Source organism: Indicator indicator, chromosome 18 (assembly GCF_027791375.1).
Source record: "Indicator indicator isolate 239-I01 chromosome 18, UM_Iind_1.1, whole genome shotgun sequence".
Taxonomy (NCBI): Eukaryota; Metazoa; Chordata; class Aves; order Piciformes; family Indicatoridae; genus Indicator; species Indicator indicator.
In genome coordinates, this window is record NC_072027.1 from 10,079,512 (window position 1) to 10,342,666 (window position 263,155).

Sequence of the window (263,155 nt, forward strand, 5' to 3'; positions counted from 1 at the left end):
ATCAAATGGTCATTCTGATCTCTCAAGTTAGAAACCTATAGAACTAAAAGCATGAGCTTTAGACATTTTAATCCAATAAAGCTCACAGTTGGTTCTATAGCCCAATAAATCAGGATCGCTCACCTTCAGAGTGCTCAAAGTTATTGCCTACCATTTTGGAAAGGGGACAGAGTTATTACAATAAAAGCAGAAGAAATTTCCTTGAACCACTGAAAGTTCAGTGGCAATAATTTACTGGAAACAACCAAGACAAGCAGATTTTAAGAGACATTTCCAAAACTGTGATTTCACCACTTCCAATAATGGTCACTTGGGGTTTTAATTTTCTGTGAGATTTTTCTTGTGTTTTCAAACCACACTAAACACACAGATCTTGGCTTAAGTGTTCTACCATATTTATTTTTATGTCCTGCCTCAGTACCAACTCCATTTTCAAGTCAGTCAAGCCAAGATGACCAAAGCCACTTCTCTCTACCATACCCACACTTTTCTCAAGAACAAGAGGTAACACAGTGAATCACTCATCCTGAAACACAGTATAAGCTTTAATGCATAGCAGTAGACTCAAAGGGAACATTTTCCTAGGCTTGAAAGCTTTCAGGACAGGTAGGTTGAAAGTTTCCAATGTCATTTGTCTCAAGTTGCATTTTTTCCCCCTTTTAATAACAAACTAAACAAAGCAACCATTGTTTCTGAAGCACAGAGGTCCTTTAGAGTTGGCAGTATTAGCCTTTGCCTATTCTATTTTCATTTGGCTGGCAGATATTAATTTACAGCCTACCAAAAGAGAGAAAACAAACCCAAAATGCTAACTCTCTCCCAATCCTCCCCTAACTATAGCAAAAAGAGCTCATTTAGAATCATAGAAACTACTGAGATTGAAAAACACCTTTAAGATGAAGTCTGTTAACCAGCACTAGCCCACCACTAAACCATGTCCTTAAGAGCCACATCTACTTGTCTTTCAGATCCTGCCAGGGATGGTGACACCACCACTTCCCTGTCAGCCTGTTCCAATGCTTGACAACCCTCTTGGTGAAGAAATTTTTCCTAATATCCATCTAAATCTTTCCTGGTGCAACATGAAGCTATCTCCTCTTGTCCTATTGCTTGTTACTTGGGAGAAGAGACTACCATCCACTTCACTATAGCCTCCTTTTAGGGTGATTAAGAGAATAAGTCTTCCCCTCAGACTTCTTTTCTCCAGGCTAAACAGTCCCAGTTCCCTCAGCTGCTCTTCATAAGCACTTTAGCATCTCCCAAGAGAAGGCATACCTCATGGGAAGATGCTGTAGTAATTATGTGTTAACTTCTTGACCTGATTCTATTCTTTACAAAACCTTCAACAAAAGAAACAAAACAGCTCGTGGCTTTCAGTTGTCACCTCATTAAAAACAAGCAAAAAAACCCCAACCAACCAACCAAAACCCAACACCACCACCACCACCCAACCCAACCCAACCAACTAAATAAAAAACCCCAACAAAACACCCAAAACCCCTACAAAACTTAAACAAAAATGGGAAACAGTTTCTTTAATTTTGGAGAACATGACAATAAAAGTTTATGGATATGAAAGTCATTGATTAATTTTCCATTCTCTAGAAAAACAGAGGTATCAGAAGGGGACACACTGCACTTGAAGTGCTGATATTGCCAGCCTGCCTGCCAGCATGAAGATTTAGACAAGTCAGTGATTTAAATGCAGGAGCTTAGCCCCAGGGGACCAATGCCAGTAGTAGCAATTCCTTTTCAAATGGGAAAAAAAGAAAATAGTTAGTCAGCATTGGTGTCTATGCCTCAAATATTTTATGCAGAATCCAGAAGCCAAAACTGATGAGTGTTTGTTCAGTTAATGCAAGTAAAAAAGTCTTCCAAACAAAGTGCCATAGTGTGAAAAAACATGAGCCAGTTTTAGAGTACAAACTCTAAGTTTCCTCTTTCTAGAAGCATCACAGATATACAGCATTTCAGAAGTAGCTGTGACCTGAGATCTTTGTCTCACACACAAACTACCAAAATACCACGATTCTCTTTTCTTAGCAGTGCAATTAAACATTTCCAGTTCTGCTCTCACGGTCTTGGAAACTAGTTTAGACCCTGCATGCATGGAGTTTGTCTTTTACTTATTGGCCAGATTTTTGTTTTATACTTAGCACAGTGGGAATAAAGGGCATGGCTGATTCTTCTACAGGTTACCACAATACAAATGTGTTTAAAAGGGAGACAACTATTTACAACTTATCAGTTTGCATAAGATTCTCCAAACCATCTTTAGTGGCTGAACTAAAAAGACTAAACCAAACAAAACCTCAGTTTCAAAACAAATATCCTTCACGTTCATCTTTTGAAACTAAACCAAAGGAGTTAAGGTGAAAGCAAGGAAGACAAGCAAATGAAAACCTCAGTGACAGTCATCAGCATAAAGAGAAGAAATTGTGGCCATGCCTGTATTAGATTTTAACTGTTCCTCCTTTAACTGCAAATGACAGCAATGACTACATAATATGGCTTTTGGGCACAGTATTAAAAAGCAAGGAAGAAAAGGTAAGGTGAGAAGTCTGAATCTAACAAATCATTCAATCCCTTAGCTATATTTTTGGCATTGATAGGACTAGGTCCATCCAGCTGGTTTAATTATCAAGAGCTTGAAATCAAGGTATTGTGATGACAGTGGAACATATACATTCCATGAAGAACCTACAAGACCTCTGCAAAACTTGTAAAGCTCATAGATGGAACAGATAACACTGCTTCTGGTGTGTAAAATCAACTTGTGCAGATTCCTTGGATGATAGCATATACCTATGTCACTCTAGAAAAATCTGTTAGAAGAATGAGTCATGTTTTTATTATTCTCTATTAACATGAGGAAATTATTCATCAGCATTAATGAAGCGAAATTCTTTACACTTGGTTTCCTTCAGAAGAGCCAAATCAAAACCTAAGCCTTTCACTGCATCTCAGCTGGAATTTAGAAGTACCTATCTAAGGACAAAGAAAGGCACTATATATAATTGTATGACTTGGAAACATTACCTGTATTTGCAGTGTTGGATTGTCAAAGAGAAATAAATTAGCTGCTTAAATCTTGATAAACATAGATTTACAGTTCAGGCTATTTATGAACTGAAAATTTGTCCAGGAGCTTATCCACTCAACCTCTGACAGCAAGCAAAGAAAAGCTGCAAGGTGACAGCTGGCTGTGAGCAATAGACAGCCATAATTTGAAAACAATGTGATAAATCGATTCTTCCTCTTCCACCAGTTGAGGCTGACAAAAAAACCCTCAGTGATTATAGTGCACTTGGACTGCTTGCTCCATTCCTTGCTAGTCACTAAAGCTCCCACTGCCCTGTTTAAGTATAAACTGGGCTGCTTATAGGCAATGAAGATCTATCAACCTTTCATCTCCCTCCCTTCCCTAATTTTCTCACCTGAAATATTGTGCAAACACTGTCAAATTCTCAGCATACTAAGATTATGTATTTTGTTTATTCTCAATTTGTTGTATTATTCCTGTAGTCTTTTCTCAGTATATCACTATAACCTGGTTATTTTCCCTTGCTTGCTTTCCTCTTTTTGCCATGATAATCAGACAAATGAAGTTTCTTTATCTATAAAAGCCATAAAATGAAATAAACCATTAGTTATGAATGTAAGAGAAAACTCTAAATAACATTTCTCAATTAACTTTTGCTCTTTTACACATTCATTGTCAGTCTCTGCAGGCTGTGTGAAATATGTTTATCTGGCTGCATTGAATGCTGCCTTGTCTTAGCATGAGAAAGAATATAAACAGAAGGGATAAAATGTCTCCTACACCAAGAACTCCCAACTCTCTTTTACTGCTATTGGTCATCACATTTCAAGAGGCTTACATATCACTCCAAGTGCAAGAACCTAGATTGAAAGTCTGTCTTCATAGCAATGAAGGAAAAAAATCATGTTGTTGTAAGTAGCAAGAGGAGGAGTGGGAAATGAAACATAAAGGTCTTATTAAGCAATGTGTGCAGTTGCTGGGTTTGTTCAGACTGTACTGCTTGCTTTGCCTTCCTCAATCTTTTGGTGAAAGATGCTACAGATTTACAGATTTATTCTCCTCTGGCTCTGATACTCTCCAAGTATGTGGTACAGAGCAGCATATTCTACTTTGCTGCTGACCCAGGACGGGGAAGGCTGTAACACATTTCAGTGGTAATCTCAAAGGAAGCCTACAAACCAGCTAAATGCTAACTGCTTGATATTACCCATGACACATGATCTCCAAGATGTTAGCATGCAGTTCCTGATAAGCTGTGCAGGAAACTGAAGGAAAACTACTGCTTCAACATACTATAAACACCATAGGGGGCCTACAGGCATAAACTGGATCATGAGGAGAGGTGCATAGAGACATCTTTAATATCTCTGGTACAGACACAACCTCACATAGGACAAATATTGGGGAAGCCTGCAAAGTGACAGGGGTTTCAGATCACATTCACCCACCAAGGGTTGCCCCTCACTCAACTATCATAAAGAGTGATTGTTCTTAAGGGTAAAGTGTACAGACAAGAACCTGATGCAAGAGCTAAAGTCAAAGCCATGTACTTAAGACTGTTGACTGTGATACACAATTTCTATCACCTCTCCACATTTTTCAGTCTGCCCAAAATCCTGAGTCCCCCCCTAATGAATGGTGATCAGGCAATTAGCTCTTAAAAGATTTTCTTTTCTACCACTAACTTCTGAACATAGGAAACATTTTGGAAATGGTAGCTCTGGTGGAGTATGCCTGAGTCATTTTGGTGTTTCATATCATGTCCACCTGTAAGAGGTTATTATGATGTGCAGAGCAGACATCAGGGACTGAGCAACATGCAGTTAGTTTAGTCATGTGAAACTAAAGATCAGCAGTGCCTAAAGAATGGTAACTTGTTTGTCACATCAGGACAAAAATCACTGAATACCATATCAAATGATGCAGATGGTGAACCTATTAAAATTTATTGCTTGATATGCAGCCAATTTCTTCTACCCTGGATGTAAATTGACAAGATAATCAAATGCTATAAACAAAATTAGAGTGCATTGTATTACAGCATGATGCATTAAAATTTTAAATCAGATACCATATAAAAGCTACTGCTTTATGATTTCAAAACCCCACACTTTTAGTGGTACAAATTACAGAAAGTATTAACTAGCCACCTTGAAACAAAAATCCCACAAAAATTCAAAATGCATAACACATTGTTTTTACTAGCATGAAACCAGCAGCAGATTTGTTTGTTTTGTTTGAAATTTACACAATGAGAATTCAGACTTTCCCTATCTAATGTGTTGTCAACACATAGATGATATGGTTTGATTTGGCTCAACGCTTGCAAAAGCAATCAATCGTTATGGAATTCCTGCAACTCTCCAGCTGAACACACTGCTTACAGGGTGCTGAGCATGTGCTTTAAAGAACAATCACAGAATCGTAGAATGGTCTGGGTTGGAAGTGACATCTAGTCCAACCCCCTCTGCTGTAAGCAGGAGCATCCTCAACTAGATCAGGATGCCCAGAACCATAATCATTACCCAACTTCTTCCTGCCCCCTCCTCAAAAAACCGTTGTGTATATAAAGAATGGAAGCTCCATTTGAAATATTTGTGACATCTCTGAGGGATATCTCCTGTCAATCTTTCTACGTGTAGAGTTACTACTGAAAGATGAGTAATGTGTCAGTGATAATGTTAAAAAACTTTTAAAAATTGCTATTGTAATAATAAGCACAATTAGGCCTCATTCATGTATTGAACTCTCTTTTCTAGTCAACAGAATTTAGCATACTCTTTAATCTTTTTGAAATTATTCTCCGTAACATTCCAAAAGAACATTTTCACTGCCATGAGATGCAATACAGTTGCACAGAATCTCATGAAATATCCAGCATTTCTATGTCAGATTTTGGTGAGACATGCTCTCACATTCAGAAAGAGCTGATCACACCTCTGTTGTGCCTATGGGGGGTTCTGCAGAAGTCTATGAAGCACACAAACTGGGATTATCAAACATCAGACAGAAGCCTCAAAATGTGGAAGGGAACACATCCTCCTCCACCACCAAAATAATTTCCCTTTTTTTATTATAATCTCTCTCTGACATATCCAATCCATCAGGGAGCTGTTTCTGCTGTTGTTGATTGAAACACTAGAACAATTTTGTGCTTTCTTTGCTGACCATTTCCTACTTCTGTCTCATCTATATAGCACCTGTGTACACCCTAAGCCTAAACCAGGCTCACTAGAGGGGATTGGAAGGGAAGAATTGATGGGGATGGCAGAAGAAAACAGCAGTCAAGAAGATTGTTAGCACAGGAAAAATCTCTTAATACAAGTCAAGACCACAAATCAATGCAAAAGTCATCATTAATTCAAGGCTTTTCCAGCCAAAAGTCACTAAGAAAAGCTGATTTTTTGGCAGTATTTTTTTGTCTTTTCTGTGGTCTCTCCTCTTTTTCTGAACCAAAGAGGGAGGAAAATGGACCATACCAGCCATTACAGCCCAAAAGATTATGCTCCTGGTCTCTTCAGAGAAAAACTTTTCAGTTTCCCAGGAGCTGGATAAATCCAAGACAGAGCAGAAGGGGTATTTATTTTCTAACACTGCTGAAATAATGTCCTTTTGCTGCATAACTCCTCATCCAAGTACTTACTGACAAGGTTCCCCAGTTGCAATAGGTTGCATATAGCCATATTGCCTGGAAGAACACAAAAAATCCAAACCCAGAAGCTGGCACCACTGATTTAGATGACTACATTCTCTCTTCTATGACAGCTATTTAAGATAATCAGCATTACTGAGCTTTACTAATGAAGCATTTCAATCTGTATTCCAAATCCAAACAGGATGCATTTCTCCTCTTTCATCCTTAACAAACACAGAGAGTATAATGCATAATAGGAAGGATTAGGCATTCAGCAATTTACAGTAAAATCCTGTTTGCTTATCAAGGAAAAACAGTCCTGGAGAACTGGCTTGGGTTTTTTAAAGCTGTCATTTAATATTTCAGCAGTAACAGGGAGCTACTGTGTCATATTTTCTAACTGGTACCAAAACATTAATATTCTTCATTGGCTTCTATGTTCAGCAGACAGACAGTATTTGGGCACTGTTTGTTTGGGTTGTTTTTTGTTTCGTTTTGGGTTTTTTGGGGGGTGGGGGTGGTTTTGGTTTTTAATTAAAAAACCCAGAACATTACTGTCCTGTTAGAACATGAACAAAGAGAATGGTAGAGAGATTTCAACTCAGACAGCTTGCTAGTCCTGAAGTTCTTGATTTGATACTCCTCAATCTGAAATTCAGGTTTTTTTCAACTGAGAAATTTGGACAGTCTCTTTCATTTCAATCCTGTTTCTCCTACTCTATTAAGTTGCACCATCCTCACAGAAAACTTGGATAGAGAGAACAAACTTCTAGACCAAATACATGGACTCAAGATCACTATTTCCATCTTGTTCCTCTCTATTCTTCATCTCAATCCATTCTGGATCCTTAAAGGCAATAAAAGGTCTGGTATTTAAATTAAAGAAAGCCAGACTCAGAACTTTTTAGCAAGAAAGAAGGAAAACGTTTAAAAGGTGGCATGTTTTCCTCACTTTACTGGACGGTCAAGAGGGGAAAATTTTATTTTCCTTTCAGCAAATGAAGATAAAGTGTTTGTCCAGATGTATATATGACACAAGCATAAGAAATGATGAAACTAGTCATGAACTCTTGATTCTGATAAAGCTATCAGTTCAGTTAAAGTAAAGGGGGGGGTCAAATTTTCACCTTGCATGTCACATTTATTTATATGCGAAGAGTGCTCGCTCAGGAGTTTGAGCCAGAATTCGATTTCCTGACAGAAGAACACATTCTGGACAAATCTTGAACCACTCCTTAATAGAAGTGGAGTCTATCATTAGCATTACAAAAGTGGTATGTTTAAAGCCACAAATTGTGAAAACCACAGTGTTTGGTGAAACCAAAACAGACCTGAAAGGTAAAACTTAACGCTACATAAAACACAACCAAAGGTTGACCTGCTAGAACATATACACAGTGATCAATCCATCAGTACAAATGTTCTTCCAGACACACTTCTGCACTCAAAGCTTTCATGACAGAACAGAAAAGACAACAAACTTCTCATTAAGTGGCATGAGTCATGAATTGTTCAAGTTTTTTTTTTTTACTCCAAAGAAGAGACTACATAAAATAGAAGTGAAATTCTGCTGCTAAACCAGTATCTGTTTCAATTTTTTTTCTTGGAAGGCAACACACAATAAAAAACCCTCCAACCAAACAAATGATCTCCTCAGCGTTTCTAATCTTTGAGTTACTGGTCAGATATAACATTTTCTCCTCCAAAGTATGCCAAGGAATTAATTTACCTTCTCAGAGCCAAAGCACAAAGGAACAAGACATGCTCACACAAAATGAAGAAAGCAGAAAAGAGTGAGCAGGGAGGAAAGATAAAGGGTGACAGATGTCTCTTTAAAATTAAATGCATAAATGTCTAGGATTTTATGAAAATCAGTAACCAGAGGGAGATTAAATCCCTTCAATACTTGATTGGGCAAAAGTGATGAACTGGAGGAGTTACCTCAGAATCAACTGGCCATTTTTCCTGTGTTTTTGTGAAATGTTCCCAAGTTACCTTTTTATTATTATTACTTTTATTTTTAAATAATTTGTCTGCAAACAGAAAATGTTAGAGTTACACAAGCCAACAGTCATACACAGTATATTAGTATAAAGCTGCTTTCCTTGGAAAATAAAACTAAGATTCTCAAACACCCATAAATGATCACAGATTTCCATCTGTTTCTAATGTAGCATTCAGAGTGAAATAAAAGAATCCACACTGAATGAAAAGACTTCCAGAATATAGCAGTTAAGAGGTGTCTTTCGTTTTCCTACATGGGCTGTATGCACATATGCTTTGAGGTAGGGATCTTTGATATAAAATGAGACACTGATTGTTCAACAAAATAACAAGTGATAGAACAAGAGGAAACGGCCTCAAGTTGCATCAAGAGAAGTTTAGGTTGGATATTAGGAAGAATTTCTTTACTGAAAGGGTTAGCAGGCATTGGAATGGCTTGCCCAAGGATGTAGGTGGGTACCCATCCCTGGAGGTATTTAAGATGACTGTAGACCTGGTGCTTAAGGATATGGTTTAGTTGAGGACTTGTCAGTGTTAGGCTAATGACTGGACCTGATGATCTAAAAGTTCATTTCCAATCTAGATCTGGTGGAATGAGGTCTACAACCTCATGACAAGCTGTTCTCTGTTCAGTGCCTGGTGTTGATTAAAAGAATTCATGTGTATGTGCCAAAAGTTCAGCATTTTTGACCCATGTTTCTGCTGCATTCCACTTTTCAAAGACTATCTGAATTTGACTCCCTGCTGTTGAATTTCAAACAGACAAAAGTACTGGTTACAGTCCATTTACACAGCCTCAGGCTTCATTGCCACCACTGTTTGTGTCAGAGCAAGCACTGAAGGAATCAGTGTTCAGTCTCATTAGGTTACTGTTTGGAATATTACTCCTGAATCAAAAGAATAAGGCTTTGTTTTGGAAGATATTTGTTTTAGGTTCCACCAGAAAACAGCAGCTTGAGAAGAAACTGTTTGCCAGACCAGTGGGAGACTGGGATATGTTGTGATCTAATTGAAACAGTTCCACATACTAGCTAAAAACCTGAAATCCACACCTTATTTAGATTGTTATCTCCAGGCACCCTGCAATATTATTTTTATTTTTTTTTCTTACATCATTTGCATCTCTCTGTTTTATCTACTTTTCGAAATAAAAGTTTTATCTGGGTGACAAGTAATTGACTACCAAAAGTCCTCTTCCAGGAAGGCTGAAAACTCCTCTTCCAGGCAGTTTTTTACTTCAAACAAAGTTTCCCATTCTGTACGTTAACTAATTAAAAGCTAATCATCATGGTCTATGTAGTGGTGAGAAACAAGAAACTCAGTATCTGCTGTAAGGCAAAAATCGAAAGAACAAAAAAATATTTACTGAGTGTTGAAGGTCATGGCTGTGTAATAAAGGATTTGTGGCTATGTGAAATTGGAAAAGAAATGGTATATTCTGAAGCTATTTCATCCTGTTAGCTCAAGTCAGAAAGAATAAAAGCAAATGTTGTTTCAAAGATTAGTTTAGAATTCTGATGTGCAATGAATGAACATGACTGGCATTTCCACGCCTTTCATTGCCCTCATACATTTTAGGTGGAAATTATTCTCTTTCTATACAGAATCTCTCCACACAAAGCTAAGTGAAAAGCTTTGTCTTCTTGTTTGGTTTTTGGGTTTTGGGTATTTGGTAATTGCAGGACAATTATATATATATAAACTTAATTTTTTCTTTTTTTAACACAAATATTCAAATTTGCTATTTCAGGAATTTTCTCCAATACAATCATCTGTTTCATTTCAGACAGGTGACCAACACTCAGTTTCCTGTATTTATTCATAAGCAATATAAGAAAAATAAGTATCCTGATTGTTTGCTTTACTACCTCACTGCCCTCCTCTCCTTCTTTAAAGCTATCTAGTGATATGAAAAGATGGAAGGCAAGCTTGCAATTTCAGCAACTTTCGTCATTCTTAGAACAGATGTAAACTCAGATTCCTTCATGAGTCAAATCATTGGTTTACTTTCTTTGAACGTGAGAATTTCAGCAAAGGTATAATCATGAAGATACTAATGATGAAAAATAGGTATAGTAAAAGTAAGAGATAGAATGAATATGATTCTGTTGGGAAAAATCATTCCACCTTACTCACAACAGCAGGATCTGCTGGAATGCATTACATACAAAACCATGTGGAAAACCTTGGGCTTGTTCAGCATTTCAGTGTCTGAGCTCTCATAGAGAAACAAGGGAATAAAAACTTGGCTTGTGCCTGCAAATACTGTATAACAAGAGACAATTTCTTTCTCCAGATCTTGCATAAACTAAATACCAGGGAAGACAAAAAGATTTCATTTTTTTCTTCCTCTAGAAAGAGGAGTTTACTTTAATACTTGGTTATATAGTCCATGTTTAGAATCTCAGATTATGATTATTATTCCCTGTGATATAATTTCTGTGGTCTTCACAGATCTTTAAGTCAATTATTTTTTTTCTGCTCTCACCAAGAACAACCATTTTGATCAGTCAAAAGCAAAAGCTTCAAAGAGCTAATATTTCCTTACCCAAAACACCAAAATCCAAACAAACCCCATCAAAAATATCTGTACATTGTTGCATATCTCCTTGGTATTTCTGCCTACAATGGAAGGCATCCAGTTCTAGAAACCTTACATTGTAAATCCTGCCATCCATCTTTAATTTTTTTTTCATTTTGTTGTGAATCTAATTGTTTTAGATGAAAAGTAGAAGCTCAGTGCTTCAGCTAGGGATCTAGTGCTGTCAAACAGAGCTGAATAATTAGCTTTCCATCTTCTCCATCATATGTCTCTTATACCTGCACTTCAGCAAAGATACAACTTTCTGCACGCAACATTATTTTTGTCAAGTGAGTAACAAAATTTCTGAAAACAGTGATTAATCTAAAACACACCACAGAAGTATCTTTAATTCAGCTAATATTTCCATGGAACAAGGCAATAGTTGAAAATGTAAGGTGTCATATGAAAGGCTTTAATTATGTACAATGAACAGACATGAAAGGCTGGGCGATTCTCAACCTTGCTGCTTAGTATAGACCCTAATGAAATTGACTGAAGGCACATGAGCTCTAGCCACCAGCTGTGGGGCAGCACATTGTAATTGAAGGGCACCATGGGTGTTTTGCTAAAAAGAATGTGCAATGAAAGGCCTTTTTTCAGTCAGAACTGAATCAGCTTGTGAGAAAAGTTTTCTGACTACCTGAAAGTTCCACTTCATCAAACTCCTTTGTTAATTCATGCTTCAACTTTTTAATCTCCTGTGTAAATACAATCTTGAAACACACACACACAAACCCAATTTTAGGACACATTAGTATGAAAAATACACCTTCATTAAATTCTTAACTGTGAACATAATAATTAAGGCAGAGACACAGCATCCCTTTTGCAATATAATATGGGAAATGTAGAAGAGAACGTTGGTTTTCCACAGGCTAAGGCTATAGATTCATTTGAAGTTCCCTGGTTTAGGTTGTCTCCTAGGGTAGCAAGACTTGAACTAAGGAATAATGGATTTTTCTACATGTTGGATTAACTGGAGAGACAAAGTGAAAGGGTGAAAATAAGTGTCTGGATTAGAGCCAAGTAGCTAAAAGTATAGCTTCACAGTGTAAGCCAACAAAAGAGAAGGAAAAATAGGGTTGAACTTAATTTAATACAAGAGTTTTGAAATGTTTTGAAACTACTAGTTTTATTTTAAGTTACTTATAATAAAAAGGCAACAAGCAAACTACTAACAATGATTCTAGCTATAAAAGAATAGCTATCCTTCAGCAATAATTCATGTATGTCATTTTAAAATTTATAAGCTTGATGAAAAAGCTCTGCTATGCAAGAAATGCAACTTGACATGCTTAAACATATTGTGACTGTTTATTTCTGCATCAAAGCATTTATAAAGCAAATCTCACTGTCATATAGGCTTTCTTTACTTAGGGTTAAATTCAGTGAACTTTTGTTCCTAAGACTAAAAATGTGACATTAATGAAAGGTTATCTGACAACCACACATCAGTTTTGCCTGTGACAGAAGAGCAAGACAAAACATGCAGTCATCTAGTGAGTTATTTAGAGCTACTCAGTTTCTCAGAAACCTTTTCCACAGCTCAGCTCAAGAATCATAAAACATGGAATCTAGATTTAGGGCTAGTATAAGTGCAGCTACTGTGGGACAAAGTCCAAGAGAGTTATATATATGAGACAGAGAAAGTAGGGCATGTATCAGAACTGAGCTGTTAGCAGCTAACAGAGTGCCATTTTCTCTAAGATGGTTTGTGTTATTTGCATTTCAACACTTTCACTAGAGGAAGGCAATTGTTAAATCAGCTCCATTGATTATCTGAATTTCAAGTCTTGTTGTAACTATCCATGATCTTTTTTTTTTTTTCATTAGCATGAAGGTGTGTTGAAGACACCTAAAGGCAATATCTTTATACTATATAAAAAAAAACAAACAAACAAACACACTTGCTGACTTCTCAAGGCAGATCATCTTTAGCTCTTCATGCTGACCATATCTGACTGAATTTTGCCTCTCCATATCACCACTTTGGAGAGAGATCATCCATTTATTATTGCAAGTATAACAGTTCCAAGCAGATTAAGTTATACTGGACCTGGTGAGTATTACTTCCCAGATTTTCTAACATTCTTAACATGTCAAGAAATTATTTCGCCTGTAGTTACATATAGAGAAAGTTTTAGGAAAACAAACCAACCCAATAAATCAAAACCATGAAACCTCTTTTAAATGCATCATTTTGCTTGATGTAGTTGCAAATAGCTATACTGATAGCAGAGGAACAAAGCACATGTAGAGAAACCTGAATTATGGTCAAGCCATCTTTCTCATATCTGACCTCAGGTGAACACTTCTTCCACAGCATAACTGATTAGATGCTCTCACAAGACCTTGCTGTCCTACAGTCATGGCTGAGGCCAGGGAAGCAGTCAGTGATAACTGCAGCTTTTATTAGCATTAACTATATTTAATAGGCAACAGGATACATCTGCAAGACAATGGATGCCAGTCTATGAAAAATAACAATAATGGCTTGTTATTTGGGATTCATACCCTGCACCTTTGTGTTAGATACCTGCATGGCATTAGACTACGCACACTGGAGAGTATGCATCCATGAGAGACCCTAGCTGAAGAGCTATGTTTCTAGATGTTAAATCAAGTTATTGGCCCTTTAGTCAAGGTGATAAGTCTTTATCACAGCTAAAATATGATCCAATTAATGATTAGTGAGAACAGAGTTATTCCTCACCTTACAAGGAAACTATGAGTCATTTGGCCAGGTGAGCTGAGTGCCTTTGCCTGAATGAGTGCACTGCCAACAGTTCTGAGACAGGTGTTATGATTATTTTTGGAAACTGACCATGCCAAAGAAAAATAAGCATGCCAAGTTTGGGGTGGGGATTGGCACAACAAATGAAACAAGAAGTGTTATTTTGCATTAAATATCTTACTTTCTAATCTCCTATCTTCTACCAGACACCTGTGAACACCATCAGAAAACATCAAGAAACCCAACCCTTTGTAGAAAGCCTCACACTCTTATCTCCCAGTCTATCTGATCTATGGCCTGCTGTATGTACCCTGTGGGTGCTATGCTCTGTTTCTATCTCAGAGCAGACAGAAGTATAACAGCTTCTGAGAATGCTACCACAGATAGTAAGTACAAGAAATAGGATAGGAAATAAGAGAAGGTAGTATTGATGCATTCTGAGGTATTTTATGATGAAAGCAAGTTAAAAATCTCCATTATCATAAAACTTCTGAATGTCAGCCTACAGAATCTAGATCTCCTTTACACTGTCTGTGAAAGAGTATACATCCAAAATAGCTGCCCCCCAAATAAAGTTGGTCACAGAGGCTTCATCTGTTCTAGTTGATGGAAGGGCATATATCTCAATCAATCTAATTGAGATATGAATAACATAATAATAACATATGAACTAACTTAACAATAGTACTTTGTGACCACTCATACTGATCCACACAAAAGAGCATGCAATGAGATTGCAGGAGCTCAAACAAAATACATGTAGAAGACAAAAAAGTTAATGAAGAACTCTGAAACTCCATAACTGTTATAAGTGGTTAAGACATACAGGACAGGAACATTTAAGTGAAAAATTTGCTTTCACAATGCATTTCACAGGGTGAGGAGCACTCTTTCCTCTCATGAGTAGATTAATATTGTCCTAACCCCTAAAAACCTATCCCTTAGGACAAGAATTACCAGGGCTTATTCATAGAGCTTTAAACTAGATTTGAAGGGGGATTGGGTTGCAGCTGGGTTTGCACCAGTGGGGCAGAGTCCTTCTTAGATGCTGGCCCTCAAAGAAGAGGGCTTAACACCTGTGATCCCTCAGATAGATAAAAAAATCTATTGCTTTTTAATTTGGTGCATACATATTCTGTTTTCTTCACTAATATAACTAGAATTCTGATGGCTTCAAAGAATTTACAATTTGTAACAATCAGTCTGGCTAAAGGTACAAAAGGATGGCTGATTATGGAGGAAAATAAGCATAAAAAAAAGGAGTATTAAAATATTTTTGTTAACAGAATCAATTCACAGCCATGTAGTGGCATTGCTAATGGGCTAAAACATGTCAGCTCATATCTATGAACTTTAGCTGAACTTTTAGGTAATACAAGATCTAAGGTTTGTCCTCTACCTGTTTGTCAGATAAATCACTTGGAACTGCCCAATAGGGTGCACTGTACTAATTAAACATCCAGTCTGGAGACAGCACACCTAGAACTGTAAATCTCTACCTGTACAGTGCTAAACCCTCATCAAGATAAGAAGTGGAGCATGATTTTCTAAAATTAACTGTTTAAATACAATCTTTATTAGCTTCTGAGAAGTGATGAGAACTTGGACAGGAAGGGTAGGAAACAGTAGCAGAGGCATCTTGAAATCATAATAAGTCTTATCTGATTATTTCTTATTGCCTGACTGAAGAGCATGGAGAAAAACCCAGTCTAGAAATCATGCAGCCCTTTGCTTTATAGACAGGTTTAATCAGACACAATCCTAATTATACCTTTTAGAACGTTATTAATGCTGAAAAATCCACACTTAGATCTTCCAAATAATATGCCAAGCAGAACATTTAGAGCTTTGTAAAAATTGTTTCTGTCACCCAGACTAATTTATTTGGACAGGAAAGCCCTTTCAGTGCTACTCTTCAACAACAAAGAGGCCAAAATATCACCAAAGCCCTTGATGTAAGGTCTGTGCCACAACACCAGATGATATCACTCTACAGTTATCACTCAGTTGTGATATTTCTGTCAGGGATCATTAGCCAGGTGCTAAGGAGACAAATGGTAGCATTTGCCACTTGACAGCTTGAATTGTTTTTATACTGAAAGCTTATTTTATCAACAAAGTACAAATAGTTCTACCTTCTTGATTCACATTCATATGTTTATGACAATTTTGTAAAGACATTAAAGTAAAAGGTTTCAGTAGAGAACAAAATTACTTTCTTATGAACAATTAGTGTCAATTTATCTGTTATACCAGCAATTTTCAGATGTCATTTACTCTCCTTGAACCCCATATTTTCTATTTCATTATGCTGCTCTTCTGAAACCAATGCATTAGTATTTTACAGCCGAACATTTTAAGGCAGTAGCCACTGACAGTTTTCAGTGGCACGTTTTTACTTCAGAGCATTGTACAATAAATGGAGGTCAATGCCCTCTGCTAAAGGTCTTTTCCTTTTGCACCCACAGCAAAGGAATGCAGTTAAACAAGTTGGAAAAAGAGAGAAATAGATTGGTTTTATGATGTGTCTGTGCTTCACTGGAGAGATAGGTAAGAATTAGTTCTTGCAACAACTCAAGACTATTCATCACTAGTATTGTGCAGAACAACTCCAGTGCCTCTGGCAAGTGCTTGGTTTCTCAAGGAGGCTTTATGACAGTAAAAAAACAAAAAAAATCATCAAGCAATAATTATTTAACTACTTTCTAACTGGTAAAAAAAAATGAGATGCAAGAAAACACATGCATATAATGTATAAAACAACCACCTACTATGAGAGTGACAAATGTTTGGAGCATAGATAAATGCATAGATAAATATCTCCACAGTTCAAGTGGTGCAGCAGCATATTTTGCCTGCATGTTTTTCCTCAAGCACCATGAACTAATAGATTTGTGATCTATTAAAACACATCAGTAAGCTTTTCAAGTGAAGTAGATCAGATTAAGAAAGACAAGAAAAAGGTCAGGACAAAAACTTATTCCAAAACATTCATATCCACACCTTTAAACTGTTATGCTTTAAAAATCAGTCTCTTTTGTTCTACATTGCTATTACAATGTTTTAGACAGGGATTACCTGAAGACGATGTAATTCTTATAAAGGTTGGTATGATGGTGTTTGAATGGTACATAACTGGAACTTCCACCACAATAAACCAAAGAAATATCACATTGGCATGCAATGTTGTGCTCCAGGTCTCCTTGCATTTGCAGTGAGTGGTAAAGCACTCATCTCAAAAGAACTAGCTTTTCTCTAATGCCTGACAGGAGCCATGGGTTATTTAAATGCCAAGCCTCACAATGGGTGTTGAATTGACAACCTAATTTTCAGATCTTTGCAGATCAACTGGTAGGTTTCTCTAACCTTCCCTGAATTTTAATGACTCTCCATTTCATCAGGCAAACATATCATAAAGCTTGCCCTAAGTGTGTCTTAGTTCAGGTTTTCATATCTGGATGAATACCCACTCATAAAAATGTTATTTTCTCCTAAATGATATTTAAAAAAAAATAAAATGTGCATATATAGATAGATATATATTTATATAGATAGATATAATCTATATATTTATATAAATAGATATAGATATATCTATACATATAGAGAGATATATATCTATATGAATATATAGATAGATATAAACCCACACAAATCCATTTTTAAGAATACTATGATGAATAAAGGTTAGGAAAGGTTTGGTGTAATAGAACAGAAATGTTCTGGTTGTCATGGTGAATAAAACTGTATAGTAAGCCAAATAGGTTTCATCTTCCTTAAACTGTTATTCAGATATCCATTCTGGAGAATAAATCATATAAAGAGCAACTGAAAGAGCTGGGCCTGTTTAGTGTGAAAAAGAAAAGGCTGAGGGGAGACCTCATGGCTCTCTACAACTCCCTGAAAGGACATTGTAGAGAGGTTGGTGCTGGTCTCCTCACAGGTAATTAGTGATAAAACAAGTGGGAAGAGCCTCAAGCTGTGACTGGGTAGGTTTAGACTGGACATTAGGAAAAGATATTTCATGGAGAGAGTGGTCAGGCATTGGAATGGGCTGCCCAGGGAGGTGGTTGAGTCACCAACCCTGGATGAGTTTAAAGGTCATTTGTATGTGGTGCTTGGAGATATGGTTTAGGGGTGAACCTTGTAGAGTAGGGTTATTGGTTGGACTTGGTGATCCTGAGAGTCTTTTCCAACCTGAATATTTCTGTGATAGTATTTTCTCATTTGGAAAAAAAAACCAAAACCAAAGATAAGTAACAAGTAGACCATGAAAAAAAAAGGTAAATTCTCTGTTAGGTTGTACCCTGTACCCAGCAGGACTGGAATCACACCACTATATTCATTAGTGTGAAACTTACTATAAACTTCCAGTATCATACAATAAAATTCACTAATATACAGGGACATCTCTGTTTTAATTTCATTTTCCATTCTAATCAGACACTACTTAAGTGATACCTTTCAACCTACATAAACATATTAATAAATTCTATATTCTTTTCCATTCTTAAAACAGTTTTTTCAGAACAATGATTTGTAATTAAAAAAACAGAAACTGAAAAGGAATTTTTGTAGTGTTAAGAATAAATCAATTAACTCATCAGGTCTTAATGATATACTGAAGCAACAGAGGAGTTAGTTCTTTAAGTAATAATGTTATTAATAATTACAATTCTTATATAACAATGTATTTGTTTTTATTATTAGTTTAAATTTGGCAGATATTGAACAGCCCTGTAGATTAAGACTGAAGCTGAAGTAACCAGGGACTTCCAGAATGAGGCTATTGAAGTTCTAAGCACACCTGAGCTAAGCCACCATCAGCCTCTTACAGGGTGATGGCTACAACAGTCTGTAAGGTCTCCTCAGTAGCATTCAATTAGAGACACACTGTTGTCTGGGTTAAATTTATCAACAACTTTAACTCTGAGAAAACTATCTTATTTTGACACTACTTGTCCAAAGACAATCTTGTTCAATAGGATCCCTCAGTGGTCCAGAAGAATTCAGCAGCACATTCTTACTCAGTGCAGTTACTAACAGAAACTTCTACATTTTCTTTTAATTAATTATCCAGGGAAAGGGAAGTCGTGTATTGGAGGCAAACCACTGCAGCAGAAGTTAATACTTTGTAGCCATCATTCTACATAAATCAAAATCAGCAACAATACAAAAGCTTAGAAAAGCCTTTCTGGCTCTTAAAGAACTCAGAAAAAGCCATGCATTAGCAATGTGTATGTGAGCCTGGTTAGATATTTTTCTGAGTTGTCCTCACATGAGTTAGCAAACTGGCAAAATTTAGAGTGTCTTACAATGATATAACAAAGTATCAAAAGGAATAATGCAGAATATTTACTCCAAATAAGAAAGGCCAGAGACAGTGGCTCTAAATTATATGTTTGGTGTTTACTTGGCCTTTATCTCTGGGAATCAAAACTTGGGAAAAAACCAAACAAAGAAGGAAGGAATTGTTCAGCCCACTATTATTTTAGTCGTGACTTTAATTCAAAGACATACTAACATCTTAAATTAAGGTACTATTGAAACAGAAACAGATAAAAGCATGCAATGAAGTGTCTTCTATTCAGCATTCAGAATAAGGTTTATTTGCCTTTTTTGGACAGATGGAAAAATTTTATTGCTCTTTGGCCTTGTGAAGCTGTTTCAGGTCCAGTGAGGGAAAAGGAATTTTGTTCCCCAGTCCACACAGATGTTGTCAATTATACAAGGCAGTTTCATTTAACTTAAAAAAAAAAAAAAACAGCTTGCCAGGAATCATATGTTATTCTGTGGGGGTTGCCCTTAAGTAGAATAAAAATAGGATGAATCCATTTTTAATTTAAAATAATGAACAAATAAATCTCGATTGGAAACAATGCTGCAGTAAAAATTTTGTTACAAATTTCTAGAGCTATCTGCAGCACTACATTGCAGTTGTGACAGTGTCTGCCTCAGCTGTTAAGCTCTGACTGCCTGTTTCCCAAACTAGTGTTGCATGTACCATTTGCAAACACAGTACATCTTCATCAATGTCAAGTTCAAAACCAGTCTCCTGAATATGTTTTGTACTTTATATATTAGTGGCCTTTAAATCTTTGTTTAAAGGCTTCTGTCTGTTCTTTTTATTTTGGAATTTAATTTAGTCGTGGAAGGTTAATTGGCCTATAGATTTATAATTAGGACAGTGAGACAGCTCTTCCCATCCTGTGGTATGGCCACTTTTATACTAGTCTCAATAGAAGAGAATGCAATTCATAATTTTATGCAAATATTCTCTCAGCTTTAAATGAAACGAAGATGGAAATCTTTTCAGCTCTTGTCTGTGCAAGAGCCTTACATCAAAAGTTTCCGTTAGAAGCACTAGAAAGCTTATAAAGGAAGAAGAGGGTCTCATATCTCACTTACAGGGAACTATTTACCTTATTGGGGACTTCATCTCTGAAAGGAGTGGGAGGCTGCAAGTTCTCTAACCAAACTGCTGTGCACCAGGAAAGGTCATTTTGACATATCCCAAATTTTTCACAAGAACACCTCAACTTCACCAGCTTTTGATAAAGCACCACGCTAGCTCTGCTTCAACTTAAATACATGTATTCAACTGACCACAAAGAGTGTCAATGAGCATATTTATCAGGAAATCATTTTGCAATTTAAGCAGGAAGGAAATTAGTCTATTGTCAGAATTGTGGGAATTGAAATCCAAGACCTGCTCAGATCCAAACCTCCACCTACAATAGCTAAAAGATAAAAATCCTCAATTATGGTTTTTTATTATAGTTTGACTTATTTAAGGTCACATGAAGAGGGAAAGGAGGAGTCCGTATGGCTCAGTAAAGAATCACATAATATACAGACAATTCAGTGCTTTTTTTTTTCTTCCTATTCTGTAATACTTACAGAAAGGATTAGTAACAAAAGTATTAAAGATTAGTAAAGAACTGTTCAAAGTTATGGATATGATGCTTAAGGGGGACAATACTAATGGCATCTACTCAGAGTCACTGCAATTCACAGAATAAACACGTTCATTACAGTAGAAAGTTAAATGGAAATAAAATTATCCTTATTAGTCATTCATAAACAATGAATGATGTTGAATGTGCTCCTGTTTTGTTGAAGAAAAAGAGAGAATCAAAGTGTGTGACATCATGGCTTCATTACATGAACCTGCGTAGCACTAACTGAAAAGCAGACTGCAAGAAGGATGGGTTGTGTGTGTTTGGCTTGTGCAGAAGCAGTAAGCAGGCATCACTTACAGAAAGTTTGCAGTCTTGGGCTTGTGGGAGTGGTCAACAAGGTGAATCTGGGCCATTCTTTTTCTTTTCATTTGTCTCTTCAACCTAATTTATTCTAGTCTCATACACTGCAGACTTACATGACTAGAATTCTGTCCTCGATTCTTTTGTAACTTAACAAGCATTGCATTACTTTGGAATCATTTAGAAATTTCCCCAATAACATTTTTTGATGTAAGTTACAGTCCAATGAATCTGTTTTTTCTTAGGTTTCTGGAATATTTCAAAATGAGATTTGGAATTCAGCTGTCATTTTACGGGGTTGAATCTGACCCATTAAAGTACCACTGGCTTTAATTCCACTAATACGTCTTTGTTTATTCTTGTAGCTACTGCATGCTCTAAACTATTTATCATATATGACTCTGCACCTGGCAAGAAATCCTACCTCTTCTTTCAAGGCACTTGTAAATAGTATTCTTATGGAAATACTCAGTTTTAGAGGCTCTGGCAGTAGGGTTGCTACAAGATCAGGTTTAATATCCATGTCATTAACACTTATTACACAGTCTTTAGGCCTTTCTTCTTCATGGACCATTCAAAAGCCACCAGCTGTTATGTGTCCTCAGACTCCTAATAGCTGTATTTCTCCCTTATGATTTTCATTTACCTTAGCACCCCCTTATTGGCATTAACTATCCATCTGTCTTTGATATTCTGTTTGTTCTCATCTGATAGACATCAGATATAAAAACTGTCAGTGTCTTCTTAATTCCTAACTACTTTAGAAGCGTGTTTCAAGCCTCTTCTTCCCAAATAACATTACTGATTTTCTCTCAGCTTCTCTGTGAAATGGACTCAACTAGCAGCTTCAGGTTCTCAGAAAGTTTGTTGGTGCTGTCATAAAACCATGTGACTGCAGTGGAGAGCTTGTTTCTCTTTTTTCAGGCAGGGATGTTTAAGATAGTGGAATCCAGTTGTAAGTGTGAAGGGATCTGGTTTATCAGTCCACTGTGCCTGTGAACTGTGCCAGGACCAGCTGGTTTGGATGGTCCTGTACTCACCTTGCCCAGAGCTATTAATCCCCACAGCTGACTTGGCTGTGCCCAGATATGTCATGTCATCCCTGTGGCCCAGCATAGAATAATTATATTTGTGTTCTTTAGTTGCCTAAATTTGTGAGGGTCCCCCATTGTAGCCTATAAAAGCATTTGTGCAGGGTAACTCTCTATGTGAGTATTAAACAGGCTGTCTTCGAGGCAGGAGGGTATGAAAAAATCTCTGGACCAGCTGCAAAAGCGTCTGAGGAAACCCTGGGCAGTGGCTGCCAAAGCTGCTTGCGGGCAGCATGTTCAGCATCCCTGGAAGAACCCTTGAGCCTGTGTGATGAACTGTGCCCAAGATTCTCACAGAGAAATTTAGCTGACTCACTTCAGAAGGGAACCCAGGGGGGGAATTAGACTGTGTAATGGTAAGTGAACAGATCCTAGAAGTCAAACAAAGAGCCAGACTGACAGTGTATGTGTTCCCTAAAGAGTTACACTCCAATATCACACTGTTAATGGTACTAACTGGAACACATATTGAAATCTGGTAGAGGAGCCAAAAACCTAAACAATAAAGTACAATAAAGAAATTCCATACAAGCTTTACAGTGAGCTAGGATAGAATATATTTCATATAATGCCTGAAATGTTTAGGGGACTTTTGCCAATCCATCAATTTTCAGTTCTAGGAAAATTATTCACTTAATATACAAGAAAGGTAAAGCTACATAAAGTATCCACATTCCCCTACAAAACTTTTCAACTATAGGACTGAAGCATGTTTCATATTCATATTGTGTTAAGGTGACTTTTCTATCACTGAAGCTTATAGTGCAACAAAAAAGTGAAATAATTGCTTTATGTACTCAGTAGCCTGAAATGTAAAGCAAATCTGGCTTATTATTCATGAAGTTCTGTCATATGTAGGAAGAAACTAGATGCAAGAATAAAATGCCTGCACCTCTAGTTTAATGCAGTGGAATTACTTTTCTAGGTAAGGATAATATTTGCTAGAACCCAAGGAGCAAACCTGATATTTCAGGCTCCCAACTGTATCAAAAACAAAGTTGGAAGATAGGAAATATTTTTACATCTATTTGGATTTTCAGTGAATCCCTTACCATATCAGTTGTATAGCCCCAAAGAGGGTATTTTCAGAGTTTTAAGAGAACTGTACTTGATGTATACAGGACTACCTTACTGCATATACACCGAATCTGCAAGCCAGTAAGTTATAGTGTGAGAACAGAATCAGAGAATTACAGAATGCATCAGGTTAGAAGGGACCCTTGAAGGTCATCTTGTCCAACCTCCCCACAGTGAGCAGGAAGATCTTTAACTAGATCAAGTTGCTCAGGGCCCCATCAAGTTTGATCTTGAATGTCTCCAGGGGTGGGGCCTCAACCATCTCTTTGTGCCACCTGTTTCAATATTTCACCCCCCTCGTTGTAAAGAGCTTGCTCCTAAAGAACCATGAGAACACTCATGGTTCAGTACTCTAATATACATTGGATACATAATTCCAGAGACTCTTCATCACATCATTAAATTTTAAGCATTATCATGATTAGAAAAAACTCAGCTAAGTCTAACTGACAGTTGTTGCTGACAAATGACTACTTCAAGGAAATGCTTAATTTATCTTCTACTGAAAGAACAACATCTCCCCTTCATGAGCTATAGCAGATCAAACAATGTGTTACAATCTGCACATATGGTGGAATGAAGTAGCTTTATAAAGATGGTGATTGCATTTAGCACTTACTGATGTTCATTCCCTGTGGATTTGGAAATATATATTATTTATATTAATTGACAGCAATGTGGGTTAGACATCAGATATCATTTGAATAGGCACAGTACAAAAGCATCTGGGTTAAAGTTTTTAATAAATGCCATTATGTTTGCTATAAATACTCTACAAGAAGTAACAAGCCTCGATTAACTTCAAATCTTTTTAGCTTACTATCACTCCTATTTACTGCACACCACACTAAGAGATGGTAAATCCTCACAGCAGCAACACTTGTATTTGCAAATTAATAGCCTACTTCTTAAGTCATATAAACAACCCTTTTATTGTTTTTTTCACCTCCAGAATTCATTGGATTTGACACATGGATTAGTTTTAAGTAGATTTTATAACTCTGTTGATAGTTTACAAAATTACAGTCAACCATTTCTTAACCAATTCAAACATAGTATGCAGGTGAAAAAAGCTCATGCACATCATCAGTAAAATACACCCTAAATATAGCTCAACAATACAAACAATTCATAAGCTATTAAATCTCCAAGGGAGGCGATTCTTATGTTCTGTGCTTCTAGTCACATTCCCCAACCAGCCTGTGACTAAGCTAAATCTGCCCTGTGCCTTTTCTAAGAGATGACAAATGGAGCGGTCCTTTGCTAATCAATTTGTGGAACTGCCAACATCAATAGTGCTCCTGCTTTCATCTCTGGGTAAACAACAGCTAAAGTTGTCCACATTTTTATGAACTGCTGTAAAATGGTCCTAAAACACAATACTGATATGTGAGCTGTGATCTTCAGAAATGGTTGCGCTCAGAAATTAGAGGAGTGAAATACCCTAAGCAGCCTTGACCTACCACAGTCTGAATGGGGAAGCTTGAAGCTGTGTCTTGAATATCAGACTTAGGATCTTTGGTTTGGTCTTACAAGGAAACGGGCCCTGAGACAGAAAGCTCCCTCCTCCCTCCAGACAACAGTCATGAGCACAGATTCAGGCTTTCATATACAAGCACAAATACACTGAGATCATTTCACCTGCCATCAGGATAGACATCTGCCAGTGAAAGTCTTTGATTCAAACATTTTAGGAGCTTGATGACCTCAGCCTACAGTCTGGTATCACAGTAGCAGGACACAATGCTTGGAACACAGCTGTAACCTTTTAGTAACGCATCACAACAAAATGAGTTTTCACTTTTAGCATAGCCTGTTAGTGTGGGCTACTCGAGCAGAGCAGCTGGTTTTTAACTCTCTAAAATCGTGGGCAGAATTAGGTTCAGAGCCTACAAATGGCTGACATCTGGTTATATGACCAAACTATTGATCATCTTTTGTACTACAAAAAAACATAAACAGTGACTAAATTGTGATTCCAATTCTTTTTAATTGGCGTCAAGCCCATGAACCACTAAGAAAAGCATTTGCAAGATCTTTATTTTTCTCTGGGAAAAGCTTTGGGGTCTCTCCTTCACCTTCAAGTTTCCTCTATATAATTTTGGGTAATAATTTCCTTTACAAAATATGAATTTAAATTGTAAGAAAAGAAAGTAAATAGTGTTTTAGCGCAATGAATTTTCCCACATTCATTTCCTCTACTGGATTCACTTCAGCATTTCTTATTATTGTATCTGCAAAACAGAAGCTTATTCAGACGTGTTTCCTTTTTTGTCCTAGAATTGTTAACATAGCTAGGAGGACAAGTACAGGGCAGTGTAATACATTGTAAAAGATTTTGTAAACACCAGGTATCAAGAATAACTACCATTAAACTATGCATTCAATTTGAGCACAAATTTAGAGCAACACAACATAAAAATGTGCTTATTTTTGCTAACTGAGAGCATTTGTTTTGCAATATGTTGATGTTCCTTGCCTCAGTTCCAGCCAAAGTAACTAACTTCAGTCACTAGGTATGTTTGTGGCTTAGTTCCAGTTGACTGCTTGAATAACTGAATTGGAAAGAATTGTCCAAAAATTAGAGTGTGTATGCAAATCACAGACTTTCCATCTGATTTGAGACTGAACATGTAAGCTGAGATTCTGCCCCTCAGAATTCTGTGAAAACCCCTTCACTGATTACTGCCTGACCCTGGCTTGTCTTAAAGGCATATAATTAATCTGAGCTAAGTAATATTTGGCTTTAACCTCCCTATATGTAATTTTAGAAGCTGTGTATCACTGAATCTTACAGGTGGTGAAGAGTGATATTAAAAATGAAAACACAACTTGAATATCTGGATTGAGGAATATAAAGCAATCCGAGACTGATATTCAAGATCATGGACTACACAAGCAATGTGAAGAAACTGAAAACATTATGCAAATTGTTCATCTCCAAATCATGTTGTGATTTCCAGATGCAAGATACAAAGTCAGGATGTTTTAGTACCTCCCTTTCATTAACCTCTGTGTCACAAGACCTTGTTTTATCATGCTGCATCACAGTAAGAGAAGAGAATACAAGGTATAATGAAGGCAGGAAGACTTAAACCACAGCAGATGAGGCAATGTTGCTGTGTCCAGAACATCACAGACAACTCTAAACCCAGGATCCAGGCTTAAAGATGGTGGTCTGCACCAGAGATAGCCTGCTATCCTAAGCTGCAGCAACCTTGCATTTCAGGAGCCATAGCTCTTCAAGAGCAGAGGACCTGTTCTTTTCTATAATCTATAAAGGAAAAGCCTTTCCCCATATTCATAAATAGGCCTTCACTTCCAGCAGTAGGGATCAGGAAATGTAGCTGGATGTTTGATCAAAATCTTAATTAGAACATAAAGCCGAACTGATTTGCATTTCTCATCTTCTCTGTGCTTCCTTCTTCGCAAATGATAATTGCTGAAGAGGCATTTCATAAGCTGATTCTGCCTGTGACATTCAGACATACTGGCATTTGAAAGAGGACTAAAGATACACTACAAGCAGCACAGCATCTCCCCGGAACAGTACAATCTGGTCATTTCATTATTTACCCTTCACTAGGAGCAGTGGGATAAAAATAACCCTGATCTGAAGGGAAAAAAACATTATTGAATGTTTATGAAGATCTGATTGTCTCCTCTTGAAGTCTTTCTTCCTGCCAAGAACTTAATATATCCCAGAAATTCTATTAATCATAGTTTTTGTTAAGTCTAGGTACCATATGACAAAGGCTTTGTGACAGTACAGGGAGGATAAATACACAATCCAACAGTATGAGGGTGTTTGCAGGTACCTGAGGGTTATGACATCATAGCAGAAAGGCAGATAAATAATCTCAATAGGAATATGGTGACTGGGTGAACCAGCTTCACAGATGCTTGAGCTCAGGATGTTTTAGGAAAAAAAAGTATCATTGAAAAACTGTAATTACTTTATAGAGCTCCTTAAGATCTTATTTTCCAACAGATGGACATAGAATATGATAAATTAACACTTCAATATCCTGAAAATCCCATGGCCTTCATTTTAAAACACTGATTCCACAAAGTGTACACAGTGATCCTGTGGTAAAAACGAGTGTAGCTCTATAAAATGCCTACTCAACATGAAAAAGAAAAAAACCCTAAAACAAAAACCAAGGCAGTTTTACATAACAAGGCTATCCCCACTTGATTTCAATTCAGAAATAAAAAAGGAGGCTCAGGGGTGACCTCACTGCTGTCTACAACTACCTGAAGGGAGGTTGTAGCCAGGAGGGGGTTGGTCTCTTCTCCCAGGCAACCAGCACCAGAACAAGAGGACACAGTCTCAAGCTGTGCCAGGGGAGGTTTAGGCTGGAGGTGAGGAGGAAGTTCTTCACAGAGAGAGTGGTTGGCCATTGGAATGTGCTGCTCAGGGAGGTGGTGGAGTCACCATCCCTAGAGGTGTTCAAGAGAGGATTGGACGTGGCACTTGGTGCCATGGTTTAGATAGTCATGAGGTTTAGGGTGACAGGTTGGACTCGATGATCTTTGAGGTCTCTTCCAACCTTCTTGATTCTTGAAGGGTAGATAAGAGTCCATCTGCATTTCTGCATTACCTTTTTTTTTTCTAAAACAGTAAGAAAGTGAATTTAATAATATCTGAAGACAAAAATGTTTGGACCATTTAAGGCAGTGGGATTCCATTAAAACAAAAAGACAAACTAAAAACAACCAACAAAACACCCCTACCACTGCATAGGGGAAAGATCTGCAGTAGTTTTTAAATTCTATTTAAGCGCATTCTTCTCAGCTATGCTAGATTTCAGAACCTAGTGTTGTCATTTTAAAAAGGAATAAAGTGTATTCTTAGTCCTCACTATGAATCATCAGTTTGCATTTAAAAAAAAAAAAAAAAAAAAGGCCCAGCAGAGTAATTTAAAGAGAAAGGGGGGCATGGGGGGAGGATGTTTGAGACATCCAAAGCATCTTTGATCTTTGGTGTGAATTGATCCTGCAATTTTTGAATCACATCAGAATATTAAAATATCTTTTTCATTCACTTCAATAGACTTGGATCAAACTTAAATCCTTGCCAGATAATTAATGCTCTACAATGCAGCTAGCAACTTTTGGCCAAGACTATGATTTTGACCTTTATTCTTTTTTTTTCTTCCTCAGCTGAAATGAAAGCAGATCACAGTTTTGTTAACTTACAAATACAAACAGAAAGATGTATTTATGGTAGGTTGCTTTCTTTAAAAGTAATCTTGGTTTTCAAGCCAGATTTCTGTGGGTTGGTACTCAGAACATTTTGAATAAAGTTAGATCCTCCCACCTTGAAAAGATTCCAAGACAGGCAGGCAAAATGGATTGCCTATCATTTTTAGCATCTTGTTTCTTGATACTGAAAAAAAATATGCACACTTGTATCTGAAAATAAGGTGAAATTTAGACTTAAAAAGTGACTTTTTTTTCTTTACAATGTAAATTATTAGGAAGAGATACTGAAATTAGAAAACTCTTTTCTTAATTGTATATTACTGTTTCATAATTAAGTTGCATTTAGTAAGTTTTAACATAGGCTGAAGAAGAGGGGAGAGAATAGTAAGCTAGAAGTTTTCTTTCATTATTTTGAAAATTCTGGTGAAATTTTAAAGACTAATCAATAGTCTTAGAGAATGTAAGAAATAAATTCCAAATAACTATAGAAAGACTGTAGTTGAGAAAGATCTGCAGACACATTCAGAGCTTATGTTAAAGGGAAGAGGCAAATATGAACAATGGAAGACTACAGAGAAGTGCTGAAAGATGGGTGCAAGACAAAAATGCTTAAAATGGACAAAGTTCCTTAATATCTAGGAAAGTGTATAATGAAAAAAAAAAAGATAATATTAATAGTTTTCAGTCTGTTACTAGGACCGTGAAAGACAACTAAAGAAAGGTAATTTCTCCTAACATCCCTCTGTTAAAATATGTAAGAGTTGAAGAATACAAAATTAGATTATAAACCAGAAATGTAACTACAAAGCAACAGTGAAACACAGAAAAGGCAAATCTTGTAAAATGTTTTGGTTTTGATAAAAACATTTGTTATGTAAGTAGATGCAGCCTACTGAAGTGTGACTGAATGGTCTAAATCCTATGCTATTAGTTAAAAAAATGCTAATGTTTGTTTCTTTATCCATATGCCCATAGACATCAGGGCACACAGTTGGTGAATGGCATCCTGCAGAGTGTACCTGCACCCCAGTATTGATATGGGCAGCTGGACTGTATCTGCTATTTCTGTATACTAATCTAACAGCCTTGGCTTGAAAGCTGCAATCTACATTTAAAAATAGGCAGACAAACAAAAAGCCCCAAACAAACAAATAAAAGGAAGTGAACCATATGTGTAGAAACCTATAAGAGGTAAAATTATTTGCCTGATGTACAACTTCTGAATTCACTCAAAGTTCTTTGAATTGCGTTTTAGATTGGTACATGGTGGTTCTCACCTAATTTGTGATTAAACATTGATGTGTTAAATGCTTTAATTAATGATTCCTAAGCATCATGGGATGCTCTACTTAAGGCAGGGAACAAATCAAAGGAACCGCTGCAAACGCAGGTCAGTTTTGGGTGGTACGCAAGAGTACCAAAGTAAAATAGAACACAGCATCTCTTTATCCACCAGAATGGACCAAATAAGAAAAGTAACATTAAATATTGTTTGGGTTATGGCATTACCAGAGTTTATTACTTCAGTGCAGGTTTTCATACAGGTGTGGTCTTGAACCTGTTTTTGAAGATGATAATAAAAATACTTGCCTAATTTTTTAAAACAGCAGCTCCAGGGAACTGAAAAAACCAAACACTTCCACTTGAGACAAAATAGCAATGCATTCAAACACTACCAGTCACTGAATTGAAGACATCTACAGCTGCTCATGCCAATTTTAGCTAAATACTTGCCCAAATATATCAGGGTTATGCTTATATCCCTTCAAGGAGATAATGTTCTGTAAATAATATGTCATTGGTAGCTGTTGTTTCTGTTGTTGTGAGAACTAAAAAAAAATGCCTAGCAGGCAGAGATCAGCCTTTCAGCTATTGTCTGTCAGAGTTTTCATATCTCATGGTTTTTTGCTTCTTTTCTTGGGTTTGCCCCAGCAAAACATCTCAGTTGAGGTTCTACATGCATTTTGTATTTTAAAATGAGTTATTTTTCTTCATATAAGTGAACGCAGCAATATTTGAACCACAGAATTAATTTGTTTTTTTTTCCCCATTTTTTTCTTTTATCTTTCAGGTTTGTGACAATAAATTTTAACAGTAAAAACTGGAGTTTAAAGATCAGAAAAAGAAGCAGCCTAAGACATGGCAAATACCAAAGAACCCTAATTTACCTATTAAATAACAAGAAATAGGGTGATTAAAGATGCACCATTTGGAAGACATTTTAAAGGGCAGCAAATTAAATACATGAAGTATTAGGAAAGCAAGAAAGACATTTCAGATGGCAGTATATCTAGGGCTGAGAAATGATGATGTCTGTACGGCTTGCTGAGTAGCAGATGAAACAACACATGGAGAAACAGAAGCTATACTTAACGATGAAAATTTCTACGGGTGAAACAACTAAGGTGAAACTTAGAAACCAAATGCATGTTATGCATAACATTAACTACAACACAAATTCACGCTTTATAAAATCCCACCCCAAATGCACTGCTTGCTATTGAGCACTCAAAAGCCTATGATACATCAATTTCCTCCTCCCCTACCTCCCTCTGGCTTTTGGGAGGTTATATAAATACAGGCTATTTCTTACCTTTCAGTCCTAGCCCTTTCCATCCCCTTTAACACACACACACACACACACACTCACGTACAGAAATCTCTTGAAGCTTCTTATAAGGGAATTAAATACAACCAAACATTTGGGAAGAACAAAACAAAACACCTCTTGCGCTTTGTTTCTCTTTAGCTATTAAAACTTGGGCAAAGAAGCTCAAGTAACCTGAAAACAGTTCAGAGTCATTTCAGTTCTCTGCCAGCACCATGAATCACAGATTATGTTGATGACTCAACTCTGCTGGATGTATTAGAGCATAAGCACAGACACTTCATGTACAGAAAGAACACAGACAATAATGAAGTCTCCAGATACTGGGATATCTCTACAGACGTTATTGAGAGATACCCGTTTTGAATTTCTGTGGTTAATAAAGACCTGACATTCTTAGTAGAAATCAGGAATTCTGTCATAATCACCTTTATGTTCTGAATTGTAGCTGGACAAGAAAATTATGCTGAAGGGCTGGATGATTTGCAGACATCTCCATTGTTATTTTTTTTAAACAGTGTTGGACCCAATATGAATTCCTGAAGGACTCCCTTGTGACAGGATTCACAAGGAGAGCAAAAGAAATTGATATATGCCCTCAAAAGATTTTAAATGATATCTTACTGAAGTTACAATAAGTGATCTTGCCTCTTCATATAACTATGATAGTAAACAGCATCATGGGAGATACAGATCTTACAAGATGGTGATATCCTCTAACATGATTTCTTCCCTTTTGAGTAGCTTTTTCCTCTTCACGAACACTGCCACTTTTAAAAACCTTTTAATTCCAATTAAGGGCTTCTATCAAATATTGTTTAGAAACCAGCAATTGTAACATTTTAAAAATGGGAAAATCAGTGTAGAAAGTTGAGTAATAAAGAACAATTAAAGCTTCATTCTAGAGGTTAAGTAGACACATTTGAGCATTCATGACTCAGGTTTAAAATTACATATTAGCATAAATTTGCTGACAATTATTGCTTTTCATCCATTGTGATATCCTTCACTCTATACTTAATTTTCTTGACACTGGAAAGCAGATGGAATATTGGCAATATGTCCGTCAGAAAAATCAACAGAGCAGCTTTAACAACAGCCAAACACAAGGTTAATAACCTTACAAAAAAGCAGCCAGATTTCAATATGCATGTGATCCTGAGTCACACCATGAGGACAGTTCCAGACAAACACAACACACACAGAGACACAAAAAGAAAACGTACTGGCTATAAGACTGGCAGAGAACTTGCAATTGCTATGGGCAAAACAACCATATTGAAACTACAGCTGCCTCTCTAGCACGAGTTGAAAGAACATTTTCAAAAGACCATGCTGGGAAAGGCTCCTCTGAAACAACAGAGCTCTGTAGAAGCTCGTTAGTTCAGCTAAACTCTTTTCTGGTGGATTACATAAAAGATATCTTAACCACAATATCCCTAAGATACACAATAGGAAATGTGGCAAAGTCAACTTCAGTGGAAGCGTGCCTCAAAAAACCGTCTTGAAAAGAAGTATCACAGAAACTGCACTAAAGATTTGTGATTGGAACCTAATGGGCAATGTTTCCTTGTTATCTCCTATGATTCCTTCTTTCCTGACTTCACACAATTTTTCATCTCTAAAGTGCTGGGTTTGACCTTAGTAATGTCTATTTAAAACTTCTGGTTTCCAGAATTTTCTGATAGAACTGCTGCAGACACCTGCAGCACACTCAGATATACTCTGTACATACTAGTGCCACATACATTCCACAGCTCTGTCAAAAATAACTTTGAGGGTTACTAATTTCAGCAGGAATAATTTATGGTTTTCCTTCTTTTAAGAAAAATTTAATACTGTTGTGTGAGACTGCACATTCCATGGAGTGAATAAATGATAGCTTTATACAACACAGGACAAGAGGAAAGAAAAGTTGGTTAGGTTACAAAACCAATTAGCTACTGCGACCTGATAACTGAGACAGAGATGCTTGTGAGTGTGTTACATTTTCTCCTGGAGGCAGCTTGACTGTGTTGCACTTCATGACTTACAGTCATAAAGCAATATTTTCTAAAGCTCTTTTTTTTTTTTTTTTTTTTCTTAGCAGCCTGAATAACTACACTTTACAATACAGTTCAGATTTCCAGAAGAGTCTAATCAGGGCAGTACAGGTACCATGAAAAGCTGTCCGGCTATCCCTTGGAGCTCCACACTACCACGTTTGAAGGAGTTCTGGTACCTGATATCTGCCTCAGTTACTTTATATATTTAAGTGCAATGCAGACATGGTATTCAGTTTTCAGTATAACTTATGGTTGGCTGAATTAGAGAGATATGAGATTACTAGGCACGTAAGGCAGTTCTCCATAATTTTGGTGATTTCAAGGTTATCTCCATTCAATGTTAAAAAAGAATAGACAAGAATAATTATCAAAGCAGAAGGATGCACTGAATAGGGTTCTGTAAGTCTATCTTCTTAGTCCATAATTTCACATGGCAGACAAAATGATTAGGCTTATTGCATTTTCAGGCTAGTAAAGATTGCCAGTACTTAGGATGATATGCTCAGAACTCATATTGGTCTTGATGATTAGGAGATTTGGTCTGGGAAAAAAACATGCTAATCTAAAGAGCAAGATAAATTTGCTATAACTAGCAAGGTTAAGATACCTAGAAATCAATACAGGAAAGAGTTCTGCAAAAGATGTTCTAGGGGGCTATTGTGGAGCCTTAGTTCAGCATATGCCATGACAATGGGTAAAATCAGGCACTGTAACACGGTATAGAAACAGTCATGTATGTGATATGAAGTTGATTTTCTGCTCTTATACTGTAATTGAAAACACCCCAGCTGATGCTTTAGATCTGATTTTATGCACTAAGTGTCAACTGGAATACCCAGAAGAGAACAGGGAAAATGACAGTAGATCTAGAAACAGGTCCTCTATGTCCAAAGATTCTTGCACAGGGAGTTGAATAGATACTAAGAAAATATTGTAAGAGTTTTCACTATACAAAAAAAACGTGCTGGGGAGTGCAAAGGAGCAATCTCTTCTTGTTATTTAATACAAATGGAACAAGAAATAGTAGTGATAACTTCCAGGAAGAAAGATTCAGGTAAGACATTAGGAAAAACATTTTCAGCAGTAAGGACAGTCTAAAGACCTCTCAGTGGGACTACCTGCAAGGCTGAACCTCCATCTCCTAATGGAGGCTACAATAGCAGCTTATACAAGCATCTGTAAACAGCACAGCACTGGTGGTGATGCCTGAACACAGGGAAGCAGAGGAGGTAAGATGACAATTCTGTGTTAGTCTTTTGTACAGAAACAGAATTGTGACTGAAGATGCATATGTGTCTCAACCTTGTGCTTTTTACTAGTGGAAACGTGTGGGAGAAAGGAAGAAAAACCCTAGAGTATAATTAGTTCATGAGCCCTACTAGTATATCACATTCACAGTATATATACACATACATATGTAAATGGACATCATAGTTAGTCCTAGGAACTGATCTCAGGACTTACATGGTAAAGCCTCAAGACATACATAGACATCAGGGTCACTTTTAAGTTACTTGTTTTAACTTAAATTTCTGAAACCTGGCTAGAATGATTCATGAACGTCTTGTGATTCTGAATATTTCCATAGCATTGCCATGGCAACCTGATGTGACAGATGCAGGGGATTGAAAAGTCACAGAGATCTGACTAAAGATGGTGATTTTTTTAAAAGAAGAAAAAAAACCAGTGAAAATAAAATATAAAATGCATACCTGCAATTCCTAGGTTTAGAGTGGTGGATGAGAGACTTATCCCAAACCCTGGGTGGAAGAAGGGAAGGAGCTAAACAGCCACAAGGGACAACTACAAGTGTTATTTGGAAAATGGCAACCTGAATTCCTACAGGTGTATGACCAGGTAGTCTGGTGCACCAAAGTCCATAAAAATGGTCTAAACAAAGAGACAAAACGTTCACCTGTAATACTGCAGGCATGCAAAACAGCTTGGGTACAGTGCAAATGTTCTCTCTACAACTATGGTTTGCTTCATCATTCCCAACATGCCTAATGAAGAGCGGCACAGATATCTATTGAGTATTCATCTAGTCTGCCCATATTAATTTGATTCCCATTGGTGGTGTAGACTCAGAATTAATGTAAATATAAGCTGTCTACCTTGCTCCCATCCATACTAAGCATGACAATTTTAATGAGCAATTGATTCATAAAACTCTGCCTGTCCTGGGATAATCCAATATTGCAGAATACATTGTAACAACACATAAGCAAAGGTTTAAGCATTAATTGCTATTATTGGCAATTTTTGGTGTGGGACATATGTAATGTTTATTGAACATACTGTGATTGCTAGCAATTGATATAAGTTTGCCTAAATAGTGTTAAAACCAATAAAATATAAAACAAATCCACAGAAAATCCACAAACCAAAACAAAACTCACTACTGTAAGAGTAACAGTGTTTGCTGTTTTAGAAGCATGACATTATTTACACTCTTGTAAATTTAAAATAACCAGAGCTTTGTCAAGGAAATGGCCATACAACTATGCCAATTAAGAGAAACATAAACATTTAAGCAGAGAGATTTTAAAACTCACATATGTATGCAAAAAGCCACTAGAAATTATACTCTCTAGTACAAAATCTTTAGCAATGAAAGCACTTGGAATTTTTGCATAACCTGACAGCTTTTGTGGAAGAAAAAAAAGAAAACCACCCAACCCCCCCCCCCCCCCCAACCCCACCAGGTACTGTACTTTTGGAACTGTCAGATTTTATCCCCTGAAAGCCTTGAACAGTTCACAGACAAAATGAACCTTACCCTTATATGTGCTTCCTTAAGCTACAATCCATGAACGACATGATATTACAAACTGTGGCAAAGGGTTAAGAGGGACAAAGAAAGGGTTTTAGTATTTCACAATAAGTCCTGATCTATATGTGATGAAAAACATATGACCCAAGTTGAAAAAAAAGCAATACTATGAAACAGCCTTTAAATTAGACATTAAAATCCTCCCATCCTCTTCAACAGGCTGGTCACTGATAGCAAAACCATCATTTTCCTCAGCTATAAATTCAGATATTTGTCCCATATTTCCTTAAAGCAATATCAAGTATGGATATAAGGTTGAATTGAATGAATACTTTAATGGTAGTCAGAAGGTTAATTCAATCCAAGTAGGGAGATAGGACCTTCCATTGCCTAAACAGTATGAAACACACTTTATCCTTTTTCCTGTGAGGAAGAGTGGTAGTCAAAGTAGAGTAAGGAGAGTAATAATCTAGTTTAGACCTCACAGCTCTCAGAGTTCTGCATCATCAATTGGAAGTAGGAAAATGGATTTTCCTTTCCGATTATCAGTCATTTCAAAATAAGTAGTGCAGTGCCAAATTGTATTGAAATGGTAGGATTATGTGATGCTGACAAATTCTTATCTTCTAGAGACTTATCTGGGCAACTATGGAATTCCCTCAGGAGACACACACACAGACTCCCCACCCCCTCCTTTTTCCAGATGGCTCCATGCATTCTCTGATATGCTTTAGGGCTGCAGTGAAGTAAATGCCAAAATGTTACACGTGATATTGCTCAAGGAATTCCTCCTCTGTTCATCAGTGATGGTTAATTGACCAAGAAATTTCAGCTGTATATCAGGAAATGCTCACATTGAAAATATTTTGCTAGAACAGTTTTATATTATGCAATACTAATTCTTGGATGGCTTTTTTATTTTTACTTCAAAGGTTAGATAATTTTTGGTGTGAAACAATCTTAATTGCTTTAAAAATACAAACTAAATTTATAAAAATTCTTCAATAACATCATGAAAAGAGCTCAGAATATACAGACTGATTTCTAAGAGTTGTTTTTGGTAGCAGCCCATTTTTAACAGATGCAATATTATCAAGTTATTACATAAACCCATGGGAGTATTTTGCTTTGGCAGAAGAAGGATGTGATGAATCCCACTGAGATTCCAGAAGCTTTTGGCATCTCTCAGAGGAAGCAAGAAGTGCCTTAAAGATCTACCTACTCCTGTTGTACTTTTGGAGGGTATGATATCATTTCACAGTTTCCTTTGCCTTCAGAGCACAGACACATACATACTACTTTTTCTTGCTTCAGGATACACAGAAGAAATAAACTTTACTCTTGCTGAGCTTCTGCCTACCAAACCCAATCTGATTAAATGGAATTACCATCTAGGAGGCCTGCAAAGAGCTGTAAAGATAGGGAGGAGCAAACAACTCCCCAAATGCTTGTACAAATCTCTCCTACTTCTGAAGTGCAGCTAAGAGAAGCATCAATGAATCCAGGACACTTCTAACATAACATAGTCTTGGAATTATGATGAAGATTTCAGTTCTGATTTAATTTAACAACAGTTTATCTGGTTAATCACAACATCATGTGTAGAACACTCTTTTCTAATATATCACACCAGGCATCTTAGTCTCCTACATGCCTCTAAAAGAGGAAAGGAAAGTGCCTCTAGTCGCAAGTGTAGAAAGCCAAAAGCAGACAAATGTACACAACCAGGAGGAGACATTTTTACAGTGACCCACCTGTAGTCTTGAAACTTTTCCATATGTTACTATAGTACTATAACCATATTAATGAATTACTGCCTTCACAACCTTATCACTCCATCTCTTTAAGGGTCATTAGTGCTGATGCTGTCTCATTGTAATGTAGCTACACAGCTCTGGGACAAGCCTTTCACCCTGTCTTCTGGCTGCTTAATGTGAGTCTTACACACTTGTTAGTATTACATAGATCAAAGCAAAATAGCTTTAACAGGTAGATCAAAGCAAAATAGCAGAACAGATTCTGGACAAATACCCCAGTGCTTTCGCTACAGGTTCAGGAAATTTCCAGGCAGATGGAAGCAAATATACTTACATTATGGCAATTCAATTTTCCTAATGGGGCCATTGCAACATAGGGCAGACCAGCTGGCTGCAATATCCTGTCATCTATGATTAGGGAACTGCAAACACATTCCTCCTGGTCTGCAGACTCTCCTTCATTGTCATGCAGACTTCTAGTACTCGTATGGAATCAGACAGTGGATGGCATATTGTCTCCCACATAACTACTGTGATTTCATATTTTTTCAAATGAGAGATTCTTTATTCCTCTCTACTCCTGACTAAATAAATCCAACACTCTATGCTGAATTTCGTTTTTTTTAAAAAATATAGTTATATGAAAAGTTTTAGAGAATATTGACAAAGCTGCTTTCATAGAACAGAATAAAACAACATTGTTCTTCCTTGTGCTTCAGTGGGGGAATATAGCTACCATTAGCTGTGTGTCAACAGTTAGAAACTTAAACAATGGGGTGCCTGGTGCATTCTTGTATATGTAGGTGGCTGATAAGTTTGCTGCTTCTTCCTCTTTCAAGTTCTAGCTCATTGAAAATTTGAAGGAACCAGTACTACATCAAAGTAACCTGTCATTCCCTCCAAGGGTGTCAGAACAGCTCTGTGCATTTTATGACCTTGGGACTTGCCTTTAGCCCTGAATGAGTAGAAAAAATATGAATTAAACATAGTCTTTTCCCAAATTGCACCATATTCACTGCACCTGATGAAGAGGGTAGCAGACCTATCAGCTGGATATTTAACCAAAATACTCTTATTATGTCTGCATTATTAGAGATATACTCAGCAGTATTTTTCAGTTTCATTTCTTATTTATACTAGATTTATGACATATATAACCCATACGTAACCTATATCCTTTATAGTATATTAATATTTATGGCAAAACTCTAAGGAGGTAAAATGTGTTCTCAACATTACTCCTACCCATCAGTACCTCCCAATTCCCTTAATCTCATTTTTTACCGCTATTATAATGATAAAACTATGTAACTCTTCATCCAGAAGCATCTGGCTGGATACATATTTTGAAACAAATCACCACCTAGGTTCAGTCTAGGAGTTCTAGGGTGCTACTAGAAGGTGAAGGGTGCACTGTTGTTCTCATGTAGGAGTGTACTGAATTTTCACTGTAGGAGAAATTTCCAATTCCAGAAATCCCAAGAAGCTTGGACCGATTACAGTTTGTTTGTTGTGCTTGACACCACAGGATAAATGAAAAGCCTTCTTGGAAGGATACTCATTGCCCCTGGCATAGCATTCATTTAACAATGCTCACAATTATCTTTACAGCAAAGATACTGGCTTATTATGAGCTATCACTGAGCCTGTGGTGCCATGTCTCAGAAGAAATTGCCAAAACTGATACAGACTGCAATGAAAGCAAGCTGTGTAAATTAGCTGTGTAGGGAGTTGCATAAAAGTCACAATGCATGTCAGGAATTATGCTGAGGACACTCAGTCTGTTCTGTATAGCACATATCAGTATGCAGACACACAGTAAAAGAGGAATATAGGGTTTTCACACAGATGTGTCCATGGCAACTGACACGTTATTTTCAGTTGTCTCTAAAGATGGTTCCAGCATGAAGGGCACCATTAAATCTCACAGATAAAAATCATGCTCAGAGAGAACATTCTGTTTTAACAAGGGCATGGGATTTCTTTTTTTCACAAACCAAAAGAAAATGAGGGAGTGTTTTCATATACACAAGATATAAAAACATGACTTGAAGACTATTGTAAAATTATATTAAATTACAATTATAACACTCTGTACCCGTTCTTTGATTTGTGAACTATAAGTGAAGGTTAAATGTAAACCATAAACATCAAGAATCAAAGTATTCAACAGGTCCCTGCAGGAGCACTTGGCTGGAGTAGACAAACACAAATACAGCACAGAGTACAGATGTGATGACTCAGTGCTTAACTGGTGTTTCCTGCATGACACTGCTCTAAAGTTACAATACCCTTAAAACAGATCTCCCCAGAAATTATAAGACATGCTCCAAGGGTGCTGAGGAAGTAGCACTCTTTGAAAAACTTGTGATCATTAGACCATTTGTTGTCATGGAATGACCTCTTCTTATCATGGAACCACCTCTCTCCTTTTCCACTTTAAAATCGCCTCCATTGAAAAAGAAGTAACATATTTTCCTTTGAAGGTAGACATTATATTTAATTTTTACTCCACAAATCTTTCATGATTTAATTTTACCAGAATATTTTTTTCTACCAGTTCTTACTTTTTTTTCCCCCTAAGATTTGTGGCATCTGAAGCAGATTTACCAATCAATCCATCTCTCCATTCCCTAAATGCTCTCTGCATATTTGAAATATTCTTCTCTTGAGTAGCCAAAACCTGATAGGCTAAAAAACATTTCCTACAATAAATTCAAAAGTTTGTAAAGATAACTCTGGAAAGCTATTCATTTTTAATTAACAACAAAAACTCCAAACCATCAAGCCTCATTGACACTGAGGAGCTTGAGCTCTTCAGAACAGCTGAATTCTGACAAGCTCCCTTAATTTCTCAAAGCTTGCCCTTCTGAGGTAATTAAAAAATGAAATTACTAACCGATTTGGCTTATGTTTTTATTAAATTTAAACAGAATTAAGTCAGGGTCACTCAAACCAAAACCATTTCCTATGATCAGGTCTTCTCAGTAAGTTCTCTTACCATTCAGGATCCAGAACTATACAGTCTATTCTGGGTTCAATGGTTAGTCATCTGGCATGGCAGGAAATTCATGGGCCTCCCCAATATTTACAGTGTTTTGTCTCTAAGCTATAGAGAGCAGAGTGAACTGTCCTTCAGTGAAATAGCTGTGTTCAGAAACATCATTTGTTTCTGCCAATAACCAAAATCTAGTTCTGAGATTTCATAAAACCAGTATTTCAACAACAAAAAAAAAAAAAAATCATAAACTTGAGCCTGAGGTTTCAGTCTTGCAGACTCTGTCTACACCTAATGAGTGAAGTGGTCATGAATGTTCTTGGACACAAAATACAGAAAGAAAGCATACCTGTAGGATTTCTTTTCTTTGTTGTTGCTCTAGCTCATTTATAGTTAAATTGGTAAAATGCACTCTGACATTGTGGCCTGGTGTGTAGAAGTTGTGATTTCTGAGTCATATACTAGAGGCAAAAATACTCAGCAGTGATTGGCAAAGGATTCAGCCAAACATTCATCTTATCACCAAAGCAAGAACATGGAATCTCCTGTTCACAGCATGGTATCTTTCACTGGGTTTAATTGAACACTCATACTAAAGCAATTTTTTTTTCTCCATTTGAAATTCAGTTGAAATAAATCACAACTCAATAAGAATGAGAAACAGAGAGAACAAAGATAATCATCTCTCTGGATGCATCACGATACATACATCTAAGGACAAAAAAACCCATGTAAACGGATGTATCAGTGTTTCTGGGGCTTTGCAAGAAGCTAAGGAGCTTGTTTCATGAGACTGTCCCTCACTACTAGCAGTAGTTTCCATGGGTCTGGCAGGGTATCTCGTTGTTACTAATGTGCTTTTGCACTAATTACTCAAAGTATACTACATAACATAGCAGTTTGGCAAATTATGAACTTTTGACATGTAAATCAATAATTATACAAATGTACATCAAGGATTAACGAATTCAAGTCAAAAGTGAGGGTTAGTGCAGCTACACATCAGAAAAAATTCTGTTACAAAAAGAATTCATGAGTACTCACTGGCAGACAGAACCACGAGGTAACTCGCTTGGCTTCTGAAAGGAAACTACATCCCTGCAGTGACAGGTGCAGTACATCAACTCCATCAAGATGATAGGAGGAGCCTCAAGAAGAGGATTTGAAGGTCTCAGGCTGAGTTTGTGTCTTTAATGGGCAGTTGTTCTTTTTAACTGGTAAGTCTAAACCCTAGGAAGGTTTTAAAAAAATGAAGTATCAGTTCAGATTACAAGTGCTTAGTTAAGTATTCTCTTGTTACACAGAACAAATACCTTGTGTACACCACACAAGTTACAACAGTGGTAAAACTTCCTTTGTACTCATTTATGTATCATATTGGTTTTACACAGGTTCAACATGAGGTATGAACGTTTTTCTAAGCCTGTTTAACGAAATCAGAAAGGGCTTTGAGATTTACTCAAACATTGACATTGTCTTACACTTTGTCTATTGACCTTTTATATGTTAAGTTTGTCATTTCACACTCTGAGACACTTGCAGTTTCCCTTATGTGAAAAAAGGGTCTGTAGAGATGGGGGGGGGAAAGAAAACCCAAACACCAGAAGAATACCTGGGTTAAAACATGATAAATAACACTGATAAGACTTAGTATTTTCATGCTTGGAGAAAAAAAAAAACAAAACAAAAACAACCAAAAAGCACCCCAACCCCCAACCTGAAAAACCCCAAACCTAAAACTAAGGGACACAAAATTCCCCAAACATATTACAGCACCTAACAGCAGTCTTGAAAGCACGTGCCAAATTCATACAGAGCAAAACCAAGGAGTTTTAACAGCACTCTGCAATATTCAGTTCCCACTACTGAGCACAAATCTGTGTCCTGTGTTTTGAAAGTGTTTGTGTTTGAATGGGCACAAGTGATTTTTTTTAGTTTCTCTGAAATTGTCTTAATGAGGTGTCTGAACACTCCCAGGATAAAGTATTTAAAAATTCCCATGTAATTGTAAAGAAGACATCAGATCTTAATGTATAACTTAAGCTTATATGGTATTCACACCAAAAAAATAATAAATTAATTATCTAACTCTCCATTTCATAGGAAGGAATAAAGCCTTCTGACAGCCAGTATGCAGCTCTAAACAAAATTATTCTTTCCAAAGGTGGAAAGGAGGTAGCTGATATCTGTAGAGGAAGTCACTGAGGCTAAGAATTAAATATATTATTAAGAAAGGAAGAATGCACAGGGGTGACACTGTAAATGGAAATCTGTTTTTGAAAGGTGACACATACGTGGGTGTAGGTATTGTAGGTGAGTTTAGAAAACTTGTGTGGTATTTCTAAATGCTTTGAATAGTTCTAAGCTTGCTAAAAAAGTCTATCTTCCATACAGAAAATGACAGATGTAGCCACCCTATGTCCAGTCACTGTCTTGCCTACTGTTCAACAAACAAAAGAAAACTGGCCAATAGACCTAATGTGGAAAATCTTTACCAGAAAAACAAAACATGTTTTCTGAATCTCCCACTAATTCTGAAACATGAGATCAGGTTAGCCTAATGTTGTTTTCATTTGCAAACTCATGAAATACCAGAAGTGGTTGAATTTAATACAGAATATGTTGTTTTATTAATCTTAAGTTTTGAAATTGCTCTTAGAAGTACACTTCTCTGTTGTAAATGGGGAGGCAGGAATCAGATATGATGCAAATAGTGCCTTTTATTGGATCTTCAAAACTCCTTCAGTACTTTTGAAAATTGCATTGTAAATCCTGGATTTAGTAAATGCCCAGCTTCAGTCACATGGACAGTCTGATCTATCTTGATGAGAATACAAAATTGCTAAGTGTACTAAGCTGAAAAGGGATCCAAAATCATATTGGAAACTTTGATGTTCCCTTAAAGAAGCTTCTTAAGATAACACTTGTCTGTATGGTAGAATTGCTAATGCAAGGCTTTCATATGTTTAATTTAATGAATTTTAAAACTATGCTTTATTTTCATCCAGTTCTCATTATTTTCATCATAAGAAATTTTCATGTATATGCATTTATGTGTAAGACAGTATGCCAGAAATCAGGCCTTTAGGATAGATGATAAGATGAAATGCATATTCGTACTGCACTTGTCCAAGGTGAGGTCAAATATGATGGTCTGAATGTAGGAGCAAGTCCAACAAGGAAGGGTGCAATGGGAAACAAACTAGGAATTGCTTAAGAAAAAAATACATAAAATAACTAAAGGTAATACACAGACATACAAGAGTCAGTAAAAGCACTAAAGAACACCTGTGGCAATATGAACAGTTATCTGTTCCTATAGTGTGAAAATAGCTGCTTAAGACAAAACTTTTTAGTATCTATTAATTGAATAAGATTTACAATCTTATTGTAAACCTCACCCCTGCAAGTCAATACAAAATAGCTTTTATGTAGCTGATCTCCTTTGCCTTATTTAGGAGTTAAGCTGCATTTTTAAATGCTTACTGGTTTTTATTGGCTTGTCAATATTATTTAGCTTTGCATACCCAAGCAGGTAAATCTATTTGCATCTTATTGCATCTTACTGTATTGTATTGTATTGCATCTTATTGTAAGAACACAAGTAAGTAAAGCTCAAGTTTTTTCTTAATTAAACTCCAAACATCAAATTACCGTTACTAAGACACCCTGCAGGGACAGAGATTAGAGATACAGAGCCAAACCTTAAAATCTGGTTTTCTGCCTGCAAAGCAATATTTACAAAACTATCAGAACAGTTTGTGTATTTGTTAAAGAGGCAATAATATGTTGACAAATAATGTAAGAGTAACTACTTAATGCAGTTCCGTGTCCTTTTCCTTCAAATAAAAATTGCCTGCCAGGAAGCAGCAGAAACCACCAAAAATGATTTTGTCTGCATTACTGTGAGATCTGACCTTGAGTTCCTCCTTCGCTGTAGGTCATCAACACAGTCTGCTGCTCAGCTTAATGCTGGTGATCCACACATAGCTTGAACTAACCATGTCAAGTCTATCCAGCTTCAAGGTACATCTAGAACTAACTGCTGCCAGCACTAGGCACATAGTTCTATCTTGTTGATAGACTGGTTTGGTCTGTCTGTGACTGGAAACACATTCAGAACAGAAACAAGTGGGTTTCATATTTATTTCTGCACTACCTTTGCCTGGGGATGGGAATCTTCCCTTTAAAGCTGCATCCATAACAATTAAGTAGAATTTTGAAAAAAGGTACTAATGACTGGGCATATTTGGATGTCTATTAAAAAATGTGGATATTATTGGCTTGTTCTTTCTTTCGCTTGTTACAGTGTTTTGCTTAATTACAGCTGGCATTAGCAGCAGTTTTTCATATCATTGTCATCCTACAACTGGGAAACACAACTTTCAGTTTCCCCAAGATTATTATGTCCTCAAAAGCTTGAAAGAAAAACACATAATCAAAGTGAAAACATAAGTTAGAAAGCAATCCATGATGAGCAGTCATTAAAAAACACTGTTCCTCACAGAAGCTGACAGTTAATGACAGTTCTACATTTAGAAATGAGTCTTGAAAACTATTTTCCCTGTAGTCCTCCAGGGAGATTTTTCTTCCTGAGGGAAAATAAATTCAAAGCCCATTTACAAGATAGCACATAATTTTGTGGCTCTCAAAGAATATGAAATAAACAACACTCATTCTCTCTACTTTTTTTTTCATCTTTCCCACTTCATTAAAAAATTTATTTCAAGTTAAAACCATTAACAGCTAAGCTTCTTCCACCGATGAGAAATTATGTAACAACTCAGGGAAATCCATATGGCGAAAGTTTCAGAGTTGAGCCATAGTTAAATTTGTTGTTTAGTCTTGAGAAGAGAAGACTGAGAGGGGATCTGATCAATGTCTATAAATATCTGAGGGGTGGGTGTCAGGAGGAAGGGGCCAGGCTCTTTTCGGTGGTACACAGTGATAGGACAAGGAACAATGGGTTCAAACTAGAACATAGAAGATTTCACCTCAACATGAAGAGAAACTTCTTTACACTGACGGTGACAGAGCACTGGAACAGGATTCCCAGGGGGGTTGTGGAGTCTCCTTCTCTAGAGACTTTCAAAACCCACCTGGATGCATTCCTGTGCAGACTATCCCAGGTGATCCTGCTTTGGCAGGGGGGTTGGACTTGATGATCTCTTGAGGTCCCTTCCAACCTCTGATATACTGTGATACTGTGATACTGTGAATCACCAAAAATATCTTTAAATAAAATCAGTGAGAGAAAGCCTACTGAGCATTCCAAAGGGCTATTCATGCTTAGTATGTTTCATGCTGGAAAGTAACTCTGTTTTAAGCTAAACAATGCCTAGCAGAAAGCCAGGTGAATTACACCACCATGATGATGAAGGAACCCATCATATCCTGGATCTCTGCTTCACCTTCTCACTAACAGTCTCAGTTAGAATGTCCTAAAGCACACACATGCAAATGGTGACCATGGCTTCCATTTGCATAGACACATCTACCTGAATAGTTCTAGTGAAAAGGTGCAGCATGATGTTGGAATTTACTCACAGTGCAATGTCACACGTTCACCTATCTCACTCTCATGCACCACAGATCTCAGTCTTCAACAAGGTGCAGACCTCAGCTGAATCAATAAATTTAAAAACTGCAAAAAGTAAAATGCTGTAGGGTTGGGTTTTTTTGTTTCTTATGAAATGCTCAGCAGAATGTTTCAAGTATCAGTCCATGCACAGTTAAAATGTCTAGCTAAAATAAATCAAAGTGTATTTTCTTTCTAAATAAAATTGGACAAATTCCTGGGTCACTTAAGAAAACAACATAAAAGAAAAGTAAAAGAGTGGGACTGTTACAGATAATTGATAGAATCATATTCTCTTGTCATTTTATGTGAACAGTTCTCAGCCTCTGCAAGTTATTATAACTCTCTCTTGACCTGACATGGGAGTTTATTTCACTCTCTGATGACAGGATAATTTGTATTACAATATACAATAATTTTGCACATCACTTTGGCCTCCCCACCTCTCACTTCATGTTATTGTGCCCCTTCCTCTCAACTCCTCTCTTTTGAATGAAACACCCAGATCTTAAAATTTCTCTCAGAAATTCACACAAGAACATATTCCTTGGCAACGTGACTCACTCCAGTGTCTTAGCCTCATTAGTAAGCAAGGCAGATGCCCAGATACCAATGCTGTCTGTAGCACATACATTTTTATATAACATCTCATTATTTATGTATAAATGTATAATGCCTTGTCTTGGGAATACAGCATCAATTTTGGGTTGAACATTAGTAAGATTCACTCATACTTATGAGTGTCTTGTTTATTTTAGTTCATTTCATGATTTTCTTTAAATTTTGTCATGAATTATGCTTACTTGGAAGAAAGGAAACCCCCTTTGGGACATTTTCCCCTGAATGCATTGCATATTCCAAAATGTCAATGGCAGAATCTCTTACGGTGTAGCAGTTGACAGTCTGCAAACTTTAATCAAGCCAGAAAGTTTTAATTATACTGCTAGAGGCATCCCATTAACATTTATTTTCTTTAATAAGGACTGTGAGAAATTAAATAACCAAAAAGGTAGATCCTGCACTTCCTTGGAAAGAAAGAGGAGGGCACTGCTCTGTTATTTAAACACAGCCAAATCAAGCCAAATCTCAGCATTATCACCACAAAACAGTTATATAATTTGTTTTCTTTTACAGCAAGAAAGAGAAAATCATATGTTTAATACTGTTATTTATGCTTTTGGATACTGTAACTATTCTAACAATAGCAGGACCTTTAAATAAAATTCTCCTCCCTACCTATTTCTTTTTTTTCTGTCTTCTTGGCATTCACTACTGGGAGTGGGTAGCCCCATGCAGTTGGGAACTGTGCACCTGAACAAATACAGCTGTAAGAACAGCATGTGTCTCGCCCTATTTAAGCTCACCTTGAACAATGTCAAGGCAGGGGATTTTAGTTTGGGAAATGGAGCATCAAATAAAAGGTCTTCTCAGATGCCTGCTTTGGGAGAGAAGGGAACCATTATAAAATAACTGTTAGCCTTTGAAAGAGATTAAAGAAAAAAAGCAGAAGGACTCTGCTGTCATCTATTGAGACAGATTTTCTCCTCATCTTAGAAGGGCAACATGATTTCTCATGGAATTGTATTTTAGATTTAAATGTTATCCTATTATTTTCATTTAAGCCACTACTTCAGATACCTTTGAATAATATTTTTTGATATTTCATGAAATACGTGGAATTAATGATCTACTTTTGACAGCCTATTCTTTTGGGCCTGAGTTCATAATTTTCCTTGTGGGTTTTGTTTTGTTTGTGGTTTTTTTTGAGGATGAGCTCATTAGCCACAGGGTTCCTGACTTCATTCCAAATCAGGTAGTTCCTTCTCTGCAAATTCTCTTTAATCTTGACTTGGATACATTTCTCTCCTCAGTCTGACATTTTAAGTAGAATTACTGTTACAAGCTTTTCTTCATTCCTTCTACACCATAGGTGGCAGCACCGTTAAGAGTGAGAAAAATAAACTACATGTGGTCAGCAATGGCTGGGAAGTTATAGGAGGGAGATATGATATATAGGATTGTTAATGTATGTCAGAGATAATTTGGCTGAAATTGCACTTAAATACCAGATCAGCTGTATTCACAGACCTTTTGTTTGACTGCACAAATACACACAGCACATTTTAAATGGTACAATCATCCCAAACCAGATAAGAACAGCTTGAAAATGGTACAATCACCCCAAAACAACTTGGAAAAGTGAACATAAATGTCTAATATATAAATTCATGGGATTTGAACTTCTGGATCCAAAGACACAATCATGAAACCATGCCCTTGGATTACATTGACTCTAGGTAGCATACAAACCCAAGGGGGAGTTCAATGTAAAAATTCTCCAGATTAAAAAAGAAATCTCAGCTTCTCTAAATTACAAGAAATTATTAAGTGATGAAAGAGTTAAGGGTCATGTACCTCACTGCAAATGGCATTCCCCTGCCTACTTACACCTGTAGGTTCTAAAGCATAATGTAAACTTATTTTCTCTCTAAAAAAGTAAATTAAAGAAAAATTCCCAGAAATGTTTCAAAATTACCAGAAAAATGCACAGCTGCAAAGACAGAGGCACTTCCAGGCTTCCTATGGAGGCTGAGGCATTTTCCACACAAGAAATCAAAGATTACTTGTTTCAGGGTTAGGGGCAGAAGAAAGGTGCAGTAATACTCCCTGGTCTATGAATTACAACAGACAATTGGGAAGATGGGTTCCTAGGTCAACCTCCAGAATATCAGCACAAATGTAATATAAAACGGTATGGAAGAAAAGTGAAAGAAAAGGGGTATTTGCTTAATTCTTGTCCATCCCTATCTCTTTCTGCTCAAATGGAATAAATTCTCCAGTTTAGGCCAACTCCAGCAACAAGTACAGCACATAAGTGTGGAGTAACTGCTTATGTAACAACATATTTACAGCTGTTCCTATCTGGAACACAGGTGTCCCCTTTTCATATTTTTCTGGCCAGACAGCATAATAATTTTTTGGAGATCATCCACAGCCATTTCATAAAGAGAATTGTACATCTTCACTGCCACTAATTACAGTAATCATCTTCCCCCATAACAAGCCAAGGGCTTGTGCCAGAGCAACTAATTTTGCTATTACTCCCATCTCCAAACTGTTACTACGTTGTCCAACCTTCTCTCAATTAAAAATTATCTTAATGTTTAGTTGGACGTAAAGCAGAGCAAGTAATAACATTTTCTTCAAGATGTAGATTGGATTCTAGATGTAGATTGTTAAGTAACACTGGATTCAACTGTCAAAAAGAAGTACATTTTGAGGTGTTTCTAAGGAGACAATAGTAGATTTGCTGCAATAGCATTTCCCAAAACAAATAATCATCCTTTTGGTTTAAAAAGTCCCTCAAAACCACTGTTTATGTCAGTGCCACCATTTAAAGTGTACCTTAATATTATCTGAGTTTTGATGAAGGAATAAAGACAACCAAACAAGTCAGATCTGCTGCTAGCATAATTTGTAAGTTGTCCAAAAATTGCATTAACCTATTTGAAATTAATGCCAGCAGGTGAGTATGAGAGACAAATAAATGAAACAATAGGAGTAACGTGGGGATAGACACACCTGTTAAAAATAACATTTTGATATCTGTAACATTCAAAAACTTTTGACAGAGATTTTATGACTGATTTGAAATTCAGCTATGGCATACAGGAGAATGTCAAAAGTGGGGTACTATTCAGAGAAATTTAAATAATAATGATAATATAAAATTTTACAAAATTATTTTCTCTGGTAACTTCCTCATGCAATTCCCTCTGTTTCGAAGAATAAAGATATTTAGTCTCTTCCTGTAGGCACCATAGTCAAAGCAATATTGGCTTCATTTTCTTCCATACTCTACAAATTATAAATATTTAGTAATTTTAAAATTATGCAAAGGAGGCCTCTTAAAGTAGTATTGAATTTATTGCCTCTGCATAGAATGTGACAAAAGACTGAATTCTCTGTAGACTGCTTGAGATCTATTTCTCTTCTACATGGGCTACGAATTCAATTTTTTGTGCCCAGAAATTCTTATTTTTTCTTTGATTCTTAAATTCTTACATTTTCCATATCACCATGCTGGAGTGTTTTGTTCTCAGTACAAGTTGAAAGAGCACAATGATAGTGCACAAGAGTGCAAGGACTCCATAGCTTTCTTGTACTCTTCACTGTAAGTACCAAATGTCAAAATGTTGAACTTACTAGCTTGCAATGAAACTTCCAGTTGTCGTTCTCTGTTTCTTCATAGCTTTAGAGACCTTAGGTGTTCTTGAGAGATTAGGATAACCTTGAGAACAAAAGAAAAAGCAGAAGTAATTTATTGCAAGTAGTACAACTGCAGAGGGTATTATATTGATAAGGGAATAGCCCTGGAACATGACAAATGCAAATAAGGCAGGCAGTAATGTACTGCATGTTTAAGAACTACTTATATAATAGGTAAGTACTGAGGAAATAATTTCCTATCTAGACCAGCAGCTTTTGATACATTTTGCCAACACCAAAATCATCTCATCTTAGAGATGAACCACTGCTTATCAATTCTCCCTGCCTCAATGCATACATACATAGGCATTTGTAAAAAATACCAGGAAGAACAAGAAGAATCAGTTAGAATAAACTATTTTACATATTATAGAGAGTATATGCTTATGGGATGAATTTTAAGTAAGATAAGCCAGCTCTGAACATGTTTCAGTACAAATTACTGCAACCATAGTTTAAATGAGACAAAATATTTAGAAGGTAATTCTTATAGTCATTAGAAAGGCAATTACGAGAACAACATAAAGCAGAAATGAGTAGCTTCAAAAACATTCAGAAAACAATTATCCATAAATTTCCTGAAGTTATAGAATTATAAGGTGAAAAGATGAATGTTTAGTAGCTTAGGGTTTTGCTTGGGGAATATTTCTTTTCCTCTCTCATGCTCCACTGAAGTACTTCAGATCCTTCAAGACTGTAGCATGACATTTCTAGATGTTCATGCAGCTAATGGACAATGAAGTTTTGCAACAATCCACTCACTACTCACTAACTTAGAAGCAGTGAAGCTCTGGAAGCCTTTTATGCTGCTGGTTGAGGAGTAAAATATTCACTGAAACCAAAGAACTTCTCCTAGGAGGACAGACTGGAAGTTGGGACTATTCAGTCTGGAGAAGAGAAGGCTCCTTAAAGTCCTTATTGTGGCCTTCCAGTATCTGAAGGGGGTCTACAAGAAAGCTGGGGAGGGACTTTTTAGGATGTCAGGTAGTGATAGGACTAGGGGGAATGGAAAAAAAATAAAAATAGATATATCCAGACTGGATGTTAGGAAGAAGTTTTTCGCCATGAGGGTGGTGAGACACTGGAGCAGGTGGAAGCCTCATCCCTGGAGGTTTACAAGGCCAGGCGGGATATGGATCTGGGCAACCTGATCTAGTGGGAGGTGTCCTTGCCCATGGCAAGGGGGTTGGAACTAGATGATCCTTGAGGTCCCTTCCAACCCTGACAATTCTATGATTCTATAACTTTATCATCACATTTCACTTATGCGCTCACTCTCAACAGTTTTCCCCGGTTTGATATTTTTTTGGCTGTGCTGTAGCACCTCTTGTTTTCCTAGATTGTTTGCAGTGAGAGTGTGTATGTGTGTGTTATATTTGAGGCTTGAGATATTGGGAGGAAAGGACAAAGAGTCCTAGAAATGCTGAAAAGGGAAAAAAAAATTAATTTAGCTGTTTAATTCCTCTTTGTACTGAGGTGAAAGGGCTGCCAATCCTTTAAATGTTTGGGGGGGCAGGTGTGCAACAACTTAAAAAATTATCTTCATTCTATTCAAACCTATTTCCATATTTCAATCTCTGTGTAAGAAAGCTTATGTTGAACAAATTGTGGCTATTGGTATTTGTATTCCCAGCACAGTCAGAGCACCCACACTATCTAGCTCATTACTGAAAATTGCTTTAGAATGCCTTCAGTATGAAAGGTGTTATTATAATATCAAGTCTTACTCTAGTCTGCATTTCAAATTCTCGATTAAAACAGTATTTTGGACTAACAGGTTCTCTATTAACATCTCACCTATATACTTTACCCTGAATAATTCTAAATGATTTATTACATCTATGGAGGGTTAAGGCTGCTTGGAATAAGTCTGCTATTACTGATTCAAATGAGATGTTTACTTCAACACTGGATTCAGTATTACAAAACATTACATTAAATCAACTGCTGCCAGTGATAGAACCTAAACATCTGTGGTTAATAGGAGCTGTATGGCTGAGGCCAGCACCACACACTGATATCATAAGGATACACTCTTTGAACAGGTAAGTGAACAGTAGATTGAAAATTATTTTCCTCATTCAGAGCAGAATGAAATATAAATTTAGTTAAACTAAACTCATCAAAAGTTGCATGCACAGACTGTCCTTGCAGTAAGTATTATATATAGTTACAGTTGCAAGAGTGTAGATAGGACCAGGATCTCTTGTTCTTACTTCTGGGAATCTAATCTCAACATTGTCTCCATAACGGCAAGCACAAAGATCCACCTGAAAGAACTTAAAGTTCTGGACACAGAAAACCAAGACCTGTTTGTGCATTAGTTTACTTGGTTTAGCATCACTTACTGTGGACCATACACAGCTAAGTAGGATACAGTGAATGAAATAGTGCCAGAGACAGATGTGTCCCTTGTCCAAAAAAACAAACAAACAAAAACCCAAACAAACTCCCCCTCCCCCCCCTCCCCCCCAGTGTTTACTAAAAACACTAGTAAAATATAAAGGCGTTTTTGTTATGGGAGCAGAGGTTTAATTCAACTACTTGAGGTCAAATCTGGAAGCTCTGAATACCTCCATATACCACCACTACAGCTGATGTTATGCTCCGGGAAGTCTCTTCAGTGAGCGCTGCCCCGGGAGCGTCCCGAGGAGCAGAGGGGACTCAGCTCCTTCCCGAGCACGGCCAGGCTCGGAGAGCTCTGCACACCGCAGGGCTGACCAGGGCTAGCCAGGCGCTATCCCGGTGGCAACAGCAGCGCCCTCTGCTGCGCCCCTAAGGGGCGCTCCTTGCCGCGGCCTCCCTCGGAGTCCGGTGTGGCCCAGCATCACACTTGCGTCTTCAAGTGGGAATCGATTCATGACCGCGTCCCCGTGTAAAGTGCCTCCCGCTTATAAAAAGTGACTCAAATATCTTAGGCTGCAGCAGACCTTCCATCATCACAACGCAAAGCTTTTCATTTCCAGGTAGCCAGTACCTCTTGCTGACGGGGATGCCCGTCACAGAATTGCATCCCTCTGCACAGGTGTAGCTGTAAGAAAATACTCAGTCGTACTTAAAAGCGAATCTTCTCCACAAACAGAAAGGGCCACATGCTGGAATACAGAAGTATAAAAGTACTAAATCTGCTTCAGAAGGGTTTAATGCTCAAGACAGCAGTGAGTAGGCTGAGACAAAGACAGCTTCAGAAGTGATCTAAGAAATTAGGTCAGACTTAGTTACCATCAGGGTACGCCAATCCCTTAAGCGACTTAAATATGCATGTAAACTGCTTTATCAAAATACTTTCCTGACATCCTTACACACAGGAAAGTTTCTGTCTACTATTAATACAGTTGACTACCAAATAAAATCAAAGGCTGGTTTAAAGAAATCAAATGTGAGAATTTTTAAAGGAGATTTCTTCTTTAATAACAGGTCATAGGTCCCCAAGAATTACCAAACCTGCAGGCAAATGTGCAGGGACAGGAAACTGCAGCACTGGAGATAGTCAGTACTGGGAAGACTGTGGAGTTGCATGTGCACAAGTAAATGTCAGATACATCTGGAGCAGAAATAAAGAAAGAAAAAATTAAACATGTTTTTGTCCCTGTAGCATAACTTAGCTCAATAATCTTAGAAAATAGTACAGTTAGTAGGAATAGAACAGAGACGTTTTCATCTGCATCTGAAAAAAAAATTACACTGAAGTCGGAAAATCTGTAGTAATTTATGTCACTTCATAATAATCCAAAATCTGCCCTTACCTATCTTGAGTAATACTTACATTTTCAGAAGTCTTTTTGAATTAATTACTCATTTAAAATATTTCACAGCCTCTGGAGATGGACTCAGATTTTTTTTCCCTGCATATCTATGTCAAGCAGATCTGTTTCCTTCAGGGTTAACTGAAGAGTGGGAGAAAGAGTTTACAGAAGAGTGGGAGAAAGAAACAGAGAGACAAATTTTAAATTTAATAATATAAATGTTATCCATAAAAGTAATAGCTTTCAGTCAAATACAAACAATAAATTCAATTAGGATACAGTCAAAAATGGAATTATCATTTTTAAAAAGTGTGGATTAACTATTCTGTCACTTGTATTTCCTCTGTGACAAATAGAAAATCATTATTTCCCCTAGTGATAGCCAAGTATCTGTAGGCTATGAATTTTCTTTGATAAAAGTATAGAGTTAAGTATTTTTAACACAGAAAAAAAGTAAAAAAAAAATCAAAACAAAACAAGAAAACAAAAAACAACCAATTTTTTTTACAAGCTCAGCCTCAGATTTGATGACCTTGCTCTAAACACCTCACAGCCTTTGAAATGGAGAACACAGCTTAAAAGGAACAACAAATAAGTTGAGTTCTCTTGAGGTTCGAGGTTTAAAAATGCATATATTTTAATACATGATGAAACTTTGAACTTTCTTTTTTTTTTGCATTATATTGCCACTTATTCACTGTAATGTTATATTTTCTAGCAGAGATCTTCATTAAGGTACATTTATCTATGGATTTAAAGCAGAATAAAAATTAATGTAGTTCGAACCAATAACATCTACCTCATTGCTCATTTTCAAATGCTAAGAAATTTTTCTCTTCTCCATAATTCCCTAAGTATAACATAGCAGCAAAAATTGCCTTTATTCATTATTTATTCCCTGAGCTGGCACCATATCCCTGAGTTCTGAGTTCTGACCACCCCCTGTACCCCACCATGCACTGTTTGCACTGAGTCTTGGTTCCATTTTGGTCAGAATTAAAATCCAGAGATTATAGCTGGTTATTGAAGGAAGCAAGGCCAGCTGCTCCTTCTGCATCCTGCATATAAAATATAGCCAAAAACAGGAACAAAGGAATCGGGGTTGGTGCTGTGAGAAAGTGGGGGAGAAACTAGCAGTGAATTGTGAAGTTACAGAGGGAAGTTCTGTGACCTGAAGCCAGCAGGAAAGGAGGGAAGATACACAGTGCACAAGCTGCCAAGGAGAAAATCATCAAATACTAAGAAAAGACAAGTTCATGGGCTGACCAGACCACAACCTGAACAATGAGTCCACAAAGGAGTCAAGAACCCTGAGAACAAGAGCCCATTAAGTAGGTAGATAAAATGAAGCAAGGAGACAGCAAATATATTCAAATAGCATGAAACAAATAGGACAAGACAAACTAGAAGTGTGTAAGCTTGGCAAGAGTGAGCAGAAAAGTGTTTGGCTGCAAGAGGAAATTCTTCTTTGAAGTCCACATGGAAGACTCCTGACACATGGTTCTGACTGCTAGTATGCAAAAAGCCATCATCAGTGCTGCTCCTTCATTCCATTCAGTGCTAATGAATAGATCATAGCCCCTACTTCTGTCAGCAACTCAAGTTCATAAGTCAGACATCTGCTGGGTAAATTTAATGTGTTCCCTAAATGCTGATCTTATAAGACAAGCTTAATACATTTTTCTAGTTTTAGTGCCAGTTCTCTATGTAGAAGTACATATATGATTTTAAGAAATGGCTTGTTTCTGTCTTCATCAACATAAATTACCAGAAATAAAGTGAAAGCATCATGCTTGAATGCAAGCTTTTTTGGACCTGCTGTCTCATGCTGCAACTTAATGGAAGACCTACATAAAACTGTAGAAACAGAAGGATTGCCTTTAATTTCTTAATGAAACATCAATTTGATGTTTTATTAAGATGTAATCAGTCCTTTAAAAATAGATCATATTGATTTTTTTTTTCATTTATTAAGTAATCTCTAATCTCTTACAACTTCAAAACCATTTGAAGTGTATCACAGACTGTTTCATCCTAATGTGATGAGGGCATTAGGACCAAAACTGTTATCAAGTATCAGTATCAATGTGGTTTGAATGAACTGAGAAAAGTGAACACCTAAAGATCTAGCTTGAGTGAGTAGCTGGGCAGAAATTGTAGACTACTGAGATTCCAGAATTTTCCCACTATATGTCACAACAAATTAAAGCACTCTGAACATTTTTCGTTACAAAGGAAAGAGGGAAGAGGAGGGGGAAAGACCAATCCTACATTTATACAAATTTACTTTTCTTAATGGAAAACATATATAATCAGAAAATTCCTACTAAATTCTAGGTGAAAATCTTTCTTCATTCTTTTGTTTCACTTGCAAGCTTTGTCACTATAATTTAAGTGATTTGTTTCACAAGATAAAGCTCTTCTAGAAACTAGCATTTTATTTGCATTTCTATTAATTATTCTGATTGCATGTTATCTTGAAAACACAGTGCTTAAATTACAGCATTTAGGACTTTTTCCTACTGTTTATTTTGAAGGCATAAGACTTTCTCTGTACAGATATCTGTGGAACTTCTAGTAAGTAGTTCAAATGTTTGATTATTAAGTGAAACTCATTGATTCTCAGTTCAAGTTAGAATTCAGCACTGGCTTATTTCTGCAGTTCAAGCATTCAGAATCATTTTGATCTGTTCTGACACATTATAAGGCTCGTCAAGAAAAAAGAGGTTTCTGCAACTCTTTCTACAGACTACAATTTCTGTGTATGTAACTACATCAAAGTTTGCTTTCTGTTGACTAAAAATTCAAACTTCACTGTTCTCAGGATAAAACACAAGCAATCCAGCTGTCAAGGTGTGATATTACATCAGACTTACCTTACCACTCAAAGAAATAAAACCCTGGAGAAGTGAATACAATCTCTTAACACTCTTAACATACACCTCTTAACATTTTAAGTCACTAACCTTGCAGGAATCGTTTGGATCAAAAGCATTGACTGGACCTTTAATGACAGTAACTCAGTAATATTCACTCCACCCTCCTGCTGTAAAGGATGTCCACTCCCTGCAAAGTGATAAGGGCAGAGCATGTGTCCACACTCAGCCTTTGCTTTTAAACCAATATTTACCTGCAACTTTAATTGAAGGTCCAGATTTTGACTAGAAATGGTTGAAATATTGTTGAATTCTACTGATTTTGTTAAGGCACCACTGACATAATGAGCACCAGCAAAGAATGTAGGAACTTTTTTTTTTGAGTGATTTTATGTGCTCATGGAAGAGGAATACTTTAAAAGAAGGTTTGTTTTGTTGGTTTTTTTTTTTTTAAATCCTCATTCTATGAGCAGAGGTCAAAGTATACAAAATGCCTGTCTTGCATTTTGTATTTCACAAAGTAATATTTTCATCAAAATCTGAGCAGATAACAAAAGTCTAATAGCCAGTGTTGCACGTCTCAAGAAGGAGAACTATGGTACCAGACCAAACAAGTGGTTGCCCTGGTCAGAAGACAGCAAGACATCATCAGTAAGAGAACTCAAGAATGCGATAGAAAAGGAAGAAAATTGAATAAGGTTGTTAGCTCTTTGTGTTGGAACAGCTGCAGAAATGTAAAGAGGACACAATCACATAATCCCTTTGTTCAGATAAAGATACTGTCTCTCCTGGGGTATTTCTTGATATTTTCTTCATTTTACTAAGTACTTTACAGCTTGGATCTTGCATGTAAGGAGAGATTTACTTGAATTGTCTGAATCTGATGACTTTCCTTCTAACAAACTCTTCTAAACATAAAACTTTGTTTTACTCCACATTTTCTTCTTTCTCCAGTTGAAACGTGGTAGGTATTGAAGGACTCAGGAAGTTGTCATTTTTCTGGCCTTCTGAGGGCATAAGCTCTCATTGCAGAAGTGAACAAGACTTCCCACCCCGGATTGTGTGTAAACGGATTTCTTTCCTTGACCCCCTGTTGCTCATAACATGATATTTACACAAGTGTATTTGTTTTGCAGAAAAAGGCTTGGAGAAGCTTGTGTACAAACAGTGCCTACTATTTGTTCCCTACGTGTTAAACACTGCATAATTCTGCTTAGTAGTTATTTCTTGAACATATTATTTACCAAGTAAATAATATGGCAGTATAAGTGCCTCTAATGCTGCTAAAAAGACTTTTCCTCTGGATTCTTATTTTGTTACATTTCAAAGAACAACTGGGAGAGTCTGTGCAGCAATACTGTGACAATGGTGTCTCATACAGGTGTTTGCTTTGTTGGCTGATAATAATAGCAAAAAGAGCTAAAAATCTCTTTCCTAAGTAAAAACGAGTCAGCTGAATTAATTAATTTTTAACTAAAACTTCCCTCCAACCTCAATTCCACAAAGGCAGCTTTGTAAAACTAGTATTTATACCATTTTCTATATAAAATTCAGCATAATGAAAAATTGAGGCACATTGTAGGAGAGAAGGAGACATCCCAAGGAGGTTGTGGAATCTCCTTCACTGGAGACATTCAGAACCCACCTGGATGTATTCCTGTGTGACCTGCCCTAGGTGATGCTGCTCTGGCAGGGGGGTTGGACTCAATGATCTTTCCAGGTCCCTTCCAAACCCTAACTCTGTGATTCTGTGACTCTCACTTCAACTATGGCAAAGTAAATTGAAACTTCTTGGCATCATCACTTATTATTTCCTAAGGAAAATAAAGCAACCTTTTTTTCCCTTTACCTCTAAACAGTTATGAAGAAAATGACTTATAATAATTGAAGTATTAGTAAGGCAAGGTTTCTTACCTATAACAGCAGAGATAATGTTATTCAGGTAACTTTCTACATTTATTCCTTTGAAATGTAAGCAAAACTTGACATTTTCAAACTATTATCTGGTATTTCTTTATGAAGACTGCTATATTTTCTTTCTTGACTTTGTTATTTAGCCATTCAAATATTTGCAATTTACTCTCTAGCAAAAAATTTTGCTTGGTCAATTTTCAGGAATTGTTGCCTTTTTGGTAAATACTGTTATTTGCTAAATTTTATATGTGTCAGAGTTTTCTCTCTGCTGTTCTAATAAAGATTAGAGGGAAACTGAGCTCCTGTGATTAAATTTGCTTGTAAGAGGATAATATATTGTAAACCAGCAGTAATAACAGTCTGTTACTATTAAAAGACAAGAATTAAATGACCACTTTATGACAAAACATTTAATAAACCACGAAAAATAATCTCATTAGGAAATGTAAACTTGAACAAAAAAATACTAGTACAGATGCATGTGCAAAAGGTTTCATGTGATTTTGAAGTCAATATATAAAAGCATCTAGAAACACGGTCTTCCATGCCAAGTCACAGATAAATTTCATGAGATATTGCTAATCACAGAATCATATGGGTTAGAAGAGGCCTCCAAAAGGTCATCTAGGCCAATCTCCCCTGCAGTGAGCAGGGACATCCTCCATTAACTCCATTAAATCACATTGCCCAGAGCCCTGGCAAGCCTGACCTTGAATATTTCCAAGGATGAAGCCTCAACTACTTCCCTGGACAACCCATGCTGTCATGTATTAACACAATTTATATTAATTGCTATTATCAAATATAAATTTAGTGTCAATAATCAGATAAGTCTTATGTTAATATTTGAACTCTATCCCTGTGCCTTTAAACACTATTAAAAAAAAACCCCAAAACCTCCAAATTATACTCAAATCAGTTTAGCCTAACTCACAAATAATAAGAAGGGCAGGTAAGACATCAGTGGCTGTAAATTGGTGTAATCTGTCTACAGGATGTGAGACCACACATTTGAATCACACATTTGAAGACATGGCCTTTGTTTATTTTTCTTTAGGAACTGTGTATGAGAAACCTGTTTATGATAAATAGCACATAGCTTTGGGGTTTTCTCTTGGCAAAAACTATCTAGAATTTCAGAACAAAGTCAGAGAAAGCTATTGGTAAGAAAGCAAAAAGTAGTAAGGCAATAACAAAGATAAATGGCCAGAATAACTGACAAAGTTCTCTCTTCTTACAGCTAAGACATCCTAAGAGAGTAAAACTTTTGAATCTGTGATAATCATCTAGTAATGAGAGAGAGCAGGAGAGGAGTGAGTTACACAGCACCGAGAGAAGTCATCCTGACTCTCCTCTGTGAGAGAATGCTCTCTACTAGTACCCTCACCATCTGTCATCTTCCATTCTGTAGAGTGAAAAATGCTATGTTTGATTGTAAAGGTTTTGAATCTTTATCATGTGGTATAGTTACAGGCTCCTAAAATGAAAGACTAATAATTGCTGAATGGTCATGTTGTGTTTAATGTAGCCTGGATAAGTTCCATTCTGTATTTAAAAGCAGAGCTACTCAACTTAAGAAAATGAATTATGTTTCTATATTATCTACCAGGACTTATTAATTATTTACCAGGATAATATCTCTTCTTGCAACAATATTAAAATAATGTAATAAAATAGCTCAGTGTGAAATAAATCTCTCAAGTCAATGCACAGTCATAAACAGAATAACTATTAACCAATGCAAATGTACTAAGCCTAAATTTCCCTCTCTGTAAATACTTTTTTCCTCTTTAGATTTAAAGAATGTGTCAAGATTTAAAGAATGTATCATTTTTCTTTATAATACATTCTAGCTTCCTCATGTTCACTTCAGTCATTTCTTCCTTTATTGTCAGGTCTTAGTGCTCTACAGATCCTCTTGAGTCTCCAGGTGAACATTATGATAACTGCCAAAAGCTCTTTCTGACGTTTTAGAAGCAGCAATAGCATCAGCAGCAAATCAAAGATAATTCAGGAAATTGTTCTCAATGGTCTGTTCTCCCTTGAAGATTTTGGACAAAAGGTGAATAGTGGTTGGGGCAGTGTCTTCCTGTATAATATATCACTTTAACTTGCTATCTTAATTTCTCTTGTCAAGTTTAAAAGTTGTTAGGCTACTCAAATAGATTCAGCTGAATTCCGTTTCATTTAATTTAGCTTTATCTTATGTCTTCTCCTACAAAGAATCTCAAAGTGCTTTAGAGTTGAAGACAAGAAACAGAGATAGCAGTGTAATAAATTTGATACAGTTACCCTCATACAAATAAGAAAGATGATTTTTTGAAGATTGACCAGAGTCTGAAGAATAGGGGTAGTAAGAGAGCACAGCAGGAAACAAAAGACAGAGATCTGAGAAAATCTTTCCAAAGCTATATGTGTGAATTTATGAGCCCATAACTGTACATTCTCCACTCAGAAACACACAACTCCCAGCTATACTGACAGCTTGTAATTAACACTTCATATCGGTACTGAAAATCACATAACACAAAATACTGGGTATGAAAATGGCATTGATATGACCACACATGCCGCCCTTGTTTTTTTTCCCTTTTAATGGGTTTCAGAAAACAATGCAGGAGGAGCAAAGCTGAGTAGCAATAGTTCCTTCAAAATTCTGTCCTTTGCAGAACTAATTTCCACAATTCAGTATCCTATTGACATGCAAATGCTGCAACAAAATTGTGAAATACTGTTCAAAGGATTTTTGTCAAGAACAAAAGTCAGTAAAGAAAAAAGAAAAAAGAAGAACAATTTAACAGATATGAAAGTGAAATTTTTACCTTTTTTAGGTAAATGCTAATGATAACATAAGAAAATAAGAACATTTGCTGAAGAAAAAAATCTCTGGAAGAAACACACCTTGGAAATTGATAGGATCATGAATAGGAAAAAAAACAACAGGACTCTGAAATTGTATGTACAGAGTCAAACATTAGTCAGAAGTCTGAGAAATATAAAAAAATCAGGGAAGAGCAATTTGGAATGTCTTTAATGGGTATTGGAATAAGTAAAGATGCCTTTGCAAGGGGTATGGATGTGCACTGCTACATGACAGTCTAACCCTCCATTCATTATCCTTCTGCAATTCATATGTGAAATATGAATATATGCTTTAAACCTTCAAGTATTTTGTAGTATTAGGAGCCATTGATACTTCCTTTCTTATAGTTCAGTATCCAGGAAGAGGCCAAAGCTGAGTAAACATCTCAGGATCTGGCCATATATTTTTAAAAAAGTAACTCTTCAGAAGGACAAATCTGAAGCTCTGTGGCTCTCTAAGACTTCATTGATATTTGACTTCAATTACTAACTTCAATTTTACCACTGGACTTACTTGTAATTGTTTGTAAATCCTGGATTTAGTTTTGGAGATTAGTTGAAATCCTGATCCGATTTCTTCTTTGTTTCAGCTTAAAAATAAGAAAAAAACTACAGGATCCATCAAGAAGAGGTAACACAGATCAGGGTGAATGAGCATGTTACTATTGTAAGGACACTGTTCCTTTTCTCCATCCTTTACCAAATGTAGCTGAAACGATGTCTGAATTTATTGGTTACTTAGAGTGAATCACTACTGAAATGTGAATTTCTGTTAAACAGAAATAAATCTTAGCCAATGAAAATCAATGATCTCTCAGTGCTGAATAACTCAAAACCATATTATGTGCTTTTTCTGAGAGGGAAGGGTGTTAGCCATACAAGATGAAAGAAATGGAAGTCTGAAGAAAGTGGTTTATTATTTGAAGACTTATTGCTAACAGTTAATCCTGGGAATTGCATTTATTGCTCATTCTATTCTCATGCTTTATTTAATGAAATGCATTCTAATTAAATATATTCCCAATGCTTCTATCACTTCCTATTTTAAAAGTAAATACAGTAATCACAAGTGCTTGCTCTGGAAGACTCTGTATTTTCATTGTGAGGGACATGAAGTAACAAGTAGGAAATCGAGAGAGTTCAGAATTAGTGTAGAGGATGAAACATCTGTAGAGGCAGATGTTCTGGAAAAAATATATTAAATGGAAACTAAAGATAAATTGAAACTGAAGATAAACGGAAACTAAAGATAAAGATTGATGTGCCCATCAATCTTTAGATGCATTATGAACTAAACAGAAGATGACTTTGTAGAAAACTGCCAGTAAAAATACTGATATAAAATTTCAATGCCAAATGACTAAGTCTAAAGTGAAGCTTATCATTTAAACTTCAGGAATAATCTTTCTGAGAAATTATGCACTAAAGCAGTTGCTAACGCCAGAAGGTGTCTGTATTATTTCTTGGATCCTCAAGATAAAAGCTCCATTCATAAATTATTGTTTGAACAATTCTTGAATGAATGTACTTTGAAGTGGATTAATTTGTCACAAGGAAAACATGTGGAATTAACAAGGTAATACCATTTAAAGAACATGATTTAGCACTACTTGAAAGCAGAGGCATCCCTCATACACAGATGGGGATTTTTACATTATAGATTCTATTTTGGATGTAATAGAATCAAGAGAAGATCAGGAAGTGAAAGAAGGAAAACAGCTGTGATTCTAACTGCTCCTTGCATTTGGAAACACTATTTTAAAATTAAGCTGCAACTTTCTCTAAAAGAACAATTGAGCCAAAACACATGGTGGAACAAAGACTTTGCTATGGAAGTCAAAATCCTCTTGAAGAGCCAAGTGGTTCTAACTGTTAAAAAAATAAAAGGGGCCAAGAAATACAGCTTGAAGTGAGATTTAAGTGAATATCCTGGTTTTAACTCAGGCAGCAGCTGAGCTCTAACGTTCCACTCACAGCTTCCCAGATTAGGGATCTGTGAATGTGGTGACAAGCCTTTACCTTTAGCCTGTGGGTAAAAAAGGTCTTTTATAATTCTCTTCTAATCTTACAAGGAAGTTGTCTCAGTGTACCTCAAGAGGATTCAACCACATCAGAAAGATCTGAAATCACAGCTGTAAGTGCTCAGATTTCTCAGGTGATTATTTTTTTTTCCCTTTTGAGATAATTAATTGAAGTCTCTGGTAACTGACTCTACTAAAACCTTATTCTAGTAGAAACAACAATTTCATAATTTCTACCAAAATCAATCAAACTAACAAAAAAATAATTCAACATAGAAAATTTGTTACTGCATTAAAAAACTCCAAACTTCTTAGCATTTCTTTCCAGCTTCAGTGACAAATTATATTTTTAAGCCCTGAAATCTCTGAATATGTTAATAAGATTTTTTTTCTTTCACAGGCAATGAAAGAATATAAATGTCATAGTATACATATGAATTAATATGGCTTTAGCATTCCACCATAGCTTCAACAAGCAAGGGTTTTAATGTGTAAAGATGTTATCAGCAGTCTCCCTTCAGTGCCTCATTATTTAAAAGCAAAATTGACTTAATGGTTTGGATGAAAGATGGTGTCTCCAACTAGGGAGGAGGGAATCGTTGAACAATGCACTGATGGAATTTAGGCTTTTCTGAACTAATGACATTCAGCAAACAATGTTACAGTTTAAATCTGATATGAAATACAAGAAGCAGATGGATGTAGTAATTCAGGTCAACATGCATAAAGAAGTTGTATGGCATTTTGGCAAATGTGCAGTTTGGTACCATTTCAACTATTCTGGCTGCCTGTACAGGCTGAGCAGAACATAACACTAGGGCCCATCTCCAGTAACGACCCATATCCATGGCCACAACAATCCTCTTCAGTAGTCAACTGCACCTCTAACTATCAGGGAAAAAAAGAGAAACACATCTAAGACATTTGCTGAAAACCAAAATTAGGCTTATTACATTGCTGCTGAAAAACATAGTGTGGAATTTTAATAAACAAGAAAATGGTTACTGTTATCAATGTGCTGAAAATCCACTAAATTATTTCCTGCTGTCATCTCCCCCAACGACAATCTTCTGGCTAATGCCTGTCCCAGCAAAACATTTCTGCAAATGCCATAAAGCCAGAATTACATTGCCACTTAGTGGAAGAGGGAACTGGGCAGGGAACATCTGAATTTCCAATTTAAGGAGTTACCAGTTCAGCTGGCTAAAACATTTGCAGGATGTTTACACACCACTAAGAGCTGTATTACAAACCTTGAGCAAGACAACCTTCTGCCTTGACGTTGTTTTCACTGAACAAAATGTTGATGAGCACACAGAAGTGTTTGAAGCTAGCTGCTCTCTTCTGGAGCTCTCTTTCATAATCACAAGTGACCCCACAAGGAGATGCTGAAATTTATCCACTTGAGAACTACTTCCATGTACAGGTTTTAACACTGCAACAGGGCTATTGGCTGCCTCTTCCTCACTTTGCGTGTACATATAGCTTCAGAATGACTAGACGATTATCTCCTGAGCAAAATAGAATTTCTTGGTTTTCCTATAGCACTAGTATGAAACCTCAGGATGTTTTTCCACAGCCATGAAGTCCAGTGCTTCCGTAATTGCTGCCCAGGGAGGTGGTTTGGGCCCCATCCCTGGACATGCTAAAGGTGAGTCCCGACAGGGCTCTGGGCAACCTGATCTAGTTAAGCATGCTCCTGTTTACTGCAGAGAGGGTTGGACTAGATGACTTTTGGAGGTCCTTCCCAGCCCAGCCCATTCTGTGTGATTCTGTGATAATTCTGTTCTGCTCTGGCTGTGCATTGCTGGTTTTTTTCCTGGATGCTAGTCAACACGATTTATGGATTGTGAGGTAGTGAAATTCAGAAGCAAAACTGGGGTGAGATATTTCTCAGCAGTTTTAACTCTCATCCAATATAAAGCACAGCCAACACAAAGGAGAGAACTGCTTGCCCAGATGCAAGGATACGTGGCAGAACTTCAGTAACCTCCAGACTTGCACAGCCTTGCTCTTCATGGGGTGAGAACCATGTGTATGCCATCGGCTAGAGAAAGAGACACAAGATAGTGTAGGTAGCTCCTTATGACTAGTGGCCATAGAGGGAATCAAGCAATTTGGGATAAAGGTTTAGGGTGTATTTACACATGTAGATTTCACAGATCTCAGCAATTCTGTGACATACCAGGAACACACATAATACTTATAATAACATCTAGGAAGACTACCAGACATGGCATCAGAAGTCTTCCCCTCTCAGACTAAGTTCAAGAATGACAGAATGGTGCAGGAAAACGTTGAGGATGTGATGGAATGGATGCATGGTCTATCAAATGGTTTTGACCCTGTATTTAATTAGAGAGTTCTGCATCAGCTGATTACAGCACAGAGTCACAGGTGCCAGTTTTAGGCTGTCACTGTTTTCGGGTATGATGTTTGGATTGTTACAACAGAGCTTAGGGAACTCTCCATCTGGGCAGAGCACAATCTATCTCAATATCCTCCTAAACACTGGTGGCAGGTAGGGGAGAAACAAAACCCAACATAAAATATTGAACAACATATGGCAGCAGCTTGCAATAGTGAGAGTCTTAAGGAGAGTCTGTCCTGCATTTTCTTGAAATAGTTATACCCCTACCCTGAATTCCACTTTCTGAAGGCAGGTTTTACTAGACTACAATAAATCAGAATATAATAAATCTTGAAAGCCTGATGCCTTGTGGTCAGCTGGGTGCAACTGACTTTGGGAGGGTCAGTTTACTCTGTTCCCTGTATCTGCATAGAGTAGCTCCTTTCCTCTACTATTTAGGGGCTGAGTTTTAACATATTTTCTTTATTTTTTAATAAAAGACTCTTCTGAAATGAAATAGATTAAATTATGAACTAATAATATAATGTTCTATTAAATAACAAAAGCAGAAAAAAAGAGAAAGCACAAATTAAAGCAAATCTGTCAGTCTTTCACTGCAGGATGTCACTTAAATCTGTGACATTTTACCCCATATTTGATCCTACATGTACTTTTTTACTTATTGTTCTCAGGAGACAGGAGTTTCCCCAGTCTAAGCAGAAGAGTAACTAAATCAATATTCTTCTGACATGCCAAATGCAAAAGGTGTTAATCTACAAGGGGAAGAGAAGAATTTGAAAAAAGAAAAGGGGTTAAAACAAATTCTGTCCTCTGCTTGGGTTTTGTCCTCTAGCCAAGCATCCGTTTTTTAATACCTAGTTAAAGGCATCCCACTGCTGCTTATGCCTGGACCACCTGTTCCCACAATACACTCAAATCAGCAGGGTTTGGCACTGCATTAGATAGTTCATAAAAATATTAGTTCAACATCAGGCATTTAGGGTGAGCAGTCTAAAGCTCATGACCTGAGAGCTATTTATTTTCCTTGACTGGGAAGGAATGAAGGGAAAGTATTGAATAAATTTGATTGTAGGTCAGGTTAGTAGAAGTGAATGAGAAGGGACTTGGTAGAAATGCTTGAAGCGTATTTGTAGCATGAATGAAGGCAGGAATCAAGGGACAGTGAGGAGGAAGGAATGTAAATCATAATTTGTGGAGTTAAAGGAGTGTGAAGGATGCAGAATAAAGAGAAGTAAGAGGCAACCTGTCTATTGATAGATAAGTATAGGAAGAGCAGGTAATAATTCATCTCATACAAAGAGGTAAATGAATGGTTTATAATAGAAGAGTCAAAGGGGGAGAAGGTAAAGAAAACATTAAATAGGTGGGTTAGTTAGATAATTCTTGAGTAGCAGTATCAAAAGATCTCTAAATTATAAATCAATCATCACGAATGGCCTCTGACAAAACTTTGTTTTTCATTGGTATGCATTTTCACATCTGGAAAAAAATATCCTGGAAGACAGTTACAAGTCCTTTATATTTAGCACAAAAGAAACTTTCCAACTTCAAAGCTGGAGCTTTCTGGTCTGTTTTCTTAAACATGCTCTCCTTGCTCAGGACATAAGATGCTATCAAAGAGCTTACATCTCAGGAAGTGAGATAGTGTTGCCATTCCAGGAGGTGAGGAAAAGGGAGAGCTCCTCCTCTTTCTGGAAGGAAGAACTTTTCATTCACTCCAGTTACAGGAGCAGCCTCAGACCTCTATCACTTGACTTCTCTTTTTATGGAGAAAAAAAAGAGAAAGACTTTCTCTTTTTATGGAGAAAATACTTTTTTTCCAGGTCTTGGCACTACAGTGTTCTTTCACATTCAGCCCACAGGGATGTTATCCCACACATAGCATCATGCTATGAATTATTCACAATCTTTTTAAATAAACAATACTCTATGACACACACTTCATCCACTAAATCCAAAAAGATAATTTTTGTATGCTTTCTCAACCTGAAACTGAATGTACAACCTGAGCAGGTCTGTGCCCATTGCATATTTCCTGGTAAAGTGAATGGCTTGCTTGAACAGAGGTAGCTTTCTCTGAGAAGAACACGATACATAGCTAAGAGGTGTATTAGTTCAGGAACCTGAAGATGAGATGAGAGATGGGTTAAAAAGGCTGTTCTTTGTATGAAGTGGGAAGGTAGAAACAAAGAGAGGCAGGACTGGTACAGATCCAGAGCCAACAAAGCCCAACTGTCCCCTTGCTCATTAACTCCAGTGTCTCTGCTTGGAGACATATAGTTATGAGCAAAAGGTAGGTCCATTACAGCAGAGTATGCACAGAGCTGGCTCAGAGCCATAATGCTCAACAGTTTGATAATATAGTTAATGGTTTGTAGCTACACACTTTGTAGCTGTTTCATTATCCATGGTGACCTGCAATTCAGAAGATAAGTCAGAGTTAACAAAATAATCTTTCAAGACAGTTAAAAAAAACTCTTTCTATCCTAGTCAAAGCCAAAATCTAAGTTTTCAGAGAAGTAAAGGAACTAACACAACATGAACCTGAAGAAGTATTACTGTGATGTACCTCCTACTTCAAATACACATCTTCCTTTGTGATACTGCTCCTCTAAACACCATCCCATTTTCTTTCTTAGATTTCACCATGCATTTAAAGTGGACATAAAGAGGCATCATTGAATTTGAGACAAATTGTTAAATGAAATTTAGATCTTCTTAGTCTCTAAAACTCAGCTGAGGAATGAGTCCTCTGCTTCTTCATCATGTAGGATTAACTCTTCCTGTTGGTGCCTATGCAGTGTCTTGACTCTTAACAAACATCAGCACATAGAGGCAGATAGGATTTATTAATATTTTCTGTTAAGAAAAGGAAAGTCTTCAGAGATCTATGTTTATTGTGTCATTGTAATTTCTTGATGAAGATAGAAGAACTATACTAGTATCTTATTTGAGGCCCTGCTCACATGGCCATTTTGTTTGCCCCACCATACACAAGGTAGAACTTCTACACCATGCTTCCCTTGGTTCACATCCCTCCACTAATACTGAACACACGCATATTTCCTACCCTTTTGACATCATCAAGCTGGCAACTGTCTCATCCAATTTGCTGGAGCAAACCAAGGTGCTGGCGTGGCTTTCTTGAATGGTAAATATCACTTGAGTGTGCAACAGCTGAGAATGTTGCCTCTAGCATCTGCCCACATGCTGCAGGACTATCTGGCACATCTACAATCTGTTTGCTAGCAGGAAAAGAAAAAAGCCAGACCCACAACACACACAAAAACAAGCATTCAGTTCTAACTGAAGTTAACTCTTTCTTTAACAAAGACATACATATCACCATATCTGCTTCAAAAAGTCAGGAAATTATGAGCAAATCACTTATGCTACCCACACTTTGCCTCCTCCAAAGCTGCAAACATGATACAGCTATGGAAGAAGAAATTCTGACAAATTTCATGTGGTTACTGTTGCTTGGGTAACCACTTCCTTGGTAACTACAATGCATTCTCAGCACGTCTCAATATCAATTTCTCTCTGGCTTTGAGACATGCAAACCTGCACTATGGTGTGAAGAGAGAAAAAGAAAAACAAAAACCTGATACCAACAAAAGCAACCTGAAGGGAAAAGGACAGAGTGAGCAAAAGATTCGTTGTTGCTGTAGTTTCAAATATGTCCAAATGAAAAATAACATAATTGAAAATATACCTGGAAGTTGTTTTTAACATTGTTTAGAGGAGAAAGTGTTGAGTATGTCAATAAATGTGCCTCGAATCCTAAGAATGAGGTTGGAGATAGGTATTTTTGTGGCTCCAGAGTACTGGCACTGAGCCTGGTACAGAAAGTTGGCTGTCACTGGTGTTTTCTCTGTTCCAGCTTGTCAGGGCATTTGTTGCTGAACCTACAGTATGCTTTAGAATTCAGCTTTAGAAAGCATATGTTAAAAATAACTCATTAGTATGAAAAAGAAAAAAAAAATAAAAATTCTAAAGGAAATCATTATAAGAAGAAGAGATTATAAACTATAGATGCCTTTCATAAACTGCTCCAGAAGTGTGGCTCTGGCAAATTGTGACACTAGGAGATGCTGCTGCTAAATCAGTGACAGTCTCACCATTGCTAAAAGTGTATTGATCTTTCTTTACAGAAACATTTTGCATGGAATGCAGAACTGGTTTTATCCATCATTTTATACCAAAACCCTTGCCTTCTGCTTATGTGAACCTCCAATTTTTCTCTGACAACAGGGCCATGCAGGCAGCTCAGCATAGGTGTTGCTCATGGACAGCGTAAAGGAAACCAAATTTTTACATAAAACAAATGGAAAGAGTGCTCTGGTGACAGCATTGGCCTTTTCTTTTTTCTTTTCTTTTTTCCTTTTTTTTTCTTTTTTTTCCCTTTTTTTCTTTCCTTTTTTCCTTTTCTTTTTTTTCCCTTTTTTTCTTTTCTTTTTTTTCCTTTTTTTATTTTCTTTTTTCCCCCTTTTATTTCTCCAGCTTTACTTTTTCTCATCCTTCTACCAGAATCATTAATGTGTTGTTTCTGCAGCCCAAATTAACTGACAGTGAGGAGAGAAAAAGAAGCATTGAGAATTAGTGCTACATTGTCTATGCACTACACTTAGAAGGCAAAGCAGACTCAACAGCCTGTGCAGTCTATAAATGCGTCTGCAAAGGAGGATTCTTTTTGTGCTGATGAAACTGAGTAAGATAGCAAAGAGAAGCCAGCAGGACCTCCCTCCTGCTCCCATTTGTATTACCTAGCTTAGGACTTAAGAGTGCTTCTAAACAAGCATGGAAAAATAAATAAGGATACTATAGAAATAATTTAAATCATCCCAGTTCTCACTACAATGAACTAGTATCTTTATGTGTGTCTGTATAAACATAGGAGTGTGTAGCTGCACATACATGCACACAGAGTCCTGCCTTTTCAAGGACAAATAATTAACTGGCTATTTTGTTCCCATAGGAGCAGCATCATCCAAAAACATTAACAGTGTCGTTCTAGCACCTTTAGTTTGAGCATGCCTTCCACCCACAGTCCAACTGGTGGAGGATATATGTAAATCACATCTCTTCCAGGAATACAGTAACTTACTAAGTCAATGGAAACATTGGTGCTAAACTACAATAATATACTCATCCCTCTCCTGGTGCTGTTTCCTGGGTTAAATACAGGAACAAATCAAGAAACCTGAAAAAGGACTAGACTTTAGAATTTGCTCTCTGGGAATGCAGCGATTTGTATGATATCTGCAGTATTATATGTGGCTGAGTGCCAAGGCAGGAGGATTACTGCTATTCTGATTCCTAGAAAAAAAATAATGAAGGGGTGCAATAGATCTCTACAACAGTAATGCAAAGGATAGTATTTTTTTTTTTCTGTTATGGCTGCCTGGGTCAGCACTAATCTCTCACAAAATATAGTCTCTTAATTTAGAAAAATAAATGAAAATATTCAGAGTAGTTCAGCTGAATATTGTGCTACTATTCCCAGGTAGTGGAAATACTTCTTCAGCATATGTTTATGGTACTTAGAGAATGAAAAATGACAGTAGGAAATGCCAAGTCTTCCACATAGCTGAGATAGCACTTAAAGTGTTTTGGCAGTACTCCTTTCTCTCCCCATGAAGTTTAATTACTCTATCCAAAAGCACCAAGTAGTCATTAGGATCAACATTATTCCAATACTGATGCCATGAAACCACTAGCCTTGTATAATTATTACCAAATTTTTCTTTGAGGAAAAGCAGGAAGTTACAGATACATAAAAAGTAAAATAAAATAAAAAAAAATAAAAGGAAAGAAAACAAAACAAAATAAAATAAAACAAAACAAAACAAAACAAAATAAAATAAAATAAAATAAAATAAACAATAGAGAACCCAATCCACAAAGGGAGTAGTGATAACTGAGGTTTTCTGATTTTTTTTTTTTTACTTTCATTTTTAAAATAAGTTTGCAAGGGTTAAATTGAATATTCCAGAAAGGCACATATAATAGTCTTCATTCCTCCCCTGTCTGCACTACTCTAGTTTGCATTTAAGTACTGCAGTCAGACTTCTTCCTTTGGCTGGATGAATGAAAAATGCTGGAGTATATCAAGTTTATTTGTCAAATCACTGTGATTTCATTTATAATTTTGCATCTTGTAGAATAATCATGCACTTTTGAGTAACACAGTAATGTATGAATTTATCAATTCATACATGGCAGAGGCTTTCCCAAGCAGTAAAAACTTCTATATCCAGGATTAATTGAACATTTCATTACCAAAGTTATGATCAATAAAATTTAAGGCAAATATTAAACATGTGAGAAAATAAGCAGCCAGTGTCAGAGGGTGTTAGACTTACCCCTCGCATGCAGCCTTTTTCAGCCAGCATCATGTAAATCTGATAAAATCCAAGGAGGCTTTAGTGTGTCACATTATTAATTTCTAACATCATAAAAATTTGTGCCAGGGTTCTAGATTTTGCTGAGCCATGGGGTCATTGTGTGAGAGCTACTACTGCAACCTACTTTGTGGATTATGAAATGAAATTACAAGAGATCCATCCATATAATAAACATGCCTTGTACTGACTGGTATTGAAGTGATTGCATATGTCAACTTGCAGTGATCTGATAATCTGTGTTTACAGGAGGATTTCATCATACCTTCTGTATGTAGTTCTTAATGTCTTTCATTCTGGTATTTAAATGAAAATGAAAAATTTATATTCTCCACACTGCAAAAATTCATGGAAGATTAATTGAATCAAGATTGTATCTCAGCAGTCTCTGTACATTGACATTTAACATTCCCTGTCATCAAATATCAACTAAACAAGGAACTGTCAATTTCCTTTGGACTACATGCTGATTTTCTCACAACACACTGAGTAACATCTTACTTCAATAGGATCCCATCTAGTCAGGGTGGAATACCTTACTAGAAATGCTTTAGACAAAACTTTGGAAAAACAGAAGCTTGATTTTAGGAAAAAACCAACACTCTGATACTATTTCATAGGATCAGATTTTTTTTTCTCTCTCATTCTGACTTTAAATAGACAAATATTGCTACTTCTTGCATATTGCTGGCTTGGTTCAAGCAAATCCATCTAGCTTTTTAAAAGTCAGTGTTTGTACATTTAATTTCTCAGAGGATTCAGTTATGTTGACAGTCCTTGGACTTGAATTGAGATGATTATTCTTGCCTTCCCAACATTCATTTGCAGGCACATCAGATTTTCTGTGACTTCTTTTTTTTTTTTTTTTTTCATTTATAATATGTTAGCATATAGCTGAGGGAGGAGATCTTTTAACATGGAATGAATAATAAACTACCATTTATCTTTTAAGATGCTGCAAATTAAGGTAGGAATTTATGTTAACTCAGTGGGCGAAAGACACTGCATTTCTTTGAGATGAGGTACAATGCAATCAAAGCCATTTCTAATATGGGTTTCATTATGGAATTTTGTGTTCCTGTTGAAATGTTCAGTGCCTGTCTGTGAAGCATTTCAAAGCACTCACAGAAAGCTATATTGTTCTTCAATATTAGAACACACTGATACATTTTCAAAAGAAATGTTCTTAATATATGAAGACCCTCTGAAGCATTTCTACACAGAGATAAATAATTAAGAAGAGTTATTCAGAGCAAAATGATGTTGGACCAGTGAGGACTTCTAGACAGAACAAGGATTTATGCAGAACAGGGACAAATATCCATCTTTCTTGTACCTTTGGTTGAAGTCCAAATGCTGGGATATTGGTATTCTGTGCCACTTCCCATACTTCTTTAAATATTCATCAAACTAATGAAGGGTGATTTGGAACATTGCCCACGACGCTAACGAATCGGGAAGAACAGCATCTCAAACCTCAGGCTCCCAGCAGCTATTCCATTGTTGAGCTCTCTGATGTTTTCACAAACTTAATTTGCACGGTCTTAATTTGTTTCAGTGCAGAATAAAGAACCAAACCCTTGCAATTTTGACAAAGCTTCCATTTTTCAGGCAGCTTTCCCTACCATTTCTAAAGACTTTTCCTACGGCCCAGAGGAGTCACAGTTTCATAGACAAAACCCAAGCACAGTCCCAGGTTTCCCCCAAACTAGGATTAACAAGCAAGAAATTTGTCTGAACACACATTAAACCTTTGCCTGGAGCTGCAGGGACTAAAAGTAAAACAAAAGGACAGGAATTATTTGCAGAGGAGTGCACTGGACCATTTAGGCCAAACTGGGACCCTGCACTTCCAAACATCTTTCTAAATCCCAGTCAAGCAGCCACAGGTGGCACTTCTAAGACATTAAAACAGGTGAGAAGGAAAGTCTTGAGAACACCACTAGGCAGTGGGAACAACTATTACACAGCAGGAAAGCAGGGATATTCCAAGGAAATGTCCACAGAGTTTTAATCATACTTACATGAAATGGATTTAAGCTGGATATTAGGATGAAATTCTTTACAGTAGGGGTGGTGAGACACTGGAACAGGTTGCCTAGGGAGGCTGTGAAAGCCCCCTCTGTGGAGGTGTTCAAGGCCAGGTTTCATGGCACCTTGAGCAACCTGGTCAAGTGGAAGGTGTCCCTGCCCATGGCAGGGGGCTTGGAACTAAGTGATCTTTGAGGTCCCTTCCAACCCAAACCATTCTATGATTCTATGATCTTCAGACAGATCATAACCTTATCTCTTTTGAGACCTGACTCACATGACCACACCACATTGTCTCAGGTCTCTCCAGCAAAATGATTTTTTTCTTGTATTTTCTCTGTCACCCCTTGATTTCCTTCAATCTTTTTTCCTATTTAAGGGATATATTTTATCTCCCTCATTGTGAAGTTTAAGGTGGGGAAAGCGTAGTTGCTATTATTCTGCCACCCTTCCCTTGTAGTTTTCACCCAATTCTCTGTCCATCAGCATATAAACCATGATAACTAGTAAATAAAAGTAAACAGTTTTTCTGCAACTGTACTGTGGTGGCTAGAAAAGATAAGTTTTCAAACATGACAATAGGTTACTTGTATTAAAAAGGCTACTTTGAATTTCAAAATCTAGGAAAAAACAGAGAATGTAGAGTGCTTAGCATGTGGACATGGAACTTCTGGACATGGTCTAATGGCCATGGTGGTCTTACATTGGCTGCTGGACTCAGTGATTTTAGAGGTCTTTTCCAACCAAAACAATTCTATGATTCTATAAATTCTATGACCTGAATCACACTTTTGTAGGTAATTAGGCTCTGGTCTGATGCAGTGAAACTAAATTCTGAACTCAAACAGAACTACTCCTGTTGCTTCTGTTTCACTCAAAGTCATCTCAGTCACACTGAGTTTTTCTATACTATTATCAATTAAATGAAAAAGATAAATTAGTCAGAATGAACAATTTGCCTTTGGAGCAAGAGTTTATGAACAGATTACTACTCTTTTAAAGACAACCTTTTGTCCAGTGTAGGTTATTTAAACAAAGCCATCATATGCCAAGAGAGAATTTCGCCTGTAGCTGCTGGCTACAGTCTTGCTAATGCTAACAATATACAGTTAGCCTCATTGCTGCAAGGGCACACTACAGACCTGCAATCAACTGGTTTTCCCCAAGGTCTTCCAGGCATTCTTCTATGAATCTGATGCTTTCTCAAGATAGAAAACTGCTACTCACAGCAAAAGAATCCTGTTAAACCCAGTTTCATATTCATATCACACTTAATGATATTTATTAAGGCTGAAAAGACCCCTTTTTAGCATTCTTCTGGATGATTTTAAGTACCTCCTATGTATTCATAAGATCTAGCTGAGAATTGTTTGTGTTTCTGAGTCTGCCAAAGATCTTCATTAAACCGTTGAACTATTTTTCTACCCAGGAGTAACCCAAACAAGGAGATAAAATGGCACTATGTTTCTAGTTGTCTTCACAGATCAGTAATTACAGTCTACATTAACCTTTTTCTATTCAAAAACTAACCTATGAAAGAACTCATTTTTCGTTAAAATCATCTCAAGAAAACCTTATGCTTATTATTTATGAACCTTCAGGTCATACATGAACTTTCTTGGTGTCCAGCTGACCAAGCCAAGCTTACCTCCCTGACTTCACACAGCCTGCAAGGAATAGTCCAAATTTGAAATCCTCAAAACTTTTTGCTCCAGAATCCTGACATTTTCTCTAACTTAATTTGAATTGGTGATATTTACATTGCACATTTCTTTGAGTCTCATTTGGATATATCTTTTCTGTGCAAAACTCTAAAGCTGCAAACACCTGCACATAAGCAAGATATTTTAATGCAAATACAGGATGATATGTTCAGTGAATTGCTAAAGTAAGGGAATTATTTGTTACAGATTATGACTTAGTATGTATTTAAGTGCCCTTTTAAGTCTTCAGCTGACTGACCTTTATTTAAAGTTTACATTCTGAAAATGTGTTTTAAGTTCAACTGGAATGCAACTCCTTCTGTGCATCACTGGTACCAGATACATCTAATTAATGTCTACTTAAAAAGCAAGGAGACTGGACACAAAATGTTACAAAAAGATCAGGATAACCATTCAGAGTTTGAAATTTTAAATAAAGGCACTGAGACATTCACCTCTGAACTCTTGAATGGTAAAAGAGGAGTACTCAGAGACAGCGAGGAGTCCTCATGGGTTTCTTAAGCAACTTCCCAGCCCTCTTCTGTTCTGCAGAGAGAGAGGATTATTTTCTTAAAAACTCCAAAGGAAGAAGAAAAAGTAAGAGCTGGGACAGATTGATACTTTATATTGCCAAGACCATTACTGTAACATAACTGCAGCCTAGCATTCAATGAAACATGAAGTGTGGTGCAGAAATGTGGAGGAAGTGGACATACTTCCATCACCAATCTCTGCTTGTCCAAGAGGGATTCAAAAGAGTCCATTATCACCGTGTGGCACTTCAGTTCCAGTTTTCAGGATCAGTGGAACTTGTGCTGTTTTCTCAGAACAAAAATTAGAATAGAAAAGAATAACAGGGGAGGGAGAGGGAGAGGGAGAGGGGGAGGGAGAGGGAGAGGGGGAGGGAGAGGGAGAGGGAGAGGGGGAGGGGGAGGGAGAGGGGGAGGGAGAGGGAGAGGGAGAGGGGAAGGGAGAGGGAGAGGGAGAGGGAGAGGGAGAGGGAGAGGGAGAGGGAGAGGGAGAGGGAAAGGGAGAGGGAAAGGGAGAGGGAGAGGTCCCTTTCATTTGGAAGGGACCTACTCATCTGGTCCAATTGCCTGGACTGTGTGGAATCACAACCAAGGAGATGTTTCTTGCCTGAAAGGAGCATAACTGCTGGTGAACATTTTGAATTATCTTAAAATGATTCAGGGAAAAAAAAAATCAAACCAGATTTTTCTCAATTTTTGCTTGTCTCTCTTTGCTACATTCAGTTACAAATGTCTGCACAGTGGAATGTGTTATCAGCTATTCAACTATGTTCAGACAGCTGTATCAATTAGTTGAATAATAGTTTTGTCATGTAGTTTTCATATTATACACTAAAGCTTTATGGCAGAATTCCTGTGGATGTATTTCTTGGAGATAGTGATTTATAGTATGTAGCAAACTGAAGGCATTTAAAGTCTAAGTCTGCTCTCTTTCTCCCCTCTAAGACAGTGAAACATGAACACGGAACCAAAGAGCTCTGTTTTGTTTTTTAAATTTTGTTGAAAAACAGACGGGAATTTGGCAGATTCTTATTTTTTAAAACAAACAAACAAAGACCAGCAGCATTTAAACCTGTCTCATAGGGTACATTTTGAAAGCATACAAGTAAACTGCCATTATCTATATGTGAGAGTAACTTGTGCTTCAGTCTTTTCTCTCTACTTGCTGCACAAATTGCTTAGGAGCAGAAGAAGCCATAAGCTCCAGGAGCCAATCTGCCACTGTTGTCTGTTTATGTAGTCTGATAGAATTTACATGGGCTGGCAGACAAAATTGCCCTTTGCATGCTTTGTCTCTAGGGGAATTTGGAAGTATGTCCAAGTTTTATAAAATAATGATAATCACACTATACACCAAGCACAGATTTTTCCAAGGGCCTTTTCTGAACAAGTTAAAATTGTGGACAAACAGAAAATAACAGTATTAAAAAAGAAAAGCAACCCATTTATGCATCAAAGTTTAAGTGGGTCACTCTGCAATGTAAAGTACATTTTTAGTGGATATAAATTTAGCAGCTCTCTGCAGCATTATGCATGACAGCAGTCTTGTGATATTTCAAGTACAGAACAGGTCCCTGGAGACACCATGTAATTTATAATGGACTAACCATAATAAACCGTAGCAGTCAGAAATGGAGCTAGTTACAATGAAATAAAGCATGGTAGTCTGTTTGTCTTATAGGAACAATATCTGTTGAAGATACATCTAAGATCAGATTGCAACAATGGGCAGGTTGGTTGATTAGTAAAAAAAATATTGCTAAAATGGAAACTCCTCTTTAACTTTCAGAGAGTAAGAAATTAAAAGAAAGAAAACAAACACAAAGGATTCAGTACACTTTTTCAGTTGACTAATAATTAGCAACCCTTTCTTGCAAGTGCACAGCAAATAACTTTTGTTGTTGTTGTTGGGGTTTTTTTTGTGCTGGCAGTGCTTTATCGTAATTAGTGCAGGAACAAAATCCAGTCATACCTACCGGGCTGTAGGCACTGCCTTCCTCAGCTTTGCTGCAAATTAATTAGACACCAGCTGGCTACAAAGACACTCTTTACTTTTAGCATTTCTGTTATTTCATTGTTTCTCACAGCTCTTGCAGGTAGACTGTGGATGTCTGCTTGCTCTGTTCATAGCTACTAAAGATTAATAGCAAACAACATGTGCAGAGATATGAGAAAGGATAAGCAGGTGAAAGGTGCTCATTTCTAAAACACAGGCTTATTTAGCACGTCCACTCAATGCAGGGATCTACAAACTCTAAAATTAATGAATATTTAGGTTAACCCATTGGTGTTTAGGGACCAGAAACTTCATTTCTAGAGCCTCATTTCTTATAGGCTTTTGATGACCTGAGAAACTATAAAAGAGGTGATTATAGAATCAAAGAATTATGGGATTGTTTTGGTTGGAAAAGACCTCTAACATCACTGAGTCCAGATGTTGGTCTAACACCACTGAGTCCAGCTGTTGGTCTAACACCACCAAGCACCATGTCTACACCTTTTTTGAACACCTCTGAGGATGACGACTCCACCACCTCCCTGGGCAGCCTATTCCAATACCTGACCATCCTTTCAGTAAAGAAATTTTTCCTAATATCCAATCTAAAACTCTGCTGGTGCAGATTGAGGACATTTCCTCTCATTCTATCACCTGATACTACAGAGAAGAGACCATCACCTACCTCACTACAACTTCCTTTCAGGTGGTTGTAGAGAGTAAAAAAGGACTCCCCTCAGCCTCCTCCTCAGCTCCATTAGCTTGGATCTGTGACGAGAAAGTTTGATTTAACATTCACATTCTGCCACATGGTCCTTCAAGAAAACATGTAAAAAGTGCTCCAGTTACAGCACATTTTCCAGTTATCAATCAACAATATAACTTGGACACTGGTATTACAATACTGCCAATGTTTGGGAGGTAAAGAACCACAGTAAATCTTGTAGGATCATTCTGCTGCAAATTTTTGGCAGGTATCAGTGACCTAGACTGTGCCATGTCCTCAGTGTTTGAGTACAAGGAGTTCACTGCCTTCGAACTGCAACAGAACACTCAACCGTTTGAGGACAGCAGTGGGACACTTCTGTCTCCAAGAGGAGAGATGCCACATGGGATGCAAATCTGAGGCAAATCCCTATCTACCAGCAGACTTATTGTCTTATTTGACAAATGTATTTAGAAATCCTAAAGCATCCTTTGAAATTCACAACAATTACATCTTCAAATTTAGATAAACCATTGCAGCTTCAAATTTAGATATTTTGTTAATGAAATTAAATCAAAACTCCTCTATTATTTTATGGATTATGAATTACTGACATGCTTGCCATCAAAGAAAAGTACTGGCACACAGTTTGCATTCTCTTTCAGAGGTGGACCTCAAACACAAACAGAAAGTGGCATTCTGTATCTGTGGCATTCTGCTCTTGTCTCTGCTATAGAAGAATGGTGTGGAGGCATTACAACATAACTTATTTTTCCAATGTCTGTTCTAATTTCATTAGAATTAAATAATTCACTTTAATTCTGGCACAAATGAGCAAAGCCAACTCTGTTCTCAGTAATGTACAGATTTTGCAGAGTTTCCAGCTCAGCAATATGCATGAATGCTTCCAAAATCTAAAAAAATGTTTGCATTTACAGCACAAGAGATCCGTCTTGTTATCTCAATTAATAAAAGAAAAAGATCTTCCCTCCTCTCCTCCACTGTTTTAATTACTCAAGCATTTTTTCAGAGCGTGCACAGTAAATGGAAATATTCTTTTTTCAATCAGGTGCTTAACACCTTGTGAAGTCCTTTGGGCATTCTCACCAGAGTAAAGGCAGCAGGATTTGGTAGCTATGTTCAAGCATTGTCAGATGTAAAAAACACACCTAGGGAAGAAGTCTAGACTTATGCTGGGCACTCTTTCCTTTCATTAACACCAGGAGCTATTACCTCATATGGCTGTAAGCAATATGAAATAGGAAAACCAGGTGATGGATGGCTGAGCTGAAGTTAAAAGACAGAGAAACATACTAGGTAAGAAAAGCAGCTTGTATTTACTTTAAAATCTCATAGCAAGAGTGAGAAAATATCTTTTGCTTTTCATCTGCCTCTCTTTTCCATTTTTTTTTTTGTTTCTTCCTTTTGTAAGAGTTTGTTTGAATATCATATAAAGGTCTTTTTTTTTTTTCCCCCTCATCCTTAATTAGTTTGAATGTCAAACCTGTTCAGTAATCCCACTGCTTTGGGTAGTAATGAAGGCAAATAAATAATGCTTAACCTTTCTCAGAGAGACCTGGAGACCCTTCCAAAACCAATTAAATCTTGTATGATTCAATGGAATTAGCCAAGATCTTCATTCTAAGTTTCCAGCCTTGTGTGAGAAAGAAAACATGAAGAAGGAGAAATTTGTCCTTCCTACAGTCTTAAACCCTTCTAGTTTTAAAGTATATCATTATTGCTGCTTGGGAGGGTATTAGCTCATTTTCTCCATGTATGGGTTCTTTTTATTTAGTTAGTTTTTCTATCACCTTTTCCTACTAAGTGAATTTTTTCTTTCTGTTCAGCACATATTTCTCCTGACATCTTTTGAAATGTGACTAACAGCAACAACAATAAAAAAGCATCAATCTTTTATAACATAAAATACAGAAGAGTGGCCAAAACAATCCAATTTTCTGCAAATCTTGCAGATAAATCTTCTTGTCCTGGTGTGTAGGTTTCAGTCTGCTTATTATCCACATTCCTTCTCCTGTCAATGTCCTCTCACCTGAAGGAACAATTTCTTTGCTTGACATGGAAGGGGAAATATCATCCTCACTAATGGAACTGCACTGATCCTTCCATGACCAAATTAGTTTTTGTGCTGTGGGTTTATCACTGCACATCTTTCCCTTTTTGCTGCTGTCAAAGAGCATATGACAGGACTCCATTTGCTGTAACCTGCATGACATTGTACTCCTGAGCCTGCCTGTGATCTCTCTTTGCAGTACCTTCATAAACATCAAAGCCATCAAATTTCAACCAAAAAAATTGAAGATTAAAGACTGACACGATCAATCGAACTCTACAGAAACAATCTCTGGAACCATTTAACAGAAGGGGATCACAAAGGCCACAGACCAGTTTCACATAGGCTTAGAAAGCATCAGACATTATCAACCAAGCTTAGAAATGTGTGTGTGACTCTATATATCCATAGGTAGACACATCTCTACTCAAGTATAGTTCAAAAAACAGATAGCACTGAAAATCTGCACCATTTACATGATTTGTTTTTTAAAGCATTTGTAAGGAAATCTAAGTAAGCCAATCCAAGACCCAGAATTTCAAAAAGATTTTGTTTCCTTGCTTATATTCTTTCTAAAAAAGAGAAAGTTTTTAAGAAGTGGCCTCAGCTGGAAGCATGCCCTTAGCAATTAGAGTGCCAAAATGAATGCAGGATGTCAGCTCTGACAATCTGTCAGAGAGAAAAAAATACTTTTGTTCCAAGAAAGTTTTGTCCTGATATTAACAAAATACACACACACAAACCCCAAAAATACCCTGAGTATGTCCATTTACATAAACAATCTACATCACCTGAATGCCCAACCCCCATCTCTGTACATTTCTTTTTAATTTATTGCTCTCCTAGACTGATGTGAGCATCATAATAAATCAGGCACTCCAAATATCCTTCAAGAATAACAAATTAGTAATGTCAAGCTGGTCATTAATTTTGATAACCAAAGAATTTGCATTAGTAAACATAGTAGTTATGTGGTTGCTAATGTGACTTTAATATGCAAGTTACAGTGTGCTAGAAGCCAGTTGCCATGATTTGATTATTCCACAACTGTTCAATATTTGACAGATGCATAATTTCATTTCTTTAAAATACTGATTTTCTTTTTATAACTTGAGAATCACACACACACTCATTCTTTGAATGTCAGGGGTTGGAAGGGACCTCCAGAGGTCACTGAGATCAGACAGTGACGTTAGACAATTTCTGACCTGTTTTGTTAATTTGAGATTATCAAGGTATGTTCAACAGTATGATTTATCAATAAGGAAGCAATATTAATGTTTGTAATTTGCAGTCAAGTAAACTGAATGGAGAAGCAATGTTACACAAGTCATTAAATGTTAAAGCTCTAAAGAGAATAAAGGGAATAAATTATTTAAATGCTTTGCAGCATTAGTCTTATTTTTGTGTTTGGATTTGAAACAATACCTGTTAGGATGTGATGACATTAAACACATTTAAGCATACAGACAGGTGAAAAGAGACAATTTGCTCTGTTTTGATTTGGAAATGATACTCACCAGTATGTATAAACAATTGTAGACCCTAAAATCACATGCCAGTCTTGAAGTTGAAATATTTTGTTTTCTAGCTTAATACTCTCTGAAAATATGGGCCAACAGTCCATTAAATACTTGTGAAAAAGCAGCTATGCTGGTGTTCTTCTGAATCAACTGTTCAGAAGCTTGAGAGGCAGATGTGGTGTATGTTAAACAGTGGAGAGATGAAGTCATACTTGAGCTTTCCTTCACAGTCTGGAGTACTTTTATTTCTTCATGTTCTGTGTCTCCTGATACAGAGCAGGCATCCTGCAACCAGCATCTCCTCACCTCAGTACCAGCCGCAGAGGATCATGGCTCTTACCATCCTCAGTCTCTGCAGAACTGATGCTATTTACCCACAGAAAAGTGACACAGAGCTGATCAGTTACTAAAGGAGTGCTGCTGTGGGGCTGGGAACAGAGAGTAGCCAGGTGGGTAACTTCAAAAGGAATTATCCATTTCCAGACAAAAATGAGGATTTGGCAGTTTTAGCCTTTGGCAACCTTTTACCTGATGTCCATTTTTTCTCTTTACGGTGTTCCATCTGCTCCCCGCAGTTGGATCAACCAAGGAATCAGGTTGTGGCAGAAACTGCAAGCACGTAAAGCTAAGGCTACCAATAAATGACAGGTTGGACTTTGATGATCCTTGAGGTCTTTTCCAACCTTATTGATTCTGTGAAATACCCTGCCATCTCCTCCATGCAGTGATATTCGGGGTCTGTAATTCCCATTTATGAGAGCTGGGCTGACATCAAACAATGAAAAATAATAGACATAAACAGTTCCCTCAGCAGAGAAAAAAAAAAAGTCTAATACTGATGTCTAGTTAATGTTCAAGATCTACTAGAACAGACAGAAGAAGCGAGAACAGAACTGTATTAGTGGATGTTTTACATCTTGGAAGAACAAGAAGAGACTCAGCTCCTAGTCCCTGCTACTGCCAATGAAGTTTTGTAGAAAACAGTCAGCAGATGTTGCTCATGGCCATGCTTGAATGCACTCTCTTCCTTGTCTTTTAATCTGGAACAGTGGCATTTTTTATGGAACAAAATTGCTCCAGCAGGAAAATCTGCTAAATCCACAGTCCTGTAAGGGTCAATGAGTTGGCCATACAGGATCTCTCCTGTTAGATGTTAAGTAAGAAGAGCCAGGAATGGAACTTGACTCTTCCATATCTTAGGTCCACATAGATAGACTTTAGACTGTTTAAACCTTTTTCTGTAAAAGGAAACACCATTCCACCAGTAGCAGCTGCTACCACATTTCTATAAGGAGACCACCAGCAATTTGTCATCAGTAAGAGATTCACAGTTGATTCTGAGGAGCTAATGAACTGAGATTTTCAGTTGTCCCTCTTCTCTCAGCATTTTCATACTAACTAGCACTAAGAATCCAACTGTACATTGATATATTCCCCAGACACTCACCTCCCTGTGACTGCTGCACAGCCAAATCAGCACCATGGTGTGGCTACCCCTTCACATATTAAGCCTACACTTCAAATGCCTCAATGCCCAAGGGTGTCCCTTTCTGACCCAAATTCATAGATATTTACTTCAGATGAGAACTGTAATCGTCTGCAGCACTGAAAAAAGAGCCTGCCCAACATAACACAACTACATATACATCTTTTAGATTTTCTTTATTTATATTTTTTAGTTCAAGAATTACACACTAGCCAACATTATTATATATTTACATGCTGAAACTGGCTGCAATAATTTTAAATTCAAGAAAATATCTCTTATGTGCTACTCATTTACAATCATCATTTTACTACCTCATATATCCCAGAGGTTAGCAGTCCTTTTGAGAAAGACATGAAGATCTGATGCAATGATATCCACTAGTATTTTGCATTTTCTAGCCATTGGAAAATGTGCATTATGTGCATATAAGAAAGGCTACAAGGTCATTAGTAAGGCTGATGATTACTACATTATGAAGTAAATAGTACTAAGTAAAAAAAAATATATATATAAATCAGAACTGTGCAAAGACAGTACTAACAGAACCATTTAAACACCCATGCAAATAAAAAGGTGATAGAAGTCAAATCATAGTCAGCTTGTTAGAATTAATCATGTTTCAAATGTTCTTTTTGTCTTCAACTAAAAGTAACAGGACAGACCATGAACAATACAGTCTGGTGAGTATCTGTCAAATGACAGCAACAGTGAAAACATACAAAATGTTATCAAATTGGAATAGATGACCTCATGTCTGAAAAACATTAAAAAAATACAACCCTTAGTATGAAAGTAGAGGTGAGATTTTTAATCATTTAGGTTTCTTTTTTTTTTGTCAAAGCACTTACAAAGAAAATAATTTAATACCTATGAAATGTTAGTGTTGCATATTCTTGTAGAGATGATCTATTTCAATTTCATATTTACGGATATTTAAATTATGAGTATTTTTACAAAGTAGAACAGGGCAGTATTTTAGATCAACATTCCATCTGCTTATTAAAAATTTAGACAAAGTTCCTAGTGCATTTTATTAAGCTTTACCTTTGGTGTTAAGCAGTGACTTAGTAGATTTCCCTTTTAAACAATTTCTGGAGTGAAGATTCTTTGGCTTTGGGGGACTATGCTATCTAACGACAGTCTAACATCCTTTTTTTTTTTGTTTTTAAAAGAAAAATATAAGTCTACTATTAAGATACCATAGGAGATACAGATTTCAGAAACAGACAGACGCAGTATGCAGGCTTTCTGTAATGAAATCACCAATGGCTGAATTCTCACTTACACCAGATTCCTTCACCCCTCCATTCACTGGAGCAACATAAAGGTGCCTTATTGTAAGTGAAAACCAGCCGTATTTGTTTTTGCTAATCTGAGTACCGAGTGCCAAGCTACTATCTTCTGTTGGCTGAACTAACCGTACAAAAGAATCGATTGTGCTAGCAGTAATGTTGCCGTGATGGCTATTTTACTCTACAGTACTTTCTGTACTTTTTTATACCTGGAATCCAAATCTGTTTATGCAAAAGGGTGTTTAAATTACTCTGCTAGAGCACTGCAGTTATTGTACTTAGTAAAAAAAAGTCACTAAACAATTACTGTATCTACCGACTGCTCATTTACAGCTTATTTAATTATTTACATGATTTTTAGGACACATTAACCTAAACCATAAGTAGAATTAGCTTTTTGCCTTACCATAAAGTACAAATTAGAAGTTAAAAATGTTTAAGAAATCTGATAATATTTACACACGTTCAGCTTAAGTTATGGTTGCTCACATTGTATGTTCTATGTACACATAGCAAAATGTTATGATCACTACTGATATAGTATTGTACCCTGGCCATCCCACCCTAGATTATTTTCTAGAAAGAGTTAATATTTTTGACTTTTTTTTTTTTTCTTCTTGGTTCCCTAAGGATTTTGTTGGTTTTGAAAACTTACTAGTGGACAAAGCTGTTATAAAAAGAGAGAAGAAGTAGGCAAGCAATGTGAGGACTAGTCTAATTTCAGATGCTAGGAGGTACAGTACTATCATCATGTCAAACGGTGCAATGCTTCATACGAATTATAAGCATTGATCTGCTGATATAGAAATGCCCAGATACCCTGTATAGTAAGTTGTTTGTTTGTTTGTTTGTTTGTTCTTTTAAATACATTAATCTTTTGTTCTCAAAAATATATTCATACACTGGTTGATGGTAGAAACAAAACTATTATTAGCTTATTCCTTTAATATGCCAACATATGAATGCATGTGTATATATATACACACACATATGTCCATATAGACATTTAGGTACATGTCCATATGCACATATTGTTGGATAATGTTCAACATCTGTTCACATATGTTTAGCACTGTGTTATAGCAAAGAATTGGAACACAGTCTAATAATTATAGAAGTGAAAATCAACTGAACTTTAATTTTAATGCATATTTGTCTGAAATAAATAGGACTTTTCCCTCAGCTGTAAGACCACCACTCATTTTCTCTACACGTTGTGCTTTTGTGCCATACACATTTTATGTCCTTTTTTATTAGAATGTAAAAGCTCTCTGAAGATCTCTGTGACATGCTGTTATCTAAGACTCTGTTTCCCTCCCCTGGGAATGAGAAAAGAAATGGTCACAATGTCATTGCTTGAGTCTTTCTTCCAGTCATTAAACTGTGATAGGATAGAAACATAACATTTCTTATGCAAACACAGAAATATGTTGCATGAATTTTCAGTTCGGAAAATGTGAATCATACTTACTAGCAGTCATGTACAGTATATATTTACAGATTGATCTCAAAGATTTCATTAAAACTGTGCCATGTTATAGTCATAATTTGCCCATGAATTTCACAAAGATGAAAAACACCTTAATTGCTGGCTATTATGTCTAATAGAACAATAAAATGTGCAACTAGGATTATATTACAAGGTTTATCGAAATTATTAACTTTGATATTTTGCTCATTGAAACTAACAACAATTACCACAATTAAAAAGATCTAGAATGCTTGTTCTCAGTAAATTCTAAAGTAAAAGCAAATTTAGTTTAGTTTACCTGGAGGGTAGCATACATAGCAAACCCCATATATCATGTATGTTGGCATAATTTCTCACTTTCACTCAAGTATCTCAGAAGAGGAGTAAGGGCTCACCTTGGGCTCGAGTGATACTTTCCCCTTGACAGTGCCTCGCCAGTCTTTCTCACCCCTATCTTTTTATATCACAGTGTTAAGCCTTAGTACAAAATGATAGAATCCTTTTCTTTCACTAATTTTATACATCACATTAATAGTCAGAAGGACATAGTAAAAGCAAAAGTGCTCCTTCCCCCCAGATAATATATCTTTCCTAGTGACACCTGAGCAGAAACCAGACATTTTCTTTCACTCCCTGAATAGCAATATCAGAGAGTATTATGGCTTGTACTGTAACTTCAGATAAATTAATGTGCAGTTCTAGGATTCAATCTCTGTGGTTTTCCTAATAGCTGATGTGGTAAACCAAAGCAGAGAGTCAACACATTCTCTGTAAGGTTTTATATTTGTCATGTATCAACCACAAACAGGCTGTGAACTCCCTGTAGTCACACTACGCTTCTGGAAAAGAAAAAAAAAAAAAAAGGAATTGGCAGAAATTTGTGAAATAAAAGAAAAGCTTGTACAGAAGAACACTGTAAGACTGCTTTTATTTATGATAATTAATACCATTTTAAAAGAACAGACTTTGAAGAGAAATACTGAATTTTGATGTGGCTCCTTGTCTTTGAATTGGGGAAAAAGAAAAATAATTCCAACATGATTCATACCTATCAGGTGAAATTCCAGATGCATCCACAAAGCTCATTGCATCATGCAGGAAATGCAGCTGGAAATTAAGAATGTGAACAAAAAGCAACATTCTGACTTAGAAAGTTAATCATGTGATGAAAGCCTGTCTCTACATATTGCAGAGTCTGAACATACACACAATTCCCTTGAAAACAACAGCTGGTGTGTATGCCTGGCAAATCCCATTTCAGTCTCAAACTATTCTCTCCCATTTGAAGCAGAAATAAGCATGTAATATGCTCAAAACAAAGTCAGAAAATTGGCCTGTTGGTTCCCAGAACTGTCTTCCTCCTAGCACTGTCATTCACTGTCATATAGGGGAAAAAAGAAACATAGAATCTTGTAAGAAAATTCCTCTTTTAAAGCAAGAACAAAAAATAGAGATATAATATTTTATGAAAAATATTCTTAAGAACTGTCTTAAAGTATTGCCAAAGGAACACTGATATGGGGAAACAGTATCTGCCTGAAGAAATTCCTTTACTGTTTGGAAGATACTTGGATTCTAGTTTCTTTTAGAAATTTGTACACAGATGAGAGGTAGCATAGATACAACAGATGTGGTTTTTGCATTATGAAATATTTAGTGCCAAACAATATTGGGGATCTAATTTAGTAAAAGCCATCAGGAATGTATACTTTATATATAGTTCTTGTGAATTTCTTCTTTTCCTTTACAGAAAAAGTTTCCACAATGGACAAAACATAAAGCTCTGCATTGCCTATAAAATTCTGGGGTTTGTCTATTCGATTTTGCCTAAAAGATAAAGCTCTCTGGAATGTCAAAAATCCCCCAAAGCCCACATTTATTTTAAAAAGTTTCCCAAAGCAAAACTCCAATTTGCTAGTTTTTTTGCATGGAATTTCCTTCCTAAAGAAGGAAACATTCAAGAATGTAATTAAACTCTTAAAGTGATGGCTACCAAAATTTTCCCTTTAAAAAAGTGCATTAAGAAAAAAAAAAAAAGTAATAAAAAACCAAAAAAGTGAACAGGCATTGCCTAATCCAGACTGAGAAAATACCCTGTAAGAATTTTTTGTACTGAAATACATATGCTTGGATCTTTACTGCTGAAAGAGGTATGATACCTTTAATCAAACTGGATGTAAGGTGTTAAACATAATAACAGTAGCAAGCATAACTGGAAAGATTGCAAACGTGGAAGAAATCACAGAACTCCACATGAGTATTTCAGACTTGGGTACACACTATAACTGACAACATTCATTTTCACAGTATATAGATATATGTGTATACATATATATATATACACACACTTTTACATATATGTAGCCTTCTCTCTTCTTGGCTCTGTGTTTTATAATTGCTCTCTTGCTTTCTCCACCTTGGAAATGCAGGGCACCATTGGCTTACTTCAGCCACCTAGAGAATGACTATTTGGCCAGCCAACTTTGGCACTTTGAACAGATTTCTTTTCCCCAACACAATCCAGCAGCACCTCTACCTGATCAGAGTTGATGCCCTTTTATACCATTGCTACATTCCTCTATCGATCACAACTAGTGGCGTTGTGACTGTCAGCATACGTTCTCTCATAATCCAAACAGAACTAGTGCTTTTTGCTTCAGCTTCTGTGCAAACACCCAACCCTAATATTATCAGTCAAAGGTTTAGGTCTTCCAATAAAAAAACAGGAAATACCTGAATATGGTTGGGAAACCTCTGACCATCATCATCCTGGAAAGATGATAGGCACTACTTGTTTTCAAGTTTACATGTTTAAAAGGTAAGTGTATGTGTTTCATAAGCATGATAACAACTTTGTACACTCCCTTAAGCGTAGATGCATGTCTCAGGTGTGCAGTTTCTCTGGGAATGGTATGGACTGCTGTTGAAACTACAACTTGTTTCTCAAACGCCGCTCTATAATTTGTATCACTAAACTCAGACGGTCATTAAAAAAAAAAGAGCGTGAGGGACGATGAGACAGAAGTGATTGTCAAAATCTAATTTGCCTTCACACTCAAAATGCACTTGTATTTTGATAAGGGGATATGTCCATACTGCAACTTAACATATTTGTGATTTAGCAGATACAACCAAAACGTTTTAAGAACAGACCATAGAGTGGGCCAGCAACTAAGGTGTTTTAAAATAACTTTTTGTCCTGAATAGAATTTTTCTAAGTCCCACTTTTGGCTGTACAACCGATTTGAAGAGAAATCCAGTTCTTTCTTCCCGCGTGGCTTTGTTTCTTAGTTCACATAGTAAAGCCAATAGACAATATTGAAGAAGGAAAAAACAACAGGGAAGAATATGCGAGACCATCGATCTATGGCATTTACATCAGTCAAGTCAGGAATGGTAATTTTCAGTTGAGATGCACGCCTCCGTAGCCTACTTTTCTTCTGTGCCACATGTCGCTCCAGGGCATTGCGGCCAAAGCTGTGTCTGGGTAAGCCAGCTTTCCGGTACTGGATGCTTGAAGTGTCATACGCCAGCATAGTGCTTCTAGGGTCCCCAAGCCCCATCACAGCCTCGGAGGCAGCCATCTCATTTTTAATTTCAAGTGTGCTCAACAAAATGTTTTCATGTGGATCCATCTGTAAAAAATAAGAAAGCAGATTTAACAGGAGAAAAAAAGAAGCCGAATCAATTGCAAACGGAAGCCATGCTGACAAAGGGCAGATCTAACATGACTAATTCATTGGATGTCAGCCTGTCTAAAAGACTTCAAGCATAGCCATGACTGTATTTATTGCCATTTCTTTGTGAACTCAGGGAGCTATAGGGCCAGATAGTACGATGGAAAGAATTGTATTTCCCTAGATCCCATGTTCTGTGACCAGAAGTAGTATCTGGAAATGCAGCACATGGTCAGCTCCTGAAGGTGGGATTCTGCTACTGGGTAGGATATCTGTGGCAAATATTGAACTTTTGGTGGGTTTTGGAGGGAAAGCAAATTGAAAAGATTCTGCTTTGTTTTCATTTTTATTCTTTCAAATGAAAGCTTCTGCTCTGACAAAGGTCTCTCTGCCTCCATATAATGAGGCCCAGAGCACTCCACAAGAGAATGCAAATTTTCATTTTTATCCCCATATTCCAGCCAGCATTTTTGGTTACTTGGGGAAAGGCACTGACATAGTCTAACACGTGGAAACTCCATTCTGCAGTGCTAAGGAATTTCATAAATACAGTGCATGCCGTGTAGACCTGAATGCAGGAATAGCAGAGATCTGCAATTTCAAGCAAGGAAAAACATATACAGAGTGTAATCGCATCAACTGAACAGTTGTTTCAATGGGTACTTTCAGTTACTTCATTTATTTATTTGAAAGGCAATTCAGTGAAAACAATTTTCATGTAACGTTGCAAAGAAACTCTTTGGACAATCAAGAGGGTTTCAAAAATGAGGAACTAAATTCTACCCTTAAGCAATCTGGAGTAAATCTGAAGTATAGCAGAAAAACTTCAAAATAATCTTCAAAATAATCTATTTAAACAAAACAAATATAAGGTTATTTAGGAAGTTCTAATTATCCTCACCCTTCCCTATAAGCATATATATGGAATAGCATGATTTCAGAGTATAATTAAATAAAAATATTTTATAAGCAATAATAGGTAACGAGGAGCTAATTAAGTACAGTGACTTAGTGATGGTAGTGCAGATATACTTCAGGACAATTAAGAGAATAAACTGTCCCGGAGCTCCTTTAAGAATAATTCAGCCACATTATTCGTTTATCACGCACATAATTATTACTGAAAGTGCACAAACTGTGACTTTTGTGAATTTCTAAACAATAATATGGCATTAGTCTATTCTAATACTCAGAAGCCAGCAGTCAGCTGTAGGTACGTGGCTGCACTACCCAATATAACACTGTATTTGCCATAAGCTGTGAAAGTTATTAAAAAAAAAAAACCCTGTGTAATTATTTTTCATGGCATCCTGAGAGAACAGGGTTGAAAACAGTTGCTTTTCAGTAGTATCCACTCACAGTAACATGAAATGGGAAGTTGGATACTCACAAAAGCACTTTAGACCTATTGAACAACTGCCATTTGAGTGATTACATCTGTTCAAGAGATGCATAAAAACTGGCATTGCTGAGATGCCAGATTTCCTTCTCTTTTTTCTCTTTTTTTTTCCAGTCTATGTGAGTTTGCACCCCTCCAGTTGCATTTTATTTTAGTTTAAGATTAAATGTAATGACTCAATGAAAAGCAGCCAAATTCAACTATTTTTGCTTGCTTTCCATCAAAGCCATATGAAATTTTTGAATTTTCTAGCACGTTAGGGAAATCAAACTTTTCTGAGAAGCACTGAAAAAATGTGAAAGTTGACCTGAAACCCAAGAAAAATTCGTTTAAAAACTCTGCAGTTTGATATGGAACATACTGAGGAAACATTGTGTCCTAGCCAGAAGGCTATGAAATCAGTTCTCATCTGCATTAGACAAAACTAAAGGAGAAACAGAGCATTCAGCTGTTGCACTACAAACAAAACCAAACATATGCAAAAACTTTCAAATAGATGGATGAAACTTCTTGAAATAACTTTCAAACATTTTCTTATAATGAGTGCAGTTATTTAGAAAATTCTTATGTGATTTTTGGGGGTTAGACAACAATGGTGTAATTTTTGTTATATCAGTATCCTGAAAATACAGGCAATTATAGGCATTTGGCATTCATTGATCCCAAGAATGTCTAAAAACATACAGGGGAAATATCTTACATGAGGGGTGCAAAGCCATTTGCAAACTACATTCTCCATAGTTGCACACAGCCTTAAGAAAATAATAGAAATTTTAGTTCCCATGACATCAGAGAAGTTTGACATAACATCCACTAACACAGAGTGGGTTTAGCCTCCATGTTGTGCACTCTAAGATACTATCTTTGGGAAGATTTTAGTGCCAATAAATTTGTTCACATCTTAAATCTTCTTAGGATGATTTTACTATAAACATTTTATCCTTTTGATCTGCAATGATATTAGAAATTTGAGTGCTCTGTACACGCTGGTGTACTTTCAATGCAACACAAATGCAAGAGAAGTTACTGTAGCCTACTAGAGTTAGATACAGACACGTTTTACTGACATCAGTCCTTCAGTTAACATCTTGCTTTGGTTCTTTTATCACTTTTGCCTGCATTTCAGTAAATTTCTTAATGCAGCAAACTGCTGCATTTATCTGTTAATCTTGGTAGTAGTTAGCAAGATTAGTGATGCTGGGCAGAAAAAAACATTTAGCAGTATTCTGAGTTATCTTCTAGGGCAAAGTGCCGTCTTCTGCACAAGTCACACTGATATGAGAGTTGGAGCACAGCACTTTGCAATATTCCAAGAACTTTTCAGAAGTAGTAATGCAAGATACAATAAAAGTTAGCGATGGGCGAACCTTCAAGTGTTAGGACAGCCAGGTAAGCAAAGTAACTTTCAGGTGCTTCTTGAACATTCATTTCAATCTCCTGCACCTGAAACAGTGGATTGGTCTTAACAAGAACTACATTTTCTAAGATATTTTGAATTCCCAATCTGAGGAATTCCCAAAGTTCCAATTTAGAAGTACAAATGTACGTAAAAATCAAAGAGACAAACAACATCAGAACCCCCTCCAACAAAACAGAAATAAATTAACCTTACTTCTCAACCTTTGACAAAAGGCTCCTTGGCAGATTAGAGAGAGCTGGGAGTGTTACTTGTACTAAGCAGGTTCGCCCAACTCTAAATCAAACATGCCTTTGTAACTGAGTAAAGCCTGAGACAGAATGTTAATGAATTAGGTTTCTTGTACACAGCACCGCCCAATCAAAAGGATCCCAAAGCGCTTTACAAGCATTAGAAAGAGGAACCACTTCACTTCCCAGTGAAGCACAATCACCTCTGAGGCGAAATGTGGTGACTGACAGTGCAGAACAATACACTATATTTTAATCAAGGAAATGGAGAATGGCCAATTGAAACTATGGGGTGGGTGAGCGGTGGTGGGGAATGTTAGGTAAGCAGAACAGTTACATAAATTGATATTTGGCCAGATGCTTGGGATTGAGATGATCACGCTATAAAAAAGTGCCATGGGATCTTTAATGACCATAAGTGGTCAGGAGCTGAATTGTAAGTCTCTGAGGATAAAAACATTAGAAAACAATGAAAGATACCTTTGTTGAATACATTTCTGGACAATGATATGTGCCAATTATTCTTCTGTCCTGTAAGTTAATAAAATCAAGACCAGTTTCCTTAGAGATAAGGCAGCTATTATCTTTCATTTAAAATTAAAGCACTCTAGGGTAATAATAGGACATCTAATTAAAAGGTATAGGGACCTCTAAGCCAACAATTAGCATAAGAATATTCTGGCTTCAGAGGTCCCATTACTGCCTTGCTCTGCTCCTCAAGGTAACATAAGGTTGTGATGTAAATGTATTTTTTCCAACTGGTCACTTGACCAAGGAAGATATGATGATATGAAAACAATTGTTAAAATTATTTGGGGGGAAAGTAAGTGTAAAAGTGGATTCAAAAGGAGGTGGAAGAAGGTTAAAAAGATCTCTTAGTGCTGAAGGATTGTTCAACCATAGAACTGGACTCCTTATGGTGAACAGGGGAGTTCAAACTTAATGGGGAAATTCCCAGGGACAAAAAAGGAAGGGAGGATGAAGATGAAGAAAAAGCAGCAGCAAGTACCATGGAAATAAAAGGTGACAGCAAAAGTGGAAAAGAAATGACCAGATCTCAGTAACCATGCAAGAAGATGTTTTTTTTAATAATCAGTCTTAAAGGTGGATGACAAAATATATGATGCAAATGATATTCACATATAGGTCCAGGTCGACTGGAAGAAAAGCTGACTCTGGAGCTTTGACAGAGGTCATGTCATTTATGATGCCCTCAAACAAAGGGAATAGAAAGGAAAATGTAGAAATGTTACCATTATATATTCTTCTGCTACCTACAAACTCCAAAATGATGGCTTTCTTAAGGAATTCCTCTTACAATAATACATTAGCAATTGTAAAATACAAGGAAATTACAACTCCCACACATGTACATACACACACGCGCGCAGATAGATAGATAGATAGATAGATATGTACGGTAGGAATCCTCTAAGGATGACCAGATCTCTGAAACTACTAACAAGGAATAAAACAGCATCTTGGTGATTATGCTCTACTGTTTCATCATAGGAGAAAAACTTGTATTGATGAACTGAAAAGATGTAATATTGACACCTCTCTTTCCTCCTATACTGTTCATTTTCACTTATAAACTTCATTTAGAGGCAGGTACTGATGGCTCATTTTATGGCAGAATGGCTCAGCAGCTATGGATAAGATAGATGGTAGGTCTGGAATTTCTGATGGAAATATCTGGTGAAACAAAATAATTTTAAATTCAAAAGAAATATCCTTTTTTTTTTTTTTTTTTAGGTAGGGCTGGCATTAGACAAAAGCAAAATCTGATTAACCAAACCATAAAGGGACAACAGAAGTACCAAATCTATTACAAAGATTAACACCTGAGATTAAGTCTCAGCATTTACAGGTCCTATGAAATAACATTCTTTGTAACTGAAGACAGACATAAAGATCCCTTTCACTATGAAGACCAATACAGCATGCCTAGACATATTAATTTGTTACAGATGAAAACCTTACTACTATCTGTAGCATAGCTTCCCACCCCTTAGCAGCTGAGCTATGCTTGGAAAACCAATAACATCCTGTTCCTGTTTAGCCACAGTAAGACTGGCAAGATTAGGTGGAAATACAAAGTGCACTTTACATGTAATAGGGATCTTCCACCCCAACAGCAAGGTTTGAGTTATTGATTAGGAACCACTGATCTCTGAAGATTGCACTGACTACACAAGGTAATGTGTAGAAGGTAGGTAGTCCTTTATAAGCTGCTTCTATGTTCACTCTGAAAGAAAAAGGAATTAATGATTTTTAAATGGCACCTGCCTGAAGCTATACTGACATTTTTGCCTTGATAAGCAAGCCCGCTGAGATAAAGCTACATGAACTTATGAAGCACCATAGTATTTCAAAATAACCATATGGGAAACAATGTCCTTAAGAAATTGTACAGAGCTGTGTTTATTGCCAGCATTGCAGCACTGTTTGAGGCCATGTTAGCATGTGTTGGCTCAGATTGCACTATATGGCTAAGACGTGGGTCAGGCTGCAAAGCATGCAGTTACAGGACAGTAATTTATAATTTCAGATTACTTTGTTTGGTTTCAGGTCAGAAATCTCCGAGAAACACAGCAAATTAATTAAGAATTTTCTTTAGGTTCTTAAGCTTTTTAAAGCCCCAAAATGCAAGCAAAATAACTACAAGACCATTAAGAATTGAAAAAGAGGTGGTGAGAGAACTCAGAGGTCTGAACATGGAGCTTGAACACTGCTCTAGCTACTTGTAATTCGATCTCTAGGCATCCACTTTTACCCTCCGATGCATGTGATTTCTTGATCGTTACCTTTAATAACACATCAATAACCTTGTACTGTAGGACTCTGGAGAAGTGGTTGAAAATATGCTTTTCTTCAGCATCTGTTCGTTACACACCTCTCCCTACCTAAGACATTGCAGAGTAAGTGCCCACATAGAATGAGAGACTAAAATATCTTTATTTTTATGACACTTGAATAAAACTCATGAAATATGAACTGCTGCACAAAACACAGTGTTCTAAACCAAAAGCCTACAAATGAACTAGGTAAAATCAGGACTACTGTTTGAAATACAGCATAGAATAAGAAAGCAGGGAAATGGTCTACTGGTGCTCTGTTCTCAGCTTGAACATCTTCTAAAATATCACAAAAACATCCCTGGGGTTTTTTGGAGTAAAGGTAGATAAATCACCCTTGCCAAACAAGGAAGAAGAATAAAGAATACACTGTGGTTCTGCAGAAAAACATCTTCCTACATTTCACTTTGGGATGAGATAATTCAGTCCAATGCAATTTCTAGTAAAGTGGAAGGAATAAAGTATGGCTTTGATGTTGTACATGTAATTTTCATTCTAGTGTAGCGAATACACATAAAAAGTAGACAGATATGTGAGTCAGGAAATGGGCTTCTCACTTTACTTAAGCAGATACATTAATTTAATGGGATTTAAATAAATATTAATGTTAGTCATGTTTTCAAATTATTTCTTCTCAATGAGACTTTCAACCCAAACCTATGATTAATGCACACACACATAAGGAGGTGTCCTGGTTTCAGCTGGGACAGTTAATTTTCTTCCTACTAGCTGGTACAGCACTTTGTTTTGTATTAATTGGGAGAACAATGATGTTTTAGTTGTTGCTAAGTAGTGTTTACACAAAGCCAAGGATTTTTCAGCTTCCTATGCCTTGTCAAGAGAAGGGTGGAGGGGCAAAAGAAGCTGGCAAGTGACACAAGCAGGACAGCTGACCTAAAGGGATATTCCATACCTTGTGATGTCATGCCCAGTATATAAATGGGAGGGAGTTAGCTAGGAGGGACTGCCTGGCCATTGGTGAAATTCACAGAATCACTGAATGGTTTAAGCTAGAATGGACTTCAGAGATCATCTACCCCAACCTCCTTGCCGTGGGCATGGATGCCTCACAACTAGACCTGTCTGCTTAAGGCCTCATCCAACCTGGCCTTGGAACATTGCTGCATGATTTACTTGTATGCCGATAGTCTCCTGTTTAGGGGAGAGTCTAATCTTTTGTAACTTGTTTAAAAAATGAGTGACAAGAAGGAAGAAACTTTGTGGTCAAGAAATGGTTAGTCATTTCCGATTTGTTTCTAAGTAAATTTCTGTGTATGCAAAACGTACACCAATATTATGTACCATTGCAAATTCTGTACTATGCTTAAATTGGTTTTGTACATGCATTAATACTAGAGAAAATAAAAATGGGATTCTATTTTCCTCTTTGATTAGCCTTTTGTGCTTGGAAATTTAAACCAAACTGGTGTTTGATTAGTTAAACATGTTATAGTTCTATAGCAATGTATATACACACACATACATATAATTATACTAGGTAGGACAATTTCAGAACACATTTAAAATGAAGGAAAAAAGACTGACGGTTTGGGTTTTGGGGGTTGGTTTGTTTGTTCTTGACAGAATTTTATGGAAATATGAGAACAAAAGTTTACTAACATGCAAACATGGTAGGTGTTTATGTTAAACATGATTATGCTTAATGTTATAAAAGTTTCATAAGATGCATTTCAAGAAGGGTGATCTACTCACAACTGAGAAAGCTATTAATGAGTTAATGAGACCAAATATAGGCTTATTTTTAAACTGTAAATTATTATATATTATACACAAATCATATTACAAAAAGGAAGAAGAAATAATAGCTGAAGAATCCTTCCCCCCAGCAGCTAGCTCCCTTCAAACAATACTTGTATGGAATAGGCTTTTGGATCTTCTTGTGTGGCTACTTTATCATACACTTTAATAAACAAAAGACCTTCCATGCAAAAATTGAAACTTGTATAAAGACACTTTTCCTACCCAAAACTGCTATGGCTCGAAAGTATCAAACCTCAGAATTCCATTTAGTAAAACGTAAGCTAAAATCTTCCATTTCTGAAGACCTTTATTTCTGTTACCTGAAGGAACCTTTGTAATTTCAACCACAAATACATGGATAGAAAGTGGTCCAAATGAAACATTACATGAAAATTATCATGTTGATTTTGGCTCTTTGACTTTTATTGTTGCATCCTTCAGGACAGTACAAAAGCATTAAGTTTCTGACAACCACATTACCAGAAAGCTGAGTTTAATTTGAGGACATGAGCAAGGACAGATATGCAGAGTTTTTAGTACATAGCTTTAAGATATATTTAGTTTAATGAGAAGTTTATTTGGTAGGCAAGAAAAATTAACTTAGTTTCTCTTGCTCCTAAAAAGAGGAATAGAAACATAAGAATAAACAAGATTTAGACTTCTGTGCTTTAATAGAACCTTATATAATTACAGAGAGATTCTAAAAAGTAGTATCTAAGGAGTAAAGAGATATAGATAGAGACAGAGATATGGATAAAGAGGATATATATATCTGTGTTCATAGACACACATCTAAAATTAGGAATAATCCTACCCACCTCCTAAATTTTTTATTATGGGAGAATCTAACTCCTGATGTGTCTCTATTTTTCCACATGCAGAGTATTTCAGTCTGGCTAATCTTACAGCCTCAAGAGCAAACCACAACAAAGGTAAAGCATTGTAATTAATAGCTACCAAAAGACCGAAGATGGGCAAAAACTATAGGAGGGATTGAATGTATGTATCCTCCTCTTACCAGTTTGGAATACTATAATTCTGATTATGGAAACACTTCTGATATGACTTTTGGATCATCTGAAATTGATTTCCCCTAAAATAGACAAAACAATGCATTGCTATCTGCAAAAAGAAACCAAACCAAATCATTTTAGATGGTATAAAAAATGCAAAGCGGTTGTCAAACTGTCACCTACATTATAATATTTTTACCACTTGTGCCACCCTAGAGTGCACAATCCAGTGATCTCAAGATTCATGAGCACAAGAAGTTTAGATGCCCTAGTACATAACATTTAGAGTTACCACTTTTTGGATAGAAGTTGACTGATTCATGGCCATGACAATCTCTTTAGAGCTGGTCTGCTTTGGCAAATCAATTCACTAAATTCACTAGACAGACCCAGCTTCTGGACTGCAGCTGCATACATTTCTTCAACTCCACTGTACATAATTTGCCTTTTTTGTGCCTTATTTCCCCCCAAATTGAAATAATGGTATTAACTGCATTAATTCATTCTTTCTTGCAACCAAAAATGTGTTTCATTCAGGGACACAGGTGGACAGCAGGTTTGTGGATGCACTACAAAAGCAAAAGGGATAACATGCTCTGGAGTGTGCACACACCGACATTAACAATAACTAAACATGGCATTGGAAGAAGCATGGCTGCAGAAAGAAAACCTCACGCAGTTGACTTGACCTTTATTCAGATGTCATGTGGAATACCACTACAGATCATGGAAATAAATCACCTTCTGACTGCTTCTGCAAAGTGCTGCAGGCTACAACTGGAACTTCCTCAAATTTCACTTCTACCAAACCTCTGGTTTCAACATAACACTAAGAGGATGGTTGGGCACTCTCTGCATTGCTGACAGTTGCTTCATATGCAAGTAGTTCTTTGATAAGAAATTTTAAGAGCTTCATGTAGTGTTTTAAAATCTTATTCAGTTTATCAAGTTTGTGCATACAGCCATTTAAAAATTCCTCCCTTTTTCCAAAAGCTTTTCCATCTTGTTGCAAACATGCTTTACATGTTCACTTATGTTTTATACTAGAAATACATTTACCACATAGCATGTAAGTTTCAGTTCTATGTAATAAATACTGACTGCTTTTAGTTACCTTTGCAATATTTCCTCCTCACTAGAGGTGCACTGTATGATTTCTTGAGGTAGAAATGAACAAATATTACTGTGAACTAAAAAGGCTAGAGGCAAGGCAGCAGTAAATCAGAGGGCAAAAAAGTTACCACATTAAGTGCAGCTGAGAACAGTTTAATTTTTTATTTGTTCTTTCTTTGCCATCTCATCTCCTTTAGCAACTGTGTGCTAATTTGGATATAACAACAGTGGGTCAGGAGGGCAATGAATTGCAAAAATACTGTATTTGTTTAAACCTTTTTAGCTTGTTAAGCCCTACATTCATTCTTCAAGAGAACATTTCTATTGTGATTCAAGTCTATTAATATGCTGTTTAGTCTCATTATCATATTAAAGTTTTGTGTTCTCTACTTAGTACCCAAACTTCTGATAAAACCCCACCATTAGTTTGACAGTTTTACTTGTTTGTGACTTGGCACTGTGTAAGAACAAGGCACTATAACTTTCAGGTGTGCTGACTGAATACCTTACGTAATCCAAAGACTACTGAGTAAAGAATTACTCACTGTTTTTAAAACACACTTGGTATATTTTTTAAAAGTCTGTGTTCAGAAAAAAACCCTCATCTAAATATGCAGAGGTTAGCAATGTCGGTTCACATTTACTAAAAAAAACAACCAAACAAACCCCCCAAAATCAAAACAAACAAAGTGAATAAATCTGTATAAACAGTTTCAAGGGGGAAACTGCTTTATTAATGCTCACAATAACAACAGTCTGATTACAAAATTAGAGGTAGTTCTATTTATGTGAGTTATGCTGTCATGTACTTAGGTGTACAGACTCTACGCTCACAGCATCTCTGTGATTTAAAGCTAGGTCAGAAATGTCTAGGCTTCAATTATGACTGCATTCTAAACCCACAGCCAGTGCTCATTTGCATTGTGTAAAAACATAACGGGCAAATCAAATCACTTTGAAAGAAGATAACCAACAGATTTTATATATGAAATGGTAATTTGCAACAATTAACTGTTTTAAATGCAGATGATCTAACTATAAAGAAAAAAAATAAATCATTTAAATACTACCTGAATGACATGCTTGTAAGAATTAGAGAGACAGGACTAGAAATGGAAAATAAGATGCATCAAATGGTAATACCTCTGTAAGTTTTGATATCTGTGTTGAAGAAATGCAAACCTCACATCCTGTTTCTAGCTAATATCCTGGTAAGGAAATCATAGTGTTGTCTAAGACTAACAAGGTGCTCCCATCAAGAGATGGATCTGTAGCCTTTCTTTTAACAAACAAGAGCCTTGATGTAGGAACTGATACCAATACTCCCAGCGAGTATTGTCTCTGCTGCCTGACACACTTCCAATCTCTGTTGCTTTGGAAGAGGATGGCATACAGCTGCTTTTCCATTATAATCACCCCTTGTCAAATGTACAGATGGCAAGATGCAAGAAGCACTTTCTTTAGAGAGGAAGAAGAATCAGCCTTTCATTCAGCCAAGTGCATTTACCATGGTCTTTACAGTGACAGTTCTGGTTTCCATTAAATAGCCACATAGCTGCAACAGAGGTTTTCTGATCTATCCAGAATAATAAATACACAGATATCATTGGTATGGAAAAGCATTTTCACCTTACTTACAACTCCAGAGAAGTCAATTAATGTATGTAGTAGTCTGGAATAAATAAACTAGATGAGCAGCTGTGGACAAAATGGCAACAGAATCCAAAAGATGTAACAGCAGCATAAGGAGCAGATTGACTGGGAATTTAGTAACACAGGAAAATATACTGAAAATACAGAGCTTAGGAGGTGATCAGACTGCAAATCCTGAACAACACAAAGACTAGAAGATGCATCAAAGGCATCACAGTAATCAGCATCAGCAAGCCCACCTAAGCCACAGCTCCCAGATGGAAACATCATAGGTAAAAGTTTTGGAACCAACAATGTAAAAGAAAAAAATAATCAAAAATATCTCAGTTACTGGATTCTGGAAGAAACTTAGTGGGGATAAATCTGTATTGACAGAGTACCAAGTTCTTTATTTGAACTGTGAAAACAGAAACTAAATATATTAAAATGGCTGGGGGTCTACACGAGAAATTATTCACAGTTGTACCAGGCTGAGACCCTGGTTGGGCTAATTATCTCCTTGCAGACAAAGCCAGGCTTCGTAATGGAGAAAACTTTGAGGGTTATATCACAGAAGCTCGTTTCCCTCCCCACCACATTGCCTCCCTTTCTATCCCCAAAGGAAACAGAAATTGAAATTACAATTAGAAGGAAAAAAACCTCAGTAGAGGGTTCTAGGCCAAATCCTTCCAGACCATTTTTATGTAGTTACAGTATTAAGAAATAAAAGTTATGGTTTTCAGTAAACCCTTTGACACACTATCTTAGTAGTGAAGAGATGGTATGTTCCAGATATATGTACAATTTCCCACAGGAAGACAGTCAGTTGAATGATAATGTGAAGGCAGAGGTTTGACTTTGGACCTGTATTTTAACATATCTGTTAATTATCTGGAAGAAACACAGACAATGTATTGTGAGCCTAAAGAGAAGGTAGCATGAAATTTGCCTACAAAAGGTCAAAAGGATGCTGACAACCATTGATGTTTCTATTTAAAGTAGGAAAATGCACATAATAAAACTGCATGACAACAGGTGAGAGCACCTATATCATGTTATTGACACGTATTAGGTCTTCAAGTAGAGATAGAGTACTCCCAATTTACCTATCTTCCTATATACACACTTGCAGTAGCATGCTATTCAGCACAGAAGAGATTAAGGAACTTTAGACCATAAAGATAAGAAAAGCATTTGAAGAAATAATGTAAGGTAAATCTTACCGATCTTTTTCAATCTGTAAGATAGCAGGATTAAAAAGAGAGGTGAGGAAATGTGAATGTTACCTCAAATAAATGAAGGATGTCTAGATTAAGAAGAAAGTCAGTGATTTACTTCTGAGTAACAATATGACTGTTTATAGAAAGAACAATTAGCCTTAACAATGACAAAAGATGAGTTAGACTAATGAAACAAACTGCTGAATGCCACTCCAGAAGCTTTAAGATCAGAACAATCTTAACACAGTCATTTTAGCCTGAAGTCACTGCAAAGAAAATATGATTTAACAAGTTTGTGATAATGTATCTGCTAGCAGCTTGTCTGAATCTTCCTTGAGTTTTTGTCTTTAAATTCTTCCATGATTTTATTACACAGATTTCAGAGTTCACAAAGTACATAAAGCTTTATGCCAAATCCTTTCTTCTTCCTTTCCCTTACCCCAAAGAGAACCATCAGTCACTGAAAATGAGGGACTATAAGGAGTTACAATCTTCTGTGATGTTTCACACTAGATAAAGAAATTTTGTACAATGAGAGCAGTGAAACACTGGCCCAGGTTGCCCAGAGAGGTGGTAAATGCTCCATCCCTAAAAACTTTCAAGGTCAGGTTGGACAGGGCTTTGAGCGACCTGAAGATGTTCAAGATGTTCCTGCTTCCTGCAGGCAGGTTTGACTTGATTACTTTTAAATGTCCCTTCTAACTCAAACTATTCTATGATTCTGAATAAACCAAGCCAAATCTACCATATTGGGCATATGACATGAATTCAATATGAAATATAAAGAAAGATTTGGTCACAGCTTTTTCTGGAATAACCCAGGGAAATCTCTGCAGCCAGCCTGATGGTGTTCGCTCAAATGGGAGAACAAGAACATTCTCCTGTCCAAGGGATTATGCTGGATTCAGCAGACACCACAGCCATGGAAGAACAGCTTCTTTTGTGCTTTTGTACAGTTTCATGGGTTCTCTAGTGTCTCTTGAATAACACTGAGCAAAAATAGAGACTACCCACGTCTGTGCCTACCCTGGGATCTCTCCATGCCACAGAATTCAACAGCATAAGCAGGGCACATGTTAACTTCTAGCTTGATTTTGTAAGCAATAGTAGATGGAGAGATCAATCAGTATTTCTCTCACCAACCACCTTTTGTTGTTTGGAAAGTTGTAAAGAGGCTGTTACCAAAAAATGGTATTGGAATTGGAAGAAATCTAATGTAGATTTGATGTTCTATAATGTATGAACAAAGATGCTGCACTACAAGCAGTAGTTTCAGTAATTAATTACTGCCTTTTTTTACAATCTCTATGCTAAATGTAGTAATGGTTGCATAAAGTTTTCATGCTTGTGTTTTGAGGATTGTTACTTATGGCATTAATCTCTTCTTACACAGTCTCTGATTCCGATATTCCGTGTAGTGATACAAAAGTTATCTATCCAGTAATATGACAAAAGAACACACACACTTGATAAAATCAGTCCTTCCATGTTGGATTCTGATTACAGATGGAGTGTTCATTTGGTCACATTTCTAAAATACTCGGATTTTAATGGAAACCTGCATCTGAACCAAATTAGGCAATTCAGGCCCATTTCTGGTTCTTTTACATTAAAATAATTACACAATATTTGCCCCTCTTTCATAGATAAAACATTCAGGTCCATTAAATATGAATCTGTTTTCTTGCTGCTGGTCAAACAGCAAGAACAGCTGTCAGCTCCTTTCCTCCTCCCCAGAGCAGTCTATGCACAGTAGGACAACGCTCTCTGATCACTGCTTTTTTCTTATCCTCTCCCATATAATTTTCTATCTATTGCTTAAGGGATTGTAAACCTGATTAGCAGATCAGAGCATATCTGGATACCAGAGCAGAACAGACTGGAAACCATGTTGGCCTGGTATATTAAATAAAATGATTTGTACAAAAAAAAAAAACCAACCAACCAACCAACCAACCAAAAAAACCCATACTTTGTGATAATCCTGTAGGATTATTATTTTCTGGTTAATTTCTGCAACAGTTATTGGAATTAATTTATTCTGCTCACTGGATTGGAATAGTACACTCATTAGTGGTTTCAGATTCTAGTTCATGATTAGCAATGTGTCACCAGACTTTGGCTGTTCTGCTAGATGGCTGAAAGTTTCATCACGTGAATAAGTACTTAGAAAATATCACAAGTGAAACACTGCACAAAAATACAGCTCAGCTATTGGTGAAAACAGCAGCTGTGGACCTTAAATTTCAATTGCTGTTAGAGGAAAGATTTCAGGTAGATGCAGATCTCGTCTTATAAAATGGTTAATAGCTTTGATTGTTTAGGGCAAAACTGATTTTTTAAAAAAATAAACTTGAAAATTAAATAAAAACTTGCAGCTTTTTTTTACATTGCTGAAAAATCAAGAGAAAGAAAAAGATTTTACAGTGTCTTCATGAATTTTACAGTGGTAGATGATCTATGGCACCACAACATCAGAATTAATCTCATCATTAGGTGTTTGCCTTCAATCAGCAAAGCATGTTTCTCTCAAATGAAAAAGGAAATTAATGCATGGGTGAGACCTGAGCCATGACAATAATATAATCTTCCATCTTAAAAGACCATAGACTACAATCTATAAAAACTGTTTTATGCCATCAACATGCGATGGATTATTATTGTTCCAGCAAAAAAACAGAACAAAATGTTCTTCTGTCTGCAGGCACACTATGGTAGCGTAGAAGTTCTGAACAAACATGAGAAATTCCACCACAAGAGCTATATGGAACATATGTTTCCACTTCACAAATGATCACTTGGTATTTTCTGATTTAGATTTTTTTTTTATCTCTCATTGTGATTTTTCTTCCCCCTTGAAGTATCATGCTGAATTGAAAATTTGAAAAAGCTTACCATGCCAAAAAAAGATAATCTCACTTGTTTCATTTTATTTAACTTTCCAGTTCTGCTTGTGTGTGAAAAGTTTACACATTTCACACTGAGTACACTTTTAGCATTCAGCCCAATTTGCCACTGTCATCCAAAAAGGTCAAAGTGAAAAATGACAAGTGTTTTATGATAAGTGCTCCATTTTCATTAAGTATAATGGATACTCATTCCAAAAGTATGTATCTTGGCAAACATATTTTCTGCTTCAATTCTCCATCCCCATGGGACCACTTATAGATTCAAAATTAAGTGTGCAGCAAGTTGGTGCTTTATTTCTGAAAAAATTCTCATTTGGTCAACAGTATCCTGGGCCATTACATGCTGAAAATACACAAACTTTTCAAGCTTTAAACACTTCCATAGCAAATATTTCTTATCCAGGTCATCTGAAATAGTTACGAAAATAGGTCAAATTTAGGTTTAATTTCCAATGTTCCATACAGCTCTTACTAGAATATGAGCTATAGCCATCATTTTGGATTTGTTCCTTTGGAAACAGATTAGACATATTCAACTCTATATCCTGACTGAGAAAACATCTCACAGTAAAGCTTAACTGAGGGCATGCTTTAGAAAAAAACAACATTCAGTACTCCAGGCTACAGGCAGCAGTCATTGGTGAGGTGGCTAGGTACGCTGCTCTGCAGAGCTAAGACAAGATCATAATAATCCCACTCCACTCATTTTCTACAAGAAATTACATTTTAAAGCTCTGTCTGGCAGAAGTGAAAGTCTGCTTTCCTGGGGCAATGCTAAAAATATATCTCCATTTCAATTTACCTTATTGACATCCATTCGCAACTTCTCATTGTTGGCACTGGCAGCTTTCTCTGCTGCTTTCTTTTGACGCTGTGGTCCTCTGCCAAAGAAGATGTAGTTGACCAATGCATACTCCAGCAGAGCCATGAAAACGAAGACAAAACATCCCATAAGGTACATGTCAATGGCCTTCACATATGGAATTTTGGGAAGAGTCTCTCGAAGATGGGTGTTAATTGTTGTCATTGTGAGCACAGTTGTGATTCCTGGAAAAAAGAATTGACAGGTGTATTAATAGAGTTTTAAATTTCTAGCATAATAGGTTATAATATTCAAATGCTAGAGCTGAAGAAGTCTAGATATCTTTTTCTTGGTGGAGAAAAACCCACTCCCAACTTCTGTCCATATTCCTGATTTTTGTCTTTTATTTTTTGTACAGCAAAGAAAATTACACCAGCAATAAACTGTGTTCAATCAGGCAAAGAGTAGTTGGATTCTGTGAGTGTGTGTTGAACCAGCTAAACTGTAACCTTCTCTAATGAGCCTCAGTTACAAATTACCAGTCTAGAGCCACTGTTATCTTGCTCTCCTCCAGCATTTTCAGGATGTGTGCAGTCTTGATTGTAATGGGATGATGCTACACAGAAAGGCCTTGGTAACTTGCAGACAGTATTCTATAAAGTTCAAATGTCAAATTCTCAGCTGTGTATTTTATTGTGATTTCCTTATTTTATCTGTATGACAGATGCACTGGCAGGGATTGGTCTGACTTATGTAAAATTTGGCAAAAGATACTCTTACTTATTTTTGTAACATGCTTGAATCGTCTCATGAGGGGTACAGTATAAACAAACACACATGGGATTAGTGATGAGATGCTAAGAGTACTCTAGAGATTAATTAGGAGAATGTTTTTGCTTTTAGAATGTAAGGTACACAGTAAGGAAAAAAGCCCTCAAAGTAAGGAGAAGTTACCTATACAACCCTAGTAAAACTTTCTTCATACCTGAAAGGAAAATGAATTTATAGTCCATAACACAGTACTGAATGTGAATTCTGGACTGCCCTGGGCAAAGCAAAATAAACACATTCTCTTTGGAGAAAAAAAACAAGCAGTGCAACAACAACAGAAAATGTTGAGACAATTAGGGTAATTCTGGCTACAATGATTATACAGTTAACTAATTCAGACAGGAAATAATTTTAATTTTTATTTAAATTGTGATGATTTAAATGCTGATTTAAATAATATGAAGCTTAACAAGCCAGACATAAAAAGATCTAACAGATTTATTTTTAAAATCATGCACTATCCACTAAGCCAGAAGCAAGAAAAACCATTCAGCTAATGCACACTGCATGAGATGTGTAAAAATGCCTACCTAAAGCAACTCTTGCAGCTGAAGCATCATAATTAATCCAGAAGGAAACCCAGGACAGGATAGTGATCAGAATAGAAGGCATGTAGGTCTGCAGAATGAAGTAACCAATGTTTCTCTTAAGTTTAAAGCTGAGAGACAGCCTTGGGTAGGCACCTAAAAGAGAATATTTGGTATGGCCATAATTTACTTGTATAAAGCCTGAAAACATTTTTCTGTCATTTTGGCTTTACGGTTTCATGCAACATAGAGTACACACAGAGTTGAAAGATCCAGGATAATCAGCTGCAGAATTTCTAGCATGAATTAGGATTAAACAATCTTTTATTCTAAGGGTAGCATGATGCTCTAGGTGCGTATCTGCTAATAATCTTCACATTCAACAATCAACATCCAAAATACATTTCAGAGCATCCACGTGTACAAATGCTTCTTTCCTGACAAGCTGCAGTATTCCTGCTTCAATGTCAGCCTTTTTGTAACTTTCTTTCCAAGCAATGCAACTGGACACCAGAACTATTTTGGTGTATGAAGCACTTGAGCAAATGGCTGCCTACACATCGTTATTCAAGTTCTGTTTCTGCTTGCCTTTGAAGAATTTGGGGGGACACAATATTTCTATACTCCCTCCAAATGTCCTTCTATCCATATCCATGTCACATAGCAATAACCAAACTCAACTCCTGTCACTCTTAACAATTTAATATCACTGAAATGTTTTAGTCTAACACATCCACACAAGGAATGCCTAGAAATAGCAAGACAAAGGTTCCTAGAATTTCCTAAAGGCTGAGTTACTTCCAGTTGGCTTTAGAGCGCTGAGGTCTTAAGTGGCTTAATCAGTTTCCTATGAAAACAGAAAATAGCAACTTAACTGAGCCTTAACAAGACAGCTTACTGTATCCTTCTCGTATGTTAATGAGTGATGCCTTATTATGAAATCTGTAATTAAAACTGCTCCTTTCAAAACTTACACTACTGCTCTACTTTATTCCTGTTCCTAATTTTTTTGCACAGGTCCTGAACTTCACATTGAGAATTAACCAATTTCTAAAAGTCCTCCCAGTGAATTCCCCTTTTAGCTTCCCTTCCACAAACCTGTAGAGAAAACAACATTCTTGGTGATAAGCTTGTAGTCTACAATGGAGAACTGTGGCAGTTCGATCTTTGTCACTCCTGTGACTGCATTATCACCCCCACGCCAGTAAAATTCAATGTCATCTGTTGTATAGCCATCTATAAAAACAGAATGGAACAGTTAAGATACATATCTCTTCTGAAATCAGGGAGAGCAGCCCAGAGAATCAACTCAGAAAATAACTTTGAATATTTCTAAAATTAAACTATTACTAACACAAACACAGCAGATATAAACATAGACACAGGTAATTCTAAATATAAGTTCAAACGGCAATCCTCAGTGTCTTTTGATTTAATTTGTTAAACAAAGATATATTATACTCAAATATTAATAAAGCAAACTTTTAAAAACAAATTATATGACTACACACATCCCATATATAGACAGCAACTATACATTCATCTTAAGGTAACTTCTGATCCCAAGGTTGGATATGAGATGTGAGTTTGCTGTAATTTCAGCCTCTGGGCTGAAACATTTGCACTGGTAAGTGCTTCTAGACCTGCTTCATTTGCTTTAAAAGGTATTTTCCCTGGAAGATCAATGGTACATGGATGGAGGTCATTAACCATTGTGTTCATGGGTAAGACATGCCTGCTTCAGTAAGATATTTGAAAGGAACACATTTATTTCAGTACTTTTGTGAAGGACAAATCCCTCATTTAGTGCATTAAGTTTTTTGGTAATTTTTCCAAGAGTTACACAGTGTGAGGAGTATGTGCAGATTCTGCAGACCTGAAATTCATTAGGTTGTCATGATATCATTTACGTTTCTGGTCATGAGTCTATCTGAGAAAAGAGCCAGACAGTTTACTTATGCTTCCTTGTCTACCACCACATAATCTTTGTCAAGTTGCGCTCTAGAATTTCAGACACAAAAATAAAATAAATCCTAAAATAAAATACATGAATAAACTGGATGATCATGAAATGTAAAAGCAAGGATATATTCTGAAAAAAAAAACAAAAAACAACTTAGTTTAGAAAGAATAATATTACACACCTTGTTGTGAGGGTTCATTCTTATCTTGCTTTGTGAGATCGCTGACTTTTGCTGACATTCTATCCCACATCTACCGTGCCCTCCAACAGCAAGCTCCAGAATCTAATATCATTTACTGAACTTAGCAGGTGAATCAAGGTAATTTATTTAATTTTGAGGTTATTTAACTATTAAACTTCATGTTACTAATAAACCAATTTTTTTTCTTTCTGACAAATGCTATACTACATTACAGCAAAACCCCAAAACAAATCACACCTTTTTACATAAGAGAAAATACATTTATAAAAAGCCCAAGTAGTTATTCTTTTTTTTTTTTTAGAACACCTGTCAGTACTGCACAACTGCCTACACATGGTTTGACTTGAACTGTCTTATCATACCAGTGTTCATGCAGAACTCCAGGTTTTATTTTCCAGCAGACTGCCAAATGCTCTAGCATTCTCTGCCTCAAAACTGTGGTTAAGCCTCTCCCTGTATTCTCCCAGCTTCAATACTAGTCAAACATCAACTACTTCTTGAGGAAAGCAGAATTCCCTTGGAAAATTTCATCCAAAAGTTCAAATTGATGAGTTCAAAATACACAGGTCTGGGCTTCTCTGGGGAGACCGTGCAGAACTCCCTGCTGCTTAAGGTACTTGTTCTGGGGAAACGTTAACCTGAGACTATAACACTGAATGACAAGACTTGTTATTAGGTATCAAGAACAAGAATTTCAGGAAGTCTCTTCAAGCTTTCATTAAAGTACTTCTCTCTCTTTCCAAGATGGATAAATTATCCCAGTCATTTCATAACATGGAGAAGGAGAGAAAAGAGAGAGTCATCCACACATGAATGGTATTGTGTACTGCTGAAGTACCCAAAGATAATTGGATATAGGTCTAGTATCTCTAAAACATCTGCTAGAAGAGAGAATGGGCCTATTCATGTCTCTAGTGGATGTTTTACAGGTATTAAAGTCCAATTACCTGTAGCTATAATAAACTCCATCTGCAGGCATTGGGACTCAAAACAGCTCTACTTACAAGTTAAAATTCTTTACAGATCAACCGATTTAAAATAGTAAGAAAAAGGCAGATTTAATGAAGACAGATTTAATGAATTGCAGCTCAGTATTTCTAAATTATCAGGTCACATGTCAGTAATGGAGAAAGCAAAACATACTAAACCCCAAAATGCTACAAGTAATTTTTGCAAGCACCTGAGTTTAGTATAGCACACTATTTGACTGGGCTTCTGAAAGACTGTTTTATTCTATATTAAATTGCACATAGCACTGCTACCAGCACAGAGGATCTGATTGATTGCTTTTTCCTAAATCATTTATATATCATCAGCAACATGATGTACTTCACATTCAGGAAGTTCAATTTCTTATTTCTGTCATGCCTCACACATCAGCAGTCAACCAAATCAATTCATTGTCCTGGTAATATGGCACCAATACTGAGAAAAGCAAAGCATTCTCAACTCCCATCAACATGGGTAGGGAGTTTATCATTGCCCATACTTCAAAAAACAGATAATGAAATAGTGCAGAAGAAAAACAAACAATGGGTAGAACACAAAATAAAAACCTCTTCATAAAGAAACTACAAAAAATGCCTATTTTTTTTTCCCAGTCTACTTCAGAGAAGTCAAAAATTGGAGACCCTTTAGACACAAACAACAAAAATGAAAGCTGTGGCATTACTGACTAAGCATGAGAGTACTTAGACACACAATGGTTATCAGAAGCTCCACACAATGGGAAAATAGAAGCCAACTTTTCTGAAAAACTCCAGATTTATCAATAGTATTCACTACCTCACAATGCATTTCTTTTACATGACAGCTAGGCTCAATTTTAGATTGATATATAGACACACATAGACATCTACAGCATGTAGACTGCATAGGAATTCCAGTGGTCCATATTACTATCTTAGCACCTGGAGATCAAAGAAAAGACATTTGTTTATTTGTGGAAAAAAACAGTTACATAAATATGCAGAACATTGAAAATGTGGCTAAAACAGAGAGAGTATTCTGAGGCCATGCATTAACCTCACTCTACTCTGAACAATCAGTAAACCACCTGAGCATGGCTTGGCACATCACTGGGCAATACATGCATACACTCAGCATCACATCCTAGCTAAGGAAATCTCCTTCAGCACTAACAGAGAGACAATAATATTGTTGAGAACTTTTGTAATCCTAACCTCATCTGCTAAAGCTTATCCAAAAGAAGTTTACCTCTAATTAAATCTTTTATCAGCAATTCTGGACATTGTCAGCATGGAAATAGCATGAAGCACATTTTTGGCCAATTCAACACTTTTTGCTGAGCAGGTCTGTAAGCTCAGTGACAGCTGGCACTGTGTGATCTTTCTGATCACTTGAGGTATTTGTCTTTTGCTCACCAACACACGACACAGGAGAATCAGTTTACAGCATGTCCTGGAATTAAATACTATTATAAAGCAACCATTTACAAGGAAAAGAGCACAATATTCTGGAGAAGACCAGCTGCATTATACACATGGCTTTTGACAAAACTCGCAAAATTAACAATACAGGAATCTATCAACTCATACATAGGGACTGAGTACTAAACCACCAAATTTCTGCTATCTCTGCTGTTATTAATTAGATTTTCTTTGCCCAGCTACAATATAGTAGCTTCCCAAAATAAAAAGCAGAGAACTAGATACCAGACCAAAGGAGATTATTTTGGTTAAGAGTACACAAAATATTCTTACCTTAGTCTTAAGATATTAATTTGTTCAAATGTAGGCCACAGACTAATTGAGAAACTTCACACCTACAAGCCCTGTACCATGAGATGAATACTATACAGAAATATTACATAAATGGTTAAGTTCTGCTTATATAAGAGATGATGAACACCTTTAGAAGCATCATCTATGCATTTTATTTATTTTCAAACATAGATCCACCACTGTCTCCTTTATGAAGAATTTCTTCAGCAGTTTTGCATTTGCACAGAACAAACAGCAAAATTGCTTATAAAAACCATAATCAACATGCAAAGCATACTTTGAAATTCCAAAACCCTTCAGAACATTCAAACTTGGTTCAGTGCATCACTTCGTTCTTCATCATCCATTTATTCATTCGATAACATAGCCAGAAAGAATGTTTGAGGTGTTTCTTTGAATTTGCAGAGATCTTCAAAGCTGAGGAGAATACAAGTCCCCTATTGCTGAAATCAATGGGGTGATACGAAGGAGAGAAGGAAAGTCAGAGTTTGTGCACTGCTGAACACATTTGGTATCAGAGAAGCTGGAAAAAGCACATCATAGTTGTTTCTCTTTCCTCTTTCTCACCCCTCAAAATTTGGTCTTTCTGCATAAAACATTAAAATTCTTCTTACATTTCACTTCAAAGACTTTCTACCCTGAGGCTTGGAGGATTTGGATATAAAAGAGGACATACAATTTTCTGACTACAGTGAAACTCAATTGATTTTTAGATTAAATTGGTAACATTCTCAAAAAACAATAACCTTCAAGCTGTACAAATGGTTCCTTACTGAAGAGAGTGGGATGGGGAGAAGAAAGAAGGGAAGGAAATGTGACTCCATAATTACTGTAGGACAGTATACAGCCATTAAAAAGAGGTGCTTTGATGGACAAGTGAAATTACAGAATTGATTCCAGAGCTCAGAGCAGGTTTTTCATGGTGTTAGCAGAACCAAGTTTAATTTTCAAGTAGGCACTTCAGGCTGATTCTTGCTTTCAGTAAGCCTGGCAACTCACTGGTGTCCTGGCACAATGTATTAGATGCCATTGCTGATTATTTTCCTGAAGTTTTCAATTAAAATAACTTGTACTTTGGGGTATTTTTGCTGCCAAATTCTTTCAGAATTGAACTTCCATTATTACAATGATCAGAAAGATACAGGAAGAAATATGGGTGTAATAACAGTCAAAAATTGGATTCTACTACTTGATCATTTCTTCTTGTTTCCATAAACTCAGTTACTCCCAACACTATGCATGACATAGAACTTACCAGGTTCAACACTGTGGAGATCCTGTAATTCTAAGTGTTCCTCACATAACAGAGATGAACAAATGCAGCACAGTGGTGCCTGGTGATATGAAGCTAGCAATGCCTAATTAGCCCAAAGCTGGTGCCATGTCATCAGAACATCTTTCTGTGACTCCAGCAACAACTAGATACCACACTATCCAGTGTTAATCTCTCTAGTTCTATAGGCTGGCAATTTTTGTGTAGCTTGGAGTACAGATCTTTCCTAGATATGTGGGAACTCACAAATCGTATGCAAGAATGCTCTTCATCTTTTTCTTCTCATCTCCAGCATCTTCCCTGCTTGGTGTTTTCTGCAGACCAAGCACCATGTTTATGATCTAAGCATACTCCAGAACATGTATGATACATCTGGTGCACTTTTATCTGTTTAAATGTCTCAGGATAATTGGATAATCTGATTGAGCATGGCAGGCATAATATCACCTGTGAGAAGTTGGTCAGACCTGTTTTGAATGAACAGAAGGAAGCCACAAATACCTGAGGCATAAACACCACCATTGTAGTCCTATGCTGTTATCTTAGCCATCTTGTTCTGTTGACAGTACACTTCCTCAACCAACATAATTTTGAAGACCTGCCAGTATCTTGAACCTAATCAGCCTCTTTCAGCCTCTGCTTAGTCTTCACTTGGCAAGTTTCTTGTGCCATGCTTCTGTGTGTCTGAGCAAAATAATTTGGCAGTATCTAACTTGCAGATTTGAGGAAACACCTCTATGCATGCAAAACAGCTAAAGTTGAGTATATTTTGCATGTGTATTCTCATCAAATAATCAAATATGAAATCTCTTATGTGCTTTTAAATGAGGCATATGTATAAGTAATGATTCAATCTGAAAATGCTATCATCTTTTTTACATAATGAAGATCCACCATGGGTGCAGGGGGAACAAATTTCTGCACTTTGATGCAAACATACTGAATTTCTGACCTGTTTTCCAAAAACACAGTTTTAAAGATCAACAGAAATGCCATAAACCCCAACATTTTGCATAAAACTGAAGACAATTTCTGATGTTTGAAAACAGCTATTATCAGCTACTGTCTCTACCCTTTAGTAGGTCACATTTCCAGACATTTATTATACTAAAACATAGATCCATGCTGAGTGGGTGTAAATGGAAAATTATTGTCTCCTCCCATCCTTTATTAAGGACAAAGATCATGTGGGGAAAACAAATACTTGCATTTGTTCCCAACCATCAATTTAATCATTGCAACCTGTAATCATCCTTATATGTTTTGATCTGATTCCTACACTTTTATCTCATTTGTCTACATTAACATGAAATCTGTGCAGAGGAAAATCAGTGTATAAAGCAATTACGTATGCTCTGGAAATTATGATGGGGTTAGATACTGAATATTGGTCACTAACAGGTAAATAAATCTCCCAATTTTCTTACCCAAGAGGAGGATTCATTGAAAGACTCTATGTCAAACTTTCACCCTTTTATGAGGCTTAATGGTCAGTTTTTAACATGCTAAATCATTTAGTCTTACAAATCTATGTTGTCCGCAACCCATTATCAGTCTACATTTTGAATGCTGATGTACATTAAAAAAAAAAAAAGAAAAAAAGGAAAAATGAACAACATCTGACAACCTTAACATTATTTATAAAACTGCATTAATACTCCACTCTGCTTAATTATTCCCTAACTGTATTAAAAATCCAAGGCCACAAGGAGAAAAATGTAATTTGTAGAAGAAAGCCCTGCTGGCTGGTGCCTGTGGCATTCATTCAATTTAGAAAAATATGTATTCATTAATATATGTTAGCTTGCAATTGAGTATGAAGCAATGTTCTGGAATATTATTCTGCCTTTATCTGTAGTACTTAGGACAGCATGGTATCTATAATATTTCTACTTTTAAGTAAAAATCTTGTTATGAAAGAATAGAAGCACTGCTCTCATCCACTGTCCAACAACAATATACTAAAAAACTGTTATTGATAAGAGCTTGACATCATTAGAACATTAATAAAACCCCAAGTTTTCACATATGGAGAATTAAGGTTGGTTTTGGACACTTAACCGAGCCTGCAAAAACAAAATTTCTTTTAGTAATGTAATTTATAATAAACATTCTTTCTAAAGCCAGAGTTTCCTAGCTGGATAAGTCCTATGCCTTCTAAAAGATTTTTTCCAAGGATAATTACATGCACCTTTGCTGTGGAGAACTATTTATACAGTACTGTGTGAATGAAGTTCATAGGAATGCTAATTATACACCCAAATATTGTTTGAACTATATCAATATTTCCTAAAAATTGCAATAGACCTGTAACATTCCCAGATGTCCTTCATATAGCCTGCTTAATATCACAAACCACATTGCTGCCTTCTCAAAATTCTTCAGTGGGAGCTGTGTGCCTCAACGCTTAGAGGACTTTTCTGTAGGAAACTCTTTTGTGACACATATTGGAAAAGACAGCACAGGTTTGTTGGCAGTATCCCAACTACCCCCCTAGGATGCTGAAAGAGGGGGAAATACATTCTTTTGACACAAACCCCTCCAGGTTATAGAAATGGTATACAAAGAAAAGTTATTTGGCAGGTAACAAGATGCTAATGGTTGTGGATAGGTAAGCACAAGGTAGCAGGAAGTGGAAGTGTTTTAACGGGAGATGAGACAAGGCCAAAGAAGGAGAAAGAAATCTACCTCAGGTCTCTGCATTTAATTGGCACAGAAGACACTAAGCCTGAAGAGCTCCAAGCATGCTACTAAGCAGCTACGTTCTCTGAAATCCATGGCAGAGGCAACCCTCTTTCACATTTTCCTCACTAGAAGAGTTTGCTTTAGTCCACTTTCAAGTTTTGGGTTTTATGTACCAGTAAGCCACGTTAAATCCTGCTCTGCAGGTAATACCTCTTTTACCTGCTATCCTGCATTCCTCTCCGGTTTGCTCTGACGTTCCCAAGTGCCATGCAAGAAGATTTCATCACTGCATTTCATATTTCAGAAGTTTTTAAGTTAACAAAATTGTCCAGAACTTTTCTAACATTCATTCTTCTTCTGAGTAGCAACTCCAGGCACTGCCTGAGGCTATGCCTATTTCTTGAAGTAGATGTGACTGAGACAAGGTAGTGTCAACCCTTGAAGGAACTTTTCCCTGCAAGCAGATTTTAACCCACTCTGTTGACTTTCATTCTGTTTTCCTTTAGCTCTAGTATCATAACTGTGTCAATATGCAAATATGTATTACATAAGGTGCCTCTTGGGCTGGAAAAGCAGGATTATCTGCATGTAATGTTCATTAAAAAGAATCCAGTACAATATTTTAACACACATAAAAGGGAATCAGCCTCAAATACAAAAGTCAAAGCACTACATCTCTATAGTGAGAGCCCCATGTGGACTGCACCTCTCTCTTGCCTTTGAAATTACTACCCTTCCTTCAAAATAAACTTAAGAGAACAACACATGAATAATACAAAAACATATAATACACAATGCAACAATGGAAAATGTCATTATTAGTACTCTATAATCACTATATTTTTCTGGTGGAACTGCACAAGTTCATTATTGAAGAAATTATGACTCAAATTCTATTTCAAACAAAGAAAAAATATAATTAAGCAATTTGACAATATTTTCACATGAGCCTACAGTATTCCACACCTGTGTTTGTACGGTCCCTATTCAAACTGCCTTCTTCCTTGCACAGTGATATTCCTAAAATATCCTTACAAATTAAGGCTTATTTTCACATGTGTGTCAGTATCTGCTTATATTCCTATTTTCCAACTGTTGTTCCTTTGGAAAGCGTTATCCTGCATGTGTGTCTGTGCAATTCACGAATCAGAAAACTCCTATTTGCAGGGAATGCATCGCTTCTGTGTAGAAGCAAAAACCCCAAAGTCCAATGTGCTCTGTTACTGTAAACATGAAAACTGGATTAGCCCCCTGCTCTGTAGCATCCTTGGACTCCAGGAGGCTGTCATGGCTCAGAGCACATCAGTGCCTCAGGTATCTAACAGCCACCTTGTCAACACATTTATTAAGCCACTGTCCTATCTGTGGTGCTCCCAACTTTGTATGTTAATTGAATTCCTGCTGCGGTATGTGTTCCAAGTACATATATGCTGTAGTACTGATTAAGAAATATTTTATTGCTGCTCTTGTATAAGGTAAGCATTTGTCCAAAGCTTAGAATGAAAGGTCTTCAAAGAGATAAAGAACAAATGGGACATATATCTTGGGAAGTACTGAGTTGAACATACTGATCTCTCTCATTAGAGTTTTATCATATCATTTTGACACAAGCTAGAAGTGAGAGCACTGAAGAGCTGAACTGCCCCAAGTGGCTTTTAACAACCACTTTGACTTGGAACATATAGAACTGTTAATATGAGCAGATGAGTGGAAAGGCCACAAACCAAATGTTTTCCCAGACACAATGTCATTAATTACATCCAACCTGTGTGCACAGTTCTTAAATGTCTAAGAAATACTTTATTACCTTCCCTGTTCCAAGCACTCATCTAGAAACACAGAGGGAGTCTGAATTTTTCTTTATAAAGTACTAAGAGTTATTGAAGCAAAAAAATATCACAGAATCAAAGGGGAAGAAATGGCACATTCATCCTTGAAGAAAACCAAGAACAATCCAGGTCTGGAAACTTGTAACAAGGTAGCGCTGGTTTAAAAATTGTCAATAAATATATATATTTAAAAAAAAAATTAGAAAGTCTGAAAGGAGGAACACATAGGCTAGAGAGACTCTTCATTCAGATGGAATTGTCTGGCCATTAACAACAATGAAAGCTATTCTAGTAAGTGCCATAAACATAAAAGGATGTGACCATAAAGAAGTAGGTTATCCCCAAACCCAGAAAAACCAACAGACTCATATTCCTGTGGTCACAAGCATGGTAAATACCGGATGCCTAAGAGCAAGATGGTGTATAGTAGGTCTTTAAGAGAATGCACCCCTGAGCTTCAAGATGTATGCTCAACTTCTGCATCTCTTCAGGAACATCCCAAATTCTCCCTGCAGCCTTACTGATCATATAGCTGGAGATCACTGATTAAAAAGAAAACCTGCCAATGTTAGAAGTACAATTATAAGATAAATTAACATTACTACAACACTTACAAAGTGGCAGAGGAAGGGCCTCATAATATGAAAGGCTAAGGGGACAGTAATTTAACCATGACTTGCTTTTCAAGTTTCGGGGGTTTTTTTGTGCAGTTGGTTTGGGATGAAATTGTATGCATAGGAGGCAGCCTTCCAGCACTGATCAAACCGTTGCCCTCTTCACTAACTCAAATGTATTCATGACCCTGTTCATTATGACTATTTGACGCATCATTAAATAAGGCTAATTGCATTAGATTGTTAACATTTTCTGTAGGACCATCAGTGCATTTGGAGTAACATCAATAGTTGAAGATAGAGAATTAACATAATACCACCATGTAAAGAGCCTGCTGGCAAACTAGTGAGAAATCCATTAAAAACCAGTAGAACACAGGGGGAAAAAAGAAATGGACATTTTATTTCTGGAAACACGTGCAAAAATATGCTCTATTTATTTTTTAATTACCCAGATTTTGAAATGTTTAACAACTATAAATAGCAGGGTATGATCTAATGCATAAAACTGTGCATATAAGCATATGCCTAGCTACAGACTTTCTCTACGTAGCTTAAATATCAAGTACATTAAGAAAGATTCTATATAAATAACAATGACTATCAGGAAAAAAAGAAAAACGGGAAATCACCAAATCATCATATTTGTTTTGTGTAATAATAGCAAAATTCTGGAGGACTTACAGCATAGAATAGCTTAGGTTGGAAGGGATCTCAGAGATGGGCAGGGTTACCTTGTAACTAGACTCGGCTGCTCAAGGCTTCATCCAGTCTGGTCTTGAACACCCCCAGGGAGGAGTCATCCACAACCTCCCTGGCCAACCTATTCCAGAGTCTTGCACTGAAGAACTTTTTCCTAAGATCCAATTTAAATCTACTCTCTCTCAGCTTAAAAACCTTTTCCCCTTGTCCTATTGCTAGACACCCTTATAGAATCATGAAATGGCTTAGGTTGGAAGGGACCTTAGATATCTGAACTGCATATTCAGGAGTGATACCTTGTTTGAAAAAAAGAATTTTCACTGCCCTTTTTCGGAAGAATCTCTTAAGGGTGCTCTGTTTTATCATGAGCAGACATATTAGAAGTTGCACTTACATCATCTGTGTTCTGCAGTTACCATATGTCGGTATTTCAGAGTCACTGGTAACTCAGAAACTGCAGCAGGAGTTTTTTTTTCTGAGAACTGACAGCAATACACTGGCAAATGCTCAGATGGTGTTGATGGTCAATAGCATCACAAGGGTTTACACTTTTCAGCTCTGAATGTGATTGGAAAGGATGTCAGGCTAACACTGGCTACTTGTATTCAGTTGTTTTTACCACTGTGGTAACACTAGGCAGCATTAGAAGCTGAATCATAAAAAAGAAAAAAAAAAGAGAAAAATAATTTCACTTTAGAAAGACTATAAGTATCTTAACACTTAACTTATAGGAAGGCAAGAATCAAATAAAATTTATAAAAGGGAAATAAAAGGTATCACAACAAAGAGAGGCTCTTCTTGAAAAGGAAAATTAATTAAAACCATCCTAAGAAAAAAACCCAAGGGAAACAATTTTGTTTTCAAGCTGTCAGCTTTAACTTGTACTTTGGTAGACTATAAAGTGTTTATTGTTCTATTTCCTAAATCCAGTTCAAGTACGTATTTAAGATATGTGTAAATGACTCCGTACTGTGTTAAAAAGTGCTAACATGAATGGTCTAAACCATAGAGAAAAATCAGTTTTTGGTAGCTTACTTCCAAAATACATCTGCCTCACAAAAACACTGTTTAGCTTAGTTCCTTTTGCAATCTCTCTTTGTGTTGTACTCTCTTTTTATATCAGTTCTCAGCATGGATAAAGTTGGGGTGCTTGTTTTTTTTTTTTTAAGGAAACACTTTACAATTCAACCTGTTCATTGCCTTCAGATAATTCTCTAACGCAGTTTTTATCTAAACAAAATGACTTGAGAAGACTGGGGGAAATCAAGAATTAGTTTTGTCTGATGAACATTTCATGGATTGTAGCTACCAGCATTAATTCACTTCACAAATGATAAAGGCACTATATTAGGGGCTAAGGAGTGTATCACCTACCAATTAAATGCAGCCATTTAGTAGCACAAAGCAGCCTCACACATCAATTTATGGCATACAGTGAGGAATACAAAATCCAATTAAAATTTCAGGGGGAATTTAGCAGGGCAGAATTTAATTAGCAAAGATACAATTTTGCCAGGAGACTCTGGCTAACACCTGTTCTGAAGTGTAAAGTGACAAGGAATATGTAGTAACAAAGGTTTCGGTCATAATTTATGTTACATTTGCCAGACAGCTCCTCTAGTCACATTTACATTCTTGCTTCCGTCAAACTGAGAGCAGCTCTGCTTCCTGCTACTGGCACTGCTTACAGAAGCCTCTGAGTCATTTCAAAATTCTAATCCAACCCAAGCAAGATTGTTGGAATACTGAAATACACCCATTTTCATACTTCTGCACACAGTTTAAATTCCACTTATTGGCATATTTTACCCACACTCTGTAAAGAGCTATAATGCTTCCTAGAGCTGTTGGGGTATAATTCCTGTGCCTACACCACGTGGCAAATAGGTAAAGGACTGGGTGTGAACCACCCTGAGGTCTTGTTCCCTTTGGCAAGAAAACAAGGTAAAACAGGCAGGGAGGACAATCAATGAATGAAACTGGCTTTCTGTTGTATTGATATATTTCCTTGCTTAGGAGAAAGTTGGTATTTGCTTTGATATGTATGCAAAACAGCCATGGAAACACACCCTTCATTCACAGTTCTAGAAGCAGTATCTTGCAAAGTCTAAGAATATTTTCAACGTCTAAGTTGCCACAGTTGCCAATGTTGTGAATTGAAATCCAAATTTAATTCTATTGTCTTAAATGACTGCAGTTAATGTTTTGTTGTAGTGGGGGTTTGGTTTTTAGTTCCCTCTAGATTCACAGGGAACTTTGTTAGCATTAACAGCCAGTCACTGTTTAAAATATTAAGTCACTGATTAAACCATTCATTATATCACACTTATGAGTTAAAATCCTATCCTATTAATGGTGAAAGAAAGGACTAGATGTCAGAAACGCAGCATTAATGAACCCTACTGTTAACAAATCCACATGTAGCTGCAGTGTAGGACAAATAAAGCACCAAGATTAAAGCTTTGAGCTTTGATAATTACATAAATAATGAAAGAAAAAATAGATTTGAAAACTTCACTTAGAAATTCTATCAATGTCTTTCTGAGTGCAAATGAAGACAGAATCTTAAAAAAAGCTCATCTTTGCCCCGAGGCTGTCTTGAACAACAGAGATATGAAACACCATTACTTTAATTTTCAGTCAGCATTTTTAATTCAGTATTGAAAAATCTAACTTTCCACCATAAAATGAGGGTGTATGCTCTGTGTTTCTTACACTGGCTTTTACTGAAAGGAAAACAAAACATTGTGATTAGAGAAGGTATGAATTCAGTCTATTTATTACTGATTCCCCAAATCAGTTGCTTTAACTTAAAACTTTAATGTAAATCTATACATTCTAAAAGATTAAAGAGGAATTGCATTGCTAGTTCAACTGTGTATGGTTGAACATGGCACTGCCAGATTACTAAGCTGTTTTTCATTTTGTTGGTGTTTTGTTTTGTTTTGTTTTGTTTTGTTTTGTTTTGTTTTGTTTTGTTTTAACTAGAGAGGGGAAAACCTCTGGTACTGAATAACCAGCTGTTTTAACTAAAATGTTCTCACCGCACAAAATAGTGCTGCTGAAATAGAAGGGGATGGTCATGCTGTGTATCATGAGGAGGGGCAGAAGTGGTTAATGCTCTGACTGAAATGTTCCAAGTCCTACACATTAATTCTGACTATGAAAGTTCAGTGAACAGTTGTTGAAAGGTTTCATAATTATTCAGTGTACTGAGAAAACTTGAGGTGCTTTCTATTCTTCTAGCAAACAAAAGCATACTGAAAATGCCAAACTGTCTGGCTTTGCCTTATATAAATTTATGCAAAATGCATTATGGTCTGCCATTTTAATTAGAAAAGGTAGATACATTGTCCAAGTAGGAAGGACTACAGACAAACTTGTCTGTGGCACATCTTTGCCCTACTCTCTACAACATGATATTACTAATAATTTTTAGTCATGAGAAAGCTGAGAGGGGACCTTGTAAACATGTACAAATATCTGAGGGGTAGGTGTCAAGATGAAGGTGCCAGGCTCTTTTTGGTGGTACCTAGTGACAGGACAAGGAACAGGTACAGGCTGGAACACAGTAGGTTCCACCTCAACAAAAGGAGATATTTGTTTATGGTGAGGGGGATGGAGCACTGGAACAGGCTTCCCAGAGAGTTTGTGGAGTCTCCTCTGGAGATTTTCAAAACCCACCCAGATGAGTTCCTGTGCAGCCTGCCCTAGGTGATCCTGTTTTGGTAGGGGGGTTGGACTTGACGATCTCTGAAGGTCCCTTCTGACCCCTAACATTCTGTGATCTCCTTAACTTGCTTTCCTGGTGGCAATAAAAGGTAGATATAATGCAACAGGTGCTTGCAGAAGGGAGAAAGAACATGAACGAACAGGCAATAATAGAGGAAAATCTTTACAGTAACACATCTAGTTAGACTGTAACACAAGTGATTGCTGATATAGAAGATCTTGAGTGAAAACAAGAATGTTTTGGAAATCTATCTCACAAAACAATAGAAATTATTGTATTTTCTGTAGTGGATTTATTAAATATATACAGCTTTAACAAATTCAATTTATTTTGTAAACACATTTGCTTTTGTAAAATTACTTTTACACTGGCAAGAAACTCTCCAGGGCAAGATATATGCTGTGTGAATGCTACTTGTTTGTGCACTGTGGATTTTCTTCCCAATCCTATTCCTGCCTAGGGCATTTGATTACCCTAGTCAGTTCTCAGTCAGCAAGTGACATTAATTATCCACTGTAAGTGGCTGTGAGCTGTTAATTAAACAAATTACTCAATTCCTGTGTGTGCACCCAGCATCAAATATAACCTGCAACTATAAAATCAGGTATTGTAATTCTGCCCACCATAGCACTGCTTTTAAATTTCTGCAATATGTAGGAATTAACATTTTTAACAGACTAAAATGTAGCTTAAGATACTTTAAAGTGAGTTTCAGTTCTAAAAGTTTGGTCATTAAGGAACTTCTGAAAAGCAGGTGCTGTCTGAGATGGCACCTCAAAAGCTCTGTGGGGTATAATCTATGAAGCATAGTCCTTAGGACAATGCTTCCATCCTGAAACCTTTTTACTTTCCATCAGTCACAGTGAGAGCATATCCTCCATCTGAAATAGGCAAGCAATGAGGAAGAATGAGTGAAGCATTGTCAGGTTTTGAGTAAAGACAATTATCTAGCACTGGCAGTCCTTATTCTGAAAAGCTCTCTCTAGACTTATTTTCCATCTGTCTGCTGCAGTTGCCCTCTTTTGCCAGTTGCAATTTTGAATTCAAGTTTGCTCCAAATCTGTCTGACAAAACATACAATGAATAAAGAATTATAGCAGAGGCTTAAATCTCCACCATCCATTATTGCCTTATCTCCCAAACAGTAGATTTAAGTCTATATTATGCTCATGGCTATCACTATCCTTTTCATGCTGCTCACATTCTGTAGCCTCCTGGGTCACAAGTCCTATGATATTAAAACAAAACTAAGATTACAGCTCCAGCTCTGGAGCCCCCAACACAAGGACACAGATCTGTTGGAGAGAGTCCTGAGGAGGGCCACAAAGATGATCAGAGCACTGGAGCACCTCTCCTACAAAGGCAGGCTGAGAGAATTGGGGTTGTTCAGCCTGGAGAAAGCTCCAGGGGCCTCGAGAAGAGCTGCAGAAGGACTATTTAAAAGGACATGTGGTAGTTGTTTTTTTTTTTTTTCTTTCTAGGAATGACCACCACTAAGCTGGATCAGCTGTTACTAAGGATTGAAGAAGATCCATCTCACTGGCATTTAAACAGCTTTGATCAACATGCAATTTGAGAAGTCACTTTAACATGTTATTTTTTTTTCACATAATATTTTTCCTTCTTCCTCCTAATAACGAATTCCCTTAACAACAACAGGTTTGCAGCTGAAATGGGGCAAAACAGCTGTAAGAAAAGAAAACTGTGCAAGGAACATGCTCTCACACATTAGTTTGGTTTTGTCTACCAAACACTTATCAAAACTATCACATTTAAGCAACAAAAAATTGAGTTGATTCTTGGTGCAGCTATGCTCATCAGTACTCTATGCCATGCTGTTGTGACAACATCTATGGCTTTCATGCAGTGATGATGCCAGCTATATCAAAATTAGCTTCACTCTGAAATCATATTTAAATATCAGTGATCTCAAGAAAATACACTCTAAACATTCTACATCAATTTGATATTTTACACAGTAAAAACTAGGCAATAAAATAATATCATAATTTAAATTCATAACCCAACATCAAACAGAAAACCTCACCACTACTGCCTTAGTCCTGAATTGTTCTAACCTCTTACACCTTTGCTGTCAGATTTACACTACAGAAAAAATAAAAAAAAAACAAACTCCAAACAAAAACCCAAAGTCCCAACAAGCAAATCTCAAATCCATCCTCCAAACCAGATGAGAAAACCCTGGCTGGTTGCAAAAGATGACAAAGTAATTGCAGCATCCAAACCAGCATGACCTTGTTGCTCAAGTTTTGCTGAAAACTCTGACCTGAGGGTTCCTCGTTGAAATAGTCCAGATCCTCATGTCTCCTTGAGCTCTGCTGCTATTAATAACATGTGCAGCAGGGTTTATTCTGGTCTCTGTTTGGGGGATTTTTTTTTCTGGTGTTTTTTTTCCAAGTTCTACAAAGGACCGTCTGTTTCTTGTGACAAACATTTATTCTCATACTTCATACTCTACAATTTTAAAAGAAAAGACATCAAATTCTATGTCCTTGTTGAAGATTGGTTGTGACACAAAAGCAATATTTTTTTCTCCCCACTGCACTCACATTCTTATGTGTGAATGCCCTCAGTACTCAAAGTGTTTAGTTTTAGTCAAGGTCTACATCCTCTAACAGCAAAAAAACAAACCAAAACAAACCAAACCACAAACAAGCCAAAAACCAAAAACCCAACAAAAAACGTGCACCAATTGAATCATTTCAGATAGAAGGAGGCTGGCATGACTGTTTCTAAAAATTACACTCTCTTAACTAGTTACATTCAAAATATTTCTGTTTTGCAAGTAAAAAAAGATAGAAAAAGTATGCAGTCAATGAAACAGAGAAAGGGGACCAAATCAAGAACTCATGCATATGTTACATAAAAGCAATCAGATGAAGTGCACTTAATCCCCTGGATTTCAAGATACCTGCTCTATTTTTCAAATCTTGTTGCTGCTGAAAATCCCTTGATTACCTGAAATAATTTACTTCCCTTGAAAATCCATAGAGGAATAATATTGAATTCCTCTTTAATTTTTATTTTTTAATTGGCATGTGAATACTGATAGTATTTTTTTTTTTTTTTACGTAAATGTGTAGAGAATAAAATATCTTAATTGTGTCCAGGCAGGAGGGATGGCATATAGCTAGTAATCTTCAGGGAGAGACAAATCAGATTAGCATACTCTTATATACTGCCTAATGCTATCAATTTCTGCTTGGAATCTGTAAGAAACGCAAGAAACAATCATTGGACAATTAATGTATCACAGACTATAGTATTAGCTTATTACAAGGTTGGCTCTAATGAGGCCAATCTGTACCCAGTGTGCTCTCTCTGGGGAAATCATTAGATGCCTGAATCGGAAAATATGGAAGAAGGCAAAAATCTTTGTAAAAACAGCTTTCTGTAAAGAGATATTTAGATGTAAAGGGCATAATGCTGATAGCAATTATTGCTGATAACCTGAAAATACAATAGTACCATTCTCTGTTGGAAGGTACATTATATTCACTTATACTTCTCTCACTATGAGCAGCTTCTTCCTAATATTGCATCCTACTAATAGAATCTGGAGATATAAACACAATATGTAAGAGGGTTTTTTTTTTCTCGTGCTACAAGAAGATGACTGAAGAAGTGAGGTACTTCAAAGCATGATTTTATCTCACCTGAAACCATTCTCATTCTGAATAAACTACCATGATTAAAGCCTCTTAGGATTCAAATCTATTTATATAAAGACAAGTACTCATGGCCAAGCATTAAGACCTATGGTCAACTGCCCAGATTACAGAGTTGCTGTTTGGAATGTGTTTCATACCCACAGACAGAAAATGAAGATCTGAGGAAATTTCCAGTTTTACCATTAGAAAACACAAGACAATATATGTTAAATGATGACACTGCAAAAGAACAAAAATAACATAAGTGAGAATTCTGGAGGTACCATCAGTGCAGTTTGGGCTAGAGAGAGATTTAGCATCCCTAACTTCAGATTCCTGATCTTGAGATGCAGACTAGTCAAAAAAAAAAAAAAAAAAGAATATGTGAAAGAAAGGCAACATTCAGATGCACTCAGAACAAACCTGATCTGAATACATATGCAGTAATAACTTTCATCCTTATTTAAAAGAACTATTTTTCTATGGTGATGTATCAGACAGGAATTACTCATTCTTCCTGTAATGTATTGAAAATAATTATAAAACACAACCCCCAACTTATAAAAAGAGACTGAAATACATCCACTTAGCTTTAAGAGTAGCCAGAAGCAAAAGTGCCTCATCATTTGTGACGTGCCAAGCCCTTCCAACTCCTCTCCCTAACAGCGTAAAACTGATGACAAACTTTCTCTCTTAGGCACTGACACTTTGCAAGTGCTAGAGAGCACGATGCAGTAAAATGGCTGGGACATGCTCTCCCCAGAGAGCACCAATGTGGCTGGGACGTGTCATCCCATCCCTCTGCCATGCTTCACACTTTGTGACCCAGGAGGCCTGTTGGAAAATGCTTCCTCACCATCATATGCACATGCTGCCTTGCTGTGGCAGCAAAAGTCCTCTGTCACAGTATTTGCCAGGTAGTTTACCTTTTGAGAAAAAGATCTGATAAAGCGATTTCTGCTTTTCTGACCCAGTGTTTGATTAATCAGTCTAAGCACAGCCATTGACATAAAGTAAACCAGAAAGCATTTTCACTGCATCAAATGTGAATTTTAACAGAATCAGATAGGCTTTTATGGAGCATTTGTGATACATTACAGCTTGTCACATTACAAAATATGTTCATCAAAAAAATACCTGAATTAAAAAACCCTTCCATAACAGAGAAAAATGTTTACACTTAGGATCAATATGAATACTAGAAACTCACTGTGCCTCAAACATGTTTTTCACATAATAGCATTTCTACAAAACCAAGCAGCACAGTAATCAAACCCCTAGTTTATAAATTGCAACTCTTTGAAATAATTTAGGATTTGTCTTTAGCATTAGAGACAAAGCTTTTCGAATTCCAGTTCCACTGGAAAAGACCTTCACTTGATTACTCATATATTAAATTCTTTCCTTTAGAGATTCCTCTGAACAAAGTTTTGTCTTCTATTTCTCCAAGTCAGTTCCATGGTTTATGTTGTATTACTATCATGTCTCATTGCTGGGCTACACATGCTAATGCCCATGATAATAGAAGACAACAGCAATACAGATTTCCATGCAGCAGGCTGCCAGTCTTCAGGATACTCCAAACTAGATGCATCATTTCTCTTTTCATAAATGTATAAAGAGGAAAAATAATGTTTTTTTTTCCAGCATTAAGACTGTTTTTTGGGAAACTTGTTCTTTGCATTGTTCTAAAAAGCCTGCATCTTTCATTATCCTAATAAATTAACAAGAAAAGACATCTCTGTTGCAATCATGTTACATAAACATCTCACCGATAAAGATATATCATTAGATTATATTTTAAGCTCCCATATGTCACTAGAATTCATGCTGAAACCACCTTACAATGCAATCTTTATGACAGATTTCTGTGGATTAACCAGTTTCCAGTTTTCTCTGACATTTTGTTAAAACTTTAATACTCTAAGCACCATCGTTTGACATGCTTCCTGCCACTACTTCTACCAAGCACGAGCGTACGTTACAAAACAGTAATGCTGCTCTTTGATTTACACCTTTTATCAATAAAAGCATTTTGCACTAATACGGTATATTGTTTTTGAAGCCTGAAGCCAAATAATACTTTATTTTACACCCATGACTTTCCTTCCACATGCTTTGTTACTTTCATCATAATCTGTTTAGAAAGCACACACTAATAATACGAAGCTCGCTGACCGTTTAAATACACCATCATTACCTTTCCCTAGCATAACAGAAACCTTCTAAGGTTAATCAAAGAAAAGAGAAAAGACAAGTCTTTATAAATAAGGAGCAGGACAGAGTACAACCTATTGAAGAGAGGAATAAAGTTACAATGTTTGAAGACAGAAAATGGACACCTTCTTCTCACTTTCTGGGCACAGAGCACAGATCACACATGTCACAAGTGGACTGGCAAGAGGGATCCCTGGTGTATCCACAGCTGAAGAAATAGTAGTATTCTGCCTTCTTTTTCTTCAAATTACCTTAGTTTAAGAAAGATGATCTCTAGATTTGAAACACTGGATACTGAGAAACCAAACACCATGAAGAATCCAAAACTAGAATTTGTTTTATTCCTACATGTTTATCTGAAACCCTGAAAATACTTGCTGCAATATGGCATCTTTAAAAGGTGCAGCATGAAATTCCTTTCCCTGCAGAGACCATTCTGTAAAGAGGAGTAGAGCCACATCACCATTTCTTCTTCCCATTGGTTCCCTTTGGAACATTAGAGCCAGCTATAATTAATATCTAATTCACAAAAGAATGATGTCTATTAAGCAGTAATACTAGAAGAAACTAAAATAACATAAAAGGAAAAAACCCCTTTGATTTCCAGAGCAAAATATTGAAAGCATAGCAGTATTAAGAAATATGTAGCTTCTAAACAGTACCCAGAACACTGGCAATATCATAAACACCCAGAAGCCAGGAATACTGACAAACTGAAATTGCTCAAAACCCAGCAATACCACTGTTACTTTTAGAGGGCAATAAACAGCCACCTTCCAACAACGTTTCCTTAATTGGAACATCATATATATTTATGGGCTCTTCCTTTCAATGTCATAAGCAACAGAAACTAAAGCCAGATCATAAGTGTAGGCAATAATTTCTTCCACAGGAAAAAAAACACAACCAACCAAACAAACAAAAAAGCAAGCACTTGTATTCATTCTCTTTTAAGCTATTTTCATAGCACAGAAATTACAGACAGAAGGTAATTGAGACACAATACCAACTTCCCAAGGTTATTGTAGAGGAAGACCTAACACAAATTTACAAAGTCAGAGCTCAACCTGTTCTGTAGCTGCAAATACCAAAAGATGAATTCTTTACACATAAATACTACTCAATATGAATATACTTGCTATTTACTGAGCCTTGTGCACATCTGAAGAGAAACTGTACACCATCACATGTAGAAAGTGTAGATGACCTTCTACTAGAAAACAAATTGAAACAACTTCTACTCTTGAGACCTGAAAAGTGAGAGAGCAGCAATGCTGTAGATTACACTTGGAGATAATTATTCTAGCTGTGCTTCAGAGTGGTAGGAGGGAAATGCAAATACAGTCTTTAAGTAAGGCACTGACTTCCTGAACTGTTTGTCAAGCCATACTTTAGGGGTTTATCAAGTATTTATACAATGATAATTTCATGCTGGTGTATCCATCTGCCATTCATGCAAAAACTATTTATGTGCAGAGTTAGAGACAACTGCATGGCCACAGTTCCTACAAACAGCATTTTCTGCTTGTCTTGATAGGCCTCCTGTGGGTGGGATACAGCAGGTGAAAGAGCCACAGCCTATCCCTGTATCTCACTATGGCTATTATTACCCTTCCTCACCATCTTCACTTTGAAGTTTCACTGCTGCAATTTAAGCTCATTACTGCTTGTACCAACCAACATGATAGAAAACAGATTATCCTCTTTCCCTTTGCAGCACATTTCATGTATTAGAAGACTCATCCCATCTCTTCCTCAGATTCCTCTTTACAAGAACAAATATCGTTCCATCTTTCTTTTAAGTCATGTTTTCCAGGTCTTGGATGAACTTAATTGCTATTCCCTAGATATTCTTTAATTGACACCAATCTTCCTTGAGGTGCAGCACTTGGAAGGACATAGCCTGACCATTGAGTACTTGCCATTATGGAATAGAGGAGAGAGATTGCTCCAGTTATTTTACAAATAGCAGCTCCATTTATAAACCCTGATGTCAGCCTCACCATTGTCACAACAGGCTGATAAGGAATCAGTATTCCATTCCAATTCATGGTATCTCCCCCCCAGGGTTGTTTTGGGTTTATTATCCCTACCCTGGAGTGCCACCTACCTAGTTATTTTCCAGTTCTGAGGTGCTATTCTTAGGTACAAAATTTGGAATTTATCTTTTACAGACCACCTCTCTAGCTAGATGAGAACCTTTTAAACCTAACTCTATCCCTTCAAGCTACTCCAATGTTTAGGAAAGTGTCATAATTTTCAGATCATTAAATGAAAACACTGAAGATAGACTTGATTCAAAATTGGTTCCTTCCAGTAAGCTCAACAACTACATTCTTCATGATATTTTCTAAATGTGGTTTTCTCCAATTTGTGCTTCTCCATCTTGTTTATAACAATGTCATTCAATGCAACGTCAGTAATCTTATTAATGGCAAAATATAGGACATTTACTGCCTGCAGCAAACTACTCTGCTGTTCACAAATGGTCCAGGCAGCACCACATGGGATCCACTTGTGAAAAGGAGTGTTAGGTTCAAAATGAGGGGACAGCCACATAAATAGGAAATATTTGCACTGGGGGTTGTGTGTATATATATATATGTGTATATATATATATATACAGAGAGAGAGAGAGAGAGCTGAACAGCTTGGCAGATTGGAGTTTTTAAAATAATAATTGGGCAAGTCAGTCTGCTGCTCACTTAAAATCATTAACATTTCCCACTCTTTATGTGACTGCCTAGAGATGAGTTTTCTGTGGAGGCTGTGCCTCTCATGGTGCCATTGTGCTAGCAGCATCCTTAAGGGCTCCACAGCAAGCAGCAGAGGGTGCAAGGTGTCACTGTGCTTCCAGCTTTGCAAATACTCTAATGTATGTTTTATTAAAGAAGGTCTGGAATCAGAAGAGCAATCCCAACACAGGAATTCAGAAAACAAATAACGATAGGTTCAGCATGAAACCATCATTAGTGAGATAGATTGCACTGCCCTTAAGATGGCAAGGCAGACACAGAGCATGCATTAACTTGCTGAGGTGCCACGGAGCAGGACATACTGCTAAAATCAGCAATGAAAAAAATAAGAAATATCTTTTGAGTAGAGCATGCATTAATAATCCACTTAGGAGATGCACAGAGGGAAGAACATGTATGCATTTACTCCTACAAAGGAAAATGTTGACAGAAAACAAGGTACAAAAAGGATAATAAAAATCCAAACAGTCTAGAATTATTTTATGACCAAAAAGGCAACTTGCCATCTTTCTGAAAGCAGATTTCCTTCTAAGAAAAAGCCCAGGAAAAGTCTCAGGTTTGGTCAAACATCTGGACGTACTTCACAAGACATTTAACATGTCTGGAGATATGACACAGATCACAAGAAATGTCAGTAATCAGTGTGTCTAGAGATAACACAGAAACATGTGATTAGAGAGCTTGGTTTACAGTGGATGAATAACAACTGCTAAGCTGGTGCTAGGCTACCATCCTGACATCCTGAGGGTTATTACCAAATTGTTAAGACTGTGACGTCACAAGAACGTGGATTTTGTGAGGCTTTGATAAAATCCAGATGCTTTAAGGATGAGTGGAATTTTACAGATACATGCAAGACTTTTTTCTTTGCTCAAGAAGCCTATGAGTAATCAGAGCAAAGAGTCTTCTTCTCTATAAGAAAAAAATCCAACCAACTAACCAAAACCAACCCAGGGGTCAAGACAGCTACTCCCTCTCATTTGTAGGTGATTAAAAAGCATGGATATACTTGGAAAAGCTGAGGTTCTAAGGTTGGTACTTAGGACACACCTTAACAGAATAGATGGAAGAATTATGACTGACCACATAAAAAGAATGAAAATGAAAACTGAATTTAGAAAATAAAGTTGGGACCAGGGGAAAAAAACCACGACAGGTACACTGGAGGGGAATTGTATGCACACCACTAAAGAAGGGAAACTATGTAATCTGCAGTAAGAGTCTAAGAAGCATCTTCTGTGTGCAAAGAGCACAGTAATGAAGCATTAAGTATTTGACAAAAACTCATGGACTGAAATTCCTCCTCTTATAAACAAATTATGACAGAATGCTTCTGACACAGGACTCTCCTCTTGTTCACACAATTTGCTTCATGACATTTTTTTTTCACCCACATATTCCAAAAGGGAAACAGAAAACTTTTAGTTTTGATCCAAATTGGAAAAAAAATAATAAAATAAACCTCCCACATCTAAAGATAATTTATATATAAAATGAAGTACCTTCTTATATTTGATTCTAACAAACAAAATTCACATCATCAATACTAAGAGTACACGTGCTAGTCCTCAGGAAGATGTTAGCTTCTCTTCTTGTTCAGAACATCAACTCCAATAGCCCATATTTTCTTTCTTAAAATAGCCTCAAAGTTACAGAACTTTGTTTTTCCCCCATTCTTTAATATTATCAATTTTCAGAGAAGTCATAAAGATAAGTAAAAAACGGATGGTGAATGAACAATAACCCGGTCCCATAGCTGAAATACTCAACTATTAGCAAGATTTATGGAAGCACAATCATGCTCTCATAAGCCAGCATACCTGTGCTTGCAAAACAAGCATTTCTGAAATATCCATCTGATCATAGACATCCCAAGGTCTTTCTGCACTAGGCTGAACAATTTAAAACATAACAGTATGTAACTGGGATGCAGACACTCGGTAAAGAACATCCAATAATTTCCTCAGACAACATCCAGTAAATAATATTCCATAGTTTCCTCACCAAAAACAAACTTACAAATAAAGAAAACCTAAATTATGTTTTAATGTGTTTAACTAATTTGCTAGATTTATTCTGAAAATCAGACAAAACGGATTTACAAATGAGTATTTATTTTTGCATTGTTTCCCTTAAATGTAATTTTTTATTGTCAAATGTGGCTGTGTTGCTCAATTTAGGGATGTCTGGCAAGAAGGATTTCATGCCTCATCATGAGGCATTGATGCCAAAGTTTGGAAACTACTCCAATAGTCACAGGAGATAGGTCTCCCTTGACAAAACAAATCACCAAAACCTGCCTTTCCCACATGTCCTTTCAGAGCAGACTACCTCACATATTTAACATTGAACTAACTTTTGAACTAAAAGCAGGGAGATTTAGACTCCATATAAGGATGACATTTTTTACAACGAGGGTGGTGAAACACTGGCACAGGTTGCCCAAAGAGGTGGTAGATGCCCCATCCCTGGAAATACTCCATTTCTGATTGGAAAGAGCTCCTTTTTGCAGACAGCTGCAATGCAGTGGGTAGATACTAAGATAACCAAGGGGCTGAAAATAGTCCAGGTTAAAGTATGCAGAGCTCCACATCAGCTCATCTGCCCTTCTTTGAGCCTGTAGGAACAGATGCATGCTATCTGGTAATTATCTTCCTCTGTGCAACTGATTTTGATACTTTGCTCAGATATTTTTACTGCATACTTTGATATTTTTATCATGATTGGAAAAACAATTTAGATAAGGAAAGATCTAACTAAAAGGCTTGCCTACTCATCATCCTCATAATTATTTAAGGCTTACATTTATTCTTCCTTTGGAAGCAGTTTGTAATCTATTCTGAATAACTCAACAGGGATGATAACACTCGAGCTGATAGCTGAGCTTACTTCTTCGAAGGTCAGACACTCACAGAATATTCGTAAGCAAATTAGGAAATTTGGACATATATTTGCCATAACAGAATGATAGGCCATTAACAACAGCACTTACAGCAAGGCATTATCTCCTTTTTAACAAACCAAGTTAATTTTTGACTGGTCAAGTGGCCTCATGTGTTAACTCACAAACATGTGGAACCAAGAATGCTCTATTTTCAGTCTCAGCTGGAGTCTCCCTAGTGAGCTTTGTTCTATCTTCTGGCTACAACACTTTCCACAATCATACAAATCCCTGAAAGTAAAAAGAATTTTAAAAAAAGACAAAACAAACAAAATGAAACAACCCAAAACTCAAAGCCAAAACCACACAAAACAAGCAGCTGCTGCAGGTTGTCTGAATCAGTGTATTTAAGGAAAGCATGCTGCATTCAGAATGATGGCATCTTCCCAGTGTGAGCAAGTGATATCACAAAACAACATTGTTCCTATACAACCTGAGAGCCTTCTCATCACCAGGGCAGCCACGTTAATATCACAGTATTTATTCAAAGTAACATTTTTCTATTTCAACAAGCCAACTTACAGAAGGTTCTTCCAACAGCAGATTTCATGCCCAGAAAAAAAGGTGCAGTTCTCTTTATAAAGTACAGACAGAAAAGCTGCTTAGAATATAGCACTAATAGTGTCTTACAGGTACAGCAATACAGAGTTAATAAAAAGAAAGTTCTCTCTTGTAAGTTTTTACTGCATCTAACTACCCACTTTTCAACATCATCTTCATACTCATGCTATGTATAAACCAGTGAGTTTATGCACTGAAGAGTGAACAAAAGTAAGACTATGGTTGACTATCTAACCATTAACACCACAGAAATCTGGAAAACAGACCATAAACAAGTCAGATTGCCACATGCTGGCTACTCAAATTAATACTGTGTCTCAAAAAGAATCACAGAATCAATGAGGTTGGAAAAGATCTCAAGGATCATCAAAATCCAACCTGTCACCCAAGAACTCATGACTACTAAACCATGTCACCAAATGCCACATCCAATCCCCTCTTGAATACCTCAAAACACAACTACACATTTCAGCATTTCTCCTTGTCAAGAGGTAACATTTACTGCTGTAGTCACCAAATTCTGTCCAAATGCAAGACTAGCATCACCTCATGCTAAAGGTAGTAAAACAGGTACTAAGTCTACCTTATGTTTACAACCACTATTTGAGAAAAGTACCACAGTTGAGTTAATTAAGGAAAATGCAGCAATCTAACTCCTGATGAGATCCTTGAGTACTGCTGTACAATGACAGTAGCTATATTTTCCTAATCTTATAAATACACTGTCAAATCAACTGACAGTATTCAGATTGTTTTTTAATTTTTCACCATGCTTGAGTCCCTGAATAAATATATACTCATATACCATACCCAGCTCAAGGAAAAATATTTCTTTAGATGTTTCATACTGGGCTGACTTGGCTATTATTAAGCAAACTGGCTGAGAGACATATTGCAGCTGATTTCCTTTGCTTCCAAGACAAAATACCAAATGAGTTTTATGTTTCAAAGGCTGTGTGTAATACACCTCTAGTCTCAGTACTCCATGGTAGAAATCAGTAATTCTCAGAACTGCACATACCCCACCCCCAACAGTATTTCACCTTCAGAATTAGTCTGTGACTCAAACTTGGTTTTGCTGAGTGACAGGTGTAAAAAAGACAAAATTAATGCTGCACCATTCCCTACAGAAGCACATATAGAAACAGTGAGTTAAGTAATTATTCCTATTTATCTGTGCTAACGAAACTAAAATACAATTCAGGACTCCATATTGTTCATCTTTTCTCTAAAGGACAGTGCTATGACAATGACTCAAGAGATTAACTGAAGAGCACCTACATTTTTTTTCCTACAACAGCACAGGTACAGTCACTAATCTTTTTTATTAAGTTGCTGAAATATTATTTAGATGAACCTAAAAAGCTAGATTTCATTGTTATTTATAGACTGAGCAAGATCTCCTTCTGTGTCATAGAACAGAGTTTAAAACAGAACCAGTACTGGAGGTGCTTGGTTTTCTTGAAAAATGCTTCAAAGAATACTCTTTATGCATTGGTTGGACCTCTCAGAAAATCTGAGTGGCCCTCTTGTCTTCCTCTCATATAAATGATATGTAATTTCTTTGTTTATCATCTCAGGATGTCCCAGAGTACTTTTAAACACTGCATTTGTCTAAATCTCCTTCTGCCCTCTTTTGTTGCATTATTTGTCTTCATTATTGAATGCCATAGACATCAAATTTTCCAAGTGCTTCTCTAATGCCTCGTGACCATGAGCCAGCAATGTGCTCTTGAGGCCAAGAAGGCCAATGCCATTCTGGGGTGGATTAGAAGGAGGGTGACCAGTAGGTTGAGAGAGGTTCTCCTCCCCCTCTACTCTGCACTGGTGAGGCCTCACCTGGATTATGTCCAGTTCTGGGCCCCTCAGTTCAAGAAAGACAGGGAACTACTTGAAAGAGTCCAGTGCAGAGCCACAAGGATGATTAAGGGAGTGGAACTTCTTCCCTATGAGGAGAGCCTGAGGGAGCTGGAGCTCTTTAGCTTGGACAAGAGGAGACTGAGAGGTGACCTCATCAATGTTTATAAAGATGTAAAGGGTGAGTCCCAAGAGGATGAAGCCAGGCTCTTCTCGGTGATGCCCAATGACAGGACAGGCATGGGTGGAAGTTGAGGCATAAGAAGTTGCATGTAAATATGAGGAAAATTTTTTTCACTGTGAGGGTGATAGAGCACTGGAACAGGCTGCCCAGGGAGGTTGTGGAGTCTCCCTCTCTGGAGATACTCACAACTCACCTGGATGCATTTCTGCATGATCTGGTGCAGGTGATCCTGCTCTGGCACGGGGGCTGGACTAGATGATCTTTCGAGGTCCCTTCCAGCCCCTGAAATTCTGTGATTCTGTGATGCCTTCTAAAAAAACCCCTATAAATCCTAAATAAAACACTTAATTTTTAAAACTTTGAACTCATCTGTTAGAATATTTTCCTCCCACTGAAAAGCTCAACCAACCAACCTTGATCATATTCTTGGCCGACAGGTACACCAACCTGGAATGAATATATTCTCAACAGTCTAAATAGAATTAGGAGTCCTAATATCTGTAAGCATTTTCTGTGGCTACAAGAAGAGTATTTCTCAAAGGCTGAGCTGGGCCTTTGTCTCAACATAGGATCAAGCATCATAAAATTTGTTTGACAAATATGGTATACAGAGAAAATATGAACAATCCTCAAGTGTCAAGAGCCCAGTTCTTTGGTTTTCTTTTATCACCCCAGTAAACTGCTGACAAGCATTGCTATAATGATATTGTAAAAGTAGAAAAGATTGGATGGGAAATATTTTTAAATAACAAGCCCTTAATTTGAGTTTTCAACACTTCTGTGAGAGAGTGTTGTACAGGATCTGTGTGAAATTATTTGCACTTGCAACATTTTCCCTTAAGGCTATATTCTATCAGAACTAAGATGAAAATAGTAGACATAAAAAAAATATGAAAGATTGCTTATGGACCTTTTAAAACCAGAACAAGAGAAAAAAATCTGATGGCAGCAGATACTGACTGAGTTACGCTGGTAATGACAGTCAAAAGACACCTTGCTTAGAAATGGCTGTAACAGAGATGTAGATGAAGCACCTTGGCTCCAGTTTTGAACTATGCTTCAGTATTCCCAGAGGGCCAAAGCTCAAGTTTTAATCAGGCTAGAGAGCTTCCTGTAAAAGCAAGTCATTTTAAGGATATAAAGTATGAGAACATGTTAAAATACCTCATCATATATGGTCATTAAAACTATGAAAATCATCCTTAAATGATAATTACATCCATGAATTCACAATTTGGTATTTGGTAAAATTATAGACACACCATATGTGACAGGAATAATGACCTAATTTATCAAATATCCTTAAAAAATCCCTTAAAATAAAAAGCAAGTTGGCATCCAGCCACAGAACAAAGTGTCCCTGGGTAGAGTTTCAAGGCCAAATAAGAACTAGTACATATGTAAATATGTGCAAGTAGGAACCCACTGTTCAGTGACAAGAAAGTATGGTTTGTTTTTGTGGTGGTTTTTGGGTTTGTTTTTTTGTTTTTTTTTTTTAAGGGACTAAAAGCTTACAAGGGTTATGGACCATTCAGTAGCACAGAGAGGAACGTGCAGAGTAGAACTGCTGCTCTGGTTTACATCACTTTCAAAACTCCTACCCAAAACCAAACCAAACCAAAGACTTCCTCCCCTCCCCCAGGAAAAAAAAATCCCAAAACCAAAAAAACAAACCAACAAAAACAACTAACCAAACAACAAAACCGTCACCAGTTTTTATATATAAATACTTAGATTTGTTGTATATAAAAACCAGAAAAATCAGCTGCCAGGAATTCCAAATTTGCAGTCATTTTCCCTCAACAGATTTTAAAAGTTGCCCATGTTTTACTGTGTCTGGAATTCCTTATATTCATAATGAAACACACAGATACAGTAATGAAGAACAGTTTTATTTCTTTAAGAAAGCTAACACATTTATCAAAGACCTTGTAAGTTTATAATGTAATTCTGCTACACCCGTACAATCAATTCCATAGTATTATCAGCAGTACATGAAGAGTCACTGTAAAAGAAAAAAATAGAAGGCTGTGCTGTACACGGCACATTACAGGGTAAAATGCAAATTTTGGCCACAGCAAGGTAAAGGTTTTTCTGCCTTCATAGTAAAGCTTATTTTTTTAATTTCATCTTCTCATAAATGAAGAAGCAAAAGCTGTTGTTCTTCTTCAAGATAACAAGCTTTGATAGAACTTAGGTAGGCTTTGCAGGAGAAAAGTAACATGTATTTACCAGACAAGACTGGATCTTTCTGGACTTGAAGAGCTGTTCTTGAAACCTGAAATGAAAATACTGCTCTAGTTAGTAGATGTATATGGCAGCATGAACACCAACTATGCTACAGCAACATAAGCAACTTACAGTGTAAGTGTAGAGCACTTGGAGCACTTCAGCGTTCATCAGCTCCCCTGAACATGCACGTTATTTTTGTGTGAAGAGTAAGAAGTTCCTTGGCTTGGATACCAGCCTTAGGACATAAATTTTGACAGAATAGAAGTAACCAGTGTTACTGTTTATATTACTCCTTTTATGTCTGCAAAGCAAAGAAGATAGAGAAGAATGATAGGTAAAAAATAATCTACTGTTGTGTTTTCACCTTTCCAGAATTTCCCCAAAATGGTGACAGAACATGCATTGGATAGGTAACAGGTTACAAAGGTCCAGACACAAAACCCAAAAAGAATAAAAGCAAAAAACTTAGCTTACCAGCATTTCAGTATCACTCAGGCTGTCTGTGTAACATTTTGGTACAGATCAGTCTTCCAAAAGTAAGCCATTGAAGAGACTTGACAGTTTCAGGCTGTGGTCGGGAGAAATTCATTCCTGTTTTCTTGAAAAGCCCCTGATGGGCACAGACAAACTCCCACATGGAAAGATTCAGGTGCCTACTCTGCTTTTATGAGACTAGTTCTTATCTCGTAAAAGGTCTTTGCCTTGAACAAAGCTCTGTCTGCTTTGAATACACATTGTTAATGTATGTTGATTATCACAATTGTGGCAGAGAAACATGAAAGAAGTGGTTAATTTTACCAGGAAACTGTGGTAAGGGTTTATACTTGGATAACCACCTTTCACACATCCATAAAGTAGCTGGATTCCCATACAGAGCTTGATGTCATTCACGGTAATCGTAGACTACTACTGTTACAAGTCGATCTTTCCAATATTGCAGAATCCTCCTCAGAGCACAGTTCCTGTATGCATAATGTCAACATGGAAAGGTGTGTTTGTAGACCAACGGCTGACTACTAACTTCCATCAGTTCCTTGGGTTCCCCTGTTGTTATATAGGATTATTGCCTGGGTTGAGGCAACATCTCAAATACTGGCTACATCAATGATTCAATTACGAGATCACAAGCTTGTGTGATAGCAAACGCAGGGAATGGATTGCTCTGTGGTTGAAGAGTGGAAATGTGAGATACCACAAGATTCAAAGCTGTAACCTAAACAAATGTACTTCCAATATATTTCCTGTAAAACTGAGCATTCAGATCTGTGCTCCACACACAATAAAGACAGTTACAGGATACAAAGAATTGTCCTTTAGATGTGCATTACAAGAAACACATTACTGAGCCAAATGTAATAATGAAAATTCTTAGATCATTATCCAGGGGAAAAGAGTCCTTATTTTGGTAAGTTTTAAATCTTGATGAGAGAATGAGAATGCCACAGGATACAGAGACACTTCAGACTATATGGTGGGAAAAGCATCTGTGTAACTTGATCAAGAGATATCTATCAGATTATACCATACCAGATGATCATAAATAGAAGGAAAATTATATAATTTGACTTATTAATTCAAAGATGCCTTTGCCAAAATACAAGGCTACTTGTAAAATATATTAACTTCTTCAGGACATTGTCAGGATGCTGTCATTCAGATTGTTTGTTTTTGTGGTTTGGTTTGGGTTTTGGTTTGTTTTGTTTTTTAAACCATAAACTAAATGGTATTTGAAGCTTGCTTCTCACAGAAAGCCTGACAGATATTCTCAGTTTATCATGAACTGGACACATTCAAAGAAAAAAAATCTTGAAAACTAGAATTGGACTTAGCATTACAAATGAATGCTGAAACATTTCACTCTTCCACAAAAAAAAAAAAAATAACAAGGTAATGAGGCAGTATCATTTCTATCTGCAAGCGAGACACAACTGTCACATCCTAGTCTTTCTGACAGAAGTTGAAGTGCATTATTTACAAATAGCATTTTGTTATTTAGGTCATTTCATTGAGTCCTGAAAAAAACTTTGTTTAGCACTAAACTCTGCAATCCAAGTAAGCCATGCATTACAAGGAAGAAAAACATTATATGTCAATAACGGATTTATTGGTTAAAAAAAAGAAAGAGGAAAGGACAGGATTATTATCACATCCCACAGCAAAATCAGGTATGTTAGCTGTTATGAACCCAATGCAAATAAACCTCACAAGCGTCCATCAAGTCTGTAACATAACCTACAGCTGACACAGTGATAGAAAAAAAAGTCTGACAAATTAATGTGTGACCAGGCCAGACCCAAGAAGTGCTGCCCCCTTCACCCAGTGAGCAGAAAATTGTTGCTATTGCCAGTTCAAAACAACGGTTACTTGTTACCACCAACAGCCTCTGATGTAAGGTGACCTCTTGCTGGCAGGAAGACAATGCATGCCAGGCACTGAGTGTTTTTTCTGCCCCTGTGGGACATCTTTGTCATTTCAACTGTGGTTCTACAGTTAATAGTGATTAGGTCCAACACTTGGAAGCACCAGGCAGCAAGTGAAAAAAAAAAAAAATCACAGGTGAGAAAGCTACTGCACAACTAAATCCAGTTATTTTTGTGCCTGAACCAAAAACAGGAGAACTTGACAGAACAATAAATATTGCTGATACACTCAACACATCCCAAAGATTCTGCCTGAATTGTTGACCAAGTGAAACAATGCTTTCAACCATTTTAAGTACACCAAATTTCTAACAAAATTATATGTTGTTCCAAAGAAAATAAAACTCTGTAATCTCTGATCACACAGACCTCAGATATGTAACAGTATCACAGATCTTCTTTCCAATACCACTTATAAATACTACTTTTTCTTGAAGAAGAATGCTGGTTCTACAGAAAAAACATTTGCCTAACATATGAGAAGTTACAACAGAAATCTTATTACTTGGTTTATTATATGGAGAAAAAAAAATTACCTTGTATAACTCATACCTTCTGGAAATCTGGAAATATGACTGCAAAGTGCCAACCCACCAGTTTTCCATGTGTCCACATCATTTATGGCATGTAAGATTATCAGAGTATTTGTCAGAAATTCATTATTTTCTTTCAGAGAGCATCTTTCTACAGCATCAAGGATGCTTTGTGGACATTCATTTTTTTCCCCAAAGCCTTTAACAAATGAATCTGGTGCTTTCTGAATATGAAGTCTTTGAACTGGGCCATTTTTTCACTCAATCATTCTCATAAAATACAGGGTTATACACAGTAAGGACAAATGTACTCTGGCTCAGAGTGGATATAAAAGGCAAAATGTTCTAGAAGTTGTAACACTATTTGCATTTTGTCTGTTTATCTTTATGATTCTATATATTCTCCATATTCAACTTCAGAATGATTTAAAAAACAAACATCAAGCTATGAATTTCTCTGTGGAAATCTACATTGCCTGTAATGTCTGGTGCTGATAAGCAGAGACTGGATATTAGTATCTTGGTTTCCCCTTTAATTTAACTCCAGCTTGCTTCAAGGCATTAAGAAGCTGTTGCAGAGTTTCCATACAATTCTTTGTTCATTTGCAAACAGTATATCATCTTGTTTGTGTATGACTGCTGCAAAGATGCACTGAGAATCTGAAAGCCTTGACCAACATCCCTAGTTGGGAAGGTGTGGTGGGGTCTTCCTGAAACCTTACAAATACTGGTTCACTTGCCCACAACCCATCCTAATCAAATGTGCTGATGGTAGCCTAAATTTGCTTCCCCTCTTGGGACCAGCCAGAAGAATCATCTACTGCTAGGGGTTTTTTTTAGCTCTTACTGAATCATCCTATCTACACACTGAAGAGGAGTCAAGGATTTCCTGTTCGTTGCCAGTCTGCATTATGCCACTGAAATTATACCTCTTCTCAACATACTTGAGAGAAAATTACTAAGGACAAATAAAGAATGAAGTACCTGTCCCAAAGAAGCCACACTATTAAGCTGATGTTGCTGGAATGAACAGTCTGGATATAGAGATGGAGTTCACCACTGTTTGCTAAGCAATCTCTGTCTCTCCCCCCGTGCAAAGTGCTGTACAGGTTGAATTGTCATAGAAACCAAGTTAAGGCACCCAAACATACAGACGATGAACAAGGAAAGAAAAGGAGCACATGGATATGGTCAGCTTCTACTGACAGAAAAATATCCTCCCTGTACAAGGGCTGCTATGCAAAACAGACTCAGCTGAAGGGACAAATGGGACAGGGCACATGCTACGCCTGATAAATGGAAGAAAATAAAATAAAAATTGACCATTATTAAGATTGGAACCTTCAGTGGTCCAAAAGTCACATCTTGCACTTACTGTGCAATTGTTGGAAGCGACACATTCCTGTGGTATCCTCCTTTGTTGAACGCCTGTTTCCTGGGGTTAAGCACAGTTTCTTGGCTGGCATCAAGCATTTTTGCCTCTAACCCAGAAAAGCCTTACCTGGTCAGCTCCTGGAGTTCTACCATTTGTCCCGTGTGACCTGATTATAGCTTTGATCGATGGCCAGAGCAGCCATCTGCAAAGTACACAAGGCTTCAGCAAAAGACATCTTTGATTTCTTTTCAATGCCTTAAATGTACTTGTAAAGTCACCTTGAGCACACAAAGATGACTTCTGTTTCTCTTCTTGATGAGCTTTCAGATGATGTGATTAGGAAGTGTTTGATACTCAGCTGCACTGGAAGGAATGATACTCTCCTCTGGTTTTTCTGGCTTTTTCTAGATTCTGTTACCACGTGAAAGTTTTGAAATTATCCTAGAGTGTTTCTGTGGCCCTTTTGTCATGAATCAGGGAAAAAAAAAAAAAAAAAAAGTCTAATCCAAACATCCCGGGTTGTTATATAAATGAAATGCTCTGCAAACACCCATTTCTCATTCATCAGCAAAGTGGTCCTTCCCCGTCTGTGCATGCTATTCTGACTGCCCTTTTTTCCATGGTTAGCACATCTGAGTGGCAAGCTCCCTGTTTGCCAGGGGTGCAAACAGCAGGGCTTTAATGCACTTTGTTTAAAGCCACATCTTTAATTCACTACAGAAAATGTTTCTGAGAATGAGCTTCTAAGGAGAAACAAAGCACGTTCTTGTTTATTCCACAGCAACAAAGAAATGGAAACATAATAATAAAATCATTCTCACAAAGCAGGCAGTTTCTGCATTATACCTCAGTATGACATAAATATGGCTATGCCAAAAACATTATAAAATGTGATACAAAGCAACTGAAGCAAATTTTTGTCTTTGTGTGGCATAATTGAAATGGACCAAGGTCCAAACATACCAGATGAATCTTGAATGATGACATTTAAAAATATTCAAAAAGAATCACAATCATTTATCTCTGCTCTGCTAGAGGATGTGCAATATGATATTTCACTTGTTTATAGGAATTTATGTATTCTTCAAGCTCACTTGTACTTCTTTTTGCCTTTGAGCTCCCACTAGTTTTATGCTTGATTAGCTAAGACATTCCTTTCAACAGTTACAACTCCAGAGAGGCAGGAAACAGCAGAGAAACAAAATTATTCTAGAGCTTCATCAGAGACTCAGCAATTCATACTGCAGTGGCAGAGGTAGGAAGCAGAAAGGAGAGCTATTTTACTGAGTTAAGCCAATATTCAACTAAAAAGGAAAAAAAAAAAGCTCTCTGTTGCCTGCAAGTTGGGAAACTAAGAAATGAATACACAGAAAAACTGATTTCCCTCTGGTATTCTAAGTTTGCTATTCAGTGTGTTGGGAAATAACAAAAGAAAGGAAGAAGCAGAATAGCTCAAATTAAACCCCCTTGGAAAATATGGCCTACAGGTTTAGAAGCATCATAGCAAAACTCAACATTCAACATATTTCTGCCATTAAGGATGCGTAAAGCAAAACAAAGACAGAGATGTAACTAGCTATATATTTAAAAAATACTAATAATTTCAGTTCTCAACTTCAGTGCTGATCCTTGAGGGACTCTACTTGTCACTGTCACATTTCCAGTTTTCATATTATACGTAAAATTCTTTTCCATTGTAATTTGTAATTTGCAAATTAATCAAATTTAGCTAAATCTAGATTAGCAAAAATTTTATATAGGCCACAAATTTCAGTAAACACAATGCCACATGGAAAGATAACCCAGGCAGCTAAGAAGCAAATCAACTATGGCATCAGTAACTGGACAGGAGGGAAGGGAAGGAAGGAAGAAGAAGTCAGAGAAAGAAGAACATTAGACACATTAACATGTATGGAAATGGGACAAAAATCTGTCATGACTTAAAGGATCTGGCTAGACAATAACTGCTTAAAAACCAAAATATATCTGACCTGGACTTCTGTAAAACGTTTGATACAGGACAAAGAACAGACAGTAATAACAAAATATAAAAGATGTGCAGGAAATTGTGCTGCCCTAACAGAATAGATCATGTTCAGTACGGCAAAGCTTTTCCTTCTTCACATTAATATTCTTTAGTATTTGTGCGTTAATGAAATTTCCAATGAAACTAAATGTTGGAGCACTGTTAAGACAAAGGATGATCAGAACAAATACAGCAAGAACTGGATAATATTGCTACAGTCCTCAAGGTTAAGAATATTACTGATCTCTTTTAACAAGGTTATGAAATGCCCAGTCAAGTGTACTTAGTACTATGTAAAATCTACCAAGAGCTAGAATCCACCACTGGAAAATGAGTGAGAAAGGTAAAGACATTACTGTACTGTTCCAGGAAAGACTGCCATCTGTGAAAGATGCAGTTGTGAAGAAAGGCAAGGGTAGCTCTTTGAAAAAGGGAAGGATTAAAATCATAGCATAATAAAGGTTTCAGCTGGGATACTGATTATGGTGCTACTTATTTGTAATGCAGAATAACATTAGCTAATTGTGCATTTCTCTCAACATACTTTTGTATGAAAAAGCTAAAAGCGACTAGCATATTCACTTTCATGAAATGAAGCCTATGAAAAACTGCGACTGCTTTCTTTAAATGTATTAAGGTCCCAGCAGAGCTGGGGAAGACTTGTAACCCAAAGAAAATGGCTGACACAAGCAGTGACTTTAATTTCCTGCCTTCATAGTCATGAAAACACTTGGGGTAGAAATCAGATAATTTCTAGCCACCACAAGAGAGCAGGGGTGAAAGAAGCATCCAACAGGGTCAGTAGGGCAAGAAACAAAGCTACTTTTAACATACAGCTTAACCAGTGTAAAAAAGTGATTATGACTTGTGTACCCACAATGAACACCTCAAAGTCACTTTCAATCTTATTCACTCTACCCACCTACCTACCAGCATTTTTGGCTGAAATGATTCATAAAGATTAGAAACACTCAGGGTTTTACCTGGAGAGAGTGACATGTATAAAGAACAATAATTCTCTAAAGCAGCATGAACGTGTTTCAAAGCACAATTCAAATATTCTATCCACATTCTTTAATGACATTTGTCACTGCAATGAAAGACAGGTTAGCTATATACAGTATCCTGATTTAAATCCATTTTACTTTTGTGATGCTGCCACAGAGTTAATAGGTCTGCAAAGAAGCTCTTCTACATGCACCCTAACCACTACAGTGAATTAAACTTTTATCTTTTTAATATGATACAATGAGTTCTGTCCTTTTCTTACCAAGTAGAATAACAGTTTCAAGAGCTCAATACCCTGTTTTGCAGGATCATTTCTTGGAAGAAAAATTCTACCACTTCAAAGTTCTACTCCAAATCAGATGAAAGAGAAACATCAACCTAGAGGTCCCACATTAGGGACAGGAAGAAATGACCTCAAGTTGCACCAAGGGAAGTTTAGGTTGGATATTAGGAAGAATTTCTTCACTGAAAGGGTTATCAGGCATTGGAGTGGCTTGCCCAAGGACATAGGGGAGTCCCCATCCCTGAAGGTATTTAAGTCATGTAGATGTAGTGCTTAGGGATATGATTTAGTCAAGGACTTGCCAATGTTAGGCTAATGATTTGACTCAAGGATCTTAAAGGTCTTTCCTGTCTAGGCAATTCTGTGATTCCAAGTCATGTGCAGGGACATAATTTAATTTTCAGTTTTTCATAAGGACTGACCTGAGAGGTATTTTATGCTACCAATAGATATCTTACAATGAACTCGAAAAAAAAAAAAACCAAACAACCAAGATTTTGCCTGTTCTCAAAAGAGCAAAGTCCATAATCACATTGGCTGCTTGTATATTTCAGCATACTGAAGGGGTGAACTTTAGTGACAAAGACCGATTTTGCTCATTTTATCCACTTAAATTATTTCAGACAGCAGTGTCACAAGTTTAATTCAGGAAAGGATTTTGGCATATCTTTAAATTACACTATGATTACCGAAACCTGGATGCAAGTTTAAAGCATATGCTTAAATATACTTTCCATAACAGGAGAAAGAAGCTCAGCTGTTCCAAGTTCTTACCAGAGCGCTGCACAAGCTACTGTTATATTTTGTACTTCAGTGCACACTGAAATACCACATAATCTTTTATAATACAGAAGCTACTTTAAAAATGCCCATGCTTTTGTGTACTGTATCTTAAAATACACCATTAATTTCCATTTCGCTTGCCACATTCAAGCTAATAAAGTACTTGAAAGTACTGCTATGATCTTAATTAGCGCACCAAAAAATGCATGTTTACAATATTACCTTTATAAAAGTGATCATAAATTGTTTTTTCTCTGATGTACTTAGTTTCCCCAAAAGATTTTTCAGTGAAGAGATTTGAAATTTTATTTCACAACAGAAGTTTTATTTACATAGGAAGTTGGACAGACATCTACTACTAAATCAGTATATAAAACTATGCCGTACACATTGAAAGTTTAACTATAGAACAGGGGTTAAAAAAATGCACAAAACACCTCTTTCAAGGACAATTCTAACTTCTTGCAGTTAGTTATAAATGGAAACAAGCTGCCACACGATTCAGCAGTAAAGGAGGATAAAGAACTGATAATAATCCTTGTGCTCCTCACATGAACTCCAACGAGGCATTTGAATGAGACTTTTAAAGCTGTAAATTGTCCATCAAAACACAGAATAACTTTTGCTAATCCTTGTGCCACAAATTACTAATCCATCTGGAAAGCTATTTTTTGCATGTGTTTACAAGGATCTAAATGTCATCAGACAAAGACAAGTAGGTTAGTAGCATGCTGGGGAAAAGAAAAAAAAAAAAAAAAAGACTACAACAGAAATAAAAACTCCAAAGCAGTTGACCACAGAATAAGTAGGATTTGCAGAAGTACTTACAGCTCTCAATCTCCAATGTGCAGTTCTGCTCATCCAGCGGATATCTCCGTAGGTCCATCATACAAGCAGCTGTTGTTGTAATTCTGTGAAGGAAAAAGAAGAGCTTGTTAATGTGTCTTGTTTCAGTCTCTCCTTGATCCTGCATAGTTAAGAAAATGTATTTCAGCACAACTGATGCTTTTGTCTGTTTTCACTAAAATAGCATGTCTGCTGCTTACTTACAACTAACGCTGCTCTAAGAGGGTTATGCCAGTCTGGTGGGTGAGCAGAGAGCTTCCCCTTTGCACACCATTATCATAGTACTTTAAGCTTTAATAATCATCAAACAATTTATCCTGACAAAATGAAGCATGAACTAGGATTACAGTATTTCTTTCATTTTATAGCACAGAACTTCAAGCCAAAAATGGAAAGGCTCACAGAAAAGTGGCAGAGGCAATCTCAAGAGGAACAGAGAAAGACACATACGTCATATCCTGGCTTAGTAATTTAAATTCCTTGATGAAACTTAATGCTTCTTTCTCCTGTTCAACAGTGCTTTGTAAACAAAATATTATTTGATCTTCATGTTAGAAAGCAAACATTTTCAGGACAATTTTCACAAAACCATTTAGACCACACTTCTGTCTCCAGATTTCACCAAACTACTAACACCAACATGTCAAATAAGTCTATTAGATGTTGAGAGAAACGGCTGTAGTATCAATAAATCTTGTGTTGATAAGCCTCTGGAGGAATATGATCCTGAGTTGACATGAATCAAGGCAAAATTCTCACCAGCATTTTATTAACTACTTTCCCATCAAGCCTTCTTGATGTGTAGACAAAAAAAAAAAATTCATATCTCACCCTCACATCAGGAGCATGCTATATAAGTATAGTAATTAAAAAACATTACTATCTGGGAACTGCCAACATTCAAAATAGCATGTGCTCCATATAGGGCCAGTCATACATTTAGTGCATAAGATGAGAGGTTTCTAGGCTTTCTTTTCCCCTCTACCTGATGAGGAACCTCCTACAGCTACTAGCATCTAGTGATTCCTACAGACTTCTCAGAGAAACAATTTTCTCCTGTGTTACTATGTACAATTGACTGGCCAACTGCACCCAGAGAATCCATAGAAAAATGAGAGCATTGCACTGCAGCCAATTGTATAAACTTTCTTCAGGCTAAAGGTTGACCAAATGATTTAACCCAAATCATAAAACACAAGATGATGTGGGTGTGCCTTCAAAATGGGACCCAAGTGGATAGGTGAAGTAACTACAGCACAAGCAGACACTGCACAACCTGACAGGACTGGTAGCTGCATCTTTACATCTTTACAGGGTATTCATGAGACACTAGGTGACCAAGAGTCTTCTCAAAACCCTGTCTCCCTGTATGAAGGTTACTGACTTTTCATAGTGCATACTTAGACTGCTCAATAACTGTTTACAAAGCTACTTCTACATTCTTTCATCTGAAAACAAGACTGAGAATGCTTTCATTTGATGGACCTCATTCTTTCTCCTTAAATGCCTAATAGGAGTTCATTAGAAGTAGAGAAGTACCTTTTCCTGACAGAGGCTCAAAATTCACTCAGTATTGACTCCAGCAATCCTTTCCACGAGGCACCTAAACACTGATACACAACCTTTTCATTAGTATCTTTATTGTCCGTTCTAAAAATGCTTTACCGTCCTTTCCAGAAGAAAAGAATCCCTGCAAATTTCATCAAACAAAAAAGAAGTAGGGGCAAGTTATTCCTGTAAACAATTAGTAACTCCTACATCTTTCCTGCCCATCTTGACAAGACCCCTCATTTTGACCATTCATATGCATTGGGCTCTCACAGACAAGAACACCTTTCAGCACTAAGTTCTTTCTTCAGTCACTACATGGGTACTCACAGAATTGTTTTCAAAAATATATCTTTTTCCCATCAGTATGAGTCACCACAGGTGCCTCAAAAGAAAGCTTCCTGGAGTGGACAAAAGCTGGAGAAAAGAATCCTTCCTTAATGGAAGTCTTCCAGCTTTTAATAAAAATCAAACTGCTAAGGAACATGTTTGTTGATAACAAATGCAAAAGCAGCAGAATATATTGTTTAAAAAAAAACAACAACCCACCCACCCCAAAAAAAACAACCACCAAAAAAACCCAAAACCCAAACCAACCAATTAACCAAACAAAAAAACAACAACAGAAACCCAAAACAAATCTCCTGGAAGTTCATTCTTGGATCCTTCTTTTAAGATTCAGAGGGAAATCAAGGAAATCACCCTGATGCTGTATAGCTGTTATAGTTACAAGTTTTAGAAGAATTGCAGTCTTTCAGTGGAAAAGATTTACCGCCAAGGTTTAAGTGCCCAAATGAATTATGGTAAATACGAACCTGGTTGGCTACTGAGTTTTCTAATACCTTTCTCTGCACCAAACACATTTCTTCTAGCAGTGTCTACCAGATCAGGGCCTTCAGCATAGAGACAAACTTGTGCTATCCTCAGCAAAGGATGGTTGGCTCCATCTGCTCATACTGATGGTGGAGCCAACAGCTCAATTCTGACACATCTTCAAGATGTGCAACAAACACCACAAAAGGGACCAGAGGCTGCAGCTAACTAGAATACAAGTTCTCTGGGGAACTGACAAATCGGTAAAAGACACAGTGCCTTATTTCATCTGAATATCAAGGAAAACAGTGGCACAGTCATGAAACAAGTGGTAGTGCAGAGTTTTAATCAAGCCAACACAGCAGTTTTGAACGATGTACTCAATTCAGCTCACTTGTTCATTCTTATCCATAATGCAAATTTGCTGAAATAAAAAAAAAAAAAGCTGTCATTGCCTCTCTTAGTATATCCCTCATATTTTTACCCTGACTTTTCTCACATTTATGGTAAATAAAGTTCTCTTTCATCTTCAAAAATATTTAAAAAACAAAACTACCTTTCTTGATAACTCTTAAGGTTTTGCAAGTCATGGCGAATAATTAAACCAAATTACTGATGCACGAGCATGCAAGAATTACCACTGCAGAAGACTTTTAAAGTCAAGACACACAACCTACACCTTTTAAGAGGAAGAAACAGCAGTCCATTACAGCAGTTAGGAATATGTGAAACAGGCATAAAGACTCTTCCATTTCATTTTTCACAGAAGGTTTAAAAATATTTTTATACAGTCTGGACTAATGCACAAAATATAACATTGTATTTTGCATAACGTAACCTTGAGAACAAGCAAGGAAAAAGGAAAAGCTTTGAGAAAGCAACACTGTGACTCAACACATTGCAGTCATTAAGGATGATAACAGAATAACAGATCTCTCAGAGAAATGCCATGTGAAATGAAACATTACAGACCTGTCTCATACACTAATCTTTTTATTTTTTTGTTAAAGTAACCTTCTGATGTTTTATGTTATGATTTTTAACCATGCAAACTAGTCTTCAGCTTCCTGTTTTATGATCTATCTTTTGAATGTAGACTGATTGTGGAGTTCAAAATCCAAACAAAATCAAGCAAACCCTGAAGCACTAACCTGACTAAATAAAGTGTTATGAACTAGACCTAAAGCAAAGTTCATGTGTCAAAACAAGCATAGCCATAGTGCAAAGAAACCTGCATCACAACTGGCAGTGAAATTAAAGTCTGCTGTCAATAATTCAGACAAACTATTATTTCTGAGAAACCTGAAAATCTGCCCATCTCCAAAGCTTTGTGAGGGTCTGTGATTCACATAAGAGCTAGAAATTGGCACTGCTCCTTTCACAGGGCAAAGCTGAAGGCCATAAAGAATTTTTTATTATAATACTTTCAAACTTAAAAGTGATACAGAAAATAATGTACATCACAAATACTATCACAGTAATGCTAGTAGTTCTTATTTTTCAGTGCTATATAGAGGACAGTTTCTCAAAATCCAATAGATTTTGCTCTTCTGACAAGTTCAAGTGGGATTTGAAATTTAGAATAGCAACTTAAACAGTTCTGACATCACCAGTGAATTAAAAAACAGCACTGAAACACAGGAGAGCAACGCTAATGATAAATGGGGATGGATAGAATCCAATTCCAGCTTGGAGCTGCTGTGAACCTGCAAAGCTATAGGAAATAAACAGCAACAGAAATGTATCTCTGCCATGGAAGGAAGCAGCCCTGATCTGCAATTACAGGATTACAGACACAACAGAAATGATGAGCAAAACGGTGACAATTTCAGATAGCTCTTCTGAGTAGGGTGATAGTATGAGAACTATGTAACACTCCTTTAACTTTAGCACTGACAGATCATGATCCTGTTGAGTCAAAGACAGAGATGAAGCCTGGGAAAATACAAATACTAATTCTTTAAGTATATGCATGTAGATGCTGCCAAAAGCAGTATGAGATTCTGTTTCACGTCTGCAGATCTGAAGGCAGACTATGACTCCCCATTAACAACATCAGGAGCAACCCAAAGACCTTGCAGGGATATACCACACTCTAACAGACTCCATCTCCTTATCAGAGACTAAAAGAATCCTGTGCACACACTGACTGGGAGTCACAAACTCTCTGAATTAGTTACAGAAACCACATACTGTAGCTGAACCTACTGTTCACCACTACTTCTTGGAAAGCATCCTGCTGGGTGAGACAGTTGGAGTCATCAGTGGCAGCAGCAGCCACCAGGGCCAATTTTAAATATGCAGAAATCTGGGAACAAAACTGTAATGTGACAAATCTCTTGCCTGAACAATGTTATTGGATTTAGACGTGTGTGTCAAGGTTGTTAAACATACTAACAGATCTACTATATATAAAAGATTTATTGCTAATTACAGAGTTCACAGACCTCTTCCTCCTCCTGCTTATTCACATAAAATCTAAGCTTCCCTTGGATGCTACATTAAAAGTTGGCTTTGGCAAAGGATAAACAACAGTGATATTTCTATAAGTCCATCTCTAAAGCTGAACATTCAGCTACTGACTGCTATAACCTTTCAACTAGAAACTGCACACATTGTTTCTTAGAGTAGTTGCAGAGAAAAAAAATAAATTATTGTTTTATTGATGCAAACGTCTCAGTTTGAGATAAAATTATATGATCAGCCTACCCAGAATCTGTAATATGCTTTCTCCTAATACCAGTTTTCAATATTTCATGAGTATTTCAGCTTAAATTCCAACTTAGCTGATTTTTCTTACACCATTTGGGACTCGCTATCTAACAACATGTAAGTATTTTGCTCTTTCTGTGGTGTGCAAGCCCCAAACAGGTACTCTCTGAAAACACCAAGTATATTTGTTAAAGCTAGATGGCACAACCATGAAACAAGTCAAGAAGATGAAGGATATGATGTAAAAACATTTCCTAAATGTAATACCAGATAGCAATAAACTTTTGCATCTGATAAAAGAGAGGGAGTCAGAAGACACACAGCTACTTCAACCTCATTAAGTTTTGTTGTTGTTTAAACTGCTGGTGAAAGAAGCATACAAGATTTTTAAGAGGAAACTAAAATATATATGCCTCCGCTGTTTCTTGGGAGGAAGCCCTGCATTTCTTTGCTGAAGGATAGCCTGTCACACCTTCTGAATGCCAGCTGGGAAGAGCCATGGGAAACTGGAGAATTTGACTGTTATTTCATGGTAAAGGAATTCTGACTGAGAAGAATCAGAATTTCGCTGCAGATTTCCACGCAACGATGCCAAATTTTCTGCTCTATCTTTCTGCATGTAGCTCTCTAAATTGTTCTTTAAATTAGAGAGCACTGCCTACTAACCTGTCACTGAGTCCAAACTGCAGCCATGACATCATGTCCATAATTTAAATCCCTGCAAAAAGCACACATCAGTGCAGTAAACTAACTTCAGCTTTAAACGGAAGTCATCCAAGCCCTTCTTCTGAAGTAACTATATGCTTCTGTAGAAGATAACATCCATATAACACAATACAACCAGCTATGGCAGAATGGCAGCAAAGCTCAGAGGAGCACTTCATAGTTTTAATATTTTATCACTAGAAAATGTATCCTTGTCTTTCAACATTCACTTCTCCCTTTCGAAAGAAGTAAAATAAAGGGAGAATGCTACACTGCAGGACTTAAAGAGAGATGAAACAATACGAGTACGATGACAGAGTGACTCAGTATGTAACAACCAACCTTGGAAATACAGAGTCAGTACATCTTCTCCATTTACATAGAGTTCATAATCCTTTTGCTTCATGACCATCACCAGAAAACTGAAAGTTGTACTTTCAAATATTTGGCAAAACATTCTCCTTATTCCAATTGTGAAAGCTGCATACCTATTTCATTGAGATAATACCAACAATGAAATAAAAAGTGTATCACTTCAGCTTCTTTCTCTTGAAAATGTATATTGCTACCACCCAAATCAGGCTGTAAAATAAAAATCAATCATGTAAGTCAAATACATACATACAAAACATCTTTAAGCCAACTGTGTTCTCTTAACGAGGAAAAAAAAAAAGCATATTATTCCTTCATTTCTAAAATAAATTTGTACAACTCAATGCATTTCAGAACATATAAAGCATCTTTCTCACAACCTTTTGGGGGGCCACGGGGCAGGGGATGTTCTAGTAATTCAACTGTATACACATGAATGTAAAGAAGATTAAAATTTATTGCATTACTTTTAAAAATAGCTAACTTGCAATTCTGACATCACATTTAATACAGACTGTCTTAGAAAATATGGAAGAGATCTAGAACTTTCTACAGAGACACAAGAATTTGGTGGCTTTTTTAATCAATTCTCAGTGCCTAAAATAACTGGTGTTTAGTTCCAGTGAATATGTTGCCCTGTAAATGTACCCAGCATTAACATTTTTTTATTTCAGGATGATAAACATACACTGTTAAATTAAATAATCAAAGTTTCAGTGCACAAATTGTACAGATCATACCGCTACTAAAACATAGAAATAAGGAAGTAGAGATTATCAGAGGTAAAATAGTATGAATTTAGCCCACAGGCTACTTTTTTATGCCTCAAGAAAGTAACAAGCACAGTAGCACTGCCACCCTACTGTGCTACAATCATCTTTGGAAGCACACTGTTGTCATTTCTCTCAGGAGCCTTTATCTGTATGTTAAATCACTTAGGTCTTAGAAAAATACTGTGCAACCTTTTCCTCCCCGCCCCTGAAATGTCTGCGGTAGTCAGCCTCCAGCAAATGCTGGACACAGCTCCTCATGAAACCACCTTCAAATCAGATGTCAGTAGTGTTTACACAACCTGTGGCTCTTGCACCTGCTTCTAACTAAAGAGATTGTGCTCTGGATGATGACCTCACACAGAAAATGCATTCACTTCTTCACTATATTCTTAAGCCATACTTTCTGTGAAGGAATTAATCCTGCAAAATTCTCTCTTCTCACTGAATGCCACCAAGAATATTACCAATTACTTGTCTATTCAGGGAGACATTTGAGTGGAAGGCATTTTCACCATTCTGGAAAGAGGAAGTTATATCCAAGGTAAAAATTAATGTGAAAGTCAAAACAATCTTCAGCAGAAAAGGCACATTCAGTTTTATGATTGCAGCTTATTTAGTAATTCTTACAGAAGTAAGATAAGAGCCCAAAGCTCCTATTTCTCTGTCTTTTGTGAGTCAGACTAAGAAGTCGCATTTCCACAGGGAAATGTCAATAGAAATAATAAATGTAAGTGGAGCCTTCATAAGCAGAATTACTCTCAGATCCAAAAAGGTGGAAAAAAAGTAAGTAAAAACCCTCTAGCACAGACCTGAAATTACTGTTTCTTTGAAGAGCCTTTCCAACAAAGCAGCAACCCATAAAATTCTAACTCTTGCAAAATTCTAAGACAAAAGTAAAATGAACTCCCATCTAAAGCAGGAATCACATTTTAAATGCAATCAAAAAGGGAGACAGTTAACAGTCAAAATCAAGGCAAACTGTGCAAAGTCTAGTAGACTAATAGACACGAGTTATTACTTATTCATAAAATTATGATTAGAAATTCTCATCCACAGAAGCTGGAATACAAGGATAGTCGCACTGCCTCTGTGGCTGTAGGGTTCCACTTAGACCATTTACACTCTGCTTTTTCCCCCCATTAAACAATCTACTATATATCTTTCTAATTCTAGCAAAAAAAAAAAAAAAAGCTCACTAACATTTAATTTTTTTTCCTCTTTGCTCCGTGCTAACAGAACTTCACTACTGTTGGAAAAATAGTATTTAATCACCTCTGTTTTTCTTCTACTTTCAGTCTAAAGACAATCTGACTTTCCCCAAAACACATCAGAAACTTTTTCAGTAGCATGTCAAAGTAACTGGTACAACCAACCATGGGTGACCTACTCACTATGAAAGAGTGGGTCAGGGGAAAAAGTCCTCCTCTGAGCAGATCTGCAATGACAGCTTTGTGTGCTAGCACTGCTGCCTTTCAGTAACCACTGGTGTCCAGACTACTTCCAGTGCCTCATTTACGTAAACTTTCCAGAAAGCCATGACCAAGTCTTAAACAAATTTAGATTCTTCTTTTTTGATCTGCTTTTACTGGTGGCAAAGAGGTTTCTTTCTTCCTGAACAGGTCCCAAAAGCAAACTGCCCTTCACCAAATCTCAGATTCAGCAAACGTGCTGAGTGATCCCCAAAAACAAGATCTCTTGTGTCACAAAGGAGCTCATCCTGACTATTTCCACTCACTACAGCAGTTACTTTACCTACTTGCAGCTGTAAAGAGCTCTGCATGCCATGAGGTACTTTTGCAAAATGGCTCTCCTTACCTCTGGTAAACAGATAGCTTTTTTTATTCCCCACCTGAGAGAAGTCAACCTCTTACAACTACTTCCAACTGCCTCCCTTGCTTTTAACTTCTTGTAGGAACCACTCCTTAGTTGCAGGTGGCTAAACAAGAAGCAACTACACTGGTGATTTGATTTAAATTGCCTAGTTTTGTTTCAGTGATGCTTTTATTTCCAGAAGATTTTTTTTTGGTTGTAATTAAGTATATTATATAAATTTTTATGTAGAAAAGACTTTGATATTAAAAAAAAGTTTTAAAAATACTACTTATCAATTAATGTTTTAGTGCTAATATTTACTCGTCAAAGTTACTTAAGCAGATGTATGTGTATGCAAAACAGGACACCAAATCCTGCACAGAGTAAGGTGACATGTGTGACAAATAGGGATAATAAAAATGCAGATAGCAGGCATGCAAATATGAAAATAAATCTATTATACTACTATTTGGGGTTTTTTTTTGTATTCCAGAACAATATTTTTAAATTATAGAAGAGAATTTGCTGACTTAAAATGAGTACCAGTATTCTTAAAACTGGCTACAATTTATTCCAGGTTTTGCTAATCATTATTTGTATTAAAGTACTGCCTATAAAGGAGAGATGAAACAGACATATGCAGAACATCCTACACATGCACACTAAGAACTATCCCCAGGGAATATAAAGCTACAACACTTCATGGTTCACCTGAGCCATCTATGTCCAAAGTGTCAGTGAGGCTTCTCCACCCCAATTAACAGCCGGATTTGAGGCTGTTTAAGCTGTCTTTAATAAATCACCTGTTTGCACTGTAGCTACATACCCCATCTGAACAGCTATTCCCATGTGAACAGTATTTAATTGAGGACAATGAAAAAAGATTTAGCAGATATTTTTAGGTCTAATTCACAGCATACAGGTTTCAAATGACGGATTCCTATTAACATCAATTGACTTTCATTAGGGCTCCTGCAGGGGGTGGGGGAAAGACAAAAAAAGACATACAGAGGATTTTATATATAAAATGCTACAATGGGGAGCTGGGAAAGGAAGAGGATCCCTCTTACTCATACAAATATTTCAGGGTAAATCTGACTTGGGCAAATTACAAATACTTTATTCTGCACATTTTATTCTTAAACATTGATATTTTTCTTACTCAGGCTAATCTGCAAGTAGACATCTGTGGAGAAAAACTGTTTTGCAGCTGTTTCTGATCCTACTCCTCATCTTCTCTCCCTGGGCAGCTACTACTGTCAGGATAACTACATCAGTACAATTTTTGCTTCTTTTAGCAATGTAAAAAAAAAAAATACTTCAGACTTCTATCACATTCAGATGTCACACCTGGACTCATCTCCTCATCGATTGTCTGGGGCTTCAATTGTCAAGTCTCCATTTCATATCAGGTCTATTTCAGACACCAAATACACTTATTATTTTAATATGTTATTAAAGCAGCAGCAATATTATTTGGAAAATGGGAAGAAATTTTCTCCTTTAACTCTTCCAAATTAATATCTACATTTCAGACTAATTCAACTTTAGTTTCTTGGATATTTGAGAGAAGCATATAAGGTTTTCTTCTTTAAAAATGAGTCAAAACTAATGAATACAATTAGCAGGCATCTAAGTTAACTCCAGCTATCCTGCTGAAATCCATACCATTTCCCAAGGGCTGCATTTCCTCCTGTGCCAAAGTTGGGATGTTCAGTTTCAACCATTTTCTTCCTCATCTTCCTCATCATCAGTATTCATTCTAGAATAGTGATATCGTTTTTCCAAACAGAAACAGGAAAAAACCCCATACTTTCTGACATACTAGCTACATCATATACTGGCAAGAATAACTGAGAGCTTGATAGCTGTATGAAACACTGAATATTAGAAATCTAAACAGAAAAGCTGCAGAGAATATACTTTTTGATATTCACTTGGTCCTTTCCTTTTTCTGAAATACCTTTGAAACTTTTCAGTAACTAGATCAGGAGCTACTAATTCATACCCTGAAGAAAAAAAAAGAGAGAAAAAAAGAGGGAGTTTCCTTCTAATTACTGTATTTTGCTGTAGAATATTTTTTAACAAATGAAATTTGTATTCATTTAAGACAGGCTTCAGTAATCTAACCAGTGTCTCTTCCATTTTAATGATAGTAAGAGCCCTCAGTTTCTGTAGTCAAAGTTATTTGCATTTATGATCAATAAGCTATTAGATTTGGAAGATACTTGACTCTGACCTGCCAAACAGCCTGAGATAATTCTGTACACAATGCTGTTATCAGATAGTGTACAATCTGAGACTCAAAGAAAATCAGAAGAGTTCAACTGATTCTAATCAGAGTTTAATCAGGTCTCTGCTTTCCATATACTTACATAGACAGTCGGTATCACTTTCAACATTTGGTATATCCAGAACTGCATTTTAACACTTCATGCTGCAGTGACAGCTGAAACAATACACAGGCTACATGTTGAAGGATTTCTTCCTATTCTGTACTTCTATAATTTAATTCATAAAACATGACCCCATTAGTTTTTGTATTGTTTTGGCTATACATGAGACCTTCTTTTCTGCAAGAAACAAGTTATGGTTAGTTCATGTTTGAAGTGGATGAAGAGTCAGCTGAAAAAAATATCACTCCTACCCTAAATAGAGCAAATATAAATTTGATAATAAGTGCTTAACTGAGATATGTCAGACCTATCCTAGAGCCATTTCCTGTAGTCAGGGATTCTTTAGAGTGCTCATTTTGCTGTAGAAAAATGCACGTCTTTTCCTTTTTTTAAAAAAACAATTTCTAAAATTACTGCCATGTTTTATTTAAAAGTCTTTTAAACATAAACAATAGGACAACACATTCTGAATTAAATTCATAGCATCAGGAAGGCATTTACTTGATTAAATGCACAGGTAGTTTGAGGTGACTGAACAATGGCATAAATCCAGAAGGTGAAAGCATTATTTGCATAGCAGGTTCAGCACAAATCCATCCCAGAGACACAGCAGTGAGTCATATGGCTGCTGTGTCCTCTTTACACATCCTCACCCACTCCTGAGCCCAGGAATGGGTGCAGTGGCACTAAGGAAGCAAGCGTTCAAAATGTTAGATGGAGTCTGGAGTCCGCTTATGCTGGACTCCCCATTTCATAGAGATACAGACACTGAGATGATAACCATCTTGCTCAAATCTGCTGTACTTTTCAGAGTTTTTAACAGTCAACTACCTCAAATTTACAACTCCCTAAGCATGGAAGCATGCTTGTGGTGCAGTGGATCTGTCTCAGCTTTTCATTTCCTCACAGTCATTTTCTAGTCAACTCATTCTGTTGTCACTGTAGTGCCTTAACAAGGTCTTAATATCTTCTCTTTGAATAGTAGAAAGCATCCTAAATTCAGAATACCAGCACTTGAGTCAGAGGGCAAACTACATGTTATGTAAAGCCTTCCATCTCCTGTGTTAGCTAACAGAAACCGTGCACTAAATGCAAGCACTCAACTCTTTATGTAAGGAAAACAAGTTCCTTTCACATCCTTTCTACTCCTTTGTAGGTCATGTCCACGTTTGCATTTCTGACTGTCTATGAACCTTGACACTTGCCAAACATAGTCCTCCACATCACTCCTCCCTCTCTCTCTCAGCATCACTCTCTGTGAGTTGAAGGCTTATTACCCCCTTGGCCCCATCTTCTTGCAAGCTGCATCAAGTTCAGAAGTGTTAGTCCCTGTACTACCATAGACAATATCTCTACTTGATTAGGAAATACCAGAGGTACAACGCTCATTGACTGGAAAAGAACTGTTCTCTTTGTCTGCAAAAAATAGCCTCCTTTGTTTGCACCTGCAATGCAAGGTCTTTCCTAAACAAATGAAGAGCAAAACAAATCACGAAGATGGAACCAAACTGCCCTAATATCTGTAAACAATGATCAGGGACCCAGAAGTGATACTAAAAAGTAAGTGAGCCTTTAAATTATGAGTAAGATATACATCAAAACAGTGACTTTTGTGAAGAGCAAACCCAGAAAATGTGAATGCAGAAATGGCAACACTGTTCTTCAAAACAAACAACAGGCAATTTGGATAGCAATGACAGATAGATGACATCAAAGAAATAAAGAAATTCTCAACAATTCTATCAGTTGTGCCTAAATCTTTAGTTTTCATGCTGTTCCTTGTAAATCACAAGAATGAATAAATATATCAGTAAAAAAAACCCCAAACAAACAAACACCCAACATAAAATCATTTCAAAAAAAAAAAAAAGCGGCAATTAAAGACTTAACTTTCCATCTGTCACATACAAATTCCAGTAATTTGAACAAAATGTTTGCAGTGAAACTGAAATACCTGTAAACCTTGGCTTCAGTTTTGGCTGCGTTGCAGACTGAGAAGTATGTGAATCTTTTGAAAACATAAGGAATGATTTATAGTTACCCACATAGAACAGGCATTGCAAGTTTCACATGTTGTCAGTAGGAATAAAAATGAAAATTCAGTGCTTCTGGCTGTGATTTGTTTGGAGGGTTCAAGCAAAGCTTGGCACAGGTGTGCTTAAAGAACTAAAGTGCACATCCAAATTCCGCCTCTTAGCAACAAGATATAATCTTAGTATTTCAAAGGCAGGTGATGAATCACAAGTCTTCATAAATAAGGAGATAGCAATGCACCCTCTTTGCATGGTGTAAATGTCGTGAGAGGAGGAGATGGAAAACGAACTATCACATAGCTAAACCACTACCATCTGCACAATTAATATAAGTTCTAAGCAGCGAGGGAGTAGGAGGGGAAAGCATCATCACTTATGACTATGTAGTCATCAGCTGAGATCCTAATCTTCATTAGACAAACTAATTAAAACTCACCATTTACTGAAGCTGTCACAGTGGCTCCAAAACAATACTCTAAAAATGGTCCCACTGGAGTTGGATGGAAATGATGCATTTTGGAGGAGTAGTTAAGTAAGCTGAAGCATGACATCAAGATAAACTGACAAACTTATGCTATTAATCTAAGGCAACCCTCCTCCCTCCCCGCCAATTCAAGCAATTTTTACAATAAAGAGGAAAAGAAAACCGAGCACATCACGAATTTTAGAGGAAAATGATGAGTCAGGGGATAAACAAGGTCTGTAATTGAATGAAAACCTGACCACAAAAAAGCATAACTGTCTTTCTGAAAGATTTAGAGATTGTACAGACTTTGCATTAGGAAATTGCTGGACAGAAAGCCTACATGAGCAGACAGTGATGAGGTGGAACAGTAGCCAAGCAAAGCCAGAAGGGAAGAGGATAACACATTTTCAAAGCAAACACAAGGAAGCCAGAGAGCTCTGCCAGTGCTAGGAGTATACTTGATCAGCTACGAATCAGAGGGGAAACTTCTCACACTGCCAGTCAAAGATCTCAACTTACCTATATAGTTTATTTTCATTACCACTCAATAATGAAAATAATACAACAGTAATGCTCAAATGGGGAAGGGGAATGTTTCTGCTAACATTGACCCTCTTTGCCAATACTAAGAGGCACTGGTTTACCTAACAAGAAACTCTCACATGTTCCTGGCTACAAAATGGGTTCACTAAAACTTTTTCAGTAGGTAAATGTTCTGATGCTGAGCTGACACCCTGTTCTCTTAACTGCTATCACACTTTCAGGATGGAGGACAAAAGATTATTTGTAACACTAGGCCTGAAATACCAATGTCTTCTAAAAAAAAAAACTTTTAAAAGAATGTTTTCCAGGGCTGGTAAGAATTGCTGAACAACAAATAACTGCAAAGAATAAAGCTTTTCACTTGCCTTTTTTTTTTTCATTTCTCTCAAATGAAACAGAACTTAAAAATTATTTCTGAAAGTACTCCTGGTTTTCTGCCATGGGCACAATATTAAGTTTGTCACATTCCCACACCATTTGAGAGGGGTGGGAAATTCAGGAATATAATAGTGATACTTCCTCAGGCCCAGCAAACTCTCCAGGTTTATCAGCTTGGCCATCAGTAACACATAGCATAAGATGAACACAATATTCAGATCCATTATTTAACAAAGCAAAATGAAAGCTGTTTTTGCTGCTTACTGCACTAACAAATACAACCTACTAAAAAAGGAAATCTAAGTGACAAAAATGGCTTTATTAAATTTTTTTTCTTTCATAAGTTTAAGTGATAATTATTCTTCTTTTCTTGAAGACATAGTTCAGCCATGGCATCCCAATTGGCCTAATATCTATACTTTTGCACAAATTACTAATAAGATTTTGTAAATGCTATAATGAGACCAGCAAAGGTAACAATATTTACTTTCATTAAAAATATATATTACTCTCCATGTACTTTTTTTATATTTAATTTTGCAGAATAGTTAGTTATTCCCACTGCTAACAATCTCAGGGCCTTTACTCAGTGTTACCATTATTTCTATGACCAGGACACAGCACATTTTCCTAGCAATCCCACAGATCACAGATACAGATTGTATTGAAATTAAAACTGTATTAAAGGAAATGATGAAGCTTAAAGAAAATTAAATAAGGAGAAGCAGACGAGATGTGACCAGATAGGACAGATGGAACAGAAATCTATCTTCTTCAATACATGAAAAACACCTTCAGCGCTCTTGGAAACAAAACATTAACACAGCAAAAACCCCAAACATAACACCACAGTATCAGATTCTGAGATGTCTCTACACGTAATGTTTGCAGATGGTTCTGGAAATGATTCATGTCAAGTGTTCAATACAACAAGAGAGTGCCATGATATGTAAACACACTGTACGCTTTTGGTCTGTACAGTTAAAAGGGGAGCAGAAAAGATGATGACAGAAAACCTGACAAAAGCAAAACTGCTGCTGATTTACAGGAAAGGGACCCCACATGGAGCCTCAGTAGCCACCTGCAGGACCACCTGTGCAGAACAAAGATCTCTTTCTAATCCTTCTGTACTCTCAAGCGATGGGATTTGCATCTCTTCTGGAGCTGTAACTTGTACTCATGTCTCCTCATATTTTTCTGATTTTTTTTTTTAACCTAGCTAAATATTTTTAGAACATCACAACTCTGAGTCCTCCAGAATAGGTGTCTTGAAAATTCTTCAGGACTCTTAAGAATCAGGTTTAAATTTCATGTACTTATGTTATTAGACATATATAACTGCAAGCTAAGATCACCTCCATGGATACCAGCATCCAACATTTTATCAGTATCCTCCAGTCTTAATGATATGTAAATAATTTACTTGAAAGAATATTGTGATGACATAAAAACATCTTGCATCAGAAGCTGAACACAGAAGGCTATGAAAAAGTAATGAATCTTGCTATATCTTTGGTATTTTTTCATTAAAAGGAAATAAACTATTCCCAAGCCAAGCTCAAGAAATTCAAAAAGGCCAAGTGCAAGGTCCTATACCTGGGTCAGAGCAATCCCAAGCATAAATATAGGCTGGACAAGAAATGGCTCGAGAGCAGTCTGGAGGAGAAGGACTTGGGAGTGTCAGCTGACAAAAAACTGAACATGAGTTGTCAACGTGCTCTTGCAGCCCAAAAGGCCAACTGTGTTCTGGGCTGTATCAAAAGAAGTGTGACCAGCAGGACGAGGGAGGGGATTCTGCCCCTCTGCTCTCTTCAGACCCCACCTGGACTACTGCATCCAGTTCTGATGCGCTCAGCAAAAGAGGGACATGGAGCTGCTGGAGCAGGTCCAGAGGAGGGCCACGAAGATTGTAAGAGGGACGGGCTGAGAGAGTTTGGGCTGTTCAACCTGGAGTAAAGAAGACCCCATGGAGTCCTTAATAGTGGCCTTCTAGCACCAGAAAGGGACCTACAACAAAGCCGGAAAGGGACTTTTTACAAAGGCTTGTAGTAATAGGATGAAACAGAATGGATTTAAGCTTGAAGAGGGTAGATTTAGACTGGATATTAGAAATTCTTTACAGTGAGGGTGATGAGGCACTTGAACAGGTTGCCCAGGGAGGTTGTAGATGCCCCCTCTCCGGAGGTGTTGAAGGCCAGGCTGGATGAGGCTGGGAGCGACCTGGCAGGGTGGTTGGAACTAAGTGATCTTTAAGGCCCCTTCCAACATAAACCATTCCAGGAATCTATGAATCATTCCTTGAAGGCATACCAAAGTTACACAAAAATGACTAATGGCACGTTTTTCTTAGAGCTACTCTATTACCTCTTTAAAAATCCAACAGGAAGAAAAGTCATCTCCTCTCTGTCATACATGTAATGTCTCCAGCAATGCTAACACCATGAAACAATAGTCAAAGGCATCTTAGGATAACCATAATGTAGTATTTGTACATGAGAATCGTATGTGCTTTGGAGATCCTCTTCTTGTAGAAAACAGCCTACAGACTTATGTCTAAAGATGCACAGTGCTTTATTCTCAGTTGTTAGCCCAGAACAAAATGTAGTCTGGGACGTAATTATGAAATAAGCCTCTAATGTGTATAATTAAAAACAAAAGGAGAGATGAATATTCAGCATGTGACTGCCTTTGTCCTGTCTTCTGCACTGATTGTTGTATCTGCTTTTTAGAGTCAGAACCAAATGCAGCAGATCTCAGAGAGAGGATGAAAAAAACGAAGCACAGATGATGGTATCCCACTGAAAGGCTAGAGCTTACCAGAAGGGTCTGAGAATAATTTACCTTCTCAACTGACCACATACAAACATTCTGTAGACATCTATGTTCAGGGGATTTCTCAGCTCTAAGTGGTTTTCCTTGCCTGAGTTTTGGTGAGAATATCTACGAAGCAGATTATGAGAAGCCTTATGATCATGGTAAATTAATGTTTTGTTGTTCTCCCACATAAGTAGAAGCATTCAGAATTTTGTTTGGAATATTTCTTCCTGTATCCTACCAGCTATATTGGCCTGTTAAGAAGGCCAAGAGCATCCTGGCCTGCATCAAGACTAGGTAAGGTATTGCTCCCCTGGACTCAGCATTGGTGAAGCTGTACCTCAAATACTGGGTTCAGTTTCAGGCTCCTCACTACAAGAAAGAAATTGAGGTGCTGGAGTGTGTCCAGAGGCAGGCAATGAACCTGATGAAGGATCTGAAGAACGAGTCTGGCAAGGAGTGGCCGAAAGAAATAAAGTTGTTTAGCCTGGATAAAAGGAATCTCAGGGGTAACCTTATTGCTCTCTACAACTACATAAAAGGAGGTTGTAGTGAGATGGGATCAATCTCTTCTCTCAAGTAAGAAGTGACAGGAGAAGAAGGAATGGTTTCAAGTAGTGCCAGAGAAGGTTTAGGTTGGTTATTAGGAAAAAAATGCTTCAACTAAAGGGTTTGTCAAGACCTGGAAAAGGCTACCCAGGGTAGTGGTGGAGTCACCATCACTGGAGTTATTTTAAAGTATAGATGTGATGCTTAGGGACACAGTTAAGTCATGGACTTGGCACTGCTGGGTTAATGGTTGGACTCAATGATTTTCAAGTTCTTTTCCAATCTACATGACTTTATGATTCTACTTGCAAATTATATGTGAATTGGCATTCACTGTCAGGATAGCCATCATACAGCTGAAACTGTAACTTGTTGAAAGATGTCAATGGATATTCCATAGTCTGCATTTACTGCATTTTTGAAAAAAACCAAAAATATTCTCAAGACTGGTGTACCCTACCACATGAAGATGGAGAAAACATAATGATGTCTCAATTCAGAAGTTGAGGAGGGTAGTACGCTCTGGTAAACCATATCTGTGAAATGCTGAATGTGGATTTACAGTTCACATGTCAGAATAATTAGGGGACCCAAACATTTGATCTTTTCTGGCAGTTGCCCAGAAATAAGAGTCTACAGTCTGCACACCATGGGGATTATCCAGTATTGGTTACAACCCACTGAAACATCCTCTGCTACCGAAACAACAGTTTCTGAGGAACCAGTCTCCAGGTCATGCCCCTGAGATAGCCACTGCTGTCCTTTTTGTTCCAGCACTAGGAACATGCCTGCATATAGTTCTTTCCTTGTGATTTGATCTCGAAGTCTCTGGCCCTGAGACATTTCTCCCATCTGCTCATACAGATGGCACATGCAAGTGAATTCAAACCAATGGTTTTCCTAACTTTTCATGTTCTCTCTCTCCACAAATTGCATTAATCCAGACTAGCAAAAGCAGGGTGGGTTCTAGAGATGCCTGTTTGTAAAGAAAAAAGTATAAGACCCAAAAAAAAAGTATTGCCTTCCTGCATAAGCAATTTAGAGGAAAAAAAAAAAAAACTATTCACTGCAAATGTCTGCACTAGAGCCTAAAGATCGCTCATAAGTAAGGCTTAGCAGTGTTCTTCTGCAGATGTTCACACACTTCCCTGGAATCAGGAGAACTCACCTAGAAGCACAAAACTCCCCGAATTTCTTGAAAATTATCCTAGTTCGTCTCATAAGGAGGAATGAAAATTGTTCCATGAAAAGGTCTCCTCAGCTGCTTTGTACATTGATGGTCATACGAAATTTATGCTAAAATAAAAATGCTTATGGGTTCAGGCAATTCCTATTTCTCAGAAACCCTTTTACCACTTTATAAAGCTCAATGATAAAACATGGTAAAACTATGGGTGAAGAAATCAGCTAGACTCTTCACAGAAAGTGCATTCAAAAATAAAGGAAAACCACTGGAAAAAAATAATCACTAAAACTTGATATCTAACTGGAATGAAAAATAAGCAAAAACACTTACATCTTCAGCTAAAACAGTTGTTAGGAAAAAAAAGAATTTAAATGCTCCTTTCATTTAAGAAATAGTATTTAACATCTTATGGAATGCTTATAAAAGTGTAAGATCTGTACAATCACAAGAACAACTAGAAAGTGACTGCTGTGACCCACAGAAATTAGGAAAATAAAGGAGATATCAGTTCTGAACACGGCGCCATAGTAATTATTTTTCTTACAAATGTAAGGCCTTACAATTTCACTCACAAGGCGCTCTGACTGTCATGGCTCGAGTTGAGTTATCCAATCCTATGCTGTCCGTCATGCCAGCTCCAATCTGAAAATCATGGGGCTTTTCAAAGCATCATAGGGCTTGAAGATCAGATTGTAACATGAGAGGCTTCCTGTTCTGGTTACTGCTTCTGGTTTCTGGGTTTTGGGGTGTTGAGCTTTCTGCTGGGCAGGGTTCTGCATGCTTGGGTGGGGGGAAACCATTTTATTGCTGGCTTCTAGTGCTGCTTTTACAATTTCTGCAAACAGGGTAAGGTAACTCTGCACTATATCATTTCCAGTAAAACTCTTTATCTCAGCTCAGAGGGTTTTTTGTGTTACTTTCCCTCCCGTCTTTATAGGGGTAAAGGGGTGTTGTGAGAGCGGGCTGTGTTAACCCAGGACACTGCCCCTGCCTTTAGTTACAACATCCAGCTCAGATTTTACGAATTTTAGACCAAAAAATCCAGTATCTGGAAGTATAACTTTACACATACATGCAGGTATTGTATTTATGTATTGCATATATCTCATGTGTGTAAGATCATATGTTTATACATGCATTTATCATCCATCTCATTAGCTAAACTTTGATTAGAGCATTCTGAGATTTTATTTTTGCCCTTCTGATGGGAAAATTTCCATTGTGAGGATCACTAATTACCAACTAAATTGATGTGATAAAAGACATTCTAGAAGAAAAATAAGATAGATTGCTGTAATTCTTAATTATGTCACTATTTAAATTTCAATTAAAGATTAAATGTTTGATGACCTCTATTTGTTTTAGGAATATGCAATATCCTTGGAGCAACTTTAACTATTAGATGGTTGTATCACTGATGCAAGTTTTTCTTGCCAATACAGAGTAAATGCCTCAGTCTGTCTGTTAGGCAGTAAAGCTGAGAAATCTTTTTTTCAGTTCATTGCACGCAATAATCTTGGATAACAGGGCTTTTAATGGAAAGGATTCCTGGGACTTAAAGCTTTTTTCCTTATTAACTCTCATTGAATTAATTATTCACATACTAATGATTTAACAGCCACTTAATATAAAATAAAAGCAAAAGACAAGCAAAAGACCCTCTTGAATACTTACCCCATACTTAAGATCTAACAAAGGACCTGAAATAGAAAGATATCTTTGTTTCCTTTCAGATTAGGAGGTACTTAAAATCCAACTACTCTCCCTCCTGCTGCAGATGGATGTGCTGAAATGACACTGTTCCAAATCCTATAGCAAAATGCATCTTTGATCTATGCACCCTTAATTAAAATTTGTATTTATGACAGTTAGTGATCTCCTTTTCATTCAAAAAACTGCATCTTTCCCAAAATTCACTCATTGTGTGAATGGGCTGCTATATAGGGAAAGTGTAACAATGTGATCCTAAGGCAAACAGAACAGATGTGTATCTATAAAACAGCTATCCTGAGGTGCATGAGCAGACTGGCATTTCATAATTCTTCATAATAAGGCTTGGCACTTACGTAGTGTTTTATGGGAACAAAGCACTTCACAAACTAATTAATTAATCTCCACAACACCCCTGTGAGTAGGTAGGGTTTAGTATTCCAATCTAATAAATGGAATAACAGAGGCAGAGGAGCTGTATGATTTGTTTCATGTCACAAAGAGAGTCCAAGCCTTCAGTTTATATATTATTAGAAATAACAGCAGCAGGATTTCTGTGCTGAATCACTTGGGACCAGCAATGAAACTACTCGCATGAGTAAGGAAAAGAGAATCTGGCCCATACCTTGTGCCAGCACTGATACTTTGTTTGGTCAGAACAGCAATTAATTCACTTAAGCAACATGCTCGGATTCAAGGTCCTTTCCTTATGATGGATCTATACACACTGTGCAAGACAAGAGCTGATATCTGATTTGTCCTGCCCTAGGATTTCCAAATAATGAAACAGAATGGTAATGCTTCCTTGTTAGTGCAGATGAAGCTTTGTATTGAAAATTTTTAAGTAATTGGGCACTGTTCTTTGCAGGTAATTCAAAGTTTTGCATGTCTTCACAAAAGCTATAAGACTTCAATTTGAGACCATTTTTTACTACATTTGGTTTTATTTCTGCCCATTTTAAAAAAGTTCCTGCGTTGAACACCTGCATGCAAGACTTATACGGGTTCTTATAAATGCGTACACATACTCTTAACAGCCTTGACAATTTGGACACAGAAATCCAATTCACCTCATTTCATGTGCAAAACTAAACAACTGCATGTGAGACTGTGAATTAGCTTCAGCAAGTGTTGGCAAGTGAAGGTGCAGTAATTGCATCTACAGGCATAAGCACAAAAAGATTACCCAGGTAACATAATGGAAACACTTGTTCACAGTAGGGAGTTTCTCATGTTCAAACAAGTCTTCCTCAAACAAATGACTTTCCTCTTTTTGCAGTATTACAGATATCTCGGGCTTCAAATTCACATTATGTTTTTACTGATGATTCAATGTCCCTGGCACGACATCTGTGACACCCTCATGAAAATGTGAACAATGCTAGTACAGTTCCATTTTTTATAATGCAAATGGAAACGCTACTTTGAGATGCTACTGAAAGAAGAAGCTGGTACTCAGGCTGACACAGTAGAGTGACAAGAGTATCTCACTCCAAGGCTTTTTATGTTGCTGCAGGGTAACTCTGTAATGTTTAATTCCTCTACTCTTTGAGGCTAGACAAGATCCCAGTTTGAGTACAGGGCCATAGGATCCAAAGAGGCATCAGTGTGAGGGAACCAGAAACACCTGCCCAAATGGATAGTTACATGATCAGGAAGAGTGTCCAAAACATCTTCCCCTGCTAAGAAAAGGAGCCCAGGTCCTTTTTACTTTTCTGAAATGCTCAGATTGAGAAAAATAGAAATGGAAGCTTAGACAACCTTTCACTGAAAGGTTTGTCAAGCACTGGAATAGACTGCGCCCAGGGAAGTGGTGGAGTTACCACCCTTGGAGGGATTTAAAAGACCTGTAGATAAGGTGCTTAGAGATATGGTTTAGTGGTGACCTGACAGCATTGGGTTGATAGTTGGACTTGATCTTACCAATCAAAATGATTCTATGATTTTTAAGGAAATTTTTGCTTAGAATGGAAAAGTCTTTGAACAACTTCTGGCCACGATCTGGAAACATGCTTTTGTAGCAAAAAAGCTAGGACAGAGCTCTGTGTTCCTTTCTTACAGAGGAAGTTTGTGAATTATATGGATATTCAAACTTTTATGTGCAGTCCAAAGAATTAAGTTTCATTTCAGCCACCAGAAGTGATTTTGTGGTCCTGAAACTGAAAAAAATGGAAATTTAACTCCAAATTATGCTTAGGATTTTAATATAAGTCCTATCAGGAGAAAACACGCAAACAAACAAATAAAAACAAACCAACAAACAACAACCCAGCAATAAATAGCAAAAAGTAGCATAATAAAATGACTTACTGAAGGATGTCAGATGTGAACAATTCACCTCTCAAACAGTATGTTCTAAGAATTAAAGGCATTTAGGAAAGCAATTGTTTTCTAAACTATCAGATTTTGCAGATAATAAGCTGTATATGAGAAGTTAAATTGCTGAACAGGTCTACCAATACACCAAAAATGTTCACAGCTGTTTTAACAGAGTGAAGTGCGAGAGAATCTATTTTATTTGCAACAGTGAAAATTTCCAAGCCGCTGAAAACTGACTGAGCAAACAGCAGAAGGCACAGCTGAGACAATACAAAGTCCAAGTATCCAGGACTATTTGAATTCACATGACTCAATGCTGGTAGCAAGAAACAATGAGAGGACAAAGCAAGATCATCATACACATAATTCTCCGTTTTATGGGAGATGACTAGGCTACATCAGTGAAATAGGAATTATTGCTGGTTGAGTTGTATACTTGTAAATGGTAATGTATTAAGCAAACCTTCGCAAGTAAAACTGTTGTGCTTTCAAATAGGAAAAGTCGTTTCTGACAAAACTGCCCTGTTCTACTTCCTTTTGTTTTTCTCTTGGCTAAGAGGATGGCAATGTCACAGAATGTTGCCCCTATCAGAAGTTTTGCATGTGTTCTATCTTTCAGCAAAAAACACCCTGAAGCTTCAGCTACAAAAAGCATAAAGCCAGCCTACTAAAAAGATACAAAAGCATACAATACTCTTGATCATGGAATTCTCAGGCCTCAGTGACGAACCCACTGTCACACAGTTCAACTAGAAGGACTGTTAGAAGTGTATACAAGATAAATCTTCCCATTAATCATAGAATCATAGAATCATCAAGGTTGGAAAAGACCTCAGAGATCATCAAGTCCAACCTACCACCCAGCACCTCTGGTGACTAACTAAACCATGGCTTCAAGTGCCACATCTAATCCTTTTTTGAACACCTCCAGGGACAGTGATTCCACCACCTTCCTGGGCAGTACATTCCAATTGCAAATCACTCTTTCTGTGAAGAGCTTTCTCCTCACCTTGAGCCTAAACTTCCCCTAGAGCAGCTTGAGACTGTGTCCTCTTGTTCTGGTGCTGGTTGCCTGGGAGAAGAGACAGTAAGGAAATTGTTCCTAATATCCAATGTCAGTCTTCCCTGGCCACTTCCTGAGGCCACTTCCGTTCCTTCTATCACCTGATACTAGGGTGAAGAGACCAACCCCCACCTCACTCCAACCTCCTTTCAGGTAGCTGTAGAGAGCAATAAGGTCTCCCCTCAGTCTCTTAGTCTTGGCAGCAAAGAAGAATTTTCTTGCCCAATAGAATATTAAATAAAACATTTTCCCAAAATATCAATAGCTGGCAGCTATCCCTCACTCAAAAATAAAAATATTTCTAAACTTCAAAGTAGCCAGCATGGCATAAATTACCAATATGTCTGTAAAAAAATGGTCATGATTCAGTTATACTCTGAAGCAGTGAACAGGGCAGGCTATGAAGACATAACTACCACATAGATATCTATACTCATCATTAGCCGTTTCTCTCACTCTCTTCCCCTACCTTTCAGTGAAAGCATAAACCAGGTGCTTACAAAACTGCCTCCCAGTCCGTCCTGAAATTTACCTTCACTATGTTATATCTAATGAGAGCTGACATGCACATCATATATAGGCTGTGTTAAGAAAGACACAGCAAATAATGCTTAGTGATTATCACTTGCTTTATCCAAACCAGAAATTAAACTACAGGAGCATAAAAGAATATAGATTTAAGGGGAGGCAAGAGTAAAAAGACCGATAGTTAAAGGAAACCCAGTTTAGTAGAATGCATCTCAAAGTAAGAATATGCCACTGCAAGTGTAAGCTAAAGTAAAATAAAGCTAGCAATAATAGGAGTGATTTTCAGACCAGTAATAGTGTACAGGAATTTTTTTAATGATATGTAGAAATTAATACTAAGCAGGCATTAAATTTATTACTACTGTGGACACTTTAAATCACATTAACTTTGAATTAATTTTAGATTAGCTAGATAGTTAAAGCTATTTAAAGCTGTAAAACAGAAACCTTAACATTAGAATCATATCACTGATTGCCACATGGCCCAGTGAAGTCAAAAGCAGAACTATGACAAATCACATAATTCTGTTGTGCTACCAGCACGTGTACCTGTCCCATCCACCCCACTGTGTGTTTGAAAGACATTTGAGGCAGAAAATCTGAGATCTATTTAACTCAGTCTAAAGAGGAAGTATCTCCTACATTTTATCACAAAAATTTGTCCATGGATCATTAATAATTAAGCTAAGAAGGGAGTTTTGAGGACAACTTTGTGACTATGACAAAGCTATACTGATATTCAGGTTTGTCTCCTGTCCTTAGCCATCCCCCCTGCAGTCCTCATTGGAAACAGGCTACATCCAGAAATGGACAGACGGTGAGAAATCTTACAAAATAAAAAAGAAAATACGAAGCTAGAAATAATTCTCACCCAGTGTAACATTTTATATATATTTTACAAGCACACATGTGCACAGATGCAGCCATTTCTCTAAAACAAACCTACTTTTGCAAATAACAGAAACCAAAGAAAAATTCTTCATCCAAACCCATTATCTATTGTGCCTGTGTCTCCTTTTTCCTTTTAACCTAAATGTCACAAACGTTAGAAAGAGAAAAGCCCTTAATCATTTTTTTTTCCAGTTGAAGAACAAATAGTTCCTCCAACACTCAGGACAGAGAGTGCATGAATTCATAGAAGACAGGGCAAGCTATATGGCGAGGTATTCAAATAACCTCAAGAACCATTCTCTCCCCAACTCTCCCTCCCAACCCCAAGGTTTTAGTACAGCATAGGGTAGGTAGAATGATGAAAGGGTTGATTTTTTATTATTAAACTGGCATTGCTTAAGTCCCCATTTTCATGCAAGTAAGAATAATAATTACTTTATTTCTAATAATGGCTGGTAACTTTAATCTGACAGTACTTCCAGGACTGGAGGCTATTTAGTCAATCTTGCATCAGAAAACAAAATGGGCTTCATGAATATCTCACAGCCAACAGCTCAACCTTTCCTTGTCAGGTCCTCATCTATTCGGTTTCCCTCTTTGTGCTTCGTAGCCTCTATATATGAGAACATGTTGCCTCTCCAAGAAACACGAGGTGTTTTTCCCCTCTTTGTTGTTCCAGCACATAGCTGCAGTAGGACCCATGACAACTGCAGCCCCTAATCTTTAGTGGATGGGTAGGGGCAGTACAGGCTGACAGTCATCTTGCTACTGCCCTCAGCATACAATTCATTTCAGCACAACAAGGGACTGACAGCTGAATTCATATCCATCATTCAGCTCATAACAGATCACGTGGCAAAGATAAAGCTTTAAAATGTACCACGCGGAGTCGTACAAGGGATGTAAGCACTGATAATCACAAATATGAAATTGCTAGGTATACTGGAATACTAACAAATTGTTTCCTTATCTGAAATTCTTGAGCTAGAATAAAATTCTTTTAAACACCTTTTCTTTGGGCTTTGGCAAGTTTCTTTTTGGCAAGTTCAGGCAAAACCCAAACAAACAAATATCACATCACAGAAAGATATTAAATCCAATTTGCTATTATATGCTTAATGAAAAAGAGGAATGATTTCACCCAAGATAATGAAGCATTTAAGTTCAATGCCAAAAGTGTTAAGCTTGAAGTCCTAGGTAGCTTAGTTTTAAATGTCTGAGTTTTGATGTAGGTATCCATGTTCTATACAAAAGCCTTTAAAGATAAACGTACTAATACAAATCAAAATTAGTTCTGTTTGCTCTGCTGTCTCATTAATCTTAGCTCATGGTATGGATTTCTAGAAAAACCTGCATGTTAAGTGCAATAACAAAACTAAGCCCATCCAGATCAGTGACTTGTAATAGATGATCTTAATTAGGTATGAACTTCATGGTCCACGTTTGTTCAGGTGACATAACTAAACATAAAAGACCATGTCACTTCCTTTACAGCTGGGTAGAAAATAACCAGATTATAAGTGCATGCTTCTTGACATGACAGGTATAGGCAGACAACACAAAAATCTCACCGAAAATGAAAGACACAGCCTAACAAAAGTTTCAAGAATTAGCTTACCAACAATTATTATTGTATATGGTTCTCCATGCGAAAATAAGAGACATTCTAGATTTAAGGTCTACAGCTGTCACTTCTGTTTCCTCTAAAGCAGCCAATGCTTTCTTTCTATTTTGTTATCTACTCACACCATACTGTCAGTTGTCTTTTGTAGGAATGTATTTAAACAATTATTTTTTAAAATTATTTTTTCATTAACACTGCTAAACAGACATTTTCCTCCCAGATTTAAGAAGTTCTCATGAATGATGTTCTTATGTTGATTTCTCCAGTCACAACTCTCTATATGTTTACACACAGTAACAACATCAGCCTGAAGAACATTTCAAGTCATGCCTCATCTTAGTGAAATCAGAAACCTAATGCATCTGGGTAGCATACCAACTGATCGAATATTGAATAAAAAACATTTTTTAAATGCATCATTCAGTTAAACTATCGATTCAGCTGTCCTATTCATTCTCCTTTTTTTGCTCTAATCCTCACTTTGTATTTCTTATTTCTGTTCCCTTGAGGAAGCAGTTCTAAAACTAGCTTTTAATCCAGAATGGGTGTTTAAAATAGTATTTACAATCTTATCTGTGCTTAATAGAACTGTCTGAACTGTACTAAAAATAGCAGTTTATCTCCAAAATTTATTAAAATAAAAAAGGTTAAAAACATCTTTATCCATTCTTAGAAGACTTGAGTTAAAATTGTTTCAGGAATATTATCACTTACATATAATACAGCAACAAAAAGAATAGCATCATTTGAAGCCAGGATTAAAGGGCTAAAAATAAAAGATGGAAGAGCTAGAAATGGTTCATACTGACCTGAGCCCATAAAGGACTGTCCCATCCGGATGCAAACGGATCATTCTGTTCTTCACAGTGACACCATGTACAAAGGACTTCTTGTCATTCAGAAAATAAGTATCAGGAACCCACAGCTGATCAGCTACTCTGTTGTCCAGAGTTAGGTTTAGAGGTATTACATTATATGACAGCCTCTTATCTCTCCATGCTTGCTGAAAGTACATGGTCAAGGTATAGTCCTGTGATTATAAAAACAACAAAAAAAGAAGTTTGCATTGAAACAGATTGCAAAAATATGCAAAAAAAAAAAAAAGGCAAATGCACATTTATTCATTGCAACTGTTCTTAAAGACAAACATTTCTGTTCAGAATTTTCTTAAGTAGTTATTTATTTTTACAGTACTGAACATTTTGTGTATACTTAATAATAGAAATGAGAACACGGAAAAGATGGAGTATTTACACGTTGTGAATGACTTGAGAATTCTCATTTCAATACTTAAAAATAAAATGGAAAAAAATTGTTTGTCATTGAACAGACTTCAATTTCTGTAGCACTTTAAAAGCCTGGGAGTTCTTGGGAACAGGAACATTCACAAATGCGAATTTCATCTTATGGTCCTCACTGTATTCAGTACAGCTCAGGATCACGCCTTCTATCTCTGAAGTTACAGTTACCACCCAAACACTTGTATAAATTAAAATCTCTTCAAAGTCTGTTAACTTTCCCCTGGGCACTGAAATCAATGGGAAGTCTCTGAGGTTTCTATGCTACAGAGTCTTAGTCTTCTACTTAATTTTACAGATGAAGTAACTCTGGTTACTTCAATGGAACAATTCAGAGTGCGCAATTAAGCATCTGGGTAAATATCTGCAGTATTACAAGTCTTGCTTTGCCTTGGTGCTGTACTCGGGGGATGTTTTGATCTTTCAGTGGTTCAGAGAAAAATCACAAATCTTACATTTTTGTAAGACCTGTTATACAGAAGCAGAATATTCATTATCTATTAGCCCATATTTAAAAGCCTCCATATACGATGCACATCTGCACTGTATATCTGATTACAAATCACTGGGTCAAGGACTATAAAACACATCTGAATTGTGAAAGAAGGAAGATGCTAAAAACAATATTTGTTTTGTTTGTCCTGCAGAAATCATAATCTGTCCTCCAACTATTTTGATTGAGATTTTGCACTTAACACAGACTTCATTAAACAGTGAGACCTGTTAGCTTACAAAAGATTGATTTCAAGAGAAAGTCAACAAAAGCTGCTGTGATTATCAGTAACCACAGGATTCAGCCACATGACAGCATGTAAATCTGTGTCTATGAATCAGTCCGAGGCACTGAAAACATGAAAGCCCACCGAACTTCGAACAAATAATTAACTATTAATGAATAAATAATTAACTACCTCACAAATCAATTTCTAGCACTGCAGAACAGAGCAAAGGATGCAAAATGTGAACATTTTACTGCATAAATTGTAATATTGGTTCTCATTAGCTACTTTATATTTTGAAGGTAACACAGCTATTGAAATTACATTTTTATTACTGTTTCTGAGTACGCAGAAATACATTTTTCTTTTATTACTGAAATTTTGTATGTGGATGTTATTATTCACTTTAAATTGTATATGGTCCACCCTTAAAACCGTGCATTAAGAAAGGCCTGTGACAACTACAGCTATCCCAGCAGAGTTCTCTAAGCAGTGACACAGCACATAGAAACTCACTGACCCTGCCTCTTCTGCAGAAGAGTGTGTGCTCAGATGAATCAGTTTGGGTTTTGTTTTGGTTTGTTTTTTTACACAGACCTGTACTTCCATGCTGGAAACACCCTTAGTTTTCATGCATCTTTCCCTGTCCACATACATAAGCTTCAAATGCCTCTTCAGTTTTTACTGTAGCTGAGAGAGATCATAGATAACACAATGGCTTAGCTTGGAAGGGACCTTAGACATCATCTACTCCAACCTCCTCATCATAAGAAGGACACAGAACTGTTGGAACAAATCCAGAAGAGGGCCACAAAGATGGTCTGAGGGCTGGAACACCTCTGCTATCTGTCAACAGAAAACCAGACTGGTAATGTCATCCTTTCATCCCTCCTGTTTGCAGTGGTTAAAGGTTAATCAGCGTCACGTTCTAAGCCTTCAGGCCAGAGCCGCAACTGCTAATGGAAGCAGGCACACCCAGCCCAAACACAGAAAGATGCTCAGCTTTAGTAGAGTGTCACAAAAATGAGCAAAACTGCAAAGTTGCAAGTAGGTAAACACCAAATAAGTGTTTTCAATTATTTTACTACCAAATATATTTCACCTATTCTAATCCCCTATTCTAATTTCCCTTAACTATTCTAATCTGATCAATTTTAATGATCTGAAATCTCCTCCCCACCTCCTCAGGATGCGTATGACAGTCTGCTTTCAAGAACATTCCACCTACATGTAAGGAATTTTACTGTTATGCTACCACAGTTCTGCAGTGTTTGATTCATAACCAGATACCATAAAATGTTCAGTAATATATTTCCATAACAAAAGTGCATTCGTTTTCATTATACTAATAGATCACAACATACAGTAGATGAGCTGTAGCAGCTGCTCCTCTATTATCCTTTGACTGTTGCATTTTATTCCTATTTTAAGGACTAATCTGCATGTATTAATATATAGCATATATATATAGAACATGCTTCCCTCTTTACACCTCAGTAAAAGAGGAAAAGAATAGGAGGAAGAAAACTAAGCATACATGTTTCAATGCATGGAAATGAATTACATAAAACTGTAAAGTTGGAGCACTGGTATACCCAAAAGAAATGCCAAGTCACCAGGCTGGAGTTCAGAACCAAACACACTGTTCCAGAAACAGATCTGGTGTTCCAACTAAAAATTAGTTGTCATCTGTTAGTCCTAGTTTTCAGATGTGATTGGAGTTTATCATAGTCAAATCAGGACACCTTAAATATTTTTTTTTCATAAAACCCTCACAAGCTTTTGAATTTAGGTGGGTATTTTAAAAATTATGAAAAAATAAATGTGGCCCAAGCTATCTATTTCAAAGTATAAGTGATTAGCTAGAATAAACCCCCCCCAAAACCCCAAACAAACAAACAAAAAAACAAAGAACAGCAAGAACAACAGCAAAAAGGCCAAAACCCTACAACAAAAAACCTGGGAAATAAGTTGCAATGCGTTCCTTAGAAAGGAGTGATGCATCTGTTTTCAAAATCCCCAATGAAACAGTAATTCCGAAAGACGATATGCACATACAAAATGTCCCTCAAGTATCCCAAAACACTTTATACTTTGGGATTAAGAGCATTCTCATCTATCAGAAATAAAAGAAAAAAAGGCTGTTAAAATCACATTAAATATGGGAACTCTGCTCTATTTGAAGGATTAATATCAAAACAAGCATGCAAGTATTTTATCTCTTTAGGAAGACAAGCACACAAGGAGAGGAATAGAATTGGCTTGTTAATTATGATTTTAATTTAAGTCCTTAGCATCCTATTCAATTTACAGGATGGAACTGTTAGAAGTTTAGTGTAAGTGTGAAGATGGAACAGGAGTGAATTGATTTTAAAAGCCTAGCACAAGGCAGTAGTTACAATGAGTTCAAAGAAATATGAAACCAAACCTCATGATGACTATGCCTGTGTGTATCAGACATACACTACAAAGGTACAGACTACTTACAATACAGGCATACAAAATGTCATATCCTACAAACGGAAATGAAGAGGTTTGTCTGTTATCCTGAGCACATGAAGCATGAAATGCTGTATAAAATTTTATTAATAAAGGCAAAGTTACAAGTAAAACCTAGAATATGTATAGGCAAATGTATTTTCTGTAAACACACAAATATTTTCACTTGTATAGTGTTGACATAATAAAGTTTTATTCTGTCTAGATGCAGAAATTCAGGCAGCAGCAAACAGGCAGCTACTCCAGTTCTATCCTGATCAAAGATACCTCCTCTTATTCTCACCAGTTAGAAGTTCAGCTTCCCAGTTCTCTCTTCTTCACTTCACACAATGAAAAGCAGCAAATACGAGACAAATTTAATGCAAAATTTCTTATAGATAAAAAAGTAATGAACAATTTTATTAGCATTAGCATATTTATGAGTAACCTATTCTGAGCATTATCTATGTACAGTGGTTCTCTGCAAGCACTTTTAGCTGCTGGAAATGTATACATATGCTTGCAGACAGCCAAGCCGGTATTTAATGACTATCAACCTCAAAGATCCAAGGGAAGATAGGGCACAGAAAAACATCAAATCTGTAAAGTGGCACTCTTATTTATATTCTTTCATCTCATTAATACTCTCAAAGTTTTCTTAAGCCACAAAAGAAATGGCAGTTTGGACCGGTTATTAGCTTAAAAGATTAGAACACAGGCCTTAGCTAAACCCACCCATGGGTCAGTAACTGTGAAATTATGCATTGCTGGTCCTCTTTGCATTGGATAAAGGATCAAGGCAAAAAAAGGAATAAATTTTATGAATGTTTCCAACAGCAGTGGGAAACTAATGCAAAACATTATGCCAGATGAAATGTTTTTCAAAGCATGAGGATAAGGTCCAATGCGAGGGAAAAAAAGCTTTTAGAATATAGCTCTTCTACTTTACACAAAACAGAACTGATTCACATTGCAGCTTCAAAATGTATGCCAACACTTGTGCTAAGAGGGATGTAACACAGATACTGAAACAGTTTGGAAGTAATGAAATCAGGAAACTTCAAAGGAGAAAAAAAATAGGTGGAGGAAGCATTCTTTCCATTATAAATACAGCATACAGCAGCACAGAGATGAAGGAGCTATTTATCTCTACTCATCACTAATGAAAGGAAAACTCATTTGTGGTTTGACTTACATTCACTTCTCATCACTTTCCTGGTTATTCCTGACTTGTAAAACCATGTTTCCCAAAACAGCATTTTTAAAACTAAACAATTTCCTTCTGAAAATGCTAGAAACTGAAGATTTTGCCTGAACACTGTATTGATTTATGATGTACATCTGAAAATCTGACTGTTGATAACATACTTAAATAATTAAAAGTATAAGTCAACACTGCAAAGTACATTTTGCTACCTTAAAAGCTATTATATATTTAAGAAGAAAGGAGTGAATGTCAATTTGACTCCCTCCTCTTCTACAGCAAGAAGCATGCAATGTATTTCACTATTCAACTAGAATATAAAACAATCTAAAATTAAGCATTTCGAGCTAAAAGAGATTCAGTAGATTATTTCAAAAGTGATGCATTTCCTCAAGTGCTGATTGACAATCCTTTCAATCTTCATTTTATTTAAAACCAGCCACTACAAAATGTTTGATTCATAATTACTTATCTCACAATCATGTCAAGGAAATTAATATAAAAGTCTGCTCTGTTAATACTGGAGATGCTATAAAGCGACTTACATAAGAGTAGAATGAACTGCTGAAAGTATGGATGATACTAAAAAGTGTCAAAAATACATTCTGTCATATGCCCTTTCAAAAAAGTATTTTTCATGCTCTGTATATCTTTACTAAAAAAAAAAAAAAAAAAAAAAAGGACATCAAGAAGGTTACACAGAGCTCAAACTGAACTCTCTCTATTGAATCCCACTGCCCAAGCTTGTTTCAAATCCATAAAACAATTCTAGTGAATCGTGTCTGCTAAAACTTACCAGGTCATTTTTCTTGACAGGAATTGTATGATGTAAAGCCTAAGAAAAGTCTACAATCCTTCCAAAAAGGAAAAATATCTCAACAAGGAAGCTTACCAATTGTTCTGCAACACCCATCCCAGAATTATTCATCAGCAATTCTCATTTCTCAGATGAACGAAGAAGCAAAGCTGGGCTGTTTATCTCCTACAACAGTTCTCAGAAAAACAGTATTCCTGAATCAAGCAAAAGACTTGTGTATAAAAGCCAAACGACTGTTAGGAGAGCTTGACTCCTAGACATAAAACTTCTTACTACTGATGTATGAAATCTGTAGTAAGAGACTGCTTACCGTTTCAGCAACAAGATCATGAATTTCTGTCTCCTTACAGCTACTGACAGCAGCCAATATTTATATTGTTTCTACACGGTGATTTATATATTGCACTGAGATGCAGTGTCATTGTATTTCATGCACTGCAATGAAATAAAGCAGTTATGGCCAATATGTCTCCTGTAATGTCAATTAGTTTAGCAAGGCACTGTGACACTTGATTTTAATTCCTGACAAGTCACCCAGACTGAACCATGATACTGCACTTTTGCCAAGCCAGCAATCTACATGTCATTCCAGGCAAAAAGCAGCTGGTTCCATGTCTTTTAGCTCTCTCCTATTTGCTGTCTCTTGATAATAAGAGGAAGATTTATTAAAGTGATCCTGGACTGAAAAATGTAATTTAACTGCTACTTACTTAAGAGTCATGTATCTTGATACCTTCAGATTGTTCACATTTGAAAGGATCTAAGTTCCTATACAGCATTGCAGGATTCTCAGATGAATTATGCAAATACAAAGATTAATAAACGTACACTATGCTTAGTTTAAAGAGAAGTGATGGACACGGTGTTTTTCTGCCTTAGAGAAAATTATGTGCTACTATTATTTAGATATGTCTTTGAAGTAAAATAGAATATTTTAAGCTAAAGGAAATATTAAAATAGTTTATTTATAGGTATTTATTTACTTGTGTATCATAAGCCTTTTCCCAGAGAAGGGAAAATAGCTCTTACAGCTCAGCTCACTTCCTATGCAATTGTACAATCCTACAGATCTTCAAAAAAGATAAAGACCTACAACAGAAATCATATTTATATTGCTTTTATTAGTAGGCTTCCCTTCCTGTAGTCTACTATTAATAGTATTGCAAAAGAGTAAAAAAACAGTATTGCAAATACTAAACAAAACAAAAAAAAAAAACAACCCAGAACTTCTTAAATAGAGTGGAAAATAAGTGTTGATTAAGTAGAAATGAAGACCCAATTGGAAAGTTTGGCGAGAGCAGACACTGGCCTAAGGTATTGCTTTGCAGAACAGACTCAAAAGAAAAACAGGGAAAAAAAAAAAAGGGGGGGGGGGGGGGAGGGGTGGAAAGGAAACAAAAAAATAACAGGAAGACGTACCAGAAACCTGTGTGGCTTACTAATACTTTTAATGTTTAAATAAATAAATAATCCAGGATAAAAATATAGTAGCTGATAGCGAGATTAAACTTGGCTGAAACATGAGAACTCAAGTTGTGCTTAGGAAAGAATTGAACTGGCATAATACTTGGATGACTGCTCTTTTTTCTGACACTTTATAGTTTTCCAAGTTGCCAACATATAAACAAAGCCTTAAGAATACTTTTAGAAATGGAAAGAATTGCCAAGTTAATCCTGCTCCCTAGCACTGCAATCAATTTCTGAACAACTTACAAAATTAACACTTGAATTGACATCCATTTACAACACATAATACTTGTTTTCAAGATAAGAATTTTGCAGCATCTTTGAAATTATTAATTGTGCCTAGAGTTGATTCATTTATTTTAAAATAGAGCATTGCTTCCTTCAATTAGGGAGATGTCACTAAATCAAGGCAAGGAGACTCCAATGACAAAGTTCCATTAATATCTCTGTTAATAAGCTAGCTTGCTCTATCTACTTTTTCACATCTAAAAGAGTGCCTAACAATCCCTAAATTCCCAATTGCAAGCTTTGGTCCCATAGAAACTGAGGCTTAATATGAATAAAACAGTTTAAGATGCACTCAGCATTTTACTACTGGAACAGGTTGTTTATTTACATTCACCACAGTTTGCTGAAAGATAAAGGCACTAGAGATGATGGTTGACCATTAGGAAACCTGTTAAACCCTCATGAACAGCTACAGTAATTCCCCTTTGACACAGCCTGCTGATATATGAAAATGTATAATTTTAATAGTAAAAACATTAAGGGATAGAGCTGAAGAAAAGAGAAAAAAATTATCATCTGAGCTTCAAAAAGAATTTGCATGACTAGTGCTGTTGAGAAATGCAGCATTCTAACAAAAATGTGTCCTTTCTGTGATCCCATTTAATTGGGCTGCCTGAGGATGCACTTCTTGAAAAAAGAAAAATGCTACATGAATATTTTATTGGTTCATTTTTATAGGCAAAGGAATTTACTTTGCTATATTTAGTTTGTTCTGCTAAGATTATTTTGCTAGTACTTCCTTTCAGGTAAAAAGCTAGCTGTCTCCTCAGCAATGGAGAAGTTTCTGCAAGATAACTTCCACAACCAATGCACTATAGAAAGCATAAATATGTACATCATCATTTTCCTAAATACGCTCATGTCATTTTCTATTCTGCTCTTCTGGTTCTGCTATTACTGCTACCCTCTGTTTGCCAAATCTACATCACAGTCCCTCCATGTTACAGAATACCAAAACACTTCAGGTAGCTTTCAGATTAATTTTCAGGCCTTCAAGATTTTTCTCCTACGAATTCTTTCACCAGATGAGAAACCTACTAATTTTTGCTTTGTTTGTGATGTAAAAATCTGTGAGATTAAGATAAACAAAATCACATTGACCAATATTAAAATGCTCTTTTGATTGAGAGGGCAAATACATCTCAGATAGCCATACTGCAAGTATAGAAAAGATGAACTATTAATATTAATCAATATTGTGCCAATATTTTCAGCAGAGAGCCGAGAAACTCAAACTAACGTATTCACTCACATTTTAGAAGGCATCAGCTGGGCAACCTTCTAGTTTTTCAAAATGTGACTTCTATTAGTACGTAGTCAACAGACAATGAAAGCCTTTTATATTAGCATGGGAAAGGAGGACGAAACCAAAGCATTTTCCTAAATGTTGCCCTAAACAAAGTGTCTGATAACATAATACAGATAGCATTAATTCATGCTTCAGTGCTTCTTGACATTAAACAATGTCAGGTTTTTTGTTCTGATTTCGAATATCCTTTAGCAAGATACAGATTCAGTTACACAGTTTTGTATTTGTAACACTTCTACAACTAAATCATTAAGGATATATTTAACAATAATAAATTAAAATTTTAGAACAAACTGTACAACCAGCTTGCAAAGCAATGTTTCCACACATTAGACAACAATCTCATAGACAGTACTGACACAAGAGACAATGGAGTCTGAGGAAAACATTTCCTTTAAGATTTAGAGTTTCTCTAAGAATTATAAAAACTACATAATATGTAACATTTCATTTAATAGTGTATAATATAACTGAAATTAAGTTAGACTAACTGATTTAATTAGCTTATCATAGTCTCCAAGAGCTCTTGACACTTCACAGAAATTTACAAGATAAAAAGTGTCAGGCATGGGCACAACATACCCTGATTTATTTTTCCTCTCTCTCTCTGTGCCTATGTATGCACGTTCTCATACACTACTACTAATCACGCTAGACTTCTAGGATGGTTTTCTTGGTATTTTGGTGGGGTTATCCTTTCAAATAAAATAAAATAAAATAAAAAATACAACCCAGAAGTTAGATGATAAATTCAAATACCTCACTTGCTTTCATCAAAGGCACCCACTTCAGAAACACAAATGGAAATGGTTCTACTCAGCTGTAATCTACCACTTATTTTAATGCCATTTCCACTCACATATGAAGCACCAGCAGCAGTTCCCTTCCGTTAAACACTGTCACCACAGATCCTGCAACACTTTGTCTCTCTGGTCTGCTGATTCCAAGAAGTTCTCTAAAATGGTTCATTAATCTGTTAGTGACAAACTGATGTCTTGAAAGAAGCAATGTACTCTGGAGAGTAAAAATCTCCCACAGATAAATTCCTATAAGCATTTTATACATCATGGTCTAATACACCAGAGACTACACACTGCACTTCAGACTAATGTGTTTCTTCTCTGTTTACATATAAATCTTGTGGGAATAGACCAAACACCCCTTGATTTAGCTGCTTTCCTCAGCCAATCATCTCTTGAATCCTCTAACCTTACATACAGATTTCATGGGGTTTGAAGAGCAAAGACTATGAGGATGGAAAAAAAGAAATCGTGTCATGTCACGTAGGCCTTTTCCTGTATTTTAAGTGTTCTCCCCCCTATAACCCAAGATGTGACAGGCTGTTGCTCTCAAAAATGTCAGGCAGTGCCAGCACTAAAGGAAAAGGACAATTTTAAATAAGTACATATCATTTCTTTTACAGTGATGACAAGCCTGTGGAAACAGACAGAAAGTCCAATTTGCATGACAGCCCAACACTTCAGTGAAGAAAAAAGAGAATAAATTTAAAGAGAAAAAATGATGTGTTCAGATGAAAAAGAAATTAATATTATTATGTTCTAAGGAGAAAAATCCAAGGGGAGGAAAAAAAATCATGTGGAAAAATATTGCAACATCCAGCACAACATAATTATCTTGCAGACTGATTCTGGAAAGCTAAGGATAACTACAAGATAATGATTACCTACAAGAAATCAACAGGAACTTAATATTGGGTTTTGAAGAGACAATGCTATACTAATATTTTCATAGGATCACTGGAAAACTCAGGCTAAAAGAGACCTCAGGAGGTCTCTAGTCCAACCCACTCAAAGCAAGATTGGCTATGAGGTCAGACCACATTCCTCCTGGCTTTATCTAACCTGCTCTTACGGATCTTGAAAAAGAGAGATTTTTCCTTCTTTCTATATGGATTAGAAAAACAGGAATCTAGTAAAGTTGTGGAAAACTAATCCAGGAATGAGAAACAAGTACCAGACTTGCAGGAGCAGGGATCATTAAACATTCTTCAGAATTTAGACAAAACATGTTTTTATTCACCAGGTAACTTGGAAGAGTTTCAAGCTCTAAGGTTATGAAAAAGCTATTATGAACTTTTCCTTCCATAGTAGTAGATACCAAATATATTTTAAAGTCCTACTGCTGGAATACTGAAGTCAGACGAAGAGCAGTGATCTGAAGCTAACACTTAAAAACAGTTTCACAAAGTTGGACTGGAGAATACCAAAAATCTGCCTCCCCATAGCAGTTTTTATGAAAGATATCACCAACTGATCTATAGAACGCTTTGCAATGAAAAACACACCAGATACCTTCATCAAGGTGCATTTTCCCCCAAATGAATGAAATTAAAAAATTCCACAATAAAACCAACTTCCTCTAAGTTGTGTTTGTATCTCTGTCCCGTTTCAAATCCAAAATCAGATAAGGAAACCCCATAATTGCTTCCCAGCCACTAAAGCTCACTGTCAACTGTTCTCCCCATTGCACTGCAGAAATTACAGCATCATAATAAATATTGAATTCCATACTTATATTGGATCCATTCAGTTATACAGTTTCATATATTTGGATGCTAAGATTATCCATTTTGAGCAATTCAAACACACATATTCATACAATAATCAAAAAGCTCTGTGATGACCCCACTCTGATTGTCCTGGGAATATTGACCTATCTATCTCCTGACAACTTGTTCAGTCTTGATGATTTTGCAACACTGAATTTCTGAATTCTTATTATACCTTCGCCACAAAAAAATTTGTTCGGTACTTTAGTCTTAATAGATTCAGAAAGACCGCAGCTGAAGTGTTTTGTTTTACCTTTCAAATTATTAAGACTTTAAGCCATGGCAGTAAATGCATAGCTTTGGCACATGTTAGAAAAAGCATAATCTCAAGTAGCTCATATATTTCTAGCCACAGTCTCATGTACTTTACACTTTATTTCTGCTTGAGCACACTACATGTTAGTCAGCAAGCAGAACACATTGATTTGAAATCTACTAGTTAGTAGCTGGTTGATTCATGCATGAAATGCATTTATACATCAGTTCACTGGCTTGATTTATGACACATCCATTCTTCTAACAGCATTGGGTTTTCCCTCAAGACTCACAAAAATGCTTTACAACATGTTCTTATATGGCTACACACCAGTTAAAATTTAGGATTTTTTAAAGAAAGTCTTCTTTAAGATGCTTTCTTAACCATATCCAAATTATATAGAAGTACTCTAAAATTTTCTCTTTAATTCTTTCCAATTTGAAAAAAAAACAAAACAAAACAAAACAACAAAACTTACAGTAATGAACATGTCAAAAAGAGTGTTTCACCAAAATTATCTCATTTTCTTCCCTGTTTTTGTCCCTTCCATCAAGTAAGCAAGACAGCAAGCACAAAAACCTAAGCATTACTTACACCCTATAAATTTGTTCCTACAGGGCTTTGCTTATCAACACTCTGTGACTCCAGAAAGTCACACTCAAAACAAGAAAATTCTGAGATTCCTATTTGTAAGGAAACATGACAGATCTAGCATTAGATACCAACACTACTGGAAAGGAGCCCCATGTTCTGTTGCAGACGGGGTTGTTTTTAACATTATCATTACTATTATTAATTCCAGCTAGACCATAACCAACTACTAAAAAGTTTGATACTTTCTCTGCTATGAAAGAACTAAAAAAAAAAAAAAAAAAATTAATTAAAACTAAGGGAAAAAGAAGTAAATTTGTGAGCAATACCCCTCGTGTACTGCCCTATTAATGAGGAGATAGTATCAATACCATTGTTTTGCAACAAAAGTGACACACCTTGAATTTTTTGGTGGGTTGGTTTTGGTTTTGCTGTTAACTTAAAATCTAAAATATGAGAATATACCAGATGTTTTCAGACAGCAATATACAATGTTTGAAAATCCTGTACAACAGAACTTGCTATTACAAATATTTATATTGCCTCATGGCACTACTACCCCAGTACCTAAATCAATCCTAATCTGTTAAGTAAAACTCTTCCAAACACAGTAACTATTAATTTTAAACAGCATTTCAGAGCAACCACTTATACAGTCTTCCTGGAAACGTCTTTATAGATTTTACTCAAAGTGGTTTATTTATTGTCACTTACTTTTTGCATACAAATTGAAGTTTTGATCTATAATTCCAATACAAATTCTTTATTATTTGCTTTCTGCTTCATTAATTGATATAATATTTCTTTTCCAAAGCTCTGCAGTATCTTTCCTAGAGTGTATTATGCATATTGTAATTGCACTAGTATCTCTAAAGAAAACAATGCCTGATAACCCAAGCAAAGAGACTCATGTTCTAACTCATGGACTTATCTACAAAACTGTTGCAAAACTTTGAGGTTGAGTGTGGGTGAAGAGGGAAGAACAGGGAGGCAACACTGTTTGATCCTTCAAGCTTCCTTCCAACCTAAGCTGTTCTATGAACGTTTTCAGACAAGTAGGTCCTAAATTAATTGCTTAATTTCTTGTATTAGACAACTTGTTATTAATGTCACCAAATATTACAATTAAATACTCCTCTTAAATTATGTCCTCACATCTCCTGTGTTCAAAAAGCCAAGCTACACCTTGGCTGGCCTATGGCACAACATGATTATCTACAGCAGTTCATAATTAACAAATTACAGTTATGCTGCATGTGCTCTCAAACACACTTCTTAAGGAACTACTGAAATAGCAATCTTAGTATCTGCTTGCTTGATCCAGGGAAAAATTACAACTAAAGATGCTCTCAGAACCTGAGACTTAAAGACTCTTTAAATGAAATAGGAAAAAAACAAACATTTTGCACAAACAGAAGAAAAATACATATCAATACTTCATGAAAGTAACTCTTGACGAATGCTTTAAGTGTTTAAGCACAACTTCTCAGTTCTTTTCCAAAGATGCTTAAAGTACTTTACCAAGTAAATACTCAGAAGGGGCTTTAAAATTTTTTTTTTAAAAAGTAAATTCACTGGCATATTAATTCATTTCTTCCCTAGTATAAGTTTATGCTAAATGTTTACATGAATAGGACTCCTGTAATGTGAGTCAAAGGAATAGAGGGGTGTTAAAAAAAAACCAACAACAACAAAAAAAAAAAAAACCAACAACCAACCAAACCACAGTGCCATGAACTCTTCAATATATTTTTTCTTAACAAAAAAACCTTTTTCTCTGCATTTATCTCTGCTATATCAAGATACGTAATTGTAAATAACTGCTTGAGTGACAATCTGAAACATAAAACTCCATACTAAAGACCTCAACTTCTATGACCACATCACATGCATTTAGTTAAATGTTACTCTTCTAGCCCAATGAAGTTACAACAAACAGTACTGAACTACTAAATTCACTAAGTACACCATCAGCAAGTTTGCAGATGACACCAAGCTGAGCAGTGCTGGTGATATACTAGAGGGACAGGATATCATCCAGAAGGACCCAGACAAGCTGGAGAGTTGCGCCCAGGTGAACCTCACGAGGTTCAACAAGACCAAGTGCAGGGTCCTTGCAACTAGGTTGGAACAATCCTCATTATCAATACAGGCTAGGAAATGAGGTGATAGAAAGCAGCTTTACAGAAAAAGGGCTTGGGAGTTCTGGTGGATGAAAAGCTGGACATCAGGCAACAATGTCCACTTGGAGCCCAGAACCCCTCTTCATGATAATGGAAATAGGAACAACCCATCAAAACAGTTCTTCCCCACACAGCCCCCATGCCATCAGTCAGATATTTCAAAGAACTATAAATCAACCACTGCTAAGTAATGTGCTGATAACTTCTAAAGCCCTACTTAGTCCCTTTGAAGTATCACAGCCTGGATTTTGAGAGAAAACTTTCCACTCCCAACAGTATCAGATGATTTGAGGTGTGGGGGGATGCTAGTGTTTATTTTTTAACTCCTGTGTTCAAAAATAGTGCAATCTCACCAGAACTTTCCAGCTGATAAGGAAACCTCAGTGCATTCATTAGCTTGTGCTTATTTGTAGCACAGTAGCAACTTTTTAACTTCACCCCAGTTCAGTGTAATTAGCCATTCTGCTCAGAATGGACAACAAAATGAAGGGGTAAAATCTGGCAAAAGAGGATTCAGCTTCCAACCACTGGATAATTCACACAATACCCATAACATATTATCTATTATTAACACTAAAACTCACACTTTTAAAAATTGGATGGTGAAATCTAATATTCCTGGCTACCAGCCATGCATAGAAAACAGACAGGCTAATGCTTAATAAAACAAATTTTTATTCATTTACCTTCTATGTGAAATGAACTGTGCAGTGAATTATTTAGAAGAGGAAATTTGTAATTGCATGTGTAATAAGGCTGAAAATTAAGGAGAAGCAGATGGAAGACTAAAAGTTCTTTTTTGTATGTGGTAAGAGGATGATTCATAAGTATTTTGACATTAGTTAAAATTACTTATGAAACAAATGTTTATGGAAAAATGTTCTTCTCAGGACAATATGCCATCACACAATCAGCAGAGAATTATCTGAATTGAGACCCCTAACCAAAAAGAGAAAAGGAAATCAACTAAGAGAGAAGGGAAAGAGCAAAACTTTTTCACTTCTCCTGACCTTCAGTGATGTGTCTTAGCTTTCTACCTCGAGAATTCTGGGCACCATCAGAAATGTCATACATCACAATAATTCCATTAATTTGTAGTTTTAAAGGTACTTCATACTGACAGCACATGGCAATGTACTTCCTACAGTCAGCTGAACATAATGTGGGAAGGATAAGTGAGATGTAACTGCATGAGATTGGTGATGATGTTACCACACTTTGTGGCAAGGAACCCTGACAAAAGGCTTTTCTAAAGTTTCTGTACACTTCTAAAGAAAAATTAAAGTTAGAGCAATGATCCTAACCACACTTACACTGCTGCATATGGTTTGAAATCTATTAAGTGAACATTTTCCATATATAGTCAATATTTAAAGTATCACAAATAATGCAAAACACACAGGTAATTATGAAAAATGCAGCTACCCAGATCCTTCAGTGTTGTTTGTTTACATTAAGTCAGGCCAACACTTTTATTACGCAGTCAAGGGTTCATTCTAACATTAAGGCACATTATCTACACATAGTGCAAAAGCCAGCCTTGCTCTGGCAGGCATGGATGGTGCAGAATAAGACTTGGGCAGTTTGTTGTGGTCATTCAGCAGCAGACAATAGGTGCCTTTCCATTCTAATGTCAACAATATCCATTGGTGGTGGAGCTGCCATCCCTGGAGGTGTTCAAGGGTGTAGATGTGGTGCTTCAGGACTTGGTTTAGCAGCCATGGTAGCTGGATCACAGTTGGACTCAATGCCCTTTAAAGGCCTTGTCCAAACCTTCTATGTTTCTTTCCTTCCTGTTAGATGAGACAGGTTATCCTACACATAGACTGCAGTACCTCTTGATCATACCCTGATATAGAACTGTGGAAGATGGCATTCAAAACTTCACATTTGGAAATGTTAACAGAAGAGAGTTCTCTTGCTTCTTCAAAGACTAACCATTTTTTGCATCCTTTTATACCAAAAGGTGTTAACTGTAGAAAAATATTATTAAACCCCACTGTACTGGCTGTATAGTCACTGATACATAAAAACTGAACACTAAAGCAGCTGGTAGCTTCACACCTATGAAGAATATTTGGCAAAACTAGATGATATATTTTTTAACTTTTTACTTGTTCTTAGGTTTTTTTTCCTCCATCTTCATGCAATGTTTCAAAACATCAATATGATTTCCAACTTGAGCATGACAGACATCTTTTTGGGGTTAATGCAACCTTTCAGTTTGTATTTCATACCATCTTTCTTCCCATAGAGGCAGCCAGTGTTTATTCCATAGACCTGGACAATGTTTTCAGAATTAATTTCCCCTGGCATTTCCAAGGAAAAGGTATGTTGACTTTGATTCCCTTAGATTTCTCCAATTCCCATATCTGTCTTCCAGACTGATACATATTACAGGATTATTCTTAGCTTAAGTATTTATAAAGTGTCCATCTGTTTAGTTGTTGATACAGCCATCAGAGACCCAGCATTGCCAGTTTTACCGGAGATATTTTACAATCTCTTACAGAAACATACAAACCAAACACAAGTTTACAAGATTCTGTAGCCAAATGGGCAGAGCCAAACTGGTTTTATTACACATTACTGCACATCTAGCCCAAAATGTTAATTACAGCAGTTAGGTTCACCTGTCAGCTGCTTAAAAGTTTTTTGAATCTTTTACTGGATCTGATGAATCTTTACTGGACCTGATGGGATTCATCCTAGGGTGCTGAAAGAGCTGGCAAATGAGCTGGCCAAGCCTCTCTCCATCATTTTCCGCCAGTCCTGGCTCACTGGAGAGGTCCCTGAAGACTGGAAACTGGCCAATGTGACACCCATCCACAAGAAGGGGCGGACAGAAGAACCTGGGAACTACAGGCCTGTCAGCCTGACCTCAGTGCCAGGGAAAATCATGGAGCAGATTGTCTTGGGGGCAATCACTGCACACCTGAAGGATGGCCAAGGAATCAGGCCCAGCCAACATGGATTTAGGAAGGGCAGGTCCTGCCTCACCAACCTGATCTCCTTCTATGATCAGGTGACCCGCCTGGTGGACATAGGAAAGGCTGTGGATGTAGTCTACCTGGACTTCAGCAAGGCCTTTGACACTGTCCCCCACAGCAAACTCCTGGCCAAGCTGGCAGCCTGTGGCTTGGACAGCAGCACTCTGCGTTGGGTTAGGAACTGGCTGGAGGGCAGAGCCCAGAGAGTGGTGGTGAATGGTGCCACATCCAGCTGGCAGCCTGTCACTAGTGGTGTCCCCCAGGGATCAGTGCTGGGCCCCATCCTGTTCAATATCTTTATTGATGATCTGGATGAGGGGATTGAGTCCATCATCAGTAAATTTGCAGATGACACCAAGCTGGGAGCAGGTGTTGATCTGTTAGAAGGTAGAAGGGCTCTGCAGAGGGACCTTGACAGGCTGGACAGATGGGCAGAGTCCAACAGGATGGCATTCAACAAATCCAAGTGCCGGGTGCTGCACTTTGGCCACAACAACCCCATGCAGAGCTACAGGCTGGGGTCAGAGTGGCTGGAGAGCAGCCAGATGGAAAGGGACCTGGGGGTACTGGTTGACAGGCGCCTGAACATGAGCCAGCAGTGTGCCCAGGTGGCCAAGAGAGCCAATGGCATCCTGGCCTGCATCAGGAATAGTGTGGCCAGCAGGAGCAGGGAGGTCATTGTACCCCTGTACACAGCACTGGTTAGGCCACACCTTGAGTACTGTGTCCAGTTCTGGGCCCCTCAGTTTAGGCAAGATGTTGAATTGCTGGAGCATGTCCAGAGAAGGGCAACGAGGCTGGGGAAAGGCCTTGAGCACAAGCCCTATGAGGAGAGGCTGAGGGAGCTGGGACTGTTTAGCCTGGAGGAGAGGAGGCTCAGGGGAGACCTCATTGCTGTCTACAACTACCTGAAGGGAGGTTGTAGCCAGGAGGGGTTTGGTCTCTTCTCCCAGGCAACCAGCACCAGAACAAGAGGACACAGTCTCAAGCTGTGCCAGGGGAGGTTTAGGCTGGAGGTGAGGAGAAAGTTCTTCACAGAGAGAGTGGTTGGCCATTGGAATGGGCTGCCCAGGGAGGTACTGGGGTCACCATCCCTGGAGGTGTTCAAGAAGGGATTGGACACGGCACTTGGTGCCATGGTTTAGATAGTCATGAGGTTTAGGGTGACAGGTTGGACTCGATGATCTTTGAGGTCTCTTCCAGCCTTCTTGATTCTATTCTATACTAAAAAAAAAAAAAAAAAAAAAAATGGAGAACTGGCCCTGCTCATAATCCTATCTCAATGAACAGAAAACACAGAAGATCAACAGAAATTAGCTGCATAAACTAACATAAACTTTACATTTACATTTTGTTTTCTGTGTAGAAGAAAACGCTTATGCCTAGACAATTTCTTTCTGTAATACTGTGTTACTTAAGAGATGTCAATAAATAGTGTATTGTTAGAGGATAATGGTCTCCTGCTGCTATTAAATGCCAAGGCACAGCTAAGCCATTTACATGCAAAGCAAGGGACATTAATCCTATGATAATATTCTAATACAAATGTCATTTCTATTATACTGAATAGGGTATGTTGATTTGATCATTTCATCTGATACCTGCTATTTCAACAGAGCAATAGTTGCTCAAACTCACTACTCTGAACGTGCAGCATTTGAACTGACCCCCAATAGAATTCTGCAGCATCTGCAACTTTTAATCCAAGCACAGAAACCTCAGCTAAGTCACAAATAATATTGATTTTATGGCAATTTCATAGACAGAGATACTAAGATTTGCCCCACCTTACAGTACAGCAGCAGAATGACAAGAAGCAGAACTGGAGAAATACTGACCTTAAAGGAGGGGTATGCTTTTCTACTTGGGTTTGCAACCATTCACTAGCATGTAAAAACCTGGATGTGTTTTGTACCAGCAGCATGAAGGGTTAGTGTCCTGTCAACCTTCAGAATGAGGTATGCTGTATGCCAAGAAAGGGGACATGCAGGGCATGTTGGCATCACATTTCAAAGATTTCAGGTAACTAAAGCAGTAGTTTGCTCTTTTCTTTTGACTCATTGTTCATGCATCACTCCAGCACTGTGGGGGCCTCAAAGCAGTAGTAACTTAATCCTGAGATTTGTTTAAAGTCTCAGAGCATGAGTCAATCACTACTTTAAAAATGTTGGTTTTCTGAATTTCTGCACTGAGACGAACAAGGAACTGAGATGAACAAGGCCCTACAATACTCCTTCATCTGAGGGGAAAGCAGATGATTTGAGCAAGGTTTTACATATTCATGGACTTCAGGCACTTCTCATTTTTTTTCAGGTGGAAGGAGATTTTGGGATGAGCTATGGGGCAGTCTAGTGTCAAAGAAGAGAGAACTCTGGTGGCAGGGCTTGTTGGCAACTGCCTTGATGCCTGTCCACAGCTCTCACTAAGATCATACAACTACAACAGTGGACAGAGCTACCATAGCTAAAGTGCTGTCTCAGCAACAGCCATTCTGAAATGTATAAAGCAGCAAGGAAGTTGCCCTAACTGCTGGATAATGCTGCTGAAGAAAGAAGTGCTTATACAATACTTTTTAATATAGTACAAAGACTCTTCATATTAAAATGGAAGTCCACCAGGAAGCCCAGATCCATGTAGGTTAAGATCCTCACTAACAGCAGTGCTAACTTGATTCTCGTTGCACAAACAACTGCTAGTGAAGGTGGTCTGCTCGGTGACGTTGTCTGCTTCATGGCACACACGTGAGAGGGCAACAGCATCTCTCCTAATACGCATGATGGCTTGCAGACCAGTGATGCAGCTGTGCCCAAGAGGCTTTTCAGAGGTTCCAGTATCAGAAGATACAAGCTGGAGCACCTGAAACTTTCTGTGTATCAGTGCATAGCCCTGTATTTCCAGTGCTGAACAAGCATCTCCAGATATAAGAAGTATTGCCTACTGGCTGGTTTCCTTCCTTCACAGCTGGTGAGCTGGTTTCCTAAGCCAAACTTGACAAAGTGGATAAGCACCGCATTGCAATGCAAACTCAACCATGATTAGTTTATGGAAAAACATAACTGAAAAGCAATTTCCTAACTGAAGCAAGGATTCCCCTGTGGTCCAGCTGAATATAGTAAAAAATAAAACTTACTCGTAGCCCAGACATCAGGCACTTGAGAACACAAAGGCACAACAAAAGATCTGTTTCACGTTTTAACTACTAAAAATAACTTGAAATTTAGTAGCTTTAAATACATGCATATCCACAGCAAAATACATATGCAGTCACTGGAAGGACAAACAAGACTGTTCTAATGATAAGCATATTCATTTCAGAAACTAAAAGAGGAGCTCTATAGTAAAAATTTAAGGAAGTTGATTTTTCTAAGCTTGCATCCAATATTTTATTTTGCTTAGTATAACAATCATACAGCTGCCTCTAATGATCTGCCATAGGTGTCACATTTAAAATTGGATGCTACTATATAGCTTACATAGTTTTAGAATCTTCAAACTTTGTTGTATCTCACATAACTCTATATATTACATTATTGTTTTCTTTTGATTAATGAGTAATTTCTCAGGGAATTTTCACAGTAAGTAAAAGCACTGTGTCTTTCACAAGCAAAACCAGCCATAAAAAGAAGTCATTCAGAGGTAACTTTTATCATCAGCATCCATCGAGTTCAGACCAGGAAATCATGTACATGTAGAGCCAACGTGACACAAAAGCTTAAAATGGTCCTCTCAAGCAGCTCCAAAGCATAAAGCCTTGCCCTTTTTAAAATTTCTCTCACTTTTAATTTGGAAGGGTAAGCCAAGCCAAGGGCATTTTTATCCTCTACTCTCTTTATACAGTCTCACTTCCTTGTTTGGTCCAAATCACTGCCAACCACTAAAACATCAATTTTAACCATCACTGAAGTTCCTCTGCCTTCTACAAAGTTTAATTGTAATCAAGAATAAACTACCTAAGACATTCTGTAAATTAAGCTATATTTTCCTGCTGGGGAAAGTGCCTAAGTATATTGTTAGAAAACCAGGACAACCCAAAATTTACTAAAATTTGGCCAAAAATCTATAGATTCTTAAACTCAACTCCGCAGACACAAAGGAAGCATTAATGCTCTGGAGGCTGACTCAGATTGCACGTGCTGCATGTTTGTGTTTATGGATGTCTGAATAAAGGATTGTTATTTGCTTCCTTATACTCCCTGTGGCACAAGGTAATGTGGTAGCTACAGCAAACAGCCCCAGATAGACTTAAAAATTGATCCTACAGTTCATTATGTGTTTTCCTAAAGGACCTTTCATTAGTAGCACCCGAAGAATGAAAGCATAATTTACCTTACATAAGATATAGTTAATTATCCCACATTAGAGCCCCAATGACCAATCCATAAAATAGCTGATAACATTTTTTTCTTTTCGGTGCTGTTTGTTTTGGTTTGGTTTTGTAATTGCAAAACCATCATCTATCTACCTTTTTTGTTCCCAGAATGCTATGTGAAATTTTTCTTGGTAATTTTTACCTTCCTCATAAAAATCTGACCTGATTATGTTTGGATAAATACTACATTACTAATGTACTAAGCCAGAGCTTAATAGATACCACTGGAGTACAAAATTCTCCTTTCAGTTTTATGAAAAAAAAGTAGCAATTTCCACTTCTGCATTACATTCTGCACATGATGCAAACAAGAAGTTTTATGAACAAGTTTGTAAATCATTAGGAATATTTGTTCATAATGGATTAGGGCTATGATAGTCCTAACATCCTGGATCAGAAGCTTCAGATCCCATTCTAAGAAAAACAAAGAGAGCACAAAACAAGCCCAAAGCACAGACAGCGCCCACCTCCTGAGGTGCACTCAAGTGCAAGTGACAGAATTGCTTACTTAGGATCAATCCACACTGTCATAACTATAAATTTAAAAAGAAATTATAATGTGTGGACACAAAACCTTAGCCAACTACAAGTCAAATGACACTCCTAAAACCCTCTGTCTGATCACCAGCTTACTTACACTGTCAATAATCATTACAGGGTAAGACAACAATTAAAAGTTACATTTTAATGATATCTTCAGAGATGTGTTCTATGAGTAACATGTTCATCTTAAGCCACAATAATTATTCAAATATTTGATTTTCAAACTTCTGCCATATTCTGTACAATGACCACTTGAAATTATGGATCTTTTTCCCTCTACATTACCAGGTATGCAGCAGCAACAGCCCAAACATATCATTATGCATTTCACAACTAGAAGAATTACATAAAAAAACCCCACATGTGCAGACAACATATTTTATCATTATTTTACTTGCTTTCTAAAAACATAGCTTGCTTTAAGCAAGATACTGTTTCCTTTAATTAAAGGGCTTCTCGGATGAGAAGCTGGAGATAAGCCAACAATGAGCACTTGCAGCTCAGAAGTCAACTTGCATCCTGGGTTGCATCAAAAGCATGGCTGAGAGAGGTGATTCTGCCACTGTACTCTGCTCTGGTTAAGACCTCACCTCATGTAACATGTCCAGCTCTGGGGCCCTCGACACAAGAGAGTCATGGACCTCCTGGAGCAGATCCAAAGGAGGACCATGAAGAGATGATCAGAGAGCTGAAGCACATCTCCTATGAAGAAAGGCTGAAAGAATTGGGGCTGTTCATTCCGAAGAAAAGTAAGCTCTGGGGAGACCTTATAGCTATGTTTCAGTATCTGAAGGGGACCTGCAGGAAGGCTGGGGAAGGACGGTTTAAAAGGGCTAGAAGTGACAGGATGAGAGGCCATTAATGGTTTCAAACTGGAGCAGGGTTGATTTAGGCTGGACATAAGGAAGAAGTTCTCTACAATGAGAGTGGGATAATACTGCAACAGACTGCCCAAGGACATGGTTGAGGCTCCATCCCTGGAGATATTCAAGATCAGATTTCATGCGGCCCTGGGTAGCTTGATCTAGTTGGAGGTGTCCTGCTCACTGCAGGGGAGTTGCACAAGATGAGGGTCCCTTCCAACCCAATGCAGTCTGTGAATCTGTTAATCATGATCCTACTGTAAACCAAAAATACACTTGGCAGAGTGCAGAGGCACCCACGTAATGGCACTACTTTTTTAAACTGCCTGTGGTCCTGTGACCTTGGTATTTTTGACATTTGGATATTAATGGAATGAAAAAAGGAATTAATCAAACGAAAAAGCTGTATGATAGATCAGTACAATAAAAATCTGTCAGAACAAGAAAGGAAGCAGGAAAAGATAAGCATTTTTCATTATACCCCTTTGCCCTAATGATTCCACTGCTTTCTAATTTTTCGTTTTCACCATGAGGTCATCCCAGTTGGTGATCACATAGTGATAAGGTTGTTACAGAACAAAGCACCCTCCAGAACAAAGCACCCTCCTAAGGTTCTTACAGATTTCAGATCATAACCTATGCAAAAAATGCACTTTTCATTACACTCAGCAACATTCAGCAAAAACTCTCATCTCCAAAAGGTGCAAATAAACTCAAGGATGGAAAGGTAACACAGTCAACGTGGTCAGGAAGATCAATTATTACGCAGAGAAAATAGATTGCCAACTGAAAACTGAGATCCATCTCCTTACTCTCATCACATTATGAATCAGTTATACATTGCTCACAGCAAGAAGATGATGTTACTAATTTTAGATTATTTTGTTCGACTTCATTCACTTCTTTAGCTCTTGGTTCACTTGACTTTACTGACTCATAAAAAGGCAGAATTAAGAAACAAAGCATTCTTCTGACTATCAAACACTGGCTAAGTAACATCGACAACTGACATAAAAGATAATGGCTGCTGCTGTAAAATGGATATTTCACAGCTTTGGGACTCATCTGTTTACATTCTTATTTCTCAGAAAATATTTCTGTTGAGATGTAAAAATGAAGTATGGTAATAAATACAAGATTTTCTACCCTAAAAATTATTTATGAAATGGAACCAGTGAACACTGACACACAGAAGTGGATTATGGCATGCAGCTGTGGTCTGGAGCTCCTTTCCATTACTAAAAGTCTGCTGTACTTATGAGAGTAGATTTTACTTTTTTTTAATAAAGCCTTGCATCCAAAAGGCAATTATTGAGATACTGAAGCTTTCTTGAACCACTCTTTTTCAGATAATCAATGTCCTTCTAAATGAGTGATTTTTAATTGCACTAAAAGTAGTTTGAATTTTGTGCCCCAAAACTGAGCTTTTCAAGTGAAGCACTTAAACATACTATAAGCTTCTGTCAACCTCTACTCTTAATCTGTAATTCAGGTCTGAGAGGTGAGAATTAATTCCTGTGAAATCCAGTTCCCATCATCTCCAGCACACAGCATAAGGATTCCATACAGCTCTTGGGTCTCTGAAAAAATATGGGGCATAAAGCACAGACTGACCTAAACAGTCTCCCAGTGAGAGTGACAATAACACCAAGAGTAGAAGTCTGAAATTATGTAACAACTCTAAAGAGCCAGAGAGCTTTGAAGAGCAAAAACTTTCCTGGAGATTGTGTTAGGTATGTTATACTGAGGTTTCCACAATACAGAAGCCAAATATTTTCTGTAGTTTCAACCTTGTGTGGACTGTTAATGGGTATTGTCTGCTGTCTGCCATCACATCACTTGTCAGCTGCACGTTGCCCTGAACATGCTCACCTGGACATATCCAGCTGTGAAATCTTTTTTTTACCTCCCAGTAACTGAAGATAAGCCAGTTGGCTAGAAACTATTCCAAGTCTCTTCCTTAGCTCACTGAAAATGCTATGTATGGATTATTAACGTGTAAGACAGGAGTAAGACATATGTGGCTATACCTTCAAATCAGAATTTGATAAAATTCACTTCTGAGAAGATTTTAGCTGACATAAATAGGATTCTACACAAAGTAAGGTACTTCTCAAAGTGAGGGCACCTACAGTTTTGATTTTCTTATCTATCTTTCTGCATTCTTTCCTCATCTGAATTTAAAGGCTCTAAAGGCGTACTTATGGTGTATATACATGATTAAAGTCCCCTAAACCACAAACTGGAATTACTTTAAAAGCACAGATGTATTTTCTATTTAGGGGATAAGACTAAAATAATAGCAGTGCATTTTTCAATATATTTAAGAAAAGAAGATAAGATGCTACTGCAGGCAACTGCAGTCATTTTATCCATAATGTGGCCATTTAGGCTGGATGTCTCCAAAAAGAATCCGCAAAGTTGAGACCTCCAGTGTCTAGAGTGTCCAGCCCAGAGGGTGGACACAGGAAATAGTGCATTTATACCCATAAATAAAGCATCCCTGCCTCCTAAAAATAATATGGAATTTTCTAAACTGTACAACTCTGATATGAAGACTGCCATGTTTGTTAAATTACTTTTACATGTCCATGATTACTCAACAGAACTCTCTCCTTCACCTTCACCATTTCTATTTGCATACAATCCAATACACACACACACATATATAAAATGTAGCACCCCAAAGACATACACAGGTGTTCTAAATCACCAACTTGCCCTCTACTCGCATGAGAATAAACCCAGACTGCACAGAAGAAAGATTCTACAAAAGTTACAGGCATAAAGAATTTAAATATCTCATAATCAGAGGTTTGTTTAAATAAAACCTCTCTCTCTCCTCTAGAGAAATAGCATTCAGACATCAAAGGCACATTATCCTTTATTGCAAGTGTGTCTCAAGACATGATGCTCCCACGTGACACAGTTGGTTGCAATCATACTTTCTGATGAAAATTAATAACAAAAATCAATAAAATTATCTTAGCCATAGGACAACATCATGTCGAAAGCTGCTGAAGCTGAAAATTATGTTCTCCCAGCAACTTGAAAGATAAATTAAATCACTGAAAAACAACTAAAGTAATCCTGTGGAAGTAAGGCTCAACCACTATCCTAAACTTATACCATTTTAAGGCAATCTTAACTGTCATTTGTTGACCTAGATACGTGGCTTGCACTCCAGATGTTCTTGCGCTCTTTGCTACAGGATTTGCTTTCTTACAGGCAGTATGAATGGCTACTCCATTAACATTCTCAAAGCACTGGATAGTCACAGGAATACAAAAGTGTTTTTCACGTTCTTTCTTAATGCTCTTATCCTACATTTTTGTTTCAGTGGTTTTGTTCAGTATTAAAGGTTTGGGAAGCGTTAAGGAAAAGAAAAGCTAAAGCAATCTGTTAATGAAAGAGTTAACAGTACCTGCAAAAAACAGACAAACAATTCTGTATTATTATTACTACTTCTTAGTACATCATCCCTTCTATGAACATGGACCAGGGAACACTCACAGTAGCCTCTAACCTAAGTGCTACTGTTGCTACTCTTTAGCTAACTAAACAAGCATTATGTTACTGATTCTCTCTGTGCTACAGACAGCCTAGAGACAGGGCAAAAGTTCATAATTAGGCATTTAAAGTTAATTGGACCACTTGTTTAATTTGCCATTCAAACTGCACAGGACTGATAGCAGGAATATGGCTAAAAGGAAACTGAGGTGCAGCTTCTATATTCAAAGCATTATTTTTACAGAACTAAGGTGAATGCCACGACAGTGCTGAGACGTTCCAATACATAATGCACTAAAATCAACCTTCACAAATCATTTTGTCAGCCCTGAAGGCTGCACACCATAATCTAGCTATTTTTCCTTCTTCTCGAGGCCACGCATTGATGTTCTCCTAAAGGAATGATGCAAGATGAAAACTGATAGCACAAACTGTGCATTGCATAAAAACACTACCAAACTTTTAATCTAAATAGAATAGATAGAAATGTGTGCATTAGAAGTGTCATAAATGGAAGAATCAGCATTTATCTGGAGCTGGTACTCAATGATAAAGTGGTTATGTCCAAATATACAAAAGTCCTAGCTAAGTTACCACTGTGTCACTACTATGTGATGACATTTTACAGGCACTCACTATGCAAGTAACTTAAACTCTTTTAGAATATTTAACAAGTAAGTTCATGGACAAACACACACAAAGGTCTTATATACTCTCTGAAGACTTATAGTTGTCAATTTGGCATCTGAAATAAAATCTTAAGTTTTAATAATAACAAAAAAGGGCCTATGCAGCCAGACTGCACAGCCTCCAGAGAATGCAAAGTACCAATAGACACTAAAATGGGACAACATTAAGAGCCTTGAACTTTTGTAAGTCAAATTAACTCTTCTGTATGTTCATAAGGAAGTGTTTCCCATCACTACAAATACTACATCTACCTCTAGAAAAATACTTGTGCTTAAAAAACTCCAAAATGAAACAAACAAAACAAACCACATGAAAACAACGAAAGTGACAATAAAGCTTCCTCCTACTGCTTAACCATAAATCACACTCACCTGCTACTGTTGCCACACCTTAATTAAAAAAAAAGGAAAAAAAAAATAGGTAAAATGGACCCAAAATTCAAACAGAAAAACCACTACCCAAATATAAAGCAATGCAAAGTAATAGCTGCAATGTATGGAAAACCATGAGAAGAGATCATATTGAATATTTAGTGTGTTACTGTTAGGCAGATGGCTTCCTGGGAGAACTGCATCCCACAGCTTTGGTTTTCAATGTAATGACAAGACAACATTTTCTAGTAGAAAAGAGGAATACTGATATACCTATAAAATCTTTGTGATGGTAACTCAAGGACTATTGCTTTTAGATAACAGCCCTTCTATGTATATTTTTGCAGTCTGTGTGATAAGAAAGGCTTATGATTTATCACTACAAGCAAACATGAAGGCAACAAACCAAAGAAAGGACAGAAAAAAATATTAGCATAAAGAAAACACATTAGCAACATTACAGAGAAGACAAAACGCTGGATCTGTTCTTTTGCCTCTGTCTCTTTCAAAGACTATTTCCATGAAGACAGTAATTATGGAAAACTGACACTGCTGATGTGCTGGAACATCAGCTGACCTGAGTTCCACCTGTTCACTTTAAACCTCCTTCCGCCTTCTGCTACTTTGGTTCACCTTCAGAGTAATCACTACCCTTTTCCTTTTAGACAATGCTTTAGACTGAAAACAGAGGAAGTGAAAAATCTCAGAAGAATGTGAATAATTACTACTCTGTCAAAAACAGGTCTTAAAAAAATCATTTTTCAAGTGCCTCCTCAGTTGGGTGCCTATAAACAGGAGGCAAGCATGATCACTAATATCATAAAAACTTCTGTGCTGTAGCATATTAAGAACTCAGTCTTTGCTTAAAAGGATATTTTTGTATGAAGAATTATTTTCCTTTTTGCCAAGTTATGCTCACTTATAAAATGACTAATATGGTATTTTATTTCCTGTAGCGTGTTAATGTAGATGGCTTCGCAAACCAGACTGCAGTTGAGTTATATTTAGAAAACATGAGGGAAAACAGCCCAACATAGCAATTCTTTTCTGCTGGTGAAGACTTCATTTGAAAGAGGAGCAATATGGCAACGGTTCTTACCTTCATGAATAAAGATCTATGTAAATTCTAATTGTGAATTAGCAATCGTTATTTTTAGAAGACAGATATTTGTTAACTCTTGTAATTTAGGCAGTAAAGAAAGGAGTTTTTTCTGAATTCAGTGATAAAGGTATGGAACCACAAAATTCAAGTGTCATTCCTAATGTAGACGCGTGTGTAAAATGCTGTATCAGAGGTGTGTGAGGGTGATACAGTGAATATCACCATCGTTCCATATCACTTAACAAGAGGTAAGTAGCATCTTGGGAGCATATGCACAAGGGACAGCAGAATTCCCCTGTCAGAGAAAAATCTATTCTCACATAAGTTACAACAACCAGATGATTAACATCAGATAATTAACACAGCCATGTTGCTAAAAGTCTAAAAAAAGAAGCTCATTCAGCCTTCTGCAAAATGATTGATAACAGTTAGGTAGAACTGAGAGGCCTTCCTGAAACCCATATCAATATTTTTAAAGGTTTAATCAAATGCAAATTTAAAACCAGACTGATTTTTTTTCTAGAAATGTACAGGACAGATGTAATAGGCATGTGTTCTCCTGATGTGATACGGTTAATACAATTAATTTTTCTTCCAGTGCTATTCATATACTGCCAGTGATTTCTATACACAAGTGGAACATTTTTAAGACGCATTATGTTGCGCCACCAAGATCAAGCTCTGCCGAATCTACGTCTTTCCCAGTAAGAAACTAGTTCAAGCTTCACTGACCTCTCAAGAAATCATTCTTACACCTTGTCATTCCAAAAGACTACATGGTATAACTTCATTAACCTTGAAAATCTTTAGTTTTGGTGCAAATAAGTTACATGAGTGTTTGCTTGTAATGGTGGCAATAATATATTTCTGTGTGTTTTTTCCCCTTAGGAATGACCACAAATGTAGGTAATGATAAGGGTTGACTAAAACTTTCCATGCCAAGTAAATCATATCATAGGGTTTTTTTCATCCCAGTAAAAGGTTGCTTTTCCATCTTCCTACTTGGCCTTCAGTGTACCTGGCCACTGTTTAGTTTAGCACACAATTATTTAAAGCACCAATTATATCCAGTTTTACTAGATTTATGCTGTTACATATTCTAAATACAATACTTCACAGCTAGGTAAACTTTCTGAAAATAATACCAATCACGTAAGAAAAAAAAGGCTATGAAATCTAATGACTATAATTAAACCATTTCTTAAACAAATCCTTAACTCAGGAATTATGATTTTTAAGTATATTAGTTACTTCATTTCATATTTGCTACTCATGAGTCAGCTTTGATCTGTTAAAATAACATACAAAAGGCAAAAATCTTGAGAAGGGGAAGAATATTTCTGTGTTATAAACAAAATGTTTCTTTTGTTAGTATTTAAAAATGACATTAAGATGACACAGCAAAGCGGTGTGGGTGAGAACGTGTGGGAAGCTGATCCGCAGCACAGCGAACTTCTTGGATGTTCAGAGAACAGCTGATGCCTCAAGGGAAATTTGGAAAAAATATTCTGCATAGAAAAAAAAAAATCTGTCTATATATCACATTTCATCTTTCTCTCCTAAGGTTCCTTATCACTAAGAATATTTGCTGGAAAACAGATTTTCTCTCTTGATGGTTGTCTAATCTGCCACTTACAACTCTAGACACAATCCTGTTTATGACATTACCATTACTTACAAGGGAAAGCTCTCCCATCTCCCAGCTATATTCAGTTTTGCAGGCCAATTGAAAGGACACTTGAGCAAAACACTTAAAAGCTTATCTTCTAGCACTTGCTTACATCTTCAAGGATATGCGTCCTCAGCAAATGAAGATGTGAGGACAGAACATGCAGAATTTCTTTCTTGTCTTGGTAAGCACTCAGGTTGCCATTAATTGATTCTATTGCTGCAGCCAGTGCCATGATAAAACAGCAGTGCCAGCTAGATTAAGGCCAGTGGTCAGACATTTACACACTACAAATTCAGCGTCACATTTTTGTTTGTAAACATGCTTACAGCCTTCTGAACCTTTGATGCTCCATCATTTTACTGTATCAGCAGAATAAACTTAGCCAAGGAACTGAATGGATGGGAACTATTACACACGCATTCAAGGGGAAGAGAGAAACAAGTGGTGCAGTCAGGCCAAACTGACAGAAATCGATAAACAACGAACGGTAAGAACAAGATGAAACAGTGGAGAAATAGATCAGCTATGAAGAGGAGAGGTTTGCACCTCAGCTGAAATCAGTCCAATCCAAAAAAAACCATGAATGCATTTCATCTTTCATACATATATTATTTGTGTGTCTGTACTACCCAACTCTGTGGTCAAAAGACAAGTAAAACATATGATAGGAAAATTCATGAAGGCCACAAAAGTCACAAGAGCTAACTTTACCCCAAGAGACTACCCCTCCCTAGATTCATTCTATAATCTGTGAGAAAAAAAAAAAAAAGTTTTTAAAATGCAGAATGGTCTCCCAGATACGCTGCCTGCACTAATGTGAACCTACTGTAAAGCAGAGACTGGGGAAGGGCTAAAGAACAAATTATGTTATGGTTTACCATCCTGAATTAAAAAGATACAGTAGTATCTGAAAAAAAAGTCAAGGGAGAAAGCTTACAACTGGACTACTGCACAAGGGAAAAAAGGGAAAAACCAAACAAAAAAACAATGCCCCCAAACAACTTTCTAAAGGCCACAATTCTCAAGCAAATGTCATGTCACTTCACGCAAAACATGGGCACACTGGAAGAGTATCATGTATCAGTCAAAATAAAATCTCAGATGTATCTTTTTAAGCCAAATATAAGCCAGCAGTCAGTAATACAGAGGGCATTACAAAGCAAATGAATGGCTCCAATTCAAAACCAACTTGACATTTCATAAATTTGGTATTACTGACAATTCAAGAACAGATTAATGACCCTGTTAAGGATGCTTCAAGCTAAGATGAAAGTTGAAAGTTGTGAATAAGAATAGGTATATTTAAAATGGAACTGTATACTTTTCTCCTAAAAGATCCACAAGATCTCTATCAAGTAAGATTGTATTAAAATACAGAAAAGCTTATTTACAAAACCCTGTCTAGAACTTAACCAGGTATTTTTTTCAGTGAAGCTTTCAAATAGCTGCAAATAGCCACAAGCATACAGAGATTCATTTCTAAGCTGGTGATGTAAGAACAGTGGCTGTATGTCATTTGTCAAGAAAGGTATAGCAAGAAGAAAACCCAAACAAACCAACCAACCCAAGCAAACAAAAAACCCCAAACCAACAAAAAACCCCAAACCAACAAAAAACCCCAAACCAACAAAAAACCCCAAACCAACAAAAAACCCCAAAACAAACAAAACCCCAAAACAAACAAAACCCCAAAACAAACAAAAAACCCCCAAACAAAAACACCCACAACCCACCGAAACCCAAGAGAGAACCTCAGAAAAGCAGAAATACTAATCTCTCCAGCTAAGTAATATTCTGGTTGACACCTACAAAGATAAAAATGTTGTGTATATCGCAGTCAATATATTCTGTCACAATAATGATATGATATGCAGTTAAAAAATAAAATAAAAAATGCTTTTTCCAATATAATTTTCCAATGGATACTGAAAGGAATAGATGCAGTATTTCAAATTACAAAATAAAACTCAGCAATAGTTTTATCTGCCACCAGTATTACTGCTATATTTGAAAATGTTCTTTGGTATGAATTACCTAATGAGAAAAGACATACACACATTCTTTGTTTCCATGAATGTTGACCTTGACATAATTTAAGTTATGTAAAATATGAAACAGTATTTTTAAAAAGCAATTGTTTCCCCAGAAAATTGATTAAAGAAAACCTTTCTCTTATACAAGAGCAACAATTTTGACTGAACTCTCTCATTCTGAATCTTTACTAAATATTTATTGCCTTTGTGCCTTAACAGAACTGTTATCTATTCACCATATTATTGTGGCATAGATGACTAAAATTTCCAATGCCATATTAAAAGTTCACACATCACTGTGTTCTTAAAAAGTCAATTCAATTAAAAAGTTAATTAAAATTGAATTCTATACTTGAGACTTTGCATTACCATCTACCTTTGCCAAGATGGTTTTTTGATTCAGAAGAAAAAAGCTTCATTTTTATTCATTTAACTCAAAGTAAAAGGATGCCAGAAAGATGTAAACTGATGTCTCCCATTTCTCAACAAGCCAAGTTTGGCACTGGTAGGAATCACATGAGCCTCCTAATGCTGTCTCACCAATGCGTTTGGTTATAGTACAGACTCAAGACTAAGAGTAAAGAAAGTACACTCTTCCTATGACTGGACTCATCAGCATTTAATTGTCCTTAAATCAAAGCTGACAGCAAGATCTTAAGACTTTCTAGCCAAAAAAAACTACCAAATACATCCATTCACTTCAAAAGAGCACCTACTGCACAACAACAATTTTGGAGACCTGGTCCCCATTCACACCTGATTTCTGAGACATCGGAGGAACCATCTTGGATTGGATTTCCAGTCATTTAAGCGCCACTAACCCTTCTGTGGAACCAGGGCAGACACAGCCTCAATGGAAAAATCAGTATCAGATTTACATATTTTAAGACTTCAAAACAAGCTTCATGTGAGACTTGAGCTCACAAAAGCATCCTGCAAAGCCTATGCACAAAGGTGAGCACTTTTAACTGCATTTTTGAATGCAAATAGTTTAGAATTATTACGGATTTCACTGTAAGTGGTCACTTGTGTCACATAATAGCCGATCAATGAAAACCATATTCATTTCTAGGCATTTACCCTAACAAGGATGATTACAGTTAAGGGTCTCCTGGCGTTTCCATTACAAATCTATTTTTTGGGGACTTATAAATCAGCTATAATAATATATTTTTGACTGCAACTTGGTACAAAAGGTCTCAGGTATGCTTAACTCAGTAAACATTTTTACACCTTTGAAAAAGCTTCCTTCAAGACTGAAAAGAAGAAAGTAGTTTTGCAAGTAATTTTTCTACCCACTTAGGTTGTTAAGCATTTTATCCTGAGCAAACTAAAGTGGCATATGCTACACGATATGAACATTACATCTCTAATTCTATTAGGGATGGAATTCCTAAAAGCATCTTGCATTGCAAAACGTCAGTGAAGAAAAGCAACAGAACAGTACAACAGACTGAATACTCACATACATTTTAGAAAGATTTCAGACTGATTAAAAGGTTTCTTTGGCCATTCTGGACTTACATGAAACAATGTAATTAGTTGCAAATGTCGCTATTCATTTGTATGTATGACCTGCTTTTTTGCTTAATCCTGTTTCCTTCTTCCCTGCATATTATCTAAAAGACTAAATCATTTCATAATAAGGAATAACAGAAGAGTTAGACTCTAAAATTGTTCTATTTAGAAATTCTAAGGTCTACAAGCTCTTCAAACTAATTTTTTTTACTTAAATTTTGTGATTCCTTCAGTGCACATCTTGCCAAACATGGATTACCACCGTTATTCTGGTATCCCTGAGGGAGCCAACAGAGCCTATCGGGTCATCAGTCCTTGAAAAAAAAAAAAAAGAAAATTCCACAGTGTTCTACAACTCCTTGAACCTGCAGGGTCTATTAACTGGCAAATACATTTTCTAAAAGAAACAAATATGGTTTACACTATTCATAGATTCGTAGAATGGTTTAGATTGGAAGACAGGGACACCTTCCACGAGACCAGGTTGCTCAGGGCCCAGAGCAACTTCTAGACTATTGGGTAGTAACTGCTATACAACTGACATCACGTATTTACCATTAAGGACCATAAGGAAATAGCAGTATTTCACTAGTTTCACTAATTGGATGCAACAATGTGTGTGTGTGTGTATATATATATATATATATATAAAATATATTATTATTTTCACACAATACCTTTTTAAAGAGCAACATCAGGAATAAATAAATTTGAGTACTAATTTTACTCAGCTACAAAAGAAAGGATCTCTGTTCAAAGTATTTAAGACAATGTAAACATCCATAAAAAATAAAATATCTGAAATAGAAATTAGGAGCAGATTTTCAAAAGGACTCTGCATCCATGCCAGTGAATATTTTTTCTAAAGGCTTCAATATGTTATTCAGATGCTTACTATATGTAGTTCTCAGCAGGGGAAAAGAAATGCTTTCAGTTCCTTGAAAGAAATGGGAACTTGAGGCTACTTCACTGGTGTACACAATGGAAGAAGTTGAATGAAAATCACTTCCAAGTGTGACAAAAGTCACATCATAGTTCTCAGACATCTCAGATATATGAAAACCCACAAAGTTTTCTCAAAGACCTTCTTCTCATTTCAAAAGGGTTTAGCATGACCTTTACCTAACTCTAGTTTTTTTCTATTTTAATTTGAGGGTCATAACAAAAAAAACCCAAAACAATAACAACATTTAGGGCATTTTGCACATTAGAGCCCTTTGCCCTATGTATGTGACAACTCACTTCTGGAAAAGGTTGTAATTACAAGTTCCTGCCATTTTAACTAGCTTCCCAATTCCCAAAGATCTGTACTGCACTTCTATTCAGGATGGAGCTGCTCCAGGTGAGCAAGCATGTAAACCATTCCAACAGGTTTACAACATTTAAATCTCATAGTGGGCTTAAGTCACGCCTAACACAGTAGTAAGCCATGGCTACTATAATTCAAAATCATTTCCAGCAACAGAGGAAAAGGTAAAGGATGAGGAGGTGCCTTTCCTAATTTAATTAATGACATGAAAGACCTCTGTTCCTGGTTCTCTGCAACCCAAATACTTCCACTCACAACCAGAATAAACGTCCAGTGCACCCAGGCTACTATGCAGCAAAGAATCCAAAATTCATGACTGCAGGAAGGAGGCATTCAGAAGCAGTAATCAGGACACTCAATTGTGAAATAAAACTGGGGTTTAATCCATTTTCAGAGTTGCCTACTCTTTAAAGAAGAATGGAATGAAGAAATAGTCCAGAAAGCAGACAGTGGAACAAGGACTTGCCATGTCAAGCAGTTGGATTTTTTAATATACATTCATTAGGGCCATTTAATATACTGCCCTGTCCAAGGCCAAACTTCCTGTATTTTTTTTCCTCCACTGGTTCATAACTTAGAGTTGAATTTTTCTTTCAGTGCAATCCCAATGAAATCAGTGGCTTGTCTATAGGAAAATAAGTGGAAATACTTTGAACTGCTCCATCTACTACAACAGCACACACTTGAAACGCAAAATGCATCTCTCAGAAGGGTTGCTTTTTCCCCCACATAGTTGAACTCTTGTTACTTGAAAGTTAACAAATTAATCCCTGTCAGAATTTACAGAATAAAAATTAATAGATTCAGCCTTGATAGAGATACTCAAAAAGCAGCTCAAAACAGACAGTACGTTCCTTAGGTGTGGGGACATAGGAAGAGCTCACACTCTAAATGTTTTATCTGGCCTGTGATAACCTCTTTTAAACATAAGCTACAAATTCTATATCAGGTTGCATACGTGTAAATTTCCTGATTGTCAAATAAGTTTTCATTTTTGGAACTGACATTTTAGTTTTGTTTGGGAAGCAATTACATATTTATTTGCAAAACTCATACAAAAAGGACATACACAGTAATTGCAATTGCAAGTCTGGGAGAATCTTTGCATTGGTTTAGCTAATTGAAAAATACTTAGCCAGACAATTTGCATGCAAAGATCTTCATAGGCAAAACCTATTAAATGAGAGCACTGCTACTTCACAGCCTGGCCTTCAGAGAGTATAAACTGCAAGTATGCCTAGTATACCACTATACCTACAGGGCTTATGTTATATGAGCCATTATACGTCCATTGCACACAGCACTGCTGTCAAGAAATGCAAGCAGGGTGGAATCCCTGTAGAAGCACACTAAGAATAATTACAGTAAAGCACAAAGACTGCTTCTGTCCTGTTTATCTTCTTGTCAGCCCACAGTATGCCTACAATTTTAATGTAATTGTGCACATTCATTTATTTTTAAATTACAGATCGCATCCACCCATAGTAGCCAATTTTTCAGTATTAGTAACTCAAGACATTTGACTATTTCTGAAGTTCTTAACTCTAAAGACAAACAAGATGGTATCTTCCATTACTTAAAAGAGGCATTAAAAAATTGTCTCATGGATGATCACCCTGCTTTGAAATAAAGGGACTACATTTTTATTACTTAATTCATACAAAGACTTGCAGAGACCTACAGCATTAACCACTAAGAGCCTACAAGGAATCTGGATTACTTCTAGTAAAGTAAAATAATTATTACCATGTAAAACTGTACTTCAGCATGGCTGAATACTAAAGGCTCTACTATATACCTTGTAGAGGGCTACACAGGTTATGAGGATAAAAAAGGGAGAGAGGAATAATAAGGATTTAGTCATGGTGCACTGACAGACTTCAGAGTCACTAAGAAGCACAAATATGACCATTGGAATAGCTTAAACTTATAACACATTTGTACAGTAAAATATAAAAATCTTTCATTCTCCTACACTGCTCATCTATAAAGATTTTATGTGATTTCCAATAGAGAAGTTATGAAATAAAACAGCCTACAATGGGAGCTAGCAAAGTACACTTCATGTTCATTCCCACACTTCAATGCCAAGACACTGCCCATAAAACATATTAAAGATAAATATATCTTCTTTTCTATGTCAGAAGCCAAATTGCTTAAATATTTATAGTCGAGGCTTTCTAAAAACAAGGTGGCAATAATTATTAATTCAGTCATTCAAATCCCCTCCAAGGCAATATCTTTAAATTACTGACAACCATCCTCAGGTCTGCTGCAGGGACCGATCACTGAAAAATCACCACTAGCACCAAGATTTTCTACTGGTTAAAGTTTTGCAACACTGCAGCATATCAAAAGTGCAATCCAATTAACAAACCATTTATACTGACCTTAAAAAAGTAACAAGAATTGTCATGCTTCTAGATATATATATGTATACATTATATATACACAATATGTTTCTGCTTCTGAACTGGCTTATAAAAGTCTTTACAAACTCACTACATTCCTGCACATATGTTCTAGAGAAAACTTCATATTGTGGCTACCTATATTCCAGCAAAACCAACAGGAAAACTTCAATTTACATATAAGATACCAATAGGAACACTGGCTTTTGGTCCCCAAGAACAAACATTTTGCTTGAACATGGGAGCTCATTTATTTTTACACACCTTGAAACTAAGAAAACACTCAAATTAGAGACATGTAGCAAAAAAAGAAACAGACACCCATACTAATGTAATTTACTCCAGTTTGAAAATAAAGGTCTTGTAATGTTATCCCAAACAATAACTGAAGGTTTTGTAAAACAGAGTTTTGAGTAAAAAAAAAAAATGTTCTCTTCTAAGATATACATCACTTGCCCTGCGTTCACAGGAGTCTCTCTAGACACTTCAGAATGAGTCAGTAGTATACAACCACAGTAATTTGGCAAGAGCCACATTCAAAGTGTCCTGTGAGAAATGTAATTTTACGTGAAGAAGCATATGCACCTATGACAGGGGAAATCATAAAACCAACAGTCTCTAGCAGCAGGGAGTATTTAGGGTTAGGGAAGCAACACCCTCCCAATATTTCTAATACTTTGTCTTCAATGCATTATCAGACCTGTCTTCTCCTTATTCTCTCTAGGGATGATGTACAGCAACACATACAACTAAAATGGATCAACTAAAAAAGATATTGCTGACAGGAGCCATTTTCCTCACCTATTTCTCTACCAGTGTATATAGGACACGTTTTCCTGGTTTGTGATTTTCTTTCTCATAATTTTTCTCTACCCGGACTTTTCCCCTGAGTTTTCTGGTTTGGAACAGCTCCATCCTATTTTCTTACCATTTAACCCCCAATTCTTTTAATATCACAAGCCATCTCTTCCCTTTTTACACACAGAGATAATTGCTGCTACTCAAGAGGTAGCTGCACAGCTCCTATTGTTTTCATAATCAAAACCTCTGTCTCCTGAGCTTTGTTACTGTCCCCTACTGAAAATGCCTCAAGAAAACATGAGATTTTAAGAAAATCAGTAATAGGTCTCCATTATCAAAAGCAACTCAAACTCAGTAGTCTGTCAGCAATTTACAGCTGTGATTTTAGACTGACAATATTCTGACCTATGAATATTATATGTAGTATTTTATACAACTTTGGCATATCTCAAATGTAGAATTAAAAAAAAAAAGCTTCTTTTTCTTTTTAGAGCTCTGAAGTTAGTATGTTATGTTGTGTAAAACTTGGCATAGAACAATAAGCAAATTTCTCCCTTATAGATGATAATAGATCCTTTGTTTCTCCAACTTCCACTGGATGGAAGGATTATGCACTCAATCAATCCTAATGGCTCCCACTAAGACAAACCAATCTATTGCATCTATATAACTCCACCTATACATATCCAGTCCACCTGCCAACATCTGTGCAATGATAAGCAAGCAAATACTTTTAAATAAACTGTTCAGATTCCTCTCTGCAGACTCCCATAGTATGAATAATTATATATAACTAAATATACAAGCTATTACCTCATGAAGTGTTTATTACCCGCATAAAAACTTTTCTCTCTTTTTTCAAGACATGCTGTACTAGAATCCCAGAATAGCCACAGATCAAGGAAGTGGAAAAAAGAAAAAAAAAAAGAAAAAAAAGTTGACCTATTTAATAGGGGAAAAGTCAAGACACTGAAAACCACATGACCAACATTATCCATGGACATCCCCACGTGTCATCTGGAGAGATCAAATTCATAACACGTTATGCAGAATCTTCAGTGGTGTCTAGGGAAAAAAAATAATTCTGTACTTCTTAATGAACCTGCACCAATTCTTTGAAACAGTTTATAAGGGAACTGCCAGGAAGAAAGGGGAGAAAATTAAGATAGAGAACAATCTTAGCTGCTGTGTTATTCAGGATTCTACTCCAATAACTAACTGAGGGGAAGAAAACATGGAAATGTAACATACCAGCTAACACTGTTTAAAAAAAAAAAAAAGGAGAAAAGCCCTCTGAGGGTATTATTTTTTGAATTAGAATTAGTTAGTATTAAGGAAAAAAAAAGAGAAGAAAATTCAAGTACAGCAAGAAACAGCTGGAAACTGCCTTGAGACCAGTGCATTAGACTCACTGCAATACAGATGATCTTATGTAAGATCAATTTCATTAGCCCAGGAAAACCATTTTAGCAGCTTTCACACCTCTCCATGTTAGTTTTTCATTGTTAACTGAGTTAGAGAAACCTTAATAAAATCTGCAGTATAATAAGCATAAAAGCATACACTCAACAAATCTGCAGGGTCTCGTCCAGAGAGGTGAGTGGAATTAGACAATAGTCATTATTGTTCTGCATAAAATCATTACCTCACGTATATTTTTTCTTCCTAAAACACAAGAAATAAGCCCAAATGGTCATGACACTTGTCAACAACCACATATGCCTAAAGATCTCACTTTTCTCATGTGCATTCAGCATACTCCCCACAACTAGAAAGAAACATTCACAAGTACCAGTAATTAGAAACCATTTATGAAAAGTAAAGTATCTGCCAGTTCAAGTTTCTACCTAAAGAAAGTTGAACAGTTTACAGGTTCAACCCTGCTGCATACAAAAAAAATATTTGGAAGGCAGCTGTAAAGCCTGTCTACAAGTTTGTTATGATGTAGAGTATTTATTTCCTCTTTAAGAATTCAAAGTCACCAATACCATTCTTGATCATCCTAAACACGTATTTGCGTTCTACAACAGTAACTCTAAATTCTTTTTTTCAAAGTAAAAACTTTATGATTTACTTCATGACACTGGAGACATGCCTTCTGCCTGCAGTGAGGCACAAATGTATAGCATAAATAGAATGTGTTAAGATTGAAATAGAATGGTAACTTTAATTAATATTGGAATTAAGAGAAATGAGCTGAAGCTAAATAACTATGATTATCTAGCCTTCCTCTCAAGGCAAAAGGTTGATCCCATTATGTTATTACATGACCACAGGCAATGATCTGCCTTTATCTCAAGTCAATGGTGTTAGCCATGGCTGCAGGCAAAGCAACAGCAGGCCTATGGCTGGGAATAGGTCCATAACTCAGAAAATTCTTTCCATGTCTCACTGTCTCAGAAGGCTTTGCATCAGATAGCATTCAGTGGTACTCCTCCTGGTTTCTACTGTCATTTCTGGTGACTTTGCAAGGAAGAAGTCAAGACCTTGTATTCTAAGCATCTTGCTGTTTGCTTACACATCTCCTCATTTATTTCAGGCCGTCAGGGTATATTAGTACTTGTTATGCTATACAGACCATAATAAAATGAACCACTGCATATTGTACTTAAGTGGATTAAAAAAATCCAAATCTTAGTTTGGAATCTCTTCTGAAACTCTAAGTGGCAAGTATTATGTAGATTGAATGCTCAATTTTAAGAAATAAGAGTAAAATAGAGTAAAATTAACCCAGAGCTTTAGGCAAATCTGTGGGTAAAAATTGCCTATACATTTCCCCTCCTCCCACCAGAATTCTGCAGTCTGAAAAGATTTTTCTTTACAAAGGTCAAACATTTCATTATAGAAACACAACAAACTGATTACAAGATACTAAAAACAACACTCATTTTTATAGTTAGTCTGCAAGCATCAGATTGCAGTAATATGATATGCTATCACCTTTAACTAGAGACCAAATTTCTAGAGATCCTAAAAAAAAAAAAAAAAAACCAAGAAGATTCACAAGAATCTGCAATCTTTTCACAAGAAAACAAGTTTTGAAAAGATGAGAGGATAAATCACTGACCTAGTAGACTGCAGTTCCATCAAGAAAATCATCCTCATCCCCACAAAGACAGTCCAAAAAATAACTCTGTACATCTGTTTCTTTCCTACACATAGTTCTTTTAATGAAAAGCAAGTGGTTTAGAATACAATACAATTTTTCTTCACTCCTAAAGCTCCTGAAGGTATAATAAGGTATAATACTGAATTACAAGTTTAGTGAAACAAAGTTTGGAAGCCCATTTTAGCCACTTTTTTCCACAAGTGATGTTGCTCAAAGTGAAATCCTTCAGAGTTTTCCTGGTGTCTTGAAAAAAGGGCAGGCTGAAGTTGTCTCGCATCCAGACCCCCAAGTCTCAAAGTACAACCACCAGTAATGTCATCCTCAGATTAGGCTAAAGGCTATAGTTTAAACTATGAAAAAAAATCACATCACACAGTGCAGCCAGTTTGAGAACAAGCATTTGCCAATTCATTCAGTCCACCATGTCTGAAAACCCAAACACGTCACTGAGGAATTAAAACCAAAATATTTTAGCAGTACAATGATATTAACACAACTGGTAACTTTCAAAATACTATTTTCAAATGCATCCATACAGCTACAGCAGTATCCCTAAAATCATATCTGCATTTGTGGTGGGTTGAAAATTTCCCCCCAACATTAAACTATCACAGTATTTAGAAAAATGTTTCCTTATAACTTCTTCAAGAATAATGTAAAGCTTGCTTCAGATAATAGAACTTTATCTCTGGTTGCTGCTACCATGCTGCAGTGTCTTGGTTTTCTCCTCATGGACAGCTCCCCAAGAGTATTGGCAGGGGGGTTGGAACTAGATGATCCTTGTGGTCCCTTCCAACCCTATGATTAGGCCAAATTCTGTGTCCTTAACTAAGATATAAGTTAGGACCAAAAATTTTAAACTTAACCCCAAACATTTCAAAATAAGGAAAGCAAATGTTGGAGAAGTTTAGTCCAAAACAAGAACAGCTTCTTCTACATTATGAACCTGAGACTTCTCCAATTTTCTCAACACTTCATTTGTCTCCCAGGTAACAAAAGCAAAACATAGAAAGCACCGAGTTGGGTGTGCTAAGATACCAGTTCAGCACCTGAGCAAACCTAGTTCAAACCATTTAGATAAGAGATTAAACTGAACTTGGGAAAATTAAACTTGTAATATCACTTCCCCAGTCATGACCATCCCAAATAGTGTCAGGCTACAAAAAACAATTGGTAAGCTTTGGACACACACTGAACTAAACACCGTGCTTAAGAACGGCAAGCTCGTTTTTAATATCACAAGAAGAAATTAAAACAAGAATGACATGCAAGCAGGTAACCATTAATGCCTGAACCCCATTTCCCCACGAAGCCGAAGAGCAGGGCCCGGCAAGGGCAGGCTGCGGGGTGCGCGGGAGCGGCCCCGTGCGCGGCGCCCCGCGGAGCGGCAGCGCGGCCAGGCGGCAGAGGGGTGCCATGCGGACGCGAGGCCGGCAGGGGGCGCCGTTGCTCGCGGCAAGGCGGCACGGGGCGGGCAATGCCTCTGGAGCGCTGCCGCAGGAGCCAGACCGTCGGCCGGCACTGCCGCCCCCGGGCTACTGCCGCCCACCCCCGGTTCCATCGCTGGGCAGGTGGGAAATGCAGCCCTCTTCCCCCAGCTCCCACCACCTGACTCCCTCGGAGGCGGCGTGCTTGGCCCCGGCGGTGCTCCGGGACAAGAGGCCACGCGGGGTTCCCACGCGCCCATAGGCAACTGCTCCGCCTTGGCAGGGGGGAGGAAGCGACAACCACCCCCTCAGAAAGCAACCAGCCCCAAACCCTAAATACTCACCATATTGACTTCTGAGACCATATCTATACTGGCAATGTCTATGTTCATGCCAACAGCCACTGGGGGACCTGCAAACCAACAAGATGGTCCGCATTGTGATCTCCAAGAACTTAACTCATTCTTACCAGAGTTAGCAGCGCTAAGGCAGCGCAGAAATGAAACGACGTTTAAACAAAATCAGAAAGTTCGGAGAAAGGAAAAAAAGTATTTCCCAAACCCTTCCCCCCTGGCCCTCCCAGAAGCGAGAACAAGCCGGCTCCCGCCGGCCCGCGGGGAACGTGCGTGGCACCGGGTTCACCCGACGCGCCCCCCGGCAGCGGTGTTTATGTAACGGGCACACACGTGTGAACCGCGGGCCTCCCCGCGCCCCACCGGTGGAGCGCACCGGGGACACCGAGCTAGCAGCGGCTTGGGGACAGGCGGCCGTGGCGGAGAGGCTCCCCCGCCCCCCAAGCCGGGAAGCTCGGGTGCGATGCCGGCCTCCGGTACCCAGCTCACCACCCTCAGTCCTGCGCGTTGGCGGAAGGGACAGCCCAGGGGACAGTGGCCACTGAGAGGGGGGGTGGGTGGGGGGGAGGGGAGGAGGAGTAGGAGGGGACACCCACACCGAACACGTTCAAAATAAACTAGTTCGAAGTAGGAGCACGGAGGGGGTTAAATGACATTTTTGTATCAGTTAACAGCACATCTTGTACTCAAAAATAGTAACTGTGATCACAGGCACATCAGACTGAGAGGAACAAACGGTGGGTAAACTTAAGAGATCTGCATCTCGATAAAACCAGTTAAACAAGGGTTTCATTACAGGTTAATAAAGTATCACCACACACAGAAAATGAGGGACTGATTACAAATATGCAAGTGATTTGAGTGATTGCATTAGGAGCATTCCGCACTAAGAAACTGAGTAACAATGGGCTTAACTTTGCTTCATCTTGAGCAAACGGCAACACACACACATCCCCCAAAGCAACAGCACCCACAACACATTTAAAAACCACACACACCGAAGGTACACAGCCCCGATATATAATCTCTCTTATTCAAAAGCAGTCAAATTACCTCCAAAATCTGGCCTCAAGCGAATGTCATAGCCCTTCAGCAGTCTATCCACGGTCTCTTTTACCAGTGACATATTACTAGGGTCATTGACACTAAATAAAATAAAAGAATAGTACTGTATTATTTTATTTCTCAGACCCAAGCTGTACATTCCTCTCAGCAGCAGCATACAGTGCAATTCGAAGTAAATAAAAAGAGATACGTTCATCACTTACCTCTGTGCACACACCACTGCTATTATTAAAAGGAATGACCAAATCCCAAAGTAACCCTTTTTCCGGACTCTCAGCATCCCTTTAGCTTTTGATATGATTTAGGGTTTCAGTGAAGAGAAGAGATCCAACTTATTCTGGCCAGTGCAGTAATTCTAATGTGAAGCGCATGCGCACGGCGTACCACAACATCAAAAGGAGCAGTGGTTGCTGCTGGAGATGGAGCAAATTTCCTTGCCAAAAAAAAAAAAAAAAAATTAAAGGGGAAGAAGGAAATGCATTATTTTTTAAAAGAAAAGATTACCCACAGGAGGATCGAATATAATTTTGTTGTCCTTTTTGTTCGTATAAAATATAAATCACAGCAAGAAGAGAAGTTTTAGGAGTTGCGGGTTACAGCGGCTTTGCAATCTACTTTAAGGCGGAGGGAGGGCTGGGGTGGGGGCTGGACGGACTCGGATTAGACAGAGGTGGGATAGGTTAAAAAGGGAATACACAGGGGCAGGCAGGGAGGAAAGGGGGCAGCTTAACTTTTTGGTCCCCGGAAAGAACCGCCTGAAGCGAGGCGAGGTGCGGGCGAAGCAGCCGGTGCTTGCAACGGGGGTGGGCGGTGGGGGAGGAGGGGAGAAGGAGATGGGCGCCTACAGTATTTCTCACCGAAAAAAAAAAAGAAAAGAAAATGATGACGAATAGTTTCTTGAGGGGATTAAGCGGCTTCCTTCCTTACTGTGCTGCCAGGCGCCGTTCCAGGGGCAGAGGCACTAGGGACTGAGGGGGTCGCCGGCTACCGCCGCGGGCTCCAGCGGGTCATTTGCCGGTGCTTCAGGTGTGGGCGCGGAGCCCCCGCGGCCCTACTACCCCCGACCGGGCCTGCCGGCACATTTTCCACGTATCGAACGATGTTTAAAACGGGGATGCAAGTTCCTCAGGTAGAGCTATGCCTGGCCACGGGGTTGGGGGAGGGGGGAGAAGGGGAAGAAAAACACCACCCAGAAAGGCAATCAAGCATCTAAAGACCATCTAGACCTAGTGCAGGTACATAAACCCACTTACCTTCGGGAGGCAGAACACCCAGGCTCTTCAAATGCAGCGTGTGATCCAATTAGTGTCTCGGAAGAGACCGGAGACGAGCGGAAAGCTGATTTGGGGATGCTTTGAGTGACATTTAAATCCTGAGCAGCGAAGGGAAAAAAAATAGGAAGGAGAGAAGCAAAAAAGCAAAATCCCGAAAAACAACAAACACCGGAGTTAAATTATTCCTCGCAAATCTGCTTTGTGCTCGTAGCTCCTTTTACACCTCCTCCTCTTCCTCCTCCTCCCGCTCACAGCCGCTCGGCCCGGCGGATCCGAGCTGCCTCGCCGAACGGATCTGGGCGTGCACACGCGTCCTCGGCCGGCCCGGGCTGCGCTGGGAAGGGGCGAGGAACACTCGGGGCGTCAATTAACAAAAGAAATATTTAACTCGCGCTAGGAGGAAGGAGATGGAGAAAAAAAAAAATACACACAAAAAAAAAAACCCTCCACGAAACACACACACACCCCCAGGGGGGATGGGACAAGGGTGAGGGTGTTGCTCAGAGCTCTCTCCCTCGCTTATTCAACACCGCTGGGTCCCGCACGCTCAGGGCTGAGGCGCTCTGGAGTTCCCTGCCTTGACTGGCCGCCCCCGGACCGCGCCACCGCCTCCTGCCGCCGCGGGTACTTGGCAGAAAGCTGAGGCAGCCGGCTCTCACGGCCGGGACGTGCCCGAGGTGCCTGCACACGCACTCTGGCCCGGGAGCCAGGCGGGGTGCAATTCGTGTTGGGAGGCTGCCCGGAGAGAAAAGCCAGCGGCGGCGACTTCACGGGAAAGACAAGGGAGGAAGGGAAGAGGTGGGGGCTAGCAGGGAAGCGGAGGGATGAAGCCTCACCTCGGGGGGCAACGGGGCGGAGAGCGGGGGTCGCTGCCCCTGCGAGATGGCAGGGCTGCTGAAAAGATAATCAGCACACCCGTAAAACAGCCAGCAGCCCCGAAAAGCAGGCAGCCATTTAACACGGATAGGCAGCTACCTCGATTGGAGCGCTAAAGAGCGGGGAAGCCCCGCGACGAGCCCCGCAGCATCCACCTGCCGCTGAAGCGGGACCAGGGGAGCCCCCCCACCCCACAGCAGCACGTCCAGCCAGGGGGGAGCGGCTCCCCCGCTCCGGGCTGCACGGTCCTGCCGACCGAACACACCGGCAGCATTTCCAGCGGGCTGACAGATTGTGCCACGCTCCCCCCACCCACTGTCAATGCCTTAAAACACCACATCGTGTCTGTGAGAGCAAGTAAGTGTCTGCTTGGGCTTTGCTTCCAGAAGGAAAAAAATAACAAAAAAAATTACAAAATAAAATTAAAAAAAAAAAACGTAGAGGGCGGGGGGAAATACACTAAGCCATTTTCACCATTTTCTCCCATTTGTAGCAACTGGCATTCCACAGAGGACAAAACCACCTTTTTCCAGATAAAACAGACAAGATTTGGTGTGTGTGATAAATATCTCATTTGTGCATTGAAAACAAACAACCCACCCCCAAACACTGAGTTAAAGAACATTTAAGCATTTGTTAAAATTTTAAACCCCCCTCCCCATTTTCCAGGTTTCTGTTCCATGGCTGATATTACAGAGCTACTCTCCTTGTTCACCAGTGGAGGTTTCTGTTCTCACGCAGCTAGTCTGCTTCACTGTCAAACCTCTTGAAATACAGCCCTGAAAGGAAGATGGTGGATACTCTGTGCAGGGAATCATTTTTCCTTTAGATGCATAATAGACACCTTTTTCTCTCTCCTCCCCCCACCCCCCCTTCTGCAATTATATGACAAGAATGGGAGTTCTCGAGGTAAAATGCTTTGATCCTGCACTGTGAAACTCACCTCCAGGTGCTAACCTGGGGACTACACTCTTAAGTTCTGAGCTGTTTCTGAGTCTTTGCTATTAGTTACCATTACATCACAGAAATATTTCACCATGTTTGATTATAAAACAGATATGAAGAAGAACTTGAAACTGAAAACTGGTAATATTCAAAGTACCATTTTTACACGAGAATGTTAGAATAGTATACCCAAAGAATTCAATCTATGCCAGTATATCTAGCATTTGTGTTCTGATCTGCTGTATGTACTAATAATCAGGGAGTACTCTTTCTGGGCGCAGTGCTACTCCTGTAGTGAAACCTGCTCTCAGTCTGGCTATTGCAGAAAAAAAAGGAATGGAACATATCTCAATCAAGTTCAATAGATATGGATATCATGCTGCATAATACATGGAAAATCAATGCATATCCTTGGAGTTTGGAAGCTTGAAGGCTCTATTGAGCCATGCTTGGGATGCTCTGCATAACTCATTATTTTTGCTATCTGTATGTCTAAATACCATAGTGACACTTCCTTACCACTGCTCCCAAAGGAGTCTATGCAATAGGCATATCATCATTATAGACTGACAGAGTACAAACTCATACAATACGTACAATACTTTTTCTTGTGCCAATGACTTCATGCTTTGCTATGCACTTGTGACAGTACTACTTCTCTGACCACAGAATTCTATTCTATCTCTGTCATTCAAAATTTCTCCACACCTTCAAAATCTCCCATTTATTTTAAGCAACTTGTCAAAGAAATCATTCCCCTCTTTTTCTCACTTGTATCTTTGTGTTTGATTGAAGAGGAGAGGAAATAACTGGTGTGAACACCAGTATTGGCAAGATGTAGAACTGTTCATATAACATGTTTAAGGATTCCTGTCTAAGATTTTGGGTGTCTTACAATGGGGAAACAACCTGGTTCCTAGCTGGATATGATACTTCTACCTCTCAAAATAGATTACAAGTACTATAATCTTTCAGAGAAGCCAGCAGCAAGTAATTTTAAATGCCAGCTGCAGATTATTTTGATTCTTAGCTTTCCAGTTTGAGAAGTGCAAAAGAATAGCTCCCACCACCCCCAACTGAAATACTCTAAAGTAATAACCCACAATCCTTGCTAACTACTATGTAATGCTATGCAAGAATATCATACTCTGTTTATCTTGTCAGCCCTCGACTGTAATCGTATATTCTTGTCACCACAAGCAATGTCCCAGGCCATGGACTGAGAACTGCTCTAAAGTGGTTTTCAGATGGTTTGCTGTAAATATGCTGATTATGCAAACCAAGACTTCAGTAATAAATGTAAGTATTATTATAAATAAGAATTTATAATAAATAAGAATTTTTACTATAACACTAATAGTATAATTTTTAAATAATTCTTTTCACTGCAGTTCTATAAAAGTGAAGTTTCCTGAGTTTTTGAGCATTTGGATAAGATGCAGTAGTAAGAGAAACATTCGGATTGGGAGTTGTTTCCATGTATCTTGTAAGATCTTATGTTCTCATTTACAGAAGAAAGTTAACAATAATTTACTTTGATAGATTATTTCCAACTCCTGTAAATATATAAATTCATGTAAAAGAAAACAAAATAGTCAACCCTTGCAGAAATTTCCTGAGCAAGGTTTCAATATACTTTATCTTGGTTTCACGTGTCATTTTAGGTCTTCAGATCTAGTACATCACAATCCAGACATGCCACACCATCCCATTAGCAATCAGCCTGTCAGCAAAAATCCCTGTTACGTCACACAGAGAGAAAAAAAAACATGCAGGTGTTCCTTGATTCTGCTTTTCATGAGCAATGAAATTCACTTTTGTGTAATGACAGTCATCTGGGACTTCACAGATTCGTATTAGCTTCAACTACTATATATTTACAAGAATCCAACTTAGTAAAACTATCAACAGAAGCAATGGTGTTGCTTTTGGTGATATAAATGGCCTGCCACTTATACTGCTCTTGGCCCTTAGAAGATATGAAGTTATTTGTATTGCTAGTATTGCACAGAAACTGAGTCTGCTAAGTTGCTTAGGAAACAAGTACCACTTGATAAAGCACCAATTTCACTTAATTGCAAGAGAACAGCAAATGGGAGGGGCAAGTCTCTTACTGGTTTACATCCTTCTGTAGGGCTTTAATTGCTGAAGCTCATATTTGTTCATTCTGTGACTCACTGCATGGCGTCCCTACAGAGTTAAAGACACTATAGATAAGAACTTACCTCCAGATCATGACCTAGGCTGTACTTTGAGTAAAAGACCTGCTGCAGCTTTTCACAAAAATCTTTTGTGTAGCTTGGGATCAAAATATCTTGGATGCATATTAAGGAAGGTCTTTTAATATGAAATTGATTTACAGATTTTTAAAAAGTGGAAGTAAAAGATTGCTAGACCTTCACAAGTGCTTTGATTGCAGACAATTGTTAGCAGCTCAATGGGGACTGGAGTGACATACAGAATGTCTGGCACCTAGAATTATGATGGAATGAAATCTACAGTTTTCTTATCAAATCATGAAAGCACCAAAAAATGCTGTATTTCATTCAATGTGCTGGAATGTATTAGTTTAATAGCTATATAGACAGCAATTTTTGAATTCCTCAATTTTAGCTACATAGGCATTTAGCTAGGAAATATCTACAGTATGCACATCCTTTGATGCAAAAGCATGGCAGGGCGCAAGGAGTGATTGCATAGGATAAGTATAGTAAAACATTTAAAAGACAGCACAAAATGCACACCAAGATTGTGTCACTCTGTATCTAAATCTCCATGCTGTTTGTGTAAGATTGAGCTCTGAAAGCAGATTGCAGAAACCTGTTATTAAATTAATGGAGTGGCATTTGTCTGCATCAATTGATTGAAGGATTTCGTCTTCCTTTCTAAGCTCTCTTGCACAGAGAGCTAGTTTCCTAAATGTTTTATATTGACTAATACATTCCAGAACACTGCTATAAGCTATCTTAGGGTTCTAAAACTGTTAGGTTGGAAGCTTTTGATGAAAAATGAAAATTGTTATAGTTTTAAAGCCATTTAGCTTCAAACATCAGAATCACTCTGGTATGCAAGATTGAAGACTAAAATGGAAGTCTACACAGTTTTACCTGAATCTTTCTTAGCCACTTCATAAAACTCCTCATTATTACCGTCACCTTGACCAGGTGAGCGCACAGCAGTTTGGAAAAAAAGAAGTAGAACCTGAGTCAGGAAAATTAAATAAGTAAAGTAACAGGGCATATGAACAAGTAGTCAAGAGAAAGAAAAGGAAGAATAGTGGAGGCAAACGTGATGCCATGACACAAAAAAAATATTAAGAGAGGAGGGCTATTTATTTTTCTGGGACTAAAAAAAAAAAACAAAAAAACAAGCCTTTTTAAAAAACCCAAACTGCTTATTTAAATTAACATGTAAAATATGAAACAGTCCTGTCTTAGAAATCAAACACAGCTCCTACATCAATTCTTTATTCTCTAGACAAAGGGAGACTACTGAAAAGTGATCGCTGAGACTCCCAACCACTGTAATACCAACTATCAAACATGTCTTGATCCAGATCAAATATGTTGAGACTTAAAATTTATTTTTCCTGTAAATTGGAAACTTCACAGGATACTTCAATCTAACTTGCCATTTCTACTTAATAAAACATATTTTCACATGTAAAATATCTTAAAGTAAGCAAAACCCAAAGAAATCAGCTGTGACACAACAGCCAAAGCATAACCAGTGGATTCTATTTTAACAATGCAAAATATTTTACGTGTTTATTTAAAAAGATGCCAGTATTATGCAATACTCTAACTCAAATGAGCTCCTTGTATCTTCTGGTAAGCAACAACCCAGGTGAAAAACTTGGTAATAGAAAGAGTTCAAGGAGAAATGCTACCAGTGGATATAATCAATACACTGCTCTTCAAGCAGAAATTTTCCAGTAAGAATTATGAGAATACAAGTTGGTATCTCACTCTAAGATTACAGCTGTCCTTTTACTGGTGTGCTAGAAAGGGAGATGAAACTGCTTTCTGCACATGTAGAGCACCATTACTCCAAACCTTCTTTGAGAACAAATGGAGAACACAGTGCTTGTGGTCATCTTTCACCTTCTTGCTTGTCCACCCCAAATGTGCTTTTGTCAATATTTTTATTCATCCCTCGCTATCCTAAAATCTCCACTAGTCCTAGTGAGGGGGATATATCCCACAGTGATGCAAGTAAGCATAAATGTTTTGTAACACATTTTGCCCTCAACTGATGCTTTCTAACCCTGCATACGGGCCAAATGTTTCACAAAATCAACACTTTACATGTGATCAGCAACTAGTTACAGAGGCTAGAAAGCAGAAATTTCACAGACTGATGTTTCTGTTCAGCAGGAATTAACAAGTCTGAACAGAATAGTTTTGCTGACTTGAGGGTGTTTTTGTAAAGCTGCACTACCCTCTACAGAAAGGGTATTTTTACTTAAACAGCATGCCATGGAAAGCGACTGAAGGCCATTCGAGATAGCAAGGCACTTGTCCAGCAAATGCAAACCCACTGTTTCTACTTATCTTAGAGTACTTGAAGAAGCCACGTACACTTCAAAGATTCGTATACATCAAAGAACTTCTAAAACAGTGTAAAATAGATAAGACCAGATGAGTGAATGAACTACAGTGGAATTTGAAAACAGAAAATCAAATTAAGTTAGCATAAAGTGCACAAGTGTCGCAACTCATCTTAGAGGAAATTATCATAATCATGAGACAACAATTCAGAATGCTAGGACATAAAACAAAACCAAAACCCCTCCAGCCAAGCCAACAACAAAACTAATTGGAATAATCCCTCTCTAGAGGCTATATACAGAACAAAACTTAGTAATACTCTCATTTGCATCCAAGGATGTCTCTAAAATACCTCAATGTTTCTGTAGATATTTATCTTTCATTCTCTCTTCTCACCCCATTATATGTACATATGATCTGGAAGAGATGTCATTTGGGCAAATAAGTTTCCACAATATTATTTTGCCAGTTTCACTGACGAGGTAGATAAAGCACACACTGGTTAAACACCCAAGCCAATGGCAAAATCCACTTTCAGCTCAGGAACATCAAGCTCCCTCTTACAAAGCACTAAATGATAGAAAAATGTAAGAGTGCCCAAGAGTCACGATTATCCAGTATCTTTTTCCCAGTATGGTCTGTAGCACATTTCCAGAGAAACTAAAAATAAATACTTCATAAATTTTATCTAATGAAGTACTCGATGGGCATTAAAACATCCTTAGATTCTTACATTTTTTTGAAGCTAGAGCTTCCAAAATAGAGGATGTGTCTTGCTGAAGAAAGGTCAAAATCTGGTATGGGTATGCTGTCCACAAGCAGTGGTAGAGTGAGCTCAGAGAGGGTCTGAAACAATTGTAAATTGACATTCTGAATTTGATTTGGGTGACCTGCACCCTAACGTTTAGTGACATATCATACCTGTCCCCTATATGTCAATACAAGGTCATTTTAACAAGCAGTATTATTGATTACTCTTCCAGAAATGGACAGATCAGTGAAATCTTAAACAGGGCAATAAAACTGTCTTCGAAGCTGCTTTAAGAATTTGAAATTAACCAGTCTGACCAAGAGTCTGTCACTGGAAACAGAAGAACAGCTGTGGGTACTAATACTAATCATGGAATTAACTTTGTAAATTTATTCTCACAGGTGAAAAAAGCAGCTGAATAATATCCATATTTGATGTTGTGACACAGCAGACTCAAAGTGCTGCTCTGCATTTTATGTCTGAAAAAGGTGATTTTGGATATCTCCTGCCAGTGTAAATCAGTAATAACTGTATAGGTTTTGTACCAGTACCATGCTATGCACCCCACCACACCCCCCCCCCCCCCAAAGTAGAGTTTAGACTAAGCCCTCCTCTGCATAGTAAAATAATTATGCAACTTTATGTATTTAGCTTAACCAAATACATACTGTTACTCATACATACTGTTGAACTATGAGAAATTGTGTGCTTCATGTAAGTTCCACAACAAAGCTTCATAATCCTAACTCTATACATTAATAACTTGTATTTCCATCATGCCTCAGAGCTCATACTCAAAAAGCTGAACTTGTTTTTCAAATGTATTTTAATTTCTCTAGTCACACTATAATTATCAATAAGTATAATCTATATTTATAGATTATTCACATGTTATTCAATATTATATTATATTATTAAATAATCTATATTTATAGATTATTTACATAACAATAAGGCATCAAGGCATCAAGGAATAGATTATTCACATGTTATTCAATATTATATTATTAATATATTATTAAATAATCTGTATTTATAGATTATTTACATAACAATAAGGCATCAAGGCATCATTTGAGCATGTCAAGAAACTAAGGGTTAAACACTTCATTCTCTGTTTCTTGAAGTTTAGGTTCTGTTTAAATTCTTTGTGAGTTGGACCAGTTTCTTCCCAGAATTAGTCTCTATTATGATGCTTAACACTAAGCAAAGGATACAACTGACACTGTCACAACTTATTTTTGTGGCTCTGGATAACAGTTCTCTTTTCAGGGCAAGGCTGATGGATGTTGCTGTCATTCATTTGCAATTTTTTTTCTGAACCCATCAGTTTTATGATGGCGCTGTATGAGTGCATAGCCCCACCGGGGAACATGCCATATGCACAGGAGATTTGTCCATTACTGCCAGATATAATTCTGCATGAATGACCTTTTTTTTTCCTTAAGGTTATTACAATAAAAAGTTTATTATGATTCTAATTTATACTGCCTCTACAATCAAAGTGATTCTTTCAATGTTGCTTCACTTCTGACTTTCTAGGAAAAAACCCCACACCAATTACCTTCCATTTCCTTTCTCTATTTTATCCCCTTCAAACATTCTTATAATAAATTTATTTGCAACAACCAACTTATGCATTTGCTTCCAGACTGAGCTAGCCTGGTTATTGTTGGTGGGGGGGGAATTTCAGCTCACACCGACACACTTTTTATTTTTATGTCATGCAAGGAATGCAGGAACTCTAGTGCCATTGTTGTGAATATCCTCATAGCAACTCTGCCTTTCTCTTAAGACAAGGATTTAAAAATTCTCATTCCTATAGTTTATACCAGAACATAAAACGGTGAATACTATAATAAATCATTTTGAAGTAAACACATTAGCACAATATATAAATACACAACAAAAATCCACATACATGAGAAGATTTAAGGTAAGCTTCATAGGATTTGTGAGAAAATTTGCACTTCTGAAACCTGATAATAGAAATATTTTCATGCAGTGATAAAAGACAGATACATAAACACGTCTATGAAGAAAATCAGAGCCTCTGTAAACATTTGGGAATATGTACTTGGACACACAGTTGGATATGCATGTTATCTATCCTGAGAAGAAAAATGCAAATTCTAAGTCAAAGGCTGTTTATTAATGTTTCCTACAGCTCTTCTTTGCATTGTCCTGATGAAAATGATTCTGTTGATGACTAGATACATCCAATTCAGCACTATAATATTCTGAAGCTCACAACAATTTATACTGTCTTTTCACACTGCACGAACTATGTGATTTCAGTATCAACATGACATGAGAAATACACCCCCTCCACTACATGAGTATTGGACTAGTATATGAAACTTCTGGTTCTGTACACCTGAGGGATAAATCTTATCCTAAGATGATCTTTCTTGGGCCAGTTCAGAGACATTGTAAACAATATTGTATATGTAGGTCATACCTCAGAATCTAGATAGTTCCACACTACAGCACGATCCAAGTTGTAGAATACTCTTACAGTTGAGAGTGTTTGCTGATCTTCAGAGAGATTTGGAGATCTGTAGCAAAGTCTGATGGGACAATTATCATACCAAATATAAATGAGCTGGATGTCACATCACAACATAAATTGGAAAGACAAGTTTGAAAGTAATAAACACTAGCATCTTGGAACAATTCTGAAGCATATAAAAGAGTAGGCTATTCATGACTTTGCCTTAAGTAGCTTTCTGAAATAATTCCTGTAAGTATGACTGACCTGCTAAAGAAAGGACATAATATAATTAAATTTGACATGTTTCATGAGACCAAACTAAGTGGTAGTTTGTGACACTTAAATTCAGGACCCAGACTCTTTTTAAATAGACTACAGCAGTTTGAAAGACAATGTAGCTAAAAGAAATCCGTAAGAAGCAGCCTGTTAGACAGTCAGGGGAGAGGTCTGAAAGCTCTTGTATGCCCACCCACTAAAAAAAAAAAAAAGAAGTGAGCAGGGCAGGTTCTGAAATGATTGAAATATAAAAATTGTAGGCCTTCAAGATACTTTTTCTGCATGGAACTTGAACTATGGCAGTAAGTGTCATGGGTTGAGTTGAGTCTGCTGCTGATACTCAATACCATGCTGCCATCATACCAGGTCAGAGGGTGGGGGGAAAGTCTCTGGCTTCTGCTGCTGCTTCTGTATTTTGCTTTTGTATTTTCTGCAGATAGGCTAAGGCAGCTGTGTATTGTATCATTTCTGGTAAAACTCTATCTCAGCCCAGGTTTTTTGGTGTTAGTTTCTCTCCCTTCTGTGGGGGGGAGAGGGGCTTGTGAGAGCAGGCTGTGTAACCCAGGACAGATTCTAACCCAATGGCGACTAGGAGGTTGCAATTCAAATATGATTGCCAAAAATAAGAACGAAACACAGTAAAAACATACTTTGGAAGCTTGGCAGAATACACATGGGATACCAGTACCCCCAGAGATCTTGTAGTGAGATAATCTTTTTTGCTTAGTTCTTCAGACACAGAAAATACAAGATAACTATATACAGAACTGATACAGGAGCAGCTTTTGAGGCATTCCCAAAGACAGAGATATCAAAAAGTATAACAGCAGTAGATGAAATAAGAGGAGGAATCAAACCGTCTTAATAATTACATTACTTTATCCGTGAGTTTTGAAAGAACAACGACATGCACTATCACACGAACCTTGAAACCCTCATGTTATATATATGCCAGACTAGGTTCTGAAAGAACTATATTTCTCTAACTTGCCTGAGATATTTGAAAAAAACTGGTAAATAGTCTCTGTAGGACTAAAAGAATAAGAACATTCTTTCAGGTTAAATCTGACCTGAGACATGTATGGGCTACTATCTGGATTCTAATATAGGTATGTTAACATTATAGAAGACTCTTACGCCAAGATTAGTAAGATAAATAAAAAATATCATACATTACCACTTTAAACTATTGCTGTCAGATGAAGCATCTGTGAAAGGCTGAGACTTTCTAAAGAAAAATAGCTAGTCAAAAGGGGAATACCTATGGCCCTCTTTCCTTCTGTGAATTCTGGATTGCAATTATAGGATAAGACTTCCTATGTAGTTCCATGATGAGTTTTTAGAACTTCCTTTTAAATTCTGTTGTTGACCATTGAAGTGGATAGAATATTATTGTATATGTTAGGAATATAAGACATCCATTGGTCTGGATCATTCCTGCCTATGCAGGAATGCAGAGTACTCATACTGGTTTAATTTTTGCTACCTTTCGAGTCAGTCCATGGCTTATTCTTATTCATGATGTATAATTCAGGACATATTTCCACTGAATAATAGGAAAACTAAAATGTTTACAGTGAGCTACAAAAAGTTCTGTTATACATATTCCATTGAAGCCCTGTTTTGATCCCTCAAGAAAGATTCAAGCAGTGCATTGCGTCTGAACTCATTCAAACACATCTACATTACTGCATCTTTGGAGGGGCTTCCTGTGGAACTATATTTAGCATAGGTATGAGTAGCTCAGCTATAGCAGCATGAAACTCAGCATGCACTAATTAGGCTTCTCAGAAAGCACTTGCAGGCCACGCTGAGCTGTGCGATGCTGCAGCTTGCACTGCTAGTATTTGAAATATATGCTAGCCTAAAAGTTAGCCTACTCTTTCTTGTAGCTGCAGTATAGGAGGTGCTGCAACAAGATGCATTTTGTCCTTGAGTGCAGGTGTCAATGTGCTTGAAAATAAGACATCAGGTAGTCAAGAATTAATACAGGATATACACATACAGTATTTTGTGTCATATCTTAATTATATCTTTTCTCCACGTACATAGCAATAGAATATATATATATATTCAGGTATAACATTGGAGACATCTTTTTTAATTATTATTATTTTTTGCTGTGCTTCTGCTGAAAGTTGTATCCTATGCACAAACCAACTGAATCATGACTAACCAAGATATGTTATTTAATTCTCTTAGTGAAGACCAGAAATTATTATACTGACTGCTCAAGGGTGTTATTTCTGTAAATAAGAAAGGAACCAAATGAGCACAGAATTCATCATTAGGAAATAGTCTCTTATTCAATTAATACACATTCAAGAGAGCCCCATATGCATGTGCTTTATTCAGTGAAGGACTGCAGAAAAATAGGAAAAGACCTCCCAGGGTGTAGCATACCCTGCTTTCTCTACCATATGCCTTCTAAATATATTCCTCTGTGTCACTATACTCACAAGACAACTTGCTGATTTTTGGCAAATTGATTCTGATCTATTACAACCACATAATTCATAAGAAATAGGCTTTGCTTATTAAAAAAAATTAATAAAATAGCCAACCAATTAAAAAAAAAAACACACAAAAAAAGCAAACCCCAAAACCCAAACAAACAAACAGAAAACCAAATAATAACACCCTTACAGAGGTGACCAGTGAATTTTGGCAACAGATGCATACTTTCAAAATTGTGGTGCTGTCCTTTACTTTCTGGAATAATTCCATCTCATGTCCCAGTCCAGCAAGAAACTGGGAAGGAAACTTTGTTTATAAAAGAGATACTTTTAAAGTCCCTCCAAATAGCCACAGAATGCTGAACTATTAATTAAGAGGTGATGTAGAGGTAGATGATGGGGAAGAAATGAGTGATTTATAAAAAATTCAAAGTATATTAACATATTTCAAGAAGTGTGTGTGTTATAAAAAAGAATAAAGATGAACTGAAGTGAATTAAGGTTGGATAAAGGTCAAAGTAGCAATTAATTAGCATCTACAGATGACAACCAAGATTAGAAATTCAAGAGTAGAAACATTAGCAATCACTTTTAGAAAACCTCTGATAACTGAAGAGGTATCAGTTGATGGGAAAACAGTGTTTTGTTTCAGTGCTTAGAACAGCTTTCTTAAGATTAAATACACATCTGCAAGTTCCATGTATCATTACTATGGGCTTTAGAAACACAAATCTGTTTGTGTGTTGTCTATTTGCTTTCTAAACTTAAAATGAGTAATAATGCCTTTCCCACTAATTTGGAGAACCTGAATTTCTAACTACAAGCCCACAAATCTAAGAACTGCTTGGATTTGGGGAAAACATGGTTTGCCCAACTGTGAGTCCCAGAACACTTTGTTGCATTTTATATGAACTATTGCAGTCAGAGACATCCTGATTACTAACTGTCCTGAAAAGTGTTCTTAAAACCAGTTCTGTGAACTGGCAAGTTTCATTTGGTCCAATGGGCAGAAATAATGAGGAAAAACAAAAAACAACAAAAAATGTGTATAAATGTTTTTTATTATTTGAGCAACAGACTTTGAAATGGACACTTTCATATGACTGCATATTATCTGATATATTTTTATTTACAATCTAAAATTATTATTTTTTAATACAGAACCTTTTTACAAATGGCTGTTTCAAAACACAATCAGAAGTCGATCTGCAAATAAGATAGATAAATCAGGGAACTAGTGAATATTCACTGGGTAGATACGATTTATTTTTGCTGTGCTCAACAGAATCCATCAAAATCCATCACATACAATGTAGAAAAGATGCGATCTATGTTAAGAAGATTTTGGTGTTTAGAAGGCTCAGTATAAATCTTTTTGCAAAGTAAATCAAATGCTAAGACATTGCTTGTTATGGTAAAGGGACTCTAAGGAAAATTTCAGCTAACACTTGACAGTGATTCCTGCCATAATATCATAACTCTTAGAAATTCACCATGCCCATTTTAAGAAACTCAACTATGTTATAAATCACAACTAAATGGAGCTATCTTATTGTATACTCATAATACCTCACATAATATGCAACACATTTCATTTATCTTGACTGAAATTCTAAACAAACACAGCTTTTGTTGTTTTAAAATAATTTATAATAACAAAATATGCAGTGACCACTGATAGCATCAAGAATATGGTGTGTTGCTGGAGAGCTAGTTGGATTTGAAGGTTGGTTTTTGGTTTGCTTTTTGGTTTGCTTTTTTTCCTTGTTGTTGTTGGATTTTTTCCCTGTCTTTGAGGAGCAGCTTTCTGTTCCTCAGAAAAATATGCAATTGGACATCTGAATCTGTGCATATACAGATAGTCTGATGAATATTACTTTCCTTTTAGTAGGTGCACTTATACTCAGGGTCTGAGGATGGATCATATTGCAATTTTTGCCACATATTTTCACTAATACACTGAGATCACATTTGTATATTATGAACACTGTTTTCATCTGCTGTCTTTGACATCAGTAGGTCCCTGGCCTTAAGACTGATCCCTTCTTCAACATTCAAAATTTCCTAAGTAGCAAAAATTCTCATTCAAATGTTTTAAGAAAGTTACCACCTTTAACAATAGACAATCATGTAAAAAAAAACTTCCCATTGCACTGTTCAAAGAGATGGGCCTTTAAATATGTTTTTTAGATTTAAAAAATGCTGTGTTGCGTGCAAGCCATTTGCACACTAGATTTCATTCCAGCTATTCCATAACAAGACTAAAACTTTGTATCTAATTTTTTCTTCCTCAAAATTTTGCTCAGTTTCATCTGTGCAGATTTCTTTCTGGCTATTCACATTTAAAGGTCCTTTTGAGACCATTTTGAAAATGCAGCCACTAATGAGAGGGATGATTAAGAGGCTTGGTAGTTTGCTATTAGCATATGGAAAAGTGAAACAGTTTCCATCTGCATACCTATTTTTATCTCTCTGTTTCTTCTTCTGCCATTAAAGTAGAACTATAACATTAGGTAATCTGCCTTCTTAGGGCTTTGGAAAAGAAATCCAAAGTGGCAAGCCTCCCATGATTGCTGTGTGAGCCAGACCAGAGAAGTAGTAGCTCATCTGCCAATTATTATATTTTTGCTATATCATAAAATGAGTGCCATAGTTGTCTTAACTGACATCTTTGGATTTTTTTTTTTTTAATCAAGGATTTTTCAACATTTCAGGTAAGTAAAGATGCATACAAAGGTGTCAGACATTAACAGCAAGCACATTAACTGGTAAGTGTTACGCGTTAAGCATGTCTTCCAAGTTCATGCATTTAACTTTTGGCTTTGATCTTAACACAAATAAAGTGTATTTGACAATTACTTGTGAATATTCAATGCACTACACCAGACAATCTCCAGCATCCCAGGTTAAATCTGCTGTTTCTTACTAAGCACAAGACAAAAAAAAAAAAAAAAAGAATAAACAATTCCCTCTTTCATTAGAACTCTTTACTTTTAGTATATTTTTTTATGACTAAGTCTATCTGGTACTTAAGAGAATGAACAGATTCAAGAGCAGTGATAATCTGAAATTCCAGATAGGGTTAATGTTGAGGACACAGAGAAGACATTAATTGTTCCTCAACAAAGTAGCAACATTGTAGCCATGCCCATATTAAAACAATAGGCATATCACAAACCTCAAACTTAGACAAATCTGAAGTATTTGCTCTGAATTTCTTGTCTCTAGGTTGGCCCCAGCAAAAAGTCAGCATGACAAATCTAAGTGGCCAAATTAGCTTTTGCTTTAGAGAAAAAAAATATATTAGCAAAACCAGATAGAAAATTTGGCAGGCAAATGAGAGCCTTTGGAAGGAATTTTGTTAAACTTTATACAAGGGGGCATATAATTAAAATCTGAACAACTCATCATTGTCTGCCCTCACTTTTGCACTGCTTCCTTCCAAGATATGATACAGTATCTGCAGATAGGATCTCTTTGTGACTTTCAGAAATATGCATCAATGGACTGAAGGAACTTTCTGAATTCCCTCATGCTTAACCATGCCTGAGTGGGGCAGAGATTCTCAAACCACACCTCATCACCTAGCATCAAACCAGTTCCTGTCAGAACAGCCATATGAACTTTGACCTGTGTACCTGCCTGCTTTCTACAAAACGTCTGCTCAATACTTTTAAGTTACAAGTTTCAAATCAAAATATCTAATGACAATTGTTAAGCACAAGTAGTTTATGAATTGTAAGCCACTGTACATTATTACCAGTCCAAATATATCTTCAGAAAGAAACGAGGGGGATGGCAGGTATCCTTTGCTTATTCTGCTAGGAGTTTTGTGCATTTATATTAATAGGTTTCAGTAACATATTCAAAAAGCATTTACATAATTTGAATCAAATATTGTTCTGAACGTCAATCTAGAAATCAAGTATCTGTATTTCCAGGCAAATAAAAAGTCACAGAACAACAAACAAAAAAATGAAAACTACATAACACAGCATGACCAATATTACTTGCCTGGAGTCGTGAATAACAGTAATTAGACAAAAGAGTACCAATCAGAAAGCTACTTCTGGCATGTCCAGAGCATTGTATTTTTCTTACAATGCAATACAATAATCTGTCCAGAAAAAACCAAAACCAAAGTAGCATAGATACAATAAGCTGAAAGAAGGGTTCAGAGTGGCTTACTTATTGGAAAGGTAAGAAATTAAGAACAAACATCTACTGAACTATTTATGTATCTGAAACATATCATGTTTAGTATGATGCAGTAAATGAACTTGATTAATTTCATGTAAAAGGGAGATAAAAACATGCTTCATTTCAGAATTCCCATACACAAGGAATAATACTTTCAATTTGATTCACCTATTTCCTCCTGAAAAAAATATTTCTATACGAAGCCATCACTATATATTTGCATTCTAACAATGCCTATCATCAAGTTTGGACTACAAGAAGCAACCTTTTCTTATGCAAATCCAGTCGAGTGAAGATTTAGTTATTTGAATTGGGCCTGTAAGTGGTTTACACATAATAAAAATTGATAGACATTCATTGATTTGAGGGTAGGGGTTTTGTTTTGTTTGGGTTTTTATGGTGGTGGTTTTTGTAACCACCACCAGCTGTTACAGCTGCTCTGTATCTACTGCATCATTGTAGTGATGTTTCAAAGGATGCAAATAAGAATTGATGCAAGTATGAACAGGCTGAGAGTTTTACAGCTGATTTCATGAGGAGATGATGACTGAAGTCAGGCATAACTTGACAGCACTGTTTCTAAATCAGTTATTTTTGCAACTGTTGAGATGCTACCAGAGAGAATTTCCCAGGCTAACTGTATACTCAAAGCATCATCTATTAAGTATCATTGCACCATCACTGCTTCATACACAATCAAAAGTGCTTGTTGCTACAAGCAGCACCTCATATGCTAGGGAATTGTTTGGTAAACAAGCCTGCAGTTGGAGAGCTGTGTGGCACTGCAGTTTTTTATTGGGTGTATGTGCTTCAATGTCTCTCAAATCTCTAGTGCTTAACCTTTACAAGTAAATCTTTGACATATGAGTATGATCCTGAAGCAAAAGTATATACTTGCCCATATTTGGGCATATAACCCTTCAAAAAAAAGTAATTCCTGATGTCCAAATCCCATTGATTTCAAAGTCAGTTAAGAGCCTAAACATCTTCACAAATGGCCTCAAATGAGTTGCAAGATAATATTGATCAGATAGTTCAACTGGGGTATCATAGAATCATAGACTGGTTTGGGTTGGAAGGGACCTCCAAATGTCATCTAGTCCAATCCCCCTGTAGTGAGCAGGAACATCCTTTCCATTAGATCAGGTTGCTCAGAGCCTTGTCAAGCCTGACCTTGAATATCTCCAGGGATGGGGCCTCAACTACCTTCCTGGGCAACCTGTTCTAGTGTTCCACCACCCTCATGATAAAGAACTTGTTTTTAACATTCAATCTAAATCTGCTGTAATTTCAAACCGCTGCCCCTCATCCTACAACTGCAGGTCTCCACAAACAGTCCCTCTGCAGCCTTCTTGTAGGCCCCCTTCAGATACTGGAAGGCTGCTATTAGGTCTCCCTGGAGCCTTCTCTTCTCCATGATGACCAACCCCAGCTCCCTCAGCCTGTCCTTGTAGCAGAGGTGTTCCAGCCCCCTCATCATTTTTGTGTCTCTCCTTTAGACCTGCTCCATCAGCTCCTGTGTTGAGCATCCAGAGCTGGATGCCGTACTCCAGGTGAGGTCTCATCAGAGCAAAGTGGCAGAATCACCTCAGCTTCTTTTGATGCAGTCCAGGAGGCCATTGGCCTTCTGAGCTGCAAGTGCACATTGTTGGCTCATGTCCAACTTCTCCACCAGCACTCCCAAATCCTTTTCCCCAGGGCTGCTTTCTATCACCTCATCCCTCAGCCTGTATTGATAATGAAGATTGTGTGTCCAGTCCTGTCTACAACAGGCACACAGTTAGTGGCACCACAAAGTCTTTGAAACAGAACAACAAAAGCAACATTTTATGAAGAAAAACTGAAAAAAAGAGAACAAGGTCCATTGGAGAAGGTAAATCTAGAGACTGTCCAGGGAACAAGAAATAGAGCAAAAGGAACAGCTTAATACAAGAGAACCAGGCAGCAGCAGTTCCTGCCATAACGCAGTATGTTAAGATTTCCTGTCAAACTAAGGACACCTGAGGGTGCTACTCTGTGTCAGAATCTGGCTTTAAACATTGAAGCGTCCATCAGTGAAAGCACTAAGCAACATTTCAAGTCCCTGGGATAGCATTAGGGAATTGTCCACAAACATCAGGACTTCAACAAATCAGAAATTTAGAAAACAAAGGTTATAAAGGTAATGTTCAGTTTGCTGAATTTAACATATATGAAGACTATTTCCAGGTAGATCTTAAGTGGGGGGTGGTGTGGGGAGTAGTGGGGGTGAGAGAAGTGCAGGTAGTATTTTTATAGCTCTTACCATTGATGAAAACTGTTGTATGGCTGGTATGAAGATCAGGACATTAATTTGTATAATATCAAATAAAGTTTCTATGAGAAAGAAAAACTCAATCTTTTTGTCCTTGCAGGGTGGTTTGGCTAGATGATCTCTAGAGGTCTCTTCCAACCCAGTGCATTCTAAAGTTTTAGGATTTAGATATAAAGAAGCTAATGATCTGAGTAGAGGAGTAGAAAAATCAAAAAAGTATCATGTAACATAACAGTAAATGAGATACTAAAGAATAAAAAGAAAGAATCACAGAACGGCTTAGGTTGGAAGGGACCTTAGAGATCATCTACTCCAACCTCCCCGCCAAGAGCAGGGACACCTCTCAGCTACACTCAGCTGCTCAAGTCCTCATCCAACCTGGCCTTAAACATCCCCAGGGAGGAGGCATCTACTATCTTCCTGGGCAACCTCTTCCACAGTCTCAACACCCTTGTACTGAATAACTTCTTCCTAAGATCCCCTCAGAACCTGCTCTGCTTCAGCTTTTGGACTGCTAAGATTAAGTAAATTCTGCCATTTTTAAATTGGAATAAATTTTGGAGGCTTTTGCTCTTTCTAGGTACAAAGAAACTTAGCATGCTATTCTAAATAACTTAGTGCAATTTCATGAAAAATAGAAACTCCATACATAAAGAGAAATATAATTTGTAGCTTAATAATTAGAGATACAATTTTAAAAGTACAAGCAGTAATGCTTTATATGGAAAAAAACCCCAAACAACAAACAACCAAACAAACCAAACAAAATGAAACAAAACTAAAACCCGAGATAAGTTGTTGTAGGGGAAGATGACAAAATAATTTGTTGGCAATGAATTATTTGGAAAGATGCTAAGGAAATCTTACCAGGGATAAACACCATAAAAATCAGAAAATTTAGAAATAAAACCTCCTAAATCACAAACAAATGAAAACCCCAAAGAGTACTAAAGAAGAGGAAGCAGTGAAATCTCGTCTGCTAGTGTTAATTTTCTAATAAATCATGGAAAACTGGAGAAACTCCAGAAGATTAGAAGAGAGACAATGTTGTGCCCATAATAAAAATGCCAAGAGGGATGAATCAGGTAACCACAGGCCAGATGCCCAACTTCAGTTCTTGGCAAAATAACAGAAAGCTGCTACAACAGCCTGACAAATTAAAGTATAGAAAAATACTTTATTCCCAGCTACATGATTTGTAAGAGACAATTGGTCTGGACAAAAAGGTTGATTTTACTCTTTCAACAGATTACAAATTTGGCTGATGAGGGAATTGCCTACCTGTAATAAACTTAATTTTTGAGGAGTATCAAAACTGAGCACAATCCAGTACTGTACTCCACCCATGCAGAAAAAGGTAGATGATTGCTCTGGAACATTAGCCCTTGAATTCTTGGGATTTCCTGCTTTGAAAGAATGAGTGATACATCTAGAATGGAGCTGGGAGATTGGAGCAGCCTTGCAGATATCTGTGTCTGGCTGTCTATGCTTAACATCTGTCTGTTCACCTAGTAAGTAAACTTGTAAGAACTAAGACAGACATTTATTTTAGAGACATTTTCCACAAAATTAATAATTTTTTTTTTTAAATTGCATAGAAAAATATTTGGTCAGAACATTTCCAATTCAGGTATTTTTTCCTATTTTATCCAGGGTGAAATGAAGCAAATAACATAGACAAGTGTCTGTCTAGCTGCTTGTCTTGAAATAGACTGTGAGGTAGCTTGCTTGTATTTAAGTATTTCCTCCCAATGGGAGAGGCAGTAGGTACAAAAGAGTTCTTTAACAGAACAAGAAATCATGGAAATGAAGGTAAATGCTACAGCCAGATTAGCTGGAAATAAAACAGTTATCATTGATATAGTTCATAGCACAACATAATTCAAGCTGAAAGAGACCTCAGTGGACGTTTAGCTCATCTCCTGCTATAAAGCAGCATCAGCTCTGATGTCAGTGAAAATCATTCAGGGCCTTATCCAGTCAAGTCTTGAAAACTTAAAAAGGTAGAGTCTGCCAAACCTCCTCGGGCAACCTGTTCCATTGCTACTAGTTGCTATCATGATTAAGCACAGAGGTGAAGATGTACTTTAGCAATATATTATTTCCTGAATTGGAAATATACAATTATAAAAAAAAGTATTTGAGACATTCAAGAATGAAAATGAAATGCTACTCCTAAGAAGGTAGCAGCTGAAAAATAGAGATGGTAAGTATCTCTTGAAATGGTATAGTAATTTTACTTCACACTCACTCTTTCCTCCTAATACAAACAAGTAAGTAATCCAGGAGTAATCTGGGACATCAGCTCTTTGTAAGGGATATAAACTCTTCACTAATATCAGATGCAACTTTTTGGCAAACAATGATGGTGAAGTAACATTAGACACTGAAGATAACACCAAAGTACAGATGAATTGCATCGTTATCTGTGGCTTTCTAAAGAACTTCTTGAGACAATACTTTTTGCTTTACACCATGCAGTTTGCCTTTTCAAAAGTAACTGAGACAATCTGACATACAGAGGCTTTAGTCACCAGTCAATTTTTCATTGAAAACAAAAATTGTGTTCCTATACTGTTGAAAAAAACCCTCAAACTAAAGCAGAGCACAGGCACGGCTATTGAATGCATCACTTCTAGCCTATCAGTATTCATGAAGCCAGCAGTGAGCAGCACAGGCTATTAAATAATTTTTACATAAATTCTTAAGACATAAAAGAAAAAAGGAAGAATGCAAACAGCTCAAAGAATGTGAACTGCTCCTATTCCTCTGACAATACAAAATACAAGATTATATTTTGTAACAATAAATAATTTCTTAGAATGATCTGTCCTGTTTTCAGTATAGGTTTCAGGGATTGTTTGGGGGCTTTTTGTGTTTAGGATTTTGTGGGGGTTTTTTGCTTCTCCCTCTTAGTGCCAGAATCATGTCCTATAGCATGTATCAGCAGAAGAAAAAGAAAAAAAAATAAAAAAGAAATCAAGGAATACTTCTAGACATGAACAGTTAGAAATATCGGTGAGGTGGAAAAAATTCCAAACCCCAATATATCTTTAAAAAAAAAAAAATGAATTTTTCAATCCATTACTCATTCCAAACAAACTTTCAAGGCATTACGGATGTACCACTTCATGTGGCTTGCTTCAAAACAAAACAATCTTAAATTGTGAATCATTTAGTGATACTTACTTTGTGGAACCTATGAGATGGCTGCCACTTGAAACTGCCCACGACTTTAATAATCAATTGGAGAATGCAGCCAATCAAAATTCACCCCACGACAGTTTCCAAGGTAACCAGAGATACCGACATGGACTGCATGCAGTGGAAAAAAAATGCAGAAAAAACACTGCCGCATTTCCACTTTTTTTTTTTCAATACTTTGGATTGTAGATTATAAACTCCTACAAAAACTAAATCAGTACTGACAAAACCAGTATCAAAAAACAAAGCAGAATTAAAGACAGTGATGAAGCACTTCTGCCTTCAGTGATTCAGAAGGGTTATAGAGCCTTCTTGAAGCTTTGCTTCTCAGGAACTACAGTATGGACCCCTCCCTTCCCTGATTAGCCGTGGAAAATGAGAGCATCAGCTCATTATCACAATGAGTACACCCTCTCTGTTTTGTCCCTGTAAATACTTTATTAAATTGATATTTGCTTATCAGTGATCCATGCAGAAATGGACTGCCTTTGTCATGATGCAGTATAAGACACTGAGTTTTACATAGATATATTTCAGAACTTTAAATTGTCAGCCAATTTAAAAAAAAAAACAAAAACAAACCAAAAACCCAAAAGCAAGAACCAGCTCCTAAACAAAAGAGAACAATAGTACTTTGGTGTGAAAGAGGAGTCTCCAGATTACTTATTTACTCATTAGAAAAGCTCTCCCTCCCCTGTCTTTTCTCATCCATTCCTATCACTCAAAGCAGAATATGTAAGGGAAAAATGTTGTTTGTTTGTTAATATTATTGTTGTTTTGGTTTTGACTTGTTGGGGTGTGGGGTTGTGTTTTGGTTTTCGTTGTTCTTTTTTGGTGCTTTTTTGTTGTTGGTTGGTGGTGGGTGGTTTGACTGGGGTTTTTTTTTCCCCCCTCTTCATACTGAGAGTAGAATTTCAGATCCTAGTTTATTTTAATTTATAAATCTCAGAAAATTGTGACTTGCAAAATGCATCTTTGAGAGCCAAACTGAGTTTCTATTAGTTAAAGACTTAAAACTGAGATTTAGCAATACACAGGTTCTGTGACAATAGCACCAAGCATCATATATGCATATATTGAGACCTTTTTCAATAGTTATTATTAAGAATAAAGCACTTATATGTGATAATGGGCTCTGACACAGGAAGGTTTTCTTGAGAAGTTCTTGACATATCTCCTCTAATTTTGTATTCCTGTTCAGAGATTGTCAGTTATATTTCTTAGTACAAAGCCACGTAGCAGATAGACATCACATTCCCCAGCATCTAATATGATCCTGAGGCTTGGGTTTTCTTGTGAATTCATCAGAAAAAAAAAAAAAGTATCTTTGATCTCTAGTAAAGAGGCATACTGCATCAGTAAAATGCTGCTGTCTATGAGGCCTCCTTCAAAAAAAAAAAAAAACACCAAAACAACCAACAACATAAAAAGGAACAAACAAACCCCAAAACCAAACCATCAAACAACCAACCCACAGACACACCAAAAAGCCAAGAACAAGCATAACAAAGAAACCAGATGTGTTTCTTCCCCAGCTGGCTTCTGCTGCTGCTTCTGTATTTTGCTTCACTTTTCTGCAAACAGGCTAAAGTAATTGTGCATTGTAATGTTTCGAGTAAAACTCTTTATCTCAACCCACAGGTTTTTTTTGTGTGTGTTACTTTCCCTCCCATCTGTGTGGGGAGGGAGAGGTTCTTGTGAGAGAGGGCTATGTTAACCCAGAACACTAGAAAAACCTAAACCAGAAAACACACAATGAGATTCCAGTCACTGAAACTATTTCTGCCCTCCAATTATTGTATCTTGCAAGGCAATTCTTTGGTGGTTAGAATGGAATATTTCTTGTTCATGAAGACAAATCCCTCATGAAGGCATTTCATTATGTTGCATTTTATGAAGTGTAGAATTACACAAGCTTGTGAATGCTCGTGAAACTGACTCTTCAAGCCCATAATTCAGTATGAATGGTTTGAAATGTACTACAGGCTCAAATGGTTGTTAATGATTTTAGTCAAACTGGTTAGGTTATTAGATTTAGCAACTGTGCAGTACTTGCTAAATATTTTTAATGCAATAGTACTTTGCAAATATTGAAAACTTTAATGCTAGCACTAAGATAACCAAATATATATGCACCTTAGTATAGATCATAATTTGACAATCAAGTTCAAGTTTTAATTACATGTACTTCATATTAAACATATCTTTAAGATAAAATGTTTAAGGATATAACACTTACTCTTTTATATTCTACAGAGGCACAGTAGAATCAAATTCCTACACTATTTAATAAACAGCTCTGTAAATAAAATTAAGGCCAAATTTTGAAAGCAAGGTGCAGGCAATGAAACTGCAATAACCTTTGTTGGCAAATGCAGACAGGATAACTACATGTTTAGCCATCTGTCTGCACAAATAGCAGTTTTTATTCTTTGACTCAGAGAATAGAGTTAAAATCGTACCCTGAAACTTCATAGAACACAAATAATGATAAATTTTTATAGTCCTCATGCTGTATAGTAGTAAACAATAGCAACATTTCTAGGAAATACAAAGATGCAATTCTTCTAGCTTGCGCATTTGCTTTACATTTTCCCATCTATTCAGACTGCATGGAGGGGGCATGGGAAAGAATGTGTTTATTAAGAATTTGTATGAGAACAGATTGACCCAAATGTCTGTTACCAAAATAGATTATATTAGCTAGAATGGAGTGTGTTGCTTCCATACAATCAGCCACAGCCTTATGAAAATGTCAGCTCTTATATACACACATTCTGATGCAGGATAAGTCAATTTCTTTTTCAAGTCTGTAAAATAAATACATTAGAAATACTGTGTTTTGTACTATGATTACAGAATATAACTCTCCTAGAAATACTGCTCTTGCCATGAGTTTCTTTCAACACTTACTTTTATTTATCCCTTTTGTAGGCTACCAAAATAAAACACATTTCAGACAGTCCTCTCAAGTTATTAATCATTAAGATTAGCAGATGGACAGTTGCTGTGATAGTTGTGTCCTCTGATAGTTTAGAGCCCCTTTCTTCTGGTCAAATCAGCACTGAGCACGAGTAGAGCAGATCACACTTGCAAATTTAGGATAATCTATATTTGTGCTGTAGATTGAAAAGGATAGTAGGAGTCTTTTGCTCTGAAAACCACTGCAGTGCTTACATTTCATCTTGCATATCACAAGGAACCCCTGGATGACAAAGACGCCAAAATTTCTAAGTCTTCTGTGAAGACATTAAATATGAAATGTGCTGCAATCTACCCTAACAAAGATGGTGCAACTTTCTGTATGTCAATTCTTTTCTTAACCATTTGTCAGTTTTTCATTTAAATGCATCTCTTTAAGGGCACATAGGGGACAGAAAGACCTATTTTAGTCTCAGTAAGTTACAGCTATTTCACTTTCATCCACAGTTTTCTAATAATTAGACAAGAGCATCAAAGCTGTAAGACCTGGATTAGATAAAAAGCTACTGTAGAGTCAAGTGCCATCTTATTAATAATGATCTCCAAAATGTTTCATAGTTCCACAGAAACACAGAATGGTTTGGGCTTGAGGATCATCTAGTCCAACCCCCTGCAATGAGCAGGGACATACTCCACTAGATCAGGTTTCTCAGAATCATTTGGTAAACCAGTAAAATTCAATTCATGTTAGATAAATATAGCAGAGGAAGAAGCAAAACAAATAAAAAGAGAGCCCCCTTTTTTTGCCATAAGTACCCAATAGTTTACAAAGTTAATAAGAACACTATCTCTGTATGTCATCAGCAAGCTATTTCTCTCATTGGACTTTCCTCCACACTTTTGTTTGCAATTGGTAAACCATTAACAAGTCTACAATTATGCACAAGTGGTCAATATAATGTTATTCTTGTCAAAATATTTTTTGCAAGTCACAACTAATTAATCACTTTTATATAGAGATATTTTATATATTTGTATGCAAAAAAAAAAAAGCTACTAGATTACTTATGAACTAGTAAGTGCTGTTGCTTTGTGTGTTCATCTTTTAAACCTTTGAGTTAATTTAGCTATATCACTTAAGTTACCTGATATTTCTTTTGCTTCCCGAATAGCTTGTCCCAAATCTTACTGGGAAACATGCAAGTATTTGCCAGGTATACTCACTTGCAAATTTATGTGCTACCTTTTCATTTATAATCTTGCAAACATCAGTTCCTTACTAAAATGCAAGTATCCACAAGCCATGAATAACATTGCAGCAATGTTCTCTGCTTTATAAGAAATTGTATCTTCAGACACTCTTAATGATTAATAATAAAAACTTCTCTCTGGTCTGAAAATGCAACATTAAAGTATGACTATTGATTTATTATAAGAATAGGTGCTTAAAAAAATTAATAAACAGCTATATGTACTTTGTTTTCTGATTTGACAATTTTACAAACTATTAGAACTGGTATTTGGCCAGGAATATTTAACAGTTTAATCTCTGAGTGAAAGACAAAAGAAAGAGAAAAAGAAAACCTGATATGAGTGCTGCAGTTGTGGTACGTTCTTACCAAATTAATTATGCTAGTGAAAAGCAATGTGTACAGATGTTTTTAACAGGCCACAATTGACTAAACATCACAAACAATTTTAATATCCCCATTGAACAACAGTCTCCAAGGTAGAAAATCTTATTATTTTGAGGACTAGCCTTAAAAAACTATTTTCTTCCATTAATGGAAAAAAAGACATCTGCTCATAGTTTAACAGATTCCAGCTATTTAACTGCCCTTGTGCCAGATATTTAAAGTGCCTAAAGATATAGAAGATACATATGGGATTTACAGAAGTGACTAAGTGAAATTCAGTGGGAAGTAGATACTGCTGTCTAAATTGCCTTTAAATAATCTGTTAAACATCTGACTGTATCAAAGCACCTAAATAGATCTTCCCCTTAGTAAACCTGTCTTTTTCAGCATTGCTGGACAATATGTTATAAATCTTTTCCTTCCGTCTAGCAATTACACCAGCTTTAAGATATTAAGAAGTAATGGGTCATTTAGAAACACTACTTGAACTAACTAAAAAGTACAGTGTCTCACAGTATGAAGTCACATTCCGTTGATGTCTTTCCAATTTAAAACCAGAATGCTTTCAAATTTTGAATATGTAGACTGCATTGTGCAGAATGAAGTATTCATTTAGTTTCACTACATTCAAAATATATCTTTTACACTTGATTACATTCATTTCAACATCACTTTTTTGTGATCATACTACAGCAAACGATACACCTGGTGGGGTTGGGGAAAGGAAGAGGTGAGGCTATCATACTACCTATATCCGAGAAAGCACTACTGGATTTCTTAATTCAGATTCAAATTGCAATCTAATAAGAAAGTTATTCTGTAACTAAGGGACTTAGGGTTTTTGAGAGGAAAAATATGTACTAAAGCATCTTTCTTATCAGGCTCTGCCCTGCTAGCTCTGACTGGCTGATAGGAGAATAGGTTCTTCATTACTCTGTGCCCCCAGAGTTTATCACTCACCTCCTTACTTCCCACTGCAAAGTCTTCTCCAGATCAAAAAATAATACTGAAAAATGGGAAACAAGTTAGGGCACATGCTCCTATCAGACAGATCTGATGCAACAGAAGGAGCTTTATTTTCTTCATTCACACTACCCCCACTTTGTTTTACATGACTCAGCTGTGGCCAGTTACATTGGGACTTTCTGTCTCCAGCCACTGAAAACTGAGGGCCTGAGATGGAAAGCTAGGAGAAGTACTGCTAACACAGTATCACTCAGAGTCAAGGCTTCGTAATAAAATAGTGTAAAAAAAGAAACAGAAGGACTAGCAAGAGAGGTGAAATAGACAGCAATCAGTTGTGATTAACAAGTTTACTAATTTTCCAAGTCATCCACAAATCAAGTTTTTACAGAAGAGATCAAATTTTCTATAGAGAGTTGAAGTTAAAAGGGAAAAGCAGTAGAAAACTGTTCAGAACTCAGTAAGGTGGATTTGAAATTTATTTTTTAAAATCCATTTTAAAAGATGGTTTAGTTAGAAAAGCAGATTCTAAAATGCATATAATTCAGGTACCCTAGTTATAATGTATGGGTTTTCCCTTTCAAGGGTTTTCTTTTTTCTCACTTGGAGAAAGGGAGAGAAGCAATTTCTCATGCTCTTTGAAATTCCTGAAAAGAAGTGTTAACCATTCAAATAGAAGTTCCAGTCCTGCATGCTCATCAGAAAAGCCTAGTTTTTTCCACTCATCTTTCTCAACTGTAGATACTTCAGGCAACAATGAATGGAATTTCTGCTTCCAGATAAGTTGCTGGCCATCATCTGAGAAAAGGATGACTAGTTTTACAGAAATGTTTTCAGGTTTTGTGCACTGCCTAAATTCAGTAATTAGGAAAAAAAAATATATACTGTTGGGACATGGAGATTTTATTGCAACTTATAAAACCAAATCTGATTAAGTTCTCATGTCACAGGTGAATCTCTGCTGTCAAACTTTCCCATGATCAAGATTTATCTGTTGTTCAAATGGAAGCAATGAGAATATTTCAAATAACAGTTCTTAAAAGAACCTATTATATGCACCAAGTACTGGAGAAGTCTCCACATATTCACATATCCACATATTCACATTCTATGACCTACTGATGTAGATAAACAGCCTTGTTATTTACCTCAAATACTCTTGTGGTGACAAAATTGCAGCAAGAAATTAGTAAATCTCTGCATAATGCTCATCTGAAGCCCTTTATAGAGCTTCATTAATAACATGGCACCTTTAGCAACTTAACCAGTGTGCCCCATTCTGCTCATGCCAGGGAGAAAAGTGACACTTGAAATTGGACACTTGCAAGCTACAACAAACTGGGAAAGGAAGGATGACTGTATCAACAAGCCACTGCTTTGATACAAAAATTAGAATTGTAGTCCTGGAACTTCATTTTTTTTTATGTTCAAAGTCATAAATATAATAAAAGGATAACTCTGTACACAAAGCATCTGTAGTTTAACCTTTTTGTATGACCAAAGAAAATAAACTAGTAGGCAAAGCATCAGCTCAATTCTTTCTAAGCAATACATTTAGTAATGATCAAGAAAATGAAACTAGAATCTAAAACAAAACCATTGTAAGATGAGAGTAGAGAATTACAATTTAATTACTGTAAGGGTAGTTATCCCTTGAGTTATGATTTATGGAGCTTATCCCCATGTCCCATTGTTATACAGCAGTTTCAATTTTGGTCAAAAGAAAAAATCTTTAATATGAAAAAATAGTTTCTTTTCTTAGGCCAAAGTAGTGCTTGATGTGAAAAAAAAAAATTAACTGGCATCTAAGAGATAGGTGATATTTCATTTTAATATCCATTTGCAAATACCCTTGAATATTTAGACAAAGGTATTAATTAAAATAGTTTTGAAATGGTAAAGCACTCAAAATATTGGTATTAGGCTTTAGAATACCTGAAGACACAACATTATTCTAGATTTAAGAGTGAAAATTTCCTGTGTTCAGGATGCTGTATCTTGCATGTAAAATATTCTAAGCAGTTTTTGTTTCTTTAGGTCTTTTAATGTAATAGCATTACGCATACAATTTGGGGGACAAATCCATGAATTATCAAAACTTCAATATTTATTACATTGATAAATATATTTATATAAAATATTTAAATTCCCACTTCACTAGGCTATAAATAACTAGGCTTAAGCTCAACAAAGCTGTTTTGCTTTGTCTGGAAACAAAGCAAAAGGCTTTAAAGTTGCTTGCAGTAAAAGGAAATGGTAATTTTGGGAATTGACTTCCATATGATATATTAAGGGTTGATGCATATTCTCAAAAGGGAAACATTTTAACAGGCTTCAAATTAGGACATAAACTACTGAACTTTCTAACAACCTTATTTCCTGGAAAATTATTTGTATTACTGTGCTAATAAGTTTGCAAATGAGTTCCTCTACTACACTCTGTTGAAGATGGGAACATGGGAAAATTAGAGTTTAAGCTATTCATTACTGAATTTCTGAAACAAAACCCACATTTCTAGAAAAGCTGTTATACCTCAATCATATATTTCATATATTTCCCAGCTGTTGAATAGCAGTTCTTGTGTATTATACAAAGAATAATTGCTTTTTGAATACCAGTTGGTCATCTTTTATCTTCTCATCTTCTGTGTTTGCCTGAGTGAGAATCTGTATTATATAGAAAGATATCATCCATTATCCCTTAAGTCATTGTCCTTTAAAAGGAAAGCATCATTTTAAGGCTCCTACTCAGTCAGTAGACGAGTAATTCCTAATTTTAAAGGCATGGATATCTTTTTCTTAGAGCAAAATCTTCAGTCTTCATAGAACTTCCATGTGTGGCCCTGTTTATATGTCTGGCTAGGGCTAGCTGTAGTAAGTTGTAATACTTGGTATGAGTTTTTGAAGTACAATAAAATTCTAAATTCAGTTTTGATGTACATGTAATTTTCTGTCCTTGAAACCAAGGCTTTATTTCTGAGTATGTCAAGAAACACATACACATTAACACAATCTGCATTTTAGCTGGTTATATAATATCCATCTCACTTGATTGTTAAAATGAAAATAAAACTGCAAAATTCAGCACCAGGCAATTAGAGACCAATATAATTTTCTTCATATCATAACCATCTTTATATCATTGTTATCGACTTTGGATCAAAATTACAAATTTGTATAAAATGAATGCACATCAAAACTTCAGTTTGATCATAGTTCACACAAGAGAATCATAGAATCAAGAAGGCTGGAAGAGACCCTAATCATCTTCCTGAAGTAAGTAGTAAAATTTTTAGACTTTGTTCCAATTAAAAAAAAAAAATCACCACTATCAGGCCTGTTAATGAGAAAAAGTTACTCACACAACCATGTTCAGATGAAAGTAAAAACAAACTAGGGACTTCAAGGAAGAGTTGCATCAGAGAACTGGCTGGGTTCCCATGCAGTTCAACAAACATCTGTACACATAGGTACTGTGCAAATGAGAATATTTCAGTAAAATATAGCAGAGTAAAATCTGGGAATATTCTTGAATAGTACTCTACAATTAGTCAAATTTGGCTTCTGCTGTACCACAAAAAAGTAAACTTCAAAACCAAGAGCTGCCCTGCTGAGAAATCCTAGTGCCTCTAGAACCATGCTGAATAGTCACGTCAATCTCAGTTGGTCCAGTGAGCTCAAGATGTCAAACCCTACTTTCTTCTGTACTTACAAAAATGAAATTCAGCACATTGTGGATTACAAAATGAGAGAACACGACCAATATTTCCAAAGCTGTGAAAATCTAATAGTGGTCATAAAAGGTAAAGTAATTTTGGTATGGATATAGAAAGTAACGCACATTTTATTAAGGCAATTTTAGAGCACAAATGCCTCTACTATTAGAGAATTTACCAGTGGATTTCCACACGAGTTTCTGCTGTAGTCATAACCAAACTGTGAATTTATTGCAATAGCAGCCTGTAAAGTTTCAATGTTTTTGCAAACACTTTAGTAAGTGCATATTACTACTAATAAAATCAATTAGTGCTATGAACAAGAACAACAAAAATAAATAAAAATCAATGGTACCTTAATATTCATGATCACTATATTTCATTTCTATTGCTATGATCCAAAACCCGTGAATTATAGGCCAAAGGAACTTGAAAAAATTATTACTAACATTAAAAAATAAATTAAAAAATCTATTTCCCATGCATATTATCTTAATTGGTTATTGGAGTAATTTAATATGTTCTATAATATTAAAATTTAGCTGAGTGCTGAAGTAGTCTTAAAGTTTAGGTAACCACGCATGTCATAGCAGGTAATTGTGTAATATAGCCTCCTCCCAGTAGATGGAGATACGAAAACAAACGAAATTGATGCATAGCAATCCACTTCTCTCCAACTTTCCTTGAACTTTCATTGTTTTGTTAGGTATCCGCATTTGTCAAAACCATTGCATAACCTAGCTAGACCAGTGTTTTCTTTTATTAATGCTGCTTCTAAGAATACATTTTCTCCCTCAGGTACTCTGAGTACATTCAATAGGAATACTCTTTGCATTGTGATAGAGAGCACTATGGGCTAAAGAAGGTTCATTGCTACTGTATCATTATTGCACCCCATTCCCTTTCTTTCCCATTTTCATTTGCAATTTCACATTCTGTTATACTCTGTGACACAGACTGTTATTATTTCCTGTTGTCCACAAAGAGTGCCAAATACTGGCTATGTAGTTGTATTACTTTCTGGTATTTCAGCTACCTTGGGCAGGCTGCCAGCAGCAGTATGTGTGAGATAGATTGGAGAGGTTGGGGAAGAAGGTTAAGTTCTTAGGAAGAGTTTCACAGGTGACAGGACTAACTTTGATGTGGTACAGGAAGACTGAACCCAGATCACAGCTTTCCTCCCACTTCTAGATATGTTTTGTGTTACACATTGAGAAGATTTAGATTATTTCTTTACTTTCTGTTAACAGTATTAATGCACTAATATAAAACATAAATAGAGAACAGACAGAAACTGCAAGAATGAAAATTACATCTGGATAAAAAGTAATAAAAATTCACAGGAAGATGGGTCAAGCATTGGAGAAGACTACCCAGAAAGGCTGTGAAACTCTATACTTTGAAACACTCAAAACTGAGATGGAGTTGACCTTGAAGAAAATTATTTGACTTTGGAGCTGGAGTCAGTCTTTGAGCAGGGGGCAAGAACAGCTGACCTTCAGAAATTCCTTCCAGCTGAAATTATTTTATGAAAGCATATCGCTCCTTTCCATCTCAGATGCACCAAAACAAATGGTATAAATATCATAATATTAGCAAAAGGAAAGACTTTGTATTTTTAAAATTTTGTAGGTCACAATAGGAAATGACCAGAACAAGGAGGACTAAGACCTGAAAACATTTTACTTGGAAAGAAACATGAAGAAAACTAATATTTTTGTCTGATGGTAAAATTGTACTTGTCAGACAATGCTAACTGGAATTATTTGCTAGTCTTTTGATTGCTGAAACTGACAGACATTCAACAATACTCCCACAGAAAGAATTTTTGCCTGGAATTTAGCTGTTAAATCTGCCATTGATTTTAAAAATACATTCTTGAGGAAAGCTGGCAATTCCCATGAGGTATTTGATTAATAATTTTCAAAGCTTCAGTACATAAATGTTACCCCGTCAATAAAGGCTGTCATACAGTAGCACCACAAGATGTAATTGTACTAGGCAGTGTAGAAAGTAAGATTTTCAACAGATCTCTGTAAGCTACATAATCTAGTTCAGTAAGGCAGACATAAGAGAAAAGGAAGATGAAGAAGGCAGTATCATCATTACCCTTGACATGGAAAAGCTGGGTTTTTTTACAATGGATTTTGACATTTGAATTTACGATGGACAGCAAAATCCTGAAATATACTCTGCAAAACTTCCACTTTCACAGCCTTCAAAGTGGACTTTCCTAATCTGTGGATAATGGCAGCCCAGATCATAAGACATGGGAAGTGGACACTCTCCAGAGTTGCTCTTGAAAGGACGAAAGCCCAAAGGCTTAAGTCATGCTCCTCTGTTTAGCAAGCAGTGTGACTGCTGCCTTCTGAATCAGAAAAGCTTCAGAAACCTATAGATGTGCCTCATAGAAATAAGCCTGAGGTTCTCTGCAGCTGATACAAATCTTAAGAGTTCCTTCAGGACATTTGACAAATAGATTTCAACACAAAATTTTATTATCATCAGAATTTTGGGGTAGCTGTGTTAAACCAGAAGAAGCTGAAGCTTCAAAGAAGTAAAACTACAAGTCTGCAGAGACACAGTATTTGGCTGGAATATAAAGGAGGAGAGAACTCACTGGACACAATGAAAGCTGGCAGAAGTTAACACAGTCAGATAATCTAAAATTACCGCTGTAGCATTTTTTGAACACCATTTTTAAAGTAAGGATACCTGGGAAAAAAAGTTTAGAATTTGGTGAGAGAATTCTATTCACTTAAACTCTGGGTAACAATTACACAGGTAAAAAAAAAGCACAGTAATACACTGTACATACAGTCGAATTGCCTTCTTTGTTGAATAAAGTACAGCTTCTGCCTAACAAATTTTCAATCTAGTTCCCATACATGTCATTTATCAAACACAATATTACAGTCTCATCAGTTCAGAAATTATACACACCAGTTTTCATCCACAGATCATCACTTTCACCCATTGATCTCAAGGCATTTCAAAAGGAATCAGTATTCTTCTCCCCATTTACTCAAGCACTCAGACTTAAGAAAGCTGAATTTATGTTAGGACTTAAAGGCCACTATGACCCAACACACTGAATAAATTTAGAGGAATGGCATCAGTATCTTATTATCTACAACTGTAGCATTTGCATAGAGAAATCATGTTTAAGATTCAATTAGAAACACCAGTACTTTCAGAAAGAAAGGGCTCACATGTCTAAATAGAAATAATGTGCCTGCAAAAGAATATAAGTATTAAGCAAGACTTTTTTTAAATGACTTTATGAAAAACGAAGAAGGCTATGAAAATTGGGAGAAATGAGTTAAAAGGATACATTAGAGCAAAGCAAAGAAAAAAAATTTAGTATAGTCACAGAAGCAGCATGCAGAAAGGAGGACACTGATCCAGAAATAATTATACTTGGAAATAGGATAAAGAGGATAAAAATAGCTGCCATTAAACTGTTATTTTCCCTCCAGCTGTCCTATAACATGTTTTTTTGCCCACTGCCGAAACTATTTTGTCCCTTTATATATTTACCTGGGGCACTGTATATACACCTGGAGGTATTTAAAAGATGTGTAGATCTGTTGCCTAGGGACATAGTTAAGTGTTGGACTTGGCAGTGCTGGGTTAATGGTGGGGCTTGATGATTTAAAGGTCTTTTCCAACCTAAACAATTCTATGATTCTATATTATATGCATTAACACACACATGAAAAGACGTCAGAGCTAATTAAGTTTATATTTTATATGGATACGCATAGAAAGATTTCCCACTATATACAAGAACTAATAAATACAAAGCTGGCAAAAGAGTGGAGGAAACGGAAACCTTTTAGGTGAACCAAATAGAAACTTATAGACAGATTTAATTTTAAGTTAGTGAGTTAATTCACTGTTTGAATGAGGCTATGGAAAGCAAAATTACCAACGGCAAAGTGAAAAGAGAAGAACATACTAGGAACAGGCAGGCACCATCCCATGAAATTCTAAGTTTGATAGCAAGCATGATAATAATCATGATAAACTATAGTCTCACTTGATTGGAAAATACAATGTCTATGCCTATGCCACAGCTGCTCTCTATACAAATTAGCCTGTGGATAAAAGCACATGTGGGTTTTTTTGTTCTTGCAAGTAAACATACCCATTATATTGGACTTACTGTATGTAACATAATGCAACTGCTGACAGCCTTTTCCTTCTCCAAAGTTCAAAGAGTAGCAACCCAGCTCTTCAGTCACTGTGTAACTGAGGTCTAGAACTTTTCTGTGTAGAAGAGTTCACTGCCAGCTCTTCATGCTGTTCAGTAAAATCAAGAACTATATATTACATCTCTCTCTCCATCTATCTATACATAAGAACCAATGTTCAGGATCAGATTTCATAACCTCTGACCATGTTTCTTTATTTGCAAGAGTCCTGATGATTGTAATAGAAGACACAAGAGTTCACTAAGTAATATGAACAGGGCTGGAATATATCTAGAATATTATCTATATATGAAGAACTATCCAAAAATTCACTTCCATCCAGCTCTTGATGCTGTGTTTATTTGTGTATCTTTCTATTTCAAGACTGAAAGGAACAATTTTTTCATTAAGACAGAAGTGTTAGCAACTCAAGAAGCCTCTTAATATTATATCTATCATAATAAAATTATTCTAGAATATATTTCATGGTTTCACCATATATCATGTCAAAGAAAATTTGGCAAGTATCTGAAGCAAACAATTTCTCTATTTTCTCTCTCCCTCTGTGTCTGTCAGTTCAGCCCCTGACAGAGCCCCTTACTAGTAAAAACTATAAATATCTACAAAGCACTTACTGAAACAAACTTATTGTTTCAATATTTTACACTTACTGACAATTCACTGACTCCGAGACTCTTATCCAAGGAATGTGATTTTATCCAGTGTAAAAAAACAGTAGTAAAGACTAGTATATACAGTTTCATAAATATTTGAAAAAAATCTACAATACATGACAATCTTTAATGTTGTGGTACAACAGGCACAAATGATTCAAAATTCTTAAGAACTGTAAGACTGTTAAACAGCAAATGTTGGTGAGCTAAGTACTGGACAGGGATGAGTAGGACAAAGGCACCTTTACCAGAGTGCTCCCTCAGTTCTGAGAGCTGCTCTGTCCTGTGCCAGGCTCCCTGTGTTGCAAGGTACCAATAAGGCAATCTGTGAGCAGATGACTCATCCACATTCCCTGTGATCAGTAGTGGCAGGTTGGGGTGAGCAGCAAAGGTAGCAATAGTGAATACATTCTCTTTGAAGATTTTTGAAAGCAGAGGAAATACACTGAAAGGGTAAAAAGAATAAACACTGTCCTGTGAGAGAAGGATGACCATGAAGGAATAACAAACTGACATGCATCTCATTTACACAGAATTTTACAAGGATATCTCTGCTGTATATAAGCTACAAAATTAATTCATTCTCTGGGAAATAAATAAAGCTAGTACAGAAAAAAATAAACAAACAAAACCCAACAAACCCCAAACAAACAAACAAAACAAACAAAACTTTGAAAACCAGGTATTTTTTTCACGAAGGACACTTTTAAAAAGAAATTTTCCTTATGCTTCTTCAGTTCATTTAGCAATCACATCCACATCATAAAAGATTATCTATTTTTATCTAGTATGTAAATGCTGAGGAAAAAGAAATGAGGGGGGAACACACACACATCTGTTAGGGGCTGAATAGTTAGCACGTATCAGATTAACTGCAAATACCAGAGACTTAACTGCAGTTATTGTAGCCTTTAGAATCATAGAAGAGAATCATAGAATCAAGAAGGCTGGAAGAGACCTCAAAGATCATCGAGTCCAACCTGTCACCCTACACCTCATGACTGTCTAAACCATGGCACCAAGTGCCACGTCCAATCCCCTCTTGAACACCTCCAGGGATGGTGACTCCACCACCTCCCTGGGCAGCCCATTCCAATGGCCAACCACTCTCTCTGTGAAGAACTTTCTCCTCACCTCCAGCCTAAACCTCCCCTGGCGCAGCTAAATCTGTCATATTTTAACTTGCTAGCTGCCACAGACACTTCAGTCAGAATATCTATTTTAATTTCAAAATTCCTCAGTTTCAGGGAAAAAGCCAAACATATTTATCAAGAAGTTTTCAGCTGTTGCAAAACTTACATGATTTTTGGCAAGAGGATTCCTAAATGAATCAGAAATACTAATGCTAATACTAGTGCTAATGACATCCTACAAGGTGATAAAATTAGCAGCTGGAAAGTGAAATCTTGCAACCACAGTTCTCAATTTGCCATTCACATTTTCAAGCTGTTGTCCAGTTCATGCTGCTTTCTCAACAAATTTTGAAATTGTTTGCTTAAAAGCCCAAAGCATATGTTGCTGACAAGTCTTTTAGAAGATAAACATTTCCCTTATTCTCAAGAGATCTTTGTCTCCCAAGAAACTCTTCATCTCCATGATCACTATGCCTTTATAAAACTTGTGCAAATCACAAATAAAATTATTATTTCCAAATAATTTTCTCAGCTATGTTTATTATTAAACTGATCTGATAACCACAGTCCCATTAAAAGTTCTTGGTGGTTTGATCATCTCTGCTAAAGAAATTTGTGCATTTGATAGTGTAAGAATTTATCTTCATAATTAGAACATAAGTAGAGTGCACAACTTCTTGGTTCAAAACATTTGAAGACTGCTTAGAAAAGGAATAATTAAAAGCTCCAAATCCACAAAAAGCATTCATTAACTGAAAGTTCAAGACTGAAAAATAAGATAATTTATCCAAAGCCTATTTCAGCTCATGAAATCGTCTAGCTCTGAGACAGTCAGACAGACAGGAAAGTCCTTTCTACCTCTTTACTAAGAAAAAGCTGGTTCTAGCATTTTAGAAGGCAGGTTGGAATATCCCAAATGGCTTTGAGATTTCTTTTGCCAGTCTCTGACACTGCAAATTCTTTACAAAGAATACACCACTTTTTTTTTTTTCTCCCCTGCAGGGAGGTCCCAGACTTGCACTCCTTTATTTTCACCATTGTTAAATTAGTTTCACCAGTATAACAACAGAGCAAAGCCCAGTGATGTGTAGCAGTAAGAAAGCTAGCTCAGGCCCTGGAAAGAGAATAGCTGTGTAGAGCAGAATTCCATGCTAATTTATTTTCTTTTGTAAACTATACTTTTCAGCAGTGCAAGCTGGCACGGATTGATGAGCAATGCATTCACTGCAGTAGCAATACTAATCCTGGACAATCAAACATGTTGTTGCGAGACCTCACTTAAGTGTTGGCTGGGATCCAACACAACTGTCCTGTTTGTGGACAAGTGTCATGATCTATGTTTCTATTTTGAATGCAAACACTGAATTGTTTATTTGTCCAAAGTACGCTTTAAGTGAAAAGGATAAACAGGGCACAGTAAACATTTACATTCATATAGTGATTCTGTTCCCTGTTTTGTTTTCTCCACAAAACACCTATTTTTCATTTTAAATAAGTTACAAAGTTGTCTTCCATGAATGGGTATATAATCTAAACCTAATTTTTTT

At 36.9% G+C, this 263,155-nt stretch overlaps 1 protein-coding gene across 2 annotated transcripts; it reads right to left on the reverse strand.

Moving 5' to 3' along the window:
• Nucleotides 1–90,958: 90,958 nt before the first annotated feature.
• Nucleotides 90,959–223,328, reverse strand: GABRB2 (gamma-aminobutyric acid type A receptor subunit beta2). Of its 2 annotated transcripts, XM_054388895.1 has the most exons (10): nt 223,252–223,328; nt 223,037–223,128; nt 221,975–222,042; nt 178,543–178,763; nt 150,481–150,563; nt 110,159–110,296; nt 109,064–109,216; nt 107,703–107,947; nt 94,875–94,925; nt 90,959–91,306 (listed from the first exon to the last, which is right to left on the reverse strand). In XM_054388895.1, the coding sequence occupies exons 1-10, from the start codon at nt 223,326–223,328 to the stop codon at nt 90,959–90,961; spliced, it is 1,476 nt and encodes a 491-aa protein (XP_054244870.1). The 2 variants fall into 2 exon arrangements, with proteins under 2 accessions (XP_054244870.1, XP_054244871.1); XM_054388896.1 differs by lacking the exon at nt 94,875–94,925.
• Nucleotides 223,329–263,155: the final 39,827 nt, after the last annotated feature.

Coding starts and splice junctions, on each gene's coding strand:
- GABRB2 (XM_054388895.1), bottom strand. CDS start 223,328: ATGCTGAGAGTCCGGAAAAAGGGTTACTTTGGGATTTGGTCATTCCTT. Junction 150,564..178,542: donor ACAGTCCTTTATGGGCTCAG/GTCAGTATGAAC, acceptor TTTCCTTCACAG/AATTACAACAACAGCTGCTT. Junction 91,307..94,874: donor CAGAAATGTATTCAACAAAG/GTATCTTTCATT, acceptor TATTTTTTACAG/ATGGATCCACATGAAAACAT.